Source organism: Hermetia illucens, chromosome 2, assembly GCF_905115235.1.
Source record: "Hermetia illucens chromosome 2, iHerIll2.2.curated.20191125, whole genome shotgun sequence".
NCBI classification, from domain to species: domain Eukaryota; kingdom Metazoa; phylum Arthropoda; class Insecta; order Diptera; family Stratiomyidae; genus Hermetia; species Hermetia illucens.
In genome coordinates this window covers 153,966,530-154,210,322 of record NC_051850.1, presented here as the reverse complement: position 1 = coordinate 154,210,322, position 243,793 = coordinate 153,966,530, and the positions used below count along the sequence as shown (strand labels likewise).

Here is a 243,793-nt window from a genome sequence, read left to right as displayed (position 1 = left end):
AAATTCACCCCCAGTTCGGTCTTATATATTCTTGGCCCGTCCGAATGCGGTTTCTAGCGGGCACCGCGAGGAGTTCGTGTGAGGACCTGACGAATTATGCAATTTAACCCTGAAGCATATTCAGACCAGGCCACCGGAGACAGGAAACCTTCTAAGATTCATTATGGTCAAAATGAGGGTCTCCACGCAGTATTTAGGAACAAAACAAAATACAAAAAACGGTCGATATATATAGATGACCGACTTTAAGAAGCAATGGAGAGCAGAAGTGTCGTACTGATCGTAAATTCAATGCACTTGCATTAAAAGAAACTAAAGATGATTACTTCGAAGGACACTTCCAGGGGAAGTCTGTCGAGAACAAAAGGGTAGAAGCGAACGTGAAGGTAGACCGGCGGTTTATTGAGGAAGGTAAGCAGGGCGATTTAGATATTGATCCTCCAAAGGTCAACGCTAACAGCGAAACACAGCAAATGCCATGCCAAAGAAGGAGGATGATATCCCAACACTGAAAGAAAGCTCCAATCCGTTGATGGAACGAATGGCCAGTACTTCGATAGCCCAAGTAACTCTCGTCATGCATAAGCTGTTCCCGCGCTAATTTCAAGGGCAATTTACAAAGTTGACAATGGAATAGTGATGGCTCAAGAAATGTACTATCTGGGATTCCAAGAACTTGCATCACACCAACATTCAAACTAAAGTATATGTTATTTGAAATAATAAAAATCCTGTTGTTTCTTTTTCGTTGGTGTAGATATTTATTCTTGCAAATACCGATATTTCGGGAACCACTTGTTCCGTTCACCAGTACTAACAAGTCAAGACTTGTTTACAAGTTATTTATGTCGGATCACGGGATGGTCAAATTTGACGTTGAGGCAATTCTGAAATATATACAATAATAAGGAATTCATGCGAAACTGATTGGAATGTAAAAGCCTTGCATATCTGGAGATAGGCGGTAATATCAGGAATGAACTAGAACTGGAAACAATGGCAGAATATGCCAACAGTCATCATTTACGTATGAGGACCTCTCTCAGGTGAGAAAGTCACCTTATTAAAGGATAAACCCTGGAGGGAGAGGAATCTGACCAGAATGAGAACAGATATCCAAAAACACTTCAACCGAGTGAGACAAATGCCTAAAACGTGATCAGGGAAAAGCGAAATAATCGCAGAGAATTCTACAAGAGTATTAAATAACCCATAGCATATTGTCTATACAAGGTTTTAGCCAAAGGCGAGATAATATCCTCTGCTTTTCTCAGAAAGGAAGATGAAACTTAAGCGGCAATGAGGAGGAGAAAATGTCCTTAATTTTTACTCCTGAAATCTCCACTCTACAAGAAACCCAATAGAGGCATAGAGCGCGAACGCGGTAAAAGTGGTTATAAGGCCGGCCATTCCTGTCTAGTTCGGCCTGTCAACCACACCAGAAGGACCATCCTCCTACATATTATCGTGGGAATGGAAAAACGCAAATCGACTATATTCTTATAAGATGCCGACATTTTACCACCGTCACTTATTGCAAAACCGTTCCTTATGAGACCATCACACCTCAACATCAGCCGTTGATTGCTGAATTCAGCCACTAATAAAACAACGTGAGTAACGCCATTATGAATATCGAAAAATCGTTGAACCAAGTTAAAAAAAAACCATCCACAAAGCGGTCTATGCAACCTTCGGGGTCACTAAGCCAGGTAAGTGATTCGTCAACCGAGATACTTGGCTCTGGAATGATAGCAGCGCGCTCGCGAGCCTCACAAAATCCACGACGACGAGCAAAGTGAATGACGTTTCGTTTGCTTGTCAGCCCTTAACTGTCAAATCGGAATTTTGAGGAGGAAATACTTTATATAATTGTATGTATTGTATGCAATGTGATTTAAGGGTATATTCTCTTTGTTCCTTAGCTGATTCTCAATATTTTTAAGTAACAACGCGAAGACCATCCAAATCTGACATAACAATCGTGGCTAGACGCAAACCTCAAAACTCAAACGTCAAACGGAACGCAGCTAATGTCCAACTGAAGGTTGGCCGTTTCTGAAAAAAACGCCTCTACCACAAATTTCTGGACGAGAAAACACTAGCCAATTGGCAAATGAATAAAAACACCAACCGGAAACCACAGAAACCGATCGCTGTCACCCGAGCGGTCCATTACAGAGATCTTTACGATAAACTGGACACTCAGGGTGGCGAGAGAGATCTATATTCACTTATCAAAAGCAGACACGAACACACGTAAAATATCGAAAATTGAAAAGAATAGAACTTTGCTTACTGACCGAAGAGTCACGAGGGATAGATGGAAAGAATGTCGATCGACGTATGAACGAACGTCTCAAATCTAAAATATACCACAATGTCGTCTCCCACATCGCCCTCTATGACTCTGAGTGTTGGCCAATTATAAAAAACACTGAACGACGTTTTGCAGCAATGGAGGCGAAGATGTTGCGTTGGATCACATCCGAAAGGAAGATATCTGGGATGGATATGGGGTTGCACTGATATTGGAAAAAATGCGAGGTGATATGGTCACCTAATACCTGCTAATGAGAATTCACTTGCCAAGATTGGTCTGAACATCGAAGTCAATGGCAAGCGACCAAAAGGCTGTACGAAACATCGGTGGCTGACACGCTGGATGGTGATTTGAGAGCCACGCGATGGTATCCATATTAAGCCTTTGATAGAACACAATGCTGCAAATATTCACGACGAGCCGACCCCGCTTATGAAAGCATCCTGGATACCGTGAACTTGGGAGGGCACCTAGCCGACCACAACGAAAGGCACTGCAAAAGCAGACGAATTTACTTGGGAATGGGAACGTGGGCATTGCTGCACCACCGAATGCAGCCGATTTTTCAGTTAGTCACGGTTTTCATATTAGACTACACTTACATCCATAAACATAAAGATTAGTCAAATTAACCTGCAGCATGCCGTAGGTAGATGCTACATACTGCAGCAAGGCTGGCAAAGTTACAGCACTGTCCTTATATATTTCTGGTACAACACAACAACAAAATCTGCGGCATTGGATTAGTAAAGGGTACCAGGATCTTCTTCGATGAGAGATCCTCAAGACAGAAACCTGCGTTCTGATATCAAAATTGTTAGCGGCCATGCTGAGACAATTCTGCTCCCAAGTCCTAGTCGTGGTCAACTTACAATACCTGGTTAATCGCAAGAGGAGGATTGTTCGTGTCGTCCGTCGATGCAAGAATTATGGAATTTGGTAGTCTATGCAGAATGAAGTGCCCTGATCTCTTAATAGATTGTGATGCGAACGCTCGACATATTTATTGCGTCAGTAGCAAAGGCAACCCTAGAGGAGAGAAGCTGATGAATGCGTACGTACGGTGCACCCCTACGTTCGAGGGGCCAAGAAGAAGTAATTGACCTAACAACCTACAGTCCAAAGTTGTTAGAGTTGATTATAGACTGGCGAGTGCTAGATGAAATCTCACCCTTACATGACTTAGAATTTAGAATGAGTATTGTAGGGGAATAGTCTGTAATATAAAGACGGAATGCTAGGAAAACAGATTAGACAAAGTTCAATGAACTTCTTGGCAGCAAAGTCAGGCTCCCTAGGCGACTAAAGGTTGTTTTCGATGAAAAGGCTAGAGCTATTGCATTATACTTTGAACATTTCAAAGCACTTGGCATGGATGGCATCTATCCAGCGGTGCCTAAGGAGCATATACAGTACGTAGAGCAACTTTTAAAAAGTATTTTTCGAGATATCTTGCTCTGGGCTACGTACTCTCCTCTTGGCAATAGGTTCATACCTACAGAACTTACACTAATGAAACTTACCTACCTAAATTGAAGTTGATGGGCTGCTTCTAGAGAGTAGATAACGCGGACTATACTTGGTTTATTTGGAGACGAATGAGATAGAATTTGGGGATTGAAGGGAAAGTGATTTTTTGTAACTCATTCGAAGTCCACCTTTATCACCCTTCTCTACTACCAAAAATCCCCCCCCCCCCCCTGGAACCATGATTGGCTCTTTTTAAGGTTTTATGTAAACAAAAAACCTTATGAAAATCGGTTCACTATATGTCTGTCCGCCCGTCACACGCATTTTTCTCGGCGTGATTGAGCGGTTGTAGCGATTGACACCAAATTTGGTAGAAAGGTGGGAAATGTGAACGGTCACGCATATAATGAGTTACATCCTTTTACGTCGAATTTAAAGGGGGTCCCCATACATGCAAAAGCGGGGTTTAAAATCAAATTAAAGGTCTCGGTTAGTACTTTTCGAAGCCGGTCTTAGTTTTGGCATTTGTTGGAAAGGTTTCTTTAACGGAACCATTCTCAGAGTAGTACTTCTGTGATAATGTCCAATATTTAAGGTTTTGCCTTGACTATAAATAGCTTTCTACAACTGCGAAGTATACGAAGTACACCACCAACAACTCTTTCTAGCTTTACCGATATTACTGTTCCTTAACTCTCAGTACCTTCTCAACAAATACAGCAATCCATGTACCAGATTCACTCATCCGGGGTTATGTTTTTCGAGTCAAGATCAGGCTACCGATTGCAATTCGAGTTAATTTCAATTTACTAGACAATATGAAGCTCCTTCCAAGGAGTCATTACGAAGTTTTTCAAGTGTCTGTCTGGCATTGACATAAGGGATCTCATACCGAACCAAATCCAAAAGAGATGAAAGGGAAAACGAAGAAGCTTTATCTTTTTTTTTGGATAAAATGTTTTCAGCGAAGAACAGGCTAACAAGTTTCCAGAAAACCATATTTATTAAATAAAGATTACATTAAAGCTTAATAAGGAAAATCCTATGGTTTCATAATTTGGGATAGTGTCTACCAAATCCCACATATGAAGTTACGTGTAAAGTTTTACATATACCGCGGAGAGAAGCGTATTTATCCTTTAATAGTAACGCTATGAATCTTAACTATGCACTACAGAATTTTAAGGTCATAAACACAGGCTCCCACCTCTTGTTTACAAATTAGCCAAGGTCCTACCCTCATTTTATCGTCAACTGTAACTCATAACAATGGTAACGAAAACCTCAATATATGAGTATTTCATTACCAGGAGTTAACTCCTTTTCTTTCCAATTCAAAGTATTGTACACGCCACGTAATATTCGCTTACATTCTTTATCCTTTTAAAGCCCACTTGGACGGCAGCCTGTGGTCAGTACCGAGTTGAACGTTGACAAGTGGATACCAACCGACACACTAAGGACGCGTTCCTAAACAATACCCCAGTGAATATTGACCCAGCTAACGCTGACAAAGGCCAGGCCGTTATATTTCAGTTGAAAGCCATGACGTCAGTTCAAATTTCGTGCTAGCCACGAGTCCAGTGAAAGTTATTTATCCTGTGCAAGAATACAAAGTGATCTTTATCCTTGAAACTTAGATAGGAATAAACTCGAGACAGTGTCAATTGAATCATTAATTTCGTACGAGAATCGATTGGCCGCAAACAGTTGATAGATTAAATATTAACATGGGTTGTGCTAGTAGTTCGCCGTTGGCTGGAGCCAATGGAAAAATAATGGAGGTTGCCAAAGGAGCCGCTTCAGATGCAGTTCATGCCGGAGAGGATGCAATTAACGGTCAGTAGAGTCTTAATATTACCTTCAAACGTTCTCTCACTGCCCCCCCCCCTCTCTTGCCCAATCCTTCATTTTGCCATGCAGGCATGCATAAGTTCTTCTGACATAAATGCATTTACAGCCAACAAGGAATTTCGTGAAGGAATTTCATTGCTAATTAAAAGCTTCATTTAACGTGCCCATTCCGCAGAATGACTAATTGATATTAATGCAGAAATGAATAACAAACTTTTTATAACTTTTATTTGCATTTATGTGTTTTGTTCTCGGCCTTCATGGACACATTACTGGTCATCAATTTGCAGGCTATGGCATTACCGCCATAAAAATAGGAATACTTTATTGTTATTTGTCTCGGAATGATAATCAAGGCAATACATATTCCAGGGGTTCGTGGACACGTAGCCTGAAGGGAGGGGTAGGCGACTTGTCTAATAAAGTGAACATATGAATAATTCATCCTCATGCATTTGAGGGGTTGAAATCCCACTTTTATAGTTGTGACTTTATATCTTATCAATCGCGATTTATCTGTTATAAGGGACACCATTAGGATAGGATTCCAATGCTTTCAATGGAATATAGATGTTATTATTGGGTTAGACATGAACGAGATGATGTGGTTGAAAACATGCGAATGTACTCTGATGGTTGATTCTACCACAGCAAGAAAGCCAGGCTTTTATACGAACGGAAGAACTAGACGTGGACTAACATATGAACCTCGAACAATCTCAGGGTCAAGCGATGAGAACTTGAAAAATTCATTTAGTTTAATTCCTAAGTATTAAATTTGAGAGATTTCGATCTGATAACCGTATTGTTCTCAACTCTGAGTTTCAAGCTGTTAGCTTCTTTCTGCATAGGCCCAGAAGCAAAGTATCGACATTTTCCGTTTTTGCCTGGTTGATTTTGATACCCTAGCTATCATGGTATTTACAGAGATCCTTTAAATGTTTCTCGTTAGTTCCAACTGCATTGGTGAGATTGGAATTCGAAAAGGAAATTGTCATCGGCTTATGAGGTCTGGTCGCTGACCCATACTAACAAAAAAGTACGTATCTTCAAAGAAATTGGTCGCAAGTCTAACCATCGGGATAGAAAACTTGGAAATGGGAAACAGAGCACAGAGTTTAAAGCCATTTACTGTCATTGTTCTTAAAGTTAAGTAGGGTGCTCACAATTGTTGAGGTAGCCCCGAGCATGCTGCTTTTCATATTTAAATCGGAGTCCAAACTGATGGTTAGGAATAGTATTTTAGAGGTTACCAATCCCAAACCTTTCTGGTTTGTGAGAGATCCCTTTTTTCCAGATGACAATTATTTTTCAGCCACTTCTGAGTAACTGTTCTTTATGCAGTCATCGAGGACTGTAAGAAAAAAACTTAATAGGAGTTGATGCAAGGTTCCTGTTAACGAACTTCATCAGGCTCAGCTGACTTTTTATCACTTTAGACCGTGAGTTTAGATAAACTCAAAAAAATTTCGGCAGAAGAAGGAATGTATAGGAGTTAAGTCTTTGTATCCTGTTCCGCAAACAAAGTTATAGGCAGGTTGTTTCTTGGAGGAGAAGGACTTTCGTTTTTCTGGCACCGTTTTAGATGGCTACTTTTGTCTTCGTGAGAACGAATTTGATTTGTATTTCCCCGTTAACCTATCTATATGTTAAAACATGTCTGGCCCGGGTTTAAGGTCTATTGATTTGCGACAGAATTTTTTGCTACAAAATTTGTTCATTCACTATAGCTCGGTCACCTTTCGTCTCTACGCGGCGTACGTAACCGCGCTTTTCTAGTCTCCTCTGCCTTTCACAGTTTGCTCTGTATAGATGCGGCCATGGAATTGATCGCATCCCAATCTTCCTGACATGCTGGCATCCTTCGCACCAGTTTTTCTGATACGAACACCTCTCCTAGAGTCTCCTCTAGGATTTTTCTTTCTTCCACAAATCTCGCACAATGGAAGAATACGTGCTCTGGGTCCTCTAGAACTTCATTGCAGTTTGGACAATCGGGAGCGGTATCCAGTTTAAACATGCTCCGCGAGAAACTGGATAAATTATTATTATTCTGTTAAGGGAAAGTCGCCCCGCGTCTTTAAAGAACTATCGTGCCCTTTTTACTGGTTATAGTGTACCTATTGATCATAGTATCTCAAGCAGGCCTATAACCGTTAGGGACTTTAGTATGTTCCCCACTTCCAGATCTTTCGGCTTTGCATCTGGTATTAAGTGTTCTCCCAGATGTCTCGAACTACTTTGCACAAGTGCCGGACACTATCCCAGGACGTGTATAGAGGTTTCGTCCTCCTCCTCGCAAAACCTGCAGGCAGTGTCCGTAGATATCCCTAGCTTCCTAGGTGATAGTCCAGCCGACTATGACCAGTGAGAATTCCCACTATGATTCGGTGGTTCTTTTTGGTGAGGTTTAAGCAATTCTTTGTGCGCATGGGTTCGTGTCCGCCAATAAGAACCCTGCACTGCTCCATCCCTGGTAGGCCCGCCCAGTATCGTTCCCTCAACCGTTCCTCTTCATTTCTAAGATGCATGCCATGAAACCGTTTCCGATTCCACAGAAGGGTTCTGGCCCGTGTAAAAGCATCCCTGCTCCCTTCTTGGCTAGTTCTTTCACTGCCTCGTTGCCTTCCAACCCAGCATGGCTTGGAACCTAAAGTATCCAGACCTTGTTGGACGAGCCGAGTGTATTCAGTCTCTCAAGGCTTTCCCATACCAGTTTAGAGTTCACCTGGTTGGACCTAAATGCCTTGATCGCTGGTTGGCTATCGGTGAGATTAGCAATGTTCTGCCCCCTGTAGTTCCTTTGCAGATTAAAGGAGGCACATTTGTCTATGGCGTATATTTCCGCCTGGAATACGCTAGTATACCTGCCCATTGGCTCAAAGTACATTTTCCTTGGACAAATGACACCGGCACCCGCTCCCTCTGCTCTGAGGGATCCGTCAGCGTACCAAGTAATCAGTTGCTGGTTTAAGCCGTATGTCGCAGCCACGCTCTCCCAGTTTGCCTTGTTACGTGTTTCAAACTTCCTATTAAAGTGAAACCTCGCTGTAATGTTATCCCTTGGTATCAGTAATTCGGGATACCGCCTAGAAAGAATATCAATCCTCCTTCGATTTAGACAGCTCCCTGAATATTGATGATTGAATATTGATCTCCTTGCCTGCATCTGTATGTGCAGATGGATAGGTGTTAATCCCAGAAGGACCTCCAGGGATGCCGTTGGGCATGTCCTCATTGCCCCACTGATACACAGGCAAGCCAACCTTTTGAGCTTATGTAATTCCCTGGCTTGTGTGCTGAGTTGTGCTCTTTCTGCCCAGATTACCGCTCCATAGGTAATCATTGGCCTTACTATTGCATATATACCAAAGTAGTATCTTCGGACTACAACCCCATTTTTTCCTGCTATGGATCTGCAAGTCATCAGAGCCCTCGTGGCATTCTGGCAAGTGTTTCCGACATGTGTCTTCCAGAGCAATTTTTGGTCTAGCGTAATTCCCAAATATTACGCCTCCTAGTGAATGGTACTATGGTGCACCAGGCACTAGTAACCCTTAGTCCAGTTTGGATTCTATCACATAGGGTATCTTCATATTTGCCCCTCCAGATTGGAACAATGTCGTCCGCGTAACCCTGGACTTGTATTTCAGTATTTGTTAACACGTCCAGGAGCTCATCCACTACCATACTCCACATCAGCGGCGATAGTACTCCACCCTGTGGACAGCCTTGAGTGGTCTTCATGATAATAGAATTTGTACCTGTCGATACCTCTATTTGCCTGCTTCCTAGCATTTTGCCGATCCTGGGTAAAACTGGGTAAAATTATAATTAATCTTACCATGCCTGCATGTGTGTCCACCGACCCTTTCCCGAGCGTTCCCAACGATCACGCCATCTATTTAGAGATTTCTTCCTTTCGGCGTTCGTCGTCTGCAATAAACGAGAGATAGACTTCGCACTGTGTATATTCGTCATCTCATCTGCCAAGATGTCAGTGGGCATCGTTTCAGAGCTGACGAATGCTGCATCATCTGAGACAATCCTGAATACCGAGCACACCCTTAAGGCTGTACTCTTGTAGACTGAACTCATTGTTAGCGTTAAATGTAACCTGCAATGCCTTTCCCCAAACTGGAGCTGCATAGAGCAGGATCGAACTCACTACCCTAGCTAGAAGCAACCTGGAAACATGTTTATAGCTAAGCTTCCCGTCTATCATCACTCCCAAGTATTTGATGGCAGGTTTAGAAGTGATGATATGATTCCCAATTTTAATACGCACATAATTTCTTCTTTTTCGTCTAGCCAACCCTTACAACACTGATCGCTTCGCATGAGTATAACTCAGCATCTTCGAGATGCTTTGCGACCACAACCAGTGCTATACCGTCGGTGTAACCCACCACCGTGGCTTCTTCTGGAAGGGCATGATTAAGTATTATAAATCTTTGACACCGTCACACGGGACATCCAACGTCCAGAGCCCTATACACTGCTTTATGCAGACGATGTTTTCCTAGCATCTAATAGTAAAAATGATCTCGAGCAATTTGTTCAGAAATGGAATGATCGCCTCATAAAACACGATCTCAGATTGAATATGAATTAAACTGAGTTTTTGACGACCGATCCCCATGAAACAGCCATGTCATTGTCAGCGGCAGTGACCTGCCCAGAACTGAGCGATTTAAATATCTCGGGTCAATGTTCTCAGCCAATGGAGAACTGCGTTATGAGTTGCTTCACGCAATAACGCACCCTGGATGAAGTGGCGTTCGACAACTGGTGTTCTTTGTGATGTCGTCTTGCGGTAATGGAGACGAAAATGTTTCGTTAGACTAGTGCCGTAACACGCTTTGATTACATCCGAAATGATAATATACGCGATCGATATGGGTTTGCACCGATCTTGGAAAAACTGCAAGAGAGGCGTCTTCAATGGTATGGTCACGTAATTCACGCTAACGAGAATGCACTTGCCAAGATTGGTCTGAACATCGAAGTCGATTGTAATCGACCAAAACACCGGCCGAAACAACGGTGGCTTGATACGCTGAATGGGGATCAGGCATTTGATAAATTCAAATGGTGAAACCGATCAGGACGAGCCGAACCCCAATCGGGACAAAGGCTGAAGAAAAAGGACAAGAATGAGCATGTGAACTTATAGATAACAACCCTGTAAGCGCTACCCATTTCTCGTCAACCTCTAAGTAGAGACCTTTTCTTATGGTTTCGTGATGCATTGCGTTATATAAAATGCTGACGAACCCACAATTAGATTAAACTCTTTTTCCTATATTTTTACTTTCGTTTGCCAGCATCACGTCCAACTTCTCAAAAGCTTTTATAAATGGTGCTCCTTTACATATATTTCTCTATTTATCTAATCAGGGACCATTGCGTTCAAATCACAGACAACCACCTATGACTGTAATCCTCTCGTTTTCAAGCATGCATGCACACCCAGGAGGTTTGAAGTTCATATTTTCCTCCCACCATTCCAATCTATGACCTTAACGTAACCGCTATGGAAATTATCATCCCTAAATCATTAGTGACCTGGGCGAGCAATAACTGAGACTTGAATTAAAAGCAAATACTGAGACTGGAGTTAAAGTTAACATTCTAAGGATTTACCATTTCCGAATCTATACCTGTTATATACCCGTTTGCAATTGAAATCCTTGTTGCACTCTTTGGCAATATGTTCTTTGTCAAGATCAGCCCTATTCATTGGTTTGCAAAACTTTTACATAAATAATAATTAGAAACCACCATCATCATCCATGAAAGTAATTTCAGTGAAACCACCTTCCATCCTGCGATGGGTGTCCGTTAAAGTTCCTTTAGTTGGATGGATTTTGAAGTTTTTCTTTGCAAAACAAAACCTCATTCAAATCGGTTCAATGTCTGCCTGTTTGCAAAACATAACCTTATTAAAATTAGTACAATGTCTGTCTGTCTGTCTGAACTGAACTGTGGACCCCCAGACATGCAATGAGTTATATCCCTCTAGGTTGAATTTAGGGGAGGGGTCCCCAAACATGTAAAAGGGGTGTAACCATTTTCTTCACCGAATGTAGTCATCTGGGGTAACAAATGAAAGGTCTTAATTAGTACTTTTCGAAGCCGGTCTTAATTTTGAGATTTGTTAGAAAAGCGGGGAGTGGAAGGGGTGGAAATGGATGATTTCTTTAACGGACCCATTTTCAGAAACTACCGAACTGAAAAATCTAAAAAAATTCATGAAGCTGCCTCTATATGATGCCCAGGAATGAAAATATTCTCCATATCGATATCTGTTCAAATTAAGTTAATAATAGTATATTAGCATATTTTTGGGAAAATTGAGTAAAACCTCCCCCTTAGGTTTATCACAGAGTTATAGAACAGGTAGTAGTATAAAATATAATATGAAGCATATTATTCCCAGGTTTGATCAAAATCATACTATTAGTAACAAAGTTGTCTTTACCATGTAAATTTACAACCCGAAGTACTAATTCTGACTAAGTGCTAAATGCATATACATAACGGGCTACGTACAAATTGGATAGTTCTACACTCAAATATACTTACAGAAGAAGCAAACAAAACCTTTCATACCTGAAACGCCCAGCTTCCGGTTTCCCGACTTGTTTCTTTTGAAACTGTGCACATTTCTCCTCTAGGTGTGACTTCTTGATCCTTACGCCATATGCAAATCCCGTGTTTTTCGGCACATAGTTGCAGAACAAACACAGACCAATGCATTTGATTGCATAGACAACACAGAAGAGAGATTCTAAATTCTTCGGAATATGCAGATATATCCACCCAGGATCAGCTGTGATCCTTTTCAATCCGTGGAGGACTAAAAATTGCTCTTGTTAGAGGTGATAACCGCCTCTGAGCAAATTTGCATTTACCCCTTTCCCTTTTTTTGTAGCCGGGGTCAGTCCACAGGCTGAAGACAACCGCTTAACGGAAATTGTAGGTTATGTTGATCATTCTTAGAAATGAAAATGAGAATGTGAAAGCCAATTTTGTGTTTTAAACACTTCTTGGTTCCCTTGAGCAACGCCTTCTCTTCTAGCAGTTTCTAATTTGTCCTTCAGTTAGTAGCGGTGGGGTTAGTGGCACTTTTGTAACCTGTGTAACTATCTGGGATTTGTTTGTAACACCCATCTTTCTCGGAAACTGTTTCATTCATGCAATTTCTACGATTGTTCAAACTGTGAACCTATATTCAATGTCACAATCGCACGTTGATTTCACTTTTTCGCCGAATAGCGCTATGTGCAATAGCAAATTAAGGGTTTTTATCAGTACTTTACGATATCAGCCACAATTTCTGAATTAAATATAAAGGAGAGGAAGTGGTGGTCAAAAGACCCAGTTCTAAATCTCCCCTTCAGTTTACGAAAAGCTCATAAAATTTCTCAGAAAGATAGGTCACGATATAGAACATAATACTGGAAAGTTTGATCAAAATCCTACTATTAATAACCAAGTCAAAATTGTCAAAAGTGAATATTTCGGCGTACCAAATGCATATATGTGTACTACAAGCTACGTACAACAACAACTGGAGTAGTCATGCACCGAATCCTCGTCCATAAGGAATACAGGGGCCCATCCATACCTGAAGGGCCGAGCTTTCGGTTTCCAACTATTAACAACTACTATAAAATTAAAGCTTCTCCATATATTAAAGAAGAAACCTACACAAATTGAAAACAAAACTCTTTTATCTCCAATTAACAATTCTTAACCGAAGAAATTCTGAAGAGATTGCCCCATGACAGTTCTAGAAAGAACTGAATGTTACCTTAAAGTCGACTTTAGAGATTGGAATTAGAGAGCCTAAATCTCTCCTAGTTCCCGTTCATAACGACAAATAAAATAAAATATAAAAAATATATTTTCACGGTCGAAGAGGAATTTCCAACCTTCTTCAATATACATACCGTATATAAATATATAGTACAAAAGCTAGCTACGCTACCTGAAGTACTCACAAATATCTCATAAGACATATGTTAGAAGGACTCGTGCAAATGAAGCTTATTAACGAAACAATTCTACAGAAAAACTAATTAATCCTCACCAATTCTGTTTGAAATGTATTAAGTAAAACAGATAAATGTATCTCTGAATCTGCACTTTTAGTTTAAAATTAATTATTTTGTACATTTCCAGAAAGGAAAACTTTTCAAAACCCACCCGTATTATAATAAAGTGCACAACATTTAATAATAGATTATTTCCGCGCTTTCTCCCTTTTGAATATCAAAAGAGTCCTTTCTCGGAACTATAAAATATTCAAAAGTATTCGTTGCCCATTTCACTATTCAAAATTCCTCTTGGACGTGCTACATAGCTTTTGATTCCAGCTATATTTTTTCCATCCTGAATGTTGAATCTATCATCCCGTGGAGTCGAATCTGGGAGGACCCAGTCGGTCAATATCAATTCTGGTGATGTGACTGAATGTATTGGTTTAGATTTTTTTCTATTCGATTTCGATTTTGTCCGTTGTTTTCAATAAGCTACGTCGTACCACGACCGGCATCATGCAAATGCGATGACCCTTTCCATGTAGAATTCCAATGGAAATTTAAATACTATTTATCACCAAAACGTGGGCGCCAAGTTAGATAGACTGTTATTTATGAGTGTCCTGATAGATATTTTAGTGAAGATATATATACAATGTCTAGAGTTCTTGCTCTTATATCCAATTTTGTTTCGTTACTTTAAATAGTTTACATATTTTGAAAGATTATTTTATCTGATTGCAGTTATTGCATCATCTACAAATGCGACACTGCCTAGAATTTTCATCCTCTCTTTCCTTCCTAGCCCAAAAAAACATATATTCCGGCACTTAGATGTTCTCAATAATTCAAACTAAAGAAAATTTTCTTAATTTTTTTATCAAATCACCTATCCTTTTGTCTATGCGGCGAGTACAGTCGCTGTCTCGCTCGCAGCTGTCAAGAGCAAAGTCAACTCGCACTACTACGTGGTCCTTAGATAGCGAAGGCTTACCAGCTGTGCCAAGTCAAGGAGGGTTTGGATTACGAGAGGTCCTGAGCCAGATGTGTGCACATGCATTCAAGATTACGGCGATTTGCATGGGACACTGGTCCAAAGGCGAGCTTGCCACCGAGCTCGGCATACCCTACAATTCGCATTACCGAAGCTGCGAAAAAGGGAGGAAAGCCATCATGCACTTTCTCTGCGATTGCCCAGCCCTAGCTAGAATCAGGCTACGGAGACTGGGTAAACCATTCTTTGGGGACCTCAGAGAGATTTCCAGCTGCAGGGTGGGAGAGCTGCTTTTCTTCGTGAATGCTACGGACTGACTCTGAAGATCCCAGCCGACTAGACTCTGCCTCCCTGCTCTCATAACAGCAGCCAAGACATCACTCCCTTATAACTAAATCAATATTAAGAGTCTAATTGATTGCAATAACTAATCCCGTTCTTTTGCCACACAGCTATCTTTAGAATAGCAACTCCCTAGCACCTGTAGCAAATCATTTCATTCACTAACTATGCTTCACTCTACTACTAAACTTCACCCGCAAATAACGACGAAATCTATGAGCGATACCATGACCGTCAGGTTATGGGTAAAATCCGGCTCAATAGGTTACCGTGGGCGGGTCACTTAATCCGTATGGATGAGGATGATCCAGCCCGGAAAGTTAAGGACTCAATCCTAGAATGCATAACCAAATCACAAAACAATTTAAAGTTACCAGCATTCCGAATACTGGCAACAGAAATGAATGTTAAATTGATCCATGAGCCTAAATGTATTAAGCAGTCATAGAAAAAGATTTAGAAAATTACATGCAAAGTGTACAAAGGGTGTCACATTGTTATCGGCAAAAATGTTACATAATTCGAAGCTATGGTTGTAAATAATATTTAAATATATAAAAATGAAGAGAACTTCTAGAAAGTGCCTACTAATTTCTGGGTTTTCTAATTTTCCCAGCTGGAATGGTTGGGTTATATTAATACCACTGGGAATCTCAATGGAATGTTGCTTTTCTTCCATAATTTAAAATATGTTAATTAATTAGTAAGTTTAGTTTAGTGGAGGGCCGTAGCTCCAGGCACTCAGACCTTTTTTAGGTCCATTGTACTGTTGTACTATCCCGGCAGATCGCCTATAGCGTTCGCGGGCTTTTGCGAATCTGAAAACATTCTCCAGAGACAGAGAATGCGCAGACTCTTCTTTGAAGAAAACCTTACCAAGGTATGTTCGTCTGAAATCTGAGGAGGCCGGTCAACTGCATACGAAGTGCAGGGACATCTCTTGCTCCTCCTCACATTGGCTCCATATGGCCAAGACCACAACTCCTATTTCTCCCATGTGGTAGTTTAAGGAGCAGTGTACCGTTAAAAACCCTACTCAGATTTTCATGTCGCACTTCTAAACGGACAACAAAAATGGCGCTCTAACGACCTTGGGTTCCTTCGCAAAGATTTTCGCCTGCCGGCAGAAATTCAAATATCTCTATTCGGCTGCGTGAATCCTTGCCACTTCCCCATTTAGGATAGACTTGATAGTAGATGCCCGGATGCAAAAAGCTGGTTCTAACCCCACCATTGTGGATCCAGTACCTTGCGGAACCAGCCTGTCAGCTTCCTCATGTTTGAGTGCCCTGACACCCGCATTAGGAATATTTCATTCAGTCGGTCAAGTTTCAATAGTACCTGATGACAACTCTATATCAACTGGCTCGATATACTGCCCGGCTGGCGGAACAAAAAAAGCGAATGATGCGACCCCTCCATTTTTTCTGCAAACATTCTTCTGCTGCCAATCAAATGGTTTATATCTTCGCCTGGAATATGGTCGTCAGTTCCATAATCGGATTTCCCGAGAACCCCGCTGCGCCCGATCCGTTTTTCATGACTGACCCGTCGGTGAAGATTACTGCGTCTGTAATCGGAAAAGATTCATGGCCATTTATCGATCATTCTTCCCTTTTAGTGATTACGACGCAGACGAATCTAGAAACCATATAATCAGAGCCACATGATATTTGCCAAGAAATTTCCAGATGGAGGCATGACCGTGTAATTAGCCGCTTCGAGTACCGCGGTCGGCATACTACTCATTGTCCCAGTAATACTTAGCCAACTGAGCCTCTGAATATGCGTCAGCAGCTTCCTGTTGTTAGAAAAGTTCACTCTTGGTCATCAAAAGATGCATGCATACATCAAAATGGGTTTTATTTTGAATGTATACATACAATGGATCCGTTTTAGTGAAAGTCCCCAGGTCTTACCTATCGCAATCCTGCAACCCCAGAGCAATCTGCAGGATTTCTGACATTATCCCTGGATATGGTGCTTCCGCGCTAACTTGAAGTCGCAATGTCCTCCTAAATATTTGACTGTTTGTACCAGCGAGATTTCCACCTCTATTAAGGTGGGTAGGGTGTAGCTACTCCACCTGACGTTCCTAGTGAACATAACTAGTCCAGTCTTCCTAGCGTTCACGGTGAGTCAATTATGCCGCTTGCCGATAATGATTACGACTAGATGGTCCGCCAATGCTTGTGCGAAGACCCTTGTGTTCTCCAGGAGCCACAGGAAGGAGGAACTATAACAAAGGAGAGATAACCCTTTCCTTTGGGCAACCCCGAAGACGCCCTACTTCAGTAGACTTCTATATGACCAATATGTGGATCTCTCACTACTCTAGCCTGTGCAGGATCCAACTGATTAACAGCGGATCGATTTCATGCTGTCTTGCCGCGTTACAAATCGCCACGAATGAGGCATAATTGAAGGTGCCTTCGATGTCCATGAATGCGTCTAATGCGTACTCTTTATCGGGTATCGTCTTCTCAATTGTTGCCGTTAGTGCTGTCTCCGTGGATTTGCCATTCTGGTAAGCATATTGCCTACAATGAAGTGACCACCTAAAGAAATATGTTCTCTTATGAACCGGCTTACTAACGGTTGGAAGTTGTTGGGTCTGTGTATGTGGGTTTCCCTGGTTTGGCAATAAATATTACCTTCATATCACGCCAGTTGGTTGGAATATAGGCGTGTCCTAGGCAAGCACGGTATATATTCCGAATGTGCAGACCCATCCATTCCCTCTATTACTAGAGCAGGAATAATGGCATCCATACCTACAGACTTGCATCTATGGAAGGAGTTAAATGCCCAGTTCACTCGTTCTAGCGAAACTACTTTACATGCCAGAGTCTTCCGGTTGAGAGTTTTATGTATCTGTCGACCCGGAGATGAGATTTTAAGTGCTGCCTGGAAAGTACACTTTAAGCAAATGGTTTGTCGTTTCTTCATCTCTTCCTATGTACGTTTTGCTCTTTAAACGTAGATAACCCAACTGCTGGCTATGTTCTTTGATCCGCTTTAGCTTTGAGATTGCATCAAAAGAGTTGGTACCTTCGCAAAAGCCCCACTATGATGATCATTTGACCGACCTTATACTCTTCTTTAGAGCCTTCTGTGCCTATTTAAACCGAATCCAGCAAGCAGCTGAATCACACTTCAGAGCTCGGTTTAGGAGCACCCTTGTGGTTCTTCTCTGTTTCGCCAATTCCGAGTTCCACCATGGTGTTTTACCTTTCTTTGACATCATTAGTAGACAGCTCTCTTCGAAAGCTTCTCTCATGCTAGTTGTGATCATCTTCGTTTTTTCTGAATTCCAGCAACGGATTTGATGCGTCTCCCAGGGATCGTAACTCGGGCGCTCTGTTCTGTCTGTTGCCCCATCTGTCTTACGTGGATTCCGAAATGGAGTGGGTGGAGGTGGATCCATGCCCATTACGAAATTAATACTCTTGTGATCCGAGAGTGTAATATCGTTTGATACTCTCCACTCTCCTACAAGAGCTGCAATGTCACGGGATGCCACCGTGATATCGATTGTCTCTTGCCTGACCACGTTGAAGAAAATGGGTTCATTACCCAGATTGACGATCTGCATTTCGGTTCCTACCGGAAGCCTCGCGATCCTCTCGCGTTGATGTTGGAACTTCTCCAGCATACTTGCCGGGCGCTAACATCACCTCCTGCTATTATTCCCTTGCCTTTACTTTTAACATATTGGTTAATTCTGATGAATGTTCCACGAGAAGCTTCGTCTACGTCATAAGAGAAATAAGTAGAGCACCATAGAACCTCCTTATTTCCTTGTTGGCTTTTTATGGTCAATTTGATCGTTATGGTGTCGCCATCACATAGGTCATTAACCAAAACAGCGGAGGTCTTTTGACTCACTGGCATACAACAAGTCAACATGTTTAAACCCCTAATTTCCCCACCAACCAACCACGGTTCTTGTATGAGCTATATACTAGTCTTGCAACTGTTGATCCGACGACTGATAAATGCAGTCGCTATTTTACGATGCTGCTAATTTATTTGAGAGATAAGGCACCTCATCTACGATTCAGATGAAGATGCCGTGGACTGGGCGTCCCTTTCCATGGTTTTAGGAGTCGAAACTTATATTATGACAGCCCCAAGCCCGAAGTAGAGCCCACAGCCCGTTTGTTCCCGAACCTTCTTAATATCCGGTTCAAGAACGACGACAACGAGGAAAGTTTCTGGCCTATCGGCATCCAGGTGAATGTTTTGCGATTATTTTGGACTTCGAATTTGTTCCACAACCCCAGCCCCATTACACTCCTCTTCTGGAACCCAAAGAAAGCATTTTTTAAACGATGGTAGCTCGGATACCCTCCACAGTCCATCGGCTTCGATAGCCTTGACATGAAGACTTGACCATTGCTGACCGAACATTCTATACAGTCATTTGAGTCGAAGAGTTGGGATCGTCAGAAGACCGCTGTCGCTTTGCTCTTAGCCACAGATGTCCCAGATGTTCCTTTCCGTTCAACATTAGCACAACCTCGGGGTTGCATTTTGAGCGGAGGCAGTTTACCCGAAGGCGATTTACCCGGAGGCCCGAAGGTTTTTTTTTCCGGAGGCGTTATTTCGCTCGAAGGCCGTTTGTCCGGAGACTATTTACTGCACGAAGACAGATGCTTACCCGAATGTAAGACTTTAGTCTCAACATGTGACGCCAAATGGAGGAAGGATCAGGAGTGCTGATAGAAGGGGACTTGCTTCTGCCCATCCCTTAAGGATCGGGTACTTACAGGATTGGTTCTCACTTGAATAAATGTAGAATCTGGACTAAGGTTCTCAACTGAAGAACTCAAAGTTGCCCCTTCGCTCAGGATTGGATCGTCATGATCAAACTGCTGTTGTTTTCTTTTGTATTTCAGGTTTTAAATTTCTTCATATTTGGCTACTGGGGAAAATAAATCGATCTCGGCAGAGCCCCTTTTTGCCGAAACATGGCTAGTTATAACTGGGCGTCGCCCGGTACCCAGAGTTCACAATTCACGGCAACATCTTAACCACTGTGTCCATTCAGCCCTTGACACGGTAGTCATACCTTCCCCCTTTGGGTTTTGATTACCATTTAGCTTCAGGTGTTTCCCGGAGGATTCTCCTACACCACGACAAGGTAGGTAATCGTCCAGGGAATTTAAGTACCTTATTTCAAACAAAAGTAAAGCTTTTCGCCATCAGGAGGACAGAGCTACACAACAGTTCGAAAAATTCACAAATCGGCCAGCAACTAAGCGCTAATCTTACCAACACGAATTTGCCTACCTCTTTACCATCCACTTCGGTAGAAAGGATCGAATATTTGATACTAGCTTCTTCGCATTTTTTTTTTTATCATTTGTCCCTTTCAGCAGTGGAGTCAGCTATCCAGGCCTTCACACATCACTGAAAAAAGCGATGTCTTAAATCCATGCCATGCCTGAACGATTGTGCCCCTGTTGGGGTTTTTGTTACTTTTGAAATATTATACACATATTGATAGCGGCCTTTTTCTTGGGTGAAAGCAACTAACTATTTCATTTTTGAATATCTATTGCAACCTTCTTTCCTGCTTCTCGTAAAAGGCGACTAGCAGGGATGGCAATTTCGTTGTCGTTGGCCAGGTCCCGAAGGAGCGCCATTAGATCTGGCTGACCGCGGAACCGTCGAAGCGGACCGATGAATAGAAGAGATTGAAGGCACTATTGACCACTGCGTGTGATGATGAGCGTGACGCGCTCGAACTCCTATACCGAGTGAAATTCCTGATAAATCGGGAGTAGTGTACACCATGACAAAAGGGAATTTGTTATTGTGCTGATCAGGGAAGCTGAAGATGCCGGAGAATGCAATTATTTCAGAAGCATGTAAGGACAAACGAACTTGCTTGTGATTGCAAATTTCCTTATGCGCGATGACCAACAGCTGAAGAGGTGAAAAGAACACTTCACCACCGTTCTTAAACGTATCACATCCGGTGAGGTTCCCCCTCTCGTGGATGAAATGGTTAATCACCTTAACATGCGGATACCGACTGTTCTTCCAAATCTTGAGTATCTCAGATTTTTCCAGATAGTGAAAGAACATGATGACGATCATCAATTCAAAAGAAGAGCGCCCTTTTGAGTGTGACAATTAGATCTCCTCCTTGTCGTCGCAAAGACAATACCTAAAATCATGCTGGAATCAATAGAGAGGAGGTTGGGTTCCGCTCCAGGTCCTCCTGTCTTGAGTAAATTAACACCCTACGGATTATTACGCCTCACTTGCTCTTCATCGATTTCGAGAAAGCTTTCGATACTGTAAGCAAGGAGCGTATGTAATGTGCTCTCGGTAGGAGGAGCATTCCCAAGTAACTAACAACTACTATCAGAATGGCATAAGATGGAGCAAAATGATAAAAGAAAACCGTGACCTTCCGCCACAAAAGCCACTTGCGTCATGCGGACACGCAATAGATAGGCCACACATTAAGGAGGGAGGGCGAGTGGGTCGCGCCAGGAGCATTTGGAGACAGAACAGTAGAAGAAGAGTGTGATACTCTCAGTAAGTTTTGGGTGGAGTTGAAGTGCATCGTAATCGTAAACAATGGTGCATAGGCTTGGTTAATATACTATGCCATATCAAGGGGTGAATGGCAACCATATATTTTACAGTCCCAGATGACAATGACGCAAATCTCTGCTAGATGGACGGAGTTACATCACTGAATGCAAGAACTATTTATCCACAAGTTTAAAATGTCAATTCCATATATTGATTCCATAGAGGAGAATCGTAAAGGAGAAAAATATTTAAACTGGAGATGGCTAGAATAGAGGTTAATTTTCTAAAGTAGATTTTGTGATCAGCGATTTAAGTGAACATTAATCCTATTAGTATCTAGCACGTAATGTATATGCATATATTATGTCAGAATATAAACTTTCGCGTGCTTTTTTCGCCTGTTTTAACTTTATTAATAATAGTCCGATTTCCACCAAACTTGGTATGATCATGCTCTATATTATAAAACTTGTAGACCCCTCTTTTGCATGCATGGAGACCCCCCTCCCCCCCCGCTTAGGACGATGTAGGCCATTATGCAAGTGTGGGTTCACCGTTACTACCTTTTCACCAAATTTGGTGTCAATCGGTATAACAGTTTCTGAGGAAAATGCGTGTGACAAACAGGCAGACGAGCAGGCGGACAGATAGACTGTAAACCGATTTTAATAAGGTTTTGTTTTACACACAACCAAAAAAAACACCATAGTTTGTCTCTTGTTTTTCCTTTTGAATGCCAAGAATAACGACAGCCACTTTCAGATTATGGAAGCAAAGATGTTGTGGTGATTCAGCGGCATAACTCGCCGTGATTACCTTCAGTGTAAAGGTATCCCTAGCCGATAGAGCATCGCGTCCCTCGTCAAACAGTTGGAAGAGGCTTCGAAGGTAATTTGGTGAAGTCATCTGAGCCAGAGCCAATTCACTGGCTAAAATGGCCAGAACATGCAAATTAATGGAAGACGACCCAACAGTCTCCCGAGTTAAACAACGAATTAAAAGTCTCCCGAATCGATCCGGATCGAACTTCCGATATAAGAAAAGGTCAAGCCGACGCACGGTCTCTGTACTGAGCCAAAGACTGTGGAAGAAAATGAAAAAGATCATTTTCGACCACTTCAGATGAGCTGCTAGCAGACCCATGACTGACCCGTCCCTCTTGAAATGTTTTTACATTTTTATATGAGTCCTACATTGGGCACCATAAAAACTCTGTTGGAGCTACATTTTCATTACACTTTTCTGGAATCGATAAGCGTTCTAAATTGGGGTCTCGTGTTTGTAAAACGAGCAAATATTTGTAGTCTTGGTGACTATTTCCCACTATCGATCAAGTCGAATGGTTTATATTTTGCAAATATGTAAATTTATTTCAATTCTACATAACTGACTCTAAATTGAAACGAAGTCTAACGTGCATTCCCGTAATTACGTTCAAGTCATAAATTTTCCCATAAATAGCCGGAAAATTTCCGACAACCACAGGCGCAGAACAGCAATTCTTCAACATACAAGATCCTGCTGATTTCTCATAAATACACAGACTAACGACGGTCATAGTCATAATTCTATATTTAACAATGTCTAAATCCTGTTGGTATCATGAGCAGATTTTTCGCCCATTTCTCCGTTCTCCAATATTTGTTCGCATAATGCTAAATAAGGACATAACACATTCGTGCCACGTGGGAGAACTAATAGCAATTATTCAAATCCAATGATTTCAACAATGCCAGGATCGGATATTTGGAGCTATGTGTGGGCCGTGGAGTTAGCCTCTGGTGTAGGGGCTGATGAATGTCCCACGTGGGCTATTTATTATGTGACCGACGTGAGTTTTCACCAAGCCGGCAGTAATAATAAATAATAAGCTATCAAAGATAAAAGATTAAGCGGTCCGGAATCATAAGAAACACGTTATATTCGAATTGGGCTGACGACATGAAATTATATTTATGAAGTCTTCTAGGTGAATGACTCGGAATTATTTCTCGCAATAAATGACAAACTGAATGGCCGAACTATGTAGGACTTAGGGTTGCTTATCGCTTAATTCGGTTGAAATATTGGACTGAAATGTCAGAGTAGTTTATGATAAATCTCTTACTAGAGCAAAAACGAAAGCGGATTCTTAGCAAAAAACCTGAAAGCATACGTGATTCATTCTACTTACTCGTGCAAATTTCAAAGAAGATAGTCTCTAAATTATCCTAGCAGAACTGTAAAACACTATAAGCATAAAGTCGGCCTTCTACATCGCTGTTCACATCGGTTTTATGTATTCCACCCCCACCTCCGTCCACATCAATTCTAAGGCATTTTCAAATAAAAGTTTCACTTCATTGTCACGTACCCCATCGACTTCAAATGCCAATAGATCCTAACAATAGACCCGAGTTCGCCGATTTGCATATTTTCCTTAGAATTCAAACCAAGGAATTCAATAAATTTTTTATGGATTTCTATTCAAACTCAGCGGGAAGCTCGCAATAAGGAGGAAATTAGGGTCGGGAAATGTTAATTTTAATCGGATTGACAGTTCCTCGAAATTGCGAATTGAATAAAAACAATTTGTGTTTCATAAAAATAGGAATAATACAGAGACTTTCTTTATTCGCAAGGTATCTTTGGTCTTTAACATAAGCACATTAAATGGAAGAGAGATAACGGTGGGTTACAGAGTAGGCATAATAGAACGCTTATTCCGTACACCAGCAGTGCAGATGACGGTGAAGCCATGACTCCTGGCCACTTCTTAGTTCAACGATCGATCAACGCTCTCCCAACGGTTGACCGCGTCGACAGGGCCTTTATAAACGATAGCAACAGCTTAAAGCCATTCACCGAATATTCTGGAGGAAGTTGTCTCTCGAGTACCCGCACCACTGACAGACCCGAACTGAATGGGACAAAGAATGAAGTGACCATTAGCACGTATCTGAGCTATCCACCCTGGAGACGACGGCATACTCCGAGCAGATCTGGTACAGTACCACGGATCTATGAGAAAATAAGTGGGAACAGTGAACTTGTGTCCGCTGCTGGTTCAGATACCCAACGACTCGAACCCTGTGAAACGCGAATTTCGCAGTAATTCGCGTCACTCAATTATGGAGTGCTGAAAAATCCAAGCCAAAGTCAATTGTGGTACGACGAATCACCTTAAATGGTGAAAGATAGCCCCGTATTCCCGGGAGCGTGCATTGCTCAATCTGACGATACTGGACTTCCCAATACAGAGGATGATCAAAGATCATCAAGAGTGTGTGAAGTGAAATTCCAGAAGTTTTATCTACCACACAACCACCAAATATGAAGATATCATCCAGAAGATCGAGAAAGTATTCAATTACCGGCAGAAAGAAGACAAAATAGAATTTTTCGGGGTAAGGTTTTATCGCCCCCATTGGCGTAAACACCGAGGTATATCGCGGCAGAGATGAACCTCAGCGCAATCACTTCGTGAGGCTCTAGACACTCACGCTTCGATAGAGGCTTATCATCCGGCCGTTTCCGACCGACTGGACAAGTTTACAGCGGAAATTAAACTCTGTCATCAGAGCAGTTCACTAAATGAGTCGTTGGTTTAGACTGATCGATCCGACGACCTATACACAAAATACACCAGAATTTTATCTGCATTCTATAACCGTGAAGATCTACTAGGCCTGGTAACTAAGGACGCTTTAGCCAAAGAAAATGTTGATCCTTAGAGTGGGCGACCAGATGAGAATCTTCAGCTCACCTGCATTATTGGATTGCAGTTCGCTGAACCAAAGGGGAAAGATGAGGTTTTGTTGTGTTTTGTGTTTACCCAAGATCACGAAAGACATTTACGAGATGCCTAACTACGCGATTGGCACAACTTAGGCGAAGTTAATTGCGAGCAACAACTGGTTATTTGTCGCAGCGATGCTACAACGATCTCGCTAACTTATGATGGGCAATGCCACGACCTTGTATCGAGATTCCTCTGCAGGGTCCATCTATAATGTACCGACAACAACGTGAGTTGTTGGTCAGTTATCATCATCGAGGGAGTTGTGAAGCTCCCGTTAGTCATGTATCGCCGCCCAATTCTTGCTGAGTAGTCCGGGTCGTCCCAGAACCTAGCCCAGATTGAACTCACAGAAGCGATAGAAGGGGAACCACAATATCAACCATTACGGAGCCTAGTCTGCAGGCGGCCTCAGAATGTTAAACTTATTATATTATATCCTTCATCCATATGATTTCATTTCCATTTTATCCATATGTCTATCAATATCCAATATATTCCTCGGCTTAAAAGTAAACGATCTGACTCCCAATGCCAATCGAAACTCAATTTCTCTTCAAGCGATTTAATGATGATGAGTATTATTTTCATTTTCTGGTTCGCTAGTTTGCCTTCACATGAGTACAACCCGCCATTTTCAATATGTTCTCTAACCACCACCTACTTTTAGAGTTTTCCACAACTGTTGATTGTCGAAGGTTAGATACATTGTTATACATGCCAGGCCACAATAGTGGTCGTATTACAGACGCCCGTGGAATAGCCGCGGAGACAATACACTTTATGAATCTACCATTACTGTTTTATGTGAGCTGTCTTTACTTTGGTAAAACGGTGCACCGCGGCGCTAATTGGGTTCCTCGAAGCGGCCACTGATACCTAGCTACCGACTAGCCAGAACAGTCACTAGCCGAACTAGCACTTGCCCCATATATGGTACAGTAACTAGATGACTAGCCAGGAATTTTAGCAGCTTTGGGACCCAACATAAATTTCTGCAATTAGTGCTCCACATAAATTAGTGAAAGTTGCGCACCTTGTTTTTATCGTGAACTTGAAGACCTTATTAGCCTCGCCTACACCAGGCCTAAAGTTTCGCTTCAGCATGATCTACTGAAACAGCAAACCGACAACAAAGTCTCTTTACTTGTCATCATCAACGGCGCGAAAACTGGTCCTCGGCCTGCCTTAGTAAGGAACTCCAGGCATCTCGGTTTTATGCTGAACTGAAGGTTTTGTGTTTCTACCATAGATCTTGCCCTTATAGACGTTCCGAACTGGATTATCCTCAAATATATGAGTTAAGTGACCCACCCAACCCAACTTATTCAACCAGTCATGGTATCGCTTATATAGTCTATGGAATCATCACCGTCATGTAGTGGAAAGCCAAAAATTCTTCGTAGGACTCTTCTTTGAAACATGGCCAAAAATTCACAAATTTCCTTGCTGTTAACTCAAGTCTCCAAGAATATGTTAAAACTGACAATCGATATCTTGCATCGTGAGAAATTTGTCCTTCTGGTGAGACGTTTCGAACATTCGAATTGATCGTCGTAGCTGTTATCGGTTGTGATTTTCGATCCTGAACAGAAGAAATTATGGACGATCTCAAAGTTATAGTCTCCTATTTTTATTGCTCTCCTTTTACCAGTGGAATTTGGTGTTTTGTTGGTTTCTGGTGCTGACGTTGCGACAATGCAGTTCGTCTCGCCGTAATTGAGTTTGCAGCCCGAGATCTCACGCCAATCGCCGCCTGCTCAGTCTGAATGAAGGTAGACTGTACATCTCGGCTTGTCCTTCCCATAATGTCAGTATCGTCACCATAGACCAGTAGTTAAGTGGACTTGAAGAGAAAGATACCTCTGGCATTTACATCAACAAGTCAAATTAATTTTCAAAGAGCCACGTTAAAACCGATGCATGATTGGGCATCCCCTTGTCTTAGACCATTGATGACGGGGAATGGCCCCGAGAGTGATCCTGCAACCTTTATCTGGCGTGTATCGATATACTGAAGTCTCTCATGGGCGCGTACAATTTTACCATGACTATGCTGTCATATGCGGATTGGAGGTCGATAAAAAATGGTGCAACTGATATCCGTATTCCAACAGTTTTTCCATCGCTGCATGTCCGTTGTCTTCAGTTGGCCGGACCCCTAACTTGCAGACATCAAGTTCATCAATGTACTCAACAGATCGCTCCAATATGCTCATACTGCCGCAAATAAGGTTTCTGTTTTTGTCCCGATATAGTAAACATCGATGGGAATACAACTTTTTTCTGACTTGTTAGTAAAACTACCGCACCTGATGCGGATGCCTGCGTTCATTGAAAGTAGTAGCAGTATTACCTGGTATGGGGTAATCCTCCGTCCCGTTGCTAACTTACATTAATCGCTAAACCAGCAGTTCCGTTTTTCTCCTTTTTGTTTTTTGTTTTTTTGGTAACTGGGGCCAATATAGCTTGTGGCCGTGCCAATGATAACTTTCTTCAAGTAGTTGTAAAGGTCATTTGTTGATGCTTAATCTCCAGGACTTTTGTTAACTGTGATTATAGTGACATCCATTTCCCCCTTATAGGTGCCACCGAAGACTTTTTTGTGGATGGCTTCAGTGTTTTCTCTGATCTAATTGTCAAAATGGATTCCAGGCGGTGTTGTTATTAAAGCCCAAAACACCATGCCAACGAGATAGTTATCCAAGTTTATAAGTGCCCTAAACCCCTATATTTTCTGACATTCATCAAAGCTGAGAGGTGACGGCGTTCAATCAACACGTGGTCAATTTGGTTGAAAGTGGCCCCGTCTGGAGTGATCCATATAACTTTGTAGACCACTTTCGACGCAAACCTGCTATGGCTTACTTGGTTGGTAAAATTCCCAATTATGATTCTTATATCAAACCTGGGACGACTTCAAGAGTTGGTTCTAGTGCCTAGTAGAAGGCATTCTTCTCCCACTCTATAATTTTCTTTGTAAGGGCGTGAACCCTAATATGGCTTATGTTTACCTCGCAATCGCTCATGTTTTCAAAACCGATAACAGCAGGTTTTTGTTTGGCAGACAACGAAACCTACTCTGGGAACAGGATTTACTGGATAACACTATAATATACGGCGAAGTGGCTCTTCTCCCATTTAATGTTCCCTGTCCAACGTATCTCTTGTAAAACGGCGGCATCAGCAATTCATCGAGATAAAGTGTTTGCTACCTGCTTTACAGCTTCTTTTCTGCACATTAAATGCACATTCCATGAGAAAATACGTAAATTGTTTGCCCGTTTCTGGGTCCGTTGTTCTAGTATCCGTCCATTCCTTTCGTAGCTCCGTAGCTACCAGCAATCAATACGGGGAACTGAAGATTGGGTTTGGCAGTAACTATTGGTATTGCTTGAGCAAGCATTTTACAAGTTTTATGCTTCACCGTGGGTATCAATCCACGGTCGCCCTGGGACCTATGCGATCCTTTGACCGCCGCGGATCGTCCGAGTCTAACTGCTTGGCATTTGATATTGTGAAAACCTAACTTAATTCTGAGCATTTGGCCAGCAATATAGAGGTCCTATTGAATTCATTGCCAATGTCCCATTTAACCGCCTACGTTCTGCATCGAATAGACCATTCAATACACTTTTGCATGCCTTTCCAAATTACCTTTATAAGTAGGCCCCTAGGAAGAAAATTCCGGCCCAGGGTGTATAGAGGCGCCAATATTATTAAACTGTTTATTTGACTTCTCCAAAGTCTTTATTCCAGGGTCAGAATTTTATCAGAGAGTGGAAATATGTTTGTACGAAATGTAAATCATTCCTGTCCAGGTCCTCCCGAAAAGTCTATACTCTCCCTTTACTATCGTCTTTCACTCGTCGGCCACTCTAACATACGATATCCTTAAAATGTGACCTATCCACTGCCGGCTTTCAATCAATATGTCCACTAGTGCCTGGTCGGTACGTCGAAGCAGGTCTTCATTCGAGATCGTGTTGAGCCAGGGAACGCCAACTTTTGGTTGCCCGACTTGTTTGCCGTTTCTTTTGAGATTCTCGGTAACCAGGACTAGGTTTTTTCCTATATTCGCTGCTTGTGATTCCCACGGGTTTTTATTCGGTGCTTCTATTTTGTTGTCAATGATTACCCACCTTTAAACCTACGGTTTGGATTTCGTCTCCCTTCCAGAGGTGCCCACTTTTCTTGGCTTTAACGAAGACATATCTTTACTTCATATGATTTAATCCAACATTCACTGCCTTCCGGTTTTAAAAAGCGGCTCCCATGAACCACAAAACTTCAGGAGGGGGGGGGGGGGGCAGACTTCTTGAGAAAGCATGTACTAATTTGCTAGGATTTCATCGCAAACTAATTAGGTTCATTTGTGGTTTTACAGTCAAATTCGCATATCTTGAGAAAAGCCTGCATGGTGGAACTTCATTAATCAATTCCAATTTCTACACACATATCATGTCCTTGTGCATGGCACATGTTGCCGTTTTCCCTACTTCTCTCCTCAATTAAACACTCAGCTCATTACCAAATTACAACACTATTCCGACCTCATTTAGTTTTACAATAACATTTTGGTAATTAAAGGTGCGAAACTCCCTTCTGTTTTCCTGGGATTCCCTATTTCTTCTAGTCATTCCCTCCTACCCAGAAGCACAATTGAAGTCAAAAGGAAACATTCCAAAAATTAATTACACAGAAACATTTTTCGCGTGAGTTCGCTGTTGCATGCTCTTCGTCCTTTGCTTGATTGGACCCTATTTACGCCACTTTCCTAGACTTGAATTTCACAACACAGGAAGCAACCATATGGGGAGACGGCACTGTACGGGAGAACTCATTATTTCTACTGCCATTAGGCATAATTGTTGTAGTTTAACCTTAACATTTACCAGCAGATAATGTGGAACTAAATTGAAACGAAAATGAGAAATGAACATTCATTTCCATATAAATGGAACTTTTAATGAAAGTTATATTCACATGAATAATGAATGAAAGTGCGTTAATAAAGGATCATAACGAATTCACCAAACTAGGTATGTATTGTTGCCTATATCCATGTAAACAATGGTCGCACAAATTTGGATGCAAAAAATTATGGGAAGTGGTATGAACCTGTGGTCACTGTCAATCTGTTCTCACCCGTTCTCATAAATAAAAAAATTAATTCATAAACGCTTATTAAAATCGCAGTTAACGAGGTGGGTTAACTTTAGTTTATTTAAGGACAATAAAACTACTACCAAACCTTGCGTCTTACAAATCCCACCAACAAAACATTCTTAATTAATTTTTAAGCCATTGAAAATCCCGTCCTTACAACCCACCCTTACAAGTCCATCCTGCTGGATGGCAGTAAATCCTTTTGCACTGTGGATGACGATGCTCATTAAAATGGGAGGCGAAAATTACATCCCCGACTATAATGAGTCAAATAGTAATTTATGAACGCCCGAAGTAAAGCATAGTCTAAACGTACGTAGCATAATAGCTCTTTGGAGGAAAGTTTACCACAAGGTTGAAGCGCGGCCGTTTTGTCTGGTTCTACCGTGAGTCCTTTATTAAAAAACAAACTTTCAGTCTAAGAAATGTGAAGGATAATTCCGGTACACATGTGTTCAAGCGCAACAACTGATGAATAAGTAGGAAAAGTTTAGAAAAGTTAGTGAAAGGAATAACCCGAGCACCAGCATGGGGCCTGGCAACTTGTCAGAAGTTGGTAATATGATATTATAAAATAGTTGATTATGCTGACGCCAAAAGTTCTCGACATAACAATAAAGGTCACGGATGAAAATCTTTGATATGTTTATAATCTAGTAAGGTTTTATATAGAAGGAAGGGTTGTGTCGTTTCAATCGTACAACTTAAACAAAAGCGGATTATTTTTACATATTCCTTGCCTTTTGCAAGAGCAATAATAATCTTTTGTCCGGATAGTTGAGTGGTTAGTGCACAAGGCTCTCGTATGAAAGGTCGGGTTTCAAATCTCACTGGTGACAGTGGTGGTAATCCACCCCTCCATGACTGTCGCCAAAAACTTTATTAATTTCGGATCAATGCGATTCAGATGTAGGACATCGATTAGCCAGATATGCTGAGCGCTATCGAAAGCCTTGGCATAATCCATATAGCAACTGAAGAGGTTTCTTTAGCTTCTATTTGCTTGTCCTACAACTACCGAGTCGATAATGAGTTGCTTTTTGCAAGTCCTGGACCCAGCTCGGCAGCCCTTCTGCTCTTCGGACACAATGTTGTTGACCTCGAAGTGCGCATTGACCCTTCCACTAATAATGGACGTTGTGAATTTGTAAGGGGTTGGTAAGCAAGTAATCGATCTTGTGTCTGCGGGGTCCTGCACCGTGTCCTTTTTAAGGATAAGGTAGGTAATCCCCGCAGTGAGGAGGTGTGGAAATTCCCCCAGCCGACTTATGACCTCATTTATACTGTGTGCCAACCGACTGTGAATGCTGGTAAATTTCTTATTCCAGAAATTATGCACCCGATCCAGACTTGGGCCCCTCAAGTTCTTCCTTTATGGCTCGTCGAACTTCCTCTTCGGTAACATCCGCAAAATTCATGCCAGGCGTATTGGCATGGCACTCAGCATGCTCAGTATGCTAGGCGGGTAACCCCCAAAGTACACCCCAACACTCTTTCGCTTCCGTCACCGAAAACTGTACTGTCTAGATGCTCTAATGGGGTTCGTTGAGAGATCGGAAAAAGCTCCGCTGGTTCCTCGCGTATGTTGCATTCTGGACCCATCTGGAATGACTTCCGCCATACCATTGTAACCGATTGCATATGGCAGAAAGTTTCTGCTTTAGTGTGTCCAGAATTTCAACTACGTGTGTCTCACTGGGGGTGGCACAGTTCCGGTAAACCCTCTGCACTTTATTTCTCACCCGTTTGCTGGCATTGCCAGTGCTGATTTGAATTAGTCTAGCAATGTCCTGCCTTAGTGAGTCCCGCCGACGTTCCAGACGAATTTTCCATGGTGGATATCTTTGGTCACTCAAACCAATAACATGGAAGCGAATCTTCTAACCGTGCAATCTGATAGCCGTAACTTCACCGAAATGCACAAGTGATTGTAGATACAGCAGCGACCTATCAGCACAAAGTCGCGATGCAATCTCACCATTGATTTGAGATATTATAGAATTCCTGTAGTTACTGGATATACATAAAGCCTAGGAATACCTGGTCTATGCAAAGGATCCATTTCCGAGAATTCTATACACGCTCTTTGGAATTCGTCCCGAACCTCAGCGGAAATCTCAGCTGGACGGTGGAAAAGAGTACTTCGGCGAGTACTGAAACTATTGCTTGCAGTGCGGCGTGGTGTTGTTGATGCCACCGCCTCTGCCCCCATTCACTCTCGGTCACCAGTTTCCGTGATAATCTCAAGTCGAACTCGCTCCCTGATAATGACTGGGAATGTATCGCTGCAAGTTATAAAGCGGTATTGGTCTGCGACTCGCAGAGTCACGTACGCGAATTGCGGGAAACGGTCGACGAATCTCTGATGCAACAAGAGGCGGTAAGATATTGTACCCGCTACGCCGTTATTTCGTAGTAGGAGCGGATAATGCAGTCCATTTCATCCGCTACCTACGCGAGCCTGCTGAAGTGGCGAGACAGCTGCCTGGTCGTCATGACGCCTAGACGTCGAATCGCCCCTCAACTACCAGTTTCGACGCCATGCTGTCCATTATGAGAGCCCGACTCAGTCACCAAGTCAGACGACTCCCGCCGGTTATCTGTACCGGACCTTAAATTCCTTCTTCTTCTCATAGATGGATTTGCATTTTATACCTAACTGCCAGGTGCGGGGATAGCTTCCCCAGTGAGTAATCTGCAAGACTGCAAATTTCCTGCATTTTCCTCACGTATCCCCTGAGTGGCCATTCAGACTGAAGCTATCCATCCCTCCTCCTTTTACAACCGGGCTTGTGGTTAAGGTGGAGTTAACAATAGACATTTAACATAGTAATATGGCATGTCATGCAATCATACATAACATAAACAACTCCTGTTTGTTTGAAAAATGGACTAAACATCATCATGTTTTTTCCCTACATTTATTTTTGGACTTTTCACCTAGATAAGAAATAAAATAAGTTCGAAATACCAGAAGCTTGACTGACGGGTGTAAAGGTTTTCTGTTCATCTTATGTAAGAAATTTCCTATGCACGTTTTCTCATTCGTACATACTTAAAATCCAAAATATTGATTTAATTTCCAAATACCAACTCCGCGGTTAATACGAGTTCACTTTATATGATGAAGACGTCATAGTCATCTTAGAGTACAATAAACTCACTTGAAATACAAAACTTTGACCCTTTATAACTTCGTTAATAATAGTTGGATTTGCTTCAAACTTTCTCAAATTGTGTATTATATTATTACTTATAATGGTGCCATTCTGTACTGTTAAGATGAATTTAGGGGGGATTTTCGGATAAATTTCTGAAATATCTTATAATGCTTTTATTACCTTTATTTGAGTAAATATCAGAATGGGGTGTATTTTGAAGCCTAGATAGATGTGCTATTGGGATTTTTTCCAGATTTTTCGGTCGGAGGTTCTGAGAACGCATAAATTTTCAGCCCTCACACGCCTATGATTCACCCAGTATCAAAAATAAAATCAAACTACTAATTGAACCCTTTCATTTTATACCCTACATAACTATATTCTGTGCAAAATAGTTCGCATCCCCCCTTTTGTAGCCTCCCTTAAACCCAGGGCAAAACAATACTTCTCGTTCGATGTAAAGGGACTCGAATTTTGTGACAATAGGTTCAGCCGTTTCCAAATAAATTGGGTGTGACAGATAGGCAGGCGAATAGATGAACACACATCGAGTCAATTCTGATAAGGTTTTGTATGAAAACTTTGTAGTATCCGCCTTCGTGCGACAGATGCAGTTCTTTCTTCACCTTTTTCTTTCGGAGACAACCAAAAAGGGAATAGATCCGCTAATATGCAATATTCTCCCCTTTTCTACCATTTTTAACAACCTTTACCTTTCCTGATATACTTTTCCTTTTTCACATCCTCGACATTGATGCAAATGCAATTATTTAAAATTTTAAAAATTTAAAAAACAAAAAAATTAATCAATTTTTTTCATTTCCCAAAAAAAACACCAGCGGTTACTTTTCCGTAAAATTGCTTAACCTCATTTATATATTTATATACAAATTATCAATTTGCATATAACAACCATGTCGAATATTGCATGACCGGTCAAAAGGGAACATCGATCTTGCCATTAAAATTGACCGTTTCATATATGTTGGAATGCAGATCTAACGATTAGTCTGATTGCGGCGAGTGAGGATGCATTTTTGTTGCAGAGATTAGGGGAACTGAAGACCGGCTGATGGATTTCCAGCAGATGAGCTGCATTTTGTAGGCAAGTCTCAGACAGTGAAGTTGTAATTTTGGTGAAAATTAAACCGTGAGCGGTTAATATTGAGAAAGAAATTAAAGCCAAAGTGCTGGTGAAAATACTTGCTACGTGCGATATCGGTTAATTTAGTATTGGATGCTGTACAAAAGAAAGCAGAATCTTGTGATTGTCTGCAAAGATTCCAACTTAGCCCGACATTGGGCAGTGGTACTGGTTCAGGTATGGGAATTTTGCTTAGTTCAAAAATCGGTGAAGAACACCCAGATAGGAAAATGAATCATATCACATTGCCTATACATCAATTGGTCGAAAATACGGACGAGACGTACCGCATCAATAACGAAACTCTCTACGACATTTGCTTTAGGAGACAGGATTTGAATGCCAGTGATTGGTGAACAACAGGCGTGACCCGAGGGAGTCCATTGAAAAGGGATTGTGTGCGCTGTGAGTTGATTAGTCAATATTGGCGTGCCTTTTTCTGATTTTCCGGTATCGGAAAGGACTCCGCGCACATTATTTAGTTGAACATAAGTACCGATTCTCCTAGTTTCCCACACTCGAGAGTGTGCAGTGGGAAAAGTTGTGCATGGCCTGCTTGTGGTTGTTCGGCTGTTCCATGCGCAGGACAATGCGCCGTGGACTTCGTCCAAGACCAAGGAGGACAGCCGCAAGTAGCACAACCAGATGCCTGCGCACCGATCGTATCAGAAATCACCATCTCGAAAGAACTCGCGAGGAACGGTTTAGTCCCACTAACTCCATGCAACGATGTTGCCAGCGGGCCTGTTTCGCGTCCGTCGAGATCCGAGCTCACACCCTTTGTCCAACCAAATATGGAAGATTGGGTTTTTGAACGTGGTTCTTGCTAAAGTCACATGTTGAAAGAATTCCGTAAGGAAGCGTTACCGATCCAGATTAAAATATTCAGATTGGAGAATTAAAAAACTTTCCACGTGATATGTTGAGTAGACAACAGAGAAGAACAAAAGTAATCACCCCCATTCTGAGAACATTGCTGACTCCAGTCTTCAACGGGTTCCGTGCATAGACTTAAACCAAGCAACAGGAATCGCACCCAAGTAAGGTTACTTCAAAAAGATATACAAATATGTATATGTATGTCTTGCCAACAAAGAAATTCAAATCCAAATTTAATATTGTCAGATTCCTGAGATTCTGACTCTCACTCTCTTTGTTTCCTATAGTTCGTTATAAGTAAAACTATTAAAAGAAAAAGTTTGCAGTGCAAATAATATCTGCTCGGCCTTAACTGAACAGGGTTTCCGCAGAGCTCCGATTTTTCAGGTGTTTGTAACCGAGTGCCCACGGGTCCTCATTCACCTCGTCGACCAGATCCTGCCAGCAACGAACTTTGTTCCTGTTTATTGCGCTGCGGAGTTTCTTTTTGGTGATTTGTCATAATAGTGCATGCCTCCTGTTTCCCTTCAGAAATCAAGAACTCTAAGGAGACTGCCGTCCCAAACCCAGATAGCAGCGGTGCCTGATATGTCAGGGTGGCATGAAGCTGGGTTCTTGTTTCGGTATTGCTCACTGATGAGCTATAAATCAACTTTGATCTCCGCAGCGAACTGCGCTAGCAACTCATGAGCGGTTGAACTCCGATGTATATTGATTTGTAGGAGGAACATCATGTTGACCGCGTCCTAGTTATTTCCAGTTCTGTTCTGAAGACGTGACAACTCCGCGAGCCCGCAATATGCGCAACGTTCTCATCAGACACCACGGTCCCTGCATAGGACGCAAATCTCCTTTTCGTTGCAGGTATTCGCTTTATGGAAGGCCTGACTGCGTTTGTGGCATATTGTCCTTCTGTTAGGTCCCCGATAGGTTAAAGACGTGTACCCATAATCCAAACATCTTTTACATATGGTTGGGCGGCCGGATTCATATCCCATTGTTTAGTAGCTTCCTCGGGTACTTGCACCGCAACTTGCACCACAGCAGGTTTTTGGCCTCAGTGTGCAAAGGTGATATAAATCCGGACTCGGTCGTTTCTGTGAGGCAGTCAAGGTCTCGGATTTCCAGAGCACATGAGTTCCAGGTTGGAAACCAAATTTTCCTCTCCCAAAAGCCCCTTGATTAGTGCAGAACGTAAGTTTATTTGTAGTCCTCGGTCCTAATTCGACTAGGACGCCACCGCCTTCTTTTTTAGAATGGAAGCCACTTCTGCTCTGCTATCTTCGGGTTTGGTCTCGTAACGGGTTTCACTGAGGACTGCAAACAACGCATTTTCGTGCTACGTACAAACGCAGGCTGCTCATTCTTCATTCCCAATATCTCCCCGTTCGTATTGTTTGTATTCGCCATTTAAGTTTTTACCAACGCATCGTGTGCAAAAGAGCAGGCCGCAATACTAAAGAACGGGTACTCCAGTTTCCTGAGGCCTGACCTATGATTAGCTGATCCCGGGGCTCATGGACGGGTCAGCACTCGCTCGGGATAACACGGTGTACTAATACCAGTTCAATGCACACTACCTGACCAGGGTCCCGAAGGGGCTAAGTGCTGATACACGCTACAACTACCAGCTTGGCTGAGCTAGGCTCACATCACCCCATCGATGTCAACAAGGAGTCATCGGCGGCTCCGGGAACCCCTAGTTAGTCAAGACGTATATTGGTCTGAGTGAAATTATGCGGTGTTCCCAACGATTAATTATCTAAAATAATAAGAACTTGTTGTTTCTTTTTCGTTGGTGTGAATATTTATTCTTGCAAATACGTTCAAACTTGTTAGCACTGATGAAGGGAACAAATGGTTCCCGAAATATATTTGCAAGAATAAATATTCACACCAACGAAAAAGAAACAACAAGTTTTTATTATTTCAGGTATATTGGTCATTCATGCCAACTAGGAGGTCAGAACAACAGAACTACTTGCTCGAGTACCTCGGGGATGCCACTCCCCGGATAGTAAGCGATCCGTTAAGAATCATTAACGATCCCTGGGGAAAGTGTACCGCTACGGTCTTGAATGAAGTGCTCTAACCCACTTCAAGGCCCCGATCCAATTGGATTGTTGCGCCAACGGTTATTGTTTTTATTATTATTCACATCCTACCCATTATAATATCACCTTCGTATAACTGTCTGAACCTATTTTTCCTGCGGATCAGCTCTTTATCAACTCTTGTCCATTGATTGGAGCCCATTCTCTATCAATGATTTAAAATTAAATACTGTATTTGAATCAGATACTAGCGGAAACGTAAACTTAAAAAGCAAGAAAAACGATACACTTTAAGAAGACTCGCGACATAATGCATGTGTGTTCAACTGATTACATCAGTTACCAGGGCAATATCCAATAAATAAGCCCCACAGCTACATATTTCGGGACTTATGTAATATATGGAAGAAATGGATTAGAGATACCATTTTCCTGATGGGCATAGACCATGAGTAGTTCTAAACGAAAGGACTCAACTAATACTTTCCAAATGAAGTTTTAATTCTGATTTCAGTAGTAAACCCCCGTATGGGGGCTCGCACTGGTGAAGGGACTACAGAGTGAATCCTACTTGCTAATAACTTCTCCTACACCTTCCAAGGAACAAGCAGAAGAGAGGGAAACCAGAGACGTGAACGGAACTGACTTGATGCCAGTTAGAGTGATCGAATCTATGCAAACCGGGGACTGCAAACCAATCAAGACGCTAAGTGGAAAACAAACGAATGCCCTGTGGGATGAGATGATATTTTTCATGGATGAGGACATGGGAACTGCGGTACCTCTAAGTACGGCTTTTCTCAGAGAAATCAAACACGAGGGGATCGACTCTCTGGCGGCACGGTGTGGGGAAACCCCGTCGCACGCAGACTGCCGCATACGTTTCTAACTGTTTTCCATAACACAATAGACTAATTTTACTACCTGTTAGCAGCGAGAATGACAAAGCTGCAGGATTTCCCCATCATCTTTCTGGTGTAAGAGCCATGGGTTTGATTTAACAGAATCTGTGACATTGGATCAGTAAAGGGAGCTGGGATCTTCTACGATGAAAGATCCATAAGACCGAGAGCTTGCGTCCTGATGTCAAGACGGTTAGAGGCAACCATGCTGAGACAGTACTGTTCCCAGGACCCAGCTGCGATCATTATACAATACCAGATAAATGGCGAGAGGAAAACCTCACAGTTGCCTCCGCTTATTTACTCTATGATCCTTTATATCCTCCACCCACTCAAGAGTTTAGGGATCTGGTGGCGTATGCAGAATTAAGTGATCTCGAACTTATTAGGTTGCATGCGAATGCTCAACATATTTGTTGGGCCAGTAGCAAATGCATTCCAAGAGAAGAGAAGCTATTTGATTTCATCACTTCAGCTGGTCTTATGACTGCAAACGTAGGGTGCGCCCTACGTTCGTGGGACCGAGAAGGAGCGCAATAATTGACCTAACAATCTGTACATCAAAAGTGTTAGAGTTGATTACACACTGGCGAGTGCTAGACGAGGTGTCACTGTCAGATCACCGATACCTAGAATTCAATCTGACTATTGCGGGCGAAAAACCGGGAAGTCTAGAGTTCCTTATTAAGGCAGGCCTAGACCGGATACCGGTTGTTGCGCCGTTGATGATGATGAATGCGGGCGAACAGTCTGCAGGGGGGTAGTCATGTTAGTTAGAAAATATTCACCCTCGGAAACTTCCAAACCACTCAAACAATGTTAATAGAATTATATCAATCAATTTTGCAAATTTACTGTATAGCCCCTCTTAAGTTCTTCCTAGAATAATAAAATTGTATAGGCCACAAGAAGAAGCACCATACTGAAAAGTTTGATGGAAACCCAATTATTATTAACAAAGCAACAGTAGGTCAGAATTTCGTTTTACAGATGATATTGCAACACTTTAAGAGTTAAAATGTCAGCATCACATCGGAGCGAATAGTCCAGTTCAAGCGCAAAGTGGCTAATTGTCCTGCTAAGAGCACTTAACACCCCGAAGTGTTCAGGTATATAGTCCTACTCAGTAGAGTGCAATTTCGCTTGGAAAATAGCAAGACCTCAAGGTTAGTGTTTGTTTGAAGATTGAGGGAGTCCTCATCGACCTGATGAGTGGGAAGTAAGTGACTTCCACTCTTGTGTTCCAATGACCCCTCTTTTGGGTTAAACAGCCAAGTTATTAAAAAAATAACCGACTATTTCGCCAACGGATGGAACAATTATCACCTGTCGTTGCTTCCAAGTCAAATATGATGCAGCGCCTTGGACAAAACTCTTGGTCACTGCAGTCTTTAAGATCCGGGTGTTCCTTTCAAAATATGGAAATCAAAGCAGGTTTCCCAGTTTGTATGAGAGTTTAATTGTTTTATAACAATAACGTAATATTTTAGCGTGGACAACGAAACATAAGGATATTGTATAGGGAAACCTGCAGACTTTCTGAGAGCAATGTTACACTCAAAAGGCCCACTTGTACCTTTTAAAGTTCAATACAAATCACAAGAGCAATCGATTTGATAACAATCAATAAATCAAATTCTTCCAAAGGGCAACCATAGTCACGAGCTCTCTGTAGCTTGAATGGGACTCTCCACACAAGGCTCTGAAAGCTTTCGGTAAATATCGCTATTCAATAAAATGCAAATATACTTGAACCAGCAGTATCCCTTCATAGAGTCACTTATTACAAAAAAGTTTCCTCACGCTCCTGAATTTGTTATCAACCATACTTCATACATAAAACCCATTCTTCCATAAAACAACAACAAGTGAAATGTAAATATCAAAAATTTTTCCATTGTTCCTGTTTTCACGGTGGAGGCTCGTAAAAATTACGTCAAGCCAGGCAATTACTTTACCACTTTAGTCAAACTTGACTCCTGGAACGATAATAAAACTCGAAATAAAGGAGACCAGGAAAAGCGTTACTAAGCTCCGTAATCTTTGCTCGTGGAAAGTTAAGTTCAGCATTTATCGATTAAGAAGGTAAGCGCAGTTTGCTCTTTATCAAGGCACTAGAATCCATAATTGAGGAAAAACTTGTTCGTTTCTATAATTTTAGTCTTTGTCTGGAAAACGAGTCAAATACATACATAGAACACAACTTCGGATTGAGCCTTGATGGGAAGTTAGAAGGTAGGGTGAGGGTGAGTGATATTGTTCACTTCAATGAGAATGACAAAGGGCTTTTGCTTCCAAGATAAAAAGGACGATAAAAACATATGTTTCGCACTCTCTCAAAAATTGGGTTGGGAGGTCATTCTACCCAGTTACAGATTGGATAAGATATTTAGGTGCAGCCGCTCTTGCCTATATTTGTGACCCAGTGTGGAGGGTTATTCTTAATGATTAAACTAAGCCATTCATAATATTCGACATTCTGTTTGAAACTGACCTCCTTACTCCCCTAGCGATCTCCAAAATATTACATAAAACAGAAAGTAGAATCCTAAAGCATCCCTCACTCCACTATGTCCCTCTAATCCTGCTTATTATGACATACTTCCCGAAGGTTAGATCTAAATCTCTGCTTAAGCCACGGACTAGCTGAGCCAAAACATCCCTACCAAGGGGTCAGATCGATAATGTACTTTAAATGTAGCGCACTCCGGTTCGGTTCCTTGTGCATGTCTGACGGTGCGTAATACTCCTGGCATTCATAAACATAATAGCAATAATGAAACTGTTGCATGAAATCCTCAAGAGTTAGCTATGGAGGCACTGAAGTAAACGCGTTTTACGACGTGAAGCATATTAATGGCATTATGCAAATGTTCACGCTGATTACAGGTAATTTTCCTCCCACCATTGCTCTGGAAGAATCCCTCCGAATCCGCGACTGAAATAGCTTTTCGGAAAGGGAGCTAACTGTGGCCTTTCCAAAGAAAGCTAAATAAATAAGTCCTTTCTTTCTGGAAAATTTAAGGGCATTCGCGGAATTGATTCGGTGGTGCTTCCTCGACGGAAAACGATCAAATTAAAAATCGCTCAGTGGTTAATGGAGAAAAGGAAGAACAAAGCTTTTGTAATTTGCAGGGATTTCGCTAAAAGGTAAAGATGTTATTGCGCAATACTTCGGGAATAAGGTCAAATTTTCATGGAGGCAGTTTTATTACTCACGAATAATTCTGTAGGTTTTGGATGTTCGTCAATGTTAAGTAAGCAAAAGCAGAAAATGAGTACAATAACAATTGAAATATTCATTACTATTAACTTTGAAGCTAGATACTGGCAGCTATAGAAAAAGTAATAATCGAAAACCGATATACATGTATTATGCGCATTTGTGCTTCTTTATTCTATGACATCACCAGTCCAAAATGTATTATTAATGGTAATTACATGAACAATGACGATGCTAGTTATTTTAATTAACTGGCTATCAGGAAAACCTTTTCAGCAGTATTCAATCGCTGCCCATACGCCACCTCAAGGATACCAGCTCAAGGCTCTATGTTCATAACAATATTAATACGAAAGCTTACAGTAAGTTCTTACTATAGATCAGTTGCGAAATGCAACTCAACAACAAGCCAGCAAACTACCTCTTCAGTTGATGTAAACGACCATGAACCAAAATAAAGCCCATTTACAACAAACTTCGACGAAATGAAGCAAATTTAAAAATAAAAGATCGACCAAAGCACAGGCATCAGCTGTCAAAGTATTTCTAGATTCGCAGGAGATCCAATAACCTCCGGTGATGTTTCCTTCATTAAATTACTCCTAAAAACTCTGCTGCTCATTGGGATTTACTGAGCGCTCTTCAAATCGTAGAGGTAAAATCCTCCAAAAGTAGCTCTAAAATCGACATAGTACTGACTATGTATGTACAATTTAGGAAATTGTGAAAAATCGGCTCATTTAATATATTCCACTGTAACCAGAGTCAAATATTTAAATTAACTTCATCATCATCAGCCACACAACCAGTATCCAGTCTAGGCCTGCCTTAGTAAGGAACTCCAGACATCCCGGCTTGCACCGAAATCCACCAATTCGATATCCCTAAAAGCCGTCTGGCATCCTAGCGTATGCAGAGTCTTACTTTTGTTTTTGTCATAGCCGAAACGTTCAACCTTACTTCTACTTTCGTAATCGTGTCAGTCAATCGCCCTCCCAGTACCAGTATCAACACGGCCTTTGGTAGGCTCCTCTCATTTTGTGAGAAGCATTATAATGTACTCATCACTGGGGATCTTAAGGCCAGATCCAAAAATCTGAATGACTACCCCAGTAATCGCAAAGTGTGTGTGTGTCGTGGCGAACAAGCTACAGCTTTTGAGCACTCAAGCCGTGTTGGGCCATCGTACTCGTCACCCCCATCTAACGAAATATTCTGGATTCATTAACGTATCGCAGGTTATCCGTGAGTGCATGTGATGCTACCCGTCGCAACTGGAGAACATCGGGACCAAAGATTTGATGCCTGATGCGTCCATAGGCGGGACATTCAGATAGGAAATGCTCCGTGGATTCCACTGTCATCTTGAATAATTCCTATTCTGAACATATGCCCAGCTAGTGAATTATGGCCTGTCAGAATGCGCACAATACTCTTGCAGGTTCTCCTGCAGGATATACTTTGCGGTACGCAAGTTCGATTCTGGCAGGAAAAGTTTGGTGTGTCGAGCGGCATTTAGGCTCTGCCACCTGTCATTATGCGAAGCTTGTTTCCACTTTTTGAAGACAGACTTAGCCAAAGTTACTTATACTCCAATTGCTGGTTCCGGTTTCGGCATAGGGTGTGCCGCTTGTTCAAAACCTTTTTGTCTCACCTTAACCCACCACACTACGAATACGTAAACGAACATCGGCCTAATGATGGCAACGTATATCCACATTACCACATGAGGCCTGAGTCCCCATGTCGAAGTAAAGGTCCGTCTGCACAGCCCATAAGCTGTGAGAGCTCGTTTCATCTTTATCGCTACATGTCTGTTCCAAGGAAGTTTTTTATCTAAAGTGACTCCCAGATATTTCACTCCTGCAGAGAGTTGAAGGGTAGTACCCCTCCTCTCAGGGAGGCAAAGACCATCCAGTTTTGTCCATTTTGTCAATAATACCATTGTGGTTTATGGCACCAACTGTTTATCAAATCAAAGGGGCGTTGTATATATATACACACCGTTCCAATATCGCTATCAACAGCAAGCACAGCCACGTTATCAGCATAAGCTTGAGCGCGTATTGGCAAATTTTGCAGTTCGCATAGTAGTGAGTCAAACAGCATACTCCACAGAAGTGGCGAAAGCACACCTCCTTGGGGACAGCCTTTCGTTGCTTCTGCTGTCAGATAGCGATCGACGCCCACCAAACCATGCGGTCTGGCGGCATCACAAAGTTTTTGAAAAGGCGTACAGTCAAAAGCCCCTTCAATGTCCACGTACACCCCCATTGCGTACTCACCATTCAAAGTTGCATCCTCTATCTCTGTAACCAAAGAATGAAGAGCAGACTTACAGGACTTTCCACGCTGGTAAGCATGTTGGTTTTGATTAAGTGGGTGCGACCTAAGTGCGTTTCCGCGAATGTGATGCTCCAACAGTCTCTCCAAACCTTTCAACAAGAATGCAGTCCCCGGTTCCACCAAGGAACCGTTTTAGCGCTTTTGCCTCGGGATATAGGACGAGCCTCTGCAAGTCTTCAATTCATCTTCCAACGTCAAAGGAACCCTGAAACCAAGAAAACCAAGAACCAAGAAATTTATTGAACTTTGTTCAATCCGTGTTCCTAGGGTTCCGTTTTTGTACTGCAAACTGTTCACCCGCAATAGTCAGATTGAATTCTAGGTATCCGTGATCTGACAGTGAGACCTCATCTAGCACTCGCCAGTGTGTAATCAACTCTCACACTTTTAAGGTACAGATTGTTGGGTCAATTACTTCGCTTCTTCTTGGTCCCACGAACGTAAGGGCGCACCCTACGTTTGCAGTCGTAAGACCAGCTGAAGTGATGAAACCAAATAGCTTCTCTCCTCTTGGATTGCATTTGCTACTGTCTCAACAAATATGTTGAGCATTCGTATCGCAACCTGTTAAGAGTTCGAGACCACTTGATTCTGCATACGCCACCAGATTCCTAAGCTTTTCGCCGGTGGAGGATACAAAGAATCATAGAGTAAATAAGCGGAGGCAACTATGATATTTTTCCTCTCACCATTTATCTAATATTGTACGATGACCGTAACAAAGTCCTCGGAACAGAACTGTCTTAACATGGTTGCCTCTAAAGCGTTTGACCGTGTGCCCCACAAACTCATCTGGTATGCTCTACGACAACACTTAGTGCCAGAAGAACTCATGCGCTGGTTTCAATTGGTCTACTGCGAATCGAAAAGTACAGTTCGAAATCTGGCGGGCTTATCAAAATCGCTCCGTGTCTCTGTGGATGTTCATCAAGGAACCGCCCTCTCACCACCCCTCTTCGTTCTTGTTATGGACACTGTGATATAGAGCATCCAAAGACCACCGTCCTAAACACTGCTTTATGCAGGTAATGTTTTCTAGCGTCTAATAGCAAAAATAATATCGAGCAACTTGGAAATATCGGCTGGCAAAATGGAATTATCGCCTCAGGCAAAACACGATCGTAGATTGAATTCGAAACAGAGGTGTCAGTGGTAGTGGCCTGCCAAGAACTGAGAGATTTAAAGATCTTGGGTCAATGTATCAGCCAATAGGGAACTGCGTTATGAAATTGCTTCACGCATTAGCGCGACCTAGATGAATTGACATTCCACAACCGGTGTTCTTTGTGATCGATGTACCAACGAACGTCTCAAAACTAAAATTTACCGCAGTGTCGTCCGCCCCGTCGGTCTCTATGGTTCTGAGTGTTGGCCGACTATAAAAAAACATTGAAAGGCATCTTGCGATAATGGAGGCGAAGATGTTGTGTCGGGCTTGTGGCGTGGCAAGCTTTGATGTCCTTTTTGTTGTATTGTACGCAGAGCGGTAGTTAGCTGGTGAAAGGTTCCGTTACGATTCTCCGCTTCGGGCTGGTTCCATTTAACCCGTTGGGGAGTTTCGTCCCAACATACTCGAGGAGGGCGATCAGACCCGAGTCTGCAAGGGACTCATCTGAAGTGGCTCTGCCACGAAGCCTCACCGGATGCTATCTGCTACCATCGGAACTGGGATGGCCCTCTGGGAGCATATGCTCCAGGAGAATTCCTGGAGGATGTGTTCTCGGCCCGGTTGTGGTTATGCCTACATCGCGGGCAGAGCTCCTCGGAGCTCAAGCGTGGAGTTGCGCTGTACAACTCGGGTGGCGTACCCCTTAGTTGCGGCAGAGGTGGTAGATAGGCCTCGCATCAACTGGTATGAATGCTGAGCCTGCACGCAGTATAAACCAGTACCGCTGTGCTAGTCATGGCGGGGCTCTGATTGCGGTCACAAAATCAATCCGTGTCCGAAAAGGACCTTGGGATTATGCCTAACGTCACGTACCCAGGACTTTCATATCCGAAACGAGGATATCCGCGATCGATATGGACTTGCACCGATTGTGTAAAAATTGCAGCAGATGAAGATGAAGATTTAAAGGCCTTGGGAATGCATCCAAATCAGGCTTTCGATAGAGCCAAATAGCGCAACCGGTCATGACGAGCCGACCCCCACTTGTGAACGGTACAAAGGCTAAAGAAAAAGAACAAAAATCCTAAAACACATCAAAGAACAGTTCGCAAGCTTGATGGGCGAAAAGCAGGCTGGTTTCCGCTGCAGATCATCTTAGATTGACCACATGACACCCTGCAGTTCATTTTGGAACAGTGCGCGGAATTTAGATCTTCGCAGCACCTGCTCTTCATCGATTTTTAGACAGGTTTCGATAGTGTAATTGAAAAGTGTATCTGCTCTACGCAGGAGAGACATTTCGGACATTATCAGGGCAATATAAGATAACGCCAAATACCCTGTGCTACACCAACTTAAAATCTCAGAGAAATTTAAGGTCCAAAGAGAAGCCCGCCAGGGTTGCATCTTGTTACCGATATCATTTCTTTTTGTTATTGGTGACATTTTTCATGCTGTGTTGTCCCGAGAATGTGGAAGAGTTCAATAAGAGGTGACATCTCTCCTCAAATACCTTCGGTTACGCTGATGGTATCTGTTTGCTCTCCTACCGGGCTATGGACCTTGACTAAATGGGTCTAGATTTGGAAAGAGAAGCAAGTAGAGTTGGGCTAAAGATAAATACCAACAAAACCGAAATTCTCAATCTCGTCATCGTACTCTCCCCATCTGTATTAATGAGGAAAGCATCAAAAGCGTTGATCAGTTTATATGTATATCTAATACTCGTCGTTTCTGCCGGCGGTTATGCCGAACTAGATGTCGCTCGATGCATTAGCAGCGCTAGATCTATGCCGTTATCACAACGCCAATATCCAGTGGGGACTGTTCTGTGCTTGTGTTTTTTCTGTGTCCCTATATAGGAGTAGCACATGAAAAGTGACCACCAGTACGAATTATCGGAGTACGCTAGCCTGGCACTATTTTAAACAAAGGATTTGATCGGCACAGATCTCTCACCCTTACGCGATATGATCGGAAGGCGGAAGCAGCAGTGGATAGGTCACACATTAAGAAAGAGCGACAATTGCTTTGCTGGCTTCGCCATGCATTGAAGCCCAATCTCCCAAGATAGCTGACAAGTCGGCCGCGCCAAGAGTACTTGGCGCAAAATAGTATAAAAATAGTGCGGGGCTCTCGGGAAATCATGGAGGAGCTGCAGCGCATTTCAGGTAACCGGAAATGATGGTGCGTGGGTGTAGTTGACATGCTATATCCCACCAAAGGATAAATGGCAACCGTATACGAAATTACAATATATTCCTAACACGGAGGTCCACGTCATCCATCTCCACTATTTGTTTTAAAAAGGAGAATCGAAGTTCCTGCGCTGAGGCCTTTAGTAGGCTAATTGTGGTAATCCCTTTAGACAATCACAAACATCCATGACTACAGCTGGGATTCGAACGCAAGGCACAACGTCAAAATCGTGGATCTGATGCCCCAACCATTCAAAAATTTTGAGAGCCCACAGTGGCCATTAGATTTAAGTTATTTTTGTTATTTTAAAAGATTGTTTTTTTATTGTTCATTTTTCCAATCCATATACTATTGTTACCTATTTCTTAAAAATAAAAATGATTTTAAAAAAACGATGCCCCAACCATTCCGGTCATTGCTCCGTCAACCCCTCTATTACTAGAACAGGAATAACAGCAATATCCAGTTGACTCACCCAAATGACATTATTCTACATACTAAATAGCAATCTCTAGGTTGACAACTATGAACGACCACCGGTCCGAATTTGTAGCCTTGGATGCTTACTGAAAGTAATCTTCAAGCAAATGGTCTGTCACTCCCTTATCAGTTTCAGTTAGCTTTCCGCTCGTGCCGTGCGCTGCTCAATAGCTGGCTTCGCTTTTTGACTAACATCGTCCTTATCTTCGAGGCTTTCGCGAATAAGTTTGGCTCTTCGTATAAGATCCTCTTATATCTTATCTTATATTCTTCAAAGCTTTCTTAGCCTTTTTGCCCGGATTTCTACCGTCAAGTCACTCGATCTTCAAAGCGTGTTAAAGGACAGCTTTCCACGAAAATGTTCCTCAATCTAATAAGCGCTACTTTTTCAAATACTTTCCAAGGATCGCGTCTAGATCGCTGAGTACTAATTTGTACAAGACCCAGTAAGCATTACGCAGATTTGCAAATGAAGTAACTAGAAATCATTCTATGCTGATAACAAATTCTAGGTGTCTATGTCCCGAGAGAATGGTATCCCTTAATGCCAGCCCTTATGTCAAAAAAGCCACTACATCAGAGATGCCGCCGTCATAGTGATAACTACTCATTTGCCCACAGTGACGTCCGCACTCCTCCTCTACCGTTGCTGCAAATGCTCTTAGGGCGGCCTACTCGTAAAGTGGAGTCCATTGCATAGCGTAGCCAGCAATGAAATATCTCCCCCCCCCTTTCTCTATGTAGAAGCAAATCTAGAAGGTAGTAGTAATAAGGACATGTCAGCTTGAATTTCCCAACTATTAGGAGTAGGCATGTAACTCACGATAAGTTGATCGTGGAGAATCGATTGATTTTCGACCTTATTTAATCCCAATCGAGCGAATTTTCCCAACACTTCGTTCGTATCTTTAAATTGAATCTTATAAAACTCTATGAAGGAAAAATTTCCATATTCAAATCACTTCATCTTATGATAAGTACAAAATATTGTACAATCCAGGACGTAGAAGGACAACAAGTAAATAAGCAGTGAAAATACACATGACATTTACATTTGAGCAAAACCAACGCAAAACCGCTCTCAGTACCGCATTCTGCTTTCCCATTGAATAAAGCATATGAGAACATACTCCCTTACTTACATACGTGCATATATTTATAAGTGCATATTACATGTATCCACTCAGCAACAAAGTGGCCATGTGAAATAATTAATACCTGTCCACAAGCCAAGCGAATCAAACCATCACACATACTCGTATGCCTGCATCAGGACGAGAGCCCAGCAAACTTTATTAATAATGTAAAATACTTGAAGCACCTCTTCCTCTGCCAAGTTAATTATCTCTCAATCAAGCCTCCCCTGAAGGGGTGCGTAATGTAACAGGGCCAACTTCTCAAATTAGAGCAACATGTGGATGGATATCTTCATGCATGTTTCTCCACCTGTAGGATTTGTTTGCTAGAGAAGCTTGCGTCTGCTGGGGAAGTTGCTTCGGCATTAAATGGAAGATCCAAAGTAAATCCCTCGAGCTTATAATGTGTAATTTTCCCGAAGAAATTGAAAATATGAACTTACTCTGATTTCATATCCTTATTAAAGTAAGAAATTAGGATGAGGATAGAAAAAGGACACTCTCCTCTGTAAATACATTCATTCCAGACTGAGTGAATTATGTAGCTCTGAAAGTTCAAGTTTGTGTATCATTTTTTTAAGTACCCCCACTTGGGCAAATAAATCCAAGTTCGCATTTTCAAACGCCTATAAAGTTCAGTACTAAGATACATTTCCATAAATTATTAATACTTTGCGGTCACGAACAGACTTCACCAGCAGCAACACAGCAAACAGCCGAGGTTACACAAATCCTTTTCAACACAAGCACACTCTTTAGACTCTCTATACGTATAATCGCAGCAAACCAGCTGTACTGGAAGTGCTACATCCACTTTGAAGTGGTAAAACATAAAAATTGATTTTCTGTTTTCCAACAACTTTTCCTCTCGTTATAACTATTTAACTCTTCAGCATTATACCCATTGCACCTGTTCGGCTCTTCCACCGAGTTCGCCGTTTCAGATCGAAGAAAAGTTGAATCCTCACTATTGAGGTGAGTGAAACCTAGCTCGTTTTTCTATTTGTGGGAGGCAGAGTTCGACCACCCACCCACATCCTTTCCACCTGTTCCATAAACTTTTTAAGGTAAGCCATTCATTACCTGATCGTCTTGCTCCCATCCAATTTAAGGCTAAGGCGAACAAATTATTAGAAAGGAGGCTAGGGAGCGTTTAGAAAGGTAATCGTTCGCAACGTGCGTGGCAATGAAAAATAGAAATGAATAAATATGTGAATAAGTGGTCATTTATTGCCGTCTGAAATGCGAGGAAATTGAAAAGCATGGGGAGAAGAAAAAATCGATTCTATCATATAATAACAATCCCGAAAGGAACTTGGATGGGCAGATGGCAAATCTCGCTTTTGCCATTGTTGTTTCATGTAAATCGGACATTTTTCTAATTAAAACTTTGCGGAGTTATCCCAGATAAAGGCCAAATGTAGCTTTCATGGGATTTATAACTCTCCTTTGTGTTGAGAGTGAGCACAATGAGCTTAGTTAGTATTTATGACTGTTATCCAATTAAAAGAGTAAATCAACTGAAGCGTGCGGTACCCTCCTACGTACATGATTGCCTGCACACGAACAATGGATGGCCTTCGACATAATGTTTTGTAGTTACTTTTTATAATTTCATGTACAATAAAAATACCATTCCCCTTTTAAACCTGATAACCATCCAAGTGGTATGGCTTTGAACAAATACTGTGCACCTACCTCAATTTTGATTGAGTAGGAATAGTTTTGAAGCTGCACCTAATAAAGGAAGCTATTTCATGGTTCATTTGCCCGACCGGAATAGATAGAAAGTGGGTTACATATAATAGAAGATTACTAATAAAATTGTAGCCCTCCCCCCCCCCCTCCTGGTCTGGTTAAAGTATTTCGCTGGCTCGCCGTGGTCAAATCTGGATAAAAACATGCTCCGCAATAGATGGTCCAAACACCTTTGGAGCTAGGAAGGGGGAAGAATCACTTACGCCCCGATACCTTCAGCCTCTAGGCATAGCAAGTTATAGGCGAGGTATACTGCACTCGAACTAAGCCACGAAGTTGATTTCGCTAGGATATTGATTCCCCCCAAGTTGAAGGGCTGCGCTCGCCCGAGATTATTGCCCCGATTTGACTCAGGTACCCATTCACAGCTGGTATCCAACGTCAAATCACGATACAAATTCCATTGCCAACAGTGAGACTTGAACCATGACCTTCCGTACGACAGCAGTGTGCTCTAATCCCTCAGCTATCCGGACAGGTTTACAATTGGATTCCCGAAAATGTGAACGCTTTTCGACGACGGTATCGGGGTTTTCCGAAACACTCACCTGCTCAGATTTCAGTGATACAGGGGGTTAATCGAGGTATTATAAGATTGGGTACCCTGGGGAGCACGGTTCTCCCTACTGCCCCACTTTGTTATCGCACTCTAGCAAACCTACCGGAAGTCATCTTGAATCCAGTGCCCGATGTCTTATCAGCATCAAAAAGACTATGAACTGCAAAATTTTCGCTCCAGAATGAGGAGCAGTTCAATAAGGGTAGTTTGTATCAGCCTCCAATACAGAAAATAAGAATCTTCCCTTAATGTGACGCTACGACCCCGATGGGTGATCCAAATGCCAAGGTGGGCTAGTACAACATCATACGTGAACATCTTATAGAGAAATATGGTCTTGGAGACTGCTCTTCAAATGATAAAAGGTTCGTGGCTTTCTGCAGCTTAAAACGCCTCATCATCAATGGCACATTGTTTCAGCATAGATCCTGACAAATCAGGTTTCAACTGACAACAGTAGATTTGACAGTTGTTTACTGGATTTGTACAACAAGCAGGACGCACTGAGGAAGATCACATGTTGTCTCCTAAATTCGTTATTTGTTTGTAGTCATGCTCCCCACTCTCGCAAAGATGAAAGCTCAAGTTATCCTGAAATGCGTCAGACAATGTCTCAAAAGTTTGATTGAAAGAGACCAGTTTGGTTTCCACTGTGTATCCTATTACACTGACCATAATAACTGAACATACTGAACAGGAAGCATATAGTATATGGAATGAAGAAACTAATAGCCACTAACAGAGCGACATATAACGTAGAATTTGAGAGGAATCTGAATTCAAAAGTGGAGTCCGAGAGCTTTGCATTCTGTCTCCGAAACTATTTCCTCTGTTTTAAGTAGCTTCCACTTTCTTTTTTCTTCTCCGGTGAAAGTAAAGCGCTTCATTAAAACTTCGCATCTGTAAGCATCTGTGAGCTTCCGGGTTGAAAACCTCGATGCCCACTTAGATGTTGGGTAAGAAAGTAGTCAATCTCACCGTGCGTTTGGTTCAGCCACGGACCTAGATCGTCAATGAGCCGCGCAGTCCGTCTGCCTTTTGGTTCATTTTGCCAAGAGAGTTGCCACTCGGTAAGGGTGCGTTGACGTTCTTCACAAGCAACCACCGTCCTTAAGTTTTCGCCTTTGCGACTGTAGATAGCTTTACGCTCCTTGGCATGGAGGGCAACGGGAATCACTACCACAATCACCATCACGACCGGTTCTGAGACAATGCGACAGACACCACTCGCAAAGTTTTCTGTTTCTGGACTTGAACAAGGCGCTAACGATGCACCTCTTGGTCAAGGGTATTAACCCATATCTCTGCGCTATAGAGCAGAACGGATTGCTGTGCTCCCACAACAAGACGTCTCTTAGTAGATATAAAGCCACCAACATTGGCCATTAGCTGGCTCAAAGCCGAGACTCCAGCTGGAGCCCTGTCCGCTGCTACTCTGATTTGTTCCAAGAAGCTCATCTTCGAGTCAAGCATTAAACCAAGGTATTTAATCGCTGGTTTTACCTCTATAGCCAACACGCCGAACGATATGGGACGCAGGGTCGAGATTCTCTTTCTAGACAAGATTTTTCCAGCGCAAGGCTAAAACCATGAGCAGCATCCATCCGCTTACCTGTCGCATCAATATGCCAAGTCTACTTTCCGCCTCTTAAACAGTGGCTTGCACATCTGTCCATCTTACGGAATTGATATCAAACGTTATGAAGAGCAATATCCGTCGATATGGGCGGCTGTGTGCCCCGGCTCAATGAACCACATCCACGACCTCCATAACAGCACCCACTGTGGATGTGTTTTGAACTCGAACTGTCTTGCAGATGAATCCGCGGTAGCGTGAATCGCCTCAGTGAGTCTACTCCTGACGAGCTTTCCGTGGACTTTCCCGGCCATGTCAAGCATACACAGTGGCCAATATGCACACGGCAGTTCCGAGTTTCCTTTACCATTTCTGATCAGCGCGAGTCTCACTACCTTCCAGCGACAAGGAAAAATGCCCTCCTAGCCCAGCTCGTTGGCCAGGTTCTGCCAGCTGCGAGCTTTGCTTTTATTTATCGCGCTGCGGAGTCTCCTTTTTGCTGATCTGTACTCTGCCTCTATGGCGCATGCCTCTTCGCTGGCGTGTAAACGTTGCACCAAATGGCGAGCTTATGGAACTCCCTCTGTAGGTCAGCAATTTCTGCCGTCCAGGATTGTTACCTCTGAACATTCACACTTTATGGCATCCTCCACTTCGACCTTTATTGTGAGGTAGTGAAGATCTCGAATTTCGCACGAGAGCCTTCTCCCTAAGTAACCCCTTGACTGCTCCGCAGAACGGACTCTTGCTAGTCACCTTCGGGTCTAGTCCGACGAGGACTCCGCCACTCTTCGTTTTCCGTAGGCAAGGCACTTCTGCTCCGTTGCCTTCGGGTTTCATCCTGTAGCGGAATTAACTAAGAACTTCTGCAAATGCCTTGCCTTCCATCGGCTTAATGAGGAGAGCCGACGGTGGAATAAGTGGAATAAGTGGTCCACCAATTCGATATCCCTAAAAGCTCTCTGGCATCCTGACCTACGCCTTCACTCCATCTTAGGCAGGGTTTGCCTCGTCTTCTTTTTCTCCCATAGATATTGCCCTTATAGACTTTCCGGGCTGGATCATCCTTATCCATACGGATTAAGTGACGCACCCACCGTAATCTATTCAGCCGGATTTTATCCACAACCTGACGGTCACGGTATCGCTCATAGAGTTCGTCGTTGTGTAGGCTACGGAATTGTCCATCCTCACGTAGGGGGCCAAAAATTCTTCGGAGAATTCTTCTCGCGAACGCGGCCAAGAGTTCGCAATTTCTTTTGCTAAGAACCCAAGTCTCCGAGGAATACACAAGGACAGAGAAGATCATTGTATTGTAAAGTAAGAGCTTTGACCCTATGGTGAGACGTTTCGAGCGGAACAGTTTTTGTAACCTGAAATAGGCTATGTTGGCTGACAACAACCATCCGCGGATTTCATCATCATAGCTGTTATCTGTTGTGATTTTCGACTCTAGATAGGAGAAATTATCAACGGTCTCAAAATTGTAGTCGCGTATCTTTATTCTTCCCGTTTGACCAATGCGATTTGATGTTGTTGGTTGGTTGGTTTTTGATGCTGACGTTGCCACTATATACTTTGTCTTGCCTTCATTCATGTGCAGCCCAAGATCTCGCCCCAATAGCCGCCTGCTCGATCTGGATGAAGGCAGTTTGTATGTCTCGGGTCGTTCTTCCCATGATGTCGATATCGTCAGCATAGGCCAGTAGTTGGGTGGACTTAAAGAGGATCATACCCCTTGCATTTACCTCAGCTCCACGGATCACTTCTTCCAGGGCCAGGTTAAAGAAGACGCGTGATAGGGCATCCCCTTGTCGTAGACCGTTGTTGATGTCGAATGGTCTTGAAAGTGATCATATTGCTTTTATCTGGCTTAGTCAAGGTCAGCCTAGACAGTCGTAACAATTTGATAGGCAACTTTAAAGTCGATCAAAATATGGTGTTACCGCACAGAGCAAATCTGATCCTGTCCAACGCATCTCCTGCAATGCTGTTACATCAGCCTTATTTTGAGATAGGGTATCGGCTAGCTGCTTGGCAGCTCCATCTCTGTACAGGGAGCGCACATTCCATAAGAAAATGCGCAAATCGTTATTCCGTTGTCGTTGCCGGGTTTGTAGTTATAAAATCTATCCAGTTCGAGGCTCCTGTTATGGCTTCGTAACAACCCCCAATCTGGAGGACCAGTTGGTACAATTTGTCCCGTTTTTAGGTGTGGGAGACTCGCCTTGATCCTCCTCCGTCTGCAGCTTTTCGTTAAGAAAGAGCTCCCAGCGGTCACCACGTGGAGATAGGGTTTGGTAGTAGAGCTATTGGTGTTGGTTCAGCAAGCGTTTCCCAGGTTTTATGCTTCATCGTGAGTACCAATCCACGTTTCGCCCTGGGACCTATACTACCCTTTAAACACCAAGCCTTCATACAATCAATAAACATACATATACATAAATATACGGGTGGCTACCAAATATAAATTCAAATTTCAAATGGGAGAGAAATAAGTTGCAGAGAAATGATGAAGTTCATACAACTTTAACCAACTATCGCCTCTCCATTTGCATAGTGAATGCTAATTCCAAAACAAATGAGGTCTCGCAACGAAATATTGCCAATTTTATAACCAAACAGACAAACCGATGCTCCGGCAAAATTATCAAATGTATTTGCAGCAACGGAGACACTTGAATGGCTAAAGTTCATTCATTCTGCAATTAAGCGTTCATTGCTCCAAAACTTTAGTGTTGGGGGTAATAAATTTGACTTGAGAACTTTTCTTCTGCGTAGTTAAAATCGCAACAAATAGAAGGAAAGAAGGAAAAGTTCTCGAATATTGAATTCGTGTGTATCTTTCTGGGAAAACTGAGCAAGTTTTGTGGAAAGTTTTTAAGCTGATAAAAAAACGAAAACTTAATTAAGACTTGTCATGACAAGGCCACAGCCAAACTGAAACTTTTTCCAGCGACTACACTCGGAATCAGTTATCTAAAAGTAACACAATTGGAAAATAATAGTTAAGGAATACTGTCTATAAGTGATAGTTGCCCAATATAGAATTCACTCAATAAAAAGAGCGACAAAATTAACTTGAATAATCTTATACCACGCAATATCCTTCCATTAAGTAGAGAAAATTCAATTAACGCCAACAAATTTCATTTCAGATGTAAAATCAACAGTAACGGAAACCGTATCGAATGTTAAGGAAGTCGTCGTTGAAGCTGTCCAGAATGTAGGACACGGAATTGAATCAGCTATAAACGGCAAAAAGGACAATAGCAACAACGATGACCGTGACATTAAAGACATTGGCGTGATGAACAACACAGGTATGGATACAAATTCAGCCGATGATGACCCCCACACCCACCATATCCCTCTCAAAGGTCCCTCGAAATCAATAACATCAACAATGAATCCCGTCGCCCTAGATAAGCTCACGGACGTTATCAATACTAAATCAAAAGAGTATCATGACGAGGCGGAAAAACTAACTGATGACCTTATCAAAGAAACCAATGATATTGTAAGTGATACGATAGACACGACAAATCAACACGTTTCGAAATCAATTAATCAAGTAGTGAACACCGCCACCACCGCCCTACAAGGTAGTCCTGTACATTCCCTTAACAGTTTGGAAACTAATTCCCCCGAACCGGAAATAGAGAAAGCGATGGCGAACGGAAATAAAATGAATCCACCCACCCCCAAACCCACATATTCTGAACTTGAAAAGCTCCAATCGGAAATATCTTCGTCGATAATACACAGTGGGATGAATATTATTGGACTGGCGACCGCGAAACTAGATAATTCAGTACCAAAAGTTAATGAAAGTAACGGTCAGGTTATGGTCAGTGCAGAGTGAGTAGTCTAACGCTTTTCCAGCAATAACAAGTGAAAAATCGTATTTTTACGACAATGTAATATTTTTCTAAAGCACTTTTTCACAAGTTTTCTCATTGTAAGATGAAATCTTTTTAATATTTTAGTCATAAATTTTGAAATCATATCATATTTATGTGCACTGTTGTCAAATCCTTCAATGATATTTATAACTGACAAGAGTCCTAGGTCGGACAAGTACGACAATTAATACTATCAAATAAAATTGTTAAGATATTATATATTTTCCTTCGTTTAAATGTAACGATAAACATGATTACATGAAGATACCGATTGTGACATCGAATCGGAAAGTTATTTTTTAATAAAACTTTTTGTAAATAACATCCTCGAGTCTTTTTCTTTCTAAATATAAGAACGCAATATAATTTTATAAGCATAGTTCTTGTTATTTCCATGTAGGAGATTAACTGCTTACATACATGTATCTCCATTACTAAATGATACTACACTTTGCCCAAGCAAAGTGAATCGATATATCTAAGGAACGCTATAGCACCATTATCAAATAATTTTTAAAAATTTTATTTTATAATGACCTATTAACACATTTGATGCATTACTTAAGAAAAGAGACCTTCAGAATGCATTAATTATATAATAGATGCCTGTAAAATAAGAGAAAACCCAGTCATACTTCAAAATCAATCTAAATACCAGAAAACATCGTCAAAAAAACTCACCCTTAACTACTGCAGGGGTTTTATCAATACAGAATAGTCACGCAAATCAAAAAATTGAGTGAAGTGGCTTTCACCATTAGCGTAGAATAGTAGCAGAAAAATGTTGAAAAAACAATGTATTAACAGGACCTTCTACAAAACAAAACGTTGCTTCATAACACCATCATTAGCTGTCTAAATCTTGGCACCACGTTGTACGTCCTTAAGTATAAATATTACTATTTGACTTCTAAGCGAATATCTCCCTACGTTACTTATACAACCTCAAACTGAATGTCCTCCTGCATTTTACCCTTCTTTTGCTACTCACTTCGAAAACTTATTATACCAGAAGCCTTTTGCTTAACATATTCTCTAAGATTTCTTCATAAGCCGACGTCGTCATCATAACCTGTTAGGACCCTCCAGGAAAAGTAGACCTGCACTCCTAATTCGTCTATAGAAAAATAAACAAACATCAAATTTTAGGACGTTTCCCCTGAAACAGCATTCATCAATCCAATTCTGTCTTCGGAAAGCCAAACTAGTTCTGCGTTTGCTACTAACAGAAAGACGAAAACCTTTGCCGGCATTTCACTATCTATTGCGAAGTTTAATGAACCGTAAACTCCCTAAATAGATACGATACCCAACAAAAAAAATCGTCCTGAACTGCCTTCTGTCTGTCTTTTTCTTCAATGACGGTATAGCCTAAATCGCACCGTCACTTCCAAAATGCACCTCCTGCAGGCGACATGATCCTTCAACTGGGCCCCCCAATTAGCAGGTTTCAACAATTTGTTACTGGTGATCGCCGAATGCTTCCTTCCATCTCCTGTGGTTTTCCTACCGGTCGACTTCCTTCAACCTTGTTCTAGAATTTCCTTTCACATACTCACCAGTTGTTCATTTGTTGAACGTGATCGGACTACTGCAATTTTTAAGGTTTTGTTTGCAAAAAAAAACCTTATTAAAACCGGTTCAATGTCTGTCTTTTTTTTCCCGATGGAAAAAGCTTCAAAAACTACCGCAGGCTCCTACCACACGGTTATGTGGGACTCTTACTCACTAAAACCACCTCTTTCTTCTTCCACTCTCCCCGCGGGACTCCCATTTAATATTACGCCGCGGGGCTGGATCACAATTTATTCTGCGCTCATGTTAATATTCGTGTTCTTCTCGCGTTCATTCTTTCGGATGACTTCTTCCTGCCTAAGCTTCTTTCTGATGGCTGCAATCACTTTTTCGACTTCGGTCAATATCCCCATGGCTTTCACCATAAGTTCCATGATATTTTCGGGTGTAAAGTGCTCCCCGGTTGTAGCTTCGAATCTGGGGCAGTGAAAAAAAACGTGTTCTGGGCAATATGGTGAATCATCATGCCCAAATCGATGCAGATATGCTCGATAGCCTCCGTGTCCGCACAAGAATTGAAACCTACTTCGCCGTGAGGTCGCTCGATCCATTTCGGGGTATCCCATATGATTTTGTGAGTCCAACGGCCTTTTTCTGACTCGTCCCACTTCTCTTGCCATTCCACGACAGTTTCAGTTCGTGCGAACTGTCGCCGATGGGCAGGGGATTCTCCGGTGAGATACGTTCGATCATAAAGTCATTGTATTCCTTTCGCCAGAACTTCAATCAGGACCATTCCTGCTATCACGCAAGCTGCTTCATTGGAAATTGTTCTGTAAGCGCAACATGTTCGGAGTACACTTATGCGATACGCAGCTCCAATCTTTCTCTTATTTACTATATTTTCCAGTGCATCTGCCTATACTGGGGCTGCATACAGTAGGATCGAACTGACCACCTTCGAAATAAGGAGTCGACGGCTCGGCCTTGGGCGACCTAAATTTGGTAGCATTCTCGCAACCAGCGCTCCGATGTTATATGCCTTGGTTGCTGCCCTCTCAACATGCAATCTGAAATTTAACCTCTGGTCAATCATTACACCTAAGTACTTAACCGCAGACTTGGAATGAATTGCACTTTTACAGCTTAGTAATAATTACTACTTCCGTCTTATGCTCTGCGAGCTATAGACCAGCATTCTCTAACCAGGATTTAATCTCTTAGACTGCTTCATTTGCATAAAGCTCGACTTCTTCGAGAAGGCGTGCAACAACCGTCACACCAATGAACCAATGAAGGCCACACCAGTAGGAAGGTCTAACGTCAGTACTCCATTATACATACTAATCCACAAGAGTGGCCCTAGGGTAGACCCTTGTGGAACTTCGCATGTCGTTTGGTATGATTTCATTCCTTCATCTGATTCGCAGCACAGAATCCTATAGGTTAGGAAGTCGGCAACGATACGCACCTGGTACTTCGCCACGCCTAAGTTGATTAGAGACTCAAGTATCTTGCTCCCTCTAGCCGACTTGAAGGCATTCTTCACATCTAGTGCAACCACTGCACAACATTTGCCCTCGTCAAGTGCGGTCTTAGCTGTGTTAGCTACTAGGACAAGTGCATCCGTTGTAGACCTCCCCTTTCGAAAACCGAACTGATTTTCGGAGAGACCACCATCCTTTTCGGCAATCGGAAGCAATCTGTTATAGATTACTCGTTCGAATAGTTTGCCAGTATTATTTAGGAGGCATATTGGCCTGTAGAACGAAGCTTAACGCAAAAGTTTGTTTGACTTGAGGACTAGAGTTAATTTCTGCTTCTTCCATTGTGTAGGAAATGCTCCTTCTTTAAGGCATGTGGTGAACGCCTCGGCAAACGTATTTGGAGCTATTTTGACTGCTGCCTTGATTGGGGATGCTATCCAAGCCAGGTGCTTTATTTCCAACAATTTTATCTGCAGCTTCGAGGACCTCCTTTTCGCTTACCATGGGAACTTCGGCGGTGTCTATCTCGACAGTGGGAAAGTTAGCGGTACTCACATTCTGGGGAAAAAGATCCGTTACTATTTCATCAAGTAGAGTAGGGCAGGAAATCGGTGGGGAGCGTTTGCCTTTTACTTTTGATATTATGGTTTTATAGGCGCCACCCCAGGGGTTCGTGTCAGCTTCACTACACAGTCGCTTAAAGTGTTACTTTTTATGATGGCCACATGTAATTCCTTCCGAGCGTTTTTATATTCTTCATGTAATTGCTCGTATCCAGATCTCTGTTTCTTCTGTTTCGCTCACTGGGCCTTCTAGCCTTGAGGCAGGCCTTGCGGCATTCTCCAATTTCAGAATTCCACCAAAAGTTCGGAACCCGCTTCTGGGATACTACATACCTGTCTGTCCGTCTGTCTGTCTGTCACAAGCACTTTTCTCAGAAACGGCTATACCGATTGACACGAAATTTGGTGAGAAGGTGGGAACTGTAGACCCCCAGACATGCGTCAGTGACATCCTTCTACGTTGAGATTTAGGGAGGGTAGGGGGGGATGTAAAAATTTTTTCCACCGAATATAGCCATGTGGGATATCAAACGAAAGGTCTCGTACAGTACTTTCCGAAGCCGGTATTAGTTTTGAGATTTGCGGGGAGTGGGAGGGGTGGAAAGTGATGATTTCTTTAACGGACCCACTCTCGGAAACTACTCAGCCGAAAAATCTGAAAAAATTCATGAAGCTGCCTCTGTATGGTGCCCAGGCCTCAAAATACTCGATACGATATCCGTTCGGGTTAAGTTAATAAAGTATATTACCATATTTTTGGGGAAATTGAGTAAAACCCCCATTAAATTTATCCTAGAGTTATAAAAGTTGGTAGTAGTATCAAATATAATATGAAGCATAAAGTTACAGTAGCTCAAAGTTGACTTTACCGTGTAAATTTACTGCAACTAAATATCAATATCGCACTAAAGTGGGTAGTCAGACGTGCTAAAGGTATATACATAACGGGCTACGTCCAAAAGGGAAAGTTCTACATTCAAATATACTCACAGAAGAAGCAAACAAAACCTTTCATACCCAGCTTCCGGTTTCGCGACTTGTTTTTATTATCTATCTGTAGGGCTGAATAGTAAGATTTGTTGACCATCATTATTCGCAAAATAGATCCCTGCGCACACTCCTCAAATTTAATTCCGCCACTACCAAGTTTACATTTCGTCTATTCTTAGGCAAACTTCTGGTGCCACCTCAATTAATTCGCGGAATATCTTTTTGGTCAGTGGAAATAAACGTTCGACAACGAATCCCACCATGAACGAAGATTTGTGGGACAATGTTTCCTTATTTTCTTTAATTCACGGATACTGTATTCAACGGCCATATTAAAAAGTACGAGGACAAGGCCATCTCCTTATTCCGCGGCTCATTTAGAACCAATGTTCACTACGGTGAGCGGTCACTTAATCCGTATGGATGAGGATGATTCACCCCGGAAAGTCTATAAAGGCAATATCTATGATAGAAAAAGAAGACGAGGCAGACCTTGCCTGAGATGGAGCGATGGCGTAAGTCAGGACGCCAGACAGCTTTTAGGGATATCGAATTGGTGGACCTCGGCGCAATACCGGGGTGTCTGGAGCTCCTTATTAAGGTAGGCCTGGACCGGATACCGGTTGTTGCGCCAGTGATGAGGATGATAAAGCATGACTTCCGCGTGTTTCATCGAAATCGTACTATTACTGATAAAGTTAGCGTAACTTCAAATTGCCATTTTCGTGTAAATTTACTACAACCCAAAGTACACACTAAAGTGAGTAGTTTCACATGCCAAATATATATATACACTATGAGCTACATACAAATGGGATAATTCTGCTTACATAAAAAACAAACAAAACCTTTCATACTTGAGGCGACGAGCTTCCGGTTTCCGACTTGTTTTAATGTTAAAAATAAAAAGAAACTCTTTTGCGAGTAGAACAGTACAGTTTATGTGATGATCCATAATATTTTATGTCGCCCGTTCGGACGACTGGCTAGCTTTTGTAAAATCCGTTGCAGTCTTATCATTATGGTATAGAATTGGACGAGGCCCCCCACGTTCGACCCTGAGGCAGTTATGTCGGTCTAGAGTTATTCACTTTTGTAGACACCTTGACACATCTATTGTCAGTGTCCACCAGGTCCGCCTTTTTCAACCTCAAGCTTGAGGAGCTAATTGAGTAAAGGTAATGCAGAAAAATCCAGGATCACAAAGATGGAAAAGGTCTACGAATTTCGTAATGCTAAAGGTTATTGAGGCTGGCTAGATAGAACCCAAATACTAAATTAAACCCATTTATTATAGGAGAACTACTGAAACTATCGATTTCTTTTCGTTTGTCTAACATGTAATTCATCATAATTATAAGGAAACAAAATGTATAACGAACGAAAGAAAGGACTATCAGACGAGTTTCTCCTCGTCGCAAGGTACACAAAAAAAAACCTTCCAATCTGAAAGGCGAATCCTTAGAATCCAATCTTCTTTATTAAAGATCAGATCTACTAACCATTCAGCCTAGAACCACTGTTGCTGTGTCCTAGTCCTAACTTCACCAGACTTAAAACCCATGATTTCTTGTTAGTGGTGTCTTTCTCGAAAAACTCATTAAACCTTTCCCACATACCAAACAATTTTAACAGAGTAATGGCCGAATGTACCTCACAACTCTGGACTCCGTTCTGAACTTCAAATTCCTCTGAGATTTCACCTCGATGTAGCATATGACATTTTGTTGCATCATATGTCGCTCTTATAATAACTATTAGTTTCTCCGGGATGCCCCTCCTCCTTAGAATCTTCCAAATACACTCGCTGTTCACGCTATTGAAAACCTTCTCGAAATCGATGAAGAGCTGGTAGAACGCTGATCTAAAATCGGCATAATGCTCCACATGATCTGAAGGATATAAATGTGGTCAGCGGAAACCAGCCTAATCTCAATTAAACTTTCAAGATATCGGTGTGTTTCAACATGATTTTTGCTTATGTTCACAACAGCAAGAAGAACACAAATACCCCTCTAATTATTGGAGTCATGGCAGGAGCTCAGTGGTTAGAGCATAAGGCTGTCATACGGAAGGTCGCGGTTCAAATCTCAATGATAGTAACAAGATTTGACGTTGGATAGCAGTCGACTCAGCTGTAAATGAGTACCTGAGTCAAATCAGAGTAGTAATCTCGGGCGAGTGCAATGCTGACCACATTGCCTCCTATAGGATGCTGTAATTCTATAGTGCACCGTTACGGTCTTGCAAGAAGTGTTTTAACACACTTCAAAACCCTGATCCAATTGGATTGTTGCCCCAAGGATTATTATTATTGATTGGTTGACACGCTGGACGGTGATCTGAAAGCCTCACGACTGCGTCAGGATCAGGCTTTTGACAGAACAACAGCCCGTATCCGCTTGTAACGGTGGCTTGCTACATACTCCTTCCATTTCTTCAGCCACTTATTATTGGAGATGGGAGGCATATCTTTAAGGTCCTGGACGATTACAACCACCTTTTCCTTAATGCGGTATATGGAAGCGAAATTATTATTCTGGCAGCTTCTGCCTCACTCACCAACGCAATGGTTGAATTTGTGGGTCTTTCTGCAAATATGCAACATCTGCACTTGGTGTGCACGAAACGCGAAATCAATATTTGTTTTGATGCGTTGAACTACTCCACTTCAGCACTTGTTATATTTATTTTATTTTACTACATTAGATTAAATATGACGAAATCTATGAGCGACACCATGACCATCCGGTTGTGGATAAAATCCGGCTCAATAGGTTACGGCGGGCGGGTCACTTAATCCGTGTGTAGAGGTTTCAGCGACTGAACTCAGAAGCCCATCATAGGGCGAACCGAACGCGATGTTGATTTGCAGCGCAAACAGGCTTCAGCCTGGATAAGGATACAGCTTTTTTATGTCCTCCGATCACGAACTGGAAGAAATGTTCTCCCCGCTCGAGAACACGGCATGGGCCTTCGTATGGAGGCCGCAGTGGCTTCCAGACAGCATCCGTCCTGACCAGGACGTGCGTGCACGTGTCCAGCTCCTTGGGCGCGTAGGCAGATGGGGACGAGTGTCGTGCGGGAGGTGTGGCTTTAATATGGCGAAGGTTGTCTTTCAGCAGGCGCAGCAATTCAGAATCTATGAGACCCGATCTCTTGTCGAAGACCGGATAACTTGGAAGTTTTGGGTTCTCCGCGGGGCTGGCAGCAAATCCCTCTCGGCGGGTTGTTCGTAGGCCGAGTAGGACGAGAGGCAAGACCTAAGTCCAGGACGTATCATCGCGAGCCATAATGGCGCTTTCAGCGTCCGGTGCCAACGCTCTAGCATCCCATTGGATTGCGGGTGGTAAGTCGTAGTTAGCTGGCGTTTGAATCCCAGGAGTTTGCTTAACTCCGAGAAAAGGGTGGACTCAAATTGCATTCCCTGGTCAGTGATGGTCACTGCAGGGACGCCAAAGCGAGGGATCCACTCTTGACAGAGGGCTTCGGCGCAAGATTGCGCCGTAATGTCCTTCAGAGGTATTGCCTCAGGCAACCGCCTAAACCTGTCGATGATTGTAAGGCAATACTTGTAACCGCACGAGTCTCATCACTCCGGTAAGAAGGTATCGGGGGTCATTGAATAGTAATAAATAATTGACTACATGAGTGGATAAATTTAAAGACTCTCACCACTCTCAATAAGAAGATTATGCATATTCCTTATTCTATATTTTTCCATTATTATAGAAAAAAAATGTTACTGGATAAAATCTCAACCAAACACTATTTTACGAAAATTGTTTTTTTTTTGTTGATTTACATCCTTATGCTACCAAAACACACTGAGCACAACTGAAATATTTATCTTATGTTTCATTTATGCAGTTTATTAGTGCTATAATAAGAAAGATAGAGATAATCACTTTCTTCAGTCGTTTTATTTACTGCTTTGATTGTGAACAAACTCATAGTCACGATTTTGAATAGAAAAATGCAACCTGTCCTAATAAACACCCCACAGAAAGAGAAATATGTTGTTCTAGTTGCGTAAACTAACAAAAACTAGTAGGACGACTACAAAATATTGTAAAAAGTATGCAAAACCTCAACAGGGAAGAAAAAACTGAACCTAAACCTGTAAAGGAGCATCGAAAACCGAAACCAATACCACCCAGCAATCAAGAAAAGATACTAACGGAAGAAACAGCGTGGGAGAAATTAGCCGATCAAATGGTTAAGGTTCCAATTCGAAAAGTCCGTGCATATAAAGAAGCAGCCAAATCCACGGTAAAAAGGTCATCAAGTGTAGATAATATTTTCAAACACCTCGATTTCTAGAGAAGAGGACGGATAAAGACATAGATATCTACATGACTTGCCATTATGTAAGTATGCAGATACGATTCACGAATCAAACACATACACACATACATAGGTCATCAATTTTCTTGACTGAGTTTTCTTATGAGATGTATAAATTGCCAGATATAGACGTGTCGAAGTCTTATGATAGCTACGTGGATTTAAGATTTGATTGATATCCAAATAGGTTAAAATGTAAATGTACTAAATCTGTGAAAAAAATCTAAGTCATTTTACACCGCTAGCCATTAGGTACTTATAGGAAATTTTGTTACATTCTACTAACCAATAAATCATTTTATAAAGAAAGCAAAAAGTTGTTTATTTTCCGCCCCAGTTTTCCATAAAAAATCAAACAAAATTTTTGAAAAAATTGATGTTAGTGCTCGGAATTTTCTAAACTAACTTATGTGAGTTGTGTAATTTGGAGTAAGGATTTTCTGCACAATTGCTCTTGTATTCTAGACTTACCAAACATTGCTTTTCAATTGAATGCTATAGTGATGTTTCGGGTGGAAGTAAGTTTTCAAGTTCCAATGAGCAAAATATTTGTAAAGCAGTTTGGAAGGCATCCATCCGAACATGAAATGCAACATACCTGAATGAACTCGAATTCAAAACAACCACAATTTATAAGGGATTCAGATAGGACAAACTTCCTAGTTCTCTGATGGTAAAGTAAAATGATGTTGTATAGCTTTGTATATATAAATATATATGAATGAGAGTTGCTTAATTTCCCAGGAAATGTCTGAAAGGTAAGTCAATACGATTATTAATTTCATTTGAACAGACGCTGGAGTAGCCTTCTTTGCAAGTCTCTGTCTCTAGGGATATACACATGCAGAAATAAGACTACTTTCAAAAAGTGAATGTTTAGGAATAGCGCCTAAAAGGAGCGTATGATAATGATTGGAACTGAACGGTGGAAGAATTTCCTAATTCACTGTGAATCACCAAAAAGGTTAAACGCAGAAAGAATAGTGGAGGAGGCATAGCATACAGATGACAAAAGAAAATTACCACTTTGTTGATCAGAGAAGGTGGATGAATTCTTACCCGTCATATATTAAAATATAAATGCTTAAAGGACAGTAGCAGTGACGTCGATGAAAACAGCCAGCCAGCCTTAACCGATATCACGTTAAAATATAACATCTGCAACTCCAACGAAGAGAATAAAAATAAACAATCGACCGTGTGCGTGAAGCGAATCTGTCGCTAACTTAGATACCGTGATCGAACGTCAGAAAACACCTATCAATTCCATTCTCTTTTGTTACTATCTATAGATTGAAGGCGGCTTACGATTTTGCACCAGCACAAAGCCAACTCATCAGATGCTGCCTCACCTCTGTCCTAGGAGCAGCATGACTGAAGCGGTTTTTGTCTAGGGATTGAAGAGTCCTAAGTTCACATCAACTTGATGTTGGACAGGACTAAATGGAGAACCGTCTTCCTCCTCTTATAGTTTTTGATTAAGCCGATTAGCTCGAAAAGACGAGTTCGTGAGCCAAAAAATGGGAGTAAGTTGCTCTCCATTTGGTCGGACACCCCAATCCCTAAACAAAAAAAAACTTTTAATGTTAGGTACGTAGATTTGGTCCCGATTAAAGAAGAAGCTTGATTGTGTTAAGCTGCAGGACTAACAAATAAAAAATTGAAATAAATAATAATTGAAGTTGAAACACTTTAGAACTTTGACCCACAAAGCGAAATGTTTAGTTGACTAATTCCTGGACATAGAAAACCGTATTTCGGTACCCACTTGCTGCTTTCTGCCTCTACATGCCTCTCTTTCCAAATCCAGAGTCATTTGGGCAAGGTTCATGAACCGGTGAGAGTGCAAACAGAAGTCATCAGCGTCGTCGAGGTGTTTGAGGAAATATGCATCGTCCATTGAATTCCTCCACGTCCACCGAACAGAACAGCGTGAAGTACGTCACCGATAACTACAAAAAATAATATCGATGACCCTGGCAAACTCTGTTTTGGACCTCAAAATAATCAGACCTAAGTGCAGCACGTGAAATTTTGAGCCATCATATGTCGCTCTAATAATAGCTATTAGTTTCTTCGAAATGCCCCTCCAATGTAGGGCGCTCCAGATATACTCCCTGTTTACACTATCAAATGCTTCATCGAAATTCTTCATCGATTACATGTGCGACGAAGATCCAAATTCCGAGTTGTGATCTGTAGGAGTTTGATGTGGTCAATGCAAGAGGATCCCGAGCGGAAACCAGCCTGCTCTCTGTCGATCAAGCTTTCGAAATGTTCTTTGATGCGTGCCAGTATTATTTTAGCTATTATTTTTGCGACAGCAGGGAGCACGCCGATACCCTTCCAATTGTCACACTCACGCTGGGGCCCCTTCTTTGGAATTTTAACGATAATCCCCTTCTTCCACTCTCTGGCAAAGGCCTCGGATTCTCAAGATTTTTGTACTTGTGGAAGCAACAAATCAGTAATAACTGCAGATGCAGCGGCAAACCCAACGGCTTTACTCCGTTTGAGTGCATTGACGGGCGAAATGATTTCTCTTCTGCTTGGAGGAACATTCCGAACCAGCATGTTACGGTGACTAGCCATTTCATCACCAACAGGAGAAGCTTCACCAAATGTAATACGGTGTTCTTTCCACCGCTTCAGTGGTTCAACATCGTGGATGAGAAGTCGACCGTTGATGTCGTTCACAGGATCATCGAAAGATTTGCGACCACATGTAAGCTCTTTCGTAATGCGGTACATAGTGCTAAAATCATTGCGATTTGCAGCACCTTCCGCTTTCCTGACCAACGCAATAGCTAATTCTCGTACCACTCGGAATTTCGCTCGGTATCGGAGTTCGAGCGCGTCATGTCCGCCATCATTCGCAGCGTTCAACAATCCGACACACAAGCGAACATAAGCGACCATCAGATGGTGATCCCTTTCGAGGCCGGTGTCAGCGCCTCTCTCGTGACGCACATCCAGAAGACAACTCCTAAATCTATTGCTAATTGCAAAGTGGTCGTTCCAATTGCTCGTAGGGCAACCCAACTGACCTTATGGCAGTCTCTGTGCTTGAAAAATGCGCCACCAATGATGAAGCGGTAGAATTTGCAGAACCTCCCACCATTACCGTTACGGTTGTCAAGACCGTGCTTCCCCATCACATACCCAAGCAGGGTTTTGTCAGATCACATCTTGACATTCATATCACATATCACGGTCACAATGTCACCTTTCGGAAGACTCATTTAATTGCTTGTAGAAATCGTCCTTTTCCACTACATAGGAAGTCTCCGTTGGTGCGCAGCATCGTACAATTGCGATGCCCCCTAACCTGGACCTAAATCTTGCACTTAAAAGTCTATCAGAAACCGGCTTCCAGGTCAAGATAACGCGTCTTGCAGCAGAAGTCAGAAGCAGCCCGACACTGGATGGATGGTCTTCTATCACTTAGCACATTGCCATTAATGTTGCAAGAGGGACAGAAGTACTCTCCAGAATCCCACCATCTTACCTCGCTTAGCCCCAGAATGTTCAGTTTATATCGCTGAAATTCCCACTCAAGTTGTAGAAAGTGAGCATTCTGAGGGCCCTCGCTACCGCTGTCGAGGAGTGTGCGCACATTCCAAAAGCCAATCAAAGCCCCTTTTCGATAGCCAAAGGTCGTTGCTGTGAGGTGAGTCTCTATCCGAGACGTTGTTGACGTTTCGGTAGCAATAAAGTTTTAAAATTCCCAGGTTGCCGGCCCACAAATTTCTATCACTTGTAGCCGCCACTTACAACAAGCAGGGAAGGCTTTGAATGTATTTTTAAGCCCCAACTCACGGGGCAACCTGCTTTATGCAGATGATATTTTCCTGGCGTCTAATAGCAAAAATAATCTCGAGCAACTTGTCCAGAAATGGAATAATCGCTTCATGCAACACAATCGCAGAATGAATCTGAATAAAACTCAATTTTTGTCGAACGAAATCCATGTAACAGACACTATCACTGTCAGTGGCAGTAACCTGTCCAGAACTGAGCAATTTAAATATATCGGATCAATGCTAGCAGCCAATGGAGAACTGCGTTATGAAATTATTTCACGCATTGATGCAAATTGGATGAAGTGGCGTTCAGCATTTGGTGTTCATTGCGATGTGTGTGCATCTGATTCGCAATTGTAGTTAAAAATTCCATTGCCTGCTATTTTTTAGAAAGCAAGTTAAATAAATCATTTGATGGAAAGTACTGTGATGATAATGATCAACCACATACGCTCCACACTCCTAGTTTAATATTATTAGCAAATTTGAAGGACTTAACCTATAACAGATAAAAAAAGGCTGGGGAGAATTAGATTCTTGAGGAATGGAATTTTAATATTTCACTCGAATATCAATTATCCTCGTTAATGTCAGCATCTTATTTGCATGGCTTACGATGCAGTTAATTCGTACAAAATTGATAAGTTTAAAGTGCTATAACTTCTCTCTCATACCTCTTTGAATATTCCAGAAACGTGCGGGAATACTTTTTTTAAGTCACTTTTATGCGAAACTTCTTACTGACATTTAACTTATCTTTTACTAAACATTTTGTATCCTTGATAATTGAAATTGAGATTTTTCAAAGTGATTTTTGTCACACTGCCACCTAAACTTGTTCGTCATGAACAAGAATCGTTTCTATCCGTTTGATGATACTCGTCTCCCCAAGGGCTCTGATTTCATTTTCATTTTCACCCACTTTGTTTAATCTGACTAATGCAATCACAAGCTTCCTTAATTTCCCGACATGTTCTTCCAATTTTAGTAATTTCTCCTCATTCTTTTCCTCATTACTGTTGTTCGAGAGAATAAACAGAGGTAGTTCTCAACTCGAATCTCGCTTTTCTCCTATCCTTTGGAGGATAATTTTTTTTTAGCAACTCCCCGTCAAAAGTAGTTCCAATATCATATTTCAGCATATCATCCTGCCTCAGCATCTTCAGTCTTCATACAGATAAGCATTTTTCACAGGATCTTACTCACTATGCAACCGACTGTTAGCATCCAGCCCATTGAAATTGCTTTTGTACCTTTCCGTAATATTGGTGATGCTCAAGTGTACACCATTTGCTCCTTTGCAGTATTCCAAAACGATATCCTCTATCTTTGTTGTTGACACTATAATCAACTTTCTTGTTACTTCGCCATTTCTTCCTTTCAAAACTCTGTATAAGCATTCATTCTACAGTTTCAAATTATGTTATTCTTGCCAGTAACCTTTCGATCTTTGAGTTCCTTTTGTCATAACACTTCACGTTGGTTATCGCTGCCGAAAACTCAACCCTTCTTTTACTGTAATCCGCAAACGATGAACACCATATCGCCTTTAATCACTCACGTATCCTTTTTGCTTTTCCCTTTTGACAATTTTGCTCTTCCAAACATCTGCATTTCTCGGCGACTTTTTCGTTGGAAACATATCCATACCATTTCCACTTGTCTCTCTATTATGATAAAGTTTACTATTGGGAAAGGGCCTCCCAATTTTATAGTTTGAATACTAAGATCGTTTTACGGAAACCAGACTGTCAATATCAAAAGCTTCCAGGTCATCAACTACCCAGAGCAGTCATTGCCCAATACAATACAATCCCCATAACGCCTAAAAGATATATGAAACAATAACAGTAGTCTGAAGATTTACTTAAGTTAGATACCAGATTAATCTCCTGGAACTCCTATAATCTCCTGCGTAATGCAAGTTCCGCGCAACTTTGGGGTGGGTTGAACATAACCCTCTGGTGACCACAAAATAAATTGCGCTATCTTGGCTTGTCGCTAGGTGCGGGTAAGCAGGTTGCAGGTTGTCCTTGATCCCGTCAAGGTACGACTTGGAGGAGTCCAGCAACTATACATATCTACTAGGTCAGGTAGGATTTAGCGCAGTAGAATTACTGCAACTATACTTTATTTATATCTTTCCCTGATCTCAGCATTTTATTTTTGTTTTACTGAGGTTAGTACGAAGTAGAATACTTTGCCTCAACCCCTCATCTTTTATCAGAAAAATGTGGCAAAACTGCGGAACGCAGCGCATACTGTACGGAGGTTGATGCGGGCTACTCATACATGCAAAAGCAGATAGATAGCTTAAAATGGAACAAAGATTCATTTTAGAAACTACTCAACCCAGAAATCAAAGAAGAAGGACATGTAATGGACGATGTCAAAATACTAAGAGAGGTCAAGCAGGGTAAGCTTGGCCCGTATGAAAGTTTCTTCACAGAAAGAGAAACGCAGGAAACCCGTCTAAATACTGACCTAGGCAACGCACCCAGTCTGTGCAACAAATTATTAGCACTGATGAAGGAAACAAGTGGTTCTCGAAATATCGGTATTTGCAAGACGAATAAATAACACTAGCGAATAGAAAAAAGCAAGATTTAATTATTTCAAATTCTAGAGAGCAATGAAACAAACACCATTTTTTCAACTACATATATTTTTTTCATTTTCAATTATTATTACAATGTACATCATAGCTTCAAGTTCTCCTTGGATTCATATAGTCACGACGAGACTGTTTTCACGTCTCCAGTTAATGCAATGCATTCGATTTCCACAAGAGCATCCAAGGGTAAACGAGCGACTTGAAAAGCAGAACGGGCTGGACAATCGTGACTGAAAACTATAAAGAAAATAAAAAAAATTTAAAAAAAAGTGAGAAAAGTAAATAAATGTTTATTTAGACTAGAAAAACTGTGTATATTATGAAATATGATTTAATTCTAATCCCTGAATTGTGTTTATACAATTTCTAATTTTTTTGTTCATATATTTGACCGATATAGAGCTTGTGGGAAGAACAACCCGAGATGTTCGAAATGCTTCTATCCAGCTCGAGCTCGGCGATCGGTGCGAAATATTGACAACGAAATAAACGCAAAATTGTTGCCAGCCAACAAAGCCTATTTCAGTTTACAAAAACCGCTCTACTCGAAACGTCTCATCATAGAGTCAAAGCTTTTGCTGTAGAAACAATGATCCTGCCACGTCTTCTTTTTCTCCAGCCTTTGTCCCGTTCCCAAGCGGGGTCGGCTCGTCGTAATCAGTTTCGCAATTTCACTTTATCAAATGCCTGATCTGGATGCAATCTCGAGGCTTTGAAACCCCCATCCAACGTATTAAGCCACCGTTGTTGCGACCAACCTTTTGGTCGTTTACCATCGATGTTCAGACCAACCTTGGCAAGTGAATTCTCGTTAGCGCAAATTACTTGACCATACCATCCAATACGCCCCTCTCGCAGTTTTTCCACGATCGGTGCAACCCTATATCGATCACGGATATCCTCATTTCAGATATGATGAAAACGTGTTACGCCACTAGTCCAAAGCAACATCATCGTCTCCAATACCGCAAGACGCCGTTGATTGTCTTTTATAGTCGATCCTATCATGTATTCATAGGATAGTTGAATTCTTAGCAAGAAAAATGCTAAACCCTTAGCCGTGTCCGAGAAAATCCTCTGAAAAATTGTTGGCCCCCTACAGGAGGATAGTCAATTTCGTATCCAATATAACGTCGAAATTTATATGCGATATCACAACCGTCTGATTGTCGAGAAAGTTTGGGTCAATAGGTTGCAGTTGCCAAATCAGTTATTCCGTAGGAGTGAGAATGGTCCAACTCGGAAAGTCTAGAAGGGTAATATCTATGGTAGAAAATGAAGACCTAGCAGACCCTGTCCCAGATGGAGCGGTGACATATGCCGGAACGCCAAACAGCTTGAAGGGATAACAATTTTGTACAAAACCGGAATGTCAAAAGTTCCTGGCTAGGGCTGGCCTAGACCAGATACCAGTTGTTACGCCGTTGATGATGATATTTGACTCAGTGTTTAATGTAAAATCCATTACGTTACTTTCAATGTGAAAGCTGTACACCGCTCATTTCCGCCTCTTCCAGTGTTAACTTTTACGCTGAACTATTTTTTATTTAAAATTTCCTTGGCTAACGCAAGCCAGTCAAAGACGAAATTTGATAACATCATGGAGCTTATTAATTGGAGAGACGTTCACTTTCTATGCGCTAGTGAAAGCTGAGATGTCTGCGCTCTTAAATTTCAATAAGAATTGTGAAGCCAGAAAAAAGTGGAAAATGTCTACCCTTTGCTTGCCCCATTTTGGGGATGTCTATTGGATTCTTGGCATTTCATTCTTATTACCAAAAATCAGATATGTTTAATTTCCCAAAATTGAGGTAAAAATTAGAGTATATCCTCAAAACAGTCAAGCATAGAAGCTTCATTCCGTTTCAGTGCATTCATGATCGAGATGATTTTTTTTCTATTTGGAGGAGCGTTTCACATCCGCATGTTACGATGACTAGCCATTTCATTCACAAAAGAAGGAAATTCACCGGATACCATAGGGTTAAGAGGCGTTGTGAATTGTTCTTTCCACCCCTTCAAATATCCGTAATCGTTGATGAGAAGTCGACCGTTAACGTCCTCCAGAGGACCATGGAAAGGTTTGCGATCACCTGCAAATCCTTTCCTGAAGCGGTATATACTTTTGAAATCACTTCGTTCCGCGGCATCTTCGCTTCCCTGATCATTGCAATAATAAATTCCTCTTTGTCATAGCGCTCACTTCCCCTGATTCTACACGGTATCTTTCGAACACGTCAGGATCGCCATCGTGATATATCGCTCGAAGCGATCAACAGAGTATCCAATCCTTTTCGTTTATCACTCAAATCAATGATTCGGCAGTCAACCAGATCGTATAATGCCCCTTCGGCACGTGACCGACGGCCTGCGTAGAACCCGAAAAAAGAGCATTTTTAATGGCCCAATGCTCATCAATATTCTTAGAGGGGTTATTTAAGGTACATATCTGCCGTCCGATCAGCAAAATACCTTGTCCACAATCAAACGACAGCTAAGGTCATATAAGCTTAAAATTAAACTTGGGGAGGTCGCTGCTCTTCAACACTGCGAGAAGGGCCAGATGCAACACGCAAATGAAGGTCAGCGGCCATTAGATTGTGATTCTTCTCTAAACCGATATCAGCACCTCTCTCGTTGCGCACATCCATAAGACAACTCACAAATCTACTGTTGATCGCAAAGTGATTGATCTGATTGCTGGTATGGTGGTATAGTTCAATTGAAACCCGAGTGACCTTATGGCAAGCTTCGTGCTCGAACAATGTGCCACCAATGACAAGGCGGTGGAAGCTGCAAAAATCCACAAACCTCCCACCATTATCGTTAAGGTCGTCAAAATCTTGTTTCCACACCATATGTCCAAGTGTTATCAGAGCTCACCTTGGCATTCAGATTACCCATTACGATCACAATATCACCTTTAGGAAGTCTGTCCTGTCTTCACTATCTCGGAAGTCTCCGTGGGTACATAGCACTGCACAATTGTGATGCTAGATCGGAATCACACAGTCAAAATCTTGTCAGAAAAAAGTCAGGAGACACCGGATTTGCACATTGTACAAAAGCACATTGCTATTAGTATAACCTAGAATGTCCAGCTTATATCGCTGGAATTCTCTCTCGAGTTGAAAAAAGCGAGCATTCTGTGGATCCTCGAAACCTTTAGTGAGGAGTGTGTGCACATTCCAGAAGCCAATCATTAACCGCGAACCAAAGGTTCTGTGCGTGAAGCCAGTCATGTCAACATGTTTGATATATAATAAATCCTTAGTAAGGACGTAACATTTTATTAAGATAACGTTAGTCTGAACTATCCTCCCTGATCGTTGTGAAAATGATGCACTCTCCAATTTCGATCCACCAGCACTTAAACGCAGGTGCTCAACAAGTGAATCGGATTAAAATTTTATTTAAGAATCGAGGGATTCCTAAGTCCGCCAGCCACTCAATGGCGGGCCGGATCAGTTGGAAAACAACATGCTATCCTAAATACCAAATAATATATAACGGAATTTTAAAGTTGTAACTGCCCAAAGGAGCGACATTGTAGTGACTATCGTGGCACAAGATATTGATGAGATCGAAGTACTCACAAACGAGGGAATTTTTTAAATCAGATCTTGGCTATAGGAAGCTGGTCTGACACTCGCAGAGCTTAAAAACGAGGTAGTTTTGATCACCAAGCGAATTAAGCAAACGTTGATAAAGGTCAGGATTGTTGAACACATCATACAGTCGCAGCCAACGCTTGAATACCTAGGAGTCAGCAACCAAAGCATCCGGGTCTGTCAGTCTGGGCACCGTCTTTGAAGTTGGAAGCAAATAGAAGGAAAATTGCAACCCCATACCAATTGAGTGCATTGCGAACGTCATCTGCTTACCGTACAACATCAGACGAAGCAGTCTTTATGATAGCAGGCATGATCCCCATCGACATCTTGACAAACGAAGGTCGACGCCTCTATGAACCATAATACGCAATCGGCAAGTCCTATACCTATCGTCGGCAGTTAGCGCAAAGTGAATCTATTTTGGAATGGCAAAAAAGATGAAATGATTCACTTAAAGGACGCTGAACACACAGGATTATTTCAGATGTCTCAAAATGGATCAAACGAAGGTACAGTAAGGTCAGTTACCACCTAACACAGTTCGTAACTGATCCTGAACCGCGAAGTAATACCGAAATGGAAGTCCCGCGGGGTAAGCGAAGGAGAATGAGGTGGTTTTAGTGAATAAAAGTCCCACATAACCGTATGGCAGGAGCAGGCAATAGGTTTTGAACCTTTCTACCAGAAGCCGGGTGGTTTGGGTATAAAGGTTTTGTGTTCATCTTATGTGAGAAACTCGCTATGCACGATTTTCCATCCAGCTAAGAATACAAAATATTCCGTCATATTTTGCCAAACTCAACGATTCACATAAATACTGTGTTCACCATTTAGGATGACAAATATTGTTTATTACCGCATGATGCATGCATATATATGTGCGCATCTAAATTTATGTAACGTATCTTCACACATTTCCACTTTACTCGGTGCACAAAAGCATACATATACATAAATAAATTAAAAACCGCTGGTAACCAGAACACCCATGTCCATTATATTGGTTACTACCGACAAGCTTTATTAGCATATACATATACAGACACATATCTACCAAACGTAATTGACACTGAAATTCAAATAACTAGAAAAAGTCGAAAAAGGAAAATTAAAACGTTATCACGATCCCGCCATTCATACAAGTTCACTTTATATGACGATGAGGTCGAAAAGTACTAAGTGAGCCCTTTCATTTGATACCCCAAGTGACCATGTTCTGTAAGAAAAAAATTACACCCTCCCTTCGCATGTATTGGGAGTCCACCACCACACAAATTCAACACAAAATGGCGCCACTCGCTGCATGTAAAGGGACCTACAGACTACATATTCTCACCAAATTTCGAAATAATCGGTTGAGCCATTTCTGAGTAAATTGGGTGTGATAGGCAGATAAGCAGACAAACGGACACAATTTGAAACGAGTTTAATAAGGTGTTGTGTTCACACAAAACATTAAAAAGACAGACAGACAGTAAAGTAATAAGATTTGGCTTTACGCAAAACCTTAAAAAATGAAAAGATTAACCCGAAGATAAAATCCACGCAGAATTGCGGCTTTTACCCTGGCTTTTATTGAGGTACGGCCTATAGGGTCCCCACCCTAGCTTAACACTTCATGTATATCTCCTGTCAATTCCTTGGTGGAGCGTAGGGCCTCTTCCTAATTACCACACTTTTCTCCCCCATCCAATAGCTTATCTAATGTTAGATGCCCCTTTGTTGCCTATAGTTAGGGAGAAAAAAATGCTTCATTGGAACTGATTTTAGATATTGAGGAACGGTCAAAATTTGTCACTTTTTCACTTTATAAAATACCCTCGTGATTGATAATGGGCAACTTTGTTATCCATTCTAGTCATGCCCAGCATTTAGGTATCACCCAACGTGGGACATTCAAATCGTTAAATTTCAGGGAATAAAACTCCAGGGAATTCTCTAGCCCGGCTCATTTTCAGAAAACACGATAGAGATGACATCAGCATTTCAGCTTGCTTCCTGGCTAAGCTCCACGTTCACTTGAATTCAATTTTATTAGTTACATCTATAAAACAACTGGTCTCGCTCCTCAATTTTATCCCACCGCATGATAATTCATATCCTTTGTGTCGTCGTTTATCTCAGAGGTTATGATTTTTCTGTGTTTCTAGGCCCTTAGGTCTCCGAAGTAATTGTCCTTTCTGAAATTCTGAAAATATGGGCTTCAGCGGCAGAACAAGCAGGATTGGATTACGGAATTTTTCGAAACTCCTTTGACTTGCCCTTGTTTTGTTGTACACACTACAACGTGGAGAATTCTTCTTTCATATAGACATATTGTTTTACTATCACGAAATTGGGCTCATTCATTGCATCCTGTGATTTGGCAACTCGACCTGACTTCGAGACTTCGAGCTATTGCGTACTTATGCACCATCCATTTTCGGACACCTCCCATTTGAAAATAAAACTGAATAGAAGATGGATCGAATAATCATCTTTTCATTAAGCTCTACGTCTTGAAGGTAGAGGCCCTAATTCTGAGGGCTTTAAAATCAGTCGTGAAACTGAAATACATCTAGCTAATCAGCTGGAGCATTCCTTAACAATAGATAGATTGATCGAATCGCTAGGTTGTTGCCTGCGACTCTCGATTTTCTGACTAGTGCGGTTTGTGAGCTGCTCAGGAAAGTATACCAAGGCGAAAAAGTACGGGAAATCTCGTTTTTTGAAAAAAATATTTATTTATTCGTCTACATTAATGTTGTCGCCTTCAAAAAGTCCCCATTAGATATTATGCACTTGTGCCAGCACTTCTCAAAGTTGATCTTTGGAATAGCCTTTATTCTTTCAGCGATTTAATGCCATTTAATGCCATCGATGCTTGCAAAACGACGGCCTTTTAAGGTTCTCTTTATTTTTGGAAATGGAAAAAAAATCACACTGAGCCATGTCGGGCGAATATGGAGGTTAGGGCATCATTAGAGGATTATGTTTGGCCAAAAATTCACGAACAAGCAATGAAGTGTGAACAAGTGCGTTATCATGGTGCAAAAGCCATGATTTGTTCTGTCACAAATCCGGACGTTTTTTTTCGAATTCACGCGAACGGCATTGAACTTGTAGATAGTACTCCTTATTGACCGTTTGAACTCGTGGCAAGAATGGACTATGCCATTAAAATCGAAGAACACAGTGAGCATCACCTTCATGTTCGACCGCACTTGTCGAGCCTTTTTCTGTCTTGGCGATCCAGAATGCCTCCACTGGGAGGACTGAGGCTTGGTTTCTATGTCATATCCGTAAACTCATATTGAAACTCGTTTCAGTAATCTTGCATTGTCGTTGACCTTATTTAGTGGAGACTGAGCAACTTACATACGCCGCTACTTTTGATCAAAATTCATCAAATTTGGAACAAATTTTGCTGCTAAAATACCCAAAACACTTGAAAAAATTTCATGACATGAGCCAATCGATATGTCAACTTCATCAGCGACCTCTGTGATTATGATTCGATAATCGTTCATAAACATTTCTTTCATTTTTTCTACGTTTTCATAGGTTACTGATGTGCTGGGGTGTCCGGGGTGTTCATCAACTTCAACGTCTTCATCACCTTCTTGGAACCGCTTATACCACTCGTAAACTCTTATTTTACTCATTGCAGCATAGGTCTTTGTTAACATTTCACACACTTTACTACATTTAATTTCATTTTTTAAGCAAAATTTTATACAAATTGTTTGAGCCATTTTTTTAACTAGCGAAAATCGCCGAGCTCATACAAATACGTCTAACAATAGCGGCTACCACAAACATAGTAAACAATGAATACAGCTTTATCGTATTTCCGGGGCATGTATACCAACATAACAAAAATAAAACAAAATGAGCACGCCTCGTACACGAAGGTGAAAAAACGTTTCTCATTGAGGTATTCTACTCAATCTTATAACTTTTCTGATGAGTTCGCAGAGAACTGAAGTTTCAGGTCTACTTTGGACAAATTAACAAATATTAGGTTGTTGCACATGAAATGGCCGATTTGGCAATCAAATGAAGTTAGTTGCAATTTGGTTGTATCATCGAACAATAAAGTATAAACACTCCTACATTTAATTGTGATAACAGTGAATAAAAAGGAAAAACGGATGGAAAAGAGCCAAGAACGTATACTTTTTCTGTATGAGTTCAAACTCGGTCATAAAGCAGCGGAGGCGACCAGGAACATTAACAGCGCATTTGGAGCTGATATGGTAAGCGAACGAACCACACGGCGGTGGTTCGAAAAATTCCGGTCAGGCGACGTAAACCTTCAAAGTAAGCCACGTGGACATCCAGGCCCATCGATTGACAACGACGAGCTGCGTTTGTTAGCCGAATCCAACACACGTCAATCTGTGAGAGACATTGCAGAGAAACTGGACGTAGACTATTCGACAGCTTCCCAGAACTTGCAACAACTTGGAAAGGTGAAAAAGCTCGACAAATGGGTTCCGCATGCCTTTTCGGAAAATAACAAGGCGCTTCGAATGGAATCTTTATTCTTTATTCTCCCGCAACAGAAGCAATCCCTTTTGCACAGAATAGTGACATGTGATGAAAAGTAGATATTATACGACAATCGTCGCCGATCAGCACAATGGCTATATCCTGATGAGCCACCGAAGCATATGCCGAAATCGAGCCTCTATCCGAAGAAGGTAATGGTGACTTTTTGGTGGTCTACAGCTGGAGTTATCCACTACTCTCTTTTGGCACCTGGAAAAACGATAAATGGACAGAAATACTGTGCCCAACTCGAGGAAATGCACCAAAAATTGAGTATTAAACGGCCGAGATTAGTCAACAGAGATGATATGATACTCCTTCACGACAATGCACGACCTCACAAATCCAGAGCAACGGTTCAAAAATTGAACAACTTGCAGTATGAGACTCTGCTTCATCCACCATATTCACCGGACCTTTCGCCGACTACCACTTTTTTAAGCATTTGGATAATTTTTTGGCGGAATAACTATTGTGGAACGAAGAGATCATCAAAATTGCCTTCAATGAGTTTATCAACCCCTCAAAATTGGACTTCTACGAAACTGGCATACATGCTCTTGTATCTCACTGGGAGAAGTGTTTTGAATCGACTGGCACCTATTTTGATTAAATAAATCAATTTTTGTAAGCTTTACAGTCGTTTCAAATTTTAGTACCAAAACGGCCATTTCATTTGCAACAATCTAATAGCTACAAGACGCAGAGTTGGATACTGTATATATGCCTTGCTCCTGAAAAGTAATTTGTAAATATTTCAGGAACCAAAATAATTTTCCACATTGAGCATAACTTTCACATAAGCAATTAGAAATATTATCTATACGTCATCTTATACAAGATGTCCAAAAACTTACCTGATGTAACATATAATTGTAGTTATTTACCATGCATAGTAACAACAATAAACATATTTATTTTATTTGCACCAATAAATCTATTTGAACCAAGCGTTCATACAAAATTCATGAAAATGATTTATGCGGTTTCAGTTTTGACCTTTCCCGTCAATGCAATACATTCAACCTCAACTAATGCATCCAATGGTAGACGCCCTACTTGGAAGCATGAGCGTGGTGGATAATCACGTGTGAAAACTGAAAATAGGCAATGGATACTTTGTTCATAATCGAAATTAAATAAAGTCAGTTAATTCTGATGATGGTGTTGGAACACTCAGTCCGTAGGCACTATCCAAAGAGGCCAATCAAATAAATTTCATTGTGGCTACAGTATCACGTTCGTCCTGTTGTATCTCATATTCGCCAATGTGTAAATGCCATCATTAATGTTGTTTTTGTTTTAATAGTGCATACCCTGAATCTAAATGAATTTCATGTAAACTTGATAGTGTTAATATATGAAACCTGGTTAAATTGATTGGGGTGTTCTGTGGTCAGTATCTACATATATAGAAAGCCGATGGGCATTGCGTCTGTATTTGATTTATTTTCCTGAAATTTACTTAGTCAATTATGGGAGAATTTATCGATATGTAAACTAATACACCTGGTTGTGTGCCTAAAATTGTAGATCGTCAACGTCTTTAACACCTAATTTTTAGAGGGGCGAAAGTAGCACTAAATTGTGATAAAATTTAAGCGTGAAGGTCACAAAGATATTTTCTAAATTTAGGTATATTTCAAAACATTCTTGATAAATATATTTTTCAAAATATGTTAATCTCGCACATCACTTTGTGCTAATTCAAGGTTAACTAATGTAACTAGAGCGTTAGAAGGCGTAAAAAAAGCTCTTTAAGTACTATCAAGATCTGTTAAGTGAATGCAAAAATGGATCGAAAGCGCATCTCTACAGAAGACTTCCCCAGCACTTCACTACACAAAGAACAGTGGTGTCAACCACTGGTAAGAATACAATTGAAAGCAATGTTATCACCAAAAAGGCTAAATTGTTGAACAAACCCAAAATTCGATCGTAGATCATCTGGTTTCATTTGCACTGCAACAAGTAGTCGACAGGCACTGATATACCTTTCCCTTTACCTTTGGAAATTGGGGTAGATTTTTTCCTTCCTCCATGTTTCCATATTCTCTATTCACCAAAATACCCCCAGAGGATATCACGCCGAAAACTTTGAATTTACAAATATATCTGAATAAGTAAAGATCACATATGTACAATTTCCACCCAGTGAGTCTTGAATTGATCGCATTTTAGAGGATCTCATAAAGTGACAACTTCTCCTTTCCCAAAAATAATAACTTTTGATATTCTTTCCTATCTCTAGTTCACTTTATTGATTTATTTATATATATAATAAAAAAGATACCCGAAATGAACACTGCATGAACAGATTCACATAGCAGCAAAGGCACTTCTTCTAACCCGGTCAACAAGGTCGGAGCACCAATTTGTAAACCATTATAGCTTCACAGCATTCCTAGTAAAGGGAAGTTGAAGTAACACAGCAGCTCTGCGAATTGCTAGAAGCCGCAGCTCCGAACACTCAGGCCTTTTTTTAGCCTATGGTACTATGGAAATCACCTATTCACTGGCCTCCAATCTGCGGCATTCGGAGGAAACAGTTGAGAGTGTGCAGATTCTTCATTGAACAAAACGTTTCCGCGGTGTCTTCGTCTGAGTGCAGGGCCGTCTCTTCCTCCTTCTCACATTAGCTGCATATAGGCAAAACCACCACCCCATTTTTTTTTCATACGGTAGTTTAAGGGGCAGTGTCCTGTTAAAATCCCTACTAGGATTTTCATATCCCACTTCTTAAAAATGACACTAGAACGGCCCCGGGTTCAAATTTCTCCACTCGTTTCAGACCCTTGGCAAGCCAATCTGCCAGTGGTCTGGCACCCAAATCAGGAATGTTTCGTTTAGTCGCCCCAGTTTCAGTAGTAACCAGAGCCACCGGCCGGGGAATTTATATATGGACGCATGACCGTATGATTGGCCGTCTTTCCACGCTCCAATGGTATCGAGTCTATATGCGTCATTGACTGCTTTCCGTTTCACCTCTAAAGGAATGGGGGGTAGATTTAGGATAGCTTCAAATGCCGTGGTCGGCACTGTGCTCATTGTTCCAGTAATATTTAAGCAACCGATCCTTTGCAGCAGCGCCAGCTGCTTCCTGCTGTTAGTTCAGTCTCGACCAACAGATGATGCATACACACATCAAAGTTTTATTATGGATGTATATATGAAATAAAACCGTTGCAGTGAAAGTCCCCAGGTCTTACCTATCACAGTACTACAGCAAGAGAACAATCTGCAGGATTTCTGATATTGTCCATAGATATAGTGTTTTCACATTAGCTTGCAGTCAAAATGTACACCTAAATACTTTACGGTTTCTATCAGCTAGACTTCCGTCACTACTGAGTCGGGTAGCTGCTGTGGTTTTCCCTAGTTTGGAAGTAAATATCACCTTCACCTCGCGCCAGTTAATTGGAATATAAGCGTATGCTAGGCATGCATGGTACATATTCCGAATATGTAGGCCCAGGGCACCCATTCCTTCTATTACTAGCGCATGAATAATGCTATCCGAGACCGTATCTATAGAACCAGTTGAATTCCCATCTTACTCGCTCCAATAAGATTGCTTCCCATGCGTCCAGTCTCTGGGTTTAGGACTGCATGCGCCTGTCAGCCCAGAGATAACATTTTGGACGCTGCCTAGGAAGAGCACTCCAAGCAGATGGTTTACCGTTTCTTCATTGCTGTCTGTGTACCTCCTGCTCTGTAAACGTATACAACCCAACTGTAGGCTACCTTCTTTGGCAAGGATCCACTCAAGTTTTGAGGTTGTCTCAAGAGATTTAATCTCTTCGGAAAAGCGTCTCCATGATGATCACTTGGCCGACCTTATGCTCTTCTTTAAAGCTTAGCTTCTTAATCCTCTCTATACCGATTCCACCCAGCGGCTGAATCAGACTTTAAAGCTCGGTTGAGGAGCACTCTTCCCACTCTCCTCTTTTTCGTCAAATCCAAGTTTCACCATGGTGTTTTACCCTACTTTGGTATATTGAGTGGGTAGCTCTCTTCGAAAGCTTCTCTTACCCAAGTTGTGATCGTCTGGGTTGTTTTTTCGATTCCAGCAATGTATTAACATGCATCTCCCAGGAAACGTGAGTCGGGTACTTAATTCAGTCTTTAAGGTTGCTAAATTTGTTTCACGTGGATTACGAAGTGGAGTGGGTGGAGATGAACTCATGACCATTACGAAATCAATGCGCCTGAGATCCGAGAGTGTGATCTCCACTCTCAGACAAGAGCCAAAATATCAGAGGTTGCCACCATGATGCCGATGATGATGATCTCGCTTGATTACATTGGAAAAAGTGGGCTCATTGAGCAAATTGAGGATCTGCAGACCGGTTTCTACCAGATACTTTAACAGTCTCGATCCTCTTGTGTTGATGTTTGAACTTCCCCAGCAGATGTGGTGGGCATTGACATCACATCCTGCTATTATCCACATTCCTTTACTTTTCACATTTTGGATAGCTCTGATGAATGTTCCACTCGGAAATTCTTCTGCGTCGTAGGGGAAATATGCAGAGCTCCATAGAATCTCCTTCTTATATTTTTTTTGGCCGTTGTGGTAATGGCGACAACCTAGGTCGTTTATCAAGTTAGCCTGGAGGTCTTTTGAAGCAACCATGCATAGGCACATAAGAGGTCAACATGTCGGAAGTTTAAGCCCCTGACTACCTCACCAACAACTCATGGTTCTTGTGTGAGGCATACAAATGTCTTGTAGCTATTGATCCAATAACTAACACGTGCAATCTCCGCTTTACAATGCTTCAAATTCGGACATGGTAGTTCATACGTTATAAGCTGAATCGCGTCAATATCTATCGAAATAGATCGTCAATACAAAGCTTGAAAAAGTTTCATGTATCGTTCACAGCTCTTGAATTTCATAGAGATAGTTTACGGTGGTGTGAAAACCGGACCGTCAGGATAACTAGTGTAGGCAGGATTGGTTTAAATAGAACATGTCGAAAAGCGGAAGCTCGGCGCTTCAGGTATGAAAGGTTTTGTTGATTTTTTTATGTAAGAATATTTGGCTACACGATGGTTTCACTTATATATAGCTCGTAGGGAATATACGTTGAATATACCCGATATTCAATTCGATGTGGCACTGAAATTTTATCTCCCGGGGAAAGGGAAACTTTGACCTACTATAAATTTGTTAATAATGGTAGGATTTCTATCAAGCTTTCGAGTATGCTGCTTCCTAATAAAATCTATCTTACTGGGAAATTTTATGAATCTAAGGTGAACTCAAGGGGGTAATAATATACTATTATTAACTTTATTTTAGCAGATATCTCAAAGGGGAGTATTTTGGGCAGGCATTATTTAACATGGCTCTGGAGCATTTAATCCGAAAGATGCCTGTGGATTAAATTGGTACACTATTGTACAAACCATCACATTTAGTGGCTTAAGCGGATGACATAAATATCCTGGCACCATCAAAAAGGAGTGCGGAGGTACCCCAGTGAAACCTGATAGAAAAGCGAAGGTGAGTAGCTTAAAAATAAATGAAGAGAAGACCAAAATCAGAGACATAAAGCAGAAGAAAGACAAAATGCTACACTAAACGATTGAAAATTCGAACAAATTGACAGTTTTGTGTACATAAACACTTAAAACAATGAGTTGTATCTTCCATACGATGAATGAACCAGAAACCGTTATCCATTTTAAATTCGAAAGCTACAGGAGGCAAGCCACTTAGAGAATATGAACGACAGAAGAATTACCAGGCGGCTACTCCAAGGTGGATAGTGCAATGACCGACATAGTTAAACATCAACCTCTCGACGTTGTTACCCCAGGTTCACATCCCGGTTCATCATGGATTCTGTATTCTAATAAAAAATCTCCCGCTGCAGTATCACTTGTCACAACGTTAAATGTGATGATTATGAAACTGAACAACCAAATTAGGAAATTAAGAAAAAAATACAATACAATCTGGCAGACTGCGAAGATATCCACAAAGGAGTGGAAGATACTCCGCAAAGGAGTGGAACTCAGTGGACAATGCAAGTTACATACTGGTCGGATTTCAAAATTGGAGGCCACTCTCGCCTAACGAACGAAAACGGAGACGAAAAATTTGGCAGCCAAGGATCGACAATAGGCTATATTGCCGTACAAGAAAAATATGAAGAAATTGATAAGAGATGCGAAGGAGGAAGGCAGATATTGGGAATGTCAGCTGATGAAATTGTAGGGAGGTAAAATCTCAGTTTGCTTTAAACGTTACACTAACGATGGACAAATTTTGAATAGGTAACATTATATATGGGATCCGTTTAGATTTAATTCCAATTTGCTTTTACGGCACCAAGGAACTGTGTATCTAGATTTGATTGAAAGCTATTTTATTCATTAAGCAAATCAAAATCGTTCTAAATCGTACGAGACGCAAAAAGCTGGATATTGATTAAAGAAGGTTGGTAAAAATCGAAAACGGCAATGTACCAATGGTGAGGCACTAATATTAGAGAAGAAGGAGCCGAGGAGTTCTCCGACAATCTACCACTACCACAGCCTCAACACTGCGAACAGTAAACTCGAGAATATTGATCAAAAACTGAAAGAAACTTATTCATTATTATTTGGCAAAATCCAATCTGAGATATAATTATTGCGATGGTAATGAATTATAGGAGTCAGAGAAAGAATTCATGAAGGTCAATAGACCTAAATACGAAAAAATATTAGGTTTAGAATGAGTAGAACATCAGAGTTAGGCAATCTGATAAAAGTAAGATTAAGCTCAGCATAGAGAATAATGCCCGTAAGAGCCTCGAAGAACTCTTCGAAATAATAAACTAGTAAAATATTAGAGAAATATTGGAAAAAAATATATATATATACTCATTCAAGTAGACATTAAAAGAAGTAACGAGGATAACACCTAATTGATGCTTAACAATAACAATAATAATCAAGATACTACCTCCGTTGGGATTATCAAACAGTAAACAACCCCGATGGCAACGAAGGAAGAAATATCCATTTAAGAGCTCAACACTAATCATACCAAAATCATGCCTGATTCTATAGATGGTGTTATCCATTGAAGTTACAATAGATTTCAAAAAGTCTTATAATTTGACTTTTTTTGCGCGTCTCACCTAATTCGCATAAGTAAGGGTGATCCGGACGGAAGGCTATGATATAATATCGATGGTACCAAAATAAGACGTAATAGACCTTGCCTCAGATGGAACAGGATCGTAATAGTAGTAATATCGATATTAATATCGAATTGAGAGACCTCGGTACAAAACGGGTATGTTTGTAGTTCCCTACCAAACCAGGTATAGACCGAGCACCTGTTGTTGCCCCGTTGATCATGATGAAATATACTGCCATAAACAGGAGACTGCCAGAAGTATTCAAGAGCTATGAAATCTGTTCTTACAATTCTCTTTCTTCTCATCTTCGAAATACCTTACGAAAAAATCTGCCCCCCTCAATATCAAGGTCGGCTCTTCTGGACAAATTCCTTCCCACTTTCCTCATGGCACCAGTGTAGTCGAGAGGTTATTAAATCCCTGTCTATGCTACTTCAGTGTTTCGTACGGCTTTTGGATCGTTTCCGATGTTCAGACCAGTTATAGCTAACGAGAGTCTATCATCGAAGACATTGCCCTAACAACTACTTGAATTTACTTCACCAATATACCATTTACCGAAAACACCGATCCGACGTACTTCAAAAGATTAGTGCAGAACACGTTACCATTACTGATGTGATCGCTTTTTCGTTTCATTGGGGGTTAGTCTACAGAAACTACCCATATATATGAAGAGGGGGGGGGGGTACATTTTTTTCACAGAATATGGTCATGTGGGGTATCAATGAAACGGTGTAATTTTTCACAGAATAAGGTCATGTGGAGCATCAACTGAAAGGGCTCAGTTAGTACTGATATTGGGTGAAATATAGGGGAATGAGACCTCAAAATGTGTACTCCGGAAAGTGTAACAGGTCTCGTCCTCACAGACTATCCAACGGAAAAATCTGAAAAAATGCATGATCAGACAACTGTACGAAATCTAGGCCTCAAGATACGAAGAAACCAGCTTCCGGTATTCCGATTTGTTTCGTTCGACATCGAGGATTGCTCTTCTGGATGGGCACGGCTGGAGTCGGGTGATTTTCAAATACCCTAGAGTATATCTTGGACCTACCTAGCCACGGTATAGTTATTTATTGACTAATTTGTTAATGCTTAGCGTGGAGTAGATAGCCCATAGTCCAACATAGTTTAATATCTAGATCCCAACTAGGTAGCTACATCGAGGGATACTAACAGCCAACGCCATTAAGGAGGCAACCTCATTCAGAGCGTGCTAGGGTCACGCCACTGACTACGCTTCCTATAACAATATTTTAATCGGGACATGGGAATCTCCTTTTAGCCTATAAACGTAGCAAAGTGTGAATGTAAAGAAAATTACTACGTGAAAATGAACACAATAAATAAGAAAAAAAATAACAAAAGTTTATACATATGTAAATATAAACAAGTCGGAAGCTGGGCACTTTGGGTAAAAGGTTTTGTGTTCATATTATGTGAGGAACTCCCTGCCATACAAATAACTAAAAAAAACTAAAACAGGAAAATGCATCCCATAGACCCCACCGTTTCTATAACTTTACTTTATATGATGATGATGGTGTATGGACTCTTAGAGGGCAATAAATATTCGTGAAATGCAAAAATTTCAACGCCAATAACTTTGTTAATAATAGTTGGTTTTCATTCAAACTTCCCAAAGTTATGCCTTATATAATCCCTTATCCTAACCCCAAATCTTGTACTTCTAGGAAGGAGTTACAAATTTTTCGGCTGGATAGGTTTTGAAAACGAGGTTTGTTTCACTTTTTGGGGCACACATTCGGAGCCCTCGCTCCCTTATGTTTCACCCAATATCAGAAATAAAGTTTCGAAAAGTACTAATAGAACCCTTTCATTTGATATCCCACATGACCATATTCTGTGAAAAGAAATTTTACACCCCCCTTTCGCATGTATGAGGAGCCCTACTTCAAACTCAACGCAAAATGGCTCGACTTGCCACAGACTAGACCTCTCAACAAATTTCATGGCAACTGATTCAGCCGTTTCCGAATAAATCTGCTGTGACAGACAGACATTGAATCGATTTTAATATGATTTTGTTTCACGCAAAATAAGCTTGAATCAATCAAAACCAGTAGGTCCCCCACCAAGCAAAAATAAAATGCAATTCCCACACAAAAATGAAATACAAACCCTAAATTAATACTATGTACATTAATTCTGCATTAAACATTGGCAACAATTAATTCAAAAGTCAACTCAATTTGTACAAAAGGAACTAACCCGAATACCTGTCCATACTTTCAATTACCACTTCATTCTGAGCTTTTCCACAGGACTCCATTATACGATACAACTATAAAAACAGTTGGTATAAAATAAATAGATCCTACTCTAAAGGACGTTCAATGAAATTACTATAAAAAGACTGAACAATAGAAAAAAACTCATTAAAACCTCTAGAAGGGGTGCACACAGAGAGTAATTGAATGAAATTAATTTACGCAATAAGTCAGTGCTAATGATAGAAAGTCCTTTCATTGAAATGTTCTACCTAGACAGTCATCCATCTTGGACTTTCATTTCCACTGCTTTGTTGTTAAGAGCTTCATTGTTATGGATAATAGCATTGACTTTGCCGTGGAGAAGAAATAATGTAAACGGGCAAAGGAAATAGAAAATAGGGTTTTAGGAATGTTCTATTTTCAATTTTAAAAAAATTGGAACTGTTTCATAAAAATCGTGAATTTAGAACAATCTAAAAGGCAAGATGTATAAATAAAAAGTCTAGATGACCCTCAGGTCTTCACCAAATGTAAATGTTCTATGTGGAAAATAAGCAGATATAAAGACAATGAAAATAATTTAAAGATTTTTACGTTACAGCTAAGAATTTTTATTTTGGCAACATATACCATAGTTCAGGAATGAAAATACCCAGGACAGTCCTGCCTGCACTGTAAAAGTTACAATAATAGCACACGCCGAGGTCTGCGTAACCAAGGAGGAGCTTGGTCTCCATTAAGCAGACTCTGAATACTTCAGGCACTTTCAGCTTCAATTAAAAGCCGTACCTTGATGACGAAAGCACCAGCATTGGAAATCACCTAAGGAACGAAAACCTACAAGAATTTAATAACAGACGCTTGGGAAACCAGTGGAAAGTGAAACGCAACCGCTTATAGGTGCCGCTATATGAAAAAGGGAGCAGAGGGTATTCCCTACTTTGTTTCGTCCATGGGAACCGCATAATAACATGAAAGAACTAGCTCGCCAAGGACTTTCTCGATTCGTACGGCATTAATATCAGCTGAAGCAGAGGTCCCATATGACAAAATTATCAGGAAACCTGTTACTCACTAGCTGGCGAAGATCCGCATAGATAAAGGCAAGCTCGCCCCATCCCTGCACTTTCCGACTGGCTGGTGACTAAGGAGAACAAACCCCAGGTGAAGGGTAAACTTCACAAAATTGGAGCTAATGGGAGCGGAGAAGATGTACATCTCCTCGGCTTATCTGCCTCGATTCAGAAGTTTCAGAGACCCCAGAAAGATCGAGAGAAGTAGCTTCGGTGAAGTTATCGAGACAAAATTCGCCAATGCTCCAAACAGTAACATTGGCACGACAGACGAACTAAATAAAGTCAAAGGTCGGCGCACTGCAGAATCATTCAAAATTGTATTGATCAAAACAAAACATCAAAACACAGATTATTAAATCGGTAATCATAGAGGACAACGTCAATTAATTTATAGAATCTCCAGACCCAGACGACATAACGCCAGTCATATTCCAAAAGGTTGTGTCGTGGTTTGTAGAATTTGATCTGAGCTGTATTTCGTTCGGACTTATACGATCAATCTTACCTCTCCCGTGCTGAAGACCTTCAAGATACGCTTCAAATCTCAGCACGCCAACCCCAATGGCAAAGACGGCTCTCCACAAGGTAATTAGTACGATCATTACATTACCAGGGATATACCTTAACTGGCTTCCTGGGTATAACGGAAGAATTCAGCAACATGAATACCAAAGTATCATGGAGGCTCTAACCAGGATAGGCTTGGAGAGGTGTCTTACACAATGAAAAGTATCTATGCCAAGAACCAGCATAATCTAATCTACTATTTGTGGCGAGGTTATGACACAGTATTCTTCACCAACAGATTGACGGATCTTTCAGTCATCGCAAGTGTACCCCAAGTGGAAGTACTAGTGATACTGGAAACGTGTCGATAGCTGGGACATTATGAGAGCCCTAAAAATAACACAGTCATTTTTATCAATTGCCAAGTGGCCGTTAAGATTTTCTACTCAGTGGCGGCTTCTTCCAATCTAGTGTGAAGACGCAGGGATGCTCTAAGTCACCCTCCTCCTGGACGGCAATCATAAGGACACTGAGGGGAATGCTCCCCTCTCAACAGTCCCTCGGTGGGCGCAGTCGGGGTCCGGTCCCTGCACTAGTTAACAGTCGCTGACTTCAGATGGGGAAGATACACCAGCTACGCTAAATCAAGAAGCATCTGGCCCCCTACCGCAAAACCCGATCCAAAAAGCCTTTGAGCCAAACTCGCAAGAAACCAAACCCCCTGGTTTTCACAGGCCACTGGCCTATAGAAAACTATGCCAGCACTCTTTGCATACCCTACAATTCACATTGTAGAAGTCACTAATTGGAGGAAGATACACTGCACATCCTTTACTAGCTCAAGCAAGACCCAGACAGCGGACACCAGGTAAAGAATTCTCTTACGGACCTGAAACACACATTTGGCTGTGGATTGAGGTTTGTTTGTGTAAGTATCAAAGAACACCTCAAAAATTTGATTGACAGATGGTTTCCGCGCTGCATTCTCCTGGATTGGCAACATCTACACGTTTCAGATTATTTTCGAACAGTATGAAGAGCTTTTATCTTTGCTTCACCAAGTCTTCACCGACTTAGAGAAAGCTTCGATAGTTGATGCTATAGGGAGTATATTTAGTGGTAGCAACCCAGTCGTCCGAATCAACACCAAGTGACCGAGAAGGACCTCCACGTGGTGGCACCAGGAAACGCTGTATTAACAATGACTTGCTGGTCGAGTTGAAGTAAGCGAATACTCCAAGGCCTCGGGCAATCAAAGTCTGTAGGAAGACTTATCTGCAGCTTCCGCCACAAAATCTCATCAGAGGTTATCTGGTACCATGGGAGCCGGTATAGCCCCCTCAGTTCATATGCCTCAGGAGAATTCCTGGGCATGTGTTCTCAGCCCGATTATTTGCGGTTGGCACCCTATGTTACATCCGCAACACAGGCAAAGACCTTCAGGACTCAAGCTTCGAGTTGCGTTTACAACTCAGATACAGTACTCCTTACTTCGGTAGGTGTTGTATCCACCAGTATGAATGCAGGGCCATGTACTCAGTACGAACTGGGACCATTGTTGCTGGTCACAGCAGAGCTCCGATCGTGGTCACAGAATCAATCTGCGTCTTAAGAAGACCGTGAAGTTAGGCCCAGCTCCTGTGCCAGACGCGTGCAAATGCATTCAAGGTGAAGGCGGTCTGCATGGGGCACTGGCCCACAGAAGACCATGCGCCAGGCTCGGCATACCCTACAACTTGCATTGGCGAAGCTGCGGAAAAGGGAGGAGGAGACCCTCAGGCACTTCCTCTGCGATTGCTCAACTCTAGCTAGAGTCTGGCTACGAACACTGGGTAAACCATTTTTGGGGATCTCAGAGCGATTTCTAGCTGCAGAGTGGGAGAGCTGCTTTCCTTCGTGAATGCTACGGGCTGGCTCCGAAAATCCCAGCCGGCTGGATTCTGCCTCCCTGCTCTCATAACAGCAATCACGGTCTTAGGAGCACTGATACCTATCTACCTACCTAGGCCTAAACAACGGTAACTCACGTTAAAGCTTCCGGAAAAACTCATAGTTATTATTAGAATGACATATGATACCGCAAAATGTCATGTCTTGGATTGAGGTAAAATTTGAAAACGAAAAGAAAGTCTGATTTTAATGGACCTTGGCTACGCTGATTGCTATATCTGCCTGCTGTCTCACCGAGTCATGGACCTTGGCCAAATTGAATTTGAAAAAAAGGCAAGCGGCTAAAGATAAAGACCAACAATTCCAAGGTTCTTAAAATGATCCTTTGTGAAATTTTGAGCCCCCTACATTTCTATAGATCATTCCGGTAGAAGTAGAGTAATGAAATCTGTAACCGACGACGTGACTATACAGTCATAAAGAAAATCAAGCCGTCTATGACTCGTACGTTGCTGAACACCAAAAACAATAACAAACGGAAAGAAACAAATATTTAGCCCAAGCAATTGTTTCGATGTTAAATTCAGAGGATCATATTATGTGGAATACCTAAGATAAAATGTCGGAGCAAGGAAATTGATAAAATATTTTACTGTAAAGGTCGCCATCCACATTCAGTTCGGCCTGTCAGTTACGCCTGAATAGTCCGCCTGTTCATATGGACTCTTCAGACGGAGATCGAATGAAAAATGATTCGGCCAACCGGCTGTGTGCGAGAATTTTAAAGATCGCTGATAAAATTTTTTTATAAATGCTCATATATAAAAATATCTAAAATTTTCGTCCCAAGATTTTCCACGTCTACGGAGGGTGCTTTCAGTTCAACTGGTGGCCGAGTGCACTGCGAGGCTACGTTCAGTTCAACATGTCAGTTACGCTTGAAGAGCCCGTAGTGCACCCGACCGTTGAACTGAAAGCACCATTCAAGCCGAACAGTAGTATGAAAAGCGTTCAGACAGATTTTAGATATTTTTATGTGTGAGCATTTATAAAATGTGGTTACCAGCAATGAAGAGGCCTATAACGCCCGCCAACCACGTACACTTTGGTCTGTCAGTTACGCCTGAATAGTCCTTATTTGACCGGCAGCCGTAACGTGGAGAATTTCATGTTCGTTTAGGCTGTGAGCCAGAACCCGATCACTGATCACCGGATGCCTCAACAATCAAAACTGACAGGCCAACTGCATTCAATCCACGGCAGGTAATAGCCCCCCGTCAACAGTGGACTCTTCAGGTGTAACTAGCAGGCCGAACTGAACGCGAATGGCGAAGTTAAGAAATAGAAATAGAAGCTGGCGGTACGGGTATAAAGGTTTTGTGTTCATCTTATGTGAGAAACTTTCTACGCACATTTTTCCATTCGTTTATGGCTAAAAGCGCCACTTGCTGTATATAAAGGGTACAACAGACCACACGCTCTCACCAATTTACATGACAATCGATCCAGCCGTATCCAAATAAATCGGGTGTGACAGACAGACGGACAGACAGACATCGACTCGATTCTAATAAGGTTTTGTTTCACACAAATCCTTAAAAAGGAGGGTAAGTAGGAAGGAGTACCTAAATAAATAAACTCTTTTTAGGAATAGGACCAGTGGAATGTACAGACAGATTGTGGTCGGTGAGAACAGCGAACACTGCAAAATATGGTAAGTCAAAATTGCAGATCAATAGACCCGTCAGAAAGTAAATTTCTGTTCCTACATCGAATCACGTTTCGCGGAGACATGGGAATGGATAAATAAACTTAATGGAGTGGTAGTTCAAAATAATTAAGGTGATTCTCCAAAGTATACTGAGGTGCACTTCATAAGCTGATGGCCACCAGAGCAAGAATTACCCACAGAATAGTGAGTTCGGTTTAGTATATTATAAATTATGTATTATAATCATCATCATCATCATCAACAGCGCAACAACCGGTATCCGGTATAGGCCTGCCTTAATAACGAACTCCAAACATACCGGTTTTGCGTCGAGGTCCACCAATTCGATATCCTAAAAGCTGTCTGGGGTCCTGACCTACGCCATCGTTCCATCTCAGGCAGGGTCTGCCTCGTCTCGTTTTTCTACCATGGATATTGCCCTTATAGATCATCCTCATCCATACGGATTAAGTGAGCCACCCACCGTAACCTATTGAGCCGGATTTTATCCATAATCGGACGGTCATGGTATCGTTCATAGATTTCGTCGTTATGTAGGCAACGGAATCGTCCATTCTCATGTAGGGGGCCAAAAATTCTTCGAAGGATACTTCTCTCGAACGCGGCCAAAAGTTCGCAATTTTTCTTGCTAAGAACCCAAGTCTCCGAAGAATACATGAGGACTGGCAAGATCATAGTCTTGTACAATAAGAGCTTTGGCCCTATGGTGAGACGTTTCGAACAAAACAGTTTTTGTAAGATGAAATAGGCTCTATTGGCTGTCAAGAACTGTGCGCGGATTTCATCGTCATAGCTGTTATCGGTTGTGATTTTCGACCCTAGATAGGAGAAATTATCAACGGTCTCAAAGTGGTAGTCTCCTATCTTTATTCTTCCCGTTTGACCAGTGCGGTTGGATGTTGTTGGTTGGTTGGTTTTTGGTGCTGACGTTGCCGCCTAAATTTTGTCTTGCCTTCATTGATGTGCAGCCCAAGATCTCGCATCAATCGCCGCCTGGTCCATCTGGATGAAAGCAGTTTGTATGTCTCGGGTAGTTCTTTCCATGATGTCGATATTGTCAGCATGGGCTAGTAGTTGGGTGGACTTAAAGAGAATCATGCCCCTCGCATTTATCTCAGCATCACGGATCACTTTCTCCAGCGCCAGGTTAAAAGGGACGCATGATAGGGCTTCCCCTTGTCGCAGACCGTTGTTGATGTCGAATGGTCTTGAGAGTGATCCTGTTGCTTTTATCTGGCTTGGTTAACATTTTCGTCGGGATTTCGAATTCTCTCATGGCCGTGTACAGTTTTACCCTGGCTATGCTATCATTGGCGGCTTTAAAGTCGATGAAAGATGGTACAACTGATGCTCATATTCCAACAGTTTTTTTCCATCGCTTGGCGCAGAGAGAAAATCTGATCTGTTGCTGATTTGCCTGGAGTGAAGCCTCTTTGATATGGGCCAATGATATTGTGGGCGTATGGGGCTATCTTATAGATAGTACTCAGCAGCGTGATCCCTCAATAATTGCTGCACTGTGTGATATCTCCCTTTTTATGAAGGAGACAGATAATGCCTCTTTGCGAATCGTCAGGCATTGATTCGCTGTTCCATATCTTGAGCACAAGTTGATGAACCACTTGGTGTAATTGGTCGCGTCCACATTTAACCAATTCGACTATAATTCCATCGGGTCCTGGCGACTTATGATTTCTAAGCCGATGAATTGCATGGACTGTTTCTTCCATACTTGGAGGTGGTATTATCTGTCCGTCGTCTTCAGTTAGCGGGACCTCCAACTCGCCGATGTTCTGGTTGTTCAGTAGTTCATCAAAGTACTAAACCCATCGCTCCAATATGCCCATTCTGTCGGAAATCAGATTTCCCTCTTTTTCTCGGCAGGATGAACATCGAGGTGCCGACTTGTTGGTAAAACTTCCGCACCCGGCACGCTTACTCACTGAACTTTTCTAGTTCACAGACTTGTTGGTTCTCCCAGGCTTCTTTTTTCCGTCTCCGTTCGCCGGAGTTCATGATAAGTCTCTGCGCGCGAAAGCATCCTTTCAGAATGCAACATTACTCGGTGTGCAGCATTCTTCCGTTCCGTGGCTAGCTTACATTCATCGTCAAACCAGCCGTTCCGACTCCTTTTGCGGCTGGGGCCAAGTATGCTTGTGACCGTATCCATGATAACGTTCTTCAGGTGATTGTGAAGATCATTTGTTGATGCTTCATCTCCAGGTCCTCTGTTGACTGCGGTTATTGCGGCATCCATTTCCCTCTTATATGTGTTGCGGAGGGCTTTGCTGTGGATGGCTTCAGTGTTAACTCTCACCTGATAGTCAGAGGGGATTCTGGGTGGTGTTGTTATTCGAGATCGGAGCACGATGCCAACGAGATAGTGATCCGAATTTATATTGGCCCCCCTATATGTTCTGACATTCATCAAGACAGAGGTAGCGGCGTTCGATCAACACGTGGTCAATTTGGTTGAAAGTGGTGCCGTCTGGAGAGGCCCAAGTACGTTTGTGGACAGCTTCCCGCGCAAAACAGGTACTTCCAACAATCATTTCATGTGACACTGCTAATTGGATAATCCGCAGTCCGGTATCATTTGTATTTTGATGTAAGCTATGGGATCCAACGTATCGCCTGAATACGGGTTCCTTCCCTACTTGGCTGTTAAAATCCCCAAGTATGATTTTGATATCATATTTGGGACAGGCTTCGAGGGTTCGTTCTACTGCCTCGTAGAAGGTATCCTTCTCCGACTCTGCAGTCTCCTCTGTAGGGGCGTGAACGTTTAGGAGGCTTATATTTCTAAATTTGCCTCGCAAGCGCATAGTGCATAGCCGTACGCTTATGTTTTCAAAGCCGATAGCCATGGCCAATATTCAAGGCGAGTTAAAAGCAGCAAGACCACTCTTGAGGTCTTTCGCCAACAGCAGCGGAATAAAACAAGCGAATGCAATATTATGCATTTTTTTTTAAAACTTATAAAAAATAACCCGGGCCACTGAGGTGAATATCAGAGGCAGATCCTGGGCAGCACATTAATGAAAAAAAAAGCGGAACAACAACATCAAATAGAATTGGTCAATAAAACAATGGAGATAAGAGACCACAACTTTGAAAACATCCAAAATTTTTTCTAAGGTCGAAAATCACAACTGATAAGAGCTATGATGACGAAATCCGCGCACAGTTGTTGGCCTCCAACAACTTACAAAATTTTTATTGGAAAGTAACCATCTCTATCGAACATGATCGGAACATTGCCATTGTCAAAGGACAAGGTTACTAGAGGGCGGGAATAGTTGCGTTATTATGGAAAATTTTCATCAAGCTTTGAGACCTAGGGTTTTTTAGTAAATTATCGAGGTCTATATTCCTCTGAACATTGGCAGCTTGAAAAGGAGAAGTGCCATCGACAAAAAAGTGCCTGGAAATTGTTGTGTTTTAGAAACGGATTAAAGAATATTGCATATGCTGCCAGCAGAGGGAACCATGCGTCCCAAACTTAGCTTTTAAGGCCGCATTGATCATCACCGCATCATCGGCATGGAAGAATCGCTAAATAGGCGACAATAGTGGTATGAAAAAACGTTTCGAAAGAATGGCAACTAACAAACCGACCATCAAAAGGTAGGCGCAGAGAAAAACTGGGAAGGTTAATTTCAACAAGGCGAAAAGAGAGAATCCCCCACTATAGCAAATTGATTCACTAGGTCTCATCAATAGGCTTCCAAAAGCATTTCAAACAAACAATTACCATAATCAATTCATTGTTACTGGAAAGAAATAAAAAAAAATAATATTTTTTTGCCGATCAACTACCACCTTCTGACCACTAGTGATTCCCTTATCTGTCATACATGTTGCTATCGCTTAATTGCTCCAAGAGTTCAAGTTGGAGTTTATCAGTATTCGTCGGAAAACAGAAGAAAACCCAGACGAAAATAAGCACTCATATGTGCACACTCTTATGGGCACTGTTTCTCTCTATCTTTCTCTCTCATACTAATCTATTTTTAACTAGCATATTTAGCTTTTCTTCTATTTTAGATTGTAGATGCGAATTCTGAAACTACAAAGCCATTTTTGATCCCACTTACTAAGTCTTCGGATCGCGGTTGTTGCTCTAGCAAACTTTCTAATCAAACAAATGTATATTGTCTCAATCAAAAGATAATACTATCGACTATTAAATTCTCTCATTTTATCTGCAATCCTTATCTTTGTTTGCTTTCAGATAGACAGAAAAGAAAGATGCATCCTAATATGCAAGCTTGAGACTACACTATTGCAAAATTACTGCTAGCCAACCTTTTGACTGATAAAACGAAACAATTAATCAACAACTCTTCAACTTCCATATCAATAGATACTACTTCACATTTGATAGTAAAAAACGAGAATACCGAGTAACTGATATGACTTTGTCAGTCAGAAAATGAAGGTTACTGGTCCGGAGTTCATGGTTAAATGTGAGAAGAACATGAAAAGTATAAGGTTCGATAAACTAGCGGGAAGCCAAAGGTGGTAATTATTCAATTGAGAATCAGAATTTAGTTAGATGATAAGCTAAAAAGTAAATTATAACCTATCCCTCGAGCAAGCTGTCGAGAAATAAATCATGAACATATTTTACTATAAAAAGCATTCCCTATCGTAATTTACAACCCTTCCCAGTCCACTCACCTTTCTTATAGACCTCATTCATCGTCCCGAAATCTTCCAGATCCTTCATGAAGATTGTTGTCTTCACGACTTTATCAATTCCTGAATTTGCAGCTTCCAATACTTGTTTCAAGTTCTCAAGGGCCTGAGTTGTCTGCTCCACGATGCCTCCAGCCACGAGTTTGTTGGTGTTTTTATCCATTCCCAAACATCCTGATACATAGACTGTTCGGTCCGCCACCACCGCTTGGCTAAATTAGACAATTGGAGAAAAGGGTAGACATGAACAAGTGCCACAATCCAGTAAGACCCAGCTACATATTATTAATGACGATTTTGCAGACAAGAGGCCCTCATGCCCCGAGTTGACTCCATTGGAAAACATAGTACTTGACTTACTTGTATGGCGCAACAGGTCTGGGAGCATTGGCTGTGCTGATAAGTTTACGAACAATTGTTGCCATTGTGGGGCTGCTGTTGTTGGTTGCGGCACTGCTTTGGGGAGTTCTACATCGACACTGAGTGGAAAATTTACTCTTTCACAAGCCCAAGCTCCAATGGCTCCAAAGTCGTTTTTCAGCCGTGGGGGCTCGTTGCCGGCCGGTTTTCAGTCATTTGTATTGTTGGAATGAAGAGAAACTGTTTACGCTCTCAATTTGATGGCAAGATTCATTTACTTTCATGAGTTGATAATAAATTCAAATACGATAATGTAATGACATCTATGTTCGAAAACAACAGTAACTTGCAAAAAAAGTTGCGAAATAAGTGTGAATTGGAAAATAATAATTTTTCAATATTTTCTACTAAATATAGAATATGACAAAAATTTGTCCCAAATAGTAGTCAAAATTATCAAGTATTCTCATAACCATTATCAAAATATTCAAAATATGCATAGTGTGGTATAAAACAAAACCCTATTAAAATCGATTCGGTATCTGGCCTATCACGCGAAATCCGACAAACGATTTTAAGGATTGTGAGGCATTGAGTCCTTGTCCACTCGATATTTCCTTGGTTTCTCGCTTTGGGCAAAGAAGCTAGTCAAGTGTCTAATCAATTGCTTCTAGCCTGGACGAAACCGCCTTCTGCATGCAGAAGGGGAATGCTCTTCCGCGGGGCTTAAGGGTATCCTGCTTAAGCGCCAATTAGGTAGAAGAGTTTTAATGTTTCTTTTCACCGAATATAACCGCCAGCGGTATTAAATAGGATTTAGTCTGCAGGGCCATCCAATTATGGAGGTCAACCTTCAGTGACATTCCCCTTTTTTCAAAAATTGGGTCGTCCAAAAAAATCTAATAAAATTTATAAAACTGTATGTAGTGATGAAGATGGCCCCGAAAACCATCCTGGTGGCCGGAGTCGACCAATAGCAGAGATCTATCCCAAAAACCTAAAAATTTGACAAAATTGACCCTGAGTCTCGCCCCTAATACTCAAGCTCCCCTGAAGTGTTCCGTCGGAACGCGCTTACTTGCCTCTTTGTTAGTCAGGCTCGCGGGCATGGGGGAGCTCCTTTGAGCACTTCAGTCCCACATGTGCCAATTAACAAAACTTCATGTATCCTTATACCGATACGGAGGTCCGCACTGCAACTTAAAAAAACAACGTCAGGATATCGCGAGTCTCTAACGAATATAAACATTTGAGGTAAAAAAGCTCGAAATGAAACAAAAAAATTACTTCTCGATCTCCCGCGTAGAGCCATAAAAATCAGGACATCGGTGCCGCAATTGAGATATCGCATTTTTATGCATTTCCATTTTACTGAGTGCACAAAAGCACGTACGTAAATTAAAAACCGCTGGTAACCAGTAGATGTCTATTATATTGGTTACTACCCAGAAACTTTATTACATATATATACATATACACGCACATGCCTAAGTCGGGTAATTACACTGATATGCAAATAACCAAAAAAGGCAAAAATGGACAACTAAAACGTCCCCATGGACCCCGCGGTTCATGTAAGTTCACTTCGCATGATAATGACCTCATATACACTAATGATCAAAAAAAAGTGGCCACCTACCTGGTGTCGAAAGAGTGTCAAATATTGCCGCCGCATGTAATATTTCGGGGTTTTTCGTAATTTTGCAATGAAGCAGGTATAAAAAGGGACATCAGAACATCAAAGGACATCAGTTCCTAACAAACAGACGAAGTGCAAGGATACAAAATTTAGAAATAGTGAAAAATCATGCAAAGGTGGAAATAGTGCTTGAAATACATTTTTAATAATTTGTCGAATTAAAATGTCTCCAAAACAGCGGTAAGTAATTATTATCATTAACTTAGTAGAAAAGGATAGTAAGAAAAAACTCATCAAAAATTAGGCTTGCCTCAAGGACTTTTCACAAGGATAATCCTGGTAGAGTCCTGGAAGCAAGCGGAGAAATCAGTTTGAAGATTAAAAATTCATATATTTGAATTATTTTCAAAAAATCATTTTGTTTGAAAAGAAACTCAAGAAAAGTGTATACATTTTTTCTACAGGCAATTAACGGAGGAAGAAAAAGGACGCATCGTAGGACTAAGCGAGTCTGGCAAATCACAACGCGAAATCGTGAAAATTTTTAAAAAATCGGATGTCGAAGTTTCGAGAAGCGGCGTGCAACAAGTTTTGCGACGTAAACAAGCAAGCGGCAGTGTAGCACGTAAGAAAGGACACGAGAGCGTTGGAACAACACGCGCTGAGGAATCGGAAATCGTCGATCGCACAAATATCTAAAGATTTTGTGCCAGCCAGCGGAAACTTAGTAAGTCGCCACACGATTTCACGCCGTTTGAAAGATGTTGGCATTCGCAGTCGGCGCTGTCGAAAAGTTCCGGCTCTTAAACCGAGGCACAAAGCTGCAAGATTGGTTTGGGCCAAAGACCATCGAAACACCGACTGGACTAAAATCATTTGGTCGGACGAATCAAGATTTTGCCTTCGATCGGACAGGCCGCAACGCTGTCTTCGTAGGTCAGGCGAGGAATACAGTGAGGATTGCATCCAGGAAACGCAGAAAGGCAACCCTGGAATAATGGTATGGGGCTGTTTTTCCTCAAAAACAGTAGGTGTACTGCACCGGGTACCAGTGAATACAAAAATCAACTCAGCTGAATATAAAAATATTTTAGAAACATCACTGGTACCAAGTCTAGCGAGGTTCAGAACACCTCGTCTATTAACTTTCCAACAAGATAATGCACCATGCCATAAGACAAGGCTCATATCCGATTGGTTGGCCCAAAAACATATAAGGACTCTTGATTGGCCTGCTCAAAGCCCTGATTTAAATCCCATCGAAAATATATGGGACCATATTGATCGTGAGATTCACGACAAGACAATTAACAACTTAAACGAGCTATGGGCAGCTGTTTTGGGTGCCTGGAATAGAATCTCCGAGGAGTATTTAGAAGTACTATCATAATTAATTCTATGCCAAACAGAATTGATAATGTTATTAAAAATAAAGGAGGACATACCTCTTATTAATAATAAAAAATTTGTTTTTTATTTATAAATAGCCTTTACACTTCCTACCATAGTATTTGTAAAACAGATATTTGAAATTGTTATCAATTGGGGAGAAACTAGGGTTCAAGTTTGGATTTTCGGAAAAAGTTTGGGTGGCCACTTTTTTTTTATCATTAGTGTACGTCTTAGGCTGCAATAAATTTACCTGAAATGCTATAACTTTGTTAATAATGGTCAAAGGGTTGTATAGGTCCCAGGGCGAAACGTGGATTGGTACCCACGATGGTGGCCGATGGAGCATAAAACCTGGGAAACGCCTGCTCAATCAACACCCCAACAGCTCTACTACCAAACCCTATCTCCGCCTCCACGTGGTAACCGCTGGGAGTTCTTTCTTAACAAAAAGCTGCAGACGGAGAAGAATGAAGGCGAACCTCCCGCGCCTAAAAACCAGACAAAATGTACCAATTGGTCCTCCAGATTGGGGGTAGGGCTGACAACCCTACACGGAAAATCGAAGTTACGAAGCCACAACAGGAGCCTCGGACTGGATGGATAACGCAAACCCGGCAACGACAAAAGAATAACGATTTGCGCATTTTCTCATGGAACGTGCACTTCCTATACAGAGATGAAGCTGCCAAGCAGCTAGCACTGTTCCAATATAGGGCTGATGTAACAGCGTTATAGGAAATGCGTTGGACAGGGACCAGTTTCCTCGAGGAGTAGGGATAGGTTTCTTAGTCAGGCAAAAAATGAAACCTGCTGTTATCGACTTTGAAAACATAAGCGAACGGCTATTCACTATGTGCTTCCGAGGCAAATTTAGAAATATAAGTCTCATTTACATTCACGCCCCTACAGAGAAGACTGCAGACTACGAGGCAGTAGAACGAACCCTCGAAGCCTGTCCCAGATATTATATCAGGGCAATATAGACTCGGATCACTATCTCGTTGGCATGGTGCTCCGAGCTCGAATAACCACACCATCCAGAATCCCCTCTAACAATCAGTTGAGAGTTAACAGTGAAGCTATCACCAACCCAGTCCTCCGTAACACCTACAAGAGGGAAATGGATGCCGCAATAACCGCAGTCAACAGAGGACCTGGAGATGAAGCATAAACAAATGATCTTCACAACCACGTGAAGAACGTTATCATAAATACGGCAAACATACTTGGCCCCAGCCGCAAAAGGAGTCGGAACGGCTGGTTTGACGATGAATGTAAGCTAGCAACGGAACGGAAGAATGCGGCTTACCGAGTAATGTTGCATTCTCAAAGGACGCGGGCACGTGCGGAGATTTATTACGAACTCCGGTGAGGGGAGAAGTGTCTTAACAGACGGGAAAAGGAAGCCTAGGAGAACCAACAGGTCTGCGAACTCGAAAATTACAGGGAGCAACCGCACCAGGCGCGGAAGTCTTACCAACAAGTTAACAGGGTGAAGCCTTATACACCTCGATGTTCATCCTGCAGAAGAAAGAATGGGCATATTGGAGCGACGGGTTGAATATTTTGATGAACTACTCAACAACCAGAACATCGCCGAGTTAGAGGTCCCGCCAATTGAAGACGACGGACAAATGCCACCAAGCATGGAAGAAATAGTCGGGGTACTCCACCGGCTTAAAAATCATAAGTCGCCAGGAGCCGATAGAATTACAGCCGAATTGGTTAAATATGGAGGTAACAAACTACACCAAGTGGTTTGAATTAGGAGGTAGTTTGTTTGCCGAAGTCTTAAAATCAAGGATTGCCTTCGAAGATATTTTTCCGTTTTATTAGCGAAAAGTATTTAATTTAAACAAATATCTATTTCCGGGACCAACTGTCCCCTTCTTGAGTATTTTATCTTCTGAAAAATGTTTCCACCATTTGGCTTTTATAGATAGCTATTCTTGTGATTATAACCTCTGAATTAGGCTTTTATTCTTTTCTAGTCCTTCCTAAAAGTTCCACCAAGGTGGAAAAATTGTTGCCCATGTTCCTGTTTAGCCTTTTTTTTGGAGAGGAATTTTCGAGATGTGGAGACTCCCGTAGGAATTTAGTCTCCTAAAGTCGTTCACCTCTTTAAAGATATTGGCGTTGTCCAACGACATATGGTATCCCAACGAAATTGATAAGACTGACCCTGACCAATGTGCGGGCCAGACAAAAGCAGCAGGATCACTCTCAAGACCATTCGACATCAACAATAGTCTACGACAAGAGGATGCCCTATCATGCGTCCTCTTTAACCTGGCCCTGGAGAAAGTAATACGTGATGCTGAGGTAAATGCGAGGAGTACGATCCTCTTTAAGTCCACCCAACTACTGGTCTATGCTGACGATATCGACATTATGGGAAAAACTATCCGACACGTACAAACAGCCTTCATCCAGATTGAGCAAGCGGTGAATGGCGCAAGATCTTGGGCTGCACAACAATGAAGGCAAGACAAAGTATATGGTGGCAACGTTAGCACCAAAAACCAACCAACCAACAACATCAAACCGCACTGGTCAAACGGGAAGAATAAAGATAGGAGAATACAACTTTGAGACCGTTGACAACTTCTGCTATCTAGGGCCGAAAATCACAACCGATAACAGCTACGATGATGAAATCCGCGCGTGGTGGTTGGCAGCCAACAGAGCCTATTTCAACTTACAAAAACTATTCCGCTCGAAACGTCTTACCATAGGGTCAAAGCTCTTACTTTACAATACAATGATCTTCCCTGTGTATTCCTCGGAGACTTGGGTTCTTAACAAGAAAAATTGCGAACTCTTGGCTGCGTTCGAGAGAAGTATCCTCCGAAGAATTTTTGGCCCCCTACATGAGAATGGACGATTCCGTAGCCTACTAGTTGACTACATGGCTACTAGAGTAATCTATACAGAGGACCACGAACGGTTTGGTAATATTTCTGACCCTGCCGGAGGCCGGAGATCTTCGACAATGCTGACGAGAAACGTCGTGACTCGAATAGTCGATGAGAAAAAAAAGAAGTCGTCTTTACTGGAGGAAAGCAGGATTCGACGCCGATGTGGCCCGCACTCTTGTATTATCACCCTCGAAAGAAGCGGCCGTCGTCATTAACAAATAAAGCAGACATATCGGACCGAGAAACAGCAACCAGCAACAGTGGACCATCAATCCCTACGCCGCTCAACCTCCACCATTCAGACGGCGCCGAAGAGAGTGACTCTACCGCACAATTCTAAGACGATTCGCAAAAAGTTCAAAGAACATGGCCCAAAGACTGTTCGGCGGCAAGTCTTCTTGGACCGTTAATCAAGAACCGCAACGCTCCAACATAATGAACTCATTTTCGCGGCTCTTCGCAGAGTAGCCCTGTCCGTGGATCCCGATTAAAGAGCTCAAGGAAAGCCAGGACCTTTATGGGCCTATCCTATGTGACGAAATCCAGGCCTTCCTTGGTAAAACTAGACCAACCTAGGTTGAGAATGACCACAATAAAAACTTTAGCGGTCCTCTTCAATGTCATGATTCTAACCAAAAGGGTTCCTCCGGTGCTCAATCGCAATTGCACCGCCATGGTCCTAAAAAAGGACACCAAACTGGATGACATCAGCTGGATGCCGATGACGAAATTCAAATCAATGAGCTTCAAACTGGATTCACCCACATCAATGGCTGTTAGGTTAATAGCTAGTGTCTGAGGAATTTTCTTAGGAGTAGAGCAAAAAAGGGCAAACCATTCGCTGTGATCCTCGTCGATCTCAGAAAAGCCTTTGACATAATACCACACAATGTGGTATCCTGAGCCATCGAGAGAATGGGTATAGACGACAGATCTAGACAGCCACTGATGTCGAATCCGTCGACAGCCGCAACTACAATTTGTCTCGGAGGATCCCCGATAGCTGAAACGCAAATACACAGAGGGCTAAAACTGGGCGGCCCAACTTCGCAAGCGCTTTTTAATTTCGTCACTATGTAAAATGTCACCCAAAGGAACACCATGCCTCGCATAAACTCGCATACTGGCGGACAGTGGGAGAAATACCGAGGACCTTTTATCGGGAACAATCAACTTCTTCGCCGAGAGAGATCTTGAGTTCAACCTGAATGAATGTTTTTCCATAGTGGCTTCAAATGTCCCCGGAAAAAGGAAGATCTTCCACCACACCGCACAACTGGGCGACAAGTCCATTGGGTCGCTATCGACGGTGAAAGTCTTCAGTTATCCTAGGGCCAAATATGAGGCAAGAGGAGCCGTAAACTTCAACTTGTAGGTCCTCGGTCGGCAATTAACAGTCGTTACGACAGTTTCTCTCAAGCCAGAACAAAGGCTTCAAGTAATAAAATATCTGATTGCCCGCTTTATCGCCCCGGGAATCACTTTAAAAGTACTAAACCGGGCGGACAAAGCAAACCGCCAGATAATAAGGAAGACAGTTTATCTACATGCCCACTGCCACAATCTGGCAATTCGCGCCTCCACTAAATGCCGTGGACTGATGGAGTACCAGATGGAGCTGTCTGATCTATCTTACATGGCGTCCTTAAAGGGGGAATCGAGTACCACACAACCTTCACGAGGCTCGTCTGGCGTTGATAATTGTCCTCCAAGAAGACCACGACTGGTCACCACCACAGCCGAAAACCAACTCGTCGTGGAATTCAGATGAAATTCATGAACTAGGTATTGTTAAATGAACGAAATGAATGAAAGAGTAAAGAGTGACTCAAACAGAGACAGTTTACCACAAAGAGGCATGGGAATGACAGTATTTGCGTCAATTTAAAATCAGTCCATAAGTCTTCCAGAAGACCTATCATATAATAACAGTTCAGTTGGAATTGCTGAGAAAGTTTTCGTTCTTGTTCTTGTAATGGAGCATTCTGAAAAACCTTTGACCAATATTGAGAAACTTGTGCATATTTTGCAGTGAAATTTATAAAAAACATCAATGAAATTGATCAATCAGAGAATTTACTTATTTTTATTGAACTGCCACTGTGTTTTACAATAATATCGACATTAGACTAGAACTATAATAATAAATACAAAAATAACTTAAAAGCAATTATTACTTGCGAAAAATTAGCGCGGTCAAATCTAAATAAAGCAACAAACAAAGTTTTAACAAATATATTGAAAACAAATCAAAGTAGCTACAATATGTAAACACAGAAATATTTTTATAAAAAATGTGCCCATGTCTTAAAAGCTTTTACTTATGTATATAATAGAAATAGAGTCTTTCCAAATATCATGTCTTGTATGTATAAATAAAAAAGGGTAACGTCGAAACAGACGATATCCGAGCTTTGGTTCACTCATAGCCGGTAACAGACACGAACTGCCATTGACCCTGCAAAAAATTTAAGAATAAGAGAGACAGAAAATAATTTATTTTTATGGAAATTTACCGGTATTCCTAGATGCCACCCTGTTCCAGCCGGATTATCCTTTGTTATACCGCATCGCTTACAAACAAATCCACTCAAAGACGTTGCCCACACTTCTGTTCCCACCGAAATACTCTTGAATCCAACACTGCCTTCCGAATGTGGCGGATGATTGGGAACATTGGGTAGAATCTGCCAATGCGTACCTTCTGGGAAAGTCTTCGTAAGCTCCTTGCGCACTGCCAGACGACCAGTTGAGTCCAAAGCCCAAATTCCTTGCAGCCCAACAGATATTTGCTTAAATGCTACTCCGGACGGGCTTTCGACTGGCTGCCAAGCTTCACCTTGAGGTTTCTCAACACTAATACCAAATCGGAAGAATGCTGATCCATTTTTACCAATCGCCCAAACTTTTCCATTCGGTCCGCAGCTAATGGAAATGAGCGGTTGCTCGCTTGGCACATGCTCCCATGAATAGCCACTGGGATTGGATTGAGAAACACCTTTTCGTAATAAAACATCTCCGTTGACCGCAATAGCCCAAACCGTGACCGGCCCGTCAACGGTATCGTCTTCTGGTTGCAACGATACGTCTAGTATCTTCGTATTTCCTAACTCCTGCCAGGGCCCACTCGTCGTGAGGCGACATTTCCTATACCACCGTCTTCGTCGAACATAATCTGTGAATTGCTTGACTCCGTGGTAAGAAGCGGGAAAATCGACGGCATATTGCCAGCCATCCCTGTCCACTCCACCTGGTGCATGAAAATCTACCAACCAATCCGATACCCATTGCCAGTGCATGGATAGTAGTTTTGTGTGCTCCTTGCTCCTTTTGTGCTTTCCTGTTACGTCACTCCACATGTGACGATCTGTTGGAAGTCCAGTAGATGTGTATCCACTTAGCGGATTCCAGCGCTGATTTTCGTAAATATAGTAGTTATGAGTATCAGTCATTGGATGAATCTTTCCGGTGCTTGCTTCAAGTCCCTTGAGGAATTGCCCACCCCAGCCTCCAGTATAAACCCAAGCAGTATTATCACAACTTATGCCCCACGTTACACCCGCTTGGCATGTCCTGACTCGTCGAATATGACCACCAATCTGCCGCCAGAAAATGTCAGTCAGAGGAGTGATGACAGAAGGGCTTTGATACGTGATCGCGAAGAGTTTCACGCGTCCACTAACGTACAAGGAGGTCACAGATTCAGGATCAATTCGGTGTTGGAATTCGCAATATGGAGCATCGTTTACGGTGATCTGATATCCTGAAGCTGTTGAAACTATGACGAGTTTGAATTCAGCCCCCGGGGCAAATACCATTTTAGGATTTCTCAACTCCATCTGCCATTCAGAATTCTCCATGGAATTCAAGCATGTTACCTTCTCATTAAATCTGAAAACATTCAAAACTTAGTTAGGGCTACAAAGAAAGGAATACCAGCAGTACCTAGGATTCAAATGCATTGCAATCATACGTAATTTCTCTACTTTGTGACGCACTTTTATATTGGGGTGGCACTGCAAGTCAAATCGAATTTGATCGCCATCGTCATACACGCACCCGGTAATAATGAGTTCAGTTCCCGGAGCCATTCTAAGGACATCGAAAACAAAGCAGAATAAATCAAGCTAATCTTTAGATCAAAGACTGCACTCACCCGTTGTATAAAGTGTTGTAATATGGAGTCTCCCTAGCTGTTAAGTCAGATTCTAGCTGATAGCATTCCTTCTCAGCATTCCATTGCGACGCTTTCAAATTGCCAGGATCGAATACGAAAACATCTCCCAAATTACTTGTTATCCAAATGGAATTATTGTTTGGCCGTCCATGCACTTCATTGATCTGACAACAAACCGATGTCAAATAAGACAGCCAGTCCTCCATTTCTGTGTCACCAGAAAACTGTAATTTCAATGGTGAAGATCCTGCTGGAAGTCGCGGAGCATGCAAAGCAATGCGGGGATTCCCGGGCTCACTACAGCACTGAACACAAGTTATTTCTGACAAAGAAAATTGCATTTTCGTTGTCACACCGTCGGGATTGAGTACGGTGAGCGTGCCGGAATCAAGTCCATTTCCAGCCGAACTAACCCACTCCAACTCTATTAGACAATCTTCGAATATTCCTCCTGGTTTTTGTGCGCGTGCTTCACCACTTTTCACCCATGACGACATTTCGACGGCTTTCTCATACTTCTCTAAGTCCAAATCCTTCCATGCTTCCGACCGTCTCTTGAGTTGATCAAGATTATGTAGCCTCCATTCCTGTGACAATTCAGCTTGATCTGAGTTTCCATAGTTATCATTAAACCAAGTTGGCAATTGAGAAGGATCGACGGAGACCGCTCCAGCAGAACAACATGTCCAAATCACATCACACTCGGCCCAATATTGAGACCCTCCATGATCATCATCGTCTCCAAAAACCCCAGCATCGCGGGAAACATCAGCATTGAATACAACGGAGTCCGTTTCAGGGTGAGCTTCAGTTCCCACAATGGAACCAACGCTGCGAACCGGAGACCAAGCTCGAGGATTTTTCAATTGCGTCTCAAAAGGCTTGCCTGAAATTTCTTGAACGTCACTGGCCGGAGCGCTCGAGGACGCTTGCTCGGTAGTTACTTGCATGCTCCTCCGATTACCATTATAGCTGCCTACATTCGGGGGAGAATTCGCTGGTTTTTGCCAAAGCTCTGGTTTGTGACGCTGATTGTCTGTTGGCGCACTACGCGATGTTTCTTCGATATTCTCTATAATAGCCGATGTTTCTACGTGAGCTTTTTCCTTGAATAAACTACTAAGACTACGATGTTTTGAGCCGGGAGAAGAGCTGCCACTCTTTCGGGACATTAAACTTGCCGTACTTGAAGTTCGACTTAGTTGCATTGGACATTGTATCAGTCTCCATTTTTTGCCTGTGGGATCAGAAGAGGATACTCCCGATCGAAAATAAAGCGCCCTGTCCTCAGACCCAACAGCAAATACTTGATCATTCGCTGCCACCGATACCATTGAAATATTTCCAACCATTTCCACCCAGCCACTACCTATCGCTGCATCTTCACTAATTCCTGCCGCTTCACCTTTCACTCCGCGTCGGAACCAAACGTGATTATCATTTGTAACACACCAAACCGAATCGGTTCCCACAGATACTTGAGTTATTTTCAAACCAGTCCCGGGCGGCTTTACTTCAAGCCACGATTCTCCAGTAAGAGAATTTTTTGTAACGCCGGAGCGAACTATAGCTCGACCGTTATACAGAACGGCCCACACTAGTCCAGTCGATCCCACACTAATTTGTGCTACTTCACAGCCTGAAGGTGTGGTGATTGCGGTCCATCGAAGACCCTCCGGTGCCGTCGTCGTTGCACCTGAGCGAAACATTACCTGAAAAGTTTATGAATAGTTAATATAGAGACTGAGTAAGGTCACAAAGCTCGTACCCGACCATGGGCGGTCACAGCCCAAACTAAAAGTGTACCCGTATCTGCACTGGGGACATTTGTTCCCCCTATGGCAACATCGATGAATGGCTCTTGGGTGGGATCCTTGTGAAGTGGAGCAATGGCACACCATGAGTTTAAAGCACTATACCGTCTGAAGCGAACCTGTAGGAATTATTCTAAGCTTAGTATTTTTCACGTACCTTACATCCATTTAAGAAGTACACTATTCAGAAAGAATATCGCTATCTCTGAGATACTTAAACAAATTGAAATCTTGGAAGCTAGACGTTCATTAAGTCACCATCTCTACAATGCTAAAATCATAAGAACTCACAAACTTTATAGGTGAGCCATTGAAATAACCCCTGAATCGTAGCTAAGTCTTCACTCTAAGATATGAACCTGCAAAAATATTAGTACAGTGAACTTTCGACTATCTGCGGGTTTGGGTGGTGGGGCAGCTCCGGATAATTCCAAAATAGGCAAAATATCATCGAAACAATAAAAATCGACGCAAAAATATTTTTTACCAAAAAAAGGTCCGAAAAATTATTATGTATTTTCCCCAAGTTAAATTATATACATAACAGTACGGAGCTGGCCATTTAAAGTAGGAACAATAGGCAACCCTAGACCTATTGATAGCGTTGTCACATCGACTAATGTTACATCACGTTGAAAATCCTCGTCGAAGGAGAATTATATCATGGAGCAGCACACTTCAAAAAATGCACTGCCATCCAAAAGGCGAACAAAGCATTCCGATGAAAATATCGAAGCCGTAAGAACCACTCTTGAGAAGTCTCCAGCATCGTCGAGCATACGGTGTTTTTAGAAATTAGGCATCTCTCGAGCCAGTCTTGGAGACATAAATCATAATAATTTAAAGAGGTTTTCATATAAAATTCAAATGGCTGAAAAATTAAACGTAGCTGATTACCCTCGTCGCCTTATTTGTGCCAAGTGGAGCGTCAAAATAGCTGAAAACCAACGTGACTTCTGATAAGACAACTTTCTCGTTAAAGGAGGAGTAACGTTAATTCGGGCAAAAACAGGCCCAGTTACAATCTGTTTATTAAAACCAATGGTACATTAAGGTATGGCACCCAATGGCAACAGTCATTTGGAATCGTCTCCGAAAAAAAGTTGAATTGTGGTGCCCCTCATAACTCGGTTCTGGATCATATGAAGTCAAAAATCAAAGTTCTTTCATTAGATAATCGCTTTCCCTAGTTAATGCTGGGAGGATTTTTCGAAATTTCAATTGTTCACTTTTTGGGAACACTTTGAAGTGAAACTCACGATTTTTACGAAAAAAATTTGCTACTGCAAACTAAAAAACATTAAGAAATTTAAAAAAAAAAACTCTCGAGCGTTACCTCGTAAATGCACCGACTTTGAAAACGTGAGTTGTGAGAAGAACGCTTTAAAATATCGCCTTAGTTTACACTGAATCAGCGATGCTAGTGTCATAAAGAATGTTGCCATCATCCATAATGTCAAAGCAACTTTTTGTTCCTGTCTACGACGAATCTTGTTTCGTTAGTTTGTTTTCAGCTCCCGGCTGCGCTCGGCTTGTTGCGTCCATTCATGGGCGCTTGGTCCACTAAGTTTCATACCCTACATGGAGGTTAGTAAAGCAAAGAATCTTCATTGAAGACACAAGCTGCCACACAAGCTCCAATTTCAACGATGACAGAGGCTCAACTCAAGTGCTTTAGTGAGATTTTCCAAATAAGTTCCTTCAAACTCTCATTGTTGTTCTGCGTAAAGCCTCGACAAATCGCTCTAGTAGAGCGCCTTTGCTCAGATCTTCATAGATAGGCTTGATGGCATCCACACCATTCTTTCCCTAAAAACCGGACAAATTGTGCCAACTGGTCCTCCAGGTTGGGGATTAGGTAGGGCTGACAACCCTACACAGAAAAGAACGCATAGTGCTTCGAGCTTGAATTGCGACACCACCTACAATTCTCTCTGACAGTCAGGGGAGAGTAAACACTGAAGCCATCCACAGCACCGCCCTCCGCAACACCATTAAGGAGATCCTCGAGATAAAGCATCAACAAATGATCTTCACAATCACCTGAAGAACGTTATCATAAATACGGCCACAAACATACTTGGCCCCAGCCGCAAAAAAAGTCGGAACGGCTGGTTTGACGATGAATGTAAGCTAGCAACGGAACGGAAGAATGCTGCATACCGAGTAATGTCGCATTCTCAAAGGACGCGGGCACGCGCGGAGAAGCGACTTCACAGACGAAAGAAGGAAGCCTGGGAGAACCAACAGGTCTGTGAACTCGAAAAGTACAGGGAGGAACCGCACCAGGCAAGTCAGCAGGATGAAGCCTTATACACCTTGATGCTCACCCTGGCGAGACAAAGAGGGAAGTCTGATTTCCGACAGAATGGGCATATTAGAGCGATGCGTTGAGTATTTTGATGAACTGCTCAACAACCAAAATTTCGACGAGTTGGGGGTCCCGCTAACTGAAGGCGACGGACAAATGTTGCCACCACCATGCATAGAAGAAACAGTCCGTGCAATCCACCGTCTTGCAAACCATAAGTCGCCAGGAGGGTGGAATTACAGCCGAATTGGTTAAATATGGAGGCGACCAGTTACACCAAGTGGTTCATCAACTTGTGCTCAAGGTATGGGACAGCGAATCAATGCCTGACAACTGTCAACGAGGCGTTATCGGTCTCATACATAAAAAGTAGGATATCATGCAGTGCAGCAATTATAGAGTTGCTGAGTACGATCTACAAGGTATTCTCCACTACCTTGCTAGGCCGGATAGCCCCAATACACCCAGAACATCATTGGCCCATACCAAAGAGGCTTCAGTCCAAGGCAATCAGCAACAGACCAAATTTTCTCTCTGCCGGCGAGATAAAAGCAGCAGGATCACTCTCGACACCATTCGACATCAACAACCGTCTAAGACAAGGGGATGCCCTATCGTGCATCCTCTTTAACCTGGCCCCGGAGAAAGTGATCCGTGATGCTGAGGTAAATGCGAGGGGTATGATCCTCTTTAAGTCCATCCAACTACTGGCCTAAGCTGACGACATCGATATCATGGGGAAAATGACTCGAGGCATACAAAATGTCTTCATCCAGATCGAGCAGGTGGCAATCGGTGTGAGATCTTGGGCTGCACATCAATGAAGGCAAGACAAAATATATGGTGGCAAAGTCAGTTTCGAAAACCAACATCCAACCAACCAACATCAAATTGCACTGATCAAACGGGAGGAATGAAGATAGGAGACTACAACTAATATAATAATTTCTCCTATCTAGGGTCGAAAATCACAACCGGTAAAAGCTATGACGATGAAATCCGCGGACGGTTGTTGGCAACCAAGAGAGCATATTTCAACTTACAAAGACTTTCGCTTAAAATGTCTTACCATAGAGTCAAAACTCTTACTGTACAAGACAATGATCTTGCCAGTCCTCATGTATTCCTCGGAGACTTGGGTTATTAATAAGAAAAATTGCGAACTATTGGCTGCGTTCGAAGAATTTTTGGCCCCCTACAAATCAGCGGATTTGTCGTCGTTGATATTGTTTCGCCTCGATTAAGAAGATGATAATTCACACTTGATACGAAAGTGTCTGTTGAATTAACGAGCGCATAAATTCGCAAGAAAAGCTGCATCTAAGGCCAATTTCTACCAACAGAATATATTTTAAAGACGCGTTTTATGTAGAATTAGAAATAAATTTTTTTTAATCATAATTTCGTCTATTTCTCTTAAAACTTCTTAGAAACTTAGGTCTCAATCCTTTGAAAAGAGTGAATATTTCCGCCAAACCACCTCCTCCACCTCCTCCTCCTAATTTTTTAATTTGAGGATCCCTCCCTTTCCCCAGTTCTTTTTAACTCTCTATAGAGTCCACGTAACATTAAAAGGATTGCCAAACAGAAAGGTGGTGTCAAACAGCTCGCGGACTGCGTACGGCGGAATAGTTTTATTCAAAAGTGGTTGAATGTACCCCGATGCGATTTTCGTTTCCAAGATGATGTCCCATGAAGAAGAACTTCTACCTTTTTTCGGTATCCATCTGTAATTATTCACGTGTCCGCAGTCCGCCGCGGTAAACCGCTTGTTGTTTGACTAGGATGATGCAATATTTAATAAAACAAAGTTTGCATCTTCAATAATCATAGCTGGAAGATGTCATGGTAGAGTGCGGACTCTAAAGACCCCAAGGCATGAGAATTTGATTCATCGTGAATTTTCCTTTCCGATCGCGGCATTCACATCAAGAGTTCTCTGACTCCACGGGCGGGTTCGGTTTTACTTTTCCAATTTCAACTTCCTTTTAATATTTCAAATTCTGATGCGATCCCCCACATCGCATAACGACACGTGAAATTTAGGTAATGACATGAGAGCAACTGAAATATCAAAAGCATTCCACAAGTCATTTCAAGTGGCTATTGCGATATTAAAGGTCCTTTCTTGGGTCCGTGAATAAAATACCTTTAGTGAAGTCACGATTTTCCATAATTCATTTTTGCACCCAGTCACAAAAGTTATCTCGGACTACGTAGTTCTGAGGATGCACGTTTAAATTTTGAATGATGTGGCATACCGTCGAAATTGAAAGCCCCAACTCTTGAGATAATCGCATAAGGCTGCATGTTGGATTTTCGCCGCCGGTCCCGATTTCCCGTATTACGCACCTCTTACTCGAACTTCAAGTCTACAGAAAACGTTTGCTTCCGGATACCGCAATGCTCTTCTATTCTCTAGCTGCTGTTTAACTGTTGTCATTACATCCTTCAAGTGATAAGTACTAAGTGAATGTCAAAATATTCCTCTGATGAGAACTCTATTTTGAATTGAAATGGTTAGCATAGACTCCCTATTTTATTGGTGAGATTGTTTCCGAGTTATCCTTGCTTTAAGTCAGGGTAATAATGGTAATATTGAAATTCCTCAAAAATTAGATTAAACCGGAAAATTTTGAGGACGTCAAACAAAAAGTTTGCCTTTGAAGAGCTACTACTCCTAAATTAAATTATTTATTTTAATAAATTAATTTCCATATTCTGCAGCCAAGTTTTAGCTACGATTCTGTCATTTCGATATCCCGTAGGCCATATTTTTAAGAAGTTTAAATGTCTGTAGAAGGGCTAAGAAATTGAAATCGGCCTGAGGGCGAGATTTGCCCTAACTCCCTTATCCTTCAGTTAATATTGAACGTTTGGCTAGCAAAAAGCACTACTTGGCCATATTATGAAAAAAATACAAACCCCTTTCACGTGTATGGGACCTTTAAAATTTGACCGAAAAATTATGTCACTAATTCCCACTATATTTCGTGGTAGTACGTTCTGCTATTTTCGAGTTAGTTAAGTATGACAGACAGACGGACAGACATCCAATGAATCTATTTCAATAAGGTTCCGTTTTGTTCAAAACTTTAAAAACCACTCAGACATGCAACGAACTCCACTACTTACCCACTTCCGCCTCCTAACATACGAATTCCATGATTTTTTCGCCTGATATGTGGCTGGAAAATCTATAGCGTACGCCCAACCATCATGATCCAATGGTTGACCATCCAAATCACACTCCAAATGCCAATCACCTTCCCACTGCCATGCCATTGATGGTAGACGGATACGATCAATATTTCTATCTATGCTACCATCTGCCGAGGAAAAATGATACCGGTCCGTTGGCAATAGCCTGTGACTGAATCCTTCAATGGGTAGCCATCGTTCGTTCTCATATGACACCTCCTTAACTCGAATCGGTATATCGAGACCATGTACATGTACGTAAACTTGACGATCGCCACCTATGGCCCACATGAAATGCGGGACGGCACATACTTTCTTGAATTCTAATCCAAGATAAAGAAACTCTCGCCATGCTGACGAGCCTGTTGACAGAGCATAGATACGACCCTCGTTATTGATTGCGAAAAGAAGTGTGCTGGGCATCCTACGCTGGGGCCAAAGTGATGTTTGAGATTGCCTGAAATAAATTAATCTTTCTTAAGACCACAATCATTTTTCTTATCCGCCATATTTCATTTGCAATTTTATGTATTGAAAGCGATAATAAAGCAATAAAGCCATTTAGAATAGAAAGTAAAATTATTTGTGGACAAAAAATAAAATTTGTACGGAGTTATCTCACCTGAGTGACTGCATGTTTCTTGAATATCAGCAAAACATCGAACGGTAAAGAAAATTGCATGCTCTAGTGAGAAAAGAAATACAACTTATCAAACTCAAAATTACACACATAAAACTTAAAAAATCGTGCGTTACACATTACAGATGCCTAGAGTGATTCACTGCTAACAATAAAAATGTTACGAGAGTGGTGATATGCATGTTTTATTCAAAACAACGACACATTTCCATTGGAAATTGGAAGGGACGTGATTAATTCTATCAACATTGATTGTGCATAAAGAAAATATTACGGTGTAAGTTCTATCGACACAATTTAATTTAATCACTTGTTACAACCGAACAAAATAGATTGATAAACAGTCACTCAATCATGCTCCAAATATAAAATCTTCCGACATCAATATTCTATGAAATCGATTAACGGAAATATTATATAAAAGTGGAGGGCCAGTCACAACTCCCAACGAACAATATTTCCTTTCTCCTTTCTTGATGGTCCCCGGTACGAGGTAAGGAAAATGTCACTGATGGAACTCTCTCAAGTAGCTAAATATTCGGTACCTCTGAAAAACACGACTTGATACTTCAATAACATTCAGGATTACTAAGCGAAACTCTGAGGCTTATATCAATACAGCACATGCTTTACTTATCTCGTCACAGAACGCTATACTTAGTTGGGCATAAGATTATGATTACAGTAAATTTTCACATGGTTAAATGCAATTTTTCATTGGGAAAAAGCATTATACTAGAGTTCACATTCAATGCATATAATTAGTGTTAATTATTTTGGCATGTAACATGTAACGAAACGTCTAAAACTAGACAACAAATTCGCTTGAAGTTTTAACCCACATATTTTATACATATGTGGCTATGATCCCTACCAAAATCAAGCTGAAATATTGAATTTTACATCTGTGGAACAAAATGGATAAAAAACAGCTGGTAGTTATCAGTGGCCGCACCGAGGAGACCAATTGCCGCTGTGGTGTCCTGTTTTGATGCCACAAACTCTTAGGTACATGACTGGTGTTGTAAAGGCAACCGGCTCAGGTCTTTAGAGCTAGCTCGTAATAGTCATGAAAGACAGCAGCTCTCCCTAACAATCGCAAAAAAAGAGCCTAAGGGTTTCTCCCTCGCCAGTTTTGGCAGTGGGAATTGTATGTCGAGTCTGGCGGCATGGTCCCCTATAAACGCACTTGCACCCGCCTTGCCCAAAAGCCCTTGCGATCGGGTCTTGGTACAAGTGGACCAAATCCTCTTCGGATTGGTGCAGGGAGTGAGGTTTTCCATTCGAATTCAGTAGTGGTTAAGTAAAGCGAGTACCTTCTGCTCCTGATAGTCGCCAGACGGAAGCCAACTGTGTCTTCCGAAGAGCAGAGTCGCGTTTGATCACTCCGTCAGCCCGCTTGTTCCCCTCTATGCTCCTGTGAGCGGGGACTGTTCAGCGCGTACCTGCACTGGCTCACCGACCTAGAGGATGACGCCACTGAGTAAATAGCCTTAATGGTGCTTGACTTCGGGTTAGAATGGCCATGTTACACTTGGAGGTCGCATCACGCCTCAGCCATCAACAGGCTTCCAGTTTCGCCATTACTTCCAATTGGAAGAAATCATACGACTCGGCTGTGTGTATCCGAAAACACCTGCACCGACTCCACAAACCATCTTTGATCCGTCGATGAAGAATACGGTGTCATAACCTTGGAACACCTGGTCAGTCCTCCATTTTGCCTGGTTGGAAAGTCCACAGTATAACTCTTCGTGAAGCTCGCCTTGCGTGTGGGGTAGTCAGTTACAAACGCAGAGTTCTCGAGGTACTTTGTCTAGGATGTTACTATCGCCGTACAGCTTCAATATCCAATATCCGGATTCTTGTAGTCTGACGGCATTGCATGCTACAGCGTATTTAATGTGGAGATCCAGAGGCATCTGCCAGGCAGGACTGCGGGGCTCCAATTGCACCTACACACCCGATTCTTTGAATCCTGCCAACGCACAATAGACCCGTACATTAAGACGAACAGGAAATATAACGAACCATGGCTACGTATATCTTGTAAGCGTAGAAAGCTACAAAAGGCTAAAGGCAAAACTCTCTTGGAATAAAACAAATGTGTTTATAGTATGCACTGTGTTTTATTGAGTGGAAAGCATATTTGGCGGTTTAAGTGCGAACCCTGAAAGTGGCGATACTGACCCCGTCTTAATGAGTTATATCTGTTTAGAGCCCCCAAGAAAGGAGGTTCTTCCCAATTTTTCCTGTGAGCACATTGTTAAATTATAGTCCACAACCAATATACCAATCGATTAAGTAACTCTTCAAGAGTAAGAAATAAATATATCATTGACATTTTTTTACAAAATGGCGGATGTAGGACCGTACAAACAAACCAAGTTTTTTTGAAGGTCTTCCGCGCTAGGGGGTAGAACTCCTTTGGATCACCATTTCTGGAAGCATACTAATCTTTTTTCATAAACTAGATAAGTGCAGCTAAAGAAGTACACCTGATTATAATTTTAGGTTTTTTTTCGCAGAATGCCGAAGTTTGGAAAGCAAATTCGTATTTTCGACGAAAAAATCGACTTGAATTATTGATAAAAATGTTCATGCCTGGAATGACTTCCGATAGTACAAAGTTCCATCACATGCAGATGCAGATCATTCACTAGCAGAGGGTAAGTATGAGGCTACCAAGAAAGGAGTAATCAAGATCTTTTCCGAGTCTCAAGAATTATATTTGCGACGTTCACTACGGAGACATCCCAGAGGCGATGATAAACCGCCCCGCTTCCTATAACGAACCCGAAGTGTTGTCTACGAACAATGCTCAAATAGTATTCTTGAAACCCTTTCCTTAGACTATCTCCCAGATAAAGTTCGATGCATTTTTGCTCTGAGGAAGAGCTCAATGATTTAACTAAGTTAGCAGAACACGCAAACCGCATTATGGGCACCGCCTAACATCAATTAGTTGCTTCAATCCAGATATAACTGCGAAATCTGCGATACAAGCAACAGCTCACCAGCAAACTCATCAAGCAAAATGGATCAGGTACAAGCCGTTATCGACGTCCTGACAAGAAAGCCCGGAAACCTCTCTCGTCCGCCGAAACGTAGAAGAAGTTTCAAAGTGACAGAACCAATACCCGTTGCCGATGATCACCAAATTTCTGAAAGGAAGAAAAACTCTTTTCCTATTATCGAAAGTTTAGAGGAGAAGCATGTCATTGTACCCGTGTCAATGGAATGTGCCGGAAAACTAACCGCGCCGGTACGTATTGAGGCTACTGTCAGCGAAACCAGCTCTAACAAACGCCTCAATATTTTGGATAAAATCTTGGGACACACGTTTTCTTGTTGATACTGGAGTGGATGTGCTTTCACGAATACACTATGGAGATCCCTTGCAAAAACAATGAAAAGCAATTTTGCACTGTACGCAGCGAATGCCACAAAAACTTCAATCTTCGACGCTCATTTCCATGGACTTTCATTGTTGCAGACATTTTTCAACCAATTCTCGAAAATGACTCTTCACATCACTATCATGTATTGCCTGGCATAAAGCGCAAACTTCGACTTGGCGGAAACACAGAACTCTCAACGAAAGGAAAACTGGCAGAATATCCAAGTTCCTACATATCTACCGGCGAATATCATCAACTTTTAAAAGGGTATAAAGGCAGAACTCGACATCTTTCACCCGAAAACTCAGATACGGACGAAAGGAGATTAACAACTGGATTGCCGGCGGAATCATTTCTCCTTCAGATAGCCATTATAGAAGTGCAATATACCCGACAAAAAAGAATTTGTGGAGAATTCCATGAATCTAATAAAATGACTATGCCAGATAAATATCCGATACCTAGGATCCAAGACTGTACAACGTTTCACGAAAGTAAAATCTTTTCTACTCTTGACCTGGGCAGACTATACTTTCAAATCTTCAGGAGACAAGAAAAGACTGAAATTATTACACTGTTTGATCTTAAATTTGAATTCATGCCTTTCGGTCTCAAGAACGCTGCCCAGATATTCCATTATTTCATGGATAACGTTTTGCAAGACTGATTTTGTTATATCAATAACATTATCATCTTTTCACGCACGCCAGAGGAGCTCTATGATCATCTTTGTCAAGTATTACAACGCCTGAATGACCATGGCCTAATTATAAACAAGTCGAGAAATCGGAAGCTGAACGCTTCAGTTATAAAAGGTTTTGTGTATTGCTTATATAAGCATTGGTCATTTGCCCCATTTGTACTTAACTCGTAATGTTTATGCATTTAGTTTATCAGACCATTCACTTTAGTATGAGACTGCCATCCAAAGTCATAGAATGCAAGAAATTTGCACAATAGTGACAACTTTGACCCATTATAGTTAGTAATGGTGCGATTTCCACCAAACTTGTGTCATGCTTTGGTGGCTCTAGAATAAAGCTAAGGTTCTAAAAAATATACTTATAATAAATATAGTTATATACCATTATTAATAATACTATTATATTTTTTTTCAGATAGTTGATTTGTGTAGTTTCTGAGAATGTGTCATTGCAGTAAATGACCCTTTTCAGACCCCCGTACTCCTTCAGTTTGAAACTAATGTCAAAACTAATATTAACCTAGTAAAGTGCTAATCAAGACCTTTCATTTCATATCCAAAACCACTATGTTCGGTGGTACACCTCCCTTTTGCCTGAATGGGATCCCCCCTTCAACTCAACGTGGAACTATGCTACCCCCTGCATGCAATGGGATTCACACGCGCCAACGTTAACCACTTGATTTCTATTTGAAAAAATTGAGCACAACGCAAACTAAGAACAGCGCTTACGATAAGGAACTGTTGGCGATATACTCCGCAGTTCAGTTTTTTCGTCACACGCTTGAAGGGCGCAATGCGGCAATGTTCACGGACCATAAGCCAATAATATTCGCTTTTGACCAAAAACCCGTAAAAGCATCGCCACGTCAACAAAGACAACTAGATTTTATTGGCCACTTCAACGCCAGACTCGTTCACATATCTGAATCTGATAACAATGCAGCGGATATACTATCCCAGATTAGTAATATTCAACTTCCCGTAATAGTTTTCGTGTCCGGATAGCTGAGTTGTTAGAGCCCAAGGCTGTCGTACGAAAGGTCGCGGTTCAAATCTCACTGGTGGCAGTGGGATTTGTATCGTGATTTGACGTCGGATACCAGTTGACTCAACTGTGAATGAGTATCTGAGTCAAATCAGAGTAACAATCTCGGACGAGCGTGATGCTGACCACTTTGCCTCCTACAGTGTTCTGTAGTGTACCGTTAAGGTTTTGAATGAAGCGCTCTAACACACTTCAAGGCCCTGATCCAATATGGATTGTTGTGCCGACGATTATTATTATTATAATAGTTTTCACGGAAGAAATTGCTGCAGCTCAAGCCGAGGAGACTAAACTCCAGAACCCTTGATAGAGTCAATATTAAACATAAAACGACGCTCTGACTCACAGTCCTCCTCACTGACAGAAAAGTGCGTCTGAACTAACAGTCCCAGGGTTTCAACAGAAGATTCCGTCGACGAGCCTTTCGATTTTTTAAGAAACGATAGACACCTACGTTCCTTGGTCAGTATCTAACTGATTCTAGCAGATTCACTGATGCATTCAATATTCTGACAATAGTTCATCTAGAACCACTTTCTGGGAGTCTTGATGGCCGACTTGTACCTTGTCAGTTCTTGTATAATAACCAGTATATTTGCCTGAGTAGATATAGAAAAAAAGCTTCCTGATCTTCATTCCACCACGGTGGAAATATCTTATTATCGTATTTTGCAGGGCACGAGACTGTAAAGACGGTTTGGAATGCCTTTTTCAGTACCCCGACCTTTGAGTTCAGTTCATCTGTCGTGACAATGTTACCAATTCACCTCATTGGATTGGTTTCGCTGGAAACTTCATTCTTGATTCTATATCAAGTCATCAAAATTACCAATTGGAGAGTGAACGCCATCTTTCCACGTTTCGAGCGTCCGCTTTAATACATGGTATCCGAGCATGACCATTTGGTGCGTGAGAAGTTCTCCGTGTCTCGTCGCTTCCTATGCTCGACTCGCCGTGTATGCTATGCGTTCGAGAGGGCCGATTAGAATGCGTTCACTTTACGAAATGGATTGTCGACCTCATGCAAGTTTATCGCAGCAAAACAAAAAAAAAACTCCCTAGGGACACAGCGACGACAATTATTTCCATAACCGCAACACTCCTTCAAACTACTAAGGTTTAAAAAAAGTAGCTGTTGGTCATCTCCACTCTATATGGTCAGGCCTAATGTGGAGATTATTGGCGCCTGAATGCTCAGACGATTGCGGATCGATACCCCATTCTACTCATCCAAAACTCTGCGCATTATTTAGCAAACTGTCGTGTTTTATCGACCTTGGATGACGCCAAGGCTTATCATCAAATCCCCTCCAGACGATACTTCAAAGACAGTAATTTGTACACCTTTCGGATTTTTCGAGTTCACACGCTTGCCTTTTGGCCTGTGCAATGCTGCGCAACGCTTTTAAAGATTTATCCACACCGTTCTACGAAACTTGGACTTTTGTTTCGTTTACTTGGATGATATTCTGGTTGCATCTTCTACCGAGTCCAAGCATTTGGCACATCTTGAGTGTATTTTCCAGCGTCTGAAAAGTGCAGATTTCCCCAATAGCAAGGAAAATTTCTAGGCCATTCCATCACCCCTGACAGCATACAACACGACCTAGACAAGGTGCAATTGATCGCGACCTTTCCCTGCCATAGACGCTTAAAGATCTTAGTAGGCTTTTAGGTATGGTAAACTTCTACCGTCGTTTTCTGGCCACCAAGCTTTATTCAATGCCTTCCTGTCTGGTCCTAAGATCAAAGAATCGCGAGAGGTTTTGTGGTCTCCAGGAGCCAGGCATTTGAAACAACCAAGCAACAGCTGGTAGACGCTACACTTTTGGCAATCCCTTAACAATATGCACCCGTAGCCGTGTTCATTGATTCCTCAAACATTGCAGTAGGTGCTGCTCTTCACCAGATGGTGAACCAAAGCTGGCAACCATTGGGTTTCTTCTCAAAACTGTTGGACTATGATGGTGCATTACTAGCCGCGTATCTGAGCATAAATTACTTCCGTTTTTCCCTTGAAAGCAAGCCATTCACCATGAGCCTCTCACATAGCCTCATTTAACTTTCATGAGCCAATTTACTTCGGACATTTAACATGTGTCCGATAAAGACAACTTAATCGCCGATATTTCGTCCCAGATCTAAGAGATCAACATCCTAGCCGCAGTCGATTTTTCGGTAATTGCTATGGCCCAGAAGCACGACACCCAGCACAACATGTTAAAAGAGAGTGAAATTATGCGGTGTTTCCAACGATTAATTAATTGAAATAATAAAAACTTGTTGTTTCTTTTTCGTTGGTGTGGGTATTTATTCTTGCAAATACCGATATTTCGGGAACCACTTGTTCCCTTCATCAGTGGAAACAAGTTTCAACTTGTTGAAACAAGTGGTTCCCGAAATATCGGTATTTGCAAGAATAAATACCCACACCAACGAAAAAGAAACAACAAGTTTTTATTATTTCAATGTTAAAAGAGTTCTCTATTATCCAAAAAGGGCTCTAGTTCATATATTCTGGTCACTTTTCGTAATGAACTATTTCGCTTGGTAAACGACCTTGCGCACAACGCAACTATTTCTGGCTGTCCATGAATAAGGACTTTAATTCTTGGGCTAGAAAGTGCATCGCATGGCAGAAGCACAGTCATGTGCCGAGGGCCTCTGTCGAGAGTGGATTTCGCACTTTGGTGTTCCATCCGTAATAATCACCAGAGGAAATGCAGTTACAACCTGCTCCCCTCAAACGTCAACCAATAACTACATATCATCCGCAGAGCGATACACAGAGCGATATTCCAGTTGACATGGAATTTTCAAACAAACTGAATTAATTATTAACGTTGTGAATTTTTTCGACTGAGTAGTTGTTTCTAAGCATTCAGGTTTTTCCGTTATTAAGAGTAGGGAAAATCTCGTAGCATTGTAGTAGGAGTATTTTTTGTTATAATATTTTGTCTAATTTAATAAATCCTATTCAATCTAATAGAATTTAGGGGTCGAAAAATAATTTAAATTCAAATATTCATAAGAAAGGTAGTGCATAAATTCTAAAATATTTCACTAAACTGTAGACGAGCGATAACTTTGCACTCCTTGGCGAAGTTGACGACTCTATAGTCATCTCGCCGATCGATTTGGGACGCAAGGTCGGGATTCTCCTTCTGGTCAAGACGACTAGTCCGGTTTTTCCAGTGCAAGGCAATGGTGAGCAGTCATCCATCCGCTTACCCGTTGCATCAATATACTAAATCTGCTTTGCGCCTGTTCAACAGTGCGTCCGGCAACAAGTGCCGCAACGTCGTCTGCATAACGGACCAGACGCGACTTTTCGAGCATATCGAATCTTAGCAGACTATCATAGCAAGCGTTCCAGAGGTCCGACCCTAGGATGGATCCCTTGCTGTACTCGACGTGATTTCCATCCTCCCTTGGGCCTCTAGCGTCTCATAGAGCAGGGAGCGGTCTTTCAGATAATCCCTCAATATCCGCAAGAGATAGTTCGGCACGTGGAATGAGTTTTCTAATGTGCCTAGCATATCTGTCCATCTTACGGAATTGAAAGCATTTCTGACATCAAGTGTTATGAGATCATCTAGATCGGCGGCTGTGTGCCTCGGTTCGATGAACAGCATTTACAACCTCCATAACAGCATCTATTGTGGATCTCCCTGTTCTGAACCCGAACTGCCTTGGGGATAAGTCCCCGGCATCGCGGATCGCTTCAGCGAGTCTACTCCTGATGAGCTCATCGGGCACTTTCCCGGCCGTGACAAGCATACACAGCGGTCAGTATGCAGACGAGAGCTCCGAGTCTTCTTTGCTGATCAGCGCGAGTCTGACCACTTTCGACAAGCGACAAGGAAAAAATGCTCTGCTTCAAGCAAGCGAACGGAAGAGGTTATGGCTCTTGTTACTGAACGCTGCTAGTGATGGCGGACGTGATGCGCTCGAACTCCGATACCGAGATAAATCCGAAGAAGAAGAAGCGTAGCCTACGTCACGACAAGCGAACATTTGCTGTTGTGCTGCTCTGGGAAGCGCAAGGTGTCGCAGATCGCAATGATTTCAAGAATCCTGCATTGTTTGATTTCCACATGCCTACATCGAGGCTTTGCCATAGTGCTACCGTAGTTTCTGTACGGTGTGTTGATTATTGCCACGTCCACATTTGACTTGGACACGTTTTGAGTGTGACAATTGGAAGGATATCTGCGTGCTCCCTGCCGTTGCAAAGATGATAGCTAAAATAATCCAAAGAACATCTCGAAAGCTTGATCGACAGAGAGCAGGCTAGTTTCCGTTCGGGATCCTCCAGCATTGACCAAATCAACACCCTACGGAACATTTTGGAGCAGTACGCGGAATATAGATCTTCGCTGCGCCTGCTCTTCATTGGTTTCGAGAAAGCTTTTGACAGCGTGGACAGAGAGTGTATCTAGAGTGCTCTACGAAGGAGGGGCATTCCGGGGAAACTAATAGTTTTTTTTCTAATAGTCAGAGCGACATATGATCGCGCAAAATGTCACATGGTGTCACGGGGCAAAATCTCCAAGGATTTTCAGGTCCAGACCGAAGTCCGCCAGTGTTGCATCCTGGAATGCAATGAACGATGACATCTTTCCTCAAACACCTAGAATGCACTGCTGACATCTGTTTGCTCTCTAACCGGGTCATGGAGCTTGTCAGGTGCAATGCCACTGTGAGAAAATTTCGTTCTCACAACTCAGTTCCCATAACAAATCTAACTTCTAAGACAACAAACAAATGTACACAATCAAAACATTGATTGGTTCTCAAAACATTCGGCTACAAATTGCAACCTAGCATCTTATCCACCTGACTATAAATATAAGTCGCTTGATTATAATTACGCTTTTTCTGTCTAGTTCTCGTCTCGTGGAGACATTATAATCAGATAAAATAAACTACTATATATAATAAAACAGTGATTTTTATATTGCATGATTTTATATTGCATATACGCGGATAATAAAATTATAATATCACAAAACAGTGATTTTTTATTGCATATTCGCGCCTAACAAGCTTGTCCAAATGGCTCTGGATTTCGAGAGAGAAGTAGAGTTGGATTTTAGGTAAAGACCACTCTACCAAGAGATCGGAAGAGTGGGTCCCAGCAGTGCTGGGAATATTTGTATTCGTATTCATAGAAAATCATCGTACGAATTTATTCGTATTCGTTTTTACGAATACAAATATGCCCAACATTGGCCCCAAGTGCACTTGGCGTAAAACAGTAGAGGACGAGTGCGAGTGTCTCGGGAAGTCGTGTGGGGACCTGAAGCGCATTACAGGTAACCGCGAGCCATGGCGCGTAGGGGTGGATGACGTGCTATACCCCGCCAAGGGGTGAAGGGCAACCATATATACATACATTCACTTTATTATAAATATCCAAGTAAAGGTTACTCCCCGAGAACAAGTTTTACTAATTCAACCCTAATTCGTGTAACCGCCATTGGCGACATTGATATCGCTAATATGAACAATCAACGGAATTTAGCGATGATCACGTAATTCAGTAGAATGCGAATGTAGATGAGATACATCCAGTGATGTCAGACTTCACTTACAGTACGAACTTCATTAATTTACCGATCACCTACGCGATATATCATCAAGCGAACTGTTATGGGACCACGATTCTGTTGAAGATTTGGCGCAAACTACGCGTCAATCTCGTAAATTTGGCGCAGACTACGTACGCAAGAATTTTTTAATTCAAATGAGGAGTCTCAGATTGCCGTAGCTGTTAATTTGCTACCCGGACCACAAATCCTTAAATCCCACCGATTAGGCAGTAAGTCCCCAGCCCGTAAATATTTCGTGTTGACTTGCTCGTTTGCGGCACGCACTGTCGTTAACTGACACCTGTAAGTAAACAGAAACAAACAACCAACCTGGCAGCCAGCCAATGCCGAGATTCTGCAGTCGCGCTCGTCAATTATTGACTTTTCACTTACTTTTTTCGGTCCCGTCCCGTCGCGCAACAGCCCCCCATCCTCAGTCGACGGGACTCTGGCTGGAAGCAGCTGAAGCCACTTCAGTAATCACTTTGAAGACAGACAAATATTTGCGAAGCGATTTGGGTCCCGGAGACTGTTCACTGTGAATTATCGCGGGGTCGAAGTGAGAACTTGAGGGACTTGTGCAGCCCCGAGTACTCGTCGCGGAATCGACAACTTGACTCACTTCGCAGTTCATTTCGATGCGCTAATTGGGGCTAAATGCTTGGCCGATTGTCTCGACGGTCACGAACGCACACAAAACTAAAATTTCATGCAAAACGACAAACACGGCGGACGACTCACCTTTCCTATTGTTGTCACCGAGGGCGATGCGATGGAGACGGTGGGCCAGCGACGATGGGAGATGTTCACTTTGTTTTCACGCTTTTGTCTTCTGAATCATTTCCGAGCGGGACGTTCCGATGGTTTTTCGACGGCGAACTGTCTGCAAATTTAGATTTATAACATTTTACCACCTACCGGCCGGGAGGTGAGGAGAAATTTATTTTTAATCCGTTCCACGATGCGACACCTGAAAATTTTGTTTGGGGAAGAAAGCGGAGTCGATGACAAGTCGAATTGGGCGAGTGGCAAAAAGTGGTGGCACCTGCGCAATTGTTGTGTTTTGGTGGTCAGCTGATTACTGGAGAAGTCAGCTGGTGGTTGAGGGATTGGGTGAGAGGGAAATTTTGTTCGAGACTAGAACCGAATCGAAGGGCAATATTCTGTTGGAGTACCGTTTAGAAATTTTTTAAGGACTTAGTTTTGGTAATAAGGGGGTCATATTAGTGCGTTTGAAACTGCCGTTAACTATTTACAAGAAAGAAGCGCCGAACTCAAGTGGTTCAGTATCTGATTTGCATCGGGAAATACCGAAAACACCACTTTCAACGGCAAATCGCAAACACATGGTTCCGGTTGCCCATTCATTCCCAACAGTTACCTGCCCTGCTCATCAGTTCATCTACCTCCCGTAACGGAACGCCACAATCACCTCCAATTCCAACTGGAATGTGCCATTTTTGACATATGGCAAAGAATTTTTATCACCGCTGCCGAAAACTTCAAAATCTCCATTGAGTTGTGTCAAGTTTATCGGGAATTGTTAATAAATTTCGCGCTATTCGGACTCAGCATAGTTGACGGAGTGAAGAACAGGATCGAAGATGGCGAACGAGAGCAATTTGACGGATGTGCAGCGACAAATGTTCGAGAAAATCGCGAAAAATGAGGCGTCGGAGTTCAGAGCGCTACTGACACAAAACAAAGGTTCCGTAAACTTTGTGGACGAGAACGGGATGAGTCCGTTGCAGCACGCCTGCTACAAGGGCAACAAGGAAATCGTACAAATGCTACTCGATCAGGTTTGTATGCGGGAATGCGGTGTTTTGGTAGTTTGTTGGCTAGACCTGGTGCGGTTTGGAGGTTAGGACAGCAGGAGGCTGGCCGCTGATTGTAGGGACAGAAAATTGAGAAAATGATGTGGATTTCGATCTAGAAAACTCAACTAGAGGATTATTGGATTAGGGAAGTTCTCCTTTTAGCACCAGACATGCTGATACGAAGTCCAAACCGCTAAGGCGCCAATGTTCACTTCGACGTCTGCCGCTCAAGTGAATCATTCTTTGAAGCTTTTATGAGTAATGTTAGGCTTGGAACGTCAATCATTCGAGAATATCGGAAACAAGCCCCCGTACGGGCTCTCGGGAGGGCTCTTCATGGATCCCAATACATTCCCTCTCAGCTTTCATGCCTACACTATCAAATCCAATGGCCGCCTATTTCGCGGCGCTGTAACAAATGATATCTTGCGAACGTCCTTGAAACCCTTTCAAACATTAGATTATTATTGACTTGATCTAGACAATTTTTTATCTACAAGGCGGGCATTCTGAGGAGGATTTTCTCAATATGTAACCCAATTGGCAACACTTTTGCCAGACCTTTGATAATTTTTAGTTTTAATTTTGTTATCAGTTGATCCAAGAATGGTGCCGCAGCACAAGTGGCGTCCTCCCTCCAAGATATATTGCCTCCAATAGAGTCCCCTGATCAGTTGGTGCGTTGTCGCCGATAATCGAATCTTTCCACTCGTTGACGAGACTTCCCTATTGGCCTGCATTCTGCCCTTACACATCCCTTCAAGCTGAGCTCGGGAATCCTACTACCCTCTAGGCATTGTATGTGCCAACCCATCGTAGCTGACTAAATTTTTCTCGAGGAGAGCGGTCTGAACCCCGCCCACAAGAGACTCATCTTTTTTATTTTTATGAGCGGAGGTGAAAATCTTGAAAAGACGCTGCTGCGCCAGATTGCAGCAGTGTGTGGGATTCTCACCCACTAAAACAACTCCCACTTCTCCGCCCATATCCTCGCGGGAACACCGTGAAGTATTACTTCGCGAGGGGGTCTCTGATTTACACCAGCGCAATTAAATCACGAGTCCGCCGCGCTTTCCGAGCGTTTTCTGCGGACCTCAGCATCTCCTCCACGAAATTATGGGGTCGTTTAACCTCCTTCTTTCATTCACGAATCTCGGACAGTGGAACATAACATGCTCCGGGTCCTCGGGTGTGACGGCGTATTCGGGACAGTCTGGGGACTCATCCAATCCGAAGCGATGCAAGTACTTCCTGTATCCACCGTGTCCCGTAAGGAACTGCATTAGGTGTTAATTTAATTTTCCATGCTTACCCTCGATCCATCTCTCAATACACGGGGTCCAGCGGCCCTTTTCAGAATGCCATCTACTGTACAGCTCCTTTTAGGAAGCCCGCGATCACCTCGACGAGATTCACCCTCCTTGTCCGGTAGAGACAGTGCGCATCATTCGCCAGAAGATCACTGCCTCACCTTATACCGTTCTATATGCACTACACACCCTCAGCGCGATTGGCCGGTATGCCGAGCTTTTTTTTGGGAGTAGAGTAGGTGAATGCATTTACGTACAGAATGTTGGACTCCCGCAACAGTACGCTGGCGGACTACCAACTAAACACCTCCCTGTCATCAGAGAACTAGCCTGGAATCGTTTAACACATTACTTCGGGCTAGCCCTCCCGCTCTCCTGGCCTTGGGAGCCTTCAAGTCATTGAATTCGTTCCACCAAGGGGACGGGAGAAAGGGAGTTGTTAGTTCAGGGAACCCCTTAGCGTCCGATCCCTCCGCCGGTCGAGTTCAATCTTCTTGGCAATAAGAAGAGCCCGAACATAATGCGCAACACGATTCCAGCTGCCAGCGCTCTCAGCATCTCTCTGGCAAAGTTGTCTGGAGAGAACTCCCCTGTGTTTGCACACAGCTGATGACGAAAGCCGGCCCACCTCTCGGAAGAGAAAAAGGTGTTCAGCGTCGTCCGCCACTTCATTGCAGAACACACAATCAGGAGATCGCGCCTTCCCAATCCTGTGCAGGTAGGACTGAAAACCTCCATACCCGCTTAGAAGTTGGGGGAGGAAGTAATCAATCTCACCGTGCGTTCGGTTTAACCACAGGTCTAAATTGTTGATGAGCCGTGCAGTCCATCTGCCTCTTGGCTGACTTTGCCAAGAAAGTTATCACTCGGTAAGGGTGCCTTGACGTTCTTCACGGGCAACCACCTCTCTTAAGTTCTCGTCCTTACGGTGGTAGATAGCTTTGCGCTCCTTGGCAAGGAGGACAATAAGAATCACTCCTACGATCACCATCACCGCCGGTTCGGAGACGGCGCGATAAGCAAACGCCACTCGCAAAGCTTCCCGCCTCTGCACTTGAGCAAGGCGCTTACGATACACCTCCTTGTCATGGGCATCAGCCCATACTTCCGCACCATAGACCAGATCCGACTGCGTTGCTCCCATAAGGAGACGTCTGCTGGTAGATATGGGGCCCCAACATTCGCCATTACAAAAATGTCAGGCGATGATGGCTTTACGGTTTCTTACCAGGGTAGAATGAATGGTTTCACTTGCATACAGTTCCACGCCCTGGTGGTCTTTCGCAACTACTACCACTGCCAGGTTGTCTGCAAAACCAACCAATGTTGCCTCCCTTGGCACGCGAAGGCCGAACACTCCGTCATACATTATGTTCCAGAGCAGGGCCCCCAGTATGCAGCCTTGGGAAACACAGGCTGTCATGATATATTCCTTCGGTCCGTCTCGTACCAAAGATGTCTCTCCGAAAGGTAACTCTCGATTATCCGAGCTAAGTAACCAGAGACACCAAGTTTAGCCAGGGTGTCCTTAATCCAACCCCAGTTGGCTGAGTTAAAGGCATTCCTGACATCCAGCGTTACCACCGCGCAGCACTTACCACAACCCATACTGCCGCTCCGATAGACCACCCGCTAGCTCGACGAACGGAAGCAGCCTGTTGTATATCACCCTCGCGATATGAAAAGGGTGGCCAGGTGGTTTTTTGGGGCTTCGGTAGCAGAACCAACCTCTGCCTCTTCCATCGAGCGGGAAACACTCCTTCAACCACGCATGGTTCAAATGTGCTTATGAACCATGCGCGCCTGATTTTAGCAGCCAACTTCAGGAGTTTGTTCGGAATCCCGTCCAATCCCGGAGCCTTATTGTCTCCAATTCGTCCACAGATCTCCCGTAGTTCCTCTTCGGTCACCCCGGGGATTGTGAAGACGTCCTGTTGAACCGTTGGATGAGGTTCGCTTTCTTCTTGTTGTGGGAATGCGATTATTTTGAACAAGAGTCGCCGGCTGGGGAGTGATTTTTGTCCACGAATTTTGTTTATTGCAACCTTGTAAGCAGCGCCCCACGGGTTTGTATTTGCCTACTTGTAGAAATTTCTCTTACTTTCCCGTATAGCCTTCTTAAGGCTACTTCGAAGATCGCGGTATCCTTTCTCCGACTGCTGATGTTCTGGCTTCCCTCGGGTCCTTTGACAAAGCCTCCTCGGTCGCAGACACGATGCTCTCAACAGCGCAATTTCTTGGTTCCACCAGTAGTTTGATTTCCTACTGTGATGGAACTTGCGTCGAGGCATTGTAGATTCGTAGGCCTCAGTTATAAGTTGACATAACTGGCTCACTTTTTCCAGCGCCGTTCCCTTTGGGTCGTAACCTCCTAAAGTCGCCAGGAATGTCTCTTCCTCGAAAGCTCCAGGAGACCACCCAGCTATCCTGGTTTTTCCGCGTTTGATGCTCACTCGGCTGTCACCTCCCCCGTTCCTGATGTCGAGAAAGTTGGCCTGTTGGTCACTGTGGATATAGTGCTCACTCACTCGCCAGACCATCCCTCTCGCCAACGAGGTACTAAGGTAGGTTAGAACGACAATTGAGCCTAGTCCTCTGCCTCGGAAGGTGGGCACGCATCCAACGTTGACATGTACGATGTCCAGTCCTGCGTAGGTCTCAAGCAAGATTTGGCCCCTGGTGTTCTTTACCCGACTTCCTCAGTCTAAAACCCATGCGTTGAAGTCGCCGGCAATGATTTTGAGCTGTGGTCTCTAGCCTCCAACACCAGGCCCTCTAGCATCTCCTCATATTGTGCTAATGTTGCACTAGGAAGAGCATAGCAGCATGTAGATATGGACGCCGATCTCCACACTGTGCTCTCTTTCAGTTCAACCTTGATACTCTGGACCGTTTGTGTTCAGCTAACAGCTCTACCAATTCTGATATTGTTTTTCTTATCACCTCTCATAATACACGTAGTGCGGACATTTTTGAAGTACCCTTCGCGGAGTTGGACGTCTATTTTCTCTCCCCGATCTCAAGGCTATGCCGGCCCTACAGCTTGGGTCCTTTCCCTGTCTCCTTCTTTAGCTTTAAGCGTAAGGTAACCCATTTACTTGCTCCTCCCTCTGAGGACCATATGTAACAAGGAATTTGTTTTCTGTAAAATTAAATGGCTGCGGGCTTATGTCTACTGCGCAGATACTCACGTGCAAACCCCATCTTTTCGTTTAGCCTTCACCTCAGCGGGGGGCGTCTCTGTGTTCTATCAAAGGTCTGATCTGGCTGCAGTTACAAGGCTTTCAAATTCTCATCCGACATATCAAGCCACCTTTATTTCGGCCGGCGTTTTGGTCGCTTACCATCGACTTCGACGTTCAGACCAATACCATACCATCGAATACGCGTCTCTCGCAGTTTTTCTAAGATCGGTGCAACCCCATATCGATCGCGGATATCCTCATTTCAGATATGATAAAGGCATGTCACGTAACCAGTCCAACGCAACTTCTTCGTCTCCAGTATCGCAAGACACCGTTCATTGTATTTATAGTCGGCTAACAGTCAGACTGCGTTCGTAGGTATGTCGATCACAAAGAACACCACTTGTAGAAAGCCACTTCATCCAGGTGACGCTAATGCGTGAAGCAATTTCATAACGTAGTTCATATTGACTCAAGATATTTAAATCGCGCAGTTGTGGGAAATTCACTGCCACTGACAGCTATAGTGCCTATTTCATTCTTCATCGTGGCACTACAACCCGACATCAAATTTCGAATGCCGCGAATCCTGCCGCGCCACAACATGATTACAATTCTAATTATGGCCCGCAATTCCAATTTTAATCGTATAATCATGTCAATTTCTGATTATAATCGTGAATTATGATTTTGCTCAACTTTGAACTTTTTTAATGAAATGGCAAATAACTGAAAGAGAATATATCACCACTTTCGCAAATCTACTGATAAAATAAATATCTGAAATTATTTTCAGATCGTTCAATCTGGCAATCGGGAAAATCGTATAATATAAAATTGAAAGACAAAACTTGCACGATAATTTCATTAATTTATCCAATATATGATGACTTAATTCTTTCTTAAATATTGGGCACCAATTATAAATGGAAATATCGATAACTCAATTCGTGGCTACAATACACTCAAATAAAAGTAAACCAGATCATTATGGCGTTTTTTTATTGATGGAGGTTGGAGTGTTAGGAAAGCGTGTTTGTGGGGTTCGCACCGGCTAATATTACTATCACCTTTTCACTCAGTACGTTCCTGAAGTTTTTTTGTATCGCAACTACGGAAAATGGAGCATAACATATTCCGGCTCCTCGTCTGTACCGGGGCATTCAGGACAGTCGGGAGATTTGTTCAAACTGAAACGATGTAAACACTTCCTATAACCACCGTGTCCCACAAGGAACTATGTGAGGGTGATATTCAGTTCTTTGCGTTTTCATTCCGCCCACCTTTCAATATATGCAATCAGTGTATGAACTGTCCTACTGCCGCTGCCATTACCTGTGCAACTCCTTTCTAGTGGCTTTTCGGGAATCCGCAGATTCACATTTGTTATCTAGGATAAACAGTGCGTCTTATTTGCTAGAAAAGTCACGGATATCATTCTCCCGATAACGCACATTGCTTCACGCTATGTAGTCCTATATGCGACAGACATTCCGGTTTTGCGCCTAAGTCCATCAATTCTTCTTTTTTTTCTTCAGCCTTTCTCCCGTTCACAAGTGGGGTTGGCTCGCCGTGATCGGTTTCGCCATTTGGCTCTATCAAATGCCTGATCTGGATGCAATCTCTTGTTCTGACTAGCTTACTTACGTCCTGACGCGTCCATGCGTCAAGAACCGTTGCCCATTCCTCGACAGGACCGGGGCCCGTCCTACCGCGTCGACTGAGATGGACGCCCTACTCACTCGATCCAATCATCTTGTTTCCAACGACATTGGACGCATTTTCTTGGCCAGCCTGTCGCGGGACCTGTCACCAAGAGAGATCAAGTAGGATTTAGAATAGTGGAGTAACCCCAACTATGCTCTATTTATCTCTTTCCCTGATCTCAGCATTTTATTTTTGTTTTACTGAGGATAGTACAAAGTACGTTGCCTCAAACCCTCCTCCTTTACCTGGGCTTCGTACCAGCACACTATGTCAATAGCATGGCGGACCTACATCAATTCAATATTTGTAAAAGCTGTCTAGTGTCCTGGCCTACGCCAACACTCCATCTTAGGCAGGGTTTTATCCGCAATAAATTTCGGCGTTATGTAGACTACGGAATTGTGCACCCTCATGTAGGGGCCCAAAAATTCTTCGAAAGATTCTTCTCTTGAATACCACTAAGAGTTCGCAATTTTTCTTGTTAAGAACCCAAGTCTCCGAGGAATACATGAGAACTGGCTATTTTGTATAAGTAGATCTTGAAATAAGTAGTATTTTTACATCTGGGATCTATCCATAGTAATTTCCTCTCCGCGTTGAAGGAAATCTAGATTTTGAATGGGGGGTTTCACATATTTTTGAACATATTAAATAATATCGTAGCAGATGAGGTATGGAAAGTGTGGCTGCCGCCTGTCTTTAGCTATAGCTGGACACTTTCAAAGGTAATGCATAATAGCCTTATGTAAAACACTGTGACCCTCTATGAATTCACAAGTGTCTAGCTTGTTGGCTTCCATATCCCAGTCTTGCCGATGGAATGCCAACTCTTCCTCGATTTAGCACGGATGGTGAAACTGCACCATCTAGAATTAACAATCGGCAAGTATTGCGAGCATATTCCATTTCTCATCACCACCAGCGTGACGCAGACTGCGTTCGACGAGGAGAATTCTATCTGACTAGTTTGTCAACCCAGCTATTCTCCTCTGTGCTCCAGTTTCCGGGAATCCTAAGGAGGGAGATTTTGCGTGAATATCCTAGATTAGCCATCTTGTTCTTGTACTGACCCTCGGGCTTGGAAAATGCCTCTACCGAATCTAAAGAATTGTTGGCATCTCGACCTCCAATCTTGAAAGTCGGTCACGCCTCATTTGTCCACTATTTCCTTCTAAAAAGCGCTGGCATCTCCTGGAAAATTGCGATTCACATATGTTATGTATCTTAAGAAACCTTTTGTTTCAATTTCACAGCTCACTTTTGATCTGCTTGTGAAAAAACATGGTGTTATTGTAGCACATCGCTGATCTTCTACTTTGTTTTTATTAGAAATCTCACAGCAAAATTTCAGATTAAACCTTCGTGAACCGTAGTCTGTAGAATGTAAGGCTGAAGGCTTATTACAGAAGAAAATAGTCAAAATGCAGGACTGTACTGAAATCTACTTTATTCTAGGGAGCAGATGTAAATTACTGCCAGCATGGCGCCAACTATACGTCTCTACATTTTGCTGCACTCAATGGAAATCCAGAAATCGTTCTACTACTCCTCGAGGCTGGCGTGAAGCCAAACACTGAAAACTCAGTGAACAGGACAGCAGCTCAAATGGCAGCTTTCGTTGGCAATCACCATTGCGTGGCCATTATAAATAACTTTGTACCAAAATCGGAAGTGGAATACTACTCCATATTACAGGGACAACAAACTGAGCCTTATTTACCGCCGGCCCTAGTAGATGGTTTTCATAAATTCGTCATCCAAGTTAATCTTCATCCCGTTCGGATAGCGCTGAATCTACAAAAAGTGGGAACACTCGCAGATCACCTGAAGAAAATTAAAAAAGTCCTGGAATTGATGACTGAGCGTGAAATTAAGAAGAAGTACGACAGGAGTGAAGTGATGGCTTTCAAATACCACTACTTGGGTTGGATAGTTGGGGAAATTATCCGCTGCCAGGAGCATTTTCATTCACGCCGGGAGCAAGGCAGTACTGAGTCGCGGCATGACTTTGTTGAAATGTTTGCAAAGCGAGTGCTGAAAGAGAACAAACCGGGACAACCGGACTACATTGAGTATACCATTCGGGATTGCGCCCGGGAATTCCCGTTCCGAGAATGTACAATATTCAAGCAGGTGGTGACACAGTTGGCGAATCCAGAAGCGCCGCCAGCTTTAGAGGTTCTAAAGAACGCTATCAATGGGCATCGCGGTTTCATGGTAAGTGTCAATGGATTCTTCCCATTTTTATTATTTCGTAGGAGCGAGGTTCTGGATGGATTTTAATTAAAACAATTCTTCTTTTCTTTTGACAGGACGACATTACATACTGCAGCTCATGTGGTGAAGAGAAGCCGGACAAGAAATGTTCAAAATGCAAAGAAGTGCAATACTGTGATCGTGAGTGTCAACGCCTCCACTGGTTCGTGCATAAGAAGTCATGCGCCAGACCGACCTCGTCGAGTGCTTCGGCAGAGCGATCATCAGCCCAGACTAATAAACGAGAAATAGACACTGCTGAAATCACTGAACAACTACAAGGCTTGGTTGCTAGCTAAGCGACCACCCGTACTACCCTTTAGTCACGCAAAAGGAACTAAGATAGCAGGCAGGCGTTCACTTCTCCGCAACATGTACCCTAGGTGTGCTCTATTCTGTTCGCATTCTCGTTGCAGTTGCGAAGTAAATATAAGTCAGTTTGTATAGTTGTATTCAAGTGTATCAAAAATGAAGAAAAAGTCTTACGAAACGGATGAATCCTCGTCTGTGGACGAGTGAACGCTGCCCCTGATCAGTCTTTTACTACAACTACTATTGATTTCAAATCATAGACAAATATTATTTTAATATTGATATAATTATATTTGATGACCAAATCGCCATTTTATAAATCGTCGAGTGAATGTGTTTTTGCGGAATGTGATTTAATATCGACAAAATACACAAAATATTTTTGAGTTCTGTTTGCTAAGTACCTAATCACCGGAATCCAACGTTTTCCAGAGTTTGAGAAATGAGAAATGAACCTAGAATGGTGGACATGAACGACAAAAGGAACAAAATTAGTTGTGAAGGAGTTGGTACCTTAAATTTTTTGTTAGATTTAGATTAAAGTCGAGTGAGTATAGTCAACGGCGGCGGCGAATTCCAAGTAACTACGCGAGACTCATTTAAAATTTGCTCTTCTGAGATGTAGTTATGAAGATTTAACGCTCAATTGACGGATATCAAGTCGCTGATTAATTTGTAAATAAAATTCTATGAACATTATGCTCTTAATGTTTAAAAATATGGAGATTGTGAAGAGAAGGAAAAACAATACTAAAACGCATTTTTATAATAATGTCTTGACAAAGTGATTATGAAATAAGAAAAACGTGAGAGACAAACATAAATTATGTGGCCATGAATGCATAAAATAAAACAACACCCATACACAATTTATATATTTTTTTTTGTTTTCTAACATTCTGTATTTTGTTATGTATAAAACTGTATTGACGATAAACATATTTTGATTGTCAATTGATTGAAATAGACACAGTAATAAAAAAAATCACAAGAACAAGCGTTTTTTGGATGATTTTAAAAAGCTCCAGACCCGAGGCTTTGCTGTCGCCTATTCGACTGCAGACCTCCAGCAGCTCGTCCCTGGTGACTGGTGGAATGGGTGTCTCATTCAGGGGGTGCTACAAGGTCTCAGTACCCCTTCTTGCTAGGAAAATAACCCCTGGATTATTTTCAACAAGAACGTAGGCCATGTGATCTACGGAGATGATCGACCTCTGAATGGTCCTGTCACGATTTTATAGGCGCTATCCCACGGCTTTATGTCCGCCTCCGAACAGAGCTCCCTAAAACATTCCCTCTTACTCCACTGGATGCCAAGCTTGAGGTTCTTGCGAACCCAAAGTACATTTGGGGTGTCTATTGCACTCCTTGACCATATGACCTTTCTCCCCACACCTTCGACATCGATCGGACCGACTAATGCCGCTAGTGCATGCCTTCGCGAAGTGTCCAAACATTAGGCATTTGAAGCACCTCTTTAAAGAGATCTGTTCCCTTAGTCGGCAACCTCCCCCGCGGCCAACAACTTCTGCACTGACTCCACTGGCAGTCGCATTGTGGCCGTTTGAGTACCGTCATAAGTTTTTCTTAGGCTCACGATAGATTCTTCGCTGAATCCCTCCAACTAGAATTGTTGCTTCAAGGCAGTGCGCATCTCTCCTCTGGAGATCGAGATCCTTGCCCTGTATATAGATCTCATTTTGGGAACGAACTGCGACATTCTCCCCAAGTGAATTGATAACTTGGTTACGAAAGCCGTCAGTTTTTCCCACGCTTGATTTTTTCAGTTTAAACATGAGATCCCCTTTCTGGGTCCTCCGAATTTTGCTGACATTTCCGCCTAGGTCTTCTAGGTCGGGGTACTTTCGGCCCTTCTCAACTTTTTGTTCTGTTTGTCAAGACCGCTTTTGTCCTTTTTGGTGCCTGTTGATTCCCTAAAACTACGCCCTCTTTGTCTCGCACTCTCTTACTTGATCAAAGGTCGATGACCTTATGCTTTGGTGTCACTTGGTTCGCCTGCGACACTGTGGGAGCTGGGATGTTCGGCTTCTCCATAGACTTTCTTTCTTCTTCATGCGACCTATTGTAAAGCACCCTAATGGTCCTCATCATGTTCTTAATGGCTTAATGCACGTTGTGCCTGTCCTTGATTAATTCGAAAAACTTAATTTTTTTAACCGAACGCTTTCTTTCGAGCCATCGCAACAACAGCAACCGGCAACTGCATTCACAACAGCAGCATCAGCACTTTCAGCAAAGCCCTCGAATGTATCAAGCTCCTATCTCTGGCTAAATGAGCAGCTCATACGCCGACTGTCAGTGAGTGAGAAGCGAAGCTGAATCACTTGCTGGACGAGCTAACGCTGGGCGACTGTACCCCCAGCCAGTTACTTCGTGGAACTCGGGGTTGCTGCAGGTGTTGTTCGTCACAGCGGATAAAGTCCACGAGGTGTACCTACGCCTCGTAGTCGCGGAAGTCTCTAGAGACACACGTCAGGAAGTGGAAGACCTGAAGTGATGACGACACTTGCGGACGTCGTGTCCAAACTGACAACGACTGTAGGTACTGTGCGTTCGGAGGGTAGCTCTTGATGACTGTGACTACGGGTCGAGGTCTGCTTTTCGCAACGGAAGTTCAGGTAGTCGCACGCGGCGACCCTCATCGGCCCCAACGATTTGCTGGTACCGCCATAAATTCGAAGCTCAAGCGACTAAATGTACCACCGGATATAATTGTTGCATTAATAATAATAATAATCGTTGGCGCAACAATCCATATTGGATCAGGGCCTTGAAGTGTGTTAGAGCACTTCATTCAAGACCGTAACGGTACACCACAGTACACTGTGGGAGGCAATGTGGTCAGCATTGCGCTCGCCCGAGATTATTACCCTGATTTGACTCAGGTACTCATTCACAGCTGAGTCGACTGGTGTCCGACATCCAATCACGATAACAAATTCCTCTGCCCCCAGCGAGATTTGAACCGCGACCTTCCGCTACGACAGCCCAGCGCTCTAACCACTTGAGCCATCCGACCCAATTGTTGCATTGAGCAACAAAAATTAGGCCCGCTGGGTGCCTCGGCGCCGGCTACCCGAAGCGTAGTACCACGTCGCCTTACAATATTCGAGCGTTGCTTTCTGGTTGACATAGGCACTGTGGCGTCGGTTTTCCCGTACCCCATCTAAACACGTTGATACAGCAGAACTTGCGACTGGCTGCCGCGAACTCCTCTCCCATCCGACAGGCAAATGGATTGCGCCGAACGTTTTCGTGACGATTTGTTTCGGCAGACATTAGCACCCCCAGTTTAGACGCACTATGGGGTGTTGGTGAACCTACAGAACAAAGCCTTAATAGAATCCGCAACCTGTTCAAAGTCGTCTGGACATTTTTTCACCTGCGCGAACGACACTCTTTCCATTACTTTGGAAGGCGTTGCCAATCTTCGCATTAGCCCATTACTTCGAAAATACTATTCAAAATATAATAGTTTCTCCCAGCCAGTTAAGCACAATATGAAGCACCACATCAACACTACTGGCTATCACCCCAAAAGTTAGCTGTTGCAATGAAAGAATTATTTTGCAGGTCTTCCAATAGCTGTTAATCATCTCCACTCTATTTGATTATAGGCGTCTGAATGCTCAGATAATTCCCGACCGGTATTCTATTCCACACCAAGTTTTTGTTACTCCCGAAGACATACCGGCTGTCTGCACACCTTTTGGACTCTTTGAGTTCACCAGGGTGACTTTTAGCTCGTGCAACGCTGCGCAGAGATTTCAGAGATTCATCTACTCTGCCCTACGAACTTGAACTTCGGTTTCGTTTGCATGGATACTGTTTTGGTCACCTCTTCTTCCAAATCTGAGCATTTGGACTATCTCGAGTGCATTTTTCAAGCTTTCCTTTAGGCTGGACTCGTTATAAACATTGAAAAATGCAATGACGCGTAGTATTCACTCTAATTGACCTGGGACTTGAATGTTGGCAAAAGAGACTCCTGATAGCTAATTTAGTGCGAGTACAGACGATTTATACTGTGAATATTTCTTTTTGAAGCGAGAGCAAATTAAAAGTGATAGAACTGATTCAGTATATAAAGGTGGCTAATAGACCATGACAGCTTTCCTCAATCACGTCGGCTATACTTATGATGCCTGTTTGCTCTCACCAAATCATGGATTTAGAAAGAGAGACAATTAGAGTTGGACTGATGATAAAAACCAATAAAACCAAGATTTCCAGTCTGACGGGTCATCGCACTCTCCATAGTTTTTGCCTGTGACACCAATGCACTAAGCACTAAGTGTCAAGCATTTAGGCTCGGACTGTCTTACCTACCTTAAAACTAAAGAAGCGCTGGTGGTAGGTCAATGGGAGAATCTGTCGAGAACTCCCCGCAGCATTGAGAACGTATGCAGAATGGTGTATTTCTGCATGGATTGAACCAGACTGTGTGAGAGTTCCAGGACATTAAGGCAAAGCGTGAGGTATTTAGGTACAATACCTGTAGCTGAGGGCTCCTTCGTCTGTCCTCCTCCTTAGCGCCGCAAAACTCCCACATTATATGGACATCCTCCAGAATAATGGCCTGAGGATGTCAAGGAAGAGGGGAACCTCAAGCACCGTGTCTCAATAAACATCTGAAGCAGAAGAAACAGCGATCGAGACTGCGATCGATTGCGGCACTCGGGTACGGATATCGTTTTTTTAAATTTCATTTTCAGGTTTTAGCTCGCGTTTTGATTTAACTCGTTAGGCTTACCCAAATTCCTATGTTTCTGCGGTTATTTTTAAGATCCGGAGCGGATCCACGCATTGATATAGACACGTAAATTTTCGATAATGACACGCGAGGGATCATCATCATCATTGGCGCAACAACCGGTATCCAGTCTAGGCCTGCCTTAATAAGGAACTCCAGGCATCTCGGTTTTGAGCCGAGGTCCACGAATTCGATATCCCTAAAAGCTGTCCTGACCTACGTCATCGCCCCGTCACAGGCAGGGTCTGCCTCGTCTTCTTTTTCTACCATAGATATTGCCCTTATAAACTTTTCGGGCTGGATCATCCTCGTCCATACGGATTAAGTGACCCGCCCACCGTAACCTATTGAGCCGGATTTTATCCACAACCGGACGGTCATGGTATCGCTCATAGATTTCGTCGTTATGTAGGCTACGGAATCGTCCATCTTCATGTAGGGGGCCAAAAATTCTTCGGAGGATTCTTCTCTCGAACGCGGCCAAGAGTTCGCAATTTTTCTTGCTAAAAACCTAAGTTTCCGAGGAATACATGAGGACTGGCAAGATCATAGTCTTGTATAGTAAGAGCTTTGACCCTATGGTGAGACGTTTCGAGTGGAACAGTCTTTGTAAGCTGAGCTCTGTTGGCTGACAACAACCGTGCGCGGATTTCATCATCGTAGCTGTTATCGGTTGCGATTTTCGACCTTAGATAGGCGAAATTATTAACGATCTTAAAGTTGTCATCTCCTATCTTTATTCTTCCCGTTTGACCAATGCGGTTTGATGTTGCTGGTTGGTTGGTTGAGGGATCGTAGCGCTCAAAGGACCCCATCCCCCCACATTCCCGAGTCTAGCTAGAACACAGGCGTGCAATTACGTGTCGACTGAGATCTCCGATGGAATTTCAGTATTTGCGGATGGACCTTCACTGTCAATTTCGCCAACTTTTTAGGTTTTTAGGATAGTTTTTCCTTCGAGGTCGTCTTCGGCCACTCAGGATCCAAATCCCCATTAGTTCATTACATATTGTCCCGACAATACTCCGCCCATAAACATATGGAGAAGATGATTGTGGGACAGGATCAAAGAAGAAAAACTAACTGCGTAAAATACGTTGTCATTTAGGCTTGGACTCCACATCTGTTATATCCATATACTCATATTGGACAATTTGAATATATGAAGTTCATAAACTGCTCATATTCCATTCATAAGTTCCCACTAGACAGTGAAATAGTACCTTCAAGATCTGTGGACAATGGCTGCATTGTTTAGTTGCTTATCTAAAAACGATATGGGTATCCTCCCGTCTACTCGCTTTTCTTCTATTTGGAAAAATCCAGGTCATCAACAGCTCCTATTGAGCCGGATTTTATCCACAACCTGACGGTCACGGTATCGCTCATAGATTTCGTCATTGTGTAGCCTACGGAATCGTCCATTCTCATGTAGGGGCCAAAAATTCTTCGGAGGATTCTTCTCTCGAATGCGGCCAAGAGTACACAACTTTTCTTACTAAGAACCCAAGTCTCCGAGGAATACATGAGGATTGGCAAGATCATTGTCTTGTGTAGTAAGAGCTTTGACCCTATGGTGAGACGTTTCGAGCGGAAGAGTTTTTGCGAGCTGAAATACGCTCTGTTGGCTGCCAACAACCGTGCGCGGATTTCATCGTCGTAGCTGTTAGCGGTTGTGATTTTCGACCCTAGATAGGCGAAATTATTAACGATCTTAATGCAGTTTGATGTTGTTGGTTGGTTGGTTAAGGGATCGTAGCGCCCAAAGGACCCTATCCCACCACATTCCCGAGTCTGGCTAGCACAGAGGCGTGCAAAAACGTGTGGACCGAGATCTCCAATCGAGCTTCAGTATTCGTGGATGGACCTTCACGGTCAATTTCGCCATCATTTTAGGTTTCTGGGATAGCTCTTCCCTCGAGGTCGTCTTTGGCTACTCAGGATGGTCGTTTGACCATCGCAAATCCCCATTGGTTCATTACATATCGTCCGGGCAATACTCCGCAAATGAACATATAGAGAAGAAGCTTGTGGGACAGGATCAAAGAAGATAAACTAACTGCGTAAAATACGTTTTCATTTAGGCTTGGACTCTACCTCTGTTATATCCATATACTCATATTGGACCATTTGAATATATGAAGTTCATAAAATGCTCATGTTCCATTCATAGGTTCCCACTAGATAGCAAAGTAGTACCTTCAAGGCCTGTGGACAATGGCTGCATTGTTTATTTGCTTATCTAAAGACGATATGAGTATCCTCTCGTCTACTCGCTTTTCTTCTATTTGGAAAAACTCCAGGTCATCAACAGCTCTACGCTTGTATTGAGATGAGCCATTAAGCATTTCCCTATTTATTTGCATTCCTGGATTATTGAGAGCATGTGACAAACTCTTCCTAACAACCAAAGTCGAAACTGATACTTTTACAGATTATCGACAACAATCTTATCTCCGTCCTGATCCGGCTAATCGCGATTAGGGTAATCACCTGCAAACTCAAATTGCCCTTGCAGTACGTACGCAGTGCGCATATTTCACCTTTTCCCGACAGACAGAAAGCACCGGTTATCCTTCTCGACTTTCGCCCATATTTCATTGCATTCCCACAGGAGAGCATGTCGGTTTGTCATGATTATCTTGGCGCCACTCGAAATCGATAAACTGTCCTTAAGTGGTCTCCGATCGGCATTTTCAAAGTGTAATTAATCCTTCAAGTGTGCGCCTCTCCTCCATGAAGCAGAGAAAGAAATTTACGCTGATGTGAACCCACTGCTGCAATGCGAGTAATATCTCCATGTTATTCAGCTCCTTACAAATGAGTGCATCACTAAAGAGGCAAATTGGAGCAGGCAAAGAAGCCGCGCCAGATTTCAAGTATGGGGTCTCAAAGGGTAGTCTACATAACATATTGTTAGTGATACTGATGTAATCAGCTACTCAGTCGAGAGCCATGTGGTCCGATTAGTACCCTATTATTAGGAGAATGTCGCGTGGTCCAGAGGCAATTATTGGGACTTTCTCCTGGTCCTTGCTGATATGGATGCTGCGCCAGATGCTTTCATTAGTGAAAGAGGTAGCCGTGCACATCTGCCTATGCTCACCGCACGTTTTAGTGATAAGGATAATTAAAAGGAGGCGATTTTGAATATCTCTAGCTTTCATGGCGGATGAGTTTTAGTGCTTGAGGGGGAGAAGATATGTAAGTGACTTTTATGGACCACATAACGCAATTATTTTTATTTGATAAAGTGACTTCTGTTTCACTCTCTGAAGAAACTAGTTAGTTTCAACCAAGTTTATTGGGTGGAGCTGAAAAAAAATAAGTTGGTGGTTATTATTCAAGTGTCTTCAATTTATAGACACGAAACAACGGAGGTAGTAGTTGATTTTGGGCTGTTATTATCACTGTTTTCGTAGTTCTGTTGAGTCTCGTTGGTTGTGCTGATTTATATGGCTTAAATCATTAAAAATAAACTACTTTTAAAATAAACTTTTCTTCGGACTCTTTACATTTAGGTTTTCCACTCATTCTAGCCGGAAATGAAATTTTGTGTTTCTACAGTGAAACCAACTACCATGAGTCTCTGGTAGTTGTAGAGACCTTGTAATCTGAGAAACCGTATCTTCTCTCTTTTAAGTAACAGACATAGTAAATGAGAGCGATACGACGAGAATTAGGAAAATAGGCAGGGGTGGGGGAATTTTCAATTAACAGAGGGCATAAATATGTCGATGAATATTTGGTCCAGCAAGAGCGAACTCTTTGGTCTGAATTTGCGAAGCAAACATAATCCATAACACAGAGTGTCGTCAGCGAAGTGTCCGGGCACGTTGTTCTGATTCCTTAGTTGGCGTAACTGAGGAAATAGCAGCGGCCAGCAATGGAGGTATCAAGGGTTGAAACACTTGACAAGATACCGGGATATTCATGGTCAAATACAGAGGAAGTTTCACAGGCAAGGTGCAGAAACGGCAGCCCCAGTACCCTGCAGTGCGTTTGATTCGAAAAGAGATTCAACGAGTACCGTTGAAACTGGCCAGATGGCTTTGGATATCAGTCGAGTGGGAGCGGACTAGACCAGGTAATGGCACTTGCTCAAGGGCCCATATATTGTTAGGCGGCGTGGCGCTGCGTTCTGGGTAGCCGTCACCAGAGTCCCCAACGAGTTCAGTTTTCTGAAGCCGTGACAGTGCACGGGCTTTTACACTTCCTTGCTTTGTCGGCAAAGATGCTGCGGTACCAGCAAATTGCAGGACTCGTTGACGCCCCCTCGTTCGACTACCCGATCGCCCATTTCGGTTGGTGGGCGGCGAACGAGTTCGGAACCTACTTTCCGAATACAAAGCTGCCTTTTGCTGCTTAGAGACAGTAGTCGACGTTGCTACCGTTTGCAGAAGCTTAGAAATTTGCCCTGTGCTTCCCGCGACACTTCACTGACCATGGGACGCGCATGTGCCTCATAGGTTTTATCAGCAGTGTTTGTTAGCACTTCTAAAGATCCGGACTCCGCACAGGCCAAGATGGCCTGGGTGCTCAGAGGCTCCACCTCGACCTTATCCCCGCCCAATTGCTTCATCTTACGCAATAGTTCGCTCGGGAAGCGGTCGCCTAAGGTTAGCTTCATCAGCAAGTGATTCAGCTTCCAAACTCCATCCGAATATCACGGCTGAACATGTCTATTATTCGCAACACACTTCTAAGATAGTCGTCAGTACCACCAAACTCCATCCGAATATCACGGCTGAACATGTCTATTATTCGCAACGCACTTCTAAGATAGTCGTCAGTACCAGCATCTACCAGCAGAGTACCAGCAGAGAATCTAACTCAAGTTTGATGTAATCTAAGTACATCAAATGTGTCAGTTCGCACTTAACACGCAGGCCATATTTGATTGCAAAACCACGCCCTCTAGCTTCATTCAGTAGCCATGAAAGGGGGTTCAGTACCATACAAAACCAAAAGAGGACTCAACGAATCCCCTGATAGATGCCCCTCCGTATACGGATGGGCTCTAAGGTATTAGCACCCTCAGATGTACGCACTAATAAGGTAGTATGCTGCCCTTCCTTGACTGTCGCCTAAAACTTTATTAGTTTCGGATCAATGTGATACAGATGTGGGATATCGATTAGCCAGGTATGCGGAACGCTATCAAAAGCCATACCATCGTAACTGACTGCATATGACAGAAAGTTTCTGTTTTAGCATGTCCAGAATTTTAACTACTGGTGCCTCACTGGGGATGCTATAGTTCCGGTAAACCCTCTGCACTTTATTTCTCACCCGTCGGCTGGCATTGCCAGTGCTGATCTGAATCAGTCTAGCAATGTCCTGCCTTAGTGAGTCCCGCTGACGCACCAGACGAATTTTCCATGGTGGATCTCTTTGGTCACTCAAACCAATAATACGAAAGTGAATCTTCTGACCGTTCAATCTGATAGCCGCAACTGCACCACAATTCACAAATGATTGTAGTTGCAGCAGCGACATATCAGCACACAGCCACGATACAATCTAATCATTGATTTGAGATAGAATTCCCGGAGTTGCTAGAAATGCATAGAGCCTGGGAATACCTGGTCTATGCAAGGGATCCATATCCGAGAATTCTATATAGGCTCTTTGGAATTCGTCCCGAACCTTAGTGGAAACCTCAGCTGGACGGTGGAGAAGAGTGCTTCGGCGGGTACTGAAACTGTTGCATGCAGTGCGGCATGGTGTTATTGATGCCGCCGCCTCTGCCGCCATCGACTCTCGGTCACCAGTTTTCCCGATGACCTCAAGTTGAACACGCTCACTGATGGTGGCCGCGATTGTGTCGTTGCGAGTAATAAAGCGATACTGGTCTGCGACTGGCTGCACAGTCACGTGCTCGAATTGCGGAAAACGCTCGACGAATCTCTGGTGCAACAAGGGGCGGTAAGATGTTGTACCCGCCCCCGCTGTTATTTTGTAGTAGGAGCGGATGATGAGGAGGTTCATGGCGCTTAGACGCCGAACCGCCCCACGACTAGCGGTTTCGACGCCGTGCTGTCCGTTACGAGTGCCCGACCAAGTCAACAAATCAGAAAACTCCCCGGTTACCCGTACCGGACCTCAAATTTCTTCTTCTTCTTATTTTTGGTGGTCATAAAGCATCTTATTCTACATGTAAAAATTAAATAAGAGTCAAATATTTCAAAATATCTAATTCAATAGCCAAAAAATCGGCCATTTAAAAAAAAATTAAAACTCGAGTATCTGGAAAATTGTTCAGTTTGGGGTCGGGTGTTTCATAGTGAAATTAGTCAGAAATAATGGACACTACACACCGTCAATGGATGTAGGTCGACTTATCCTTTATATCGAAAGTATACTAACCACTTCTATTATAATATAGTAGATAGATAGAAGAAAATAGTAGATAATAGTAGTATTGTAGAGATGGGTAGGTGATGTATGTAATATTACAAAAGTGATATCATATTAAACTGTGATATCACGTTACCATCGCCCAGCTCGATCCAAACATTACCAAACATTATAACATCACCTAACGTTACCGTATCACCAAGTAAGCATCACCACCTTACTTCATCACAAAAGTGATGTTGTAACATACATCACCTAGCTGGGGTTGACTTTGGGCCGGCTTTGGGCTCAGTTCAGTCTGCCTTTGGACAAGAAAATGGTTTCGGACGCATGTGAATATGGAGATGCAGATTCTTGGCTTCAAGTAATTGATTTGAAATGCTATGGTTTGTAATAAATATCGGGTACTGAGTGATGTGTGTATGGTGTTGGTCCACGAAATATTTCCTAGTACAAGTGATCGAGACGACTATGGGTTGCTGATTGCGAATATCGGTTGCGAATCTGTTCTCTCGGCTTTTGTGTGTTATAGGTAAACTTTAATTGTGCCAAGCAAAAATAACATCTAAGGGAAATAATGTTCGTTGGCAAAAATCATGATTTCCAGTTCTGCAGCAGATTAATGTAAAAAAAATTGTACTATCTATTATCTTATATCCTTATGGGATCTTTTGTTTTTTTTCTTCTCTTGCATGAAAAGCTCATTCATTCTTCAAAGATACTTATTTGGCACTCTCGGATACTTTACGTTGTGAATGTAGTAAATGTAGGTCAAATTATTGCAGTAATAAGTAATATTTAGTTCAATGGGCTGCCGAGTGTTAATGTCTATGTCTATCTCAAACATCAGACAGACATTTGTAAGATAAATGTCTGAGTCGGCATTAGACATCAGTCAGGCAAATGTCTTCGTCAGACAAATGTCTGCGTTAGACAAATGTCTGTTTCAGACAGAACCTTTTTCAAGATCAGACAAATGTTTGATTCTGTTTCACAAATCAAACGGACATTAGTCAGACAAATGTCTAAGTGTGGATCAGTCATCAGACAGACAAATTTTTGTGTCTGTATCAGACAAATGTCTGCTTCAACCAAACGTCTGCTTCAGGCTGGGAAGTACACAGAAAGCGATGAAGAAACGGCAAGTCATTTGCTTGAAGTACACTTCCCAGGCAGCATCCAAAATCTAATCTCGGGGCCAACAGGTGCATACAGCCCTCAACCGAGAGACTGGAATCTGGCATGCAAAGTAGTATCACTGGAGCGAGTGAAATGGGCATTTAACTCGTTCCATAGATACAAGTCTGCAGGTTCGGATGGCATCATCTCTGCGCTAGTAATACAAGGAATGGATGCCATGGGTCTACATATTCGGAATATATATCGCGCATGCCTGGCACACGCTTATATTCCAATTAAATGGTGGGATGTGAAGGCGTTGTTCATTCCCAAACCAGGAAAACCCACCTACACAGACACAAAAAGCTTTCGACCGATCAGCCTAACGTCCTTTCTGCTAAAAGGACTAGAAAGACTAGTAGCTCGGTTCATAAGGGATACACACATTCCTAAGTGGCCACTTCGCCATAGGTAACACGCCTGCCAGAAAGGCAAATCCACGGAGACAGCACTCCATGAACTTACGGCAAAAATTGGAAAGGCGATGTCCGAAAAAGAATACGCCTTAGGCGCATTCATGGACATCGAAGGTGCCTTCAATTATGCCTCATTCGCGGCAATTTGTGATGCGGCAAGACAGCATGGAATCGAACCGCTGCTAATCAGTTGGATCCTTCACATGCTAGAGTGGAGAAAAATCCACATATCGGTCGGCCAGAAGTCTATTGAAGCAGGATGTCTCAGGGGCTGCCCACAGGCAGGGGTTCTCTCTCCACTGTTATGGCTCTTGGTGATGGATACTCTGCTGTGGCTCCTGGAGGACAAAAAAGTCTTCGCGCAAGCATTTGCGGACGACCTAGCCGTAATAATTACCGGCAAGTTTGCGGACACCGTATGTGACCGCTTGAATGCAACTCTGCATGTAATCCACAGCTGGTGCCTCCGCAATGGACTCACGGTGAACGCTAGGAAGACTGGACTAGTTATGTTCACTAGGAACGTCAGGTGGGGTAGCTATACGCTACCCACCTTAGCAGGGGCGGAAATCCGGTAGCCCTGATGCCGACCGATCATATGGTTTCCAGATTCGTCTTTGAAAAGACATACATTGTCGTAATCACCGAAAGAGAAGAATGGTCGACAAGTGGCCATGAGTCTTTTCAGATTACAGATCTAATAATCTTCACCGACAGGTCAGTCATGGAGGATGGATCGGCTGCAGGGGTGTTCTCGGAGAATCCGATTATAGAACAGGCCCGACCTCTCGGAAAAATGACGACCATATTCCAGGCGGAGATATATGCCGACATGAAAACCCTAGTGGGGCTTTTGACGGGACACTGCCCCTTAAACTACCATATGGAAAAGATTGGGGTAGTGGTTTCGGCTGTGTGTAGCCAATGTGAGGAGGAGGAGGAGGAGACGGCCCTGCACTTTTTATGCAGCTGCCCGGCATCCTCAGATCTCAGACGAAGACACCTTGGCAAGGTTTTCTTCAATGAAGAATCTGCACACTCTCTGCCTCTGGAGAATGTTCTCAGATTCACTAAAGCTTGCGAACACCGTAGGCGGGAAGCCATTGAATAGGCAACTACGGGGATAGTACAATGGGCCTAATAATGGCCTGAGTGCTCGGAGCTGCGGCTCCTCCCAGTTAACTAAACTAAACTAAACTAAAAGGCTGTCTGTTTCTGTTTCTTCTGAAACAGATATTTGTCTGACGCAGACATTTGTCTATTTGGTGTCTGACGCAGACTGAGACATCTGCCTGACAAATGCTTATTTGATGCGTAGGACAGACACAGACCTTTGTCTACTACAGAAAACGATTTTGTGTGAACTAGACATTTGTTTGACACAGACATTTGTCTGTCTGATATCTGAAACATGCACAGACATTTGTCTGTTTGTTGTCTGAGGCAGCCGGAGGCATTTTCCTACGCCAAACATAAGTTAATAATAGTGTTTTCAATACATCCACCTTGTAAATACACTAGGCAATATTCTGTCGCGTCGTGTCTTTCCCAGTGGGTGCGCTCCTTTACCATTATTCTACCTACCATCTTCTAAACTCTATTCAACTTAACTTTTACTTAGTATAATTTTATTTGGAAATCTTCGTTAGTGTACTGAACCCTAAAAAGAAATCCTCGCTAGAAAATCTCGTCGTCTTCAGTAGCAACTGAAATGGAATAATGATGTCCGCTCCTTAACATTTTCAAACCGCCACAAATAGAATCTTTATCTTAAGCGTGTTTTAATGTTATGTTGGGAGCTTCTGTTTCATAGTCATTAATCTACAGATTCATTATGTGCTCTCAAATTTGTTACATTTTATCATAATCCATTTACCTATTGAAGTAGGGGAAACTTGCTAATGCTTAAGTCTATGAATCGAGTTCTTTTATTGAATATGGGCTTCATTCAGATGAAAACTCTATTTGTATTCGTTTATGTATATACCAAAGATATTAAGATCCACTATGGGTTGCAAAGTACATAGATAGCAGGGAAGCGGAGCTACGACGCGTTATGCGCAATTCTATCAAATAAAGTTTTGTTAAGTAGCTTACAGGAAAGAGGTTTAAAAACAAAGCTGTTTTGATAAATGCTATCAACTGAAGGTAAATGCAATTCGTAATCAATCTCGTTTTATATAAAAGTATTCTATAAATCTGTGCTAAGATCCGGGATATTAACTTTGTACACCTTAATCAAGGATTAATGCAGCATAAGCGTTGTTAAAGTTCTAGTTAACTCATAGCTTTGTCTGTGTACTGATTATAAATATGATCAAGAGATTAGTAAAACCTGAACAACTTCAGGTAAGTTGAGAATAGCCAGATATTCATGCCCTCATTTGATCATCATCATCAACAGCGCAACAGCGCCTGCCTTAATAAGGAACTCCAGATATCCCGGTTTTAGCTTGAGGTCCACCAATTCGATATCCCTAAAAGCTCTCTGGTGCCCTGACCTACACTATCGCTCCATTTCACGCAGGGTCTGTCTCGTCTTCTTTTTCTACCATAGATATTGCCTTTATAGGCTTTCCGGGCTGGATCATCCTCATCCATACGGATTAAGTGATCCGCCCACCGTAACTTGTTCAGCCAGATTTCATCCACAACCGGACGGTCATGGTATCGCTCATAGATCTCGTCGTTATGTAGGCGGAATCGTCCATCTTCATGTAGGGGGCCAACAATTTTTCGGAGGATTCTTCTCTCGAACGCGGCCAAAAATTTGCAATTTTTTTGCTAAGAACCCAAGTCTCTGAGGAATACATGAGGACTGGCAAGATCATTTTGGAAACTGAAATAGGCTCTGTTGGCTGACAATAACCGTGCGCGGATTTCATCGTTATACCTGATATCGGTTCTGATTTTCGACCCTAGATAGGCGAAATTTTCAACGGTCTCAAAGTTGTAGTCTCTTATCTTCATTGTTTTCGTTTGACCAGTGCGATTCGATGTTGTTCGTTCTTTTGGTTTTGATGCTGATGTTGCCACCATGTACTTCGTCTTGCCTTCATTAATGTGCAGCCCAAGATCTCGCACCAATCGCCGCCTGCTCGATCCGGATGAAGGCAGACTGTATATCTCGGGTTGTTCTTCCCATGATGTCAATATCGTCAGCGTAGGCCAGTAGTTGGGTGGACTTGAAGAGGATGGTGCTTTTCGCATTTACATCGGCATCGCGAATCACTTTCTCCAGGGCCAAGTTGAAGAGGACGCATGATAGGGCATCCCCTTGTCTTAGACCCTTGTTGATGTTCAATGGTCTTGAGAGTGATTCTGCTGCTTTTATCTGGCCTCTTACATTGGTCAGGGTCAGCCTAGTCAGTCTTATCAATTTCGTCGGGATACCGAATTCTCTCAAGGCCGTGTACAGTTTTACCCTGGCAGTTGGATGTTGTCATAGGCGGCTTTAAAATTGATGAAAAGATGGTGCAACTAATGTCCGTATTTCAACAGTTTTTCCATCGTTTGCCGCAGAGAGAAAATCTGATCTGTTTCTGATTTGCCTGGAGTGAAGCCTCTTTGGTTCTGGGCGTATGGGGCTATCCGACCTAGCAAGATAGTGGAGAATATCTTGTAGATGCTATCCAGCAAGGTGATGCCTCTATAATTGATACACTGCGTGAAATCTCCCTTTTTATGTATGAGACAGATAATGCCTCGTTGCTAGTCGCCAACATTGATTCGCTGTCCCATACTTTGAGCATCAGTTGATGAACCGCTTGGTGTAATTGATCGCCTCCATATTTTACCAATTCGGCAATAACTCCATCGGCTCCTGGGGATTTATGGTTTTTGAGCCGATGAATTGCACGGACTGTAATCTAACGAGATCACAGTTAATAACAGTCATTCACTCTGACAGTTGGTGATGGGGTAGAATGAAAGGATGAACGCAGATATCCATGACAGACCAGGATTCGAACCCGGGCGACAAGGAGCTGACCTTCAATTAGTTAGATCGGCGAGTCATCCTTATACCCCAGATATGGTAAAATGGCATGAAGCAAAGAAATGTAAATGTAAATTTCAATACCTTGTAGACGAATTTTGGGAAGGCCGGTAACTATTATAGCGTTTACCTAATAACTTTGGATTTCTCGAGAAATGTACTTAAATGAACTCTCATCTCTAGAAAGCAGCTATGGTATACTTATCTGTTAACAAATGTTTAAAACAATTAGTAGTATATAGCCTGCAAACTGCTTCTTAAAAGCAGCGTCTGCAACTGCAGTGCAATACAGAACCAAAAGGAAAGCAAACCTGGCGATATATATTATATATATATATTTATACTTAATGCTATCCAATCCTAAATCACTTGAGGGAACCTACTACCAAAGTTTTGGAGAACATCTTTTTTTCTGATTTACGTTCGGATAAGTTCGAAGTAGTACTTACACGCAAAACTAGCCAAGCCGTACAAAAGCAAGCATTAATGCAGCTCCAGGGAACTGCCCATTGGACCTGTACTTGTATGCCATTGCTCTACCTATCTGAGTGAGGTTTAAAAATACACTCGAAGTCTTCCCTGCTTGATCTCCTATCTTTATTGCTCTCGGTTTCCTGGAGAAGAGCCGCTACACTATATAATAAAGCCGCCATTCAGTAAACCATGTGCTCGGAGTGGGTTTCTTAGTCAGCCAAAAAATGAGACCTGCTGTTATCGGCTTTGGTAATATAAGCGAAATGCTATGCACTCTGCGTTTGCGAGGCAAATTTAGAAATATAAGCCTCATTAACGTTCACGCCCCTACAGAGGTGACTGCAGAGTCGGGGAAGGACGCCTTCTACGAGGCAGTTGAGAGGACCCTCGAAGTCTGTCCCAAGTATGATATCAAAATCATACTTGGAGATTTCAACAGTCCAGTAGGGACGGAGTCCGTATTCAGGCGATACGTTGGCTCCCATAGCTTACATAGGGTTACCAAAAATAACGAACTGCGGATTATCCAGTTAACAGTAACGCACGAAATGGTTGTTGGAAGTACCTAGTTTGCAGGGGGCCTTTCCAGACAGGACCACTTTCAACCAACTTGACCTGATGCTGATTGAACGCGGCCAAATGTCGGCCTTGATGCCAACATATATCGGGGCCAATATAGACTCGGACCGCTATCTCGTTGGCATGGTTCTCCGAGCTCGAATTACGACACCACCTACAATCCCCTCTGACAATCAGGTGAAAGTGAATATTAAAGTCATGAAGAACGTTATTATTGATACGGCCGAGTAATGTTGCATTCTCAAAGAACGCGGGCACCCGCGGAAACTTATTACGAACTCGTCGAGTGGAGAAGCGACTTCACAGACGGAAAAAGGAAGCCTGGGAGAACCAACAAGTCTGTGAACTGGAAAAGTACAGGAAGCAACCGCACCAGGCGCGGAAGTTTTACCAACAAGTCAGCAGGATGAAGCCCTCGATGCTCGTCCTGCCGAGACAAAGAGGGAAATCTGATTTCCGGCAGAATGGGCATATTGATGAACTACTAAACAACCAGAACATCGGCGAGTTGGAGGTCCCGCCAACTGAAGACTACCGATAAATACTGCCACCACCAAGTGTAGGAGAAACAGTGCGTGAATTAATCGGCTTCAAAATCACAAATCGACAGGAGCCGATGAAATTACAGTTGAATTAGTTAAATATGGAGGCGACCAGTTACACCAAGTGGCTCATCAACTTATGCTCAAGGTATAGGACAGCGAATCAATGCCTGACGACTGGCAAAGAGGCATTATCTGTTTCATACATAAAAAGGGAGATATTACACAGTGCAGCAATTATAGAGGTATCACGTTGCTGAGTACCATCTATAAGATATTCTCCGTTATCTTGCTAGGCCGGATAGCCCCATACGCCCAGAACATCATTGGCCTATACCAAACACGCTTCACTCCAGGCAAATCAGAAACAGATCAGATTTTCTCTCTGCGGCAAGCGAAGGGAAAACTGTCGGAATGTGGACATCAGTTACACCATCTTTTCATCTACTTTAAAACCGTCTATGACAGCATAGCCAGGGTAAAACTGTACACGGCCATGAGAGAATTCGTTATCCCGACGAAATTGATAAGACTGACTAGCCTGCCCCTGACCAATGTGCGAGGCCCGATAAAGTAGCAGGATCACTCTCAAGACCATTCGACATAAACAACGGCCTACGACAAGGGGATGCCTTGTCATGTGTCCTCTTCAACCTGGCCAGTGATCCATGATGCTGATGTAAATGCAAAAGGTACGATCCTCTTTAAGTCCACCCAACTATTGGCTCATGCTGACGATATCGACATCGTGGGAGGAACGACCCAAGACGTACAAACTGCCTCCATTCAGATCGAACAGGGGGCGCGAGATCTTGGACCACACATCAATGAAAGCAAGGCAAAATATATGGTGGCAACGTCGGCACCGAAAACCAACCAACCAACAACATCAAACCGCACTGGTCAAACGGGAGGATACTCATATCGTTTTTAGATAAGCAACTAAACAATGCAGCCATTGTGCACAGATCTTGAAGGTACTATTTCACTGTCTAGTAGGAACCTATGAATGGAACATGAGCAGTTTATGAACTTCATTTATTCAAATTGTCCAATATGAGTATATGGATATAACAGAAGTGGAGTCCAAGCCTAAATGACAACGTATTTTACGCAGTTAGTTTATCTTCTTTGATCCTGTCCCACAATAATCTTTTCCATATGTTTATTGGCGGAGTATTGTCGGGATGATATGTAATGAACTAATGGGGATTTACGATGGTCAAACGATCATCTTGAGTGGCCGAAGACGACCTCGTGGGAAGAGCTATCCTAAAAACCTAAAAAGTTGGCGAAATTGACAGTGAAGGTCCATCCGCAAATACTGAAGCTCCATCGGAGATCTCGGTCAACACGTACTTGCACGCCTCTGTGCTAGCTAGGCGTGGGAATGTGGGGGGATGGGCTACTTTCAGCGCTGCGATCCTTCAACCAACCAACCAACAACATCAAAGCGCACTGGTCAAACAGGAAGAATAAAAGTAGGAGACTACAACTTTAAGATCGATAATAATTTCGCCTATCAAGGGTTGAAGATCACAACCGAAGATAGCTACGACGACGAAATCCACGCGCGGTTGTTGGCAGACAACAGAGCCTATTTCAGCTTACAAAAACTGTTCCGTTCGAAACGTCTCACCATAGGGTGAAAACTCTTACTGTACAAGACAATAATCTTGCCAGTCCTCATGTATTCCTCAGAGACTTGGGTTCTTAGCAAAAAAAATTGCGAACTCTTGGCCTCGTCCGAGGGGAGAATCTTCCAACGAATTTTTGGCCCCCTACATGAAGATGGACGATTCCGTAACCTATATAACGACGAGATCTATAAGCGATACCATGACCGTCAGATTGTGGAGAAAATCCGGCTCAACTGGTTACGGTGGACGGATCACTTAATCCGTATGGATGAGGATGATCCAGCCCGGAAAGTCTATAAGGGCAATATCTATGGTAAAAAAAGAAGACGAGGCAGACCCTGCGTGAGGTGGAGCGATGGCGTAGATCAGGACACCAGACATCTTTTAGGTATATCGAATTGATGGAGTTCGGCCCAAAACCGGGATATCTGGAGTTTCTTCTTAAGGCAGGTATAGACCGGATACCGGTTGTTGCGCCGTTGATGATGATGATGAACAGGCGAAATACTTTCTACTTCGCTTTGACAACTTGCAATTTCTCTTTGCCTTTAATATGATTAACGAAAGTTAAATTTGGATTTATTTATTTATCTATTTAAGAAGTTCTAAGCCCACCATCAACTTAATGGTAAACTACGTTAAGTGCACAGCAAATTGTTGTGCTACTTCTTATGCGCGTACCCCTCCTTCATGGACAAGTACCTAATGAAAGAAAAGAGGTAAAAGGCTTGCCGGTTTCGTGCAAGAAGGAGGCACACCGAATAAATATAAGCAGAATACAATACCGGACTACTGCTTTTCGGGCACGCTGCTGACAAGATGGAGGCCGTCTGATAAATTATGCCTCTATCTTGGATGACAACATCAATTTTTTTTAAATTTCATCTTCATATATAGCATCTTGTGCCATCTTCTTTGGTCTCCTGGGCTTTACTCTTTTGGATCTGACGCTTTCATTCCCCTGCTGCCGTAAATACTGACTCGGAATAGCGAAGTCCTTTAGCCGCAATTTGCTTTCCACAGTCTCCAGAAGTATGTCATGGGGCTTATAATCGTCTTGCACAAAATGTTTTGGACACACTTGAGCGTTTTTGAAGTCGATCTTCCTACATTTTTCGCAAAGTTTTTTCCATTCTTCGCAAATTGTCTCATTCTGCAGAAAACGAAAAAAAACCGCACGGTGCTTCCTCTTTTGCCTTAATAACTATTACAACCATTTATCGTGCACCTCACCATTTTCATTTTTTCACAAAAATTTGTCTCAAGCATTTTTAATAGAAAAATTAAAACCGCAAATTTTAACACTTCTCAATAAAGTATTCGCACCGATTTTCAAACGGAAACGAACTACTCGATAATCACGACCCAAGTGGCATTACCAAATTAAACAGGGAAACCGGAACTGGACGCTTTAGGTATGATAGGCTTTGTGTATTTTTCTTATAAAGCAATTTGAATGTGCATTTGTCGCATTGAAAACCTAGCACGTAATATCATGCACTTTCGCATGATATTTACATTCAAAGTCTTAAATTTGCACAGAAACGACAACTTTGACCTGTTATAATTTTGTTGGTAATAGTGCGATTTCTACCAAATTTGGCAGACTTGGTTCATGCTATAGCCTATATTACTGCAAAATTTCGTGATTCGTGATTCGTGAAGTTAAGGGGGGTTTCGCAGCCAATTACTAAAAATTATATTATTAACTTTAGTTGAACAGGTGTCGGTATGGAAGGTTTTTCGGAGCCCAGGCACCATATAGTTCCAACCTCCTGATTTTTTTTCAGATTTTTCGGTTAAGTGGTTTCTGAGAATGGGTTCGTTAAAGAAATCATCATTTTCGACCCCCGCACTCCCCGCTTTTGCAACAAATGTCAAAACTAAGATCAGCTTCGGAAAGTACTAACCGAGACCTTTCATTTGATACCCCACATAACTATATTTGGTGCAAAAACAATTTACACCCCCTTTTTGCATGTATTAAATTCGACGTAGAACGATGCAACTTACTGTATGCGCGGGCGTTCACAGTTTCCATCTTTCCACCAAATTTGTTAATCGCTATAGTCATCTCCGAGAAAAATGCGTGTGACGGACAAACAGACAGACAGACAGACGGACGAAGAAGAACCGCCTTAAGGGAGTGTTCTGCCTTCAGGACCGTTTCAGACGATGCAGTGTTCGTCATCTTGGGAATGATGCCGATTGACATCCTGGCAACCGAGATGATGAACATTTATAACACCAGGTCCATCTCTCCCTTATCGCAGGTGAAAAAAACCGAAAGGGAGAGATCCATAAGCAGATGGCCACAGTGATGGGACCAGCCACAAAAGGGTCGTTGGACTTAGAGGTTGATCCCTTAAAACGGGGAGTGGCTGGAGAGAAAGCATGGGGAGATCAATTATAATCTCACCCAGTTTCTCACCGGCCATGGAGGATACCGTCAATACCTGTACAGGTTTAAATTGGACACCTCACTTAATTATCCAAACTGCGACGGGGTCCCAGAGAACCCAGCGCACGTATTCTTCCAATGTCCCAAGTTCGTGGAAGAAAGAAGGAACCTAGAGGAAACTCTAAGTGAAGTGCTATCATCGGAAAATTTTGTCCGGAAAATGGTAGCCTGTCAGGAAGACTGGGATGCTATTAATTCCATGATCCAGGACAAACTGCGAAAAGTAGAAGAAGTGAGGAAGGCGCGGTTACGAACCTCGCGGGAAGACGGAAAGAAACCTAACTAAAGGTGGTTCCACGGGGTAGGGGGAACCGGGGGTGGTTTTAGTGGGTAAAAATCCCACACTCTGGCGGGCCCAGGCCAGTCTTTTGCAGATTTCCACCTCCTTAAAAAAAACCAGATAAACAGACAGACAACCTTAAAAATAGCGAACATGATGTTCGGATGATGCCTTGTTTAGTCTGTGTACACTGATAATGAATCTTCTGTCATTTAAGATGATTGCCAATTGTTTTTACGTGGGCCAGTGTGTTAGCCCAACCGTCATTGTTTTCGGTTCCTGGCAATGGGCCTATGCCCTCCCAACTTTCCAAGAAGTTTTCATTACTTCTTTAACAATCTGCAGCACGCGATTAAAATTAGACTTGTCAACCACCCCATTAAAGTTGATTCCACTGCAAAGTGTAGCCATGAATGGAGTCGTCGCTTTTACCGAATCTGTCACCTATCTTTTGTCATAAATTAATGATAAACTACCAATTGACAATCTTTCGTTGATCTCTCAGAATTAACGCACGTTTGCAAAATAATAACTGCCAATCAAGTTAGAGAACTTTATATCCCTGTAAAAGGTAAAACTGCAGAACTTGACTCACGCTATCAAAAACCAAAGATGTTGGTTATGTCAACGGGCTGTTAGCTGAAAATATAAAATCATAACATAATTCAATTTGATTATTCAATCAACAAATTCCACACTTGTATTGATTTCTTTTTAGTTGGAAATAAATAAGGTTAACTATGAACACGTCAATAAATCTTAACGAGACGTCTGAGAGCTTCGGAATTGCCCATTGAACCTGTAACTGGAAACGATTCTGCCCAAGCCTTCAAAATACTAAAATTAAACTGAACTTACGGGAAATATCAAATTAACCATTTTTTCTATCACTTCAATGGATCGTTAAAATTTACCTTTCACGAAACAAATTCTCTAAGTATCTCACAAGTGGTGCTACCATATCGGCCTATTGGACGCCCATATACGACTATAATAGCGATATACGCCTATAATGGGCTAGTGCAATAAAATGCATTTTGTTATGTATTCGTCACAGCATGGACGCTGGTTGCCGCGGCATCACTTAAAATGCCACACCACACAAAGTCAGTAAATTTCATGAATATTTATAACTATAAATCGAGTAAATTAGTCATTAACGATGTGCATTTTTAATCACAGAGTTTTTCGTCGGCCAGGTAAGAGCCAGCCGATCGATCGGCGAATACCATTGATTTATATGTGGTCCTTAAGGGTGATTTGATATAGCATCCCAATGCGGACTGGAAATGGAGAGGATTTGAAGTCGGAAAGAAAAGCCACGCCGGTTGCTCCATATGCATTTTAAATGTTAGTAAGGTTTTGCCGGGCCGGCTCGTCTGTACATAGGTAATGGATAGGATAACGACATATTGATCGCAACGTGCGGAATACTCCTGTAATTAGATTAATACCTTTACTGGTCGCGAATTTTAAACGCTCTGCCACCCATTTGAGAAGCCTTGCCGGGGGTAAAAAGTGCTCGTGGCCAGACACTTGGTACCCAAATTCTGATGCTGATTAAATTTCGTTTAAAGTTTCGAGAATCGATTATGTAAATTGTTGGAAAAAAAATCTGGGCAAGTTCCATTTAGAGTATGTGCGACAGACGGCAAGCGCGCAAAATAATGCGGTTTTAGTAGTGGTGTTACCACTTGTAGTAAACCCACAAATGAGCTTCTTTTGATAGTTTAAATTGCCTAAGATACTGCTCAATCTGCCAACAAATAAAACCGAAATATAGTCTTTTAGGGCTTTACCATTTAGTCAAGTCCTACAGGCTTGACGAGAGGCGGTTGCAAGGGCGGATTCCCGCCGGGCCGTGAGTTTTCTCCGGTGTAAGAAATAGGGAGAAGAAGGGATAATAGGGGCCCGAATAATTTTAACCTCAACCTTTGAACTTTGAACTTCATACCCCTAGGCAGAAAGGAGGGTATGAAGGAAGAAGCAAAATCTCTTTCCTCTCAAACCCTTTTGACAAATTGGGCCTGTCGCTCCCTCTTAAAAATTATTTACGCTTCAAATAGGGATGTTTTGGTATCAACAAGGTAAGTTTGATTTGTCAGTATCACCCTGGCAGAGTTGGGGGGATAAAGAGGACGAGTAAAAGAGAGCCAAAGCTCCCACGGATCTTCATATGATGGACTTAATCTCAACCCAGGATACCATGAAAAAGACATTTATTTTCAAAAATATGCAATCAACTGAATCTGTTTTGTTAAGTGGAGAGATAAATATCTGCGAGTTGACTATTTTCAACTAAGTGGACAATGGTAGTAGTGACGTGCAGATGGACCTTTTTAGTCAAAATTTTCGATAGAAATATCCAGAAAATTGAAATTCCTCATTTGTAGAAAAGAGAACTTTATTAAAATTGGTTCACTGTCAATGTGTCTGTCTGTCGGTCATTCTCTCTTTTTTAAGGCCTAGCAAAACTCAACCAATATCTCCGCTATAACTTCAAAGCGAACTTCAAGGCATTACTCGTATGTCATCTAGGACCGCAGCTTTGTTGACCCCTATTTTGCTGCAGATTTCCTGCAGTTCATCTCTAGTGATTGCTACATTGTCGCTGCATCCACAGATAGTTCGAAGTTGTCAGGGCTTTTTCTTGATATAGGAAGAACCTCTAGATCATTGCTGACTACGGTAAGTGATCTGCGGAGATGAACGGGATGCATTCCCCTGGCATGGATACGTCACATACCTGGACGATACATTGCCTTATTAGGCTGGTGTAGCCGTACTTACGATAAATGTTTACTTATTGATTGCTTTTGTAGACCTTCGCTCTTTTCGATCTTGGCTTTGAATGTGCAGGTTTCTTACCTTGTAGCCATTCAATATTCCAAAAATGATTGATTGATGTATGTTACGCGCTCAGTGGACCTAACAAAATTTCGAGGATTTGCTATTTTTAGCACTATGCTGGTTATCCTGGTTCTCTTTTTCTCGACACATTATATACTTGGGGTCCTATTGTACTCCTTGGCAATATGCCTTTTTTCTCCACACCTTCTGCATAGAAGAAACCGATTAATAGCTTGGCGAGGTTGGCTCTCTCAGACAGCAGACAACCCATCCAATTTAAACTTTTCCGGATGCCAACTACTTCAGCACACCCTTCACTGGTTACCTTATTGTGGCTAATTGGGTACTGCCATAGACTTTTCTCTAACTCGAAATGGATGCTTCCCCAAGTTATTTCAATTTAAACTGTTGTTTAACGGAATGTAGATTTCTCCTCTGAACCTCACTTCATCGTGATTCCTGCAAGGTATATATATGATAGTATGTATATCTCATTTCAGGCATGCCGTGCGACATTCAACCTAAGTGAATATCTAATTGGTTACGAAAGCCATCAGTATTGCTAAGTCGAAATTTTGCTGCCTAAACATAAGATTGCATTTCTGCATCCTTCGTATATTGTCGACATTTCCCCCTAGGTCAGGGTCAGCTTCCTTCCTTAATACCTCCGCTTACGGCAGATTGTCTTCGCTCATGTTATCGATTGCCTCTGGCCTACTGATTTCAGCACTTACTGGCTTTCTTGTTATAACGTATAAATCCGTTAGATCGGCCTATTATGGCACGCGATACTTCAGACTATGACGGATATTGAGGGGTGTTTCTCGGTCGTCCTGGATATTTTTGTTCGTATTGGAGCTGTGTCGCTGCTGTAAGCTTATCACTTGCACAGCATATTAAGTGTCATGGTAATGAAACTGAAGCACAGTCTCATTCGAATCTGAGAGGAGAAATAAATACTGCAGCCCAAGTCGCAAATATGGCTCCTTTTTACATTTCCCGTTTGCTGAAAAGCCAACTAGGATTACGGTGATCTTCTGCAGTTTCTATGTCTGTTTCATATTGTCTATAAGGAGCTACAATCCTGAATTTTTTTTAACTTCATTCCAGTCGAACTTTGAGGCTACATTGACTTTAAAGTACGCTCGCACTTCGTTGGAAAGAACAACTAGGTGGGATCTATTGTGATCCGTTCTGTGATACGAGGCAACGTTTTGTAGAATAGTACAGCATTAACCACCATTTGTTGGAGGATTCAATGTCAGACCTTGCTGTTTTTTATGTGTCCTTCGTGGATGAGTTCCGCTTTGAACATGTCGATATTTGCTGGGCTGAAGTTGCATTCGACATAGGATCCGACCCTCCACTCATTAAGTGAAAAGGTGACAACCTATTGTCTGATGTGACAGAATCTTGATGTTATTGACTGGCGGATTGTTTGCCGTAGACGAATTGATGCTGATGGTGATTTGGATGCATATAATTCTAGTATAATGTTTTCACATTAAGTACACCTCTTGTTTAGACAATATTCCACATTTTTTACATAGTTGCTTTTACGTGAAAGGTAGAACCACGTATTCAATGGAAAAAGAATTATTAGCGGACTTATAGGGTCGCTTTCGTATATTCCATGCCCGCTCTTGCCTGATGCTCGTGTGGATATCGAAATGATTTTTAAATTCCTGCTTAAATCACTTTAGTCAGAATGTTATATTTTATCATCTTTTATTTCAGAAATCGACTCTCACATAAGTGCACAGCTTCGGGAGTGATACAGCTTTTAAATCGGACCAATATTGCTTCAGACATTTTGCATGATTTAAGTTTTGTGTACTTTCCTCATCTTAATTGTTGAGTTTTTCATAAAATCCTCGTTGGTTTTGGGAGAACAAGATGTTATGTGTCGTTCGCTGAGAGTCGCTTTCATACTTGTTGGTGAAGCTGTGGCGTCTCCCCATATATCTATACACCCTTTGTGATGAATTTGTGAGGTGTGTCACAATGATGTAAATCAATCAATCCGTCGAACCTCCTTTTGATTTCTATGATTTCTGTCTCGGAAAACCCTGGGGGAGTGAAGGGCGTTGAAATTGCGAACGGTGGCGCATAGGTGTGATTGACGCGATATATTCCACTAAGGGTTAAATCGAAACTATATATATATTTACAAGTGGAGTGTTCAAGTTGTTGATTTGATTAGCGTAGTTAAGTAATGAATCCATACTGACCTGAAGTGAAGGGTAAGCAGGGAAGTAACCGTGGCCGAGGAGTACAATTAACGTTGTGGTGCGCCGTTTAAATACCACGAACTCCTAACACCATGACTTCTGTGGTAAGGGCAAGGGATCAGGGCAAGGGAGCCAGCTCATGACATTCACGAAGGAAAGTAGCTCTCCCACACAGCAGTTAGAGATCTTCCTGAGGTCCTGAAAGAATGGTTTACCTAGTGTGAAGGGAATGCTTGAACATTCCCCTTCTTCTCCTCAGCTTTTTCAATGCGAATTGCAAGGTATGTCTTGCCTTACCATTGCCTCGTGCAGACCGCCGTAATCCTCATTGACTTGGCATAGGTGTTGACCCTTTGCGGCTGCTAAGTAATATGAGTAGATTCCACCCTTCACAGTCACCAGCGGGGTACAGACTGTGCTCCTGAGGAACTACAAAAAGCAGAACAAGAAAACAACATCCAAGTATAGATTTGATCGATTACGAAAAATATGTGGATTTTAGGATGCAAATTTACTTTGATAACTACCCCAGGGAAGGTCTCGTTGCAACACACTTAAATGATGCCAGCTTATAGACCAATAAAGTAAGGAATCTACTCAACCAGTATCAAGATGAAGGTCTTTAACATCTTAACATCGTTATCTTTGATCGATATATGGGAAGAAAGGTATTCTCACAAATATTCCCACGACTTGTCAAGGCTCCTAGTCGTAGCATCCTGAGAAAGTAGATGACTTTGTGAATTATTCCGTGAAAGCTCAAGGTGAAGTCAGTACATCAATTAGCTTCCTTATTGTCCTGAACTCTTCCAGAATTCTTCCTTCCCAAACAAACTCACTGGTTAAATTTCACAAATCGATTTTGTCAAGCAGCAAGAACAAAAAGTCAGGCGGATTTGATGAAATTTAGCTCATAGTTTCTGAGAAATGCTCTATATCAATCACATTCTTGCTGTTCACCTTATTCAACCATTGCTTGCTGAACGCGCCTGCACCAAGGTACTGGCCCAATTCCAAAAGGATTGAATATCTTCTCCTACTCCAGGCCTATTTCGACTCTGCTAAAATTATCGATAACAAACTTCGAGTTTGGCAACCGATTAGGTTACCCACTTGAGCAAGCTCTCATAATTCTCGGAATCAACGTCTCACCTGGCATCGATCACAAAACACTTAGAATAGGGTTACTGTTGACATAAGCGAGGCTTTTTACCCCGTATTATAATACAGATTCTTTCATAAGCTCACTTCCATCAATATCTCTGTAAGTTATTTTTTGGCTTACTATTACATGGTTGCGATTTACTCCTTGGTGGGGTATAACTCGTCAACCACACCTACGCGAAATGATTCGTGGTTACCTGAAATTCGCTTTAGCTCCCCCCACGATTTTCTGAGACGCCTGCCTTCCACTTACAGTCAATTATTGTAATATCCTATTATTAACTTTATTTGAACAGATATCGGTATGGAGGCTATTTCGGAGCCTAGGCACCATATAGTGGCAGTTTCTCCATTTTTTTTCAGTTTTTTTGGTTGGGTTGTTTCCTAGAATGGGCCCGTGAAAGAAACGACCATTTTCGACCCCGCACCCCCCCACCTTTCCAACAAGTATCAAATCTAAGACCGGCTTCGTAAAATACTATCCGACTATATTTGACGGAAAAAATGTACACCTCCCTTTTGCATATATGGAGAGCCTCCCCCCTTAAGTTCGGCCTAGAATGATGAAATTCACTGTACGCATGACCGATGACAGTTCCCACCTTCCCACCAAATATGGTGTCAATCGCTACAACAGTTTCCGATAAAAGTGCAGGCAGACAGATAGACAGTAAACCGATTTTAATAATAACTTCGACTCGATTTTAATACGGTTTTGTTTTACACAAAACGTTAAAAATGAACTTAATTTATAGTTGACTTGACTCCGTTGTAATATCCCAGAGTTTGGTAACTCAGTTCTTACTTACTGCCAGAAGCAAGTAATGCACTTAATGCAGATGGTGCACCTATCTCTGATATCACTCCATACTTTCACATTGCACATGATCCCCATGCATTTTTTTGCATTGAGTTCTGGGTACTCTCTTCCAAACAACAATTTTTTTCATCAGTTGCAATCATAAACGCTTTGAAGCCTCACTTAAAACATTCCTCAATACTCCCGGGGGGTACTTCACTATCCTCAGCCGTGGAACGTTCTTGAGCACACCAGGAGTGAGAAATGCGTGCATTGTTTTGCGTTTACAAGAAGTCGCCATTTTGCAGTTTGCGCTTACGCGAACTCCTCTGGGGACGTAATGAATGCCTGAAATGTTTTTACAGTGTTAATTAATGAAATTGCCAAGATCGTATCGGAATACTTTTGCACAATTGTTGCAATTAGTTAATTAAATGAAAATACTTTTCCGCACAACCTAAGCACTGTGCATTGCCCACTGAACCTACTTGAATGAGGTGAGTGAGAAGTTCGTAAATGACTCTTGCACTTGACACATTTTATGCTAATTATCCTACAAAGAAATAATGTACGTATTGTTTTACATCGCTAATAAATTGCAGGGTAAAATCTTCAAGTATAAAACGCAGAAGGAAGGAAGCTGAGTACTCTATTGAATATTGATAAGGTCTTCGAGTGTGACATATATGGGGACCCATCAAGAGAAAATCAAATCTGCAGACATTGATGACTGTCTAATCTCTAAGAATCAAGTACCATTCCTGCACCTAAAGCATCAGTGCCTCCATATTTTGCGCTTTGTGTGAACAATTATCTTCCCATTTTATCGCAATTTTCTGATACATTTTTTATTATTTAACCTATTATATAGTATTCTACAATGCAGCTTACTCCTTTCAGAAGAGTCTTAAAGTCTTAGTATCACAATCGTGGAAATAAAATAAAAAATACACTCTATAATTATATCTTGAGTCGTTCACGAGTTAGAAGAAGAAGGGTGTCCTTTAAAATGTCTTTTGCCAACCGATGATGATCTCAACTTTTTAATTGAATTTAATTTGCAGCCAAGGCTATTGAAGTCGATAGATAGGCTTTGTAAGGGACAACAAAAATCCAGGCGAAGCGAACAACTTTAGAGAAAACCTATCTTTTAAGTTGCTTTTTTTAGGTAAACTTTGCAAATGAGACCGTAAGTCCCTAAGTTAGGCAGTACCGGGCGGTACTTTCAACTACTCTTTCAACAATATGTGACTGACTTTGAGTTGTCGTTCTTCTTTCCTAGATGAAGAATGGAGCGGCGTTAAATGATGACAGCTCTGCTACCAAACCATATTTCCAACTTCATGTGGTGGTTAACTAATGGAAAGCCTGTGCCAACTGACCCGGCAGATTAAGGGTTTGGACGCTACTCGTAGAAACCACCTGGAGCCATGACAGGAGCCTCGGAATGGATTGGAAACACAACAATGTATTCGGAAGCGAAATAGAGCTACCAGTTTATTGCACAGAGCGAAAGTTTCCCAGTTGCTAGTCGATACTCTGTCCTAATATAAGCCTGACATAATCGTGGTTCAAGAAATTCGGTGGATAGAGACAGGTTTTCTGCAGAAATACGACTAACATATACGAGTATATTATAGCTGGGATTTCCCTGTTCTCGACCGTGAAAAAATAAACAAACAGCTGTTCACTTTGGACTTGAAGATTTTAATGAATTACTCAACAGCCGGAATATTTGCGAATTTGAGGTCCTGCCACCTGAAGGCTGTTACTACGAAGAATAGAAGGAACGGTGTATATGCATTTAAAATGTGAGACTATTCACTTAAGTCTGATATAGCCAGCGTATTAGAGCAACTTTATGCTATTTTTCGAATTTTTCTGTTGAGTAATTTCTGAGAAGGGATCGCTTTAAAACTGACGTCGAAATTAATATCGGCTTTTGAAAGTACTAATCGAGACCTTTTATTTGATATCTCACATGACTATATTTGGTCAAAAAAAAATATACACTTCCTCCTGCAGGCATGGACGTTCATAGTTACAAATTTTTCACGAAATTTCGCGTTAATAGATATCCGCGTATGGCAAACAAATAGACAGAGTAATTCATAAAAAAAGTAGTCTCAGCGAATATTGCGTTGTGGTGACCTTGGGCGTCAAAAATACAGAAATCTCCGACACGAAAATTGGTGCAATTGTCGATGACGACTCTCCGCGGATGTCTCATAGACCCAGGGTATCGTATTTTTTTTTGGGGTAGGGTAGGTGAATGCATTTACGCACACAGTATTGGACTCCCGATTCGGTACGTCGTCGGACTACCAACTAAACACTTCCCCATCGTCAGAGAACTAGCCTGGAACCGTTTGTCACATTACTTTGGGACAGCCCCCGAACTCTCCCGCCTTGCGGAGCCTTCAAATCAGGGAATTCCTTTCACCAACGGAAGGGGAGAGGAGGAAGGGAACTGTCAGTTCAAGGAGCTAACTGCCATCCGGCTCCTCCACCGGTCGAGTTCTATCTTCTTAGCAATGAGAAGGGCCCGAACGTAATGGGCAACACGGTTCCACCTGTCAGCAGTCCTCAGCATCTCTTCGACAATGTTGTCTGGAGAGAGATCCCCTGTGTTTAACTAGAGCTGCTGACGAATCCCATCCCACCTTCCACAAGAAAAAAAAGTGTGGTGGGCATCGTCCACAACTCTATTGCAAAACACACAATCCGGAGAACACACCTTTCCAATCTTGTGCAGGTAAGACTGAAAACTTCCATGCCCACTTAAAAATTGGGTAAGGAAATAGTCAGTCTCGCCATGCTTCCGATTCAGCCACGCACCTAAGTTACCGATGAGCCGCGCAGTCCATCTGCCTCTAGTTTCATTTTGCCAAGAGAGCTGCCAGTCGTCTAGAGTGTGTTGCCATTCTTCGCGAGCAACCACCTCCCTTGGCTCATCTCCCTTGCGCTTGTATATGGCCTGACGCTCCTAGCAAGAAGGGCAACGGGGATAATTCCCGCGATCATCATCACGGCCGGTTCAGAGACTGTGCGGTACGCAGACGCCACCCGTAAAGCTCCTCGTCTCTGTACTTGCGCGAGGCGTCTACGATATACCTCCTTGTTAAGAGCGCCAGCCCATACCTCTGCGCCGTAGAGCAGGACAGACTGCGTTGAGCTCATCAGGAGACGGCGCCTACTAGACGTAGGACCCCCAATGTTTGCCATTAGCCTACTTAACGTCGAAACTCCAGCCGCAGCCTTGTTCGCTGCTGCTTGGATTTGCTCAGAAAAGCTCATCTTTGAGTCAAGGGTCAACCCGAGGGTATCGTATTAGGCCCACTAATTTGGTACATCATATACAGCGATGTACTTAATCTCCCGGTTCGGGGGATGTCCTGGTGGTTATGCAGAAGACATAATGCTGGTTGTAGCCGCCAAGTATCTTAAAGATGCTGAGTTGTACTCATGCGAAGCAATCAGTGCTATTAACCCTTGGCTGACACTTGCGGAGGGAAAGAAGGAATCGTTTGCATCACCAAGCGTCATAAAAGAAATTACGTTCGCATTTAAATCGGGAATCATACCATCACTTTCAAGTCCGACCTCAAATACTCGGTAGTGATGGTAGATATGCTTAGTTGGAAGTTATAAACAACACGCATGCGTACTACATGCTTGACATAAAGGAGCACTCCAAGTATAGCAAGGATAATGCCGAACGTAGGATTTAGAGTATACTTCCAGGTTTCTTATAGCGAGTGTGCTGTGCTCAATTTTGTTCCATGCAGCTCCACCTTGGGGGAAGGAGGTAAAAATCCCACACACTGGCATCGTCTTTTGAAGATTTCCACTTTCTTATAGAAATGAACCGATTATACTAATTTTTGTTTACACAAAACTTTTCAGTGCAGCAATTATAAAGACATTACAATAAAGCGTGATAAATAAAAGCAAAGCTCGCTAGTGGCAAGGCTTAGACGGCATGGAAACTAGGTTATAAACTGGTCACCCGAGAAATCGGGGCTATGTGGAAACCTTGTTCACATAATGCCAAAAAGATGGATCGCGTTGAATGGGAATTATTCTCCAGGCATCCCGTTTGGCTTGATGTCAATAGCATGGAAAGTGTCGAGGATTGCCCTGTTTTTACTGCCAAAGAGCTGAAAAGGGAGGGGGGGACTACATCTTGCGGATATTGAAAGATTATCTGAGGGACCGCTCTATACTCCATGAGACGCTGGGAAAGGATGGAGATCAGGTAGGAACGCATCCTATGAGAGTATACTAAGATTCAACATGCCAGAGGAGTATAGGCGCAAAGCAGACTGGGCATATTGATGCGACGGGTAAGCATGTTTATGGTTTTAGCCTTCCGCTGGAAAAAACGGATGAAGTCATTTTAAGTAAAAAGACGACCCCGATGAAACATCCCCGTTGATCGGCGAAATCAAAAAAGCGGCGAACACGACTACAGCTGAGTTTCGGTTCTAAGCCGACTGGTATTCGCGGTAAGAAGGTGTATCGTAAATACTTTGCGTAGGTACATAGATTGGGAGCTTCGCTGGTGACGTCTACTTACCGTACAGCCTCAGAATCGGCTGTGATGGTAATCGCGGAAGTGAACCCCCTTGATGGTTTACTGGGAAGTAAGCCCCGTAGTCGAACCGAAAACATGGTGAGATTAATAATTTCTTCACCCCGCTTCTAAGCGGGCATGAAGGTTCTCAGTCTTACTTACAAGGCTTTTAGTGGGTTTTGCAATGGGGTAGTGGACGATTTCTTTTTTTTTTTGTATGGTATGTATGTATGAGTGTATTGGTCGGCAATTTTATGCAGACACAAGGATGCTCTCCTCGACCAATATTGTCAGAGAGATGCGAGCAGTCGCGAGCAGTCACGACGGATCCTTCTCGTTGGTAAAAGCAAATGCCTAAATTAAAGGATTTTTAAGGCAGGAAAATGGGAGAGTTGGTCGGAAGTTAGAGTCAAACGTTGCCAGGTTAGTTCTTTGAAGACAGGAAGGTTTTTAATTGGTAGACTGGCTTATCTTTGCGGGAGTCCAACACTCAGTGCGTAAACATATTCACATATTCTAGCCAAAAAAAACACGTTGCTGAGTAGCACCAAAAAGCGTCTCCGGACCACCTTGTTGTGGTCGGGTAGGTTATAATAATTCACTACTACATTAAAAGTGTTCGAAACGTGAATATGGAAGTGACGGATATTGACTCTCTAAGCGGTAAGAAGTCACAGACTTCGAATTCACCTGTCGTTACCGAGGCACGGTTCATGTTCCCCACGGAGAATTATGTGGAAGACGTGCTTTCTACTTCAGTGTAATTGGTCTAACAATCTGAACTTCAAAGGTGTAAAATTTGCTTACAAACTGGTTTGTGCTAGACAAAGTCTCATTGTCGGACCTCTGTTAATCAGAATTTAATTTGACTATTACAGTTGAATAGTCTGTAATACAAAGGCGGATTCCTAGGCCAAAGTTCAATAAACTTCTTGGTAATAAAGCCCTGCTTCGAGGAGGCTTGCCCTTTTACTCGAGGCAAACGCTGCAAAGGGTTCGTTGGTCGAATCCAGAAATGCAAAAATTTTGACAATCACGCGTATAGACTAGTAAGAAAGAAAACTGGTTAAACTAGAGAGACCCCCAGCGTGAATATAAGAGGCTGGTTAAGTGAGTATGCAATGGGGACCTTCAGGGACATTGAATTGTGCGTGACTGTCTGCTATTCTCAGGATTTTGTGATGTTTCCTGCAACTCAGCTACCAGTAAAACAGTAAACTAGTAAAACAATAAAGAAGCATTCGACGAGGGCGCAATACTTCTAGTTACCAGAATTGTGGGAATTATGTATATGAGAAGATCGGCAAAAATAAGGAGTCAGGATTGGATCGGTTCCAGCACGTACTTGATAGACTGTTGTACACGAACCTAGGCAATACCCTTGCGGCCTTCCTAGAAGAAGGAGTACTGTGTTCTAAGAAAAACGAAAGGGTGGTGTTCCTTTCAGAACCCAAAAATTCACCTGGTGAACCAGCGTCATATCGGACGATTTTCTTAATGATGCCATGGAGTCAAAATAAAGGTACATCGGCTGGGGGAGGTGTTTCTGGATACATGACGAGTTTAGCCGAGAATTGCCTCTAGTAGAAGACTCTGGTACAGGTTAAATAGGGAAGCTGGTGGCAGCGGGTAGTGGGTCGTCTGTTGGGAAAGGTGATGTTAAATAATGTGATCGAGTTTCCTTTTAAAGGAAAGGCTATGATTGTGTTTTTTTCCGGAAGACTTAACCCCAACAGTTACAGTGAAGTGAGGCGGCACATTGGAAGCGCGAACCGCGAATGCATCGCCGTGGTGAATTCGCCTCTGCCGACGCTCTAAACTGCCGCCGATACAGTTGACGTTGTGACAGGAGGTCAGGCGCGAAAACTTCGCTAACTGCCTACCCGTCAAAGCGATCAGGTGCAGAAAAAGAAAGACATAGAGTAAAGAAAAGATAAAATTAAATATATATGTAAGCTGGTTTTAGTTAGGCTTAAGAGGATTGTAACGTACTAAAAGTGATTAATAGAACAAACGTAGAGAAAGAAAACTTAGCATCGATTACGACTTGTCTGAAGGAGTGCATTGTATAACGTCGGGTCGATCAGCGGGCAGGTCACGTATGCTCATTGTCTCTTTCGATATGAAGGGAGTAGTCCATAAAGAGTATCTACTTGTCGTTCTCCGTGAGGTATTGACCAGAAACAAAATTGTAACGCTACTGCATCCTCCCTACGGACCTGATGTGTTTCTCCTTGAATGTTACTTGTTTTCCCAGACGAAAAAGGATATTAAAACGCTTTGTGACGGAATTTCGGGTCACTTCGATTTGAGTCCTGAGGATCGTTCCAGTTGCCGAGTTCCAGAAGGCCAAGGAAGCTTGGAAACCCCGTTGGCAGTGGGGTGTTCACGGAAAAGGTTGTCATAAAATTCCTTGTTCTAAGATCAGTTCCGATATTTTTGGGATGCGTCCTGTATAACGGGGTAGATTGCATTCCTCAATCTACTTGCGGGGCCACATTCAAATTGCTACTGACAGGGAGATCGGAAATAGTTTGGTAAACAATTAATGCCGAGAGTCATATCAACATGGGTTTTGAGGCCCAGCTAAATGATTTGTTATTCAAAACTTGGGAGTAAACCAGGGGAAGTGCCAGGGACAGTACGGATGATCCTCAAATAATACAACGTCATCAAAGTAATATTCTCTCAAATTATCTAAATATTGATTTATCCATAGCTCGCGAATTCTTCAACACTGGCTTCGGTGTGGAAAACCAAATACGTCAATGATATTGGCGGATACAAAACCGAGCTTTAAGAACATCAACAAGCGGGTGTGCACCGTTACTTAATAACAGAAGCAACGCCAGGCTGCCATCAAGGAGGTGTGATACTTCTGCAGAGTATGCTGATCGACTCAGAGCTGTGTGAACTGCAAAAGCTGTCAATAGACGTTCAATAACAATCTTGTGCTGACTGTTAATGGAAATTTTGGAATAACAACGCACCGTTGATTTGATTGGAAATTGGTGTTTCAGGCATGACCTTTAAGGAAACACAAATGAAACCACAATGGTACACTTTAAAAAATGGAGGAATCTAGATGATGATCTGCCTTCCAAAGATGGGAGAATAACCCTCAATTCTCTGAAGAAGAAATTTCTGGGGGTTACTCAAGATAAGAAGATTCCTTCGAATAAACCTGTTCAAGCAAACATGAAACTAGTTTTTGCTGCTTATCGGCTGTGGAGGAGAACCTTTGCCTCGATATGGGAATTAAGAACTCCTGTGATACTGTGCTAACCTTAAGGTGAGACAAAAGAGTATTCACTGAAAGTTAGCTTTGGTAGAAAGGATGGTATGCCTGGTTATTACCGATACCATCAGCACGACATTTGAAGTTATTCTTGATGCACTACTTAATTTCTAACCCTTGGATATATATATTCAAAACATTGCGATGAGAGCAGCAAGGGGGAGATAGCGAATATGGGGGAATAGTGTAGACTGAATCCTGCCCTTATAATGACTTCGGATTCGCGGAGCCCCATATATCTGTTTAATAGAAGATATAGAGTCAGCCCCATGCACTGAGAAAACTGGACTAGACCAGAAGAATGCGTGGCAGGATATACTGAGGCAAAGGAGGGAAGAATAAGGTTTTAGAGAATGGGTCTACCTTTCAGATAAAAACGAGAGGTGGGCATCCTTTGATGTATTCCTACACTGAAGTATATGCGGTTCTAAGAAGGACCATCTGGGTGATTAGCGATAACCAAGCAACATTGAAAATGTTGAGCAGTTCTTTGATCATCTCAAAAATCAATCAGGAATGCGGACATCGTTTAAACTATATATCTAGATGGAACTACCTAGTGCCTGATCAGTGAGTATAGGACTATTAGCAGATGATACATGTTCATCCTGGGGAAAGCGAAATTCACGGTATACTTCTATGGGACTGTCCCGTTCCGGTTCTGATGTATTCCATATAGATCTCGTCCACACTGGGTTTGGGGAAGAAATAGGAAGGCTTGGACTGGAAATAAATACCAACAAGGCGCTTAGTCTGACGAGTCTCTGCGCTCTATAAGGGATGTCGGCATGATCGAACAATTTGTAGAATAATTTCTGCCGACAGTGCCACCGAACTCAATTTGGGGCGACGATTTAGTGGGATAAATCCGCTTTGATGTTTTGTCCGAAACCTGAAAATGCACTTAACTAAACGTCAACGTTAAGTTGAGGGTGTTTTATGCCAATGTTGTCTTTGTGGTACTATATAGAAGACCCACGTGGAAGATAATCGCCATTATTGCTCAAAACGTCCAAGCTTTCTTAATATCTTGTCTATGTCGACTTTGTAAATCCACCTGTTCCATCGCTTACGCTACATATTTAACCTATCACAGCTTCATACTCTACGGCAAACTTCCTACTCAGGTAATTGTTAACACAAATTTACCTTTACACCTTCTTGGCTATCCGCAGCTCGTTCTAATGATATTAATCGAAATTTAAAGTCTCAATTCGTCTAACTAATGGACAAATATCAATTTACGATGTTTCATTAACATTGCACCAGAGGAAGAATGTAAAAATGTCGGATTGACGTCAATGACTGACCTAACGTACATTTTCAGAAAGTGAGTCTGAATTTTTCTGCAAATAGCGTGCATCGACGTCAATTCACCTAAAAATAATTCCAACCGGTAGCAGAACAACGAAAGTATCTCCTGGGAGAGGTCATAAGATTCTGGTGTTACTTTTCAACTTCCTCGGCTTCTCGGTGGCAACAAAGTTTGAACTGTTGAATAATAATGGATACGTACGAGTATTTGATTTCTCCTAACGAATTTCACACATGCCTCGTTCAAATGCTACATGTCATTGTTTTCCTCACCTCTTGACACCTTCTAATTAGGCTAAGATGTGTGCGAGATGAATAAATTATCAGATGAGTTCGAGAGGATCATTTGGATTGGTTTTCACGTTGGTGCCTTTGGCATATTGGAGTTGTTATGAAGTTGACCAAATACAAAGATGACGTTTGGAAACATTGTATAGAACGGAAATTCGTGTTCAACAGCAGAAAAGCGTTAACGAGCCAAATAAATATTGACTCGTTTTGGTATACTCCACGATTTTATTTTCGGTTGAAAAGAAGAGGTTAAGGGGGGTACTTGTCCCTGGGGTGCATAAAATACTCAAACTTTAGACAATTTAATACTAAGTGAGAAATATTTAACAGATGGATTGGTCTACTTGATCGCACAACTCGTCAGATGCTGCCTTCCCCGTGGTGCCGCGTTGGGAGTTAACATGATGTAATTCGCTTTGCTCGATGTGTTGGCAATTATTTGATAGTGGGAAGACCCCAGACAGTAGCCCCTATATGTAGGAACTCGTGGTGAACACTGTCTCTGACGTCAAAGAACACAATGCGGTTTGAATATGTGACCAAAAATTTATCAAACAATAGCTGCTTATTTAATATCATGGCACTGCCTCCAAAGCTCTGATAAAGCCTTACGTATTTTTCAACGCTTTGGTTAGAATGTTCTGCTAGTCTATTTTTAGACAGGTCTGAGACAGTATTAAACCAAACCCTAGCTGGTGCCAAGTCAGGCGCTAGATATCGTACAGACATTAAAAAAGGGGCAACATTAATTTCCTAACAAGCACCTGTCTAAATTCGTCCTGAACTTTTCTAAGTTGTGGGGAATATAGCCAGGGTCACGCTAGCTGACTAGATTTTTTAAGATAATATTCTAGTCCGGATAGCTGAATGGTTAGAGCACGGAAGTACGGAAGGTCGCGGTTCAAATATCACTGGTGGCAGTGGAATTTCTATCGCGATTTGACGTCAGATGCCAGTCGACTCAGCTGTGGATGAGTACCTGAGTCAAATCAGAGTAATAATTTTGGGCGAGGGCAATGCTGCCCACATTGCCTCCTATAGGGTACTGTAATCCTATAGTGTACCGCTACGGTCTTGAATGAATCGCTCTAACACACTTCAAGGCCCTGATCCTATTGTTGATTAGCTCACGTGTGTCTTCCTGGGTTGGGCTTACCTTGAATTATGCCTTCCCGGTTCTCTTCTCAGTGTATTGGCTTTTTGATTCGTAAAAGCGGTGACTCTCGATTATCTACTGAATTATTGAAACAAATTCCGGTTGAGGTCGTTTATAGAACTAGTCACTGATGAGTTGGGCTTTATTTATTTCCCAGGAATTTATGGAAACCTTTCAATATCCCAATGGAATATTGTTTCAGGTTACTGAAACTCAACTCAATTGAACGCTTAATTTAGGTTATTAGACCAAATTATGGGATAACCACTCTCATTTATTTTTTTTCGCGAACTTGCGCGTTTCGTTTTTCTCGCGTACCACATAAGGAATAATCCGCAAGTGGGGCCTGATTTCTTGGCGACGGTACTCTTTTTATAAAGCGCAGCTATTTTCGGTAGTTAGGGCTTGGAAGAAGTCATCCATCACTTTGACTTTATCGTATTTATGGTAAAAGCTCGTTGTAATTTGAAGTCCTCGTACTTGCCAGGAAAGTGCTTAAGGACAAACAGCAGGCTCTTACTTTCAAGAAATCTTCAAGAGTCAGCCTGAACACTAGAAACACAATCAGGCATTAAGAGATCGTGGTTCATTATAGCTTAAGGAAGTCTTATGGCATCCTGTCGAAATTTCAAGTTTAAAAACTTATATTGGGTTAAGCTGAATTGCAAACATTTTAAATCATCTACTACTGTCTTAAATGCGTTATTCGCAGTCTATTTATTCCCTTTATTGAATTATTATGTCATGTATTACTATATTAACAATTAGTGGGTAAACTAGGTCGATAGTTGGACGTCTTCTTGGCACCGGCATAGTGCTCCTTAAGATGAAATGGGTAAGCCATTAGATTGCCCGATAAAGGAATAGCTATTCATATCTGTAGTTGAACGAAGAGGATATTAATGGGAAATGGGTCCTTGGCGATGTTGGAATGGTAGGTGGCCAGAAAGAAGGATGACCTATACCGGAATTAGAAGGCGAATCGTTTTTAAAATAATAGCACCAGATAATATAGGATGGAAGATGTACGGCGTAAAAACTGTATGGTGAAGTAGTTACAAAACACAAAGACATGGTAACCAGAATTGGCTGTATGGATTTCGGATGGTAAAGCATATTTCGGTGCAATTTCAGATGCGCCGGGTCTCCTACTCGTTATCCTACATTTTTGAACTAGCTAGCAGAAGTAAGCAAACGTGTGTTAGCTGGAGCTTCGTTGAATTCAGGCCTGAATGGTAAAAATCTGCATCTTGTTTCGTTTTTTTGATAATTTACTTTGGGGTTTGAACTTCCGCAACTCCTTGGTCCTTTGCAGTGTATTAGCTTAGTTGAAATTAGTATCACTGCTCACTTGCTGTAACCGCACCTTACTTATAATACCCGCCATCAATGTGCGAACTAGTTAATTTATTAAATATGCCGAAACAGGACAGATTTCGGCGCTGCGAATCACAGAGTGGGTTCAAAACGGCCTATTTAATGGTCAAGTGCAATTGTGATTCGATGCGAGTAAGCTGAACGTCACAACTGTGAAGGATGGCTTTCCATTGCTCCTGTTTACCTGCGGTAGTTGGACGCTTTCACAGAGAGTTTCGATCAACATTTGCTACGAAGTTACAAATTTATTGTGAAGGGACATCTCTGCTGTAATGTAGGCTCAGGGACTTTGGGGTAGGGCAGATAAATCAAAGGCCGCACCTCGTTTCAAGTAAGGATAAAGGGGAGTATCGAACGGGGATTCAATACGCCGAACATCCAGGGGAAAAATCTGCACTGTCTTGAAGGAAGTTAGAGGGGCAGTACTCAACAGGGAACAATACTATTAGCAACGAGTTGAGGTAACGCAGAAGTAGTTGATTGTCGGAGAAATTCGAATTGGATGGGTTATCCGCGATTCGAGAGCACCGACCTCACTGAAGAGGGACTTTAAATGTGTTATATTGAAATCCTGAGATGCACCAGCGACATTGATTGCTAATTGGAGGGAGGCAGGATATATTGCGAGAAGTACATTAACAACCCTAAACGTATATTGCGCGAAGATAAGGCGCGACCGGGTAATATATATCTTGCTCGAAGCGACATTTACTTATGCTGCTTGCGCAGATTATTTACGAATCCGAGGTACAAATTATTGAACTTTACAGAAACCTTGATGGTAATATATGAGCCGTAGATTCGACTGATGTAACGACAATATGAGCAATATCCATACAGTGCATTATGAATCAGTTGGCTAGTGGTTTTATGTGGGTGAAGATATGCGATATGTGCTCGATGAACTTTGACGTTGTCTGAATTTGAAGAGATACTAAACCGCTTTGTTTTTTTCCGAAGTTCAAAGTTGATTAACGGTGGTTTGGCCTTTGAGTGAGCAAGTGAAAAAGCAGAAGAAGCAGCTTAAGAGTAGTTAGACGAATTACTGGCTTACGGAGATGAACTTTTTGAAAAGGAGGTCTGGTTAATTTGTTAATCTGACTTTTGTCAGCGTGTGGTATGTCCTTCCTCGTTACTCAGGACTACTCTTGGAAATCATTTTTTAACATAAATGGAGAAGATACCGAAGAAAAAGTAGAAGTCTTAACTATTGGTGGAACAGAATCTGGAAAGACTCCGATCGGCCCACTACCGAGCCAAACGAACTGCTGATTGAGAGGAGAATACACGCCTAAAACGAAGGCCGCAGACTATCCAGTGGGTCAAGAAAGAATGTTTTAAGGCAGACATGAACCCGTGGGAAGCGTCTCTGGAATTGTGATGGGACGATATAAGGACCATTTATTCCCATTGATTCTCCCAAGAAAAGAGGAGCACGAACCATGCACATAGATCTCTGGATGCAAAGGTAACTCTCTCAAGGGCTACAGACGAGCTCATGTTAAGTTGTAATAGTGTAGATTATAACAAAGTCCTGTATGTCTCATACTAAATGTGAACTCCAGATTGAACATATTCTTTGAGTTTTTCGAAGCGTGGGTATCCGAAAACATATTTCTGCATTATGAAAAGGATAAAAGCGATGGCTGAAGCGAACCATCTGAGATTAAAATATGCCGTCCAGATATTATACCACTTGCTAAGAAGCAAGAAAGCAGTAGTAGCAGTTCCGTGAAGTTAAAACATTACCTTCAGTCAATTAAAGCCGGTCAAAGTGTAGGATAGGTCCCAGGGCAAAACGTGGATTGGTACCCACGATGGTGAATAAAACCTACGAAACGCCTGCTGATCCAACACCAACAGCTTTACAACAGCTGCACTACCAATCTCCATGCTGTGATCGCTGGAAGTTCTTTCTTCTAAGCGACTGAAGCGACTTCACAAACGGCAAAAGGAATCCTTTGAGAACCAACAGATTTGTGAACTAAAAAAGTACAGGGAGCAACCGCACCAGGCGCGCAAATTTTACCAATATGCGATGCTCATCCTGCCGAGACAAAGAGGATAATCTGATTGTGACATATTGAGTGGGCATATTGAAGGGATGGGTTGAGCATTTTGATGAACTGCTCAACAACCAGAACATCAGCGAGTTGGTGGTACCGCTAACTGACAAATACTACCACCACCAAACAGTCCGCGCAATCAATCGGCTTAAAAACCATAAGTCGCCAAGAGCCGATGGAATTACAGTCGAATTGGTTAAATATTTAGGCAACCAATTACAACAAGCGGTTCATCAACTGATGCTCAATGTACGGGATAGCGAACCAATACGATTGGCAAAGAGGCATTTTCTGTCTCATACATAAAAGGTGCAGCAATTTTAGAGATATTACGCTGCTGAGTACCATCTATACGATATTCTCCGTTTTCTTGCTAGGTCAGATAGGCCCATACACCCCGAACATCATTGACTCATACCACCCCAGGCAAATCAGCAACAGATCAGATTTTCTCTCTGCGGCAAGTGATGGAAAAACTATCGGGATATGGCTATCAGTTTCACCATCTTTTCATCAAGTTTAAGGCCGCTTTTGATAGCAAAGCTAGGGTAAAACTGTACACGGCAATGAGAGAATTTCGCGAAATTTATAAGACTGACTAAGCTGTTCTTAATCTACAGACCATTCAACATCAAGAACGGTCTAAGACAAGGGGATGTCTTGTCATGCTTCCTCTTTAACCTGGTCCTGGAAAAAGTGATCCGCGGTGCAAATGTTAATAATCCTCTTCAAGTCCATCCAAGTACTGGCATATGCTGACGATATTGACATTATGGGAAGAACCACCCGAGATGTACAGTCTATCTTCATCCAGATCGGACAGGCGGCGCGAGATCTTGGGCAGCACATCAACCAAGGCAAAACGAAGTTCATGGTGGCAACGTCAGCGCCAAAGAGCAAAGAACCAAAAGCATCGAATCACATTGATCAAACGAAAGCAATAAAGATAGGAGACTACAAATTTGAGACTGTTGATAATTTTTTCTATCTAGGGTCGAAAATCGCAATCGCTAACAGCTACAATGATGAAATCCGCGCAAGAATTTTTGGCCCCCTACATGAGAATGGACGATTTCGTAGTCTACATAACAACGAAATCTATGAGTAATACCATGACCGTCTGGTTGTGGATAAAACCCGACCCCACAGGTGGCGGTGGGCAAGTCATCTAATCCGGATGGATGAGGATGATCCAGCCCGGAAAGTCTGCAAGGACAATATCTATGGACGGAGCGATGGCGTAGACCAGGACACTAGACAGCTTTTAGGGGTATCGAATTGGTGAACTTCGGCATGCTTGGACCGGATACCTGTTGTTGCGTTGTTGATGATGATTAATTAGAGCTTAATATGGAAGTCCCTAGCGACAATAGGCGTTCCTAGCTATCTCGCTGCTATCGTCAACAAATATTCAGCGGAAAGATGGAGAACTAAAGGAGCATATTGTCTGCCCGGGTGTTTTGCAGGACTCTGTACTGGGTCCACTAGTGTGGAGAATCATGTTCATCTATCGGCACTCGAGGAGGCCAAGGTGTTGGATTAGGTGGACGACTTTACGATTGGTTATGGTTGCCAAGTATTTCAGGATGCTGAGTTATATAGTCAAGCACGTCCGAGATAGCTAGCCACCAAATACTTGAGAGTGAAGATAGATACGAAAGTCAGCACTAAATAAAGCGTACAACAAAGCGTTCACGGAAAATATCTGGCAACGATGATGACCTAGGAACGGTGAGAGGTTGTTTATAGCCAGGGTGGTGAGTTCAGTCCTGCTTTATGCAGCCAAGTTTTGCAAACGGCAGGTCTGGCTTTTAGGACAGTCTAAACCGATGCAGTATTTATCATCTCGGAAATGATGCGATCGACATCTTGGCAGATGAGATGATGAATAAGTATAACGTGAAATCTATCTCTTCTTCGTCATAGAAAAAGGACGACCAAAGGGAGCGATCCAATGAATAGTAGTTCCTGTGATACAAACGGTCGAAAAGGATCAGTGGACACAGAAGTTGATCCTGCCATCGGAAAGTGCTTGGAAAAAAGCATGGGGAGATCCACTATTATCTCATCCACTTTCACACAGGTTGACAATAGACACTTCACCTGATTGTTGAAATTTCGATGGACTGTCAGAGGACTCGTAGTGTGTATTTGTCCACTTTGAAATTCGTGGTCGAAGGGAGAACAGCGTGTTTAAAAGAACGAATCCTCATCGGACTGTAACGGATCCAAAAAAAAATATCTATCATGACTAAGCAACGGTTATTTTCTGGGACGAGCGATCTTTTTGACTATCCGCAGCGGTGGAATGTGAATGGTCTGAGGAAGGTAGATTCGTTAAATGCACCAACATCATATTTATTTTTATGAATACCTCTCGGCGCAAGATTTTGCTCAGATGATTTGGCATGGTCTATCCATTCTTCTTATTCACAGCAAAGCTACGTAAACTTTGCTGGTGATATTAATCTGCGGTTTCTCCGGAGAATCATTTCATTTAGCTACTAGGATAAGTAAATTTGTTATACACAGTTATCTTTGAATCCTGCAAACTTAGGACTTTCTCCCATAAGTGAAAGAAAGAGGCTCTTGTTAGGTTCCCAAATTAACGACAACTGAATTGGGTGTCATACCTACAAGACTGGTTCATCATATCTAATCACTATTGATTCATCATACCTCCCTTACGAAAAAGTTAAACAATCTGAGGAATTCAGGATTGCGTCTTCTTCTGAACTTGATACTGGAGTTCACCAAAAAAGTTCAACATATGTATTCATAGTCCAACACGGATGACATCAATTTTACTTACTAAACACGATCATCCCCCTTAAACTATCTACCAATTCCTCACTCAATATTCAATAGTCCGATCATTGTCTAGTAACAAGAGATCTTATGCCTCCGAGAAATTCTAGACTACATTAAGAGTATCTTAACGTCGTCGTCTTGGTCCAGTGTCCAGCATCTTCGGTTCATTATGTGTTTGTTCATAGTAGCACGTCTCGAGTCATATTTGGCAGTTAGCAGATCGAGTTTTGATGGAAGGTATCCAAGCGTAGCCATTGTCAAAGAAATACCATTTAGTTGGGTGTTAACAAGTGACAAAGTCAACAAAGTCTTACAAAATACTGAGGTCGAATATGGGCCGGGAAGCCTCCGCCGCCGGGGGTACATTTCGAACCTGGACACTTCATATTTGAGGAGGGCATGCGGGAGTAGCGCGGCACTGAATTCTACGGAATAGTCCCGCAGGCATGGCATTAATTGAAAGGTGTTTTAATCGCGTTTATAAATTATTTATAATTTTATGTTTGCTCATGAATTAGCATATGTCAATATGCTACCATGGCTGCTGTTGCGACTGCATAAGCGGAAAGATGATGATAATCTCGTATCTTCGCAAGGGCGAGCGGGACCCTCGAGATGGACTTAGTCAATTTTGGTCCAAAGCACTTCTTGGCTGTCGTTATTTTTGGGGCATCTTATTTGGTTATGTGTCGTCACAGTGTTGACTTTAGTGATAATACGCTCTTGTCACGCTGTAACGCTTCGGATTCGGGCCCAGTGTTTGGACTACACTTTTGTTGGGTTTTCTTATTTTCCTCAAGATTTCGACGATTCTGTTGTGCTCGCACTCGAATATATTAAACACAAATTTTTATGTGTACCTGGCGAGAAGCTGTGTGTACATTACTTGGTAGCAACTTTAAGTGAACGAGTTGTAGGTGTAGCAGAAACGTTTAGTCAGGCGTTTTTTTAGTGGCGGAGGCTCTGTTGACATCGTAGGCTGCCACTACCTTACAACCGCCTGAATCAAATTGAAAACAATCTTTTTATCACATTTTCGATGGAACTGACCTGACAATTTTAGGGTATTTTCATCCGAGTGGAAATTTAGCGAAAACAAGAATTTTTAATTTTGTTGATAGAAGTCATTCTGTTGGGGTGCTACATTTCCAGCCTCCCGCGTAGCACGCTGTAGTGCTGAGAAATTGTTTATTTGAATTTTTTGAAGGACGATGAAATCAACTGGAATATATTCTTATTTCGGCAATTAGTCGGCTCATTAGCGGCAGAATAAATTTAGAATTCCGGAAATCACATGAGGGGGACGTGATATTCGTAAGATGCGGTGACTTGGAGTTTTCTGTATTTTGAATTGGTTCGTGACACAATTCCGGACTTCGACTTGTTGACAAGTGTTTCGATATTTTCTGGGAAGAATCCCAAATTGAAAATTCATCGATTTGTGGGGTGTTAAAAATCTACCAATTATAAGGTATTGATAAATAGTACAGAGAGTGTGTGCTCAGTTGGAATTTGCATATTTTTACACTGAAATGAAAAATAAACCCACATAGTGTATTGTTGATACTTTATTAAAACGCAGAATATTTGGAGTGCAAATTTAGTTGCCGCTTTAATATTAATAACTTTACAAATGGGCTGAACACTCACACTGAGGGACTAGCTATCGCCTATAATGGGAGCGCAAATTATGTCACCATGATTTGCATACTAGATCACAGGCGATATGTCATCTAGTTGTTATATATGTACCTAGGCTTGATAGGATGCAAACAAAGAAGGGGCGATTACCCCCGGGGGTCCGGAATTCATATTTGTATGATAAAAATTAGCTAAAGCTGAAGGAATAATAAAAGACGCATATAACTTTCACCTTGAGGCAGAATATTTTTAGCTTATTGATCATCATTCCTAGTTTCTGATAATGCGCCGGGTCTCTCTTAAATTTATAAGGAAGTCAAAACTTATCAAGTGTATATGAAATAATAAAAACTTGTTTTTCGTATGGACTAGAGTTAATTTATTGGTCTTGCAAATACCTATATTTCGGGAACCACTTGTTCCCTTCAACAAGTCTCAACTTTTCTGTATAACGCATTTCATCATTATCAACCGCACCACAACCGGTATCCGGTCTAGGCTTAGAGAAAAAAGCAAACGGCATTTTAACGTACAGACTTAACTACAGTCCGCAAACTAGGATTATTAAAAAATATTAAAAACTAAATTTTTGGTGCCGTGTTAAACTTTTTTTTTTTAAATTTTGATGTTTTTTACGGATTCTTCAATGAACAAAAAAAAAACTACTGAATGAATCGCAATTATCCTAGTTTTGCGGACCGTAGAAATATGTTCTGAATTAGTCCTGAAAATTTCAAAGAATTTCGTTGGATAGATTTTGGGCTGTGGTGGCAGCCGATTTTCAACATGCAGTTTCGAAACAAACGCATTTAAAAAGTAGAATGCGTTTTTTACCCATAAAACCTTAACTGACCATTAATCTGCTATACCTAATCCATAAACCTTAGGTTTCTTGAAGAAACACATGTACAGCCTTGGCTTCAATTCTTGTTCTTTTAGCGAAGTCATTCGAACGTCATTCGGATGGATAATTACGAGCTTTATTACGGCGATCGACATAAATCTGGCATGTGACTTGTCACGTGTTTAACACTGTAACTTCCGAACGACTCCGAATATCAACAAATTACTTTGCCCATATATTCTACACTATGTCTAGATATAATCGGGGATGACCCCCTTAATAAGGGACTCTAGACACCCTGGTTTTGCGCCGATATCCATAAAAACTGTCTGGCGTCTTCGATTGCGCCGTCACTCCATCTGAGACAGGGTTTACCATGTCTGATTTTTCTACCATAGATATTACCTTTATAGACGTTCTGGGCTGGATTAAGTGACCCGTCCATCGTAACCTATTCAGCCCGATTTTATCCACATCCAAACAGTCATGTTATCACTCATGAATTTAGTCGTTGTATAGGGTACGGAATGGTACAGCCCCATGTAGGCGGCCAAAAATTCTTTAAAGGTTTCTTCCCTCGAACGGAGCTAAAGAGTGGACAATTTTTTTGCCAAGACCCAGGTATCCGAAGAATACATGAGGACTGGTAAGTTCATCGTCTTGAACAGTAAGACCTTTGACCCTGTGGTGACACTTTTCGAGCGGAATAGTTTTTGTAAGTTGATATAGGCTCTGCTGGCTGCCGCCAATTGTGCTTGAATCTCATAACAATGTATCTCATTTGCGGTCCTTCTAAAGAAATTTTTTTCCAAAATGCAACCAAATTCCCATTTTCTCTTATTGTTTGTTATTGGCATGGAACTTTGTAATAATAGTCACTTAGTCGGATTTCCAAGTTCTCAAGCTCTGTGAAAAATCGAGTTGAAATGATTTGCCAAAACTTAGAGAGTCAAAAAAATTATGATGTTTCGATAAACTGCTCCGGATCTTCTAGAAAGACCAGCAATGATCTCTGAGGATGGGCAAAGGACCAACCGGAGATGGCTTTTGTGTACTACAGGGCAGGGGTAAACTCCATCATTGGAAAGTGGCAAAAAATGGCCTCACTAGTCCGTCAGTACCTAAGTCTAGTTCCACAGAACTGTTCGCCGACCCGCGGCCGCATACCTCTATGCTAATCGTTAAAAAGTGAGTAGAATATTGACGATTCTGCTATTAAATTCATACATTTCCACCATTTTATCTACTATAATTACTTACTCCTTGACCCGGGTGTTGCCAATTTGTTCGCCTCTCTAACTTAAGGTTTGACTGACAGCCATGCCTCATCTAAAGAGAATAAGTTTCAACTACCTCTACCTCAATAACATTGTAGAAAAATATTACCTTTTGCTATGTTTTGCCGAGTTGCATCCCTGATGTTCCGGAGCCGGGTGGTCTTCAATCGCCTTAGCATCTCGGCAATTATCCGGATTTTAAGGTTGGAACCGTGCAACGCGGAGACTGAATTTCTCGAGGCAGATACATTTTTAATTGCAACTCAGTTCTCGCCATTTTGTATCATGTTATAGTACTGGACAAGATATCAAAATATTCAATCAAGCAACTTATTTTTTTCTCTGCCAAACGACTGCTGAGATGTCAAAGTATCTTACTTTCCAGGCTTTGACAATGCTCCAGTTAAAATACATGTGACGGAGAGACGACATCGCATCAGTTAAGATGCCAATTCTGATACTGTGAATCCATCCAGAATGAGGAACTGAAGGCCCTTTTTCTTTCATCACGACTTTTCGGAGTGTATTATGTTTGACAAACGGTGTGATGTTCTAAGTATTACATCGGTATCTAATTGTAAGTAAATCATTGAGTAGTAATGATCATAGAGTATAATTAGGCTAGTAGTCCAGATTTGGTCTCATAGTGTTCGCGCTTTGTTAGGAGAGCACTTCCGTCATCCGAGTTTCAGTACCTTCTGAAGAGAATTTTGAAGTTAGTTCTATCTCCTCAGCATTTCAAGATTGAAGGCAACATACCGATGGTCAAGCCTAAAAAGTTTTCTCAACTTTTCTCGTTGTTTGCCAGTACTAAGCTGTTGAAAAATGACAAGAATAATCCCGTTTGAACAGAGGTATTTCTCTTCTCCCAGCCTCGAAATCCCGGAAAAGATGAAGGTCGAGTCAGATGAATACATGTTACCTAGTGGCGAACAGACTGTACGGTTTGCAGGCTGACAAGATTTTCGATGACGCCTTGCATGCCAACAGCTTTGTTGTCCACTTTTTTCACATACATATCCTTCAAATCCTTAAAGATTTCAAAAGAACATTATTTAATTAAACTGGTCCTTACTTTGATGCCTTAGATCTGCACTGGTATGTTTATATCAGGTGTCCGTCGCAGTCACGGTCTATCAAGAATGGACCAAGTTCCAGGACTTTCACATCGCAGCTGTTGCAGCTTTTACTGCAAGTTAAAATGTCTCTGTTCTCAGGATAAACCAACTGTTCATCATCAACGGCGCAACAACCAGTATCCGGTCTGGGCCTGCCTTAATAAGGAACTCCAGACATCCCGGTGTTGCGCCGAGGTCCACCAATTCGATATCCCTAAAAGCTGTCTGGCGTCCTGACCTACGCCATCGCTCCATCTTAGACAGGGTCGGCCTCGTCTTCTTTTTTTACCATAGATATTGCCCTTATAGACTTTCCGGACTGGATCATCCTCATCCATACGGATTAAGTGACCCGCCCACCGTAACCTATTCAGCCGGATTTTATCCACAACCTGACGGTTATGGCCTAGGTCCCTTTTCAGAGCTTTCGCAGATTATTTTGGAGGTTGAGGCGAAGAGGGGAAACTCTCGAAATTTGTATTTAGAGTTGTCTCTAAGGCTTTAAAGCACCGCGTCATCCTTCTGTGCTCGGTGATTGCCCGAAAACCGACCGTGGCAGGGATTTTAACCTCGGAAGTGGCGTGTCAAAGCGTTTGTCACTACACTGTCTTGGCCGGACACGTGTTAGATATCCGAAGTAAACTGGCTTATGAAGTTTAGTTTTCAGAGTTGGCGAGGAGACGCTTTGTCGGGCTTCTGCATAAAGGTCAAGGTAAGAGACTTGTGGTCCGTGAACACTATGAACGACCTGCCTTCTAGGGAGTATCGGAAGTATTTTATTGCCATGTACGCGGCTATTGAGCTGTATTCAGTTTCTTAGAAAAGAAAGGGGTGTATCTGATTGATAAAATGTCAGGAGTGTAGCGTCCGCCAGCTGTCGTATGACTAGCTCTAATTCCTGGACGGCCTCTGTATACCACTCAATCACTGGTGAATCTTTGGTCTTGGGTCCAGACAAGTAGACATGGAGGATCGCTTGATGTTGTGCGGCTTTGGGAAGGAAACGACGATAAAAGTTTAACATCTCCAAAAACCTTCGCAGATCCTTGACCGTTTTAAATTGTGAAAAGTCTGTGATGGCCTGAACCATGCCTTGGATTCCTTCAAGGGAAATTATGAGGCCTAAAAACTTCACCTGCTGTTGAAGGAATTTGTTCTTTTGAACGTTAAACACAAGGCCGGCCTCAAGGAGACGTTGAACGAGTCCGAAGGATGTGCATATTGCCATGTTCGGAATATCTTCTGGAGTTACAGGGATTTGATGGTAAGTCCTTGGCAAGTCTAAGGTCGTAAAAACACGGCAGTTAGCGAGGTTGTGTGCAAAGTCGTGGATGAGTGGTATGAAGTAGCGATCTGCAATAATTTGAGAATTCAGACTTCTGTAATTACCACATGGTCTCGCCGTTGGAATTTGGGACCATGTGTAGTGGAGAACTCCAACAGCTATTTGATGGTTGCGGAAAACTTAGCTCTAGCGCATTAATTCCATGATAATCTGCTTCTTATCTCGGGGTCACCAATTTGGTTAATCACCAATTTATTATTGTTTTTACCACAATTTGCTCCGCCAGGCCGCCGTCAATAGGTAGGCGAGCCATTCAGGCGGGTGAATTTCCAGCCGCGGCGAGTTTCGCTAACCTGGTGTGGAACTCGGACGAATCTCCGTTAAGCGGCTCCATACTACTTCGGAGACCTTCCATGAATATAGGTGAACTAGCATCCACTAACAAGGTACTGAAATCTGTTTGTTAGATCAACGCTCTAACCTAACCTTCAACCCAAAGAAGGTGAGCGGAGTTGGTCTCTGGTGTTAGCTATTCGACTTGCGCAGTCCAAACTAAGCTGTCGTTAAGACTTTGTACCCAGTGGCGATATTAGGCTAGTGGGCCATTACAGAGAGGCGTTAAATACTCTCGGAAGCATGCTCAAAGTTGTGTGTGCCAGGCACAGGAACATAGAAGGGAATGGGAAGGCCGACGAACTTTCTGCCGTTCTTCACAGTCCCTCGACGGTTGCAGTCGGTATCCAGCTGGCGAAGGGTGGAATCTGCTCGTGCTATTTGACAGTCGTTGACTTCAGAAGACGAAAACTTAGCATCTCGCACTCCTACATCATCATCATCATCATCATCATCAGACTCAGCATACAACATAGTTGCGAAGAGGAGGAAGAGACCCTCAGCTATTTCCTTTGCGATTAATCATGTCCAGCAAAAGCTAGGTTGGGATGACTAAAGAAACCGTTCTTTGGGTACCTCAAAGAGATCTCGGGTTATAGTGAGGGAAGTTGATATCCTTCGTAAAAGCTGCATGCTGGCTTTGAATATTTGGGTCACCTATTCTTAGCTCCCTTTGCCCCCTTCCTAAGCGAGCATCACTCCTTTCCTCATGCAGAAAGCAACCTTGTGCAGCAAATTGGTGTTATTTGCACTATTTGTTCCATTTGCTTTTCCCATGCTGGAAAACTTTTTCTAGGGTATTCTATTATTCTCCTTATTCCCCGATGTCAGATTTCATTCGAAATTTATTTGAGTTCGCTGATCTCAATCAAGAAAGATATGTTCCACTAAAATGCTAGACAAACCATTGGTCATAATTGGCTAATTCAAGCTACAAACTATCATTTGTTTTCAAATCGCGAGGAGAATAGGCATAGTTCAGATCTGCGCTGTAAAATGATATCTTAAGAAAAGTTTGTGAAAATTAACTCAGGAAAATTGCTTACTTCCCATTCCAGGTGAGCATCTGTAGCAAATTCCTCAACATTCTTCACAAAACAAAAGCGGAACTGTTTTTGTAGACGCTCATTATAATTAAGATGCATTTATTGCTATCTTAACAAATTAGATAACAATTATACGACTTTGAACAACGTACATGAACGAAATTCCGCTTTAAATAATTAGATTCCAAGCAGTTTTATGTGTGCATATTTGAAACTCTTTAAAATTCATTAGATATGCAAGAAATGTAGCCAAATTCCAGATTACAAAAGCAATCGGCATATTTCAAACATTTTGTCCGTAGGCCGACCAGGTTGCGGAAGAAGCCTCTTCAAAGAGAGCCCCCATAAGCTACGAAATTTCATATCTTTATTAACATCATCTAACAAATTTACAATCAAATTCCGGTACCATTTTCCATAGATCTAAACCTGAAAGTGCCTCAAAAGCGCTGAATTATGCCGCCTTCGTTTTATTCTAAATTACCCCATATAATGTAAATAGGCATTTAATTAAATTGAGTATTCACATGGTTGAGAACAGCAGTTTCACGTAAAGGTAGTAATGGGCCCCAAGATAATAAGCAGGTGCCACTAATAACAATCATGTCTGCACTCTAATCTCGAAAATGTAACTGACCATCAGCGAACCATCAAGCAAACATACGTACATATGTAGCCAATGGCTGGGCTTGCTGCCTCCTTGCAGGCGAGGTTTAATGCCTTGAAAATTGTTGTGCACATCATAAAATTTTATATCTTAGCGAAAACTGTTCTTCATGTAAGCGGAAGATTTTCAGGTATTTTGAACTAATTAAAGATGATACAAATTTTTAATGGGCTAATTCATAAAACAGTTTGTAACAGGAAAATTGGCCAGTGTTTTCAGGGAGGGAGTTGCTTTTGAGCCTCTGTAGGTACCAGTACCGTTTTTCATAAGAATTAGCTCGATATGCAAAGCTTTCTTTAGATGAAAGTAACGATTTTTGAAACAAAGTACACAAATCACTATAATCCAGAAAATGCCAACTAGGATATCATTTTATTAAGAAGGTTCCTCTATTTTTCAAAATAAACCAATCACCTCAAAATAAAATATTTTAAAAGGAATCAGAATCAATTCATATGTGCCATTCCAGCACAACCTGTATCCACAATAAAAACATCTTGTATCTATCAAAAAACATGGTCCTAATGAGAGTAAAGCTAGTCCTTGACAAGATCATGATCCTCATCATGATGTATTGCGATATTGATCGAGGACTCTTGTATCATGTCACCCATTGATCCTGCTGGTGCTACAAAAAGGATGAAAAGACGATCGAGCGTTTGATGTGACAGACCCCCCTATACATTGGTGTACCCTCTCAAGACGTCTTGTTTGTTACCGATCACGATCTAATGATCACGCAAGTCATGTTCTCCCTCGTCGAATTTGCTGCTGGTTTGGATGAATCCTCCGTGCAGGCATAAAAACAATTCCATAAAATGTCACTTGGCTTGCAAAGGAGCGCGTTACGTGCGACAGCAATGATATATGACAGGCAGCTACCTGTTGTACTGTTCCAATTTCTATCACATGTCGAAATCTTGTCCGATGTTGAGAATCATAAATTTCCGAAAATATCTTGGAAGTTTTTCATTCGATGTGACTTTTTTTCACAAAGGACAATGATGTTAAATGATGGCGCTTGGGACAGGTGAACGTCTGATGCGGGTGCTGGCTTCAAAGGATAAAATTGAATATACGAAATTGCCGATGGACATGATAGTGCGCAATTTATGTGTCGAATAAATATCGAAATCAATATATGAAACAAGTTCTACTCTTAAGAAGTAACGTTTACATGTGCAACATCTATCCTGAATTGGTTAATTCTTTTTGATGAATATTCGAAAACGAAAGATTAAGCTAAGCAAGAATGTCTTTTATATGCAAGAAATAATAGAAGTTTCAAAGTCGATGTATCATATATCAGTTGAGGTTGGACACATCCCTTAAATATGTTATTTCGCCAAATTCCTGAGGCCGCTAAAGGAAAAAGGAGAGAAGAATCGCCACAGTCTGAATAGCTGTCTCACGGAATAGGGGGGAAATTACATGTCTTATTATTACGCTGCCAACTGAACTCTTTTAATCTCTTTTAATCTTTTAATCTAACTGAGATCAGTGAGATCCTCTTTGAGTTAGGGATCAAGAATTTACTCATAGTATTCGCTGCTTGTCATAAAAGACAACTAAGGTGCGGGTTATAGCCTATCGAAATAATGATCAGGACAAGAATGCTATTAAAAATGAATTTCGCCAAATAAGTCTTGTGAAATATGAATCAAAATAAGCAGATTTCAATAAAATAACGATTCCAAAGAAAACTCCTCCGTAGCCGGTCCCAAGCCCAGGAATATATAGCTACAGTCTGAATGGCTGTACGCCACCGCGACCAACGTGGTCATAAAGCTCACAACGTCTCAGGGGTTGAGTGAAAAAAGTACTTGCATATTACTCACTGAGGAAGCTATCACCACACCTGGCAGTTAGGTATAAAATGCACCATCAAAAATGAGGAGAAGGAGAGTTTTTTCCAGTACGGATAACCGGGGGGAATTGTCTGACTTGGTGATAGGGTCGGACCCACGTAATGGACAGCATGGCAGCGAAACCGCTAATAGTGGGGCAGTTGGAAGTCTAGGTGCCTCGTTGACCAGGAGAAAGGCTTCGCCTGCTGCAGCTGATTCACCACAATCTGTGGCAACTACTTCAGCAGGCAACGGATGAAGTGGACTGAGGAGATAAACCTTTTTTTTCCACTCCTACTACCAGATAACGGCAGGGCAGGTGCAACATCTTCCCGCCCCTTCTTGTACCAGAGATTCATCGAGCGCTTCCCGCAAGCTCGTGATACGTCGCTGCTGCTATCACAACCATTTGTGTACTGTGGTGCAGTTGCGGCCGTCGGATTGCACGGTCAGAAGATTCGTTTTCGCGTTATTGGTTTGGGTGACCGGAAAGATCTACCATAGAAAATTTATCCATAAGATCGGCGGGACTCACTTAGGCAAAACATTGCTTTTAAACTTATAAAATGACATCCAAGTCAGGTTCCACTTTCAACACCTTAAGTCCAAAAAGCAACTCGCCGGCTTGAGCCAGGATATTAAATTCCCACAGCTCTGCCTTAAACACAGGGTAGTACCGAACACAGGGTAGACCAAGTTTCCATCAAGACAGGACTCCCTAACAGAAATAACGACAAACATACCAGAACATTCGAAAGAACCCTCATCAAGGAGAGCATTAAATCAAAGTTCTCAAAATTGCATAGGGTCACTCTCTCACTCTCACTCTCTCTCACCATACGCATCTAAAACTAACGCATGAGATGTCAGCACAACATATTCCAATAGACACCACACTTATCAAACTTCACCGAGCATACGAATGCGAGCAAAATCAAAAGAAGAATATACTTTCCCAGAAACTAATGTCCCTGAGAAATGCGACCGGAGCATATAGGACAGAAAATAAGTCACCGACTTTGTAGTTAACAAATCGTCGGAAGTTTTTACGGATGACGAATTGATGGTACTGAATAAAGGATTGAACTACGCGACACCGGACTTGAAGATGAACGTCGAAGATACCATTATAGACGTAGCTGTTTCTGGAAAAGGAAGATCGAGAGAAGGAAGGTTTCTCGTTAAAAATATTATTCACCAATATAGCAAAGGGACAAATAAACTACACAACAAGGAAGGGGGGATCATTAAAAAATGAAACAGGAAACCAGTTTTTTACCTAAAAACAGATGAAGGTAATAAACTGGTAATACTAGACCGAACGACCTACGAAGACTTGGCACTTCAGAAACTAAATAACGGCAACTTCTTCAAACTAAGAACAAATCCCCTACCAGAGTCAATCAAAAGAGTGGAGAAAACACTAAGGGAATGTGTTGACCTTGTTAAAAACTTAGCCGCATTACGTATGTCTAATCCCTCTTTGCCCAGATTTAGAATACAACCCAAGGTACATAAAAATAGGAACGAAACACGGGAAATTATCGCGGACACTAATTCCCCTACCTACAATATTGCAAAATGATTGCTACAAGAAGTAAACGCTATCAGTGACTATCGTAGCAAATATGCCATAAAAAACAGCTTCCAGTTGGTCGAGAAACTGAAGGATACCAAAATCAGGCAACATGAAATCCTAGTTTCGTTTGATGTGAAAGCACTTTTTCCGAGTATACCCGTCAAACAGGCCCTACACAACTTCGAAACGTGGCTCAATAAACACCGCACCTCAACCAAGGAAAAGATGGATAATCACTAATATACAAAGCTAGCGTCTATATGTATGAATGAAAACTATTTTACCTTCTGGAATGAATACTATAAAACCACCGCAGGTTCGGCAATGGGTGACCCATTTTCCCCTCTTCTAAGCGAAATGTTTATGGCAGGTCTAGAAGAACTAATGCAAAAGCTTGGGATAATGCCCACTTTTTGGGTTAGATGTGTTGATGATGTACTAGCCATCGTGGACAAATCACTGTTGAATGGATTGCTAGAAAAAATCAACCAGCTCCATAAAAATAGTACATTCACTATGGAAACTGAACAAATGGGGGAAATACCATTCCTGGACATCAAAATCATTAGAAACAGGGAAGACCTCGGGAGCCCACAACCACCCAAGGAGTCATTCCTAGCAGCTCTTTCCATTCATACCAGCACAAATTTGCGGTCTTCCACAGCATGGTACATAGAATACTAAACATCCCCCTAACCAGGTCGAGATATATTAAAGAACTGACTTATAAAAAAGACACCGCGAGAAAGACATTATAGACGCTATAATAAGGAAGAAACAGGCTATCTATAACAGGACACAATTGACGTACGGATTAAGTGACCCGCCCACTGTAACCTATTGAGCCGGATTTTATCCACAACTTGACGGTCATGGTATCGCTCATAGATTTCGTCATTATGTAGGATACGGGATCGTCCATCCTCATGTAGGGGGCCAAACATTTTTCGGAGGATTCTTCTCTCGAACGCGGCCAAGAGTTCGCAATTTTTTTTGCTAGGAACCCAAGTCTCCGAGGAATACATGAGGACTGGCAAGATCATTGTCTTGTTCAGTAAGAGCTTTGACCCTATGGTGAGACGTTTCAAGCGAAACAGTTTTTATAAGCGTCATAGTTGTTATCGGTTGTGATTTTCGACCCTAGATAGGAGAAATTATCAACGGTCTGAAAGTTGTATTTTCCTATCTTTATTTTTCCCGTTTGACCAGTGCGGTTTGATATTGTTGGTTGGTTGGTTTGTGGTGCTGACGTTGCCACCATATATTTTGTCTTGCCTTCATTGATGTTCACCCCAAGACCTCGCGCCACCTGCTCGATTTGGATGAAGGCAATATGTACGATTCGAGTCGTTCTTCTATTTGTCAGCCTACATCAGTATTTGGGTGGTCTTAAAGAGGATCGTACCCCTTGCATTTACCTCAGCATCGCGGATCACTTTCTCGAGGGCCAGGTTAAAGACGACGCATGATAGGGCATCCCCTTCTCGTAGACCAGAGTAATCCAGCTGCTTTTATCTGGCCTCGCACATTGGTCGGCCTAGTCAGTCTTATCAATTTCGTTGGGATACCGAATTCCGCATGGCCGTGTATAGTTTTACCCTGGCTATGTTATCATAGGCGGCTTTAAAGTCGATGAAAAGATGGTGTAAATGATGTCCATATTCCAACAGTTTTTCCATCGCTTGCCGCAGACCGAAAATCTGATCTGTTTCTGATTTGCCTGGAGTGAAGCGTTTTTGGTATGGGCCAATGATGATCCGGCCTAGCAAGAAATCGGAGAATGTCTTATAGATGATAGTCAGCAACATGATACCTTTATAATTGCTGCACTGAGTGATATCTCCCTTTTTATGTATGAGACAGATAATGCCTCTTTGCCAATCGTCAGGCATTGATTCGCTATCCCATACTTTGAGCATCAATCACTTGGTGTAATTCGTCGCCTCCAATTCGGTTGTAATTCTATCGGTTCCTGGCGACTTATAATTTTTAAGCCGATGAATTGCACGGACTGTTTCTTCTATATTTGGTACTAGCAGTATTTGTCTGTCGTCTTCAGTTCGCGGGACCTCCAACACGTCGATGTTCTGGTTGTTCAGTTGTTCATCAAAGTACCCAACCCATCATTCTAATATGCCCATTCTGGCGGAAATCAGATTTCCCTCTTTGTCTCGGCAGGATGAGCATCAAGGTGTATAAGGTTTCAACTTGGTGACTTGTTGGTAAAACTATCGCGCCTGGTGCGGTTGCTCCCTCTACTTTTCGAGTTCACAGACCTGTTGGCTTCTCAGGCTTCCTTTTATTGCCCTTTAAGTCGCTTCTCCGTTCGCCGGAGTTCGTGATAAGTCTCTGCGCGTGCCCGCGTTTTTTGAGAATGCAACATTACTCGACATGCGGCATTCTTCCGTTCCATTGGTAGCTTACATTCATCGTCAAATCAACCGTTCCGACTCTTTTTGCGGCTGGGGTCAAGTATGTCTGTGGCCGTATTTATAATATGATAACGTATATCGATTATGCCAATTATTAGATAACATCAAGTTGTATCCTGGTACTGATGGTTACCTTACTGTAATTAGCCATGGTATTTAGATGGAATTTGGATTAGACGAACATCGAATTCATAGCGTTATCAAATGTAATTTCGAACCGCATGCCGGACGTAGCTTTAGTAACCTCCACATCCAAGCTATGACTGAAACAGGCTTCTACAAGTACCTAGAGGCCGTGGTTGAATTGGCGGCACAACATCGCCGTCAAGTCGACTTGCTACGCGCTTAGTTTTACAGCAAAGAGCAGGGGACTGACTTCAGTTAACTTGAACGATCGATATTTCAATCCGGATGAGTGAGGTGAAGTCAAACCAGGAGCCGGTCGATAAAGGAAAACCATGCACGGCGAACACATGAATCGCCTCTGGCCACGATTTATAGACCTGTATTTATTGAACAGATGGCTGTGTGCTGGGAAGCTCTTTGCGAAAGCGGAGAGACTTATGTGAGCCATTCAAGATAGCGTGGTCGCCACCCGAGCCACACAAACGGCCTAACATGCTGTTATTTGACAAGACGGCTCGCTTCTCATATATTATTGATTTTGCTCTCCCCCATAATAGCAACATTGAACGGAAATACTTGGATAAGAAGGTGAACTATGAGCCACTGATATTGTTCGATGTTGTGGGTGGTTCTCGACGGATTCTCCCGTTGACCTACCACCGTCCACCACCACCAGAGCCCCATTATATTTAGTTTTTAGTAGGTTGGGTCGGGATCAATGGGCTCAATGCTCAATCTGTCTAATCGAGGAAGAGGGAAAGCGACTGAGGAGAAAATCAGAAACTTTCAGTAAGCCACGGACAATAATCTCAGGCCGTGGTTCAGTTTCCACCCCAAGGGCTTTTGTGGAGTATTTTAATGAGCAAGAAATTGAGCACGTGCTAGTAACCACCGGAACGGTACGAAGAAATGATCGAGCAGAAAGAATAAAACGTAGGTATTAACTAAACTGTCTATACCTAAGCCGCTTCAATGGTATAAACTGCTGATTGAAGAAGAAGTCGCATTTCCTACAAATCGGTTGAAACTACGGGAAGAAACTAAAAACGCGTTGTTGAAAGTCCAAAAGTCTTATAACGAACGGAGAGTTAACGCAAGCCAGTAAAGCATAAAGCAGCTAATAATTTCATGAAGCCTAGAAGGGGCAATTGTGCCTTGGTAGCTGACGACTTGGTCTACTTATCTATGGGGTCATAATACTTAAGACAGTAAATGAGGAGGTTACATCGAGAAAGATCTTAAGGATTCGGTCGACCAACGGCTGCCATGCCACAGAGGTGAGCTAACCTATGACCTTTTGCGTTCATTAACGATTTAACATATAATTGGAGTCGTTTTGGTGGAATACGGCTGGCGATAGATTTATGAATTGTTTTCTGGGTGCGTTCAGTAAGAGTGGCGGTGACGATAGCCTCGAGCGAGATTACCATTTGAAGGTTGTGTCTTGCGGCTGTCGGTTAGACCGTATGGCAAATATCCTGGGTAGTCCAGGGAAGAATATAGACCGGAGAGTTAATACTGCCAAGATGGCGAGAACATGATCTTGCGGAAGATATTCTTATACCTAAACAGCAAATGTGGTACTAGGTAGTTGCGAGTTATTTATTTAGTAATATAGAGAGGGGTGGGGAGTTGGGAAAGGAGTAAGCCGCTCCGGAAACTAAGGTAATAACAGAGTTATTTTCGTCGTTTTCTGGCGATACCTGATCATCGTTCGGATCGGAACGTCTACTTCTATCCTCAAGCTTCCCCGAATAATCCTCTGATTGTCCCAAGCCCTACACATAGATTGTAACCTGCAGCATTCATATCCTGCAGTTGCTTTACGTTATATTTCGTGCAAACATAGTGCCGAAACATAACATAACATATCACAGATCTAATTCTTAACGAGTTGTCTCACTGAACTCATTTGATCGGCTCAACTAGCAACAAGGAACCGCCCAATTCTAGCTTCATTTTGACTTTTATTGTCTTCATCCTGTTCTTGGTGCAGAACAAAGACACAATCGCTTCACTATTAAAGATGAGGATTCAATTGTATACCACCGCCGCGTACGCAGACTCATTCCTCGAAGGGATCAATTTGGTCCTTTGAACTACTAGTCTTCTAGCCATGAAAAATTACTAATTTTTTAAGTTAAATAGCGATTGTAGAAACAGAAAGAATGTTGATGTTACTCAACATTTTGAATTTATACGAAAAAATTTATGACAGTGCAAATTCGTAAATCGTGCGAAGCGATTCAGGTGACCATCACACTTGCGAGAAAGGCGATTTATCTGAATTTATTCACGTGATCATTTCATGCATCCATTTCCCCCCAACCCTTGGAGACTTAATCACATTACTAAATGTCAGCTTTATTATGCCATGTAATGCTGAGTATTTCAAAATAAATTTGTTCAGTTTGGAAACGAATATTGTGTACACCAAGAAATTACCACTTCCATCGGAAAGTTACAGCCATGCCGTGGAGATTTTCGGATTAAACGATAAGCAAGCGAAAGGCAAACAGCAACCGGCTCAAAAAAGAACAGAAATTTATCATTCTGAGCCGAAATTAAGTAATCATGATAATGGCAAACAAATCATATCAAATTATACACGAATGATTTATTTTGACTGTTAGTTAGCATCCGCGTGCCACTCCACTAAAATAATGTTTTCCAACGGCCCCGGCTCAACGCAGATAAGAGAATTAATATTTATAACTAACAATGGCCAACAGAAGGAAGGTTATTTCCCGGTGAAGTATGTTAATGATCTTATGCCGCATCTGGACGTGTATTTTGTAACATGGATGGATCTGATGCTAGTATGGTACGCAAAAGAATACTTGAGATCTAGAAATAGGCTACGCAGTCGAAATCTACTCTTTTTTAGGTGGTCCGACTTCTTTAGTAGCAAAGCGGAAAAATTTAGATTTACTTGAATTTAAATTGCGCGCATCTTCATATTAACTTCCATTTGCCTTACTGGGGTTTTAATAAGAAAATAAGTCAACAAGTACAGTGTTTTTAGGAAAGAAAATATGATTTCTTTTGGTATATGGTTATATTTCCATACTTGATACCTCAAGTTCCTTAGGTGGAATTAGTTGGGGAGTTGCAAATGACTACTTTTGTAGACGCACAAATGACTTAAAAGTAAAACAATTCTATTTATTTGAGAATACTCTAGCCTTATGTAAAAGACTTCAGAGCAGTGCATTCCAGATTGTTCGCTTGAAGTTCAAGTGCAAGTTCACCTAACATTGGGCTACGGTAACTCCCTTAATAATAGCACTTGAATTTCGCCAAACTTTGCAAAATCGTCTGTTTGTTATATTACCTACTTGATAATTAACTGTTAACAGAAAAACAGATGGAAATAAAATTCCCATATTGCACCCCCATCTAAGAACTACCCATTTCCAGCAATGCTTAACCTTAGTGACCAGATGGCCACAATTTTATCAACCACCTTTAGCTAGATAGATCCCTCCAGTTACCAAGAATTTGTTGAATATTATGCGATGTCCTATTATACCATGAATGAACATAAGCAATGCTTTCGGTCTCACTTCTGAAGTAATTGTTAGTTTTTTTCATAACTCCTGCGATCATTTATGCTGAAACAAAAACATTTCATACATTCCCATTTTGCAAAGGGGAGATCGACTTTTCCACCCAATAGCTTCTTCCATCATACCTCTTGGAATTTGGCGGATTATAAGTGACTTTACGGGCCTTGCGACTGAAACTAAATGTCAAATAAGACGGAGATGATTGTTATGTAGATATTTTCTCTTGTTCCAAAATATTTCCATTGGGTTGACTACTTTTCTTGATACTGAGCTCGAAGGGGGTGATGGATCACTTAACAGCTCAACTGCTACTTTCATGCAGAAGTGACATACGCTTTACTATTAACTGCGATAAAAAGCCCAGAATTGGTTAGTGCTCTTCCCTAATAGCAGTAATCATTTATTAGAGCGATTAATGATTTTATAGAACTCTATTTTAATGATATAGAGATCAATTCCTCTCATATATTTATTGAATTCTGATACAATAGCTGTTTTCGCGACATCAATATATTGTTTTGCATTTGCGCTCCAACGATGGCATGTTTGAATTTTTTCATTCTGAAAAAATGTAAATAACAATTGCACCGCTTTGTAATGAAGTAATTCCATGTATCATAATCATTTCATAAGACTCTCTACCGAGCCTTTTTTTAAATCAGATCCGACTTTTTCCTGACTAGAATATAACGACTTCTTTCAAAAATACAAATACAAGTGTGAATACAGCTTGGAGTTTTTAAATTTCAAGACCGCGTTCCCATAATTAAGAAAATGTTGACTACAAAGTTTGTCCCAAAAGTACCCGGTCTCGCATAGAGATGGCGGTAGTTGTTTGAAAAATGTCATTGTTTTAGAACGTACATAATATGTAAGACATATGTTTCCAGTTTGAAGACGCAAAATTGTTTAATATTTGCTTAGCAGCCATCAGTAGTGAATGTTTCGAGTCAATTTGCGAAAATGGAGGAAATTAGTCATGTTTATATCACACAGTACTTTTATTTGAAAAGCCTCAGCGCAACCAAAATGAACTAGATTTCACTCTGAATTTTTGCCAGAAAGCCGAAGAAGCATGCCAGAGTATGAACAAAGGTACCTCGAATATAAACAGGCACGCAAAAAGTTCCGGTGGGCAATCATGGAAAGTAAAAATTATTGCTTCAAGCGACTCTGTGATGAGGCAGACTCCGATCCATGGGGAGGAGCGTACAAGTTGGTTGTGTCGTCAATAAAAGGTCCCCCTATTATGTGCCCTAGATTATTGTGGGAGATAGTTTCGACATTGTTTCTCGAACATCTGGAACCTCCAGTAATCACAAACATTGGACGCAGTGAAAAGGGTCCTGGATACCGCAGCCTTCGGCATTGATCGAATCCCCCACAACGTGCTGAAACTGGCAATGAGAATAGCACCAAGCATGTTTGCACGGGTATTTACAGACTGTCTAAAAGAAGAGTTCTTTCCCGCAGAGTGAAGAATACAAAAGCTTGTATTGATCCCGAAGGCAGGTAAGCCGATAGATGAATCAACATCCTATAGACCTATCTGTGTTCTGAATACAATAGGCAAGGTCTTCGAGCGGGTAATCTATAACCGGCCATATCCACTAATTGATTGGGACTTCTCCCACTCCTTCCCCTAGTACACCATTCACGTTGAAGTCGGCTGGGCGTATAACGATATTTGCAAGGGACAGGAGCTGGCTGTAATGGCATACTTTTTTAAATCTTCCGATCTTTATTTTGGAATTTCATGCAGGAATGTGAGACGGCAAATTGCTGTTCATGATTGAGAAAATGATGAAATGGCTGGAATATAATGGTTCCGGTACTTTATGAAGCGCCATCCCATGTTCGCCATACGGAACCGAACTAATGTTGGAAAGTTTTTCAATCATTTGAAAATACTGTATGAGAGCTATCACTCTGTATTTGGGAAAATTTAGAATGTCGACGAGACCGGTGTTATGACGATCCAAAACCCTAACCGAGTCATATGTCTTAAAGGGCAGAAGCAAATTGAATGTATCATGTCAAGTGAGCGTTGCACCCTGATCACGATGGCACTAAGTGTAAGCGTAAGTGGGAAATACAGCATCATCATTTTTAATTTTTCTCGGTTCCAATTCAAACCTCATTTTTTGAACGATGTTCCGTGATTTTGGACAGGAATTGAAAATCCTTCTGGTAAATTGAAACATTTAAATCTAACATTTGTTTTGGAGATATTATTGTTCCTGGAAGTTACAAGTATTTGCATTATTTTAGGATGGATGAGTGAGGAACACTTTTTGAAATTTTTGTCATCAACCAAAGACATCCCAGTTCCCTACCACACGGCAGCCATCGGCTCCAACCGCTCGATCAAACAATTTTCGGTCTATTCAAGAAGGCTAGCAATTATTTTGTTGATGGGTGGATTAATCCTGGACGATCCATGTCAATATATATATGGGATTGCTTCTTCAGCTATGGATGCTGGGGTGACACGCAGCAACATCATTTTCGGCTTCAGATCAACAGGGATTTGGCCCATGAATGAATATATTTTTGACGAAGCTGACTTCATGCCTTTCGAAGTAACTGACCAGCCAGCTCCTACTCATCCTGATGTGCATCCTGTTGAAGAAACCTCAAGGCACCAGTAAGGACCGTCTGAAGAAGAGGGATGGAACAACGATATGGAAGAGATATCAGGTTCAACAAGAATGTCCATTCAAGCATTGAAGAAGAAACTGACTTTGAAAGGGCTCTTGAACCAATTCGTCCTTATTCAAAGGTGGTACCGCGTGCACCATCTAATCGGGAGAAAACGACACACTACGGCAATTTTAACTGATCAGGCGACAATGGAACAGTTGACCAGTGAGCAAGTTGTAGCGCGGAAAAAAAGCAGAACTTGAACACTGCTCCCAAAAAACGCGGCCCATTCCACGCTGGGGCAAAATGGAAAAAAATTACACTTCGGAAAAAAGGCCATGAGATGATTGTTTCAAGAAGTATTAAAAAAATATTAAAATCATAGAGGGCAGATTACCCTACAAAATGAATATAAATATATGTATACGTGTGACAATTTAATACATGAAAAAAAAAAATAAATGCCGAAAATTTACCTTTTTGCCCCAGTCTCCCCTAATCATAATAAATGCCACTAGCGAATAGGAAAAAGCAAGTCTTAATTATTTCTTTGATTGCTTCACTATTACCTCCCAAGTATTCCATGTAGCCACGATCCGCCTTTGTTAAAGCGCCGATTCCTGAATGATTGCTCGTGATACGTGATGTAGTACTTGAGTGACCCTATGACTATCCCCCAGATACCCACCAAAGTTTTCTTTTCGTCTCTGGACGGACCCCATAAAAACGTCTCCCTTACGTTGCTAAGCAACTAACTTAAGTTTCTTTAGGCTACTTTGTAGGCGTGTTCTTCCCTTCTTAATAAGTTTAACCTATTGCTCTTTAGGCAATCGTTCGCCAGCTAAATATGCCACCAAAAGTTAAGTTTGGGATGCTGCACGGTTCCAAGCAGAAAAGCACTTTTGCGCTTGCAGGTCCTGAGCTGGATGGTTGCTGGATGAGGATAATCCGCATAAAATGGTAAGACATGTTATCCACGAATGTTAGTCCCAGAATAGATCCTCCTTTTCGATAGGTATTTGCATCACTTTCTTTGGTCAGCACCATGTGCAGCTGCGCAAGCCTAACAGTGAAATATACTACCTTGGGTTCCTCCTGGTCATCCGCAATCATGAATGTGAGAGTCGAGGTAACCGAAACATATTTTTGAACTTTGTCAAAATATGACCTGCAGAAGCGGACCTATTTTTTTTTTTTTGTGTGTACACGGAGGTGGAAAATCTGAGAAAGACACGTCGGCCGCAGCTCCGCCGCCCGAACGCCGGAACTACAGCGGGCGCGTGTGGGATTCATACCCACTAAAGACCACCTCCGGTCTCTCCAGCCCCAGCCTCGCGGGACCACCATTAAGGTATTACTTCGCGGGGTAGGTTTGCCCTTAGGCATTCATCCTTCTCCTATTTGCAACTTTCTTCCTTCTTTGTTCCTTCAGCAACTCCTCCTGCATTTGGATGATTGCGGAGCCAACTGCAAGCCACGTCTCCTCGGACTCCAGTATCTCAGTAACCAAGCTCTCCGGGGTTCTGCTCCTGCCCAGCACCTGGGTTAAGCTCCTTCTCTCCATCGCAAATCGTGGGCAGTGAAACATCACATGCTCTGGATCCTCCGGTATGCCATCGCACCTGGGACAGTTCGGAGAATCATCCAACCCAAAGCGGTGCAGATACTGCCTGCAGCAACCACCGTGTCCCGTGAGGAACTGGGTAATGTGGTAATTGGTCTCCCCATGTTTTCGCTCAAGCCACACCCTAATGTAGGGAAATGATCCTGTGCGTCCACCGACCTTTCGTAGACTCGTCCCATCTGCGACTCTGATCTTGCCGCATTACTACGCTGTGCATGCCCCTCCATACGCCTTGCATGGTACAGGACACTCATTTCTTTGGCCAGAATGTCAACCGGGATCATGCCTGCCACCACCAATACTGCCTCATCTGATGTGGTTCTAAAAGCACTGCAAACCCTCAAAGCCATCCGCCGGTAAACCGAGTTCACCTGCTTCCGTCTCTGAGAGTTTGCAAGCGCCTCTGCACACACACGCGACGAGTAGAGCAGGATGAAGCGCATAACTCCGGCTAGCACCAACCTCCGACAATGTTTCGGTCCACCAATATTTGGCAACATTTTTGCAAGTGCCGTGGTTGCACTGGCTGCCTTTTGGCATGCATAATCTAGGTGTTCCCTAAAACTCCATTTGGTGTCAATTATTACCCCCAGGTATTTAATAGCCGGCTTTGATACCACTTTTATGTCCACAGACCTCCACTTTCACAGTGTTATTTTTTCTGCAGTTCGTTATTAAGACCGCTTCCGTTTTTGCGTCCGCCAAGGTCAGCCCGCCCTTTTCTAGCCAGGACGTTACTGCTCTCACTGTTTCCGTTGCGTAAACCTCCACATCTTCTGGTTTTTTTGCTGCAACAACCACAGCTAGGTCATCAGCAAAGCCGACAATCGTAATCCCCTCAGGGACGGGAAGAGCAAGCACCCCATTATACATGATATTCCACAACAGGGGACCAAGTACCGATCCCTGTGGTACTCCGGCTGTGACAATGTACTCTTTGTGGCCCTCATCCGTCCCGTACCAGAGAGTCCTCTCTGAGAGGTAGTTTTCCATCAAATTCGCTAAGTATCCGGGGACACCTATGTCAGCCAACGCCCCTTTAATTCTATTCCAGTTGGCCGAGTTGAATGCGTTTTTGACATCCAACGCCACCACGGCACAGCAGCCGCCAGAAATCAGTGCACCTTTTGCCAGGTTTACCACCATGTTAATTGTCGTTGGAAACTAAACTGGCGTTCCGACAAACCATTGCTGGCTTCGACGATGAGCAGGAGTCTGTTGTAGATGACCCTCTCCATCATCTTCCCCATTGTATCCAACAGCCAGATAGGACGATATGACGCTGGATTTCCAGGTGGCTTGCCAGGCTTCGGAAGCAACACCAACTTTTGCTTTTTCCACTGGGCAGGGAATATTCCTTCTTAGGACTAATTCGTATGGTTTGGTTGCCGGATGTTCTCGTTACGACTCCACTAGGACATATACCATTGTCAATGTTCCTGTAGGATTCACTCCGGAAATGATCTGCGATTACGAATCCCCCTTTCCCATTACAACTGTCCCTTCTATACTCCCAAAATATCTATCTAATTTTGTTCAAGTCTGTATTCTGGGCTTACTAAAAAAGCCCCGGACCCAGGAGGAATCACTCATTTTTCTCCTCCGTCTCATTCGGCTTCACGGAAAGAAAACATTTTTCCAAAACTGAAGCTTCATCCTTAAGAGCAGACTAAGCGCGGAGAAATCTCTAGAACAACGACAAAAAGGATATGAAGACTTATATTGTTTGTCCTTCTACAAAAGGCAGAAACATAGCGATTCTTTCTATGCTATTACACTGCCGTCTATAAGGGTATTGCCTTGCCACTACATTAGAGTAACTTACCCGGGAAACACTTCCCTTACACAGCTTTTGGGCGGTTTGCGCATATTTTAGCTAGACAGGTCCATGTATTTCTGGCAAGAACTCCCTTATAAATCGACGAAATAATCAAGATTGCGTCTTACTAACGGATCGCAGTCACACAAAAATTACAGAACAAATGTCTTCAAAATGTTAATTATACCCAAGCATGCACTGCATGGAATAACTCATGCTACAAAACAATAAATTCCGCATTGGTTTTGCTATCAAATTGGATTCCTTGTCATTTATGTAACATACATATTTGCACATAAATTATTAAAGATTGATTTATGATTTGATCACGTTGTAACGTCAGAGAAATTAGCACGAAAAAGCTTGAATTGCAATGCGACCAAAGATATTTCATAATCAAAGATCCATCTCCGCAAAAATTCCTTGCTTCTGGCTACTTTCAGCCAGCACAAGTCCGATATCGAAGATATCTCTAATCCGTCAAAGGTATTTGGCGTTTATGAAGCGCGGTCTATGACCAAGCACAAATACACCACCGAAAACCACACCAAAGGAATGCATGTATGGCGCAGAGGCAAAAAGTAGGCAAAGAAAAAATCTCTTCATAATCGGTCAATTAAAAACTCCCCATGACTTCTTTGTTTTACAGCCGTTATAAGATATTGGCGCCAGCCGATAGACAAGCACATAGCGCCGCCGCCGTCAAACATACAAAAATCTGAACAAGAGCCCAACCAGCCCAAGATACTCTAAACTCTAGCCGCCATGGTCTTAGAGGAGCAGCCATCATCCATCCAGAAAATATTATAACAGCCAAAAACCCATAACTTTGGTCTTGGGCAACTTCTTGACGGCGACAAACCTTGTGTTTGGGATGTTTGTATGATGCACGGGTGTGGTGACGACGACGACACTGATTGTGGAAAAAAGTGCTGACGTCTCCTAAGCTAATATATCCTTGCGTTGCGGTGTACGAACGGCGGGAGTGGTCCTTTTTTGCGGTAAGCAATCCTTGGGCGGGTGACCGTTTTGTTGGTTTCAAAAGATTTCGCAAAAGTTATCAACACGAATTATCTGATAACATTCCTTAATTTTGAGCAAATTAAACCACGAAATCTTAAGACACTTTTGACCTCATAATATTACAAGGACCTGTTCACCTAGACCCGTCGAGTTAATATTTCCAACCTCTTTCAAAAATGTTCAATCCCTAAGAAAACTGAAGCGGTCACACCGACCCTTGAATCCTTGCGAAGGTACCACTTTGCTAAAATAGGGCTCTCCAGACGTAAAGAGTTTATTTATGGCCATTCTGGAGACACGTTCAACTGCGTAACGCCAGGAACAATTGTTGAGCCCTCGACGTCGGCAGGACAAGTGCAAAATTCCTATTGTAAGGATCATGTTACACAGTGCCAAAGTGCCGAACGACAGGTTGCCTGTTGATTTGTTTGAATAGATGAAGGTTCGGCAATCATCTCTTGGCGCATGGTGACAGGATCGGCTCGTTAGTTGTTTTCCGGATAGTCGAATAAATTTCCAGATTTACGGATCCTGTGCTCTGATAAGGTCGTAGGAGTGTTAAAACTCAGGAAGAGCCATAAATTACATGCAGCCTGTGATTTGCCGAAAAACGTATTTGGAGCGTGCACGTATGTGATTGCACGCAGTGCACTTCCTATGCTATGGGACCTTATGCCTACTGCTCCTTGATGAGTAGAAATCAGCTTTTACTTTGGCCGTATCTAATTAGCTAGGTTCTCTACAATATCAAGTAAAAATTAAATTAAGATTATGACATTAAAATTCAAGATATTTTCTGAAGTATTTCAATTAAAACACGGAGCACACCCCCTAATTTGAATAATTTCGACCATAGGCTACTTGTATTTTGCAGATTCCAATTTGCTCCTTCGAATTGTTGCTGTCCATACCTTCGATATACCAATTACAATGGACCCGTGCATCCGCATCTCCATCGCCACATGCTTTATTTTTATTAAATACACAAAAGTATCTGCCGCCATAAGTAAATCATATTCGTAATCGCGATGAGATAGAGCGTGATTAAGACCCGCCGAATTTTTCAGTTTATTAATCTGGGGCCGGACTTGTGGTCCATTCCTGTCCGGGTGGTCCAGACGAATTCTTAATGATATCGCTAGAAATTATGTGGCTTAGTTTTTATATTCAGGTTTAGCTTAAGATTGGCCGAGGCCGAATTCATGTCGCCTGTCGAATACCTGCCATCATATTTCTGTGGGCAGATACAAGTAATATTTGTTCACTATATACAATGATTGAGTGAAATGTTTTTGTTGCTTGGGCTTGGAGCACATAAATTATGTAATAGGGTCTGAATGTAAAATGAAGTGATCTGATGAAGATGCGTGGAGAAGATGGTACTACGCTTTTGAGGATGCGATCGGAAATGAAGTTAGGCTTCGTCCTCTGATCGCTCAACCTGTTAAGAACATAGACAGAAAAAACAAAAAGTATTTTAAAATTAGCAATCAGATTCACCAAAAATGACATAAAAAATAATTGTATCTTTGTTACGTATTTCTTGTATTTGTTTGCTTACACAATTTACAACAAACTTTCAGGACTGGAAAACTAGTCATAAACAGTTTTTCTTATTAATATAATGGAATGCAATTTTCTTCAAAGAGACTTGAGTAGATTTCTTTTTAATTTTAATTAAATTAAAATCGGTTTACTGTCTGTCTATCTGTCTGTCTTAGTTAGTTTAGTTTAAGTGGGGAGCCGCAGCTCCGAGCACTCATGCCATTGTTAGGCCCATTGTACTATCCCGGTAAATCGCCTATTCAACGGCTTCCCGCGTATGGTGTTCGCAGGCCTTAACGAATCGGAGAAAATTTTCCAGAGGCAGAGAATGTGGCGATTCTTCATCGAATTCTTCATTGAAGAAAACCTTGCCAAGGTGTCTTCGTCTGAGATTTGAGGATGCCGGGCAGCTGCATAAAAAGTGCAGGGCCGTCCCTTCCTCCACTTCACATTGGCTGCACATAGCCGAAACTATTACCCCATATGGTAGTTTAAGCAGCAGTGGCCCGTCAAAAGCCCTACTAGGGTTTTCATGTCCCACTTCTTAAGAGACAACAAAAATGTCGCTCTAGTGACCCTAGGCTCTTTCACAAGAATTTTCGCCTGCCGACAAGAGTCCAAATTTCTCCACTCGGCTGCGTGAATCTTTGCAATTTCACCCTTCAGAGTAGACTTGACAGTAAATGGTCGGATTCCAAGAGCTGGTTCTGGCCCCACCATTGGGGATCCAGACCCTCGGTGAGCCAGTCTGTCAGCCTCCTCATTACCAGCGATGTTAGAGTGCCCCCGCACCCACATTAGGCATGTTTCGTTCAGTCGGCCAAGTTTCAGTAGCACCTGATGACAACTCCACACCAACTGACTTGATATGTTGTTACCATTTAGTGTTGATAATGCCGCCCGCCCCCCTCCACTTTTGTCGCAGGCATTCTTCTGCAGCCAATGAAATGGCATATATCTCCACCTGGAACATGGTCGTCATTTTGCCGAGGGGTCGGGCCAGTTCTATAATCGGATTCTCCGAGAACACCCCTGCGCCCGATCCATCCTCCACGACTGACCCGTCGGTGAAGATTATTAAGTCTGTAATCTGAAAAGACTCATGGCCACTTCTCGACCATTCTTCTCTTTCGGTGATTACGACAGTGTATGTCTTTTCAAAGAGGAATCTGGAAACCATATGATGGGTCGGCATCAGGACTACCGGATGTTTTTCAAGGAATTTCCAGACAGACGCATGTGTGATTGGCCGCCTTTCAACGCTTCAATGGTATCGAGCTTAGCGTTAGCACCTTCCTGCTGTTAGCAAATTTCAGTCTTGGCCACCAGACGATGCATGCATACATCAAAATAGGTTTTATTATGGATGTATCATCCAGTGTATCCGTTCTGGTGAAAATCCCCAAGTGTTACTTATCGCATTCCTACAGCACCAGAGCAAACTCCAGGATTTCTGATATTGTTCCTGGATATAATGCTTCCACGTTAACTTACAGTCGAAATGTACTCCTAAATACTTGACTGTTTGTGGCAGCTGGATTTCCGCCCCTGCTAAGGTGGGTAGCGTATAGCTGCCCACCTGACATTCCTAGTGAACATAACTAGTCCAGTCGTCCTAGCGTTCACCGTGAGTCCATCGCGGGAGCACCAGCTGTGGATTTCATGCAGAGTTGTATTCAAGCGGTCACATACTGTGTCCGCAAACGTCCTATTAGCATGCGTCTGTATAGGTGGGTTTTCCTGGTTTGGGAATGAATAAAAACTTCACATCACGCCATTTAATTGGAATATAATCCTGTGCTAGGCATACGCGATATATATTCCGAATATGTAGACCCAGAGCATCGATTCTCTCTATTACTAGCGCAGGAATGATGCCATCTGTGTACCTCTCGTTCTGTAAACGTAAATAACCCAGTTTCTGGCTACGTTCTTTGACCAGAATCCGCTTCAGCTTTGAGGTTGCCTCAAGAGAGTCTCTTTACAAAAACGTCTCCATGGTGATCGTTTAGCCGATCTTGTGCTCTTCTTTAGAGCCTTCTGTGCCTCTTTATAGCGATTCCAGCTAGCGCCTGAATCACACTTCAGAGCACTATTGAGGAGCATCCTTGTTGTTCTCCTCTGTTTTACCAAATCCGAGTTCCACCATGGTGTTTTATCCTTCTTTGGCATCTTCAGTGGACAGCTGTCTTCGAAAGCTTCTCTGATGCTAGTTATGACTATCTGGGTTATCTTCTCAATTCCAGCAATGGATTTGATGCGCTTCCCAGGGATGGCGACTCGGGCACTCAATTCTATTTTATAAATCACCCAATCTGTCTTCCGCGGATTCCGAAATGGAGTGGGTGGAGGTGGATCCATGCCCATTACGAAATCAATTCGTCTGTGATCCGAGAGTGTGATATCGTTTGATATTCTCCACTCTCCGATCAGAGCCGCGATGTCAGGAGATGCCACTGTGATGCCAATGACCTCTCGCCTGACCACGTTGAAGAAAGTGGGTTGATTACCCAAATTAGGAATCTGCAAATCGGTTCCTACTAGATACTCCAGTAGTCTCGATCCTCTTCCATTGATGTTCCCCAGCATATGTGGTGAGCGTTGACATCACATCCTGCTATTACCCCCATTGCCACTACTTTTGGCATATTGGATAGCTCTGATGAATGTTCCACTGGGAACGTTTCTGCGTCATAGGGAAGATATGCAGAGCACCATAGTATCTCTTTATCTCCCTGTTAACTGTTTATGCTTGTCTAGGTATTATTCATCATATGATCTGCCTGTCTTTCTGTCCGCCTGTCTTTTTTTTGCCGATGGAAGGTGAAAAGCTACAAAAGCTACCGGAGGCTCCTGCCACACGGTTATGTGGGACTCTTAACCACTAAAACCACCCTCTTCTCCTTCCACTCTCCCCGCGGGACTCCCATTTGGTATTACGTCACTGGGCTGGATCAGAATTTATTCGGCGCTCATATTAATATTCTTATTTCTCTCGCATTCATTCTTTCGGCTGACTTCTTCCTGCCTAAGCTTCTTACCGATGGCTGCAATCACTTTTTCTACTTCGGTGCATATCCCCTTTGCTTTCATCATAAGTTCCATTATATTTTCGGGTGTAAAGTGCTCCCCAGTTGTAGCTTCGAATCTGGGGCAATGCAAAAAGACATGTTCTGCGTCCTTTCTATTATTTGGGCACTTTGGGCAATATGGCGAATCATCACGCCCAAAGCGGAACAGATATGCTCGATAGCCTCCGTGTCCGGTCAAGAATTCACTTAGGTTGAAACCTACTTCGCCGTGGGGATGTTCGATCAATTTCCGGATATCCCATATGATTTTGTGAGTCCAACGGTCTTTTTCTGACTCGTCCCACTTCTCTTGCCATTCCGCGACATTTTTAGTTCGTGCGAACTGTCGCTGATGGGCAGGGGATTCTCCGGTGAGATACATTCGATCGTAAAGTCGTTGTATTTCTTTCGCCAGAACTTCAATCGGGACCATTCCTGCTATCACGCAGGCTGCTCCATCGGATATTGTTCTGCAAGCGCAACATGTTCGGAGTACACTTATGCGATACGCAGCTCCAATCTTTCTCTTGTTTGCTATATTTTTCAGTGCATCTGCCCATACCGGGGCTGCATACAATAGGATCGAACTGACCACCTTCGAAATAAGGAGTCGACGGGTCGGCCTTGGGCCACCTATATTTGGTAGCACTGTCGCAACCAGCGCTCCAATGTTATATGCCTTGGTTGCTGCACCTCCACATGCAATCTGAAGTTTAACCTCTGGTCGATCATTACGCCTAAGTACTTAATCGCAGGCTTGAAATGAATTGTTTCCGTTCCAACCTTGATCTTTATGGAACTGCACTTTTTCCGCTTAGTGATAATTACTACTTTCGTTTTACGCTCTGCGAGCTGTGGACCAGCATTCTCTAGCCAGATTTGCATAAAGCGCGAACTTCTTCGAGAAGGCGTGCAACAACCGTCACACCAATATCGTCCGCGATACCAATGGAGGCCACACCAGTACGAAGTCTAGCGTCAGTACTCCGTTATACATAATAATCCACAAGAGTGGCCCTAGGACAGACCCTTGTGGAACTCCGCATGTCGTTTGATATAATTTTATTCCTTCATCTGATTCGCAGTCCAGAATCGTATTCGTTAGGCAATCGGCAACGATACGCACCAGGTCCTCCGCCACGCCTAAGCTGGTTAGGGACTCAAGTATTTTGCTCCATCTAGCGGAATTGAAGGCGTTCTTCACATCAAGTGTAATCACTGCACAACATTTGCCCTCGTCAAATGCGGTCTTAGCTGTGTTAGCTACTAGGACAACTGCATCCGTTGTAGACCTCCTCTTTCGAAAATCGAACTGATTTTCGTAGAGACCACCATCCTTTTCGGCAATTGGAAGTGGTCTGTTATAGATTACTCGTTCGAATAGTTTGCCAGTATTATTTGGAAGGCATATCGGCCTGTAGGACGAAGCTTCCCCCAAAGGTTTGTTTGGGGACTAGTATTAATTTCTGCTTCTTCCATTGTGTAGGAAATGCTCCTTCTTTAAGGCATGTGGTAAACGCCTCGGCAAACATGTTTGGAATTATTGCTATCCAAGCCAGGTGCTTTATTTCCTACAATTTTATCCGCAGCATCGAGGACCTCCTTTTCACTTGTCATGGGAACTTCGGCGGTGTCTATCTCGACAGTGAGAAGGTTAGCGGTACTCACATTCTGTGGGAAAAGTTCCGTTACTATTTCATTAAGCAGAATAGGGCAAGAAATCAGTGGGGAGCGTTTGGCTTTGATTTTCGATATTAATGTTTTATAGGCGCCACTCCAGCGATTCTTGTCAGCTTCCTTACACAGTCACTTAAAGTGTTCACTTTCACTTTTTATTATGGCCACATGTCATTTCTTGCGAGCGTTTTTGTATTCTTCATGTAACTGCTCGTATCCAGATCGGTTTCTATTTCGCCGACTGCGCCTCCTGGCCTTAAGGCAGGCCTTGCGGCATTCTCCGATTTCAGAGTTCTACCAAAAGTTTGGAACTCGCTTCTGGGATACAACATACGTTGGTATGAGGCGTCACATTCTCGCTGCAACTTTTGGCCGATCTGTAAAGCTTTATCTTCTGTGCTCCCTGCAAGCGCTGTATTTTGCAGCAGAACTTCTTCGAAAATCTCCTCGTCAAACTTATTAGTTGCCCACCTTTTAGTTCTTGCCCGAAACCACTTCATTTGTGTACCATGTTTGACTTCAAAAATGATGGCCTGGTTGTCGCTATGCGTATATTCTTCACTGACATACTACTGGAGAACCGCTAAAACATCACTAACAAAAGTGACATCTATCTCTTTCGGAAAGTGTTCACGCATCCAGTGTTAGCAACTAAAAGATTCAGACGAAAAAGAGCTTCAAGTAATATACGTCCTCTTGCATTCGTTTCTCGCCTGCCCCATTTTTCCGCCCATGCGTTGAAAGCGCCAGCCAGTTTGCATCCATTGCTAGCCTCTCCACCAGAAAATGGAGCTCCTCCCTCGTAAGGCTTGGAGCCGCATAACAGCTGTAAATAGATATTCCGCCTATTTTTGCTCTAGTGAAGCCACTCTCGAGAATCTTCGTGGTTCCTATTGTGGCCCGATTTCCGCATGTCCATATCGCTGCCTTTCGCTCTTATCCGCGACCCAAACTGCATTGTCTAGATTTTTGCACTGCTCGCAGATAACAACCAAGTCTGTCTGTCTGTCTTTTTTTGGGGAGGTGGAAATCTGCGAAAGACAAGCAAGCGTGTGGGATTTTTACCCACTAAACCCTCCCCCCCCCCCCCCCCCCCCCCGACTCCCGACTCCCCCTAAGCCCCGTGGAACCACCGTACAGTATTACATCACAGGGTGGAGTCAGCTCATTTTATCTTGGTCTCCTTTCGTCTATACGCAGCGTACGTAACCGCGCTTTTCTAGTCTCCTCTGCCTTTCGCGGTTTGCTCTGGATAGATGCGATCATGGAGTTGACCGCATCCCAATTTTCTTCATCATCATTCATCAAATTTTCTGGTACCAGCACTTCTCCTAGAGTCTCCTCTAAATTCCTCCTTTCTTCCACAAATCTCGGACCGTGGAAGAATACATGCTCTGGATCCTCTGGAACTCCATCGCAATTTGGACGACTACCTCCGTGCCCCGTGAAAAACTGGGTGAGATTATAATTAATCCATTGATCCATTGAGATTATAATTAATCTCACCGTGTCGTCTGTACAGATGGTAGAAATGAGCCTGTGAGTCCATCGACCCTTTCCCGAGCGTTCCCACCGCTCTTGCCATCTATTTATGGATCTCTCTCTCTTAGCGTTCTCCGTCCGCCATATGGGAGAGATTGGCCTCGCATTGTATATATTCGCCATCTCATCTGCCAAGATGTCAATCGACATCATTCCAGAGATGACGAATGCTGCATCATCTGAGACAGTCCTGAAGGCAGAGCATACCCTCAGGGCTGTCCTCCTGTGACTGCATTCAGTTTGTTAGTGTTAACTGACATCCGAAACGCCTCCCTCCAACTGGGGTCACATAGAATGTGATTGAGGTCACCACCCTGGCTATAAGCAACCTAGAGGTATGCCGTGGCCCTCCCACGTATGGCATCATCCTCCTCACTACGTTGTTTCTGCGGGACACCCGCGCAAATATAAGCATAATAAACAACGGCAACAAGTGATTGTTTATCCTTTACTTGTCAACAACTAAAGGTTCACGCTTACGATATTCAATGTACACGGCGGTCAAAGGGTAGTATAGGTCCCAGGGCGAAACGTGGATTGGTATCCACGATGGAGCATAAAACCTGGGAAACGCCAGCTGAACCAACACCGACAGCTCTACTACCACAACCTATCTCAAACTCCACGTGGTGATCGCTAGGAGTTCTTTCTTTATGAAAAACTGCAGACGGAGGAGGATGAAGGTGAGTCTCCCGCGCCTAAAAACGGGACAAAATGTACCAACTGGTCCTCCAGGCTGGTGGTTGGGTAGGTCTGACAACCCTACACGGAAAACCGATGTTACGAAGCCACGAAAGGAGCCTTGGATAGGATGCGCATTTTCTCATGGAACGTGCGCTCCCTGTACAGACAGAATGCTGCTAAGCAGCTAGCTGATACCTTGTGCCGATATAAGGCTGATGTAACAGCGTTGCAAGAGGTGCGATGGACATGAACCGGATTCCTGGAGAAGAGCCGCTACATCATATATTATAGCGGCCATCCAGTAAACCATGTGCTCGGCTTTGAAAACATAAGCGAAAGGTCATGCATTCTGCGCTTGCGAGGCAAATTTAGAAATATAAGCCTCATAAACGTTCACGCCTCTACAAAGAAGACTGCAGAGTCGGAGACGGATACCTTCTACCAGGCGGCTGAGCGGACCGTCGAAGCCTGTCCCAAGTATGATATCAGAATCATACTTGGAGATTTCAAGAGTCAAGTAGGGACGGAGCCGGTATTCAGGCGATACGTTAGCTCCCATTGCTTACATAGGGATACCAATGATAACGGACTGCGCATTATTCAGTTAACATTGTTACACGAAATGGTTGTTGGAAGTACCTGTTTGCCCAAAAAGTGGTTCACAAACATACGTGGGCCTCTTCAGACGAGACCCCTTTCAACCAAATTGACCACGAGCTGATTGAAAACTCTCAGCCTCGATGAATGTCAGAACATGTAGGGGGGCCAATATAGACTCGGATCACTATCTCGTTGACATAGTGCTCCGAGCTCGAATTACGACACCACCTAAAATCCCCTCTGACAATCAGGAGAGTGAACACTAAAGCCATCCACAACACAGCCCTCCACAACACCTATAAGAGGGAAATGGAAGCCGCAATAACCGCAGTCAACAGAGGTCCTGAAGATGAAGCATCAACAAATGATCTTCACAACCACCTGAAGAACATTATCATTGATACGGCCACAAACATACTTGGCCCCAGCTGCAATAAGGTCGGAACGGCTGGTTTGACGATGAATGTAAGCTAGCAATGGAACGGAAGAATGCCGCATACCACACAGACTTATCACGAACTCCGTTGAGCGGAGAAGCGACTTCACTGACGGAAAAAGGAAGCCTGGGAGAGCCAACAAGTCTGTGAACTCGAAAAGTGCAGGGAGCAACCGCACCAGGCGCGCAAGTTTTGCCAACAAGTCAGCATGATGAAGCCTTGTACACCACGATGTTCATCCTGCCGAGACAAAGAGGGAAATCTGATTTCCGACAGAATGGTCATATTGGAGCGATGTATTGACTACCTTGATGAGCTACTGAACAACCAGAACATCGGCGAGTTGGAGGTCTCGCCAGCTGAAGACGACGGACAAATACTACCACCACAAAGCATAGAAAAACAGTCTGTGCAATTCACCGACTTAAAAATCATAAGTCGCCAGGAGCCGATGGAATTACAGCCGAATTGGCTGGGTGCGGCCAATTACACGAAGTGGTTCATTAACTCGTGCTCAAGGTGTGGGACAGCGATTCAATGCCTGACGACTAGCAAAGAGGCAATATCTGTCTCATACATAAAAAGGGGGGTATCATACAGTGCAGTAATTATAGAGGTATCACGTTGCTGAGTACCATCTATAAGATATTCTCCTCTATCTTGCTAGGCCGGATAGCCCCATACGCCCAGAACATCATTGGCCCATACGAAAGAGGCTTCACTCCAGGAAACTCAGCAACAGATCAGATTTTCTCTGTGTTGGAACTGTTGGAATATGGACATTAGTTGCACCATCTATTCATCGACTTTAAGGCCGCCTATGATAGCATAGCCAGGGTAAAACTGTACACGGCCATGAGAGAATTCGGTATCCCGACGAAATAGGTAAGACTGACTAGGCTGACCCTGACCAATGTGCGAGACCAGATAAAAGCAGCAGGATCACTCTCAAGACCATTCGACATCAACAACGGTCTACGACAAGGGGATGCCTTATAATGCGTCCTCTTTAACCTGGCCTTCGAGAAAGTGATCCGTGATGCTGAGGTAAATGCAAGGGGTACGATCCTTTTTAAATCCAGCCAACTACTGGTCGATGCTGACGATATCGACATCATGGGAAGAACCACCCGAGACGTACAAACTGCCTTCATCCAGATCGAGCAGGTGCCACGAGATCTTGTTCTGCACATCAATGAAGGCAAGACAAAATATATGGTGGCAACGTTAGCATAGCAAAACCAACCAACCAACAACATCGAACCGCGCTGGCCAAACGGGAAGAATAAAGATAGTAGACTACAACTTTAAGACCGTTGATAATTTCTACTATCTAGGGTCGAAAATCACAACCGATAATAGCTACGATGATGAAATGCGCGCACGGTTGTTGTCAGCCAACAGAGCCTATTTCAGCTTACAAAAACTGTTCCCTTCGAAACGTCTCACCATAGGGTCAAAGCTCTTACTGTACAAAACAACGATCTTGCCAGTCCTTATGTATTCCTCGGAGACTTGGGTTTCTAGTGAGAAGAATTGCAAACTCTTGGCCGCGTTCGAGAGAAGAATCCTCCGAAGAATTGTTGGCCCCCTACATAAAAATGGACGATTCCGTAGCCATACCATGACCGTCAAGTTGTGGATAAAATCCGGCTCAATAGGTTACAGTGGGCGGGTCACTTAATCCGTATGAGTGAGGATGACCCAGCCCGGAAAGTCTATAAGGGCAATATCTATGGTAGAAAACGGAGACGAGGCAGACCCTGCCTAAGATGGAACGATGGCGTAGGTCAGGACACCAGACAGCTTTTAGGGATATCGAATTGGTGGACCTCGACGCAAAACCGGGATGCCTGGAGTTCCTTATTGAGGCAGGTCTAGGCCGGATACCGTTTGATGTGCCGTTGATGATGATGATGATGAAATGTATGCCACTCGCTGTATGCGTGGGATTTCATAGTTCCCATCTGTCTACCAAAATTTCGTTCGGATCGGATTAGCCATTTTGGAAAAAAGTGCGTGTGAGAGGCAGACAGACATTGAATCGATTTTAATAAGGTTTTGTTTTACACAAGACCTTAAAAATGGAGAGGCTGCTCCTATATGATGCCTAGGCTCTAAAATACCTTGCATACCGATATCGACTAATAGACTATTCAGCCTCGAAACTCTATTGAAAAAGCATTTCCACACGTTGGGAGATGGTCGCCGAAATTTTACGGACATAATTTTTGGAAGTGAGTAACTTCAATTAAAACGTTAGATTGTATGAATTACGTACTTGATATAATGATGTTGCTTGCTACTCCTTCAGGACAAGAATTGCATTAACCGATATGACTTGCAAATTTTATTAATTTAATGAATACATATTTTAATTTTCTTTTGGAGATCGGTGGATATTTATTTATTTTATATGGAAAGTTATTTATATGATTGGGAATTTTATTTATTCTTCTAGAAATGTATTTATTCGATCCGGAATTCTAGGTATTTGATATGAAAATTCATTTATTTGATCGGAAAATATATATATTTCACCAAGAACTTCATTTCCTTGTCTCGAAAATGAAAAAAATTGACCTGGAAATACTATATATCGTTTGCTCTGTAATACTACAACATTAGACAATCTCATTGAATTACTATATACATAGCATGTACGGCTTGCCAAATTGTTTGCATTATCGCCGTTAAAGTTGGTTTCGAGTTTACTTCCACTATATCATATATTTTATGGCTGTTTCCTTTTGCTCCATCTATCTACTTCTTTTGCTTTCAAGAAAACTAGAAACAAGAATAAATACAGAATTTGTTAGTTCCGTTGTCGAATTCTAGGAATAGTATATTAAAATGCCAAGCATCCAAATAAAACCTAAGAAAAACGGATGTCGTTTGAATTTACATAAAATTAAGTGGTTAATTACACTATACCGAACCTTACACTTTTTTATTATAACTTACAATTAATTTTATCGAAATTTGCGGCGATCTGTAATCAATGATACCTGGACAGATGTTGAACTTTTTAATTAAAATTGATAATTTTAAACTAACATAGTATTATAATATCGATATATACTCTTCCTCTCTGGACACTATTATACTCGTATCTTATAGTAATAAAAATTATAAAATTTTGAATAGTTGTCCTACCTTGCTACCCTGCTAAGAAGCGAAAACTAGAAATAGAATTTATGAGCGTGTTTATATTTCTCTTCAGCTGCATATATTCCTTTAAATGAACTAATTTAAAGCTTAGAATGGATTCCACATAGTCTGCATTAGCATTTTTTATAGTTACAAAACTTGTATAATATTATATAAATGGAGAGGAAATTGTTCCAGCTGCAACCTTGCGATTCAACAACTATAAAGAATTCCTTTATACAGAAATTAGTGTCTAATTTCTGAATAGAAAACTATTTTTATTATATTCAAGTTAATTGATTCTTTTTATTTTGAAAATAAAATTCGATCTCGTCCTATTCAAATTCTAATAAAAACAATTTATTTGTATGAATAATAGTGTCCATAACTCCTTATGCCTTTATTATAGTTTAAATGTTCCATGTTTTCTTGGCCTTTCTTTGGAGTTGCTTCCAGAATATATTAAATTAAAACTTTTATCAAAAGCTGTTCAGAAACTAATACGGCGAGTGATCATTAATAATTCTAAACTAATTGGAAACCCTCGAGTTTTCTATCCTACCCATTATGCACTATAGTAGTTGCTATAGAATAATTAATTACATGTCATTGCAATTTTATGAATTATAAAATAACTATCTTTTCCGGCGACCACAAACTGAATAAAACGGAATTCAAATGGTTGAAATATGATTAGCAACAGAAACACAAAACCGAAACCATCTTTTATACCATCCTTTAACGATTGTTAAGGTCATTTTATGAACGAGACCTATAAAACTGATTCGCAATAAATCGTTGGTGCTATCAAATCGATTGAAATGCCAAGGCTTTAATTGTTGTCACCCCGAGCTTTATGTGAGTGGAGAATGAACACAATATCTTATAGCCAATGAAATATTACTGACAAACTTTTTTCAAAGACAATTTATTGGTTATCAAATATTTTAGAGACATCTTTTATGATATTGAATTTAAGATGGAAGTGGTGAATTTCACTGGTTGAACGGCGTGTTTAGGACCTGCATGTGAGGAAAAGATACTAATCGTAAAGTTTATGTTGACCAAATGTTTTCACTATTCAAATTAGGCAAAGGTTTTTATAGAGTGAAGTAAATATAAAGTGATTTATTATAATGACTCTAATGTTTATACTGACCGCTAATTTGGAGCTAACAGGTGATTGGAAATTTGGGCCGACATTGGCCAAATTTTGCCATCCCATTTCGAACAGGTTTTTCGATGAGAGTAGTTTATAGTTAACTTCTGATTTGATTGAGCAAATTTCCCAAAATAATTTTAATGAAACAGAGATATTAAGTAAACAGGAGCAATCTCCGCCCATATCCTCGCGGGAAGTAGTACTTCGCGAGGAGGGCTCTGGTTTACACCAGTGCAACTAAGACACGCGTCCGTCGCGCTTTCCGAGTTCGTTCCAGTTTCTCCAACTTCCTCTGTATCGCAGTACTGTTCCGCTTATCGCACTCCAATTTGCTGGGGACCTCAGCATCTCCTCCTTCTCGAAATTATGGGGTCCGATAATTGCGTTGAGGACATTGTTTAACCTGCTTCTTTCATTCGCGAATCTCGGACAGGGGAGCATAACATGCTCCGGGTCCTAGGGTGTAGCGGCGCATTGTCCCGTAAGGGACTGCGTTGGCTGGTAATTTAACTCTCCATGCTTGCGCTCCACCCATCTCTCAATACATGGGATCAGTGTATGGGTTCAGCGGCCCTTTTCGGAATCATCTTGCCGTTGCTTCCATCTCCTGTACAGCTCCTTCCTAGTGGCTTTTAGGAAGCACGTAGTCACTTCGGCCGGATTTACCCTCCTTGTCCGGTAAAGACAATGTGCCTCATTCGCCAGAAGGTCCAAAGGAATCACTCCCGCGATAACACACACTGCCTCACTTGATATCGTTCTATATGCACTGCACACCCTCAGCGCAATTGGCCGGTATGCCAAACTTATCTCCTCTGGCTCGCTGTGTTATTCAGAGCCGCGTATAGCAGGATGCATTTCACCACCCCTGTGATAAGCAGTCGCGACTAGATTTCGGCCCTCCAATATTTGGCATCATCCTTCACCATCATCATGGCGTAACAACCGGTATCCGGTCTCGGCCTGCCTTAATAAGGAAGTCCAGAGATCCCGATTCTGCGCCGAGGTCCACCAGATCGATATCCCTAAAAGCTGTCTGGCGTCCTGACCTACGCCATCACTCCGTCTCAGCCAGGGTCTTGTAGACTTTCCGGGCTGGATCATCCTCATCGGTACGGATTAAGTGACCCGCCCACCATAACCTATTGAACCGGATTTTATCCACAACCGGACGGTCGTGGTATCGCTCATAAATTTCGTCGTTATGTAGGCTACGGAATCGTTCATCCTCATATAGGGGGCCAAAAATTCTTCGGAGGATTCTTTTCTCGAACGCAGCCAAGAGTTCGCAATTCTTCTTGCTAAGAACCCAAGCCTCCGTGGAATACATGAGAACTGGCAAGATCATAGTCTTGTACAGTAAGAATTTTGACCCTATGGTGAGACGTTTCGAGCGGAACAGTTTCTGGAGCTGAAATAGGCTCTGTTGGCTGACAACAACCGTGCGCGGATTTCATCGTCGTAGCTGTTATCGGTTGTGATTTTCGATCCTAAATAGGCAAAATTATCAACGGTTGTATTCTCCTATGTTTATCCTTTCCGTTTGACCAGTGCGGTTGTTGGTTGGTTAGTTTTCGGTGCTGACGTTGCCACCATATACTTTGTCTTGCCTTCATTGATGTGCAGTCCAAGATCTCGTGCCAGTCGCCGCCTGCTTGATCTGGATGAAGGCAGTTCTCGTCTCGGTCTGGATGAAGGCGTCTCGGATCGTTCTTCCCCTGATGTCGATATCGTCAGCATAGGCCAGTAGTTGAATGAACTTAAAGAGGATCGTACCTCTTGCATTTACCTCAGCATCACGGTTCACTTTCTCGAGGGCCAGGTAAAATAGGACGCATGGTAGGGCATCCCCTTGTCGTAGACCGTTGTTGATGTCGAATGGTCTTGAGAGTGAACCTGCTGCTTTTATCTGGCCTCGCACATTGGTCAGAGTGAGTCTAGTCAGTCTAGTCAGTCTTATCAAATTCGTCGGGATACCGAATTCTCTCAGGGCCGTGTATAGTTGGACCCTGGCTATGCTATCATAGGCGGCTTTAGAGTCGGTGGAGAGATGGTGCAAATGTTGTCCATATTCCAACAAATTTTCCATCGCTTGCCGCACAGAGAAAATTTGATCTGTTGCTGGTTTGCGTAGAGTGAAGCCTCTTTGGTATGACCAATGATGTTCGGGGTGGTAGGGGCTATCTGGCCTAGCAAGATAGCGGAAAATATCTTATAGATGGTACTCAGCAACGTGATACCTCTATAATTGCTGCACTGTGTGATATCACCCTTTTTATGTATGAGACAGATAATGCCTCGTTGCCAATCGTCAGGCGTTGATTCGCTGTCCCACGCTGTCGCTATGCCAGCAGGATTGTTTTCTGAGTCTATATTGGCCACCCTATATGTTCTGACATTCATTAAGGCTGAGAGGTCGTGGCGTTCGATCAGCATGTGGGCAATTTGGTTGAAAGTGGTCCTGTCTGGAGAGGCCCATATATGTACTTGCACAACTATTTCTTGCGATACTCCTAACTGAATAATCCGCAGTCCGTTATCATTGGTATCCCTATGAAAGCTGTGGGAATATATCGCCTGAATGCAAGCTTCGTCCCTACTTGACTGTTGAAATCTCCAAGTATGATTTTGATATCATACTTGGGACAGGCTTCGATGGTCCGCTCAACTGCCTCGTAGAAGGCATCCTTCTCCGACTCTACAGCCTCCGCCTGTTAATGAGGCTTATATTTGTAAATTTTCTTAGCAAACGCGGAGTGCATAACCTTTGGTTTATATTTTCAAAACCGATAACAGCCGGTTTCATTTTTTGGCTGACTAAGAAACCTACTTCGACCACATGGTTTACTTGATGGCCGCTATAATATATGGTGTAGTGACTCTTCTCCTGAAAGCTGGTCCCTGTCCAACACATTTCTTTCAACGCTGTTGCAGCAGCCGTATATTGGGATAGGGTATCTGCCAGCTGCCTGGCAGCTCCAAATCTGTACAGGTTCCATGAGAAAATGCGCAAATTATTATTGCGTTGTTGTTGCCGGGTTCGACGTTGTAAAGTCTATCCTATCCGAGGCTTCGTAACGTTGGTTTTCCGTGTATGGTTGTCAGCCTCACCCAACCATCAACCTGGAGGACGAGTTGGTACAATTTGTCCCGATTTTAGGCGCGGCGGACTCACCTTCATCCTTCCATCCTCCACGTGGAGGTAGAGATAGGGTTTGGTAGATTTTATGCTCCACCGTGGGTACCAATCCAGGTTTTGCCCTGGGACCTATACTACCCTTTGACCCTTTCTTCGGTCGTGTGTATCATTTTTTCGGCTTATTTTATAATGAAAAAAAAACAATATAAAATAAACCGAAAAACTTACACACACAACCGAAGAAATATGAATCTAAGTTTTTGACCCATTCGTAGAAAATGTTGAAAAAATTTGGACCTTAATTTTTTTTAGCTTAATAATATCACAAACGTGATATCACCTTAAAGTATAATATCACTTTAACATCACCGAGTGCGATCCCAACTTGACCAAACATCACAACATCGCCTAGTTGTAAAGTGATGATGATATTTTCTTCTGATAGTTAACCGTGTCCGCGATGGTGTGCTATTACATCACAAAACTTGATCAAGCGTCACGGTTTTTCGTAGATATTTGCGGCTGATAGATTCCAACTGACCGTTATGAATCTATTTGTATTAAGTTTCCTTGTTCTCTTGACTGGTTGGTTTTGAGTTTGTGTATGATAACTTTTACCTACGGAGATTCTTTGTAATGCCAAGCAAAGTAATTGAAAGTACATATACTTTGAAGTAATAAGTGATGCGATATCACCCATTCACTACTAAGGTAATGTTTCGTGCAACTCTAGTGATCACAAAGTAAAGAAGATCAAACAAATTATTTAATATTTTGATTTAGTGTATATCATGAAGATGGAAATATCGCCTCGATCATAAGGCACCCCTTCGATATCAACATATAACAAAATATCCGAGGTAGAACCCTTTCAAAATAAAAATAGATTCGAAGTACCATATAATGAAAATTCGAAGATCCTTTATGTCCTTTTCAGAACCTGAAGCAAGAACTTAACGTGTGCCCCATGAATCTCCAACAAGATACACACCCATAGTCCCATAAACGCACTATATGCTCTGTTTTCTACTCTGTTTCGTATCCGAAAAAGGATATCACAATATAGGATTGAATCTGTGAAAAATTTCTCAAACAGACACATTATGACATTGAAGAACCGGCACCTCCTAAACCTAGATGAGAAGAAAACGTGAACATAATAAGAATAGTTAAAAATGAAATTCACTTTGATAATTTGGAAACAGAGAAATTTGTCTCTAATTCCCAGTTGACATTCCACATTTCGAGTTTGTTGTGTGAACTTTAACCAATTGTACTAATTAACTGAAAATATTCAAGGTCGACCAATTCACATGACCCAAATGCGGCCACAATTTTTTATCAAAAGATCCCATCACCGATTAGTGTAAAATCCCTTTTCTTTCTTTAAAAATCCCAGAAATTCTATTCCCATCGTCTTTTAACAATTTCAAGAATTTCTGAAGATCTTGAAGTAAGTGTAAAATAACTTTCTCAGCCCTTTATGTGTTCAATAAAAATTACACTTTTCCCTTTATGAATCGTATAAGATGCCATAAGATGCACTTTCCTGGAGTTTTTCCAGTATGGGGAGACTCGTACGCATATGTACATATTTCCCGAAATCCACGGAATGTATCACAGTATCATCACTAATTTTAGCTGTTCTCTCCAACCACGCATACGTTCAACAGCGCACAGTAGTAGAAATTAAGAAGATCTTTCTGTTAGCATCTAATTATTCTAGGAAACGCAATAAACAGAAATCTCACCTGTCTTGATGTTTCGATCTGTATTTCGACTGCCGTTCCGTTGGCAGTGTAATTCGGTAGAAACTCTTTTCTACTTACCGGCAATTATAGATGTCTACTTGTCTTTCAGCTTGTTTCGGTTAAATTGGCAGTTAAACGTAGTAGTAAATCCGGCACGGGTGCCATTAAGCCATTTTAGAGGAATTGGAAGATGCACTTGTTAAGTTTTTTTCGGTCTTTACGAGCGTTTTTTATTGGAGTTCGTAAAGGTTGGGTACTAAGTTTGGGTTAATTATTCAATTATGTCTCGTTACTGCTTTGAACTGTGACTACTATTTGGAAAAAAGTAAATATTGTTCACTTAATATATTAGAAGGAACCAAGAGAAATTATTTTTTAAAAGCAGGAGCAGAATCTGAATTAATTACGCGAAGCAGCATTCCTGCATCTATTGTAGGTCTTGAATCTGCAATCTGTTCAAATGCTTATTTATCTTCTCCAAGGTAACACCGTAATTTTTTTCATGTTACATGTATCAATATTTCGTTGATCAGATGCTTCCGCCCTAAGTGCTACTTGGAAGTAAATACTTGCATCTTACCAGTGCATTTTCGGGGCAACGTTGAGAATAAATTAATACTTATAGAAGTAATACATACTACTTATCGGAATACCTGCACAACCATATCAGGCTTGGACGAGTTGAATACATCACTAGCAAGCGGGAATTTAAACATACAAACGATCAGAAGGTGCTGAATATTTAAGTATGATCCCGGGACCAGTAGATAAAGTCAGCAGTAGAAAAGGGTGGGGAATGGCCACCAAAATCAAAGGTATACAAGACACCATTAAAGGCATTCTTAATTGTCTTCTTCTTTTTGTTCACCCTTTGTCCCGTTCACAAGCGGCGTCGCCTCGTCGTGATCGGTTTCGTCATTTGGTTCTATCCAATGACTGATCCGGAAGCAATCGCGAGGCTTTCAAAATCCCATCCAGCGCATTAAACCACCACCGACTTCGATGTTCAGTTTATGCAAATTACATGAGTATACCACCGAAGACGCCATTCTCGCAATTTTTCCACGATCGGTGCAACGCCATATCAATCACGGATATCTTCATTTCGCATGTGATCAAAGCGAGTCACACCACTAATCCAACACAACATCTTCGTCTCCATTACCGCGAGACAACGTTCATTGACTTTTATAAACGGCCAACACACAGAACCATAGAGGACGACCTTGTGGCAAAATTTTAGATTTGAGACGTTCGTTGATACGTCGATCACAAAGAACACCAGTTCTGAATCGCCACTCCATTCAGGTTCCACTAATACGTGAAGCAATTCCATAACACAGTTCTCCATTGGCTGATAGCTAGAAAGCGCAGCCATAAAATAATTGTCGACGGTTTGAACGCATGAGCTTTAGTGAATCCCAGCGATCAAACTTTATTTGAAACCTTTGTCGATCTGAACATTGTAATGGTCATGGTTGGGTGAAGGGTGAATCAGTTGCATCACCGGTTACGATACGAGCAGTGCGAACAGCTTAAGAGGAAACTTCTCCTAACTGTTAGGACTGCATCCTCGCAAGGCATTAAGCTATGCTTGTAGTCGGTAGGTGTATACCGCAAAATGTTACAGCTAAACTTCGCTGACGAAGACACGAACGAGTGGCTCAGGCAGTACTGCTCCTCCTTCAACGGTGTGTGGGAGGGTGCGCGACTAACCTCGAAAAGGTTCTCTGAGCTTCCATCAATCAAAAAGTGCTTCCTCTGGCTTCCAGAACAAGAGCGGAATGGAGCTGGGGTTCTGGAATAACTTGGTGTGCAGAATAATCTCAACACTTCCACCTGGATGTTGCTAGGTAGCAAAACAGAAGAGACAGCCGATAGGCTGGCAACTTTTCTCACTATCGGCGTTCGCGAACCCGATGTTAAGAAGGTTCGGGAAAAATCGGGCTGCCGAATCTACTACGGGCTAGGGACCGTCACGTTACAAGGGTCGACTCCTAAAACCATTGAAGAGGACGTGCAGCTCTCGGCATCTTCATCTGAAACGTAGATGAGGTGCCATCTTTCCCAAATAAATTTGCAGCATTGTAAAGCGGCGACTGCACTTATCAGTCGTCGGACCAATAGCTGCAAAACATTTATATACCTTAGACGAGAACTGTGGGTTGTTGGTGGGGTAGTCAGGGGCCTAAACTTCCAACATGCTGACCTGTTGTACGTCAATGGAAGTGATCGACCCCGCTCTTACGTAGTAGTCTCAAAAGACTTCCAGGTAATTTGGTTAACGATCTATGTGATGGCGACCCCAGATCATCTGCTAACCATAAAAAGTCAACAGGGAGATAAGATATGGTGCTCTGCACATTTCCCCTATAACGCAGAAGACGTTCCCAGTGGAACATTCATCAGAGCTATTCAATATGCGAAAAGTAGGGACATGTTGTAATAGCAGGATGTGATGTCAACGCTCACCACATATGCTGGGGTAGTACCAATAGCAATGCAAGAGGATCGAGACTACTGGAGTATCTAGTAGGAACCGATTTGCGGATCCTTAATTTGGGTAATGAACCCACTTTCTTCAACGGGGTCAGGCGAGAGGTCATCGACATCACGGTGGCATCTCCTGACATCGCGGCTCTGGTCGGAGAGTGGAGAGTATCAAACTATATCACACTCTCGGATCACAGACGCATTTATTTCGTAATGAGCATGGATCCACCTCCACTCACTCGATTTCGGAATCCGCGGAAGACAGATTGGGTGATGTATAAAATAGAATTGAGTGCCCAAGTCACGATCCCTGGGAAGCGCATCAAATCGATTGTTAGAATTGAGAAGACAACCCAGATGATCACAATTAGCATGAGAGAACCTTTCGAAAAAAGCTGTCCATTTAAAATGCCAAAGAAGGGTAAAATACCATGGTGGAACTCAGATTTGACAAAACAGAGGCGAACGACAAGGATGTTTCTCAATCGTGCTCTTAATTGTGATTCAGACGCTGGCTGGAATCGCTATAAAGAGGTAGAAAAGGCCCTAAAGAAGAGCGGCATCAGCTAAACGATCATCATGGAGATGCTTTTGGGAAGAGACTAACTCTCTTGAGGCAACCTCAATGCTGAAGCGGATTTTGGTTAAAGACCGTAGCCAGAAACTGGATTATTTACGTTTATAGAACGGGAGATACACAGAAAGCGATGAAAAAACGGCAAACCATTTGTTTGAAGTGCACTTCCCACGCGGCATCGAAAAACTAATCTCGAGGTCAACAGGTGCACACAGCCCTCAACCGATAGACTGCAATCCGGCATGCAAAGTAGTATCACTGGAGCGAATAAAATGAGCATTTAACTTGTTCCATAAATACAAGTTTGCAGGTCTGGATGGCATCATTCCTGCGCTAGTAATTGAGAGAATGGATGCCCTGGGTCTACATATTCGGAATATATATCGCGTATGCCTAGCATATGCTTATATTCCAATTAACTGACGTGGTATGAAGGGGTTATTCATTCTCAAATCAAAGAAACCCACCTACACAGACCCAAAACACTCCCTACCGATCAGTCTAACGTCTTTTCTACTAAAAGGACTGGAAAGACTAGTAGATCAGTTCATAAGGAATACACACATATCTAAGTGGCCACTTCACCATAGGCAACACGAATACAAGAAAGGCAAATCCACGGAGGCAGCACTCCATGAACTTACCACAAAAATTGAAAAGGCGATGTCCGAAAAAGAATACGCCTTAGGCGCATTCATGAAAATCGAAGGTGCCTTCAATTATGCCTCATTCATGGCAATTTGTGATGCGGCAAGACAGCATGGAATCGAACCGCTACTAATCAGTTGGATCCTTCACATGCTACAGTGGAGAAAAATCCACATCTACGAAGCAGGATGTCTTAGGGGCTACCCACAGGGAGGAGTTCTCTCCCCATGTTACGGCTCTTGGTAACGGATACCCTGCTGTGGCTCCTGGAGGACAAAAAGTTTTCGGGCAAGCATTTGCGGACGACCTAACCGTAATAATTACCGGTAAGTTTGCGGACACAGTATGTGATCGGGAAGGCTATTTTGATACGAGATTGTCCGAAAGAAATGTGGCAGCAAATGTTTTACAAGGTTCCATGTTGGGATCCCTGCTATGGAATATAATGTGTCATGGAATGCTTGGTCTTCAAGTCCCAGTCATCACACTCTTTTCATTTGCACCAGGAGACGGAGTACTGAATTGAATGTTTGAATGAAATAACATGGATATTGTAGCTCCTAATATTGTCTGACGAGTGATCATAGAAAAATATGATAGGAATAAATCCAGCATAATTACTGTGATATTTTTTATAGCTCGCTATAAATACACAATGCCTTTTTGCAGTTCAAACCATCTTGTGTATATATTAACGCCTCATATATATTCAATCTACTTTCTACCGTGAACAGTTACAAATAATTGGCACTTCAATGTTAGTGCTTCATAATTACACCGAAATTATCCTTCAAAAGTATTGTATGAAACTTTCGAAACTAAAGAAAAAACCTCGGAAAAATTAAATTAGATCGGCTTTTTATGGACATAAACAAAAAAAAAGGTAGCTTTTAGCCATCGCCCCTTTTTGTTCCTTACGTGAATACTGGCTGTTAGACAAACAAATTTAAATCTATTTGTTATAAACCGGCAAAGTAATGCCTTGCACACCTATCACGGAGTCTAGTGATCGATCATATTCAAAACAGATACTGAAAATATGAGTTTTTGTCGGTAGCCCAAGTCTGAGCTGTAGCTGAGACTAGGAAGCGTATCATAAACAATGACCCGAAATCACAATTTCTACTAAAATGCAATCTAATATTCATACGAAATTACATGCTGCCAAAAACACATTAGAGCAATAACATGGAGCTACGATCATAATGTACCTTTTTCGATAAGATCACACCGCACTTACCTCTTGCACAGTGATCTTTTGAAATTAGGCGTTTCAGACCTGCACCAACCATTATCAGATCATGGATTGATGAAAGCAATGGGTAGACTCCATTATAGCCATTCGTAACTAGTAACTAACACTTAATTATGGCTTTGATCACGGTGATGAATGATTGATATCGTGATATCGAACGATAGAGGATAGCAGGGTGAAGGGTGCGGTTGAGGTAGGGCAGGGTATGAAGGTTAGTCTACGGTTGACCAAAAATTAGAACCGTATATACCACTCTCGAAACTCCCTTATCCAAGCAAGTTACTACTAAGTGAATGTAAGATATAACATCCATTATGCCCATAATAAACATAAAGATCGAAACCACACTACACTTCGCACGAAATCTCCTATTCCGAACCACCCATCCCATTCTGCTCCCCTACCACAATGAGTTTCTTTACAGATACGTATAGTGTTAATGCAAACGTTATTAGGCATATTAGGTAAGTTGAACAACCACTTAAGTGGTCGGCAGTGTGTGCTCCAGTTTTGATGCAGCTAATTATTATGGAAGTTTCGAAATTGCTCTGTGCTCTGAATTTTAAGCACTTGTTACACCTACCTAGACCTACCCAAAGCATTTTTCAAATCATCCCTGGAACCCTTTTCTCTAATAAGACCCTGGCGTATTTACGAAAATTACAGCATGTAACAAAGCGAGAAATGAATTAATTACTATGGATTTATGTTAATTTGGGAGCTAGACGTTTCAATTTGAATATTCGTCTGTTACCGGCAAATAAAGGTTGGGTTGGTAGAAACATTTTGAAATCGAAGCAGTTAATTTCGGGTTTGAGATGGAGTTGATTTTAGTATTTAAGTTAAAAGGGAGACCTACAATTTAGCTGGGATGTCTCATGACAAACAGAAGTTGATGAAAGAACCCACTTTACACATTATACTTGAGAATTCTTGGGAACTTTCTCGTCAGCCACTTGGAGTAGGGCCGGTAAACCAAGGCACGGATTGGAGACAACATCCAATGATCAGCATCGCAAAGATGATATAGTGCATTTCCTTGTAAATTGTGGTCAATTATCGTCATCATCATCATGAACAACGGCGCAACAACCAGTATCCGGTCTACGCCTGCCTTAATAAGGAACTCCAGACATCTCGGTTTTGCGCCGAGGTGCACCAATTCCATATCCCTAAAAGCTGTCTGGCGTCCTGACCTACCCCATCGCCCCATCTCATTCAGGGTCTGCCTCGTCTTCTTTTTCTACCATAGATATTCCCCTTATAGACTTTCTATACGGACATCCATACGGATTAAGTGACCCGCCCACCGCAGCCTATTGAGCCGAATTTTATCCACAACCTGACGGTCATTGTATCGCTCATAGATTTCATCTTTATGTAGGGTACGGAATCCTCCATCCTCCTCCTAGAGGCCAAAAATTCTTCGGAGGATTGTTCTCTCGAACACGGCCTAGAGTTCGCAATTTTTCTTGCTAAGAACACAAGTCTCCGAGGAATACTATGAGGACTAGCAAGATCATTATCTTGAACAGTAATAGCGTTGACCCTATGGTGAGACATTTCGAGCCGAACAGTTTTTGCAAGCTGAAATAGGCTCTGTTGGCTAACAACAACCGTGCGCCGATTTCATCGTCGTGCTGATGCTCCCACCATATATTTTGTCTTGCCTTCATTGATGAGCAGCCCAAGATCTCGCCTCAGTCGCCTGCTCGATCTGGATGAAGATAGTTTGTACGTCTCGGGTGGTTCTTCCCATGATGTCGATATCGTGAGCATAGGGCAGTAATTGGGTGGACTTAAAGAGGATCGTACCTCTTGCATTTACCTCAGCATCAGGTATCACTTCCTCAAGAGCCAGGTTAAAGAGGACGCATGATAGGGCATCCCCTTCTCGTAGACCGTTGTTGATGTCGAATGGTCTCGTGAGTGATCCTGCTGCTTTTATCTAGCCTCGCATATTGGAGAAGTTCAGCCTAGTCAGTCTTATAAATTTCGTCGGGATACCAAATTCTCTCATGGCCGTGTACAGTTTTACCCTGGCTATGCTGTCATAGGCAGCTTTAAAGTCGATGAGAAGATGGTGCAACTGATGTTCATATTCCCACAGGTTTTCCATCGTTTGCCGCACAGAGAAAATCTGATTTGTTGCTGATCTGCCTGGAGTGAAGCCTCTTTGGTATGGGCGAATGATGTTCTGGGTGTATAGGGCTATCCGGCCTAGCAAGATAGAGGAGAATATCTTATAGATGGTACTCAGCAACGTGATATCTCTATAATTGCTGCACTGCGTGACATCTCCCTTTTTATGTATGAGACAGATAATGCCTCTTTGCCAGTCGTCAGGCATTGATTCGCTGTCCCACACTTTGAGCACAAGTTTTTAAGTCGATGAATTGCACGGACTGTTTCTTCTATACTTGGTGGTGGCACTTTTTGTCCGTCTCCCAGGCTTCCTTTTTCCGTCTGTGAAGTCGCTTCTCCGCTCGCCGGAGTGGTCCGTGATAAGTCTTCGCACGTGCTCGCGTTCTTTGAGAATGCAACATTATCGGGTATGCGGTATTCCTCCGTTCCATAGCTAGCTTACATTTATCGTCAAACCAGCCGTTCCGACTATTTTTTGCGGTTGGGGCCAAGTATGTTTGTAGGTGTATCAATGATAACGTTCTTCAGATGGTTGTGAAGATCATTTGTTGATGCTTCATCTCCAGGACCTCTGTTGACTGCGGTTATTGCGGCTTCCATTTCGCCCTTATAGGTGTTGCGGAGGGCTGTGTTGTGAATGGCTTCAGTATTCACTCTCACCTGATTGTCAGAGGGGATTGTAGGTGGTGTCATAATTCGAGCTCGGAGCACCATACCAAGCGGCGTTCAACCAGCAGGTGGTCAATTTGGTAGAAAGTGGTCCCGTCTGGAGAGGCCCATGTATGTTTGTTGACCGCTTTGCACGCAAACCAGGTACTTCCAAAAAGCATTTCGTGTGACACTGCTAACTGAATAATCCGCAGTCTGTTATCATTGGTATCCCTATGTAAGCTATGGGAGCCGACGTATCGCCTGGATATGGGTTCCGTCCCTACTTGACTGTTGAAATCTCCAAGTATGATTTTGATATCATACTTGGGATAGACTTTGAGGGTCCGCTCAACCGCCTTGTCGAAAGTATCCTTCTCTGATTCAGCAGTCTCATCTGTAGGGGCGTGAACGCTTATGAGGTTTATATTTCTAAACTTGCCTCGCAAACGCAGAGTGCATGGCCTTTCGCTTATGTTTTCAAAGCGGAGCACATGGTTTACTGGATGGCCGCTATAATATATGATGTAGCGGCTCTTCTCCAGGAAACCGGTCCATGTCCATCGCAGCTCTTGCAACGCTGTTACATCAGCCTTATATTGGGGCAGGGTATCGGCTAGCTGCTTAGCAGCATTCGCTCTGTACAGGGAGCGCACTTTCCATGAGAAAATGCGCAAATCGTTAATCCGTTGTCATTGCCGGGTTCATCGTTGTAAAATCCATCCTGTCCGAGCTCCTTCCGTGGCTCCGTAACATCGGGTTTCCGTGTAGGGTTGTTAGCCCTACCAAACCCCCAACCTGGAGGACCAGTAGATACATTTTGTCCCGCTTTTAGGCGCGGGAGACTCGCCTTCATCCTCCTCCGTCTGCAGTTTTTCATAAAGTAAGAACTCCCAGCGATCACCATGTGGAGGTGGAGATAGGGTTTGGTAGTAGAGCTGTTGGTGTTGGTTCAGCAGGCATTTCCCAGGTTTTATGCTCCATTGTGGGTACCAATCCACGCCCTGGGACATATACTACTCTTTGACCTCGGGCAATTATGCATAAATAAATTGTTAGCTTTTTGATACCGTTGAACAGAGTCGTAAAATTTCGGATCTTGATGGACCATTGCATCTCTGAAAAGCGCATATTTCTCGAGCTGCATCCATACGTGCCGTATAAAAACAAACGACCTGTGGTACGTGAGCAAAAGGGACGCCAAAATCACTTTAATTTTTTGTGGATATTTAAAATTTGAATTACGTGGTTAGTGTACCCGAAACAGACTTTTCCATAGAATAGTTTCCAGTGAAAACGAACTTGCATTTACTTGTTTTCAATTTGCAGCTCTATCTCTTCATCAATCTTACTAATTACACTTACAGAAGATGCTCTGCTCATCCACTGGGAGTTCTCAGTCTTTCAATTATAAATCTTCATTCCACCAAGTGTACATTGCATCACTTAATGATATGGCATTGTACGAATGCCTCATTGGACGGTTAAGTTGCGAAACAGGTTACCAAATGAAAACTTGCACACCTCACGTTCAATCGCATGAATGAATTTCCCTCGGCGATTGTCCATTTACCGCCATCATCGCTATTGAATAAGTGCTGAGTCAAATGCCCTGAAAAATTGCACTCCATCGTACATTTACTGGTCACCATTTTTACGCAAAGGGAACAACAAAACTGACTTTGGCTTGGTTATTGAAATGTAAATTTATCAAATTTTAGAAGCATTCATGTGCCCAAAATTGTATTCTAGATCTATAGATATAATTAGAAATTTACGGAAGTAGAATTAGTCATGAACGCATTAGAGCCATTACTCGTATTTTAAGAAATATTCACAGAAGAGTTGTAAGTTCAGATAAAATGGAGCAGAATAAAATATGACTATACCATCAACTGAAATGTGTGAAAATAAAAAAAGTAAGGGTCGGTGACATGATCTTCTGCTTTTCACGTACTAAGGATCGTTGATCTCTAACGATCTCGAATATGATCTTTCGACATAAGATTGTCGAGACGCACTTCTAAATATTTTAGTGTTTATATCACCTGGCACTGTAGTGGGTAGCCCAGTGTTTCCAGCTCTTACCGTGAATCCATTACGGTGGCGCAAAGTGTAAAATAACTCTAAAGTTAAACTCATACTACAGCTAGATCATCCGCCAGTTCATAAGCAAAAGTTTAATGCCTTCCGGCAAGAAGAAAAAAACCTCTCTTTTTGTGGATATTTCTCTACTATGAGGAATCTAACGTCTGTCTTATCGCGTCACAAAGCGCCAGGGACAGGACGCACTCCTTTCCGCATACCGCATTCGTTGTCGCCCAAGAGCTGATATTGGATGCTGCCTAGAAAGCACGGATAGTTTGATAGTTTTCTTCATTGCTTTTTCTGCACTTGGGGCTAAGCTTCTACCAGCTAAGCATTCTTTCCTGTCATTTGGGTTGCCGATTTGGAACGGTGGCAGAACTGGTGATTTACCAGGAGTCAAATGTCATGAATACTGACAAAATAGACCAGCTTCCACGCATCCGTTGTGGACTGGGTCCCAATTGGGATGATGTAATGAACCAGGGGGTAATGGCGACGCAAGAGAAACAGGAGCTGGGGGTCGATCCATCCTCGGAGGAATCTTATGCGTGGAAGAACGCTATTCCTTGTCCAATACTCCTTTAACAAACACACTCAGCCTCGACATTAACTTGGCTTCTAGATATGACATCGACGGCGATTCCGACGTCAGATCATAGCCTCTAGTCTGGGCCGCCGTGCTAGAAGTTCCCTGTTGAGTATCGTCTGTTGCAGGATAGGCGGAGTCTTCAAAGGTGGCCGAAGTCCAACGCTGCTTCGCTCGCACCCTCTATTTCATTACAAATGGCGCCCAGCGTGGAGCACAACATTTCCTGGATCCAGGCCTAATATTTCCTATTTACAGGTTTTCTGAATTAATTGAAGATAGCCTATTCCGCTCACAACTTGGTTTGGTGGTATCGAATAGAGAATCAATAGATTCTCAACATTGTTCCCGGCTAGGCTCCACGTGCACTTGCCTTCACATTTCTAGTTTTAGGTTTCACGCCTTTCCCCCCCCGGAAGCAAGTGTTCCTAAGCCTCAATTTCCTTTCCCACCTTGTAAAGTAGACGGGTATCTCTTCGTTTCAGAATTTGGAAAGCTAAATATTCTTTCTTCTTCGTAGGGATGAAGTGACGGATGAGATGAATCCTTGATGGAATACGGAGGTAGTCGGCTATATGCCGTGCCGTTCCGTCCTCAATGATTCATCTTCACTTTGTTCTCTGACTTCAGACGAGGAAGATTGAATTCTCGCTATACATTTTGTTTGCTTTTTAAGGTTTTGTGTAAAACAAAACCTTATTAAAATCGGTTTACTGTCAATCTGTTCGTCTGTCTGTCTATCTGCCCGTCACACGCATTTTTCTCGGAACCCGTTATAGCGATAGACACCAAATTTGGCGGAAAGGTGAACATGCTCACGCATACAGTGAACTACATCATTCTTGGCGGAACGGAAGGGGGGAGGAGTCTCCATATATGCAAAAGAAGAGCGCAAATTTTTGTTCACCAAATATAGTCACGTGGGGTATCAAATGAAAGGTCTTGATTAGTACTTTCCGATGCCGCTCTTAGTTTTGACATCTGTTTGAAAAGTGGGGAGTGCAGGGGCCGAATATGATCATTCCTTTCACGGACCCATTCTCGGAAATTACCCAACTGAAAAATCTGAAAAAAAAACAGGAGGCTATCGTTATATGGTGCCTAGGCCTCCTTACATAACGATTCCTGTTCAAATAAAGTTGATGATAGTATATCATTATAATTTTTACTAATTGGCTGCAAAACCCCCCCTTAAGTTCATCCTAGCACCACGGAGCAATGTAGGCTATGACATATAGCATGACCTTGCCCAGTTAGGTGGAAATCGCACTATCACTAGCAAATTTATAATAGGTTGATGTCATCGGTGCTGTGCAAATCCAAGACTTTGAATGTTAGTATCACACGAAAGTGGGTATTCGTATATAATCATCATCATCAACGATGCAATAACCGGTATCCGGTCCAGGTCTACCTTAATAAGGATCTCCAGCCATCCCGGTTTTGCGCCGAGGTCCACCAATTCGATATCCCTGAAACCTGTCTGACGTCCTGGCCTACGCCATCGCTCCGTCTCAGACAGGGTCTGCCTTGTCTTCTTTTTCTACCATAGATATTGCCCTTATAGACTTTCCGGGCTGGATCATCCTCATCCATACAGATTAAGTGACCGCCCACCGTAACCTATTGAGCCGGATTTTATCCACAACTTGACGGTCATGGTATCGCTCATAGATTTCATCGTTAGGCTACGGAATCGTTCATCCTAATGTAAGGGGCAAACATTTTTCGGAGGATTCTTCTCTCAAACGCGGCCAAGAGTTCGCAATTTTTTTGCTAAGAACCCAAGTATCTGAGGAATGCATAAGGACTGGTAAGATCATTGTCTTGTACAGTAAGAGCTTTGAGCCACCCTGTAATTCCTCTTGCCTTCATTAATGTGCAGTCCACGATCTTGAGCCGCCTGCTCGATCTGGATAAAGGTAGACTGTATAACTTGGGTTGTTCTTCCCATGATGTGAGTGTCGTCAGGGTAGGCCAGTAGGTACGTGGACTTGAAGAGGATGGTGCCTCTCGCATTTCCATCGGCATCGCGAATCACTTTCTCCAGGGCCAGGTTAAAGAGGACGCATGATAGGGCATCCCGTTATCTTCAACAGTTCTTGATGTTAATGGTCTCGAGAGTGATGCTGCTGCTTTTATCTGGCCTCACACATTGGTCAGGGTCAGCCTAGTCAGCCTTATCAATCTCGTCGGGATACCGAATTCTCTCATGGCCGTATAGAGTTTTACCCTGGCTATGCTACAATAAGCGGCTTTAAAGTCGATGAAAGATGGTGCAACTTATGTCCATATTCCAACAGAATTTTCATCGTTTGCCTCAGAGAGAAAAACTGATCTGTTGCTGATTTGCCTGGAGTGAAGGTTCTTTGGTATGGACCAATGATGTTCTGGGCGCATGGGGCTATCCGAACTTGCAAGCTAGAGGAGAATATCTGGTAGTACTCAATAACGTGATACCTGTATAATTACTGCACTGTGTGATATCTCCCTTTCTATGTATGAGACAAATAATACCTCGTTGCCAATCGTCAGGCTTTGATTCGCTGTCCCATACTTTGAGCATCAGTTGATGAACCACTTGGTGTAATTAGTCGCCTCCATATTTAACAAATTCGGCTGCAATTCCATCAGCTCCTGGCGACTTATTGTTTTTAAGCCGATGAAGTGCAAGGACTGTTTCTTCTATACTTGGTGGCGATTTTTCTGTGCAACATAAAATAATAAAAATAGTAATACGATAAAAAACACACACAAAGATTATTGTTTTCTCTTTCATAACTCATTTAAAAATATCAGCTGGTTTTCAGGATATTTGACTTCAAAGTGTATCGCCGTAACTTTTTAATTGATTAACTGTAGGTCCTTTCCGAATTTCATGTTTTTTAGAAACTACATTAAATTTCTTCAGATTAACAACCGCTTACTTTAGGAATACTTATTTTATTTTAGGAAATAACTTAACGCTGCAATGTGCGAACTTCAATTTCGACATGAACGGCGCACTCCAGAAAAAACTGTGTTCTGTTACAAAAAAATCCAATCAAGTGAGAGACAGTGTATATTCCCATATTAATAGATAAATTCCTCTCAGAATACTTCAGCGATTTTCTAGCTTTCCAGCCTAGGGTTCTCTGTTTTCAAAATCAATTACGTTTTGTTTTGCTGCAAATAATTTCCTTTTCACACTAACTTAATCTTGGTGCCAGAAACTTTTCCCTGCTAAGTGTTTAAGACTTCCTGTACCTAATGCATTGTATCCATTTCTTCGCATTCGGTTCGAAGATTTTATTTCATACCAACTAGATATGAATTTGTGCCAAAATATTTCCCATTCATAACGACACCCTGATTTTTAATTCCAGCCTCCTTTCCGCGAAATAATATAAATATTTAAACGAAAACCAGAGGAAATCTCGCAAAAGCCGCCAAAGTGCTGAGAGTGCTGACATATCGGACCGCCTACAGATCAGCTGTAATCGGTTTGTCGGCTCGCCAACATCTTACAAGACCCTCATGTCT

The 243,793-nt window shown here is 42.3% G+C and overlaps 4 protein-coding genes across 10 annotated transcripts; 2 read left to right on the top strand and 2 right to left on the bottom strand.

Moving 5' to 3' along the window:
* The first annotated feature begins 5,187 nt into the window (after positions 1–5,187).
* LOC119648966 lies at positions 5,188–57,287 on the top strand. Of its 3 annotated transcripts, none has more exons than XM_038050888.1 (3): positions 5,188–5,632; positions 56,217–56,663; positions 56,721–57,287. In XM_038050888.1, the coding sequence occupies exons 1-3, from the start codon at positions 5,524–5,526 to the stop codon at positions 56,921–56,923; spliced, it is 759 nt and encodes a 252-aa protein (XP_037906816.1). In that variant the 5' UTR covers positions 5,188–5,523; the 3' UTR covers positions 56,924–57,287. The 3 variants fall into 3 exon arrangements, with proteins under 3 accessions (XP_037906816.1, XP_037906815.1, XP_037906814.1); XM_038050887.1 differs by having other exon boundaries at positions 5,192–5,632; positions 56,217–56,381; positions 56,439–57,287; XM_038050886.1 differs by having other exon boundaries at positions 5,193–5,632; positions 56,217–57,287.
* Positions 57,288–72,342: 15,055 nt separating this feature from the next.
* LOC119649985 (rutC family protein UK114) lies at positions 72,343–100,308 on the bottom strand. 2 transcript variants are annotated; one of them, XM_038052427.1, is made up of 3 exons: positions 100,078–100,308; positions 99,700–99,929; positions 72,343–72,519 (listed from the first exon to the last, which is right to left on the bottom strand). In XM_038052427.1, exons 1-3 carry the CDS (start codon positions 100,140–100,142, stop codon positions 72,401–72,403), a joined length of 414 nt encoding a protein of 137 aa, XP_037908355.1. In that variant the 5' UTR covers positions 100,143–100,308; the 3' UTR covers positions 72,343–72,400. The 2 variants fall into 2 exon arrangements, with proteins under 2 accessions (XP_037908355.1, XP_037908356.1); XM_038052428.1 differs by lacking the exon at positions 72,343–72,519 and adding an exon at positions 81,326–81,526.
* Positions 100,309–108,080: 7,772 nt separating this feature from the next.
* Positions 108,081–129,945, bottom strand: LOC119647887 (tectonin beta-propeller repeat-containing protein). Of its 4 annotated transcripts, none has more exons than XM_038049181.1 (8): positions 129,657–129,945; positions 118,152–118,214; positions 117,464–117,986; positions 111,972–112,136; positions 110,183–111,915; positions 109,972–110,118; positions 108,543–109,917; positions 108,081–108,484 (listed from the first exon to the last, which is right to left on the bottom strand). In XM_038049181.1, exons 2-8 carry the CDS (start codon positions 118,163–118,165, stop codon positions 108,446–108,448), a joined length of 3,996 nt encoding a protein of 1,331 aa, XP_037905109.1. In that variant the 5' UTR covers positions 118,166–118,214; positions 129,657–129,945; the 3' UTR covers positions 108,081–108,445. The 4 variants fall into 4 exon arrangements, with proteins under 4 accessions (XP_037905109.1, XP_037905111.1, XP_037905112.1 ...); XM_038049183.1 differs by lacking the exon at positions 129,657–129,945 and adding an exon at positions 129,309–129,557; XM_038049184.1 differs by lacking the exon at positions 129,657–129,945 and adding an exon at positions 118,715–118,738.
* Positions 129,946–130,371: 426 nt separating this feature from the next.
* On the top strand, positions 130,372–140,502 carry LOC119648796 (ankyrin repeat and MYND domain-containing protein 2). The gene is made up of 3 exons (XM_038050641.1): positions 130,372–130,717; positions 138,393–139,154; positions 139,250–140,502. Exons 1-3 carry the CDS (start codon positions 130,520–130,522, stop codon positions 139,490–139,492), a joined length of 1,203 nt encoding a protein of 400 aa, XP_037906569.1. The 5' UTR covers positions 130,372–130,519; the 3' UTR covers positions 139,493–140,502.
* Positions 140,503–243,793: the final 103,291 nt, after the last annotated feature.

Coding starts and splice junctions, on each gene's coding strand:
- LOC119648966 (XM_038050886.1), top strand. CDS start 5,524: ATGGGTTGTGCTAGTAGTTCGCCGTTGGCTGGAGCCAATGGAAAAATA. Junction 5,633..56,216: donor CGGAGAGGATGCAATTAACG/GTCAGTAGAGTC, acceptor ATTTCATTTCAG/ATGTAAAATCAACAGTAACG.
- LOC119649985 (XM_038052427.1), bottom strand. CDS start 100,142: ATGGCAACAATTGTTCGTAAACTTATCAGCACAGCCAATGCTCCCAGA. Junction 99,930..100,077: donor AGACCTGTTGCGCCATACAA/GTAAGTCAAGTA, acceptor TGTCTAATTTAG/CCAAGCGGTGGTGGCGGACC. Junction 72,520..99,699: donor GAATGAGGTCTATAAGAAAG/GTGAGTGGACTG, acceptor TTTTCTTTATAG/TTTTCAGTCACGATTGTCCA.
- LOC119647887 (XM_038049181.1), bottom strand. Junction 112,137..117,463: donor ATGTTAGGAGGCGGAAGTGG/GTAAGTAGTGGA, acceptor TAATTCCTACAG/GTTCGCTTCAGACGGTATAG. Junction 110,119..110,182: donor TACAACACTTTATACAACGG/GTGAGTGCAGTC, acceptor CGATGTCCTTAG/AATGGCTCCGGGAACTGAAC.
- LOC119648796 (XM_038050641.1), top strand. CDS start 130,520: ATGGCGAACGAGAGCAATTTGACGGATGTGCAGCGACAAATGTTCGAG. Junction 130,718..138,392: donor TACAAATGCTACTCGATCAG/GTTTGTATGCGG, acceptor ACTTTATTCTAG/GGAGCAGATGTAAATTACTG. Junction 139,155..139,249: donor ATGGGCATCGCGGTTTCATG/GTAAGTGTCAAT, acceptor TTCTTTTGACAG/GACGACATTACATACTGCAG.